The 288,358-nt window shown below is 34.1% G+C and overlaps 22 protein-coding genes and 1 long non-coding RNA gene across 33 annotated transcripts in view; 12 read left to right on the top strand and 11 right to left on the bottom strand.

Moving 5' to 3' along the window:
• Window positions 1-10,440, top strand: part of Rim2 (replication in mitochondria 2) — a 32,484-nt gene extending 22,044 nt beyond the window's left edge. The window contains exons 4-8 of the mRNA XM_089705627.1: window positions 1,634-1,812; window positions 5,352-5,464; window positions 6,309-6,528; window positions 8,092-8,194; window positions 8,755-10,440. Coding sequence (XP_089561753.1) covers window positions 1,634-1,812; window positions 5,352-5,464; window positions 6,309-6,528; window positions 8,092-8,194; window positions 8,755-8,875 — 736 coding nt within the window. The 3' untranslated portion in view covers window positions 8,876-10,440. The remainder of the gene's footprint in view (window positions 1-1,633; window positions 1,813-5,351; window positions 5,465-6,308; window positions 6,529-8,091; window positions 8,195-8,754) is intronic.
• A 410-nt stretch (window positions 10,441-10,850) lies between these two features.
• Window positions 10,851-11,689, bottom strand: LOC149481194 (guided entry of tail-anchored proteins factor 1). The gene is made up of 2 exons (XM_089705900.1): window positions 11,394-11,689; window positions 10,851-11,307 (listed from the first exon to the last, which is right to left on the bottom strand). Exons 1-2 carry the CDS (start codon window positions 11,478-11,480, stop codon window positions 10,885-10,887), a joined length of 510 nt encoding a protein of 169 aa, XP_089562026.1. The 5' UTR covers window positions 11,481-11,689; the 3' UTR covers window positions 10,851-10,884.
• Window positions 11,690-11,876: 187 nt separating this feature from the next.
• LOC149481193 (glutathione S-transferase C-terminal domain-containing protein homolog) lies at window positions 11,877-13,939 on the top strand. Its single transcript, XM_089705581.1, has one exon. It carries the CDS (start codon window positions 12,081-12,083, stop codon window positions 13,869-13,871), a length of 1,791 nt encoding a protein of 596 aa, XP_089561707.1. The 5' UTR covers window positions 11,877-12,080; the 3' UTR covers window positions 13,872-13,939.
• AGBE (1,4-alpha-glucan-branching enzyme) lies at window positions 13,887-20,838 on the bottom strand. Of its 2 annotated transcripts, XM_089705572.1 has the most exons (15): window positions 20,587-20,838; window positions 19,777-19,946; window positions 19,370-19,587; window positions 19,030-19,174; window positions 18,736-18,826; window positions 18,156-18,365; window positions 17,957-18,028; window positions 17,701-17,872; window positions 17,246-17,455; window positions 16,811-16,982; window positions 16,514-16,698; window positions 16,161-16,298; window positions 15,327-15,440; window positions 14,773-14,862; window positions 13,887-14,279 (listed from the first exon to the last, which is right to left on the bottom strand). In XM_089705572.1, exons 1-14 carry the CDS (start codon window positions 20,697-20,699, stop codon window positions 14,815-14,817), a joined length of 2,058 nt encoding a protein of 685 aa, XP_089561698.1. In that variant the 5' UTR covers window positions 20,700-20,838; the 3' UTR covers window positions 13,887-14,279; window positions 14,773-14,814. The 2 variants fall into 2 exon arrangements, with proteins under 2 accessions (XP_089561698.1, XP_089561697.1); XM_089705571.1 differs by having other exon boundaries at window positions 13,887-14,862.
• Window positions 20,839-21,490: 652 nt separating this feature from the next.
• mRpL41 (mitochondrial ribosomal protein L41) lies at window positions 21,491-22,183 on the bottom strand. Its single transcript, XM_089705862.1, has one exon. The coding sequence runs from the start codon at window positions 22,044-22,046 to the stop codon at window positions 21,558-21,560; it is 489 nt and encodes a 162-aa protein (XP_089561988.1). The 5' UTR covers window positions 22,047-22,183; the 3' UTR covers window positions 21,491-21,557.
• Window positions 22,184-22,953: 770 nt separating this feature from the next.
• LOC149481190 (NAD kinase-like) lies at window positions 22,954-75,012 on the bottom strand. Of its 5 annotated transcripts, XM_089705609.1 has the most exons (10): window positions 74,852-75,012; window positions 68,992-69,126; window positions 37,944-38,027; window positions 37,184-37,313; window positions 35,277-35,471; window positions 34,842-34,944; window positions 34,090-34,287; window positions 29,899-30,056; window positions 25,036-25,118; window positions 22,954-24,474 (listed from the first exon to the last, which is right to left on the bottom strand). In XM_089705609.1, the coding sequence occupies exons 2-10, from the start codon at window positions 69,123-69,125 to the stop codon at window positions 24,267-24,269; spliced, it is 1,293 nt and encodes a 430-aa protein (XP_089561735.1). In that variant the 5' UTR covers window position 69,126; window positions 74,852-75,012; the 3' UTR covers window positions 22,954-24,266. The 5 variants fall into 5 exon arrangements, with proteins under 5 accessions (XP_089561735.1, XP_089561738.1, XP_089561734.1 ...); XM_089705612.1 differs by lacking the exons at window positions 68,992-69,126; window positions 74,852-75,012 and adding an exon at window positions 68,402-68,531; XM_089705608.1 differs by lacking the exons at window positions 68,992-69,126; window positions 74,852-75,012 and adding an exon at window positions 58,484-58,936.
• A 4,411-nt stretch (window positions 75,013-79,423) lies between these two features.
• On the bottom strand, window positions 79,424-105,840 carry LOC149481189 (6-phosphofructo-2-kinase/fructose-2,6-bisphosphatase-like). Its single transcript, XM_089705586.1, has 9 exons — window positions 105,328-105,840; window positions 99,459-99,800; window positions 93,938-94,072; window positions 91,263-91,423; window positions 89,389-89,778; window positions 87,577-87,798; window positions 82,352-82,586; window positions 81,741-81,868; window positions 79,424-80,632 (listed from the first exon to the last, which is right to left on the bottom strand). Exons 2-9 carry the CDS (start codon window positions 99,787-99,789, stop codon window positions 80,525-80,527), a joined length of 1,710 nt encoding a protein of 569 aa, XP_089561712.1. The 5' UTR covers window positions 99,790-99,800; window positions 105,328-105,840; the 3' UTR covers window positions 79,424-80,524.
• A 12,805-nt stretch (window positions 105,841-118,645) lies between these two features.
• LOC149481187 (PI-PLC X domain-containing protein 3) lies at window positions 118,646-126,468 on the top strand. Of its 3 annotated transcripts, none has more exons than XM_089705907.1 (7): window positions 118,646-118,751; window positions 123,207-123,317; window positions 123,394-123,556; window positions 123,635-123,764; window positions 124,568-124,726; window positions 125,533-125,729; window positions 125,990-126,468. In XM_089705907.1, exons 1-7 carry the CDS (start codon window positions 118,721-118,723, stop codon window positions 126,219-126,221), a joined length of 1,023 nt encoding a protein of 340 aa, XP_089562033.1. In that variant the 5' UTR covers window positions 118,646-118,720; the 3' UTR covers window positions 126,222-126,468. The 3 variants fall into 3 exon arrangements, with proteins under 3 accessions (XP_089562033.1, XP_089562035.1, XP_089562034.1); XM_089705909.1 differs by lacking the exon at window positions 118,646-118,751 and adding an exon at window positions 122,835-123,129 and having other exon boundaries at window positions 123,210-123,317; window positions 125,990-126,467; XM_089705908.1 differs by lacking the exon at window positions 118,646-118,751 and adding an exon at window positions 122,835-123,129 and having other exon boundaries at window positions 125,990-126,467.
• Window positions 120,634-121,595, top strand: LOC149481188 (uncharacterized). Its single transcript, XR_016316958.1, has 2 exons — window positions 120,634-120,973; window positions 121,406-121,595. It is a non-coding gene; the product is annotated as an uncharacterized LOC149481188 (long non-coding RNA).
• A 39-nt stretch (window positions 126,469-126,507) lies between the features above and the next one.
• LOC149481186 (uncharacterized) lies at window positions 126,508-132,927 on the bottom strand. Its single transcript, XM_089706113.1, has 7 exons — window positions 132,919-132,927; window positions 130,910-131,033; window positions 130,710-130,825; window positions 129,676-129,778; window positions 128,768-128,928; window positions 128,489-128,649; window positions 126,508-128,316 (listed from the first exon to the last, which is right to left on the bottom strand). Exons 1-7 carry the CDS (start codon window positions 132,925-132,927, stop codon window positions 126,513-126,515), a joined length of 2,478 nt encoding a protein of 825 aa, XP_089562239.1. The 3' UTR covers window positions 126,508-126,512.
• On the top strand, window positions 132,270-134,143 carry LOC149481185 (glyceraldehyde-3-phosphate dehydrogenase 2-like). Its single transcript, XM_089705910.1, has 2 exons — window positions 132,270-132,389; window positions 132,921-134,143. Exon 2 carries the CDS (start codon window positions 132,926-132,928, stop codon window positions 133,922-133,924), a length of 999 nt encoding a protein of 332 aa, XP_089562036.1. The 5' UTR covers window positions 132,270-132,389; window positions 132,921-132,925; the 3' UTR covers window positions 133,925-134,143.
• A 1,138-nt stretch (window positions 134,144-135,281) lies between these two features.
• Reps (RALBP1 associated Eps domain containing) lies at window positions 135,282-145,043 on the top strand. 2 transcript variants are annotated; one of them, XM_089706155.1, is made up of 5 exons: window positions 135,282-135,619; window positions 135,700-136,113; window positions 137,396-137,552; window positions 142,074-142,221; window positions 142,476-145,043. In XM_089706155.1, the coding sequence occupies exons 1-5, from the start codon at window positions 135,470-135,472 to the stop codon at window positions 143,722-143,724; spliced, it is 2,118 nt and encodes a 705-aa protein (XP_089562281.1). In that variant the 5' UTR covers window positions 135,282-135,469; the 3' UTR covers window positions 143,725-145,043. The 2 variants fall into 2 exon arrangements, with proteins under 2 accessions (XP_089562281.1, XP_089562280.1); XM_089706154.1 differs by having other exon boundaries at window positions 142,065-142,221; window positions 142,476-145,042.
• A 608-nt stretch (window positions 145,044-145,651) lies between these two features.
• On the top strand, window positions 145,652-179,440 carry fz4 (frizzled 4). The gene is made up of 3 exons (XM_089705857.1): window positions 145,652-146,689; window positions 176,166-176,341; window positions 178,119-179,440. The coding sequence occupies exons 1-3, from the start codon at window positions 145,785-145,787 to the stop codon at window positions 178,754-178,756; spliced, it is 1,719 nt and encodes a 572-aa protein (XP_089561983.1). The 5' UTR covers window positions 145,652-145,784; the 3' UTR covers window positions 178,757-179,440.
• Window positions 179,441-183,500: 4,060 nt separating this feature from the next.
• LOC149481182 (transcription factor A, mitochondrial-like) lies at window positions 183,501-185,465 on the top strand. The gene is made up of 5 exons (XM_089705973.1): window positions 183,501-183,682; window positions 183,854-184,067; window positions 184,220-184,378; window positions 184,596-184,792; window positions 185,017-185,465. Exons 1-5 carry the CDS (start codon window positions 183,609-183,611, stop codon window positions 185,123-185,125), a joined length of 753 nt encoding a protein of 250 aa, XP_089562099.1. The 5' UTR covers window positions 183,501-183,608; the 3' UTR covers window positions 185,126-185,465.
• A 1,627-nt stretch (window positions 185,466-187,092) lies between these two features.
• LOC149481181 (uncharacterized) lies at window positions 187,093-189,028 on the bottom strand. The gene is made up of 2 exons (XM_089705905.1): window positions 188,889-189,028; window positions 187,093-188,802 (listed from the first exon to the last, which is right to left on the bottom strand). The coding sequence occupies exons 1-2, from the start codon at window positions 188,998-189,000 to the stop codon at window positions 188,219-188,221; spliced, it is 696 nt and encodes a 231-aa protein (XP_089562031.1). The 5' UTR covers window positions 189,001-189,028; the 3' UTR covers window positions 187,093-188,218.
• A 1,171-nt stretch (window positions 189,029-190,199) lies between these two features.
• On the top strand, window positions 190,200-196,258 carry Caf1-55 (chromatin assembly factor 1 p55 subunit). Of its 2 annotated transcripts, none has more exons than XM_089705620.1 (10): window positions 190,200-190,358; window positions 190,500-190,677; window positions 190,778-190,893; window positions 191,372-191,576; window positions 191,719-191,793; window positions 192,132-192,314; window positions 193,171-193,288; window positions 193,494-193,624; window positions 194,158-194,335; window positions 194,984-196,258. In XM_089705620.1, exons 1-10 carry the CDS (start codon window positions 190,337-190,339, stop codon window positions 195,074-195,076), a joined length of 1,299 nt encoding a protein of 432 aa, XP_089561746.1. In that variant the 5' UTR covers window positions 190,200-190,336; the 3' UTR covers window positions 195,077-196,258. The 2 variants fall into 2 exon arrangements, with proteins under 2 accessions (XP_089561746.1, XP_089561745.1); XM_089705619.1 differs by having other exon boundaries at window positions 192,132-192,320.
• A 511-nt stretch (window positions 196,259-196,769) lies between these two features.
• On the top strand, window positions 196,770-197,671 carry LOC149481179 (uncharacterized). Its single transcript, XM_089706112.1, has one exon. The coding sequence runs from the start codon at window positions 196,781-196,783 to the stop codon at window positions 197,669-197,671; it is 891 nt and encodes a 296-aa protein (XP_089562238.1). The 5' UTR covers window positions 196,770-196,780.
• A 72-nt stretch (window positions 197,672-197,743) lies between these two features.
• hgo (homogentisate 1,2-dioxygenase) lies at window positions 197,744-201,097 on the bottom strand. Its single transcript, XM_089705613.1, has 10 exons — window positions 200,921-201,097; window positions 200,602-200,774; window positions 200,198-200,294; window positions 199,770-199,950; window positions 199,431-199,551; window positions 199,121-199,251; window positions 198,710-198,864; window positions 198,402-198,528; window positions 198,045-198,226; window positions 197,744-197,960 (listed from the first exon to the last, which is right to left on the bottom strand). Exons 1-10 carry the CDS (start codon window positions 200,933-200,935, stop codon window positions 197,826-197,828), a joined length of 1,317 nt encoding a protein of 438 aa, XP_089561739.1. The 5' UTR covers window positions 200,936-201,097; the 3' UTR covers window positions 197,744-197,825.
• A 784-nt stretch (window positions 201,098-201,881) lies between these two features.
• prd1 (pleckstrin homology domain-containing protein pruning defect 1) lies at window positions 201,882-220,060 on the bottom strand. Its single transcript, XM_089705469.1, has 10 exons — window positions 217,331-220,060; window positions 217,038-217,199; window positions 212,923-213,141; window positions 211,229-211,383; window positions 210,326-210,548; window positions 209,617-209,794; window positions 208,448-208,554; window positions 207,252-207,368; window positions 202,697-206,494; window positions 201,882-202,289 (listed from the first exon to the last, which is right to left on the bottom strand). Exons 1-9 carry the CDS (start codon window positions 219,899-219,901, stop codon window positions 206,387-206,389), a joined length of 3,840 nt encoding a protein of 1,279 aa, XP_089561595.1. The 5' UTR covers window positions 219,902-220,060; the 3' UTR covers window positions 201,882-202,289; window positions 202,697-206,386.
• A 292-nt stretch (window positions 220,061-220,352) lies between these two features.
• On the top strand, window positions 220,353-241,376 carry Gp210 (nucleoporin 210). Of its 2 annotated transcripts, none has more exons than XM_089705467.1 (29): window positions 220,353-220,591; window positions 220,673-220,823; window positions 220,914-221,034; window positions 221,117-221,204; window positions 221,525-221,755; window positions 222,077-222,548; window positions 222,864-222,949; window positions 223,233-223,409; window positions 223,772-223,903; window positions 224,548-224,633; window positions 226,449-226,612; window positions 227,222-227,350; window positions 227,638-227,780; window positions 228,301-228,508; window positions 229,614-229,733; window positions 230,282-230,482; window positions 231,150-231,392; window positions 231,681-231,827; window positions 232,174-232,284; window positions 232,611-232,806; window positions 233,172-233,272; window positions 233,532-233,816; window positions 234,266-234,438; window positions 234,714-234,853; window positions 236,933-237,114; window positions 239,107-239,296; window positions 239,675-240,142; window positions 240,762-241,019; window positions 241,078-241,376. In XM_089705467.1, the coding sequence occupies exons 1-28, from the start codon at window positions 220,428-220,430 to the stop codon at window positions 240,971-240,973; spliced, it is 5,121 nt and encodes a 1,706-aa protein (XP_089561593.1). In that variant the 5' UTR covers window positions 220,353-220,427; the 3' UTR covers window positions 240,974-241,019; window positions 241,078-241,376. The 2 variants fall into 2 exon arrangements, with proteins under 2 accessions (XP_089561593.1, XP_089561594.1); XM_089705468.1 differs by having other exon boundaries at window positions 241,069-241,376.
• A 7,342-nt stretch (window positions 241,377-248,718) lies between these two features.
• On the bottom strand, window positions 248,719-249,919 carry OSCP1 (Organic solute carrier partner 1). Its single transcript, XM_089705475.1, has 2 exons — window positions 249,808-249,919; window positions 248,719-249,716 (listed from the first exon to the last, which is right to left on the bottom strand). The coding sequence occupies exons 1-2, from the start codon at window positions 249,917-249,919 to the stop codon at window positions 248,908-248,910; spliced, it is 921 nt and encodes a 306-aa protein (XP_089561601.1). The 3' UTR covers window positions 248,719-248,907.
• A 19-nt stretch (window positions 249,920-249,938) lies between these two features.
• Window positions 249,939-252,638, top strand: LOC149481174 (protein-lysine N-methyltransferase SMYD4-like). Its single transcript, XM_089705473.1, has 2 exons — window positions 249,939-251,350; window positions 251,741-252,638. Exons 1-2 carry the CDS (start codon window positions 249,939-249,941, stop codon window positions 252,123-252,125), a joined length of 1,797 nt encoding a protein of 598 aa, XP_089561599.1. The 3' UTR covers window positions 252,126-252,638.
• A 2,429-nt stretch (window positions 252,639-255,067) lies between these two features.
• LOC149481173 (uncharacterized) lies at window positions 255,068-287,665 on the bottom strand. Its single transcript, XM_089705474.1, has 7 exons — window positions 287,539-287,665; window positions 270,111-270,334; window positions 268,228-268,381; window positions 264,508-265,788; window positions 262,752-263,948; window positions 258,237-259,202; window positions 255,068-257,561 (listed from the first exon to the last, which is right to left on the bottom strand). Exons 1-7 carry the CDS (start codon window positions 287,539-287,541, stop codon window positions 256,119-256,121), a joined length of 5,268 nt encoding a protein of 1,755 aa, XP_089561600.1. The 5' UTR covers window positions 287,542-287,665; the 3' UTR covers window positions 255,068-256,118.
• Window positions 287,666-288,358: the final 693 nt, after the last annotated feature.

The following is a 288,358-nucleotide window of genomic DNA, read 5'->3' as shown; positions in this document are numbered from 1 at the left end:
CTTACGTCAATCTCATACATTCGTAGTCTATTCTGTTGAACGCTACGCTAACAGAAAGCCACTTGCATAGGGGGGCTGGCTTCATGTGGTAAAGGTTGTTGCTCCGATTATAATTAGAAACACTTTTATGTCTTCTATGATTTTCTTTGCAAACATTTGTACAGAGCATCTAATAGATTCATGATGTAGTATATAAATGTACGTATATGTGTATAATGTACGGTGTGGATTGATATTTTTTGGCACATTAAGAGCAGGCCTTGAGAGGCCTGTGGCGTTCTTATGTAATAAAAATTGATTCGTTATTAGTACAGAATTCACTACAGTACACGTTTTCATAAAGCGTAAATAGAATTGAAAATAAGAGGAAGAATAAAAACTGCTAAATAACAACCGACGCATACCTCGCATTAGGTTATATTAATAAGCAGATGCGGCATAATAATTGCCGTGTATTGCTATAAAGGTATATCTATAAAAGGATATCATGAGAGAAAATTACACGGCAGGCAAGTATGCAATACATTAAATATACGCTTTCGAAGCCAAATACGACTGCCAAGAGGTCACGGCGAGGCGACCCAATGTCGGTTTATATATATTTTAGTACTGTTTACATTCAGTTATCTTTCAATCCATTTACGTCATAGTACGATTTATTTACAAATCATTATCAATTACGTTATTCACCTATCTTAATTGCAAGGTGGATGGTGTTTAAAAACAATCGTATAGTGCAAAAAAGTTACTTTTTATTACACTAGTTCTTATGGTGTTTATTATTTCTATATCATCTTCGCAATAGTTATAGATTTAATGAATTTTTAAAGAGTATTCGGCTCGTATAATTTACTAGATGTAGTATACAGCGTGTTCACATTTGAAAAAAGTATTAAAACAATATTTACATTTTACTGTATTGTAACATACATGATGACACTGATTACAAGCAGCAATAGATAAGAGATTTAATTATCTTTCTTAATTACAAAACTACATTGTATTAATATGACAAATTGAAATGTAACTAGGCTATCATATCACAGTCCATTTTACCCTTTCCCTCTATCTTATCAGGAAATAAATAGTCTGCTAGACTTGAATCTTTGAATTCCTTCTATATATGATAATTGATAACGTTAATCAGTTTAAAGCGTAGATAAGTACATATAATCGTATTAATAAATCTTTAAGACTTATTAATTGCAACTGTTTTACCGACACTCTTTGTAAAATTCTAAACAAACTTTATCGGAATCATAACTTATTCTTTTTAATTAAATTTTGGAAGATTTAGATACTACTTTATTTAGTAGCCTTCTTATTTGGCATTGAAATCGATTATAAAATAGCACCAAAATCAGATTTACATACCTACATGAAATACTGCGTCGTTTTGTAGGCATGGTCATAAATATAGAGCATAACATAACATACATATAACATAATTAAAAAATGTTCATCAATGTCGTGTAGTAGCATCAAATACGCAGGTAATATTTTTCCATTTTCAAAGTTTTCACATAAATACACATAAGTATTGCTATTACATATGCTAAAACATTAATTACATATGCATAAATACACATAAGTATTGCTATTACATATGCTAAAACATTAATTCTCTTTCCAGACACATTGTGAAGAATGAAGGCACGCGGGCGCTGTTCAAGGGTCTAGGGCCGAACATTGTGGGTGTTGCGCCATCCAGAGCCATCTACTTCTGCACATATTCGCAAGCAAAGGCCATCCTCAACCAACATATACCACCGGACACGCCTATAGTGCACCTATCTGCAGCTAGCGCGGCTGGTAAGGCCATCGATTGTAGTGGACAAGCGGTGCCCCTCGGTTTTACCCGTGTAACTCCGCTCCAATTGGTCGTAGCAGGGCCGAGCCGCCCCTGTGTGCGAAGTGTGCGGCGCACACAGGCGCCAAGACAATAGGGGCGCCGCGCCGCCACTGCCACCAAAATTATTTTTGTTACCTATATGATTGTTTTTTGTAGTGGAGTATCGACAAGTAAGTAGGTACAATAGGCGCAACATAGGCCTTGTAAACAACAAAACATCTATAACGCTTATTGAACAAGTCTCTCAATATTTAATGTTTATTATTATTCACGTTTATGGTTTCATTTTACGTTTAGGGTTTTAGTTTACATTCCTTACGAGCTCAACGTTAAAACGGCGGCAGTTCTTTGAACAAGAGAAAAAGTACTAGTTATTTTAAACCGTAGAGGCGCCGAGTTTGTATGAGTATGAAATTAGTCCACTCATTTCGTCCGAAAAAAAGGCAAATAAAAGAAAGTGAATTTGCGCATCTATTTTTTTACTATGTTGTAGGGGATATCTAGAAAAGCTTAACTTGAGTTTTTCGACCAAGATTTCCTATGAGCTTTCGTCGCCATCTTGAAAAAAGGGGTAAAATTGGTTTTTCGGCAATAACTCGGCTATCCGATGAAATTAGGAAATCACTTATAAGACATTTTTTGTTCCTTTTTTAATGCTCTACAATTAAGTCCTGACCATTTTTACTGTATCGTGCATAGTTATCGAGATATCGATCGATAAAGTAAAAAATTATTGTAAGACCTGGCATCCGTTTTGACGAGTGTGTTTGCATTTTTTCAATTACAAAATTTTCTTGAAACCATTTTTCATTCATTTTACCGTGTGTTGTACTTTTTTTCGCTCAAATGTACAGTTCAACTTTTTTTTACTGCACAAACAAATTATTTGTTTAAAAAATATATTTTAGTGTGATCTTTAATTTGTTCTAAAGTCTGGTCTATGTACTTATTTTTTATCCCATCCATTTCCCAAACAATTTCCCATTCGCTTCGCCATGCGAACACAACCGAGCGAGCAGCTCGCTCGACGGTGAGCGTGAATTCACCGACTCTGCGGCGCGCTGGAGATCGTAATTTTTGTCCAACTAAAAAACTCCAAAAAGAAAATTGTAGGTCTGAATATTCTCTACAAGTTCGAATTGTACGATTTTTTAAATACATGTATATGTATTAGATACATATTATACATAATGTAGGTATATGTATTATGTCCTAAATGTAACATTTTTTCGTTACGCGTGACTTTTTCCGTTACGCGCCATCTTTTTCTTATCCCTATCACGCGTGATTCGACGTATTTCTGTAAAGTTACATATAGTAAATTATTTTTTGAAAAATAAGGTCATAAAGAAGTTTCACTTCGTACGTGTGTACACTAGTACACGCACACATTTTTTTTACTTTATCGATCAATATCTCGATAACGATGCATGATACGGAAAAAATGGTCTAGACTTAATTGTAGAGCATAAAAAAAGGAACAAAAAGTGTCATATAAGTGATTTCCGAATTTCATCGGATAGCCGAGTTATTGCCGAAAAACAAATTTTACACCTTTTTTTTAAGATGGCGGCGAAAGCTCATAGGAAATCTTGGTCGAAAAACTCAAGTTAAACTTTTCTGGGTATCCCTACAATATATCAAAAAATTAGATGCGCAAATTCACTTTTTTTTTAAATGTATATAATGAGTGGACTAAATATGAATGAGTGAGTTTCTGAACGCAACCCGATGCGATGCGTGCGACTGCGACGCAAGCGGGGCCCGGGGGTGGGGTCATGGGTATTCCCCGATTTTAACGAACGAGATAGCTAAGGCAAAACAATACAAATGAACAATCATTGGATTGAAAGTGTGTGTGTGTGTAAGGTGCGCATTGAATTTTTATAAAAAAAGAGGCGCTTCATAGGTTTCGCACACAGGCGCTGCCGGGGGTCGGCGCGGCCCTGGGTCGTAGCGTGATGATATATAGCCTTTAGCCTTCCTGAATGAATGTGCTATCACTGCTATCTAATACTGATAGAATTTTCATATTGGACCCGTAGTTCTTGAGATATAAAGCTGAAGAGTTTTTTTGTTTGTTTGAACGCGCTAATCTCGGGAACTACTGGTCCGATTTGAAAAATTGTTTCGGTGTTAGATAGCCCATTTATCGAGGAAGGCTATAGGCTATATTATATATATCATCACGCTAAGACAAACAGGAGTGGGGCCACGCGGGTGAAACCGCGCGGCACAGCTAGTTAGTTATGAACTCAAACACTCATTAAGTAAACTGGAAACAGTTAACAACTAGAACACGGTTTCTACAGAGAAGAACAGATAGGTATATGAATACCGGTTACGAGTAGTGGCATTTTCAAGTTTAAATATATATTGTATTCCACATTGAAAATGTACTAAAAATAACATATCGAGTACGATTCAATGCTACTAATGTTTATGTAAGATAAGAATGTGAGCAAGCAAAGATTAGAAAATTATGATAATTAAAACATGAAATTTGGTCGTGATCTTGAACGAAAAATATGCATAACTAAAACACAACAGATATGCGAATTCTCGCATTCGTCAACTTGTACTGAAATCAAGGCTACAGCCTACATAATATTATAACATAGCTCTTCCTACATCATAAAAAAATGGTTTCCTCTTAAAATAACAGCTTTATTGTTCTTTCGACGTATAATATCAGAAAAGACACTTTATCAGCCATGTGTGCATGTATAATTAATTATTTCCTGACGTTTTAATTCTCTTGTGTCTTCCGTTTTTAAGCTTTATTTTGTTCATATACTTTAAATCCTTTTATTTGAGGATTCCCGGTGTCGAACCACAGCCTTTCCACGTATACATTACCATTCCTGAATTCATCCCCTCAAAGTTCGTGTTGAAACCTAATAACATTTTATTAATTTGTCTTCATTTTTCCTGATCTAACTAATCTACATTATATTTATTCCTCCAATAACGGGGTGAAAACGTAACATAATATCTACAATCGAATACACGGATAGGCAGACAATTTTTCTTCGTAAATAATACAGGTATTAATATAGTTTTATAGTTTACTACTGTTCGTGATCTAAAATAAGGAAAGTTACAAATTCAAACTACAAGTAGCAGAAGATTCGAAAGTTTATTAAATACTGCAGTGAACGTAAAATGCATCGCTATTTGATAATTATCTTCAGTGACAGGAAAAATAGTACATTATCCTTATACATCACATTCTTTCTGTGATAATCATTTCTAGCTAAGAGTATTCGCAATTTGTTTATGTCCTGTTCTTTTGCGTTGCCCCTTCCAAAGCAAAAATAAGCGATTTTATTTGTCCTTCCAATTTGGCTGTAATCATCACACTATCATCAGTGTGTGGTAAGATTAATCGTCTAATTAATCTTATCACGCCCTCCCCACATGATAAGTGCAAAACGTACCCAAACATTATTTCCGCGATACCGGTAAACAACAAATAAAACGATCAAATCTATTTCAGGATTCGTCTCATGTACAATGACCAATCCGATTTGGTTCGTGAAGACTCGCCTGCAACTCGACGGGCAGAACGTTACGGCTCTCGAGTGTATCAAAAGGATATATGCGAGACACGTAAGTATATGTAGGATAGAAGTGACGCACGTTTAATATACCCACATGTTTATTTTTAAACGGATAAATGCGTATCGGGAGCGATGGAATGGTAGGATTTTGGAAGTTTGATTTGGGAGTATGGAAATCTGATAGGATCTGAAAGTAATGCAAGGGTCTACTTCGAGAACATTTCGGATTCAAATACTATGTTTCTGAGAAAGAATTCAATGTTTATTTGTGTCTATCCCATTTGTTTGAGAATAATGTCAATCGTCAGAACTAACAGACGAAAGTCAAAATAAAAACAAATACCTATCAAAACAAGAAATTGTAAGAGCGAGCGCGCACGAGCAATTTTGTCTCCGCAACTATTTTGTCTCTCCCATCAATTGTATGGGGAGTTGCGTCGCTACGTGCGCGCACTTTCATACTAGCCCATGGGTGAAGAGACAAAATAGTTGCGGAGACAAAGTTGCTCGTGCGCGCTAGCTCTAAAATAATGTTTTTGGCAAGATAAATATATTCAGTGTGTCTGACCGGGTTTAAAAATTTACAATTAATATTTTCTTCTCAAGAATTTTATAAACAGAAATACTTTATGTTTATAAACGGATATGTTTACCTTTTTTAATAATCATATAATATAAAAAAACAAAGTAAAACTACCGAGATCCTAATTAATTATTATACTAATGAAAAAATGATTGGTATGTTTCTGCACCTTTTAAACTTTACCTTTCATTCGAATACCTACGAAACTGGAAAAGTTATGTGTACGCCTCTTCTGCTCTTATCTTGAAGCTCTCACTGTGCTTCTAGAAAAGAACGGCAATAACATTAATCGAGTCGTCATCTCTCGCAGGGCATAAAAGGCTTCTACAAGGGCATAACCGCCTCGTACATGGGCATCAGCGAGACGGTGGTACACTTCGTGTTATACGAAGGTGTTAAGGCACGGCTGGTGGCAGCTCGTCGTGGGGATGGTTCGGGACCAGATACTCGCTCGCCGAGAGACTTCCTGGAGTTCATGGGGGCTGGAGCGTTCTCCAAGACCGTGGCTTCTTGTATCGCGTATCCACATGGTGAGTGGCATTTGTTGAACTTTGGTGTGTCCAAAATTGGCAGTAAAGTTGTCAAAATGCTTCGAATTCGAGATGTGCTCGCCGCCAGACATTCTACAGTGTATGGGAGCAATGGCTGGAGCGTTTTCCAAGAAATTGGAGTCTTGCATCGCGTTTCCACATGGCGAGTAGCGTTAGAGTTTTAATTAATGAGGGTACTTTTCAGGAAAATTTTCAGGGTGTGTCCGAAATTGGCAGCAATGTTGTTTAGATGGTATATTTACGAAATTAAACGTTACACACACCTAGTTGGGTACCTCTGACTTGCTAAGTCAGTAAATGTATGCTTTTGCCGGGAGATTTCCTCAAGTTAATGGGCGTTTACGCATCCTCGTAGGCATGGCGTGAATACAAAGTAATTTACATCTTTTGATCTTTGAGCCTTTTTTGTTTGACTACAGGGATACAATTAAATGGGCTTTGCGACGCAAATTTTGTTATTTCCTAAATAATAATTTAATGGGCACAGTAAACAAACCTCGATATCTTAACAAAATGAGAATCAATCATTACTAAGATATTGTAAAAAACGTTTCTAGGACGTGTTATCGTTTGCAATCTTAGAGTTGACATATATACATGTGTGATAACATAAAAATACAATTCGTTACGTAAGACTTAAAGGTCACCAACTAAATATGTACTTCATGCTAGTTTTAAATGTTTGCACAAATGAAATATATAAATAGATAATAGATTTATTAAAGGGGATCTATGGAAAGTTACAATTTTAATATATAATTTTTTTATAGTTATGTGGATACTAATTCTTTTGATAGTGACTCGAAATTAACAAAAATGCAGTAAGAAATATATGTAATTGAAGTAAATTGGCGAGATCTGGGAGACAGATAAACTATTAATTGGTCAAGCTTGTCTTAATCATAATGTCCTTGGCACCGAGTTTGGATTCTACTTTATTTAACACTTTAATTGTACAGGAAAACAAAATTCATGAAATAAACAATATGAGACAGTAAAAATATATCACAATGGACGGCCGTATATCATCTCACTACGATCTCTTTAAAATTATGAATCTAATAGGGTGCACTCTTAGTTTTTCCTTTTTGAACGATATTTATCTATTGGACGACTTGACATTAAATACTCGAGACTGAGGAAACAATAGCACTTATGGTGTTATTTGTCACCCTTAATAAAAAATTATAACCGAAATTTAATAACCATTAATGAGAGCATTTATTTCTTCGACAATAATTGATAGTCTTCTTTTTCTTATATGGCAATTCCCAATCCCAGTGAGGACGGATTCTGACGGTTGATGGTCATAACCATATATTTAAACAAAACAAGATATAGTTTATTTCGATGCTTTGACATCTACTAACCCCTGTATAAACTACAAATTGGCTACTTTACATTGCATTAACCCCCTTGACCACCGAGCGGCCCGATCGGGCCACGACACAATAGATTTTCTATTGTGTCTGTGATTCCGAGGGCTGAGGGATAATTATAGTATTAATTTGTAATAGTTAATTCAAACATATTTATTTTCAGAGGTGGCAAGAACACGGCTCAGAGAGGAAGGTGATAAATATCGCAAGTTCTGGCAGACGCTTCATACCGTCTGGATGGAGGAGGGCTACCGTGGAGTCTATAGGTATGTTAATTATTAAAAATTATAAATCGTTTCCATTAAAAGAGATAAGTAATAACCTATTATTTTATCAAAGATTATCAAGTGAGCATTAATTGTTTTGATTAAATAATTATGAATTCTTTGTTTTGTTTTGACTACTCTGACTTGAAAAAATTACTGAAAATCAAACATGGACATTGAATTGTAATAATAGGAAAAAATTATATAGACAGTGTTTTGTTTTCATATTTATTAGAAGGTTTCTAGTCTTGCAGCGAATCGAAATTGAAAATCCTGCCCTTATACGAAAAAATAACTCATTTTCAAAATTACGTTTTGCCATAATTACATATGTATATCTTTTTTACACGCTTTATATTAGCTTCACCTGTATGTTTGTAACCGACTTCTTTGGGCGCGATTTTGACCCACTTTAAACGGCCAGATTTCGTTCAAACTTTGTAGATTTATTGAGGACCGATGACAATACACTAATTTGATAAAATTTTCTATTTTTAGTTCGGTTTTCTATAAAAAGCGTGTTTTTTAGTTTTTTAAACTATTATTATTATTATTAACAGAGGCCTAGGCACGCAGCTGGTCCGTCAAATACCGAACACAGCGATCATGATGTCGACATACGAGGCAGTAGTGTATCTGCTCACGACACACTTCAATAGCTCCTTCTACGAGAACACTTAGCCGCTGGCCTGAACGCTTAGAGCTGATCCACACTCGATGTCGAAGGCATTAGTCATGTAGACGACTAAATGTGACTGTTTAGTCGCAGGAGGTTATAGAAGCCATTGTTAGTTTGTAGCATCCAGTTTTGTCTATGGCAAGAATATGGATACACCCATGTTTGATCTATGGCTATGGTTCGTTGTCTATGATACATTTCTTCAATAATAAAAATTGTCACTCGAGATATCGTTTATATTGGTTTGCACACATAATGTTGAAATTGGTTCACGTTTTGTATTGATAGATTTTTATATTTTTAAACATATTGTTATATTTTGACTGTATAATATCATTTTTATACGATACTCTTTTATTGGTTATGGAGAAATCTTGTAGGACGACTGTTTCCCTCGAGCTATTATTGTTAAGTGATAACATAGTGAGTGTACACATAAATGTTTCTTTTGTAGTTTTAGTAAAAACGAAAACGAGTTTAACACTATGGTTATTTGGAAGTAACAAATCCAGTCCGAATAAGCCGCCTACTTACTCGCAAGTTTTAATGTTAGTCATTAGGTTTCTAGTCTTGCAGCGAATCGAAATCGAAAATACTGCCCGTACGCAATCATTCGAAATTAAAAATAAATTTCACACATACATATAGATTGTTTGATTATTATGTTCGATAAATAAATTTTTTAAAAGGTGTCTTTAACTTCTCTATACATTTTCCAATTAATTACACATTCTGAAGAAATTTAACGGTTTTACTTATTGCATCCAATATACTAAAGGCAGATTTTTCTAAATAGAGACTTTACCGCATTTTTGACAATAAAAAAATGATATTAAGTCAATAATTGAGACAAAATTTGCCTTTGGATAGGTTTTTCGAGTTTGTAAGACTGTTTGTAAATGATGAAAATTAAATATTGGCATAATTTAGATGTTGTGAATCCTGTTGTCTCTATTTAAAGAAATATTATGCTAAGGGATTTTTGTTAGTCATACGATATATTCATAATTATTTTTTCGATTAATAAGAGCATATTAACTATAATAATACTTCTATTAAATTTATAATGAGCAAATTTCGAATCAAAATTGATTAGGTATGTTATCTTTGTTAGTAATATTCAAGGTACCTTAATATTAAGAAATAAAATTTTAAACAAATGTTATCAAATAGAAATTCTAGCACAAATGTTGCATATTTAGAATTTATGAATTCTATAAAAGAGAAAGGTATTTTGGAAGTCCCTTAGTGCAGTTAAAATAGTTAATTGTGAGCTGTGATATAGCGCTTATTAGTTATTTGTAAACATTGGATTTATTCAATGTATAGTGCTTTCGGAATGACTATATATATTATCGTTACTCGATTGTAAGTTTAATTTCATAGCGTTTTTATGTTCTAATGAGTATTAGAACATGAATATTATTAATTCTGTAGATGTTGATTTTGTATGTCAAGGTAAGCAGATTTTTGGTTGTTAGATATATTTTAAAGATATAATTGGACGTATGTCAGACTGAGTATAAGATACAATTGAATTTGTTTAACAAATAAATCATTAAAAATATTGTTTGTTTTATTCTCTTCCTGTTTTCCTTAAATACATACTTTGTTGACTTGTAAATAAGTGCAATATGCAAATGGATAGTGAAGCATCTGCAATTATTACTTCAAATGCAAATAATCTTTCAATTGAATGTTGTGGCTTATGGTTGGAATACAATTTAGAAAGAAATCAATAATTATTTCTATAATTTGTCAGGCAACAATATGTAGCTTTTATTAATGTTTATTTCTCGATTACACTAGAAGACAAATGAATCAAGCCTTTTAAGAGTTCAATGAAGTGCACTCATGGAAGAAAAATGAATATATGCAATTTTGTGATAGGCATACAAACTCAGTCTGTAATAAGAGGCCAAATAGCCTATGCACTTTGTATGAAATGTTATGATTTGAGAACAAATGAAAAAACAATTATGTCAAAATACGCTTTAATAAATACAACAAATTAAGGCACAATAGGTTTCAACAATGTCCTTATTGATATATTGGACATAATCACCCACATGTGAGTTGAGATGGCATTTGGGGTCTCGCTTGGATATTTCAATATTGTAGAAAATGGAAACAGATTTGCATGTAAAGCTACTATCGGCTCACGTCGGAAACATATCACTGAAATTATAACAATAAAAGCAATAACAGCTTGCAGGACAATATGAACTGTTCCTTTGACTGCTATGCTCTTGCTGAGCCTCGTCTGTGAATTTTCTTTCAGTTCACTTTCTAGCTTGTTTATCTTTCTTTGTAATTTGGAATATGCAGCAAATTCATCCTTCATAGAAATTTGTTTTTGTTCACTCTTTAGTGTTAATATTTCATCCCAAAGCTTGCGTTCTTCGTAAGACGGTCGAGAGAAGCAGGCTACAATCTGAAATTTAAGTTTATGTGGTCAAACTAATCAAGAAACAATACAGAATTTTATTTATTGTAAATTAAATACTTTAAAACACTTACTGGTTTGACTAGAATGGGAACTAATGCACTCAGTGTACATAAAATTAAAAAGTAAATAAGAAGGAACCCATTCAAAATCTCAATCATTTTGTTTAATTACTGAGGTTGCAATTATTACAAAAATGAAAAAGGAATAATGCATAAATCTTAGTTAAATAAATATATTTTTTTTTTCTATAAATCAGCACTAGGTCCATTCATTTGATAAAGTAAATCAGATAATTATAATAATAAAGAAATATTTTATTTCACGATGTCACTGTTTTGAATTTTGATCTTGTGGTTTTGACTTTTGATTTTCATTTTCAAATAATGACAGACGACAGTTGACACTTGAGTCTTGACACTAAAACCACAGTTTATTTACCTAAAAACGTAGAGGGAGAATTACTTGATTAATTTTATATTAGTTCTCTATTTCATGTCATGGAGGATATTGGATATGTCACAGCTGACAGCACACTGACAGCTCAAAGTCACAGGTCAAAACTGTGGTCAAAACTCACATGTGTATTATTGAGCGCGTGTTTTAATTTTTTACTTATTTACCTTTTATAATTTGAAAATAATAAAAAATACATTTTAAAGGTAAAATACATCATCATAAATAAACAATAACGGACTTCTACGCCTACGAAGTACTTAACAATCATTATATTTGTTTGTACACAATTATTATAGTCCAAGATGGTAAATATTTTATATTTAGAGGCCAATAGTAGTTTAGATGAATATAATACATCTTCATCACTTAAAGTGTCCATAGAATCTCTTATTACCTATTGTGTGTACAAATACTGTTCTCCCAAAGACATCGATATTAATTTTGTGCACAATAATAGAAGTAACAGTGTAAATACTTTCGATTTAAGAATTGTAGAGGGTGTTGTTGTTAACCAGCAAGATATCCCTTGGCAAGTAGCATCTTGTGTGTTCCCTGTAGTGCTATATGAGGACACGATTATAACAGGCCTGTGTGCAGTTGCGAGACATGTTTCTAAATATAGAGTCTTACCAGAGTCTACATTTGAACATCATGAAGGTTTACTAGGCTTTCGTAAAAGCTGTCTACAAGCTCCTAACGAAGTATCAATATGGACAAAGTTTTGTGAGGTTGATATTATAAAAACAGTTTCAAGTTTATTTGAAGTGACTAACTTAAATGAATTACCAGTTAATTTGGTCAAATTTGAGAATCATTTACACAAACCAGTAAGAGTACATAATATTTATAAAGTTGCAAGAAAATTAAAGAAAGATAATGAAATAAAGAATCAGAATGATGACAATGATACAGGACAACTTGAGAAACAAAGAGCACCGAAACCAAGAAAGTGGAAATCAAATAAAAAGAAAAATGTTGAGTTAGATTGTGCTGCTAAATTAGAAAAATTGGATATAAGTCATCAATTTGCTGAAGGTCCATTTTTAAGTCTTGCTGACATACTTTTGTTACCATCATACACTATTCTCATGAAATTATTAGGTAAAGCTATTTTTATGGAGTACCTAACACTAACATATAAATGGTACAACAATTTAGTTGATATCCCTGAAATGAAAGAAATTATGGGAGTTTTAGAGCCTTTGCATATTGAAACTTTACCTTTTGAAGAATTAACTTTACCTGAAACTGAAGATGTAAGTCTTTATCAAAAAGATCCTAAGAGACATAATCCTAGAAAGAGGCTCTTCACAAAACCTGAAGATATTGAAAGGGCTTTAAGTTCTGTTACGGAAGACTTAGAACTAACAGTTCAGGATAATATTATGGATGATGGTGTTGATTGGGACACAATTCCTAGTGGTGCAAATCCCTCAGCAGGACATTTACCTGTTGAAAGAGTGAATAGGAAGTCACAGCAATTAGAAAACTTAACATTGGCAGTTACTGCTATGGCAAAAGAGGGAGATTTGATTGTAGACTTCTGCAGTGGCAGTGGACATTTAGGAATTCTAATAGCACACCTCTTACCAAAATGTACAGTAATTTTACTAGAAAATAAAGAAAAATCTTTATTAAGAGCTAGAAACAGGGCCCATGAGATGGGCTTAACAAATGTATACTTCTTTCAATGTAATTTAGATTTTTACATAGGGAAATTTGATATTGGTGTTGCCCTTCATGCTTGTGGGATAGCCAGCGATTTAGTGTTGGACAAATGTTTGCAGGCCAATGCTAAATTTGTTTTGTGTCCTTGTTGCTATGGCTCCCTCCACGCTACAGACAGATTAACCTATCCAAGAAGTAGTAAATTCAAGAGTGTGTCAATTGACCAATATTTATGTATTGGTCATACAGCTGATCAAACTCACAAAGAGCATCCTTTGAGTGTGAGGGGTGCAAGGTGCATGGCTATCATAGATTCTGACAGAGGTAAACTCGCTGAAGAACACGGTTATAAAGTTACTTTATCCAGGCTAAAACCATTGTCATGCACCCCTAAAAACAACTTATTGATTGGGGTTCCAAACTGAAGTAAAATACAGATGTTATATAAAATGCTTTATTTATAAAATAAAATATTTTTGTACTAATCAACAAAGTCTTTTATTTCGAAAATTATAAAGCTATTATAATTTTCTACATGCATTTAATTTATTTTAGTAATATTATAAAAAATATTTTTTATCAATCTTTTAACAAACAGAACAACTTGTTTATACTTAAAAATATTTATAGCAACCAATACAAGCACAAATAAATAACTAGTAATGAATATAATATATTAAACAATACAATGGCAGTTTAAAACAATATTATAGTTATACAATACAAAAATTTGGCAAGATTATAATATACAAGTGCAATTGCATTGTAATTCTTGGGTTTTCATCATATTAAAAGATATTGTGATAAAAAAAAATGTATGAATAGGCATGGACGTATAAAAAAAGACGGACGCCGTTTTACGAACAAACAACGTGAAGCCACCGTAGTAAGCTAGCGATCGTGTAAAGACAATGAACACGCACACATTCTCACCATAGTAAGCTAGTCGACCGCCATTACGTCGTGAACTACCGACTGATTAACTGCGTCACTGTTTCACAAAAAATATTTAAAATGCCGTCTTGCGTGGTTAAATGGTGTCGCAACAGTACAATTTTAAATAACAAAACACAAGGGATTACATTCCACAGGGAAGCAAGTTATTTCTTTTATGTTTTAATGACAGAATTATTACGGCAAAATTTATAGAAAAAAATATAGCCGCCATTGTCATCAGGACAGCTGTTGCCATAGTGTTGCCATGGCAACATGGCACACACACATGGATGTGTCGCCGCCATTACTAGGCTTCACTCAATGTTTAGGCGATACTCCGTCCGTCTTTTTTTATACGTCCATGTGAATAGGTATAAGTATACTATATAGATACTTTCAGCAACTTGAAAAATTGGATCTTCTTTAAACCTTTTAATCACACTTAGCATACACAATGGCAGTGCGGCATGGAATATAAACCTGAAATAAAATTAAAAAAAAATCATTTGGAACCAAACATATAAAAAAACACACACACATGACATACTATTTAGGATTTCCTATTCTAGATTGATATATTTAATTGTATGTTTTCTAATAAAAAATTTATGTCTAAGTAGGTAGGCTACATTATAATAAGATAGGTACTGCAGGTAAGCGGAAGCTTCAATCTAGACTTGTCTCGACTAGATCGAATTTAATTCGTAGCAGTTAAATCAGCTGCGAAGACGTAGATTTTTTGTTGTTTTTTGAACACAGTGTTCAAGTGATTAGTGAACTTAAGTAATTATACCTACGATATAATTAGTAAAAACAGCATTCATATGTCGCGAACAGTTGGTTAAATCAGCCGTTTCATAAAAAGTCTAGGTTCTTTTGTAAACCGCGCCGTTACAAACACTAAAATTAAAGGATAGAATATAATGGTGACTCTAAAACCTCACCTGCACAGAATCATTTCTATTTCCCCAAGGAATATTCATTGTGTAATGGAACTCTCCATCAGGCTCAACCCGACCAAAACCACCATACTTTTTACTATCCGAGCATAATACCGCCTGAAAACAGAAATAATAAGTGATATTTAATTTATCTATTCTAACTAAAACATTTCTAACCAAAGTATTTTTATAGTATTGAAAGTATGTATTTTATTATGAATATATTTATAGATGCAGTGCATTCCATTATTTTAACCACATGCACTTATATATTAACCTCACATCTATACTAATATTATAAAACTGAAGAGTTTGTTTGAACGCGCTAATCTCAGGAACTACTGGTCCGATTTAAAAAATTATTTCGGTGTTAGTGTCGCCGCACACGAACCACTCGCGACAGCCACAAGTGCTGCCACGAGAAGTTAGAAGCGTGTAGCGAGTGGCGGCCACCGGCGTCAACCGTGTGCGGCACAGAACTGTGTGCGGCGAGTCCATATAAAATGTGTGAAAAGAACAGGAAATATGCCGGTGGCGGCGTTTTGTGGTTGTGGCCTGTGGCCCGTGTGCGGGAGCCCTTAGATAGCCCATTTATCGAGAAAGGCTAAAGGTTATATGTCATCACGCTAAGACCAACAGGAGTGGACCAATGCGGGTAACACCGCGATGCACAGCTATTAACGAAGAAAGTTAAATTGTGGATTCAGTTTTAATATTAGGTATAAAACAATATAATAAAGGATGGCAGACTGGAGAGATTTCTGTTGCAGTAATTAAGTAAATTAGCAAATTTCTAAAGTACCCGGTGTTTTTTTAATTCTAAATTTTCTGAAATACCTGGTATTTTCCAGGAAGATTTACACCGACTCTGTAATCTGTGAAACTCTGATTCGGGTGGAAGTTAAACACGAACAATAAACCCGCACGTTCGAACGCTATCACCTTGTCCCCTTCATGTTTGCACGATACGTATCCCTGAAATTGTAAAATACAAATGCGATTATAATATTTGAGCCTTAACGAAATGATTCAATGATTCATTTGTAGAACAGGTGAATAGCTTTTCACTACAAGTTTTACATTTAAATATGTACGAAATTAGAGTTTTTATTATATTATTCTGATGAAATTACAACTCCCTTGAAGTTTGGTGAAATCAGAGAAGGATGGGATAATAATATGTTGCTCACTGGATCAGATCGCAGCCAGCCGTACTTTTCTTCCAACGCGTGCATGTCCACATCGAACTGGTTCAGGAACTTGTATTTGAGCAGATCATCGTCCACGAGATTCCACTGGCGACGCGCGTAGTGATATGATGAGTTGTTACCAGCCCGGGGGAAGTCTAACCACTCGGGATGACCGAATTCGTTACCTGTTTAATTTTTTCCAAGTAAGTATATAACAATGAAGAAGTAACATGAAGTGAACCAATTTTATACATTTTCCGATCAGCAGCTTTGAAGTCAGTTTAAAATATATCTCACCGATAAAATTCAGATAAGCTTCACCACCGAGTGCATTTGTGATGAGTCTTATCATACAATGTAGGGCCAAGCCGCGCTCCACCACTGGGTTGGGCTCGCTCATTGTGCTCATGTGCGTATACATTTCTTTGTCCATTAGCCAGAACGCGATTGTTTTGTCACCCACTAAGGCCTGGAACATTTTCATTCGAATTTAATTAAATAGAGCGACTTGAACCGCGTAAATGAAAGTTAGTTTGAATGAAACCTATTATAATAAATACTAATCTAGAACAGTTCTTTTTAATATTGGCATGATAATAAACCAACTAATGCATACTCTACCCGGCTACTTGAATAAAAATTAATATAAAAGTAACAATATGGCGACGTCGGCTAAGATAAAGATCGATTTTATGTAGCTAGAATGATTAACTATCATATCATAGTAGGTACCTGATCGTGACTCTCGGCATACGCGACGGTGCCCTCCTGCCAGCGTCTGTTGGTCAGAGTGTGGACAATATGGCCCATCTTCCAGTCCTCATCTTTCTCCTCCTTGAGCAACTTGATCCACATGTCCGGGATGGCCATGCCCAGCCTATAGTCGAAACCAGTGCCTCCTTCCTTGACTGGACGGCCGGTTGCTGGCATGCCTGATACATCCTGTTGAATGAGATGGTTATAAATTTACAAAAAAATAAATTACTTATTGATTGCAAACTAAAATGACATTTTTGATTAGGTGATGATATTAGAATCGTCATAATATACTAAAAAAATATGCACTTGTTTGAAAATAAGTTTCTACAGAGAAGTGATGGCATGAAATTCTGTAGTTTCTCTTTTAAATAGTATCAATTATTATAGAAGATTAAAAGAAAACTGTCCTAATACATTTTGATAATTACCTCAGCGATTGTAATGGCCCTATTATCCGCGTTGTGTACTATTTCGTTAGCTAACATAAGATAGACGAGAGCCTCTGTGTCAACGTTAAGACCGTAGTACTCGTCGTAATGACCGGAGAAGCCTTCACCGATACCACGACTATGGTATAACATTGAGGTCACTCCATCGAATCTACAAACATTAAATATCAATGAATTATGGAGTTTCTTATGTTGATGATAATGTATTCATCGTGTGAAAAAACGTATACTTTACCTGAAGCCATCGAACTGATACTCTTGTTGATACCAACGCAGATTGGAAAGTAAAAATCGTAGCACCTCAACTCTGCAAAAAATAATAATGGTAGCTGAAGCCTATAGCTAATAAAATAACTTTATTATTACTTATTTCATAGTAATTTTTATTATAATGTGTACTCATATATTAATATGATTATATTGTAATCACTTACTCTGAATAATTGAACAATCGGCTGTCCCAGAGTGAGTGTGTTCCTCTTGGCCCGTCATGGAAGAAGCATGATGTGGTCCCATCAAACTCATTGAGTCCATCGAGCGTGTTCTTGGAGGCGTGCGAGTGAACAATATCTAATAAAACATATATACCCATCTCGTGTGCCTTATCTATCAGCTCCTTCAGCTCACATGGGGTTCCATACCGGCTGCAAAAAAGTCATTGAATCAATGGTGTCTTATAGTTCCACTTTTTTTGAAAAATTAAGTACTACTTTAAACTTATCACGTTAAGTCTCATGAGTAATGACTTCCTTTTCTTCAGGAGGATTTCCATCTGTACAAGGTAATAATATTTTTTGGCCGGCAACTCTAAATATTTATTCACAGTTCTAAATATTTATTTCTAGACTTTGCTTTAGGTATAACTTCAAAGGCCAATGTGTTTGTTACTATACAAATTAAGGTGCTTTATTTGGAATTAATCAGTGTGTACTGTGTATGTAATTTTTCAGTATACTTTAGAAGATCCTTTTCTATAATCTTATCAAGTATTAGGTAAAAGAAGTTGCATGTTACCTGCTAGCAGCAAAAAAGCTAGTTATTTGATATCCAAATGACGCATAGTAAGCATGTTCCATTATGGCCATCAATTGGATTGCATTGTATCCTGAAAGTATTATAAAATCAACCTCTTTGATAAAGTCTTAAAATTTAAAATGCTACTATCTCATAGTTACCTCTTAAATAAATAAATAAATATTTAATAGTTTTTTTTCTATCACAAATAAATACAAGTGAATCAAACCTAAACAGTACAATCCTCAAAGGACTATTATCTTTTAATTTCATTATATTCAAGATTATATGTACCTAATTTTTTTATTCTTGGTAGAACATTGTCTTTAAACTCGGTATATGTTCCAACTCGTCCCTCTGTAGTGGCAATACCCACATGGCATTCATAGATACGCAGGGATTTCGGCCTGTCCACTTTTGGGTTTTTGAATTTGTAAGGCTGAAAATATTACATAATTTACAATAATGAAGAAAGTATGTATAAAAAGATTATTTTAGGCTTATTTTTTATACAAATATTTTTTTTTCAACTATTGCCCTTGCAAAAATCAGTTATTTATTATATTCTTATAGTACGGATTGTTGATTTAAATTATTATAAAAACGTAAAAGAGACAAATATTAAATTACTTACATTACTTGGTTTATAAATGAACTGCTGATATGTAAAACCTTCATGGGGCTTCACATAGCTAGCCCATGGAGATACTCTGTACAAATGGTCATTGACAATGATCTGCACTCTACTTTGGTGTATAAGAGGGCAAGAACCGTCACTATTGGGCGGAATATAGAGCTCCCACTTTCCAAACTCAAGTTTTTTGAAAGGATGACTCTTCGTATTCCAGCCATCTAAAAATAAATAGTTTATCATTTGTATACATATATGGCTAATGGCACATAAATTAAAGATAAGAAATACTACAATTTTTACTTATTTACTCAAAATATGATTATAATATTGATGAGAATATTTAAAATCAGTCAAGAAGTTTGAGTTTAATCGTAAAAAAAATATTGATATTATTTGGTGAGACATACTAAAGTCTCCTTGAAGATGTATAGAATGTGCACCAGGAGCCCATTCTCGCCAGGTTACAGATCCATCGGCACCAAACTGAGGTCCGTAGAACTTATAAGCCGTTGTGAAACCTTCAATTCCTCCCTCCCATGACTCCATCTTCTCCCAAATATCTTTGAAGCAAGCATATCTGAAATAATTGAGTTAAAATTTATTTTAGTTTTGGGTATGATAAGTATTAGTAGTTTTATTCTTATAATTTAGAAAATCACATATTTTATGAATGTTGTTAGTAACTATATTAAGTATTAACATGTACCTTTAACTATATTAACAGTAGGTTAAACACAATTAGAGAAAATCATATTTCTGGAATTTTATGAATTGCCTACAATCCGCAATAACTGCAACATCAACAAAATTCTTTTGACCTTCAATTTGTTATTTGACATTGAAAATGTCATTCAAGCGTAAATAAATTGCTTAAAGCGCCTGTATGATGTACGTATAAAAAAACTGAATTATGTTGCCTATAACTTGAAATATCTTCGTATGAGTGAGTCATTAATAGGTACTAACATCTATTTTGCTTTAATTAAATAAAACAATATTTCTTTATTAATTAATTTTACAGAAACAGATTTTCTCGGTAAAATTTATTTGCTTTCATTGGCCTTAGAAACTTCAAGCGCTAAAGCGCTGAGCTGTCAAAACGTCGTAAATACAAAACATAACCAATAAAACTTCGTATTTCGTTATTTGAGCCGTATTTACTCGCATATTTTGTAGAAAAATCCTCTAATTCAGTAAGTAAAAATTTGGAGACTTACCTGCGGCGTATTTCTTTTTCATAAGGCCGTAAATAACCGTCGCGTTCAAATAATTTGTCAATGTCGGGCACCGAAACGTCCATCGGGGCCATTGCTGAATAATTACCTCCCATTGCAGATAACTATAGTTGTATAGATTGAGTATTTTCTTACGAGTCTATGCGCACGCGCCACACTACAGCGGGAAGCGATAGATATCTTTTAAATGAGAATTGCTCAGATGAAATGAAGAGTAAATAATATAAACTGATAAATTATTACTGAAGGTGTAAGATCAAACAGGCTTATCCTGATATATTATGTTCAATAATATATAAAGGTCAACATTACTTGATAAAGTTTAAAATTTATAACTTATCTACCTCATTTTATTTAACATTTACTTTCTTAACTTTTAAAGCAAAATAATTTTATAGAAATAGGTATATTAGGTAGATAAAAGAATACAATTTTCAAAAAATATAAGTAAAAATTTTAGATACCTATTCATCTTTAATTTTTGTAAGGTTTAAAATAGGTACATATTATTTCATGATTATTTCTTTCTTTTTTTTCCAGCACTTTATATTGCCATTTCTACATAGACCTATGTTTTTCTTAAACTTCTGATTCAAATTGTCCCACTATAAATTCTCTTCTCTATTAATAATTAGTTTAAAGTTTGATGATACTAATATAGAACAAATCAGAAAAGAACATTAATTAATTTCTGTCTCGGGTACTTTCACACAAAAAATATCTGCACACTAAATATACCAAATTTGAGTTCTGAATTTACTCTTTAGCAACAAATATAAAATTATATCAAACAAATTTGTTTTAATGTAGCATGGGTAATTACTAATTACCTATGTTAAATGAAATTTTTATTCATGATTATTTTAGGGTAGAAATAAATTAACAATTACCTAAACACATTAACTTTATTACACTAGTATAAATTAAGACTACTTCTTTACAAAATAAACTGGCTAAAAGATATCAGAACCCGTTCTCTTTGCTTGGGCTACGGCTTCTTCAGGTGTTAATTTCTCCTCAGCAGAGGGTTCAAGAGGCAGGCCATTTTCATCCAACTTGCCTTCTTTATAGTCTATCACTATCTTCTTGCTATAAATGGCATCAAAGAGCTGTTGTGATGTAAACTCGCTTTGTACTACGTCCTCTGTCTTGTACGATACATAGGGCTTCAAAGTACAGTCTTTTAGGTCAGGGACAATCAATTCTGGTATCATTTCTGGTACGCTCACAAATTTTCCATTTAATTCGTAGCCAGTGTCGCGTACACCGCGCTTATCGATTGGAAGCTGTCGGTTAGGACCCATTTGTTGCATTTTATGTATCTTCGAACCTCTTTTGTTTGGTATTACAAATTTTCTGAAATTTCTTTTACCTTCCCTCGGTGCTGTGAGGGATATGCCCCTTTTTGATATGAAATTAATCAGTGGAATAATTTTAGACATTTTTTTTCGATAGTTCTTATTCTACTTTACCAAATGTTAATCGTCGTTCTTATTTATATTTTCATCACCGAATTAAAAACCTTTCCAATTTTAGGTTATGTTTGAGATATTATGGTGTCAATTGTCAAATTTAACAGCTGTCAAATTGACGTCTACAGATAGTTATAAAATCTGCATAAATCGGTACTCAATCGATATTTGAAGCTGCTGCATATATTTTGACCACATTTGACTTAGATCATTAAGTAATGATCTAAGTATTTTGAAGAATGAAGTTTAAGAGAATGCCGTTTTTGCATCTCATAGAATAATAATTGTAATGGTCAATAACTTTAAGTTTGGAATTTTTGAAAATAGACTAGATTTTTTTATAAACACTAGAAAATAACTCTAGAGCTGTGCTCTAGAGCTTAGTGAAATGAGGAGGGGATTATTACGCATGGTTACAGTCGCGCCCGTCATACAATTATTACTCGAAAACTTCATTTTTGACTTCTTTATAGGTTCGGGCCAGAACTTACGATTTAGGTCTGAGTTTCAACGACCAGCGTTTCAATTTAAGTCTTTAACTTCCAATATACTTACGAATATGTAAAGTTTATGATTTTTTATTTGACGAGTTCAATTTGGGGAGGGGGGGTCATATGCCTTGAAACCCCCTAAGAAAAACAGCAGTTCTCATGGGATTTCCGGAATAAAACCTATTGTCTGTAATCTGTGTCCTTTCTCAGTTACACTATTTTTTAACAATTAACCAAATGTCATCCCGATCGATTCAGTGGCAGTGGTTTAGGCGGGAAGAAGAGATAATTATACAGACCGGTTACTTTTGCATTTGTAATATTAGTAAGAATTTGAATGAAATTGGGGAGACTGATAATTAAGGAATTGAAATAAAATCACAGTGTATAAACAAATTTGTATAATCCAAAAACAAATTTATTTTTCTTCAAGTAATGATTGAATACGAAAAAGTTATCTGATATCTACCACAAACCAGAATCATTTAATAGAAATGCAGAAGTTTCTGTAGAATAAAATATTTAAACAAATATTTTATAGGGAACATAGTCTTTGTAAGATTATTTGACCAATAGAATTAGTCGCGGGTATTTACTACGCACTAGCCAAGCGTACGCGCAGCCAGCAATGAAAAATAAACGGAAACCTTTAAAATAAATATCACCAATTTTATTACAAGTCTGTGGTAGATAAGATAACAATTATTTTGTACAATTTCCATGAAAACATCATTATTTAAATAAATAATATATTCTATTAATGTATCCTCCATACTAATATTTATTCTGTCCCATTTGTGCTACACACATCTCAACATTTGTCCTTGGCACATAGTTTTACATACATAGAATCATGAATATCAAAGTACCGCTACCACCAAGTGTCATGTTACATTATAGCCATTTAAACTTGAGCCTATACATATATGTATAATGTATTTATCAGTTATACGAAGCGGCAAAACAAAATCGTATCCACGTAAATCTTTCCATTTTTAATTATTATAAAACAAATTTATTTTTCAAACGATAAAAACGAAAAATATAACTTCTCATAGACATAATTGTACGTGATTAATAAGATACAATAAGATTGTAAGTATTATGAGTTGTTAATATTTGAAGTCATAGAAAAGCATTTCAAGTTCCAATCAATATAATAATTGCCTAAGGGAATGTCATGTAATATAAAGTTGAACACAAGATGTTGTATTCATTATATTTTATCCATCACAATGATACTATTGCACAATAATAGCGCTTAGAACACTAACATGGGTTTCATTATTTCAATAATTGAAATCCGATAAAAGATCATGTAAAATTTATCGTACATTCTACAATATAATAAAGATAAAAAGTCATTTAATTTCTTCAGCAACCTTACGAACGATTTATTTAAAACCGGTAATCGAAAAATCGATAAAAGCTAAAAAACAGTTGACAGTCTTCACATTGAATTTCATAGCGTGTAAACCTGCAACTCCACAAATATACCACAATTTGAACGAACAATGTAATTTTACGTAAAATTTGATTAAAATATTTCGTCAAATCAATCACAACAATTAATAAAGTGCATCCGACTTAAAACTACACATTTTAAAATCACACGTTTAAAACGAAAGCGCGCGAAAACAAAACCATAGACTATCACAAGTTCGATAGAGCGTCAAACATAAAGGCGCGTTCACACTGGTCACGTGTCGGCGGGCCGCTCGTCGTGGTTGTCGATCTCGTCGAGCGTGTCGCTGGAGGACTGCGTGACGTCACTGAGCTCGTCCATCTGTTTCTGCTTCTTGCGCACGTTCCAGTGCAGGCACTCGGCGAGCGAGTCGAACCAGTCCGAGATCTGGTCGAGCGCGCATATCGACGGCACCGGGTACACTGACGTGGTCACGTATAGACTGTGAAATGGAACGTTACTTTTTTTATAATGCTTCTTTTAAATTGCAATGGTTGGTGGTAATGAAACACTGCTTGACTGTAAGGTGTATAATAATTGAACTGCTATTACAAGTGCGCTTAAACTGAACAACCACAGGACTATAATATAGTATGACGCACACATACATAACATACATAACATACATGATACATTACACACTACAAAATATTTATTTTTGAAGTGAAATTTCTTTAGGCGCGTTAAGAGTAAAATTTCAAGGTCGCGTCTTGGCAATACCGTCACGTCATGGAGTAAGGCGACGATTTTGGTATCTTTGAATCTTCCCAAAGAAGTTTCACTTCTGAAACGTGTTTTCGGTTTTTTTGTTCATAGATAGGTAAACATTTGGTCGCTGTTTCACCTGATCGTAAGTGACAACGCGTCCTAAGTTGCAGAATGTTTACCTAGAAAGTTCCTTTTATGTTTTTGAAACAAAGATGTAATAAAGCCTCTTATATTGCTTTGCATTTAATAAATTAATTAATAAAATAAAAATAAATAATATAAATTATTGTATTACCTATCACCGTGTTGGAGCGCTTGTCTATTCCTGCCATCAAAGGACACCCACATTGCATTCCGAGCATCAGGACACAGCGAAATCTAGAAATAACCATATTTACTAGGGATGTAACGATACCGATACCAATACCGATATATCGGCCGATATATCGGCAAGCCGATATATCGGTATCGCCGATAATAAATCAACCGATACCGATATTTTTTTATTAAATTCTTTCTTTTCTTTTGTGTTTTTGCATTGTATTAATTCATATTTGTATCATTGTATTAATTCATTATTATTTCTGTTTCTGTAATAGTGTTAAGGAAGAGCGGAACCTCCTGCACAAGCATTTTATTTGCTTACTAGGAGTGTTCCAATCACAAATTTGTTTATGTAAAGGAAAGAAATACATAATTTAGAATTTTTTTATTTTTTAACGTGATAACGTTTTTAAAATCGTTTTAGTCGGGTGACATGTTCATAAACTTGTGTCACACCAAAACCTCACGAGCGCGATCGCAGGTATAACGAGAGAGAGACGGACCGATCTCCCGTTTCATCTCGAGCGCTGCCACTGCATTATGTTATCACGTAAACATCTCGATCGTAAACCTACTTTACAAACAACCAATTTTTTTGATATCAAATAATTCGGTAAAACTGTACATTATAGGGCGTGGAATTTGGGGGTGGTGGGGGGTCGAGGGAGGGGGGGTAGGTACTAGGAACTTTCCCTGTAAAGGGGGGGGGGGCGCGGAAATTAATAGTTTTCGAGATATTTACAAATGAAGTTTTTGAGGTTATGTTGGATTGTTACCACTTTTTGGCAGGCAAGGATGCAAATTAACATCAATTTATAACTAAAGCATGTATTTTTTTCCAGTTCCACATTGATCTGAAGCAATTAATATTAATTATTACTTTACAATAATAGTTTTCAATACTAGTAATATTGCATTAGCTCTTTGATTTGAAATATGACAGATTTAATGTAATAAACGGTTAAATTTTTGAAACATGCTCCCTGAATTTCATTATTTTGAGGTGTCTAATCGATAAAGGGACTTTTCATAGTAAACTGCTTTTCTTTTTAGTTTCTTGACCTGTAGTTTTTTTTGTTTGAGTGGGAATCGCCCTAAAGTCGCGGTCCGCCTAAAGCAAAGGGGGCGCAAAGTAAGGACTTAGAATTTTTTTGATCCAAAGTGAAAATTGTATAGGAATCATAAAATACTTAGGAAAACTTTATTCAAAACGCTAAGATAAGCATGTTTTATAGAAAAAACTTTTTCTCTAAAATCAAAAATGGCTGAGATATTCGCCCTCTCCCTCCGCGCCTCCGGCTTTTTACATACATACTAGGGGTAGGGCAGACAAGACTACGTAGAATTCGGGGTTGACAGCTTCGGTTCTGTGGCAAGTCTTTATGATAATGCAATGCTTATTTTAGCGTAACGTTTTTTAGCTAGATTCGGACTTTCGCAGCAGATAAAACAATAATAAATAGGTGTTAATGATACCAACATCCATTGAAAATTTTCCAAGTCCTAGCTCCCTTGAAACTCTGAGGGCGAATATCTCGGCCGTTTTTGATTTTAGAGAAAAATTGTTCCTATAAAACATGCTCATTTTAGCGTAATATTTACGATAAAGCAATAATAAATAGGTGTTATAATAACACCAACATCCATCGAAATTTTTCTATGTCCCAGCTCCCTTGAAAACCATCAATCTTTGAGGGCGAATATCTCGGCCATTTTTGATTTTAGAGAAAAGTTGTACCTATAAAACATGCTTATATTAGCGTAATCTTTACGATAAAACAATATCTATTTTACAATAACTATACTTAATAATAATTATTTTTAATGTTGTTATTAAAAAAATATACAATTTATAATTTTTTTTTGTTAGATAGAAATGTTTTACCTGAAATGAAACGCGTTTGACAATCGCTGTATGTCAATTTGACACTGTCATAACAGTAAGTTCGCGTTTCAAAGCTAAAATTGTATGTTTATTACGAACAGCCGTACAAATAAACGAGTTATAACATTTTATGCAAAGAATAAACTAAGAATAAGGAAAAATCATACAAATAAACACGAAATAAATGTAACCTAGAATAACTTCGTAATAAGTATTCATACTAATGCTATTCCGTCCTTATTACGGCTACCACCCTAGTATAAGTCTGACATAACCGAGTTATAAATGTCTTTTAGTACATTGTGCTGTGTTTTACAAGTTTTAGAAGCAATTTTCAATCTAAATTTGAGATAATAGCAATGAGAGTAATACGAGAAGTAGAAAAAGTTGAGCAAATTAATAATTTCATTACGTACCTATTGAAATGGAAAATTTTGTATGAAATGTCAAAATATACGAAATTATGTAAAACCCTTTTGATATTTATAATGATTTATTTATTTACAACATGCGCCAAACCATACATACATAAACTTATTTCTAAACTTATCACAATAATATACACTTTCGTTGAAAATATAAATCTTCTAAGCCTGGAGTTGTATGTTTTGAGTACCAGTTATTTGGCAACTCTCTATCTCAAGGTGGGTTTATCTTCTGTTCTCCAGATATTGGATAGCGTTATCTATCATTTGCTTGCATATTTAATGATATATGTATTTAAATTATTTCCAATAAATATTTAAAAAATAAATAAACAGAACATCGTATGATGAAACTTCACAACAAATTCGACGAAGTCAAACGAGCGTCAGCAAAATGACAGCACCACAGACATGTATATTTAAGTAGACAACGCAAGTACCGCGATCTGTATGAAAACCAAGCGTGTCATATTTTTTGTACTGACCTTGACGCGTTATGACGTCACGAGCGCTTTTTAGTGATGTTAATTTCATTTTACGCTAAATCGATTAGGCCGCCACTCGCGCGGCGATTCTAGTATCGTCCTATCCCATCGAAGTAAATCGAAAGAAATCAGATCAAACTAGATCTATGTCTAAGAGGTAGTCAAATAAATGAATCGTAATCGATTACTAAATCGATTCAAGACAGAAAAATGATAATTACCATAGACAGAGGGATGATAAAATAAAGTTATAAACCTTTTAATATTCTAACAAGTAAACTAATGTGTTTTAGCTTTTTCTTACATATGCCCATTGAGTTACCATGTACTACGTACTAGAGAGGCCATCGAAAGAAAGTAATGAAACTGTCAATCAATCAATCTTTATGTCCCGTTGCATCGATCCATTTTCCTTTTATGTTCGGGTTACTTGGAAAACTGAAAAAACAAACATAGTCTAAGCAATAAGGAGTTTTCTTAAAAAACTCCCAAGATGACACTTTAACTAATGGCGTCCATGTCGTAATATTTATTTTTAGTACCTTTGTATTAAAATACTTAAAAGTTCTAGGTCAAGTCGTATTAAATGACAAAAAAAATCTTTGCCTTTTTTTCTGAAAAATTGCTCCTACAAATTATCATTTTTCTGTTCGATTATAAAATCGATTAGAATCGAGAACTGTTGCATCAAATGAACATCACTAACCACAAAATTGGACAGAAAAATGAGAACAGAAAAATGAGAAGACGCTATTCATTGCTTGTTATCATACGACGCGATCTTTACCGTGCCAAGTAAAAGCCGCAATGTATTCCGAATCATTTCGTATGATTTGGTATCCGTGTTTGTCACGATCGTTTTCCACAAATATTCTTTATTTGATTTTAAAATAAATAGTGCATATTCTGATTAGAAAATTACTTACCGGTGGAAGGAAACATCTCTGCTAACTTGGCCACTCACAGCTGTGGAGTTTCTACAGTTTATAACGGCGCAATTCGGCATTTTACTTTATTCAGCTTCACGTCTTTCCTTGGCGAACTGCAAGCGCGGACTGAGTGTAGGCCAGCGTCAAGTAAGTTTCAATAACGTAGTTTGGACACGGGAAGTACATACACTCGCTTAGTCTATCTTGATACATGTCCGTGGACAGCACCAAGGCTTAACCGTAGACAATTTCAATGTTTTTCATAATTTTGTGAATGAATTGCGACGTTGCCGCTTCGCGCCTATTGCATAGCGTGAGCATAGTTACATCGACGTTATTCCAAATTTATTTGTAAGAAATTATGACATCCTTATTCTTTATTTATTCTAATCATATCTATGCATTGCATAAGGTTTGAATAAGCAAGTTTTTATTTGTACGGCTGTTAAAGTTTAACTGACTTCGTAAAATAATAATACTAAAATAAATGGTTTTGTTGTTTTTTGATTTGGCATTTTTATTTAAAAGAATACAATTAACAGTTGTCTCTGTTAAATGTTGGTAACTTTTTATGTATAATTCACTATTTATTTTTCTACCAAGCCATCGATATCGGTATCGGTATCGGTATCGCCGATACATTACTACAAATATCGGTATCGGTATCGTATCGGCAAAATCATGTATCGTTACATCCCTAATATTTACCATATTTTTAAATATATGAAAAACAATTACATCACACAAATAGAAATAAAATCGGCCAATTGCGAAAATTTAGAGCACAAAGGGCTGTATCTTCTGATAGCATTCGCTAAGAAGTATTATTTGAACCGCTTCAAGGGACATCAGACTTTTAAATCTTAATACTATTATAAAGGCGAAAGTTTGTAAGTATGGATGTATGGATGTTTGTTACTCTTTCAAGTAAAAACTACTGAACCGATTACAATGTTAATCCAAGTTACCCTCTATAGAGGGGAAACTTGGATTAACACATAGGATAGGTTTTATCCCGGAAATCCCACGGGAACGGGAACTATGCGGGTTTTTCTTTGACTGCGCGGGCGAAGACGCGGGCGGAAACCTAGTCTGAAATAATATACGCACCTTGAGCTCAACGCCCGCGGGCACCACGATCGGTCGGAAGGAGAGCGAGTGCGGGCAGATGGGCGTCACCATGATGGCGGGCACGGACGGGTGGATCATGCTCGCGCCCGCCGCCACCGCGTACGCGGTACTGCCCGTTGGCGTTGATACTATGAGACCTGGAGAATTATCACTATCACTACATAGTATAAAACAAAGTCGCTTTCTCTGTCCCTATGTCCATGTGTATGCTTAAATCTTTAAAACTACGCAACGGATTTTGATGCGGTTTTTTTTAATAGATAGAGTGATTCAAGAGGAAGGTTTTAGTATATAATTTATTATGTTTTGGACAAAGCAGGCGAAGACGCGGGCGGTAAGCTAGTTTAGAATAGAATAGTATTCATCTACCAATTATTTACAATAGAATAGTAGTATCTTCTAGTATAAATTTATAAAGAATAGAAAAAATTCGATCACGAGGCGGGACTCGAACCCGCATCCTTTCGCGCCATTCCGGGGCGGATACCTGACCAACTCAGCCACTCGTGACCCGCCAGAGCAATCGAATTTATTCTATTTTTTCAGTTTTATGTGTCTAAGGGACACACCGTAGTGTGTAGGACAGGGACTAGGGACACACCAAGTATCTTCTAGTGTTTGATTTTACGCGAGTATTATACATTTAGAAATTAAAGACTTTTTAACGGATTTTAAACGAGTATTATTCATTATATTATTTTCCCGACGTTTCGAACACTTTACAGCGAGCGTGGTCACGGGGAGACGTCGCTCACTGTAAAGTGTTGTGTAGAATAGTATTCATTTATTCGTGGTAAACAAGAAATACATACAAACTGTTATTTGACTGTTATTGATGTGCTTAAATATTATAAATACGATTTTTTGTATATTTGTTACTTCTTCACGCAGAAACTGCTGAACCGATTTTTATGAAATTTGGCACACATATATAGGTTAACTTGGATTAACATAATATAACATAGTTTTTAATAACGTATGTGTTACAATTTCTTTTATCAGAATCGTGAAAACCGTTATCAGTAACAACTTTATATTATAATTGATAAATGATAATAAAAGCGTTTTTACTATCACTAAAGCGATATTTGCAATTACATTACGAAAAAACCATAACAAAGTATCGTTTGAATTAACTCACTTAACTGACCGTCTCTTTACCAAGTTTTTATATACATATACAGCCGTACAAATAAAAACTTGCTTATTCAAACCTTATGCAATGCATAGATATGATAAGAATAAATAAAGAATAAGGATGTCATAATTTCTTACAAATAAATTTGGAATAACGTCGATGTATCTATGCTCACGCTATGCAATAGGCGCGAAGCGGCAACGTCGCAATTCATTCACAAAATTATGAAAAACATTGAAATTATCTACGGTTAAGCCTTGGTGCTGTCATTTTGCTGACGCTCGTTTGACTTCGTCGAATTTGTTGTGAAGTTTCATCATACGATGTTCTGTTTATTTATTTTTTAAATATTTATTGGAAATACAAGAACAGAACAACAGAATCAAATATTGTTCTACTATATAAAAAAGGCGACAAATATGAAATTGGAAACTACCGCCCTATTAGCCTCATGTCCAACATATATAAGGTATTTGCCAAGATCATACTCAATCGGATTGAAAGAAAATTAGATGAACACCAACCCATCGAACAAGCGGGCTTCCGTAAACACTATTCAACGATCGACCACATTCACGTTGTACGCCAAGTTATAGAGAAGTATAAAGAATACCAATGCACCTACTATATCGCATTTATCGATTACAGCAAAGCATTCGATTCTTTATTTCACGAAAATATATGGGAGTCATTAAAAGAACAAGGAATCGAACATAAATACATCCGCTTAATTAAAAATGTTTACAGCCAGAGTACTGCGAGAATTCAATTAGAACAGACGGGTGAACCTTTCAGAGTAGGCAAAGGCGTACGACAAGGAGATCCCCTGTCACCGAAAATATTCTCGGCGGTACTAGAATCAATATTCAGACGTCTAAATTGGGAAAATCTTGGTATCAATGTGAACGGAGTCTCATTGACTCATTTGAGATTCGCAGATGATATTGTGCTATTTGCAAAATCTTCGGAAGATATAACAAAAATGATAAAGGAATTGTCAACGGTAAGCATGAAAGTAGGATTAAAACTGAACCCAGAAAAAACAAGAGTAATGACAAATGGAGAGAGAATAACCATAAACTTGGGAACCAACCAAATTGATTACACAGACGAATATATTTACCTGGGACAGCTAATAACAGACGAGAATCAGATGAGCAAAGAAGTCGAAAGAAGAATAACTAATGCCTGGAAGAGGTACTGGAGTTTGAAAGAGATTATGAAAGATAAAAATCTTCACGTGAATATTAAAAGTAAAATATTTAATACTTGTATACTACCAGTTCTCATGTACGGCAGCCAAACCTGGTCCTTATCACAAAACGCGACTAGCAAACTCTCATCATGCCAATACGCAATGGAGAGGAGCATGCTAAATGTGAAAAAATCAGACCGACTGAGAAATCGAGCCATAAGAAGCAAAACAAAGGTCATAGACATTACATGCAAAATTAGAAGGATGAAATGGCGATGGGCAGGACACACGGTAAGAGGAAAAGATAAATGGAGCAAAACTGTAACACAATGGTATCCTAGAGAAGGTAAGAGGAAAAGAGGTAGACCGCAAAAAAGGTGGGATGAAGAAATAAGAAAAGTGGCTGGCGTCACATGGAACAGAGTGGCCCAAGAAAGACATGAGTGGAAACGGTTGGAGGAGGCCTTTGTCGACTGGCAAACAGATCTACAAAAAATAAGCAAAATTCAAATAAGAGACTAGATTAACGTTAACATTAGATTTTAAGTTTTATTTGTATTAGAATCATATTATAATAATTGTAATGTGGATCTGAATAAAAGGCTTTTTATTTATTTATTATTTATTTATTGGAAATAATTTAAATATATCATTAAATATGCAAGCAAATGATAGATAACGCTATCCAATATCTGGAGAACAGAAGATAAACCCACTTTGAGATAGAGAGTTGCCAAATAACTGGTACTCAAAACATAGGTACAACTCCAGGCTTAGACATGGCTTAGAAGATTTATATTTTCAATGAAAGTGTATATTATTGTGATAAGTTTAGAAATAAGTTTTATGTATGTATGGTTTGGCGCATGTTGTAAATAAATAAATCATTATAAATATCAAAAGGGTTTTTCATAATTTCGTATATTTTGACATTTCATACAAAATTTTCCATTTCAATAGGTACATAATGAAATTATTAATTTGCTCAACTTTTCCTACTTCTCGTATTACTCTCATTGCTATTATCTCAAATTTAGATTGAAAATTGCTTCTAAAACTTGTAAAACACAGCACAATGTACTAAAAGATATGTTATAACTCGGTTATGTCAGACTTATACTAGGGTGGTAGCCGTAATAAGGACGGAATAGCATTAGTATGAATACTTATTACGAAGTTATACTAGGTTACATTTATTTCGTGTTTATTTGTATGATTTTTCCTTATTCTTAGTTTATTCTTTGCATAAAATGTTATAACTCGTTTATTTGTACGGCTGATAGCTATTAATTTAAGGGCCGATTTTTCAATGCTCGGTTAAAACTTATCCGTCCAATAAAGTATTACACGATAATATTAAAATGTCACGTAAACTGTCAAATACGGACAATTAGAATACGTTTTTAAAATGGTAGTTTTATACATTATTCGACGAATAAGTTTTATCCAAGGATTGAAAAATCAGCCCTTAATGTAAGATCCAAACAAACAAAAAAAAAACGCTCACCGTCCCTTGCACGGAGGTAATATTATGTTCCCGTCCAAGAACTATGTTTTTTTACTAAATATTTCGCTTTTTTACCGCTTGGTTGCCTGGCAGAGATCACTGCTTAGTGATAAGGCCGCCGATTGTATTACATCTTTCTTGTACCATATTTTCTTTCTGTTGTTTCCTATTATTTAGTGATTGTATTACAATAAAGTGTAATAAATAAATAAATAAATATGTTCGACAAGTATGGAGAAGGCCCTTTGTCCACAACCAGTAAGTTATTTTTTAATTCCCCCTTAACCTCTTGCTGGCTGTTTAAAAACTGTCAAATAAAAAAAAACTCACCGTCCCCCTGCACAGACGTAATATGTTTCCCGTCCAAGAACAGATCAATGTTCGACAAGTACGGAGAGGGTCCTCTGTCAACCACCACTTCGTTTAGCACCAGAATAGTTGTGGGTTTCTTCTTGTTCTTGTTGTCTTCCGTGCTCTTCCTTAGCACCACGCACTGGAGACGCGACCGGAGCGTTAGGGCTGCGTGACCTGGAAAAATTATGAAGTTATACATCCATACTAATATTATAAATGCGAAAGTAACTCTGTCTGTCTGTTACTCAATCACGCCTTAACTACTGAACCAATTTGCATGAAATTTGGTATAATATTTTGATACCCGAAAAAGGACATAGGCTACTTTTTACCCCGGGAAATAGGATAGGTTTTATCCCGGAAATCCCACGGGAACGGGAACTATGCGAGTTTTTCTTCGACTGCGCGGGCGAATTTGCGGGTGGAAAGCTAGTATTCTGTGGTTATTTTGAATCATTTTAGCGTTAATAGAAGATGCTATGCATGATCTATAACGATTACTATTTTTATTTATTAACTAATGGTATTTGGATGCTTTTAGGTGTCTATAATATGTAAGAATTTTATAAATTAAATGTGCTAACTGTTATGATATAAAAATTGAAATAGGATAGTAAAAAAAGCAAGATTGGCTAAAAATTGTTTTCCTTCTTTAAAAGCATTAAAAACATAATATTAGATGTTTGAATACTGTAAGTAAGATTCAATAAAATTCACAAAAAACATACCTTCTAGCACATTCATAACTTGCTCCTGGAAATTGTTGAATTCGAATGGGGTGAGAAACCCTAACGAACCCAAGTGGAATGCCATAACAGGAGGGACTGATTGCTGAAAAGAAATTAATCTTTTTTACTACATTCAAAAGCAGAACAAAGCATAATAATTGCATATCAAAATAGATAAATAACACAAAAATTGCCTGTATAGTGTATATGCATTTATTATTGAATATACATATTATGCTTATGAATTACGTAAAATTGTCGTTTTATTTTAACTTTCTTTTTATTATTAATCATCTTAAAAATATTTATGAAATTAATCTTTTAATGAGATAGCACTTTCTACCAATATCACGATTTGCCTAAAATTATAACTTTGTGACGCGCCAAAATTAAAAAAAAAAAATTTTTTTTTTTTCATTTTTTCGCAAAACCTACCTGGAACAGTGAGCTAGCATGCAGCAGCGTGCCATCACCACCGAGGCATATGATGAAGTCGATTTTATCCGTCAGGTCGTCCGTGCCCGCGCGGAAGGTCATAAGCCGCTCTTTGACCGCATTGAAGTTCCCGTACTCAGAGAGTATGCGGTCCTCGAGGACGGACGCCTCGACAAATACTACCATGCTTTTGTCCTGGAATTACGATGGGATAGGTAAATGAATGAATTACCATGCTTTTGTCCTGGAATTTGGTATAAGTAATATGAATACTATTCTACTATTAATCTAGGAACATCTATATTGAATGTGGAAACTTAAAAAGACGAATGGCTTCCAACGTACTCTACGTTGGGTAAGTAGGTACTAAATTATTGAATAAGTTACAATAATGAATAATTTTACAATAGAAAAACTATTTTCCGGTTCGATATTTTGGTTTTTATGGCATTCAAAATAAATATTTTTTTAATGTATATTTTCCGGGTGTTCAAATGTGGCCGCTAACTTGTTTCCCATAAAATTTTAAATTTGTATGTTTAATTTATAAATTTATATGTAATAACAAAATTCGTAAACAACTACGTATTACAATAAAGTTTTCCGTTCTCTACCAAAAACGACCAGGATATAAATTCCAAAAAAATCCATATTTTATACTTTATTGCTTGTTTTTGATATGATCCTCGTATAAAACCACTCACAGAGCACGTGTATACTGTAATAGTACCAATTAACCCGGTCTTATGGAAAACCGGTGGCATTGTTTACAAAATATAAGTATAGATATTATTTAGCGGGAATCAACTTAACGGAATGTCGAACTAGCTGTTTATTTTAAGGAAAATGATGTTTATGTTTATTCTAGATGGTACAGACACATAGTAGCTACTTATTTTTTTATATACCTACCTTATATTAACTTCCATCGCATTTACGTGAATTTAAAAGAGAGATAAAAATAAATTGTTATGTTAAAATTTTTTTTTGTTTGTAACTAGGTATGCTAGGTTACTTTCCCAAATAATTTTGTTAAATTATGATAAAATTCAGATGTTTGGACTCAGCATGATAAAAATTAATAGGTAAAAATATTTGGTAGTAGGTACCTACCTATTTAATTAAGTATGCTGGGTGTGTATTAAATTATATCAAGGCCAAGCAAAATAGGATCGTCTACAGATGCTTCAAAACAAAATATACAAAAACAGAGCCGATGACGAAATACGATTAAATTAAATATCGATTAATTTTACATCTAATCTAAATATTTAAATTTAAGGGCTTTGAATAATTCTCATATCCGCATCATCAATCGGTTACGTTGCAACAACATACGTTGGCTACCAACAAAAAAAATCACACACACAAATATGTCTATCATATTCAGTTATCCAGATAACATTCGATCTTAAAAACGGCACACACGCACACACGATTAGACGTCAAAGAGATTGCATGATTCAATTATCTTGAGAGGAAAAGAAAGAACTGATTCAAATTCAAGCTAATTACCAACATTTCGAAGAGCTACTACTTGTAATATCATTGGTTTTAGTAGTTAAGGTGTTGGTGAGCACTAAGAAAGGCTTCGAAGTTCACACCTTGAAGCGGTATGTTGTATGAAACTCCGTTAGTTTCGAATCGATGCAAAGTTACTCAGTTCAGTACAAAGTTTGTCTAGTTCAGAAGTTACTGGTCCAGAGCTTTAACACTATTAATTAAAAAAAAAGACGTGTGGCAGTCGGGCACTGCCGCGGTAAAGCTATTGCATGCTATGCCTTCAAGCCACACCTCCGCACCCGTCGGAGTGGGGGGCGTGAGGTTTTTCGTTACGCAATTTCTGGATTCGGTCCCCGCGCTTAAGGCCCGCGATAGAAGCTATTCAATAGCTTAACTATACTCACATTTACAAGCCAATGTACGAGCTGTACGAACGGCGTGATGATGGTGGCGTCATGTATCTTCTTGATCACGAGCACCGTGAGCGGCGGCTTGTACCACGTGAGCCTCTGCGACGCGGGGTCCTGGATCTGCCTGTAAGTGACAAACGGAACGCATACATTGATGGGTTGCTATGTGTTGTTGTGGTAGTGATGTAGGGATATGGGTAATGTATTTTGATGCGGTATTGTGATCATTCAATGGAATTATAGTCAGGTGTTGTAGTCGTTTTTACGAAGTTCGTTGTAGAATATAATTAAGAAATAGGTGGACATATTATTTTTCAAAACTAATGGACCTTTGGCTAAGGCTAATAACATTAATTAGATTTATCAGTGATAGAGTAGGTACTATTATATAATATGTACACTGTGGTAATAGACTAAATAAATCCAGCCGTATCGAAGACTTTTGTTGACTGGTCTCTATTTAATAATTGTTATTTTGTTGCAGACCGTACAATATGTGCTCAGTCATATTACAAATTAATAATTATGTATGATTTGTAAATGTATTCAAGTACTTTACGTATAAACTCTATAAAACATTGCTATTTTGATATATGACAAACTCTTTCAATTTATTTTGTTTTTATTGATAGATACGATTAGGGCCTCATCAATGAAATTTAAGATAAAAATTGAACAAAATAGTCGTGATTAAAGTAAAATCTTTGGAAGTAAGTATTTTGAAAGTAGTTTTTTTATGTAAATTGATACTTACATAACCATTGCAGAGTTCTTCATTATTCTGCCACATGGTCCAAATTGCTGTATCGGGGACGGCGCATTCAGGGACCTCGTCCGCCTGTAACAAACAAAATAACGAACATTAACATAAAAATATACATAATATACATCTACATATTATGCATCCCAGCTCAGCCACGGTATACTTTTTCAAATCATTTACCAAGTTTTTCAAATTCAAGCAGAGACAAATATGAACAACTAATCTGAATACACCAACCAAAATCAAACTAAATAAAAGATAATGTACTGGCTCTTAGACTATTGTTATCTGGCTTTACACTTGCGTGCACCTTCATGACACCATCGCTCGTTAGCTGTTCCTAACAAAAAGTCATCCACTATTTCACCCCCTTCCAGAGACATACAGTATCATAGAGAGAGTAACTTTCGTATTTATAACATTTATAGTAATACGGAATAGAAGAAATACTCCTATATGTAGTAAATCAGCATAATACGTTAACTATAAAGGGCTGCGAATTGCGAAATGACGATAGGGATTTTGAAAACCTATATATCGCGATCAATACAGTACAGGAGATACATGGGTCAGTTGATCGTTATATATTATAATATTGAAAAATATGATGATACGATTGAGTAATGTCGCTTATTATTTGTTATTTAAGACCATTATAAGGAATACAATAATTATAATGGTCACGCTTATTTCATTAGCATCCGGCAAAAGCAAAAAGTAGCCTTGCGAACGTTGGAAGCATCGAGAATTTCCCAGTTACTTAATTTTCCGTTTTTCGACCACTTTTTATATTTTTCACAGTCATCACTTAATACGTAGGTAAATAATTAATCTAGTAATAATTAAAAGTACTGATTTAATTTTTTTAATGAATTTATGTACCTACCCACTTACAGGAAATTATCCGTGTTTTTGTCTAGTTAAGCATTGCACCTAAAAAGTAAATATCTGTGTGTTTGCATCGAACTCTATGACTCTAATCATTCCTCTATTAATATTATAAAGTGGATTTTAATCAAGGGGAATATATTATATTAAAAAATACTTTTCAGTTATTAGTACTATTATTTTCAGATATTGAGTTCTCAGCAACTAGTCATGCAGTGCTTTTTAACACAAATTAATTCTGTAAAACTGTCGCAACAAACACATTAAACGATAAAATAAACCACAATAAAGATCGAATCGAATAATCGCCGTTTAAACTAATAAATTTAAATCAATAAATATACCTGAATGCGACGCAACTGTATACTACAATACAAGTACAACTCCGAATTGACACTACGTCCTCTGACCGTTTTACTACGTATGTATCCAGCGAATACATTAATAAATTATAACAAACAGGTTGTTTATCAAAACGATTCAAATATTCATTAATTTAATTTATGAGTTCAAGCATCACTACAGTCTACATAGTACATTTAAAACAAAGTCACTTTCTCTGTCCCTATGTCCCTTTGTATGCTTAAATCTTTCAAACTACGCAACGGATTTTGATGCGGTTTTTTTAATAGATAGAGTGATTCAAGAGGTTTTAGTATATTATTTATTAGGTTTAATTCAAAGCGGGCGATGCCGCGGGCGGTAAGCTAGTGTGATAATACAACGATATAAAATAGAGAACGCTATAACTTCGTTATTTTCTGCAGTAACAACTTCTAGCTCTATGTTAAGAATTAAGATAGAATATGCTCTATCTTCCAATACTCTTTGTCTGTCTATATATCTGTATGTAACTTTTCACGATTTGATTCAGTGGTATTCCAATGAAAAAAAAACATAGGCATTTCTATAGACCTTTCTTATAAATTTGAACTTTTAATTCACGCGGACCAAAGAAAAGTCAAAAGTCACTTAAATATACACGCAAAAGCGAATAAAATCTAAAGTTTTATATTTTGTAAACACGAGATCATAAAGCGGTTGCGTAAAACCGGAATCACATACAATTATAGTATGTATCACGTAATGACTTTAGCAATTTCCGAGCATACTGTACATATAAGAACGCTCTCCACTTGAAGTAGGCATTGCATTAACCTATCTGACCTTGCCTAAGTTAAACACCAAAACACGCTACTGAGTGAAATTTTAATCACATGATGTATATTTAACTAGCTGTGGCCCATGGTTTTACCCGCTTTTCTCCGATCTTTTTGGTCTTAGCGTGATGATATTTAGCCTATAGCCTTCCTTACAGAATGGGCTATCTAACACTGAAAGATTCAAATCGGACAAGTATTTCCTGAGATAAGCGCGTTCAAGTAAACAAAATTTACAGATTTATAATATTAGTACAAATACTGAAACTGAAACATAGCTTGAGTGATAGCAACATCGAATTAAATATAAGATCTATCTCCTGCTTCGCACAATAAATTTTTTATTTAACTTGATTTATTTAATTGCAGAATATTAATAACAATAATTAAAGTAAACACTACTAATTGTAATTTGTAGCTACTTACTGTAATCAATTGTTTAATAGGATTTAATCACAAGTAGCGATAAATTAAAACAAAGGTGTCGAGAACAATATAGAGCCTCGTTTGTTAATATTCAATGTTGATAAGTAATCATCATAAATAAACAAATATGTTCTTACTCGTAAGCTGTAGAAACCAACAAGTATAAACATACATACTCTAAAGTCTAAGGTATAAACTAACTATTCGTTAATTAACGAGGGTTCTTTATATTAGATAAACATGATTTTTGGTTATTTATCAAAATATCCTTGTTATTATGAGCTGCCTGTTGTTATAATAATGATACATTAGAGGATGTATGACACATTTCGTATCCTGACCCGAAATATATAAAAAAAAAACTAAATAACTGCAAGGTTTAGTCAACATATTACCAATGTGTAGCTATATACCCAAACTAATATACCTTTATATGTATTCTTTAAAATTATCAGCTACATATATACTTTTCGCTAATTAAAACCACAGGCAGTCTGTTGATAACGAACGAATAAAATTTTAATGAGACGTTTGTACGTGAATAAAAGAGACTAGAGAATAAAACACATTTCTTTATAAGAAAATTTATCTTAAAGTTATTATATCGTGATTATACAGTGGACAAACTAGTATCTTGTTATGTATCGGACAAAAATAAGTTTGTCAAACGAGATAATTTTATGGTTGTATAAAAAACAAAAATCATCGTCCAATTAAAGAAAACGTGATAGTCATTTATCAACATTAATAATAAGATTAATCAGCATTAAGTTTGGGTTAAGTTTATGTTTACGAGTAATTGAAAAGTGAAAACCAACAAGAGGAAAAAAGAAGAAAAATTATGTAATAATAAACCAAAACGAAATACAAAATAGTACCTTCTATCAAAATATTCTTCCTGAGCCCGAATCAAAGCCGACTTCCCTGATTCATGAGAAAATTGCCTCCTCAGCATATTCCTTGACATCGCGATTAAACACCGTCAACAGCACAATACATTATTTACAAAACACAGCGTCATATCACGACCACTCTGTATAAATAATTGCACTCAAATATTACGAGAACATCCGGAAGGTTAGAGAACGTTAACGTTACACAACATGATTAATTTTTAGTGTTTTTGTTTGTTTAATGTTTGTTACGTTTGGGAGGTAACCGAGAGGTCCGCGGAGCGACTGCCTCACGACCCGTCGCTTGCGCATCTCCACCTCGAACCTCCTGTGACACTCGCGACCTTGATGTTGCGATTACCAAGTTTCGACCCGACGAATGCCGATATTATCTTACCTTTTCAAATTCCAACATGGAATTATTTGTAATGTATTGAGGTGAATAAACTTTACGTTGACAACGTGCATTCCGTGTTTCTATGTAGACGTACCTAGTGGCCGATAATATGAGGTTTTCATATCAGTGACCTAGTTTTGGATAATTAGCGATACATAATAAACAGTGCCAAGTTTCTTTAGATAGAGCCAAGCGGAGTATGCTCTATGTAGGAAAATTATTGCTGTGAATCATAACTTCAGATGTAAACTTAAAGGTGATATCAAAAGCTCAATTATTTATTCATCACTCGACACGAACAAAGAATCATTACTAAAGAACGAAATAACGATACAACAGTAACGAATGTTTAAAAAATCTGTACCCCACTTCTTACAGATTCTTACTGTAGTTTGGCGCGTATTCCTTGTTGATCCTACTATCATGAAAATTACTTTAGAAATATTGCAGTGTCTATGGCGCCGTTTCATTAGTCGATAGGGCCCGCATGCGGGGTGCGAGAGATTTCTGGAACGCGTGCCACAGGGCCAGCATTCGGGGAACCGTTTTCATTAGTCGATAGGGCCCGCATGCGGGGTGTAGGGAGAACCTCCATTTTACGTCGCCAGTTATTAACAAGAGTGGCACTGAAACTGAATCTCGATAGATTTCCACGAGATTCAACATTTGCGAATCCGTAAAGCGATCAGCCATTTTGTGCAGCGTCTTTATAATCCAACAAGCACTCACGAATGAAATTGAATAATGAAAAATTATTTGACTTAAGACCCGCAAGCTGTATATTGACCGATGAATTTCATTGGTCGATATCACGGTCGGTATTAAGCATGCGGGGAACTTGTTTTCATTGGTTGTTATCTCGCCTGCGGGGACTCCCCGTATGCTGTATACCGAACGAGTTAACGACTAATGAAACGGCGCCATATAGTATGAAGATAACTAACCTAGCCAAGCCAATAATGTTTACACATCAATTGAAAATATTTGCTTTTAATATTTTATCGACCAATCTTGAAACAGTGTTATGTCATCGATCGTGTCTCTGAAGTCCCCAGAACAAATAATTTACTGATAGAGTTTTGAAAAGTGTCACTCCAAAACGCTCATTGCAGGAAAGAAATACCTAATCATTAGACATAATTTACCTAAAAATTATCAAATTCAAATTCAAATCGTTAGACAATATCGGGATTTTAATAATCAAAATTCAAAAATAATTAATTTACTTGTACATATGAATGCACATATGACATAATTATAGGTAGTTTTATGTAACCCGCACGAGACATATTATTATTGTTTACACTATTTATTTCCCGTTTTTCCATCTCGAGCAAAAGTTATGCAAAGCCAGTTAAAAGCGCCATTTTTCTTAGTGCATACGGAAACGTTGCAACATGTACCATATACCAACATACTGTGAATATATTTGTTAACATGAGCCAAGGTTATTTGTTTTACGTAACACCATAAAAACAAGTGGACCGTATGTGTATGCAGGACTCTATAAAATATGGTTATACATATAAATATACTAGAGGTCCGCCCCGGCTTCGCCCGTGGTACCAACATATTTCGCAATAAAAGGTAGCCTATGTTCTTTCTCAGGGTCTAAAGATTATCTGTGCCAAATTTCATCAAAATCGGTCCAGTAGTTTATGCGTGATAACCATACATACATACATACAAACCTTTCCTCTTTATAATATTAGTATAGATGTTACGGCTAAAGGTAGGTGAGAACATAAACTTAAGATTAGCCGGCTAAACTTAGGTTTATTTTCGACGAGGTGTTAATGTTAGTTTGTTCTATCTTTAGCCGGCTAAACTTAAGTGTAACCGCAGGCCCGTGGCTAAAAATGTCGGGGTGGGTAGATTTGGTTACTATAATACATGTAAGGAACAGGGCGAGTGTTTTCTGGCACTTCGCCGGCTGCTGCCGCAGCACGCTCGCTGCGCTCGCTCGGCTCGTGCGGGTCTTAAGAGTTCTAACCTAACCTAACCTAGCCACCAGCTTTCTGCCCTGAGTCGGGGTGGGTAGATTTGGTTACTATAATACATGTAAGGAACAGGGCGAGTGTTTTCTGGCACTGTGCGGGCCCCTCAAGCCCTCCACCGGCCCGGCGCTAACCAAATCTACCCACCCCGACATTTTTAGCCACGGGCCTGCGGTTACACTTAAGTTTAGCCGGCTAAAGATAGAACAAACTAACATTAACACCTCGTCGAAAATAAACCTAAGTTTAGCCGGCTAATCTTAAGTTTATGTTCTCACCTACCTTTAGCCGTGACATAGATATTGTACTTACAAGTTATTAGTAAACTCGCCTTCTTTGGAATGATAAAAATTTTAATTATTTTAATTTTATGGCTAATGATCCGTAATTAACATTTTATGGAAATTTATTAATCAAAATTCAATTAACGCATAATATTTTTTTCATTAATACGAATTCTCCGTTCTTAGAACCTATATTTTTTTAATTTAAATTTTAATAAATTAGCAGATTTTACGTATAACTTACTCCAATATTTTATTGCTATTACAAATACACCTAGAAAAATATTGTGCAACTCATTCAAACTCAAACTCAAACTCAAACATTTATTTATTCAATTAGACTTCTTAAAGAAGCACTTTTGAAACGTCATTACATATTTTAAAATTTACCACCGATTCGGAAAGCAGTATCTACGGAGAAGAACCGGCAAGAAACTCCATAGTTGCTCTTTTAAATCATGTCAGTTTTACAATTTTACAAAATACATATGTAACAACATATAAGTATTGTAATAACATGCCAAAGAACTGTCCTGTGGTTTTTACGCGACAACCCTCCATGGGTTTTTATCGTCCATATATTCCTGAATACTGTAGTACGCTCTCTGAACTAGTACATTTTTTATATAAGTTTTAAATTTAGAACTACTAAACTCTTTAATATTATGAGGAATTCTATTGTAAAAGCGTATACCTTGACCCATAAATGAATTTTTAACTTTAGCTAATCGGAAAAATGGCATTTCAATTCTATTTCTGTTCCTTGTGCCATAACAGTGTCTATCTCCTACTCTTGTGTGTAAGTCGGCGTTTTTGTGTACATGCAAAATATTATTAAATATATACTGTGATGGTACAGTAAGGATACCAGTATTCTTAAAGAGATCTCTTAGTGAGTCCCGAGCACGTAAATTATATATAGAACGAATGGCTCTTTTCTGTAAGATAAATATAGTTTCTATATCTGCTGCCCTGCCCCATAGTAGAATTCCATAGGACATAATACTATGAAAGTAGCTGAAATAAACCAATCTAGCTGTATCTTCATCGGTGAGATGCCTTACCTTTCGGACTGCATATGCTGCTGAACTGAGCTTACCTGCAGCGGTGTTGACATGGGCTCCCCACTGTAGTTTCTCGTCCAATGTTAACCCAAGAAATACAGTCGATTCTGTAGGGTGTAATACCTCCCCGTTCAAGGTAATATTTCTGCTTAACTTTTTAACGTTTGGTAGTAAAAATTCAACACAAGTTGTTTTTTTGGCATTTAATAATAAATTATTAGCAGTAAACCAGTCGGATATGTGTAAAAGAGCACTGTTCACTTCGTCAACATTTGGGTCATGCCTATCCACATTAAATATTAATGAGGTATCATCTGCAAACAGAACTATTTCACACCTATCCTGTAAATAATAAGGTAGATCATTGATATATACCAAGAACAAGAAGGGTCCTAAAATAGATCCCTGTGGAACACCAATGTTAATTGACGCACCGCTAGAACGTTCTCCATTAACAACTACAGTTTGTATCCTATCATGCAGGTATGAGGCTATGAGGTTCTGAGCTTGTCCTTTAATCCCATAGTGATTAAGTTTACGCAATAAGGTACAATGTTCAACGCAGTCAAATGCCTTGGAGAGGTCACAAAATATCCCCAAAGCATTTTTTGAGTTTTCCCATGCCTTATATATATGTGTTAGTAGTGCAACTCCAGCATCTGTGGTTGAGCGCCCCTTTGTGAAACCAAACTGTTTGGTGTGCAGCAAATTATTAGATGCAAAGTGACTAGTCAATTGGTTTAATATTAACTTTTCGAATACCTTACTTAATGTTGGTAAAATCGAGATAGGTCTATAGTTGTTACAGTCTTCTTGATCGCCTTTCTTAAATAGAGGTATAACTTTACTAAGCTTTAATAAATTAGGAAATGTACCATAGTCACAACACTTATTAAATATAAAAGCTAAATTGTTCGCAATATTTTCTATTATATTATTAACTAAATTTACGGACATTCCCCAAAGATCACAAGTATTTTTTAAATTTAGTGTCTTAAAGGCTGTAACAATATCATTAGCAGTTACGTGTCGCAATTCAAATAATGTGCTGCACCCCGCAACATGGTCCCTCAAAAAGGTCTCTGCAAGTGCTGAAGACGAATTTAAATTATTAGTAATGCTAGCAGGGACACTACTAAAGAAATCTTCAAATGCAAGCGCAACATCAGCATTTTTGTCAATAACCATGCCATTATTAACAAGTTTTATGGTATTACTTGATTTGCTTTTACCCATTTCACCATTAATAATAGACCAAACTGTTTTAACTTTATTATCGGAGTCGCGTATTTTATCTCTGATATACAAACGCTTCGCAGTAAAACAAACAATTTTAAAAGTTTTTGAGTAATTTCTAACATAACTAAGAAAAGATGGGTCTTTATTATATTGCTTCATACCATATAACTCATAAAGAACGATCCTACACCTATGTATGCTAGGTGTCGCCCATTTACTAAATGGTAAATCCTTGGTAATATTTAAAGATTTAACTTTAAATATTTTTTCAGATTCATTATGCACTAAATTAAAAAGATTTTTAAACATTTCACAAGGATTATTATGACAGGATTGATCATTCAGTACGGGCAGGCTTTTATTAATATTATCTCTAAATTTATTAATGCCTTTTTTAGTTATAGGCCTAACATTAATTCTTTTAAATTCAGGTAAACAGTCCCATTCAAAAACTACTTTCTGGCCACAGTGATCCGAAGTGAGTGTATTGAGAATATTTTTCTCTAAACAGTTGCAGTCGCAGTATATATTATCAATACAGGTTGCAGAAGTAGGTGTAATTCGTGTGGGTTCATTAAAAAGTTTATACAGATTAAATGACTGAAACAAATTAACAATTCGTGTTGCCGTTTGTGTTTGTAAAAGTATATCAATATTAAAATCACCACATACTATAACTTTTTTTTTACTCCTACTTAAACGCTTTAATATTTCTTCCATGACTGTCTCAAACATATTATAGTCACTGGAAGGGGGTCTATAAACGCAAACAATAATATAACGCTCCAGCTCCACACAGGACAGTTCAATGGTCCGTTCTACAGAAAGGCTAACAATGTCAGTTCGTTCCTTGCATTTTAAACTATTGTGTACAAAAATAAGAGAACCTCCATGAATAGCGTTTGTTCTAAAGTATATACTTTTTAATTTATAATTATCAATATTTATTAACAACTGACATTGTTTAAGCCAATGTTCTGTTACACAAAATATTTTAATTCTATTATGATTTAAAAATAATTCTATTTCTAATAATTTGCTAGCCAAGCCTTGAATATTTTGATGCACAATAGAAAAAGACTGCTTAGCTGTTGTCTTATAAACTAGATCACATTACTACATTGTACATATCAATACTTATAACTCAAGTAGTCAAGTACTTACTTTAAGCATAGAATATATTATATACTCTAATGCTATCGGTACAATCAGACCAATATTTTCCATCTATCCGAATCTGCTAATACAAGTGACTGTATAAATTAAATAATTTGGAAAATCCAAAAGTGCACGCCTCATAATTTTTTTTAATAAATATTTATTAATTACTAGCGGTCCGCCCCGACTTCGCCCGTGATACATGTTTACGTTTTCTCTGCATAAGAACCATCCTCGTACTTCAAGGAATATAATAAAAAAAGAATTATCGAAATCGGTTGAGCCGTTCTCGAGTTATGCGCTTACCAACACATTTTGCGATTCATTTTTATATATAAGATTATTTTTGTTTATTTAATAACAATTAAACCACATCGAATCAGACCCTGAAAAATGAAAGGGTTCTATTCCTGAGCATACTCAAGCGTAAGAGAAAAAAAAAGACTCGATTAGTAGTACCCACCTCAACGCTTCGCTTATGAGGCGTGCAATACCAATTTAAAAACAAATGAATGGCCATAACATTCATTTCGGACCTGAGTTAGCTCTTTCAGCATTTGTACTATATTTGCTCAATATAATATAATGGGCAGACAATTATCTCGCAGCTGTTAAGATTATGGCTGCTCCCACAGAGCCATTACAATACATTTATTGTGGTCTCACGTGTCAATAACTGCTGTAAATAAACTTAGTTTGGTCCGAGATATAGTTCTTAGAACTAATTACATATTGCAATGAACGTGTATATTGGTACGGATATATCTTCGAGATCGATGTAAGATGTATCCTTTTTTTGTCTTGGGCTGAAAGGATAATATGTAATGCAACGATAATACGAATTAAATATGAAATGGGCAGCGGAGAGGTGTTTATTTACCCATGCATGCGCTAAACCTTCATGTTTAAACACTAATCGATCGTGACGGCTAATGTCCACAGCAACATTGACCGACATAGATGATTTCAAAACAAGTCACCGGCACCGATGCCACTTGTTTCCCCATAAACCGATAGGCGATACTTGTTGATTTAGGTCAGTGTAATTGGCTTGGCTTGGGCACCTTTCAATAAAATAAGTTGGTATACAAGTATATAGGATTTTAATCATCAAGATCGTATTGCTGGGAACAACAGCACAGAATACTTAATATTATAACTAACGCTAACAACAGTTCAAATATTACATTTTATATGCTTCTTTACTTTGCCAATATAAAACATTTTAATGAGAGGAAGCTTCAATTTTCATCTGAACACGATGCAATTTAAAAACCCATTATGATGAACTAGTGAAACAGTGTTTTCATTAAGAAAACGCTAACATGCACAATGCAACCGTATCACTAAAATATCTAATTTAAAAATCATTTACCATGAAGTAGCGAATAATGTGGGTCAATGTCCATCGAAATCGCTTGTCCTACTTGTGCCTAGGTCACATCTGTACTATAGAAACAAAAGCTAAATAATTATGACATCATATACAAATATTATGACATCTTTGTAATGACATAACTTAAACGGAAACAATGTATGAACTGACTACAAAGTAGGAAGAGCTCAATTCTAAGGTAATGTTAACAAAGGTTAAAACAGAACTGAGAGTAACAATAAATATTAAATTTTGTAAGGAACAACATCAGCAAATATTATAATGATTTCATTTATATCAAAATTGAGAAAAGGACTACTGAAATGTGTCCCACGGGCACGGCCCACCTCGTTTAGTTTTGAGATACTCCATGATAAAGTATGGTGAAACAAAATAACAATTCAATCCGATAGAGTTATCTAAATTCTAAAGTGCTCTTACATCTTATCTGTCGCCATGACCGTTGACCGGTCATCTATACTCTATGATCTTTATTGAATTATCGAGAATCGAATGTTTGATCTTCTTGTATGGTTATATTGTTTGCAGGTCGATCGAGGATTATCTTTTTTTAAGTTATATTCATTAGGAAAGAATATAATTCTAATTAAAACCTAGGTTGTTAAAATATGTTTTGCTTTTGCTTTTCTCCACTCTTTAAAAATATAATTGTAATAGATTTCTACTCATTAGTTCTAACTGCACATTGCTTTAAAACAGATTTCATTTTTGTTATTACACCTCCGCTAGTTAAGTAGTTAGCTATCTCAATTAAAAATTATTTATTATATTTGCCTTTAGATCTAATTTTCTTTATTTTCAATTAGACGATTCCTTCACACCTTCCTGCTTCCAAACACACCATTAATTCACTTGAACATGACTGTCGCGTGAACATAGTATAAACATTATAATAATGTTATTATCATTAACCTTTTAGTTCACAAGTTATCGAAACTTTCACGTAGGTAGTGATAAAGACATTGCAGTTACAACTTATAAGTGAACTTATAGTGCCGCGTGATCTCGAAAGGTTAAGACTTTCATTCGACGACTTTCGTTCATGTTATTCAGTGTAATGTGTAGAACTTTCTCGAAATATCTATAGTCCGTTCGCGTTAAGAAAATAGTGAGTCATCAGTGCAACTACAGGATGAGGGTCTATTCACAGTGGAGAAAAAGTACAAACATTTTTTTAAACATTAAATTATTATTAATGGAAAAAAAAATGTCTTAAAATTACTTAAATCACTATTCAGTATCGCTAGATTCTTCAGTTACATTTATTATGAAATAATTTTGTTCTTTTTCGTTTTTTAGTTGCATTAAAATCACACAATTTAAAGTACTTATAAACATTGTAAATTATGCGTCTCTCTCCGCTATGGATTATTGATCCACTTTTATTCTTTCGAATTGGTGAAGTATTCATTTTCAAAATTTATTGTTGAACGAGTCACGCAAAATACACAACCGTTTTGTTCGAAGGTCAGATTTCAACTGGTCACTGTGAACTCGACTTTCTAATTTGGGGCGTGGCCAGGCCGGCGGACAACGATGACTCACTATTTTCTTAACGCGAACGGACTATAGCTCTAAATAGTTTATTAAAAGCTGTATGAGCATTTACTTCAAGATTTCTATCGTCTAGTTGAGATTGGGTCAAACGGATATAATTTCTTGTTTGTAAATTGATTTACATTACGCATAAAGAGATTACGGATCGGCTCAGAGCACTGCCAGATTTCAGATCAACTTTTTGGTAATTTTTTATCAGAAATTTAATCTAAACTTTTGATCCTCATCTTTCCAAATTTACTATAATATACTTAGAATATGGATTCCGGTTTTAACATTTAAATAATTATCAAATTAAAATAAGTGGTCCGATTCTTATAAACAAATCCATAAAATAACATTTCCTTATGGACTTGAAAATGAAATTAGCGTGTAAAGTTTTCTAGTTTCTACACATATAAAACCTTACAAATTCCATAGTAACGGGATACAAACAATAACTTTCAAAGAAATTGTTGTCGTAGTCAATAATGGACAAGTAGACCAAGGTGACAATGGTGATTGTTTAAATATTCATATTATGCGACATTCAAAGGGAAAACTAATTCACTCAAGGGAAATTATTTAATTAGATACGCTAAACATTCCACAAACAAACGAATAATCTATCGAGTTATTCATGAAATAGTAATATATTTATACTAGCTTTCCGCCCGCGGCTTCGCCCGCGTTTTCAAAGAACAACCCGCATAGTTCCCGTTCCCGTAGGACTTCCGGGATAAAACTTACCCTATGTGTTAATCCAAGTTACCCTCTATATGTGTGCTAAATTTCATTGTAATAGGTTCAGTAGTATTTGCGTGAAAGAGTAACAAACACACACACATCCTCACAAACTTTCGAGTTTCGCATTTATAATATTAGTAGGATTTAATGGTCCGGGAGCTAGCAGCAGATTTTATGACCAAGTTCCTCTCAAGCGGTAATCAGTAAAATGCATCAAAGTATAGTATTATGAAGCCTCGTGAACGTCAGCTGGAGCTCGGTTGGGGGAAAGAGCGGTTGTAGCCTCCCGTATCAGCTGACGGTTTTCCACCAAGATACAGCCAGCTGACATATATATTTATCCACAGTTACATATAAGCTATCATCAGGTAAATTTTTGTTTGAGAGGAAATAACGGAAAATAAATTTTTCTTTAAATTTAACTTTCATGTTCGAGACACCAGCTGACGTGTAATACACCATGTTGTAACCAGCTGACTATTTTTTTTCGTTGAGATATTGGGTTAGCTACAATTTGACAAATTTTTAGCTGAGAGGAAATGAATGAATGAATGTATTTTTTTTCCTATGTGCGTGGGAGGCTACAACCGCTCACCCCCCCAACCGAGCGCCAGCTGACGTTCACGAGGCTTTATAATACTATACTCTCATGCGTCTGACGAATTATCTCTTGAGAGGAAATAGTTAACCAAATTTGCACCTGGCTCCCTAACCATAATCATTATATTATACAACTTGATTATTAGTCTTTTTCAAAATGTATGTAAATATTTTATCAAAGTAGAAGATCACAGTCCCTAGATACTTCTAATGAATGCTTCTAATCTATTCTAACTAATCAATTTATTGATTCTTTACTTAGGTGATATAATTTATCATTTAACTAAAGAAGATACTGATTAAATTAACAAAAACAACCCTATAAACGCTTGCTAAAAATAATACACATATCCTTACTATAGAATGGTCTGGCTGGGTACAGAGCGGTCACAAATTGACCTAATAAGAGCCGACTGCTATAACAATACAACTCTCGTGAGCTATATAAAGATCAACAATGGCTCAATTGCATCTAGATCATATAGATCATATAGAGCAATAACCGCGAAAGACGATAGACTTTTATGTACTAGACCTAGACTTATGAATAAGACATGTACTCATGATAAGACATCACGACATAGTGTAAAACAGTCGCTTCCCGCTGCATGCTTAGATTTTGTAAATTACACAACGGATTTTGATGCATTTTTTTAAGAAAAAATGGATCAAGAGAAAGCTTTTAGTATAATATATCTACTGCTTTATAATATGTACTACTAGCGGTCCGCCCCGGCTCCGCTCGTGGTACATATTTCGCAATAATTTATAGATTATCTGTGCCAAATTTCATCAAAATCGGTCCAGTAGTTTATGCGAGAAAACCATACATACATACAAACCTTTCCTCTTTATAATATTAGTATAGAAAAGTATAGATGTACATACGATACAAAAGGCACTGTACATACTTTTTGTCGAAATATGTGTATCCAATGTAACAATGGGTACACATTGATGGCCATATTTCATGAACCAATTTCTTTAGGCACATATATGTTGCGCCTTTTCATTCGGTGAAAAATAGATTTTTCCAACATTTGACTATTTCTTTAGGAGCCAATGAAAGGGAATATTTTATGTAGGTATAATATTTTATTTAGTCACGGATGGATAGATGGTTATGAATTTGACATGTTCTGTATACGGGTAAGCAAATTACATACATATGGCCTTTCATAAAAAACCTATAAAGTATTCTACAATAAATATTAAATATCTTTAAATTGTTGCCTACTTAGTTTTTGTAATAATCGAATTATATCTTTCGTGAAACAAATATGCAATCATATTTCATACTAGCTGTGCTCCGCAGTTTCACCCGCATTGCTTCGCTCCTGTTGGTCTTAGCGTGATGATATTATATAAACTATAGCCTTCCTTGATAAATGGGCTATCTAACACCGAAATAATTTCTCAAATCAGACCGGTACCTAGTTCCTGATTAGCGCGTTCAAACAAACAAACTCTTAAGCTTTGTAATATTAATAAAGTATAGATTATATTACATATATTGCATTTTAATGGCCGCAAAAATGTGTATTGCGTGACAGTAATCATTTTCAGTTTTAGTTATAACCTCACCTTCGCTATAATTAAAATAATGACACGAAGTAGGTATATTATATACATTATACGTAAAGAAACGATATCACAATTGTTTCCTCCTAATATAATATGTATTAGCCATGAACAAAAGGATCGGCTTTTCCGATTTGCCATTTGTAAATTGAAGGAACCTTTTCTGTTATTTTTCCATTTTTTTATTTTTTATCATACTACAGCGATGTACTTACTTAATAATTTAGAGTGGGTATTCATTTCTGTCCAAAAATATTAGCTAGACTTTAAGAAAGGTTTTTTTAAGGTGCCCAGGATTTTGTTTGGACAGAATAAAAGGTCAGATCAGCAAACTTTTAAAACATTAATTTGTCGCAATTATCAGTAATTACATGGTTTGCATATTCTATATAATTATGTTTCTCCAACAAGACGACAAATTCTTCGACAACATACTTATCATAGTTTGCATTATGTCCACTTTATCCTTCCTAAAACTGGTTCGTACAGACATCTTCTAAAATGGTCTCCGTGACATTTGGTGGGGAAAGCACAGGCTTGCACATATGTAAGGTGAATGCGGAATGAGCAGATGTTTGCAAAAACCCACTTAGCACAAAGTAATGGCTACATACAGGTTTTATGGAGGTTCTCCACTTTTTTAGAAATCCCAATAGTGTAAATCCTATAGTTTTTTTTGGATGGATGTGGATGTACGGAGTTTGTACGTCACGTTTAATTAGTTTTGTTGGCACTTAAAAGTAAAAAATCTGTTAAAACAATATCATGTCAAAGAAACCATATTTTATGCTAGAGATAAAAACTTATTTGTATATCCCTGTTTACATATTCATCAAATACTTTTGTTTATCTTTAATAAAACGTACGTAAAGAACAATAAAAAGTAAATCAAAATATTGTTATCGTATTTTTATGTTCATATCTTGAATATTCTGTAGTCTGGAGGTTGAGATAAATTATATGACCTATTTTTAACACTACCTACGTGAGTGTCAAGTTTTACAGTCGGAACAAGCGAGATTCTGCGGTTTTGCTCTCGTGATCTCTGTTAAATAATCGTCCAAGTGTTATATGATGTGTTACTGAAGACTTAAATAAATATTTGTATTTAATTTTATATAAATTTGATGTGCTGTTTAGGCGTGAAAAGGAAACAAACATATATCCAGCCATTCATCTACCCTCGCCGATATTCACAATTATAATATTAGGTACTAGCTTTCCGCCCGCGGCTTAGCCCGCGTTTTCAGAGAAAACCCCGCATAGTTCCCTTTCCCGTGGGATTTCCGGGATAAAACCTATCCTATCTCTCAAGTTGGATCGAACTGCACATGGTGTGCGAATTTTATTATAATCGGTTAAGTGGTTTAGGAGTCCATTGAGGACAAACATTGTGACACGAGATTTATATATATTACTAGCGGCCCGCCCCGGCTTCGCCCGTGGTATATATGAAATATAGATGTTGGCCGATTCTCAGACTTACCCGATATACACAGAAAATTTCATGAGAATCGGTCCACCCGTTTCGGAGGAGTGTGCAGACTAACATTGTGACACGAGAAATTTATATATAAGATAAGAAGATTACTAGCGGTCCGCCCCGGCTTCGCCCGTGGTACTTATGAAAAATAGATGTTGGCCGATTCTCAGACTTACCCGATATGCACAGAAAATTTCATGAGAATCGGTCCACCCGTTTCGGAGGAGTATGCAGACTAACATTGTGACACGAGAATTTTATATATAAGAAGATAACTGAAATGTCCTGTTTAATGTAACAGCTTACGTCAAAACCACAGGTCAAAATTATGTATTTTACAGGAAATGAAGAGGAATGTTAGTTACATAGTTTTCCTGTTACATGTATGTCGTAATTCAATTAACAACACCTGATACTTTATTAATAACATTAAAACAAGAAAGCTATTAAAATATGAATTTAAATAAAAGCGAAAGTAAAATACATAACAAGAGGTTTTTGGGTCAGCCTCTTGACACAGTGTAATCAAGTATTGAGCGAAACGAAGCCTTAAAAATATTTATTTGGCGAAAAAGTAGTTCTCTACCCTAATTATGATTATGTTCTATACCTTTTTATTCGTAACTAGCTTCCGCCCGCGACTCCGTCCGCGCGGATGTCGGTCTACGCGTGGATGGTTTATTTCTCCATTTTGAGTAACTCTGACAATAACATCTTATAAATATCTATTGGACTCAAATACGGCTAGGCCTATAATAATACCAAACGTGTGTTCGCTGTTCTACAGAACAACGTCTATGGATAAAACTGAAAAATTAAGATTATTTTTTTTCTTCGTATTTTTTCAGGATAAAAAGTATCCTATTTTACGCCCAGGTTAATAAGGTATAATTATACCAAGTTTCATCGAAATCGAACCGTTAGTTTTCACGTGATGTCTTCACATACAGACAGACAGACGGACAAAAATTTTTTTAATCACATATTTGGGTTTGGTATCGATCCAGTAACACCCCCTGCTATTTATTTTTTCAATATTTTCAATGTACAGAATTGATCCTTCTACAGATTTATTATATGTATAGATTATGATGTTATTTGAGTATTCTTTTATAATTTACCGCTACTTATCATATTCAAATTTAATATTATGAACGCGTGAGATATTTTATTTGGGTAGTTTGTACAAAAAATAGAGCAATTCAAATTTTAATATGGAAAGATGCGGTAAGATAAAATTAAATGAATCAAATTCGTTACTAAACGCAATCATTGATAACAGTTTGATTGAACTCAAACGTTACTGTACCGTTTATGGAAATTACTTCACCAATTGGAACCTTCACTACCTCTGACTGAATCCTGAATTTCTGAGTAACATAGCCCTTCACTACCTCTGACTGAATCCTGAATTTCTGAGTAACATAGCCTATATTTTCAGTTTTTTTCCTAGTCAATCCGGCGAGTTACTAGTTCTACAATGCTTAGGATCGAATGGTCAATGGTACATAGTCCGTTATGTCATCTAGGCCATAATCTTTTCCCGTTGATAACCTATGCATATTAATTGGCACCTGGCTATGTTTCTAATGAATTCGATACTCTGACACCGACGTAATGAGATAACTTGGGAACTATTATGTAATATTATAGCGTGTTAGATTGAATTGTATGTATTATGTATTGTTGTATGTGAATTACGGAGTTTCTTGCCGGTTTTTCTCCTAGAAACTGCTTTCCGTATCGATGGTAAATGGTAAAACTATGTTATGACGATTCAAAAGTGCTTCTAGAAGAAATCTAATTGAATAAATATTTTTTTTAGTTTGAATCTAATTAAGTAAGGCAGCTCTCTCAACTCTATTCTTTGTTAATTTCTGTCTCAAAATGTAAAATCGACTGCTTTTCGCTTTTGTATTCCTAGAGAATGTCATATGGTACCTTACGACTGCGTCATGAATTCAGTACATACATGTATACAGTACCTATATGCTTGGTTGTTTTTAGAGGTAAAGAGATCACTATACCACAGAATACATAATAGTAGCTAAACGCTACAGAACGGACACTCTCCGCCTCCCGCCAAAATTAAACTTACCTCACCCCCGCGCGATCAGACATAAAATGGGCCATATTTTTCTGCAAGGACGATACGCAACGAAGATTGACAACATTAATCAAATTGACTTAAAGTAATTTTATTATTTTGGATTTGTGATTATCGTTTTTCGTAGAAAATGGTTAGATATTGTGCTGTTTACGGATGTATTTCATCAGAAAAACGCGAAATTTTTTTTACGCTAGTCACAAATGTGCCAACCATAAAGCGTTAACACACACATTTGCAGTCTCTACGGTGTGACTGTCAAAACGATCATTTTGTATGGAGTGTCCGGGGTGTGACTATACTTTAATTAGTTTCATCGACATCTAAAACCTACTGATAGTGCGTATAGTTTTTATTATTCTATTTTTACGCTTTGATCTCTTATGTTATTAACTTTCATGATATGAAGTTAACAACACCACTGGGAAATGCTACTTGGACACTTTATTAAACTAGTTCAGAAGCCAAGGGATTCATATAAGCACTTGAATCAATAAAGTATATTATAGTACAGGGTATTAACACACTATTTAGGACTATGACAGAACCTTCGTTTCGCTTCATCAAGCCGTGATTTAACCGTATTTTATAATTGTCAAAGTAATGAAGACCTCTTTGCTTATAGGAGCGGAATACGCTATTCAGAGCGAAAGAGAGGTCACTGGTCAGGCCGGAGGTCAATTATTCGCAAAATTAGGATTACGGTTACCCTTTAATAAATAACTAGTTTCTACCCGCTGCTCCACTCGATACGAATTAAAATTAGTATCTTATTAGATAGGTACCTATTTTTTAAATCCTTTTATCATTTCATCAATTAATAAATCGGCATCTGATTGTTTAATTTATCAACTGTTGATTAAAACAATTCTTGAATTAGTAAATAAATCTGTTTTATCTTTATAATGGGCCAAATGGACAATAGAAACTGATTTTTGTTTATCAGTGTGTTTTGATTGGTGTAAAACTACTTCCATATTATTATAGCCCAAGTATACTCGGTTAGCCTATATTTTACTACATATCTGTGGCCGACTTTTTGAATGTAGACTAGTCCATGCAGTATTATAATTATTAGGGTCAACAACCTGTATTTACCTATCACAAGTATTATTTATTAATTATGTCTGCTCTACTTTAAATAATAAGATATTCATATCTGTTGAGTGGGTTATAGTCCCGGTTGTTAAATATTATTTTTGTTTAAACTAGTGTGGTGTTCTAGGTTTAAACGGAGAGAAGTTCGTTATCCTAGTGGCCTAAATCCGAAGATCTGTATAGCGCAAACCAGAAAAATGTGTGTGCTAAACATGTTCTTGGAATACATATAAACAAATTGCTTTGTTTTGGAAACAATTCTAAGAAGAAGCATTAATCACATAGTATGCCGGCTAAATCTGTAAACAAAATTTCTCCCAAACTTTAATTTGTGTTTCGGAAAAACATAGCCTTATCGCCGAAATTAATATTTGCGATAATTTTTATGGGTTTTCTATGAAATGTCAGTCTTATCTGAATTCCAGAATTCATAGAAATTATTTATAATTTATTAGTTTCTTATAAGTCTGCACTTACGGCCAAGTTCCGGACCGGCGTTGTCTATGGTGGCGGTGTTGGGGCTCCGGGTGCGAGTGCAAGAGGCCCTGAGGGATCAAACTCTTGGAGGGCTTCCTCTTGAACCTCTCCGACCTCTCGACACTCTTGCACATCCTCAGCGTCGACAGTTCCGACTCGGAGCTGCACCACAGCGACTCCATCGACAACATTGTTTAAAATTCGCACAACTCAAAACAAAACTCAATTTTCCATAATCACGACGTTTGTGTATTTCTCAATACGGGCACGGCCTTCTAGTACGAATGTTGCAAAATTTAGCACTCGCGAATACAACGAAACCTCGAACACGTTAATAGTGCAAGGAGGGAGGTGAGCGAGCGGCAGCGGTACACTGAGCGCACGTGATCGCGCCTCCCGTGTGACTAACCAACTGACGGATCACGGATGGACGACTGAACGCCTGATAGCATAATGTTGCGGTGATAGGGACACGGACCGAATGCGTGTGCGAAATTATAAACACTACCCGTGTGCAAGCCGGTGGATGTAACGCAACGATTCATGGAATTGACGAGATGCAATGAATATTTATTAATGGCTAATTCATTAATAATTAATCATTAATCCATGTACAATGGCATTAACAAGACACTTTGTAAAATGCAAACTTCTTGTATCGTAAATTACATTATGGCTCGTAACTAACATTAATGAACATTTTGTTTTATGATAATTGGGAATCTAATTGTCTGTTAATTAACATAATCTAGATTTAGCACATTAGTGAGAAAGTCTTTTCTGTCTAATACGTTGTAACACGCGAGACATTCGCTGAAAATTATAATGATCAAATTCTCCAGACTGGTAAGTGAAAGTACTAGCCTTAATCTGTATCTCGTATAATTACTTAATTAGTCCGCGCCAACGTTCCGCGAAACTAAAACGCTATCCTTAATTAACGACTGCATACGAAAATTATTCATAATATTCACTGCACTACTTTTAGAATTCGCTATATTATTGATTTGGTTACATTAATGACACCGGGGATATATAACATTATACATATATAACTTTAGATATTATTTAATGATTAAAAGATTTATAGTAAACCGTAGTCTTGTAGGTACCCGTGTCTTACCCACAAGGGCCTCTCGCGGACGCCTGCCAATAAGGTTCGCCTCACCTCCCGCGCCCCTCTGTAACGGTCGGCGCGTCTCACGCACGTGCAGCAGGGACGCTTGCCCATAAGGTTCACCTCACCTCCCGCGCCCCTCTGTAACGGCCGGCGCGTCTCCCGCACGTGCAGCCGTTAGGGCAGTCGAGGATAAACCGCGAACGCGACACTACGCCTAACTTTAACGTTTCCCGCGCAAACCCTAACTTGATCTTGTGTGTATTCTCATAATATAGTGTATTGTGACCTTGTGTGGAAAGGCGACCACTGATCCACAACCTTTGTATAAGTATTTTATTAGTAAAGAACTGACATCCACCCCTGAGTTATCATTTCTGCCTGCTGGCAGTGGCGTACCCCATACCTGTGACGACCTATGTCTATATCTGGCGTCCCAACAGTGGGTGGATTAGTGGTTAAACGATTCGTGTTGTGTAGTTGAATTCGTACGAACTATCCGTTATTTCAATTAATAATAATGACGCGTACCAGACAACAACAACAGGAGTACCAGCGTGGCGGCGAGGGGGATGATGCAACACGCATTCCCCAACCCCCCCCCGCCCCTCACTTCGCTGACGCAACATACTCGCAAGAGAGTGTTTCCATGCTCCTGGAAGGTCTTCAGAGAACACAAACAAATGCGATAAAAGAAATCCTGGATAGTGTTATGGGAAACCGCGCAATGACCTCGACTCCCGCGCCGACGGCCGAAAACGGTAATTTTGCGCGGTGTAAGGCGGTATTTAGCGGCGCACCGAACGAATCGATAGAAGGATTCATAGACGCAGTGGAAAGCTACAAAGAGTGCGCCAACGTGGCTGATACCAATGCAATTAAAGGAATGTCAATGTTGTTGACGTATGATGCGGCCACCTGGTGGCAGGGCATTAAGAGTCAAATATCTACGTGGGACGAGGTCGTATTTAACTTAAGAAGCGCTTACGGCGACCGACGGCCGCCCCACAGAATATACCGCGACTTGTTCGAAAACGAACAAGGGAAAGAAAATACAGATGTGTTCGTGGCGAAAGCTCGCGCCTTGTTGGCAAGGTTGCCACCGAGTGACTTAACGGAAAAAGTGAAACTAGATATGATATACGGCCTGTTAAATATTCGCATAAGAAAACGACTCCGCAGAGAGGAGTTTACGACATTCGCCGAGTTACTAAAACACGCTAGAAATATTGAAGACTCCATGGGAGAAGAGGTACGACGAGCATCAACAGCGAGGCCATCGCCGTCCGCCGGCGCGAGTACTTTCCGCGCCGCTCCGGCCCCCTCCGCTGGCGGCGAAGCGCAGGCACGAAGCGCGCCCGCGATGCGCGCGCGGCCTGCGGCCTCTGTTTCGCCGCCGCCGCACCGCGCCGCCGCAGCCCTGCACGCGCCCGCGCCGCCGCAGCCGCAAGCGCGCGGAGCGCCTGGCGTGAACGCGACACCTCGGGCTCCTCCGACGACCTCGGCCTCCGGCTCGGGTCATGCACGTCCCTACTGTACCTACTGCAAGCGCTACGGTCACCGACGTGAACAGTGTCGTAAGTTAGAGGACAGAGGTGAGTCTTACAGTCATGACAATAACGCGAGTGAAAGTGCCGTAAATTACGTAAATAAATCGGGAAAGTTCTATAGTCTCGAATTACCCGTGCGCGATCATAACTTTCAAAATCGTTCGTTAAATACAGTGAACAATGACTATTTTAATAGTGAAATGCTGACCGGTATTCCTTATGAAAATGAGTTCTGTCAATCGGACATTTTATTCGCGAACGATACATACAACAATCATGATCACGATGCTCATCCGATTGGTTCACATATTAACCAAAAGTGTATTAAGTCGGATTTTATATGTAATAAATTTTCAAAATATAAAACCTGTAATAAGTCAGATTTTTCGCAAAAATCAACGGATGAAAGAAACAGTAACGTTACTGATGATGTGAATTTAACATATTGTTATGATGATAATTATGTGCGTGTTAAGGACGATGACGACTTGTTGGCATGTAGCGTCGGCGATAGGCCCGTCAAACGTCGCGACTTACGTCCCATTTTCAAAATCGAGATTTTGGGAGTAAATGGTACAGCTTTAATTGATACTGCCGCGAAACACTGTATTGCCGGTCACACACTATATGCTCTCCTTCTACGCAAAGGCCACCCGCTCACGCCCTCGACGAGGCAAATTAAACTCGCCGATGGCCACGCACGTGAAATGAACGTTCTCACTACCACGTTGCAGGTGCGGTTGGAACACGTTATCATCACAATACCATTTCTCATTTTCCCCGAGTCCGGCGACAACGAGACATTACTCGGCATAGATTTCCTTAGGGCTATGGGTGTCGTTATTAATTTCTCCAAGGAATTATGGTATTTTGACAACGATCATCACGTTAAACATACGCTATTTTTTGAACCAACTTCGCGTGGCACTACTTGTGCCTCTACAGATGTTCTCCGGGATGACGAGGGTACTCAGCTGGAGTCGGCAGAACGAGACGAACTCGCTCAGATCCTCGTTAAGCACGCGCACATTTTCCGTCTAGGGGGAGCTCCTACGCCTTTCGCGGAGCACCGTATAGATACAGGTGAACACCCACCGATAGCAGTGCCCCCATACCGTTTGAATCCCGCGAAGAAAGAGGTGATGAAAAAAGAAATTGAGAAAATGCTGCAGGAAGATATAATTGAAGAGTGCGAGTCCGCATGGTGCGCTCCAGCGTTGATGATACCTAAGGCTCGTGGCGGCGTCAGGTTCTGTGTAGATTACAGGCGCCTGAACGCTGTTACCAAATCGGATACGTACCCCATGCCACTAATTGATGAGCTCCTGCAATCAACAAAAAGGAACTGCTTCATGAGCACGCTGGACCTCAGATCTGGGTACTGGCAAGTAAGCGTGCGGGTAGAAGACAGGGATAAGACAGCCTTCATATCTCCGCTCGGCATATATCGCTTTAAGCGCATGCCTTTCGGCCTCAAGAACGCGCCGGCCACATTCCAGCGGCTGATCGACCGCCTCCGCTCCTGCGCATCTTTAAAGGACGTAGTCCTGTTAGCCTACTTGGATGACCTCCTGATAATCTCAAGTGGATTCCAACAGCACCTCAAAGACCTCGAGGCAGTTTTCGAGCGCTTGACTGAATATAACCTCCATGTAAATAGAGAGAAATGTGTTTTTGCAAGGGAGAGAGTAAAGTACCTTGGACACATAATCACACAGGAAGGCGTATCCATCGACAATGATAAGGTTAGCGCTGTACTCGAAATGAAGGAACCGGCAAATCTCAAGCATATGAGAACTTTCCTTCAAACGTGCTCGTGGTTTAGGAAATTCATTCCTAACTTTTCCCAAGTGGCTGAACCGTTAACGCGTTTGACACGAAAGAAACAACCATGGACTTGGGGTGAAGCTCAATTACAAGCTTTCAATGAGCTCAAGCGGCTGCTGACTTCAGCCCCAATTTTGATCCAAGCTGATTTTAGTCGACCTTTTATATTACGAACGGATGCCAGTAATTACGCTTTAGGAGCTGTTTTACTTCAGGGGGAGTTAAAAGAGGAAAGACCAATTGAGTACGCGAGTCGACTCCTTACCTCAGCGGAACGAAACTACTCTACCACCGAGCGTGAAGCTCTGGCGGTGGTATGGGCAGTCGAACGTTTTAGATCATACCTCGATGGGCAACCCGTTATTATTGGAAGTGATCACCAACCACTCCGCTGGCTGCTGACCTTAAAATCACCAACCGGTCGGCTAGTGCGGTGGGCTCTCAAACTCCAGTCGTTTGATATACAATTCCAGTATACTCCAGGTAAAGCAAATGTTGTGGCCGACACACTAAGTAGGCCGATCTGCACAGGAGAAACCCGCGATCAATGCGGCATTTGCTCTGTAATAATAGACGTACCTGTGAAGAAACCGGATCTGTTGAGACAGGAACAGCTGGCAGATCCAGAACTGGAGAAGATTGTCAAGGAGCTCGAAGCCACCGATGAAGTCGCAGCCCAGCGATGGACAGAGCGGGGATATATGATGGATCAAGGAGTGCTGTACCGGTATAACCCCGACTCGGACAGTGAATCACCACAACTCGTAGTTCCAGCTGGTCAACAGCAAGACATCTTGAAGCAATGTCATGACTCTGCAGTAGCAGGGCATCCTGGTATTGACAATACTTACAGGAAAGTATCACAGCTGTACTTCTTCACAGGAATGCGCAGGATAATAGCCGACTACGTGAAAGCCTGCGTTCAATGCCAACGATACAAGGCCACCAATAACAAGCCTCCAGGCCTCCTCCAGACGCCCGTCATGAATCAACGTAACGAGGTGTTGGCCATAGATCTATTCGGCCCATTACCGGAAGGAGAGGAAGGGGAACGGTGGATATTGCTCGTTGAAGACACGGCCACAAGATGGGTAGAACTATACGCACTTAAGGATGCTACAGCTGAAGCCTGCGCACGTGTCCTCATCGAAGAATTCTTCATGCGGTTTGGGTTGCCTCGTCGGATCATATCCGACAACGGAGTTCAGTTCATTTCGGCAGTCATGCGTCAATGTATGTCAGTCTTGGGTGTGACACAGAACTTGGTGCCACTGTACCACCCAGAAGCCAACCCAGCAGAAAGGAAAAACCGCGACCTTAAGGCACAGTTAGCACGATTGGTTGAAGGAGACCATAGTACCTGGCCCAAGAACTTGCCAGTGATCAGATTTGCTCTGAATAGTGCCGTTTGCCGTACAACAGGAACAACACCGGCGTACCTGACATTCGGAAGAGAGCTGCGGTCACCTTCGGAAGCAACACATGACCAACGTGCCATACTGGACAAAGATAACTTTGTTCCACAAATAACACCCTACTTACGACGATTCCTCAGCTCGTTGTCGGCGATCAGAGAACGAGTCGAGAAGCAACAGGACAAGGCGAAAGAATACGCCGACCAGTCGCGTCGGCGGGTAGAATACAAGGTGGGTGATAAGGTGCTACTAAAATCGCACCTCTTGAGCAAAGGTTCAAAGGCACTCACTGCAAAATTCATGCCGAGACGCGATGGTCCTTACATCATCACCAAGAAGATAAGCCCTACGACGTACAACATTGCGCGTATGGAGCTGCCTCACGAGATTATAGGGAAATACCATGTTCAAGATTTGACCCCGTTAATTAGTAACGATGATACTCCGCTGGAACCTGTTAACCCCGTCAAGAAACGCGGACGACCGAAGAAGGTAAAAGAGCAGCTAGTCCAGGAACGAGGGCGTACACCTGAACTAGAGGGGGAGTATATAGTAAACCGTAGTCTTGTAGGTACCCGTGTCTTACCCACAAGGGCCTCTCGCGGACGCCTGCCAATAAGGTTCGCCTCACCTCCCGCGCCCCTCTGTAACGGTCGGCGCGTCTCACGCACGTGCAGCAGGGACGCTTGCCCATAAGGTTCACCTCACCTCCCGCGCCCCTCTGTAACGGCCGGCGCGTCTCCCGCACGTGCAGCCGTTAGGGCAGTCGAGGATAAACCGCGAACGCGACACTACGCCTAACTTTAACGTTTCCCGCGCAAACCCTAACTTGATCTTGTGTGTATTCTCATAATATAGTGTATTGTGACCTTGTGTGGAAAGGCGACCACTGATCCACAACCTTTGTATAAGTATTTTATTAGTAAAGAACTGACATCCACCCCTGAGTTATCATTTCTGCCTGCTGGCAGTGGCGTACCCCATACCTGTGACGACCTATGTCTATAGATTAGAAAATATCAATAGTATGATGGGATACTTTACAATTTACCATAACTAATAATTAAGTTACTGCCGTATAAATGCAGTATAAAGTATACGTGAAATAAATTGAGAAAATAATGAAGAAATCATGCAAATATTTTTATATATTATGAATATAATATTTCCATAAGTATTGCTAGGTACAAGGTACAGTCTTTTTTTAAAATGATAAAAATTGACATTATCAAGAAAATGAAGAAGATATGATAAATAATTTCACTTCTACTATAAGATTGACAGTTTCCTTCGCAGTGTAATGATTAGTGTGAGAGATTGTCTCCATGCTTATTCTTAAATGATTGTGATCTATGAGGACACAGAAAGCAGTATATAAAAAAAACAATATAACATGTACAATGGATCCAAGTCCGACCTACTTTAACCTGTTTCTTTATATTTTATTGGTGTCAGACTCAGACGACTACATTTATAACACCATATTTATACAATGTGATACAATTTTATTCAAGCCATCAATGAACATTGTAAAAACAAATAGTTTAAATTTGTAATGGGTTTACAGTTAAACATTCACATTTGTCAGAAACCTATGGATTTTTTTTAATTTAGGGCCGATTTTTCAATGCCCAGATAAACAGCTAGATAGACTTTATTCTTCAGTTAACAAAATATTCAATTTTTCAATTCACGAATAGGACGTATCTATCGAATAACTACGTTATTTGAGGAATAAATCTATTTGCCGCTCCAACGGCCAGATAGCGCGCTATTCGACGGTTAGGCGTTTGAGTTGACAACTGACGCGTCAAATTTGGGATATTTTCGTATGTCATAACATAGAGCGTAGAATTATTAACAATTAAACCTCTTTCTATATAATTATTTTCAATTAAAATCATATTGAAATTGATGTTTTTGATAGTACTGATACCATGCCATTAAAATTTTGCCGAACGCTACCTTTAAGTATGTCGTTTCCATCGTAAAGTATATAAATTGAAACACAAATTTAACCAAACTCTTTACTCGAATCAAAACAACAATCAACAATCATAGAAGACAAGACAAACTTAAAATGCACATCTGACGTGAGTCATAATGACGGTTGTTGACAAATTGCAAGAGTTGACTCTATCCCGCTCTAACCTGACTAATTTAATATGTTTGTTTCGCCACTCCGAGAGCAGAGCTGCCAATATGGAAATATTTGGTCAGATAGTTGTTCATCAAATAAATCACGATTGAGAAATAGGCGAGCCGTTATGAGTTAGATAAATAATTAAATAAATCTATTCGAGGGGTAGTTACTAGACTGTTTATCTCGGCATTGAAAAATCGGCCCTTATTAGAAATACTTTCGGTGTATTTAAATTTTTCTCTTCTCTTTCTAAGAATGCTTATCCTACCTTATTTTAAAAAATATTTGTCAAAGAGTGTCAAATACGCTATCAGCAAGTGGTGATACTGGTCGGCATAATAGAAAATTATATATATTTTAAGTAACAGCTTTTTTAATCCAATTTTTTATAAGAAACAAATGCTGTGATTCAGGTATTTCTTTAGAAATTTGCGGCACGAATTAAGGGGGGGGAGGGGAGGGAAAGGGAGGGGGGAGGTAAGGGGAGACCCCCTATAAAGTGGGGGGGTGAGGAAACCCCCCCTTCTATTTTTTTTTAATTTTTTTTTGAGATTATATTTATACTAGCTTACCGCCCGCGGCTTCGCCCGCTTTGACTTAAACCTAATAAATTATATACTAAAACCTTCCTCTTGAATCACTCTATCTATTAAAAAAAACCGCATCAAAATCCGTTGCGTAGTTTGAAAGATTTAAGCATACAAAGGGACATAGGGATAGAGAAAGTGACTTTGTTTTATACTATGTAGTGATGTAGGTAGAAATATAACGAAGATTATGGGCTTTCTTGACTGCTCCGGCGCTGCAGAACGTGGCGCTTGCCCCCGTGTACCTTGTTGCAGGCAGGAGTCTTCACTCGCCTTCGTAGCTTCGGCTTTTTGGTCGCCTTTGGCGACCAGCCTCAGCCACTCCGGCTCGCTTGACTCTGCCTGCTCCTCAGCACACGCGGGCGCCACGCTCCTCCGCGCCTCCGACTTTTTAAATACACTCTAGTGTATGACAGACAAGTACCACGTGGAATCGGGGTGGACAGATTCGGTTCTGTGATTAACAATTTGTGTGCAATATACTTACATACAATAAAAACATTTTTTTTAATAATTATTTTTCAAATCTTGTATACATGTTTGATACAATTTACAATGGCAATGAATGGATCCATTTTATTTTTTTCCACCCATCGTCTCCACATACTCTATAATATTATCACCGAAGTTTGCTGGGTGGTTATAGTTATCTTTTTTAAAAAATCTTTTTACAACATGCCACTGGGACTCAAATGGGTCCGAGGCAACAAATGGGTTGTCTGGGTCTGAGTGATTAACTTTTTTATGAACATACCCATATTGCCCCAAACAATCATATGCTCGCCAATAACCCGTATGAATTGTTGTCCCCTCAGCAACATGCTTTTGAATGAACTATGGTTTTTAATATGTACATTAGGACATTTGTTATCTCTTTCAAACACAATTCTTGTAGTTTTGTCAATGTAACTCAAACAATTTTGAACATAATCTCGAAAATTAAAAAAAAAGATTTCTCTGTAATTACACGTTTCCTCACGAAAAGCCGCTAATGTATGTTTCGGGGCATCATTATCGATCGATAAAAATTAAAATCGCGCTGAAATTCGTGCCGCACGTTTCTAAAGTCAACCCGTGATTCATGTTAATTATGTATATCCAGATTTATTTATCTAGAAATCTACTATAATTTCATTAAAATATGGGCTAATTTTAGTTTAATTGTTGTTTCTTTAGGCTACCTAAAGAAATCGCCGATAATGTTTACAAAATAAGGTTATGTTACATAGAGATATTGATACTTTAAAGTAAATGTATAAAATATTGCAATATTTAATACCTTTCATCGTCTTCTTCAATTGCTTTGCTTGTAGTTGCACATTTATTTCTTTTGTTATCCATCTTCATAGCACACAAACCACAAAATAAACTGACGTGCAATCATAATTAGCAAGTTATTACATTGAAAAAAATAACTATAACTACGATTAAATCTATGTTGAACTATAAAAATTCTGTACGTTTGTTTTGTTTATAAACTATTTCTTCTAATCAGAAACAATCATATTATTTTTTCAGGTTATGCCGTGACATTGACAATCACGTAAGTGTCATTTGTCAGTTGTCATCCACCTAGATAATAAAATTATGTAGTAGATACGTAGAACAGTGGTAGAACAACATAAATAAAAGGAATGATTATCTTAAAAACGTGCTAAAAGACGCGAAAGAATAAATTGTGCAAAATAAAGGTTCAAAAACTACATTAATTTATTGTTAAATTTAATTTGTTTTATCATCGCAAATATACAGTAATACAATTTGCTATTCGTTGTTTCAGGAGTACCAAATTTGCTTCGCTTGCTATGTATAAAAAGTAAAACGTTACTAATTGTCCTTATTACCTACTACCCTTATTTTATAACTTACCGGAATGTATTCAACTTGTCAATCACACCGCTTAGAGGATTTTTGCGGAGAGGTCCGGGGGATCCACCAGGCGAGTTCTCTCTGGACTCCGCAGCGAGTGCCCGAGCGACCATCAGGTCTTGTTCGTTTAACATCCTGCAAAGTAAATGAAAACCATGCTTTTAATGAATGCTTTCCTTTTCCACCTTTACACATAGGTAAAGATATCTTTTACTGTATAATTGTCTCCTAATTTATTTCGTTAAAAGATTACGTTCATAAACTATATTTCGAGTTTGTTAAAATTTCCCCTGATATTTTTATTATAAAAATACATGGACGTATAAAAAAAGACGGACGCCGTATTACGAACAAACAACGTGAAGCCACAATAGTAAGCTAGCGATCGTGTAAAGACAATGAACACGCACACACTCTCACCATAGTAAGCTAGTCGGCCGCCATTACGTCGTGAACTACCGACCGATTAACTGCGTCACTGTTTCACAAAAAATATTTAAAATGCTGTCTTGCGTGGTTAAATGGTGTCGCAACAGTACTATTTTAAATAACAAAACACAAGGGATTACATTCCAAAGGGAAGCAAGTTATTTCATTAATGTTTTAATGACAAAATTATTACGGCAAAATTTATAGAAAAAAAATACAGCCGCCATTGTCATCAGGACAGCTGTTGCCATGGCAACATGGCACACACACATGGATGTGTCGCCGCCATTACTAGGCTTCACTCAATGTTTAGGCGATATACCGTCCGTCTTTTTTTATACGTCCATGTAAAAATAATTCTAAAACTAAATCTTATCCTACATAATATAGTATCAATAACTAATTACACCATTAAATTTTTCTGAGTTTTAGCCACATTGTAACTAGGTAAACTTTCAAATTAAAAATATTTTGTAACGAAGTTCCTTATCGTGCATTTTCATGTTTTCACAAGGCACAAAAAAATTGCGTAGGTAGGTAATATATTTTATTGAATGTGCAAAGATTTGTGGTCCGGTTGTCGAATATTGCGCAGGGTCAACATAATACTTTATATGATAAACATATTAGGGTGGTGGCATTGGCAGTCTACCAAAATGCACTTTAGGTTTCACCTCAATTTAGTTTTTATAAAATGACTTTATTACATAATTTATAATGCCTTAAAACAAATTAGAATGTAAAAAACAAGATCTTTTAATTTTAATTTCTTTAGTTGCGTAAATACAAGAATTTGCGGTAGGTATTAAGTTATTTACATATAATTGGTTAAGAAAAAACTACTTACATAGGTAACTACGCACCTAATAGAATCTGCCACGGGAATCTGCATATTTATAGACTTTACATCACGTAGAATAACAAAAATCCTCACGTGTTTACTAACTGACATGATTTTACGAAATTACGATAACAGAATACAGAAGTTATTTCTATCGAATATAATTTTTAGAACTATTTCATTGTAGTAAAACCTTTTTTAAAAAAATTAGTAATAAGTAACTAATAGTTGTATACGTAGTATATTATTATTAGTCTGTGCTAATAGATAGCGTATTTTCCAAAACTCCCGCCAAAACTCAAGATTGATTATAAAATATATGACACATAATATTTATTATAATGTATAGGTATTGTATTAATAAAGATAATAAGGCGTGCTTTGTTCATCGCTCAAGGCAAAATTGCATATAAATTAGAAGGTTTCGAATTAAGAACACATTCATTGAATCATAGAAAGTTATTAGCCGTGTCGTAATATCGTAGGTAGATACGATGTTAGACCCTCAAACTAAACCTGTAATGTAATGTCATGAACACGATGTTATTTGCATAGGCAATGTCATTACTCAAAAAAATAAATATAAACAACTGGCTTTCCGCCCGCAGCTTCGCCCGCATAGTCAAGGGAAATTACCAAAAAATTGAGGTGGCTTCCCCAGTAAATAGTAATAGCAAATAGGTAGGTAGCCTATATCATTCTCCAGCTCTTCCTCCGAAAGAAAAAAACCACGCCTTCGTAATTTATGAATTACTATGGATATTTTTATCATATTATAAGCGAAATTTTCCATTCATTCCCTAAAATGATGGAAAGCAAAATTATTGTTTTTGAGAAATTTTGTAAAGTAACACTATATAGACCCCATTGCTGCAATTATTGGTAAACATAGTAGGAATTGAAATTAAAACATATTATACCTAATAGTGGAAAAGTTTCAGATATAAAAATTGATCAACAAACTTGATTTACTTTATAGTACCGGACACTTACCGAGTAAGTGTTCCTTTCTTTATGTTTACCCTTATAGACATAGGTCGTCACAGGTATGGGGTACGCCACTGCCAGCAGGCAGAAATGATAACTCAGGGGTGGATGTCAGTTCTTTACTAATAAAATACTTATACAAAGGTTGTGGATCAGTGGTCGCCTTTCCACACAAGGTCACAATACACTATATTATGAGAATACACACAAGATCAAGTTAGGGTTTGCGCGGGAAACGTTAAAGTTAGGCGTAGTGTCGCGTTCGCGGTTTATCCTCGACTGCCCTAACGGCTGCACGTGCGGGAGACGCGCCGGCCGTTACAGAGGGGCGCGGGAGGTGAGGTGAACCTTATGGGCAAGCGTCCCTGCTGCACGTGCGTGAGACGCGCCGACCGTTACAGAGGGGCGCGGGAGGTGAGGCGAACCTTATTGGCAGGCGTCCGCGAGAGGCCCTTGTGGGTAAGACACGGGTACCTACAAGACTACGGTTTACTATATACTCCCCCTCTAGTTCAGGTGTACGCCCTCGTTCCTGGACTAGCTGCTCTTTTACCTTCTTCGGTCGTCCGCGTTTCTTGACGGGGTTAACAGGTTCCGGCGGAGTATCATCGTTACTAATGAACGGGGTCAAATCTTGAACATGGTATTTCCCTATAATCTCGTGAGGCAGCTCCATACGCGCAATGTTGTACGTCGTAGGGCTTATCTTCTTGGTGATGATGTAAGGACCATCGCGTCTCGGCATGAATTTTGCAGTGAGTGCCTTTGAACCTTTGCTCAAGAGGTGCGATTTTAGTAGCACCTTATCACCCACCTTGTATTCTACCCGCCGACGCGACTGGTCGGCGTATTCTTTCGCCTTGTCCTGTTGCTTCTCGACTCGTTCTCTGATTGCCGACAACGAGCTGAGGAATCGTCGTAAGTAGGGTGTTATTTGTGGAACAAAGTTATCTTTGTCCAGTATGGCACGTTGGTCATGTGTTGCTTCCGAAGGTGACCGCAGCTCTCTTCCGAATGTCAGGTACGCCGGTGTTGTTCCTGTTGTACGGCAAACGGCACTATTCAGAGCAAATCTGATCACTGGCAAGTTGCACTTGGGCCAGGTACTATGGTCTCCTTCAACCAATCGTGCTAACTGTGCCTTAAGATCGCGGTTTTTCCTTTCTGCTGGGTTGGCTTCTGGGTGGTACAGTGGCACCAAGTTCTGTGTCACACCCAAGACTGACATACATTGACGCATGACTGCCGAAATGAACTGAACTCCGTTGTCGGATATGATCCGACGAGGCAACCCAAACCGCATGAAGAATTCTTCGATGAGGACACGTGCGCAGGCTTCAGCTGTAGCATCCTTAAGTGCGTATAGTTCTACCCATCTTGTGGCCGTGTCTTCAACGAGCAATATCCACCGTTCCCCTTCCTCTCCTTCCGGTAATGGGCCGAATAGATCTATGGCCAACACCTCGTTACGTTGATTCATGACGGGCGTCTGGAGGAGGCCTGGAGGCTTGTTATTGGTGGCCTTGTATCGTTGGCATTGAACGCAGGCTTTCACGTAGTCGACTATTATCCTGCGCATTCCTGTGAAGAAGTACAGCTGTGATACTTTCCTGTAAGTATTGTCAATACCAGGATGCCCTGCTACTGCAGAGTCATGACATTGCTTCAAGATGTCTTGCTGTTGACCAGCTGGAACTACGAGTTGTGGTGATTCACTGTCCGAGTCGAGGATAAACCGCGAACGCGACACTACGCCTAACTTTAACGTTTCCCGCGCAAACCCTAACTTGATCTTGTGTGTATTCTCATAATATAGTGTATTGTGACCTTGTGTGGAAAGGCGACCACTGATCCACAACCTTTGTATAAGTATTTTATTAGTAAAGAACTGACATCCACCCCTGAGTTATCATTTCTGCCTGCTGGCAGTGGCGTACCCCATACCTGTGACGACCTATGTCTATATCTCGAACACGTCTGTATTTTCTTTCCCTTGTTCGTTTTCGAACAAGTCGCGGTATATTCTGTGGGGCGGCCGTCGGTCGCCGTAAGCGCTTCTTAAGTTAAATACGACCTCGTCCCACGTAGATATTTGACTCTTAATGCCCTGCCACCAGGTGGCCGCATCATACGTCAACAACATTGACATTCCTTTAATTGCGTTGGTATCAGCCACGTTGGCGCACTCTTTGTAGCTTTCCACTGCGTCTATGAATCCTTCTATCGATTCGTTCGGTGCGCCGCTAAATACCGCCTTACACCGCGCAAAATTACCGTTTTCGGCCGTCGGCGCGGGAGTCGAGGTCATTGCGCGGTTTCCCATAATACTATCCAGGATTTCTTTTATCGCATTTGTTTGTGTTCTCTGAAGACCTTCCAGGAGCATGGAAACACTCTCTTGCGAGTATGTTGCGTCAGCGAAGTGAGGGGCGGGGGGGGTTTGGGGAATGCGTGTTGCATCATCCCCCTCGCCGCCATGCTGGTACTCCTGTTGTTGTTGTCTGGTACGCGTCATTATTATTAATTGAAATAACGGATAGTTCGTACGAATTCAACTACACAACACGAATCGTTTAACCACTAATCCACCCACTGTTGGGACGCCAGATATAGACATAGGTCGTCACAGGTATGGGGTACGCCACTGCCAGCAGGCAGAAATGATAACTCAGGGGTGGATGTCAGTTCTTTACTAATAAAATACTTATACAAAGGTTGTGGATCAGTGGTCGCCTTTCCACACAAGGTCACAATACACTATATTATGAGAATACACACAAGATCAAGTTAGGGTTTGCGCGGGAAACGTTAAAGTTAGGCGTAGTGTCGCGTTCGCGGTTTATCCTCGACTGCCCTAACGGCTGCACGTGCGGGAGACGCGCCGGCCGTTACAGAGGGGCGCGGGAGGTGAGGTGAACCTTATGGGCAAGCGTCCCTGCTGCACGTGCGTGAGACGCGCCGACCGTTACAGAGGGGCGCGGGAGGTGAGGCGAACCTTATTGGCAGGCGTCCGCGAGAGGCCCTTGTGGGTAAGACACGGGTACCTACAAGACTACGGTTTACTATACCCTTCTTTTTTACAATATTTATTTTGCGAATTAGAATAGTCGATGTCTAGTCATATTCCTGTTTAAAGTATATATGTTTAAAATTTAAATTAACAGATTATACAATCAGGTGTTCGTACCTCATGCTATATGTATCTAAGCAGCTTCTGTTATTTATAAAAAAAATCTAACAACCAATAATTTAAACCGTAAAGAGCGCGTTATGAGCATTTTGAGCTCGGAGCAATTTTGTTGAGTGCATCCGATAATCCGATACTAGCACAGATAATATAATACTGTAATCTTTACTAGAGGTATAGTTATGTTAATTAGCTTTACATTTACTAAACACACATAATATAGAACAAGGTTCGGTGAATTGGTGAATGGAAAGTGAAAATCCATCTATTGTTCCGTTTTAGGCTTCAGTGATAACACTTCCTATAGTTACCGATTTACACATTTTTTTGTGACTAAAATATACTGTTTATCAGATTGTAGTGTTCTTTAAAACACAACGTGTACTATAATTAGTTTATTTCCTTTTTATACTCACTTGAAAAATAGTGAAGTACTAACTACGGTGGGGTTTCACAATTTCTTATATTTTTAACATATCACTGAAATATACAGTTAGTTTTATGGAATATGCAGGTGTCACTACACATTATAATTCACTACAATAAAATAATTTTCAGAGCGCACAAGGCGACGGAAAAAAAACGGAGCGTGTGCGCGTGAGAGAATTTTGTATTACAATGCTCACGTTTATTTTTGCTAGGGGTCGGTCGGTAGGTTAGGTACAGGCGTACAGCATCCGTCAATGAAGTAAGCCATGGTCATATCGAGCCTCTCACTTCATCAATGGTTTGCCGACAGCTGGTAGAACCCGCAACTTCGACTATGTAATTAATATAAATTAGGTGTACCTAATTACGTACAAATGGTCACATAAATTGTATTGAATTGGATTCCGATAGCTATTTATTTCCATTTGTAATTCACAACATTACTTGTCTTGACTATAAATTATAATGGGTTTAATTATTACAGAACTAGCTTTCCACAATTCCGGGATAAAACCTATCCTATGTCCCGGGGTAAAAAGTAGCCTATGTCCTTTCTCGGGTATCAAAATATCTCCATACCAAATTTCATGCAAATTGGTTCAGTAGTTTAGGCGTGAATCGTGATTGAGTAACAGACAGACAGACAGAGTTACTTTCACATTTATAATATAATATTAGTATGGATATAGTATGGATTTTTGCTTCACACGACACATAAATTCGCTACTTATGAATTATGATGTAAATGTAAACGCACGTGTTTTGTAATTACATAATATGTGTCACGTATCGAGCTTTTAATCTACAATATATCAACTTCATAAGTGATTATTGGATACACATTTATTATATTTATGGCTGTCCATATTGAGCTTATATTGGGCATGTATCCTAGCAATATAAAATACTGGGAAAGTATTAACTATTATGAATGTTATCTTATCTAATTATATGAACTAGACTAGATACAAAAGTATAACATAATCTACGAGAGCTATCCCTACCTCTCATACCACAGACTAATAATAAATAATAATATATGTACTACATAGAAATACCTTACAATAAAACTAACAATTGGCTTCCCCGGTTCTCCTTTCCAGTTCATTAAATTGTTTATTTATTTATTTTATTTTTAGCACACTGCACAAATGAATGTGTGTACAAATTATTAATAAATTTTATGGGTGTACATATTATATGTATCGGTCAATTAAGGAAAGCTGGCATGTTCACAGTACTCACACTTATGCAATTTCACTTACAGTATGTTCAAAAATAAATGCGACTCTAGTTTCATTTTAGACTTGAATTGTAAAATGGGTGCGTTGTAGATAAATATATGCAAATATAATTATGTACTTATGAAAGCTCTCATAATTTACCTGTAAAATTATAATTTAAAAGTAAATCAATTGATGAAGTTAATTATTTATTCTAATAATAACCAATTGGATAAAAGTATTAATAATCATTCAATTATCAAATAATAATTAAATTTCAGGTCATAAAAACAATACAAATAACACGTGCGCTTACTCCCAACACACGGATGGTTGTTTTGATAATGATTTAAATAACGGGCGTTTTTTTAATAATGTGATAACTCTGATTATTAATTAGTAATTTGATTTTTGAAAAAAAAAATGCCGATTTTAGTCAAAATTTATATTTTTCTAACAAGATCCTTATCATATAAATTTCCACCTTGGTGAGAAAAATTGACATTTCTAATGAAAATGAACAAAAAATTAAATGATTTTATTAAATACTGTAAAATAGTCTATAATTCTTCCATTTACTGTATCACAAAATTCTTCATAGATTTTTAGATATTCGTACTACACCAATTACATCACCCTATATTTATAAACAATTGCAAAATATGACACATACATAGGCCGGGAGATACTGACACAAAATTTCGGGTCATTTGTAACAGAATGGCGGTTCTACAGAGGTCTTATTACGCAATGACTAAAAGAAAAATGATGGTCAGAACTCAGAACGCTGGTACCGGCGGACTAGTCGCGTGGGCGTTAGTCGAACTCGTCGGATAAATAGCGAAAGTCAAACGATTTGTAACACAAAAATTTTAGAATTCACCGATAGCCCATAAAAAAGATGTAGGCGGTAGTGTCATGCCATACTTTTCCGGTGTAACTTACAGCCATACCGACGCGTCACGCGATGCGTTGATTAAAAAAAAAACAATTCAAACATTTGTACCAGGCTAACTTTTGCACAGGTAATCATCATTGTGCAGACATTTACGAAAATCGCCATGCCATACTTTTCGGACGATTCCAAATGGCCACCATACCGCCGAAAATCTGCAAAAAAAAATTTTTTTCGCCAAACAATTTGTACCAGTATTGCATTTGGATTTTTGGAGAGTATTTGATAAAATGTGACCATTATTATATTTGCCATACTTCTAGTAGGGGGAAAAAGTGCTGCCATACTTGAAAATTAATTTATTCGTCACGTTTCAAAAATACGACTGTACAATACGTAAAATAATTTTTAAAGTGAAACTTTTATTACATCATCTCAAACTTTTTGGTCTGTGTAGCGCATGTCGCGTGTATCGCGGCTGCCGAGTAGGTATACCTACTCGGCAGCCGACCGTCACGTGACATGCGCTACAAAAAGCAGTGTTCGGAACCGCTCGAACAGTTTCACTTTTACCGTGGTTTCATAAAACCACACAACATTTTTTTTACAGTATGGGATCATTATATTCTGTTTGTTTGTATACAATTCTACCTAGAAAAAAATATCGCAGATTGCAAACATGGGGCGGATGATTGTAAGACTTAAGCCAAGACGTAAAAAAAAATGAAAAGAATTGGCGATATGTACCAGTACGGCATTTTTGGAAAGTATATGATGCAACGTGACCATTATTATATTTGCCATACTTTTAATAGAGGGAAAAATTAGTGCCATACTGCTACAAATCGTTCAAACTACGAATAAAATCTTACAATAAGAAAAAAATCTTATACACATTCGCCACCTCCCACAGGTATGGCATTATCACACTTCTATTTATAATCATTCAGGAGTTGTTGAAAAAAAATGTAGGGTGGTACAAATCTTTTGGCGAGAAAAAAAAATTCAAAAATTATATGGTATGGCGACCATTTGGAATCGTCCGAAAAGTATGGCATGGCGATTTTAGTAAATGGCTGCACGACGATGGGTACCTGTGCAAAAGTGAGCCCGGTACAAATGGTTGAATTGTTTTTTTTTAAATCAACGCATTTACGTCGGTATGGCGGACTGTAAGTCACATCGTAAAAGTATGGCATGACACTACCGCCTACATCTTTTTTAAGGGCTATCGGTAAATTCTAAAATTTTTGTGTTACAAATCGTTGGACTTTCGCTATTTATCCGACGAGTGTGACTAACGCCCACGCGACTAGTCCGCCGGTACCAGCGTTCTGACCATCATTTTTCTTTTTGTCATTGCGTACTAAGACCCCTCTAGACCGCCATCCTGTTACAAATGACCCGAAATTTTGTGTCAGTATCTCTCGGCCTAACATGTGCAATGTGTAAATGTGTTGACGTTCCAGCTCTTCTTAATATACCTGTATAATTTATTTTTTATGTAAACAAATCAATACATAACAATATTAATTTAACTTACCGGCACAGCCATTTAAAATTGATTAAAAATAATTAATGTACTTAATAATTATTTATGTAAAAAAATACCGCGACGCGGACGCGACGTTCGCAAAAACGAAGGAGTTTCTGAGTGCGTCTGTATATTTTTTGGCGTTATGTTGCTGTGATTGTTATCATATTACCTACTCCGTAGTTTTCAATCGATTGAATGGATTATTTTTGTGTTTGATAGAAAATTTATGTAACTAAATGGTGTAGGTAACTATTACTTTTTAATTCATCTCTCAAACATAGTTGATATATTTTTTTAACGAACTGATTGAGTATTTGAATTGATCCATTTGGTGGTTATAATTTTACTTTGTAAATAAAAGAATAAAAATCAAGAGCAAGCGCCTCTAGCAGTTTTAATTAATAAAGTTTAAACATTTAATAGTAATCAAATGATAAGAGATTGCTTGTTATCAGTTACATTATGTGAGTTCATCATATCGTAATCTCCTACTTATTATAAGAAAATTCGCTCATGAATCATCCGCTATAAAAAAAAAGGGATCTATTTTTGAAAATTTTATCATTGTTGCCATCATTCAGGTTTATTTTTGGCACCACAAAAACAAGCAATCTATTAAAATAAAAGTGAATGGTATATCTTTATCTACCTACAGTTCATATAATATAGAAGAGATAACAACGGCTTGTATTATGTTTTTATAAGATTAAATAGATCTTATTATTAAATATAATAACGCATCTATAATATCTCATTCTCACTAATATGGAACTTATCGTAGAATTTTATTTAATTAGGGGTCTGAAACTAATACGTGATAACTTTAAGCTTTTACTAATTGCTAAAGTAAGCTTAATATTTTTTCTTCTAATTCAACAACTCTTAAACTAAAATAAAACACTCATTTTATCATACTATTTTATTATAAAAAATTAAAAGTACATTCTATTGTAAGAAATAATTGCCAGTAATTGACCATCCAAGATTACAATATAGTACTATTTTAACAATAGTTCTTACGTCTGTTGAGAGCATTAGCTTAGAAGTAAACTTAAAATTACGTAAACATAAAACTCCGTCGTCATAAACTTCTAATCCATCTAAAACTCCATTAAACACTTTGCGAGAGCATACATTGCTGATAAGATCCCGGCAGTTATCAGAAATGCGAAAAATCGCTTACAAATTACAATGTAATTGACATCTTACGTGATGCTACTTAATGTCTGACTACATACTAAAAAATAATAAAAATACGTGGCATAGCGGGTACACTTACGCAACATACGAAAATACAATATGAAATTATTACTAAGATATGTGATCGGGTGATCAGTGGTGACGTAACTAATACTTAATAATACGTTATTCTATTTATATTGATTCGTATCTCGCCACTCCCCTCTAATGTGATAACTCGCACACGATACTTTATTACTATTTCAATAACGTGAATACATCGAAAAATAAAAAAATACTTAAACAATAAAAATTCGACTTAATGGAGAACAAAATAAGTGCTAAAGTATATTAAAATAGACGTACCACAGAGTGGCATAGGCATACTTAAAATAGAACCCAAAAGAATTGACGAAACTTTAAACATCAGTCTTTAAACGTAGCTTCACTTGAAATCAATCACATAGTTCATGGTATAGAGACGTCACGATGGATGTTCTATTGCTGAGCAACTATGACGTCATAGCACATGGCCTTTCACAACCACGGCGCGATCCCGACTGGCGTAAGCACACATGTTTGGACATGTTAGCACGTGTTTGGACATGTTGACATGTTTATTCATGTATTCACGTGTTTACACGTTGTTTAGACATGTTTGGACGTGTTAAAACACCTATAAGTGGACATGTTTACACACATGTTTGGACATGTTTAAACGTGTTTACACACATGTTTTGACATGTTAACATGTTCGCTCCTTACGAGCCTCATCTAATGCTGTTGCGGTATCACTCGCGCGTACAGACCGCGCGCTGAACGAGGCCTAAAGTTGCGCCTCCGTCGGGTTCTGCCACAAGTTGGACGGCAACGTGTCGTAGTGAGACGGTACTGTTAACAGTGCGTCCGCTGTTGTCCTGTTTATTGAGCAATTCTGGAAAAGAAATAATTTGATTATTATTATGATGTATATTATACAAATATTATTAAACTGGGAGAGTTTGTTTTTATGTTTGTTCGTTTGAACGCCCTAATTTCAGGATCTACTCGACGAATTTCAAAATTTTTTGAAGTGGATACTTCTTTAGCGGCGTTGAGCACTTTTTCTGTAATGGGTATAAATCTTAAACTCGCGTCAGGACACGTGACCTGATCGAAAAAGCTTAAGACGGATACCATTCCAAAATATCAAACATGCTCAACGTTAACAATCAAGTTTTCACTTCTGCCGGCACTCCCGGAGTGCAACCCGTCTTTTTTTTACTGTTAGATAGGTACGTGATCCCTGAGTGAGCTATACTATTTTATATACCACGGACGGACCACTAGTACTGTATTTTGTAATTATTTATTATTACACTAAATATATTGTATTGCGAATAGACTGGCCTGTCAATGTGTCACTGTGAAGCATTGCTGTGTGCGTGCTTCAAAGTTGGAGTTATGTTCATATTGTTTTTTTAACAATGTAATGTTACTAACACAGATCTAATCACGATATTATGTACTAACAAAATGAGTTTAAGTTGCTGATACAAATGAATATTCTAAATATTTGCAGACTTGATATCGCAATCGCTATGCGCACACAATAAGCGATAAAAAGAACAAACGAACTCCGTGTGTCGCTAGCCAGTCATTTTATTGTCATTTTGCTACATAATCAACCATTATTATCTACATTATGGTATATTAATAATTATGTCAATTTCACGACTTAATGTTTCAGGAAAATCATATAAAATACCAGAAGTACTAAAATAGCTTTCTTTATTTCTAACTAGATTTTCGCTCGCGGCTTTGCCCGCGTTTTCAAAGAAAAACCCGCATAGTTCCCGTTCCTGTGGGATTTCCGGGATAAAAAGTAGCCTATGTCTTATATTTAGCTACCTACATACCAAATTCCATTATTATCGGTTCAGTAGTTTTTACGTGAAAGAATAACAAACATCCATCCATCCATACTGACAAACTTTCGCGTTTATAATAGTACGATTTATTACGTTATTGTAAACAATAAATATTTTGCAATGTAATTTTACCTTGGGTTGTTTGCGGTGCGTGTCCACACATTCTATTGGCAGTTTTATCATTTCCACCTTATATTTGTAACCGTATGAAGACAGCTTAACGATTGTGTGAAGTGGCACGTTCATGTAGGGCAACTCGTCTGAAAGCAAACGGTCTATATTTAGCACAAGTTTCTAGAGTTTCTGAGAACAATGTATGTAGGTCGTGTTATAGATGATGATTGATAGTGTGATCATTCATTATGTGAACTTGCATGTCAGTGCTTCCTTGAAGTATAAGGAAGACTTGTCTTAAAACATACAATAAGCAATACATAATAATGACAGACAAGAGGCCATGTAGGCCAAATCATCTTAGCTCAAATACATATTTCAATATAGTGCAAATGAGCATTTCTAACTTAAATTTGGACAACTTCCTTGGTCAATAATCTAAATATAAAACAGAGAAAAACTTTTAGTAGATAACTAATAATCGAATTAATTATCAGACAATTGATGTGCAAATGGGAATTTCGAACTAAAATTTTTATAAGTCAATAACCTAAATTAAAACGAAATATACAAAGTATCGAAACATAATGACACAAAAAACTTCACAAGTAAAGTTAAAAGATCCGTACCAAGTTTAGCATCAAGGAAGTACCCCAGCATACATCTTAACACCGCTTGATGGCCAACAACCACCACATTGTCCTCGTCCTCCAAAGCTGATAATACTGGGCGCAAACGAGTCATGATATCTATATAGGACTCCCCCCACGGATATCTGTAGCGAAGCTTGTCTTGGTCGCGCCAAGCGAACTCCTGAGGAAACCGTTCCTGCATCTCCTCGTAGGTTAGACCTTCGCAAATGCCCTGGAAAATGGAAGACCAATGAGAACTTTGTCGGGATGGTTAAAAAAGATAGATGGCGAAAGCTTATCTAGACACTAGTCGAAAATGTTTCTCTTTACGCCAGTAAAAGAGTCTAGTTTTTAAAGTTTTCCAAGTAAGCCTACTAGAGAAATAAACAGTCAGAGATTAGCTAGTTGGTGTAAAAGATAAGAAAAAATTAACGTTTTCCTGGCTGAGATACATGACTCATTTTATTTGGAGTTTATAATTTGGATATGTATATTGGAGTCGTATCTATAGATTTATGTCGTTGTAAGTAAATTGATTCATAGATATATTTAAACAAAATCTTATCGTTATCGTTAAAACATGGCTTTTCAATGTTCTAGCAAATTCGATAAGTACTAAGATTAAAAGCAAAACCGTGGATAATTTTCAATCAACAACGCAATTAAAGAGACAAATTATAATGATTAGAAATAATTTCTTTTCAAGGTCTGGCCGGGTTGTCATCGCTTAAATTTTACTACAGAATTATACCTAGAAGTTTTGTTAGCTCGCCAATTGGCGTACAAACTTCATTCAAAGAGAATAGTATATTCTCATTTCTACCGGTTTTATCGCGTAGTCGTTCTTGTAAATCATCTTGGCGTGAAATAGTAATAGGAAAAGTTTATATAAATTTATCTATTATCATCTTGTGATTTTCCCGCGACGCAAATGATGTTTATTTCTTCGATTTCCTGCTAATTCAGGCGTAAACAATAAACAGTTTAAGTAAAAATAGTAAATGCTATTCAGAACTGTGTCATGTGTATAAGTGGAGTACATTAAAAGTGATGAATGACAGAAGAATGTTAAGAGACGAAAGATATTGAACCATGACTAAAGAATAATATGTAAAAATATTTGCTATGAGTTAGCACTTACATTATATGTGACTGGATATAAAGGTTGATTATGTTACAAATAATTGAGAAAGAAATAAGTGTATTTATCATATGTGTGTAATAATGACACTTGATAAAGTGTTGTAGAATAAAAGCATATGTATGTTGGATATGACCCCACTTAATGTGATATTTATAACACTATCGGCGTTTTAGTTTTATTATGTCTGCTTTTATGTTACATATTTGCCACTTAACTTTAATCTGGTTATTTTTAATGCGTGATTATGAAGCGATTCAAGTGTTATGGTTTGTTTGCTTTACATTTATTTAGAACACTTGACTAACTTTACCGATCCTATATTGGCAATGTTTGTATTGTCTGGCGTTAAATTATGGTCAATTATATTCAACATTGAAAATAACATAATGCGCCTGTTTTACGAGGTAATGTGTATATTTGATATCTTTGGATGAATGCACTTACAAACACGTGCTAGTTACCGTATCAGGTGACTGCATCTGCACTTTTATCTTAAGATAATAGTGCTTATTTTAAACAAACAATGCTTATCCTATAATCTAATCATTGCGTTTCCTTTACAATTAAAATTTATTCAATACTTGAGAACTATAGATAAAAATAGCATTCAATTATTTGTAAGTTTAATTGATGTTATTATTATTATTATTGTGGCTTATTGTTGTTTATTTATCGGAAATGGATTATGGAGGTGAATTTTGTTGTTAATGACGTCCGATATCTAATTTTGAATGAATGACAGTAGAACCTACAAATGAAAGCTGTTAGGAAAGCAATAGATTCCTCTAATATTATTTACAGTTTTCTATAATTATTATCGTTATTTATAAGAAACAAAGATAGAAAAGATTCTTTAAGGCGATGTTAATAAAGATTTTAGAAATACTACTTATATCTTCTTGTCTCCTGATAACCCAAAATATTTAGCATATGTTTTTTTTAATTATACAATTAATTAAATATCATATCGCATATCTTCTTATGGGTGATTATACAAAAATGGGGTAACTCGATGTCATCAGCCAATTTAAACAAATTCTTATTATATTTTATTCAAATAACAATCTATTTTAAAACAATGAAGCGTCCTTTATTTGGTCACTCAATTTCACTTCTTTATTTAAAATACAAATGAATAAAAATAATAAATTAATACCTCAAACGTCAGTACTTTGGCATGTCACAACTCCGAAAACCAACAATCAAGTGACTATCGTTTAAACATTATCATCGATTTAAGAAAACTTACTAATTCACTAAAATCTTTGATGTACATAGTATTATATACTACAACTTTCATAACGCAATGTTTTCCATTTTATTTAAAAAATAAAATTAAACTTTGTCATCGTTTTCACTAGTCAGTCCGTTGTGTGTTTTTTAAATTCGAAATTCTCGCTAAATATCACCAAGTCGAGGTCAAATCCCTGTCTAAGTATTAATGTTGGTAATGAAGTTACTTGTGCACCGCATATTTTGACGGCCGTCATAACTGTACCAGCGCTAGGGTTGTGTTTGTCCTCTAAAATCTTGCTGCGCCAGTCAACATTTCAGTCCTATGGTGAGTCGTTATTTTATTGTTAATCCGATTTTTATTTTCATTTATAAATGGTTAACTGTGATTTGTAAAAATATAGTTTGTTGATATTAGAAATTAGGCAAAAAAACCTAATTTGTGATTATAACCTCATATTAAGTCCCTTTTCATCAATCCGCTGGCATCAGTCCTTTGTCAGATATCGCGCCAGAGGACTGACGGGGCCCCATAGTACTGATGACTCTATCATTTTTGAGAACTTTTATCTTGATTGCTATTGGTATAAGCATTTCTGTATTATATTTCAGTTAAAAACATCATGCGCCACGCTAAAAGAAACTGAATTTGACTAGGGAAGAAACATTTAAAAAAGAGTAGCAAAGAAAAGAGCTATTGAAACAAACTACTAATAATTTTATTAAAAAGATCTTATTTTCTTTTAATTATTGATTTTGATGCTTTCAGGGCATAGCTTTTTATATTTATCAGATAAATACGTATACGTATAATAGTGTGAAGTAAAATTACCTCAAAATAACATAAAAGTTAATTAATATACTTAATAACATTATAAAAATGTCAAGGGGCTCTTATGAAAACTCAGATGAGACTTTCATTCGAGCCTTTGGTTTTTAATTTTATAATAATTAGTACTTTTAACATAAATATTGGTAGATTTTTAGGGCTCCGAACCTCAAAAGGAAAAAACAGAACCATTATAGGATCACTTTGTTGTCCGTTTGTCTGTTAAGACGTTTTTTTGGAATGCGTGGAGGTATCAATCTGAAATTTATATTGGATACTCAAGATTAAAAACCCTTGGGGCTGTAAAAAAATCAAACTTATAACGCAACGCAATCAAAAGATACCTACATCCGTTAATACTGCAAATTTCCACAAAATTCAATATTCGCAAGGGAATAAAAAAACACACAGGATGCTTGCCGTGTATACAGTCTACTATAGTTTACTTCTACTCGGTAAATAGCAACGTCTTATAACACAGATAAAGGAAAAATTGCTAAAAGTGTAAATTTTAAGTTACAAACATAATAAACAATAGGTTTGTTAGGAGTCCAACTCGCACTTGGCCGTTTTTTTGTTTCTATTGTTTGTGAATTACTTAAAATATCAAGTAAAACTAATTCAAAGTAGTAAAAGTTAAGTAAGAGAGTAAGAATATTCACGTTGCGTTAAATGTCAGAAGGCTGTTTTAAAAATTGAGACATTGTTTTTCCCAGTATCACATATTATTAATTATCATTTTTAAACATGTTAAGTACGTAAAAGACATGTGCCATTATTAAAACTGAGAGATTTGTAGTAATTTTCATTGAATTTCTTTAAGAATATTACAAGTTATAGTTTTTTATCAGTACCATGTTAGCCTCGTCAGTCCCCTGGAGGCCAAATCCAGAAAATTTAAAATATCTCACAATCTATTTAAAAAAGTGGCTGGCCCGATTTGGAACAATATATTCATTAGATTAGCTATCATATACACCCTAATTTGTATCAATCTGATATAAAAAATATAGTAAACAAAATATCCTCAAAAGTTACCCCATTTTTGTATAATGACCCTTATATATAAAAATGAATCGAAGAATGTGTTGGTAAGCGCATAACTCGAGAACGGCTGAACCGATTTCGATAATTCTTTTTTTATTATATTCCTTGAAGTACGAGGATGGTTCTTATGTAGAGAAAACGTAAATATTATGTACCACGGGCGAAGCCGGGGCGGACCGCTAGTTATTTATATTTTTAAGTATACGGTTATTCAACTCAGTATTTATCAATAAGTACCATACATAGAGAGGAAACAGCGTGGTATGAATGTTAAATATATCATCATTTTATAGTCATTGTGTAGATAATTTGATTAGTGATTTGGTGTTCTTCTTATTAAATAATCATATAGGTATTTAATAGTAATTGTAATATTAATACATTTAAGATTAAGCCAATAAAATTTAAATATACAGGTAATTATTGATTTTGCACATTTTCAATTCCTCTACAAAAAGAACCAAGTCGGAAATTAATGTACTTAATTAGTTTATTTGTAATTTGTTAATTTAAATTGTATATTGTTTATTAATAAAGTATCTAATCACTTATATATTTAAAGATAGAAATTATGATAATTAACTGAATAAACTATTTTAGACGTGGCTTTTATATTATCTGTATAGGTACGTTTCCTGTAATCTGCGAATATAAAATAGCAATCAAATTAAAATTTTAAATCTCCTCATTTTTGCCTACAGTGCAATTCAACCAATAATTAATTAATAGGAACGTCATTGGATAAAAGCTATGACGTCACTATAAGGCAACTGCTTAGACTTTAGACTTTAGAGTATGATCGAACGTTCCAAATTCCAAATTAAAATCCAAATTCAACTCGGACAGCTTGTTTTGGCGCCATAATTTCTACGCAGTTCCAAAGTCCACACCGCCATTGGTTTGTGGCCAATGTTGGCGTTGATGTGTTCGGCCAATCCAAATATAAAAGATTCCAAATTCAAATCTTACCGCGTCCAGTTCGTTCAGCGCTCGTACAGCCCGTTTTGGCGCCATAATTTCTGCGGCGGTTTGTTTAGTGCGGCGCAGTTCCGAAGTCCACACGGCCATTGGTTCGTGGCCGGCGATGGCGTTGATGTGTTCGGCCAATGCGTGCGCGTAACGTTGTCCACGTGGAGATAGGTTTGCATCACCGCCTATACGGCCGAGCACGTTGTATTCACTTTCGCCATGCTGCAGACAAAAATTTATGTTACTACCTACTAATATAATATACGAGAAAGTTTATATTTTCTATATTGCTTGTAATTTGTCAATTTATTCCAAGGACGATTATTCATAATTTTTAAATTCTAAAACATTAATAATAATTAATCTACGCATCAAACATTTGCAACCCGGCGTTGTTTATATGCATTTATTATCACAAACGCGAATGTTTGTAATAATGTTTGGATGTTTGTAACTTATACACGCAAATACAGCATTGGATACGTATGAAATTTGGTACTAGGATAGTTTAGCCTGGATTAGCACTTAACTTTTTTCCTGGATAGACGAGTGAAGTCGCATGTTTCAGCTAGTCAATATATTTATGGCTAGGCCACACCTATGAGGGTATGGCCGTTTGGACTTTGTACCATAATTTACTACGCTGGCCAAGTGCGCTAAATCATAATTTATTCAGCCAATGCATAAATGTGTGCAAAGCAAAAATAAACACCAGTGTCCAATGTGACCTGGATCGGACGAATTTTACGACCTATTTAAGAGTCAATAGTCGGAATAAAATTTAGAATGTGTCATGGAGATTAAATATTTGCTACTTAGACTACGTGAAGCAAAATAATTTTTGTCCATTTCGTTTAAAACATAATTTTAAAGTTGATTTTGCACTAAACATTTTATTGGATGATAATATTATGTATTATATTTAAATGGAATACATAAAATATTAGATAATACTGACTTTTCTGGTTTTACAAAGTGATTATAAAACTTGACACGGGTCTTTATAATCTGCGAGACTAAGATAATGGAAATAAACCGAAATAATTAGCAATATTGCATCATCATATTTATTAATATCAATTGTATAAACCTGATTAATTAAATTATTATTTATTAATCACGCAATACACTTCATTCCTTTCAAGCATTAAATTAAAAAAAAAATTGGCCCCTGACCGAAATAAGATAAAAAAAATAATTTAATTAGGATTCCTTCGATAGTATGATAGTAAATACAGGTCGGCAGTGATAATAACAATGATTATTAAGATTGGAATCAATGAATCTATTGCGAATAATTTATTAATAAGATTAGTAATTTCAAACTCTAGGACAAGACATATCTCATCTATACTATCTATACTAATATTATAAAGAGGAAAAGTTTGTATGTATGTATGTATGTTTTTCACGCATAAACTACTGGACCGATTTTGATGAAATTTGGCACAGATAATCTTTAGACCCTGAGAAAGAACATAGGCTACCTTTTATTGCGAAATATGTAACACGGGCGAAGCCGGGGCGGACCGCTAGTTAAAGATAATATGAAATAATAATACGTAAGATTCCACATCACGTTGTCGCTCCCCCAACCACGTGGACATTATCAAATCTAAAACGAGCATTATGAATAACATCCACAAATCCTTTCAGACGGTTGTTTTCGTATCAATGTTTACTTGGAACGATATAAATATCTTGTTTATATATTTAAATTTTAAACTATCGATCGAGACGGATCTCGGAAAACATGTTTGTAATTAGTTTTATTGATGCAAATTATTAATTAATTACATAAATTCTGCTTACCCGAGTGAAAAATAGGGTTTGTGGTAATGCCCGCATCCCGGATAGATAGCCAAGAATGCCTGACTCCTTTTGTCCGATAACTTTGTGCGCGGTGACAGTTTCGCCCATATTTTCGACCCTTACGAAGCTAATGTTCTCTATGGTCGCGTCTATGGGCTCATATTGTCTCATGTAATGTTCCAATTTCTTGCGCAGGTCATCGACCGCTTCTTCCTCACTCATTGTCTTATAATCAGCAGAGTAATGTAATATCTCAATAATGTTTCTCTCGAGTAACTCCTGGTCTTCGCACACGCACTCTATGAACAAAATACGGAAGCCCATTTCCGTGAGACAGTATTCGTTCAGCTCCCGGCGTTGCTCCCGCGTTATGTTGGTTCCGTCGAAAATCTGTAAACAAAAACTGAATTATACACAAGATGACACATCTCCAAAAAACAATGATGAATAAGATGCTTTAATATGTTAACGGTTAGGTTTGAACCGTTTGCTAGAGGAGAATTTTTATGGTTAAACATGATAGGCAATTAAAAAAAGATCTTCTCTATTAAAGGTTGGACACTCTATTTTGCTTTACATTAATTTTGACAGTTTTAACGGCTCGCTTACAGTTTTTATTCGACTACAGTTCAACGACATTAACGATCATGTTACATTTTTTATTGTATCAAAATTTTTCCACGCCAATAAAGTCGCGGACTATCTAGATATATTACATAAGTTATTTATGACGAATTCTGAGAAATCATTAAGAGTAAACAGTAAAGTTTATCATTCGTGTAAGTCTAATACAAATAAATGCACTACATGTGTTCTATTTCAAGAGTATTTATTGTTGGCACTGTTCGCATCTGCTACAACGCATTTTATATTTATACTGTCATTTAAGGACACTATTTGTTATAGTGAACACGTCTTTTCTCTACGCATTAAATAACGTTAAATATATTTAACAGATCTAACAAGAAAGATAATTCCTAACTTCAAAGTACAGTTCTACAAATGTATGTTTTTAAAAGGTATCGTTCAAAAGTTAGGGTAGGGACCTTTACCATACCATCACAATGTGGAATTGTTTTTCTAAGTGTATTTTAACGTACTGTTTTAAACAATTAGGTAAGTTATGCAAATTAGTAACACTTTTGAAATTTAATGTTCATATGAATGGAAGACTGTGTTAAATACTTGTTAAAGAAATATTTTCCTCTCAACAATTCACGATGATGACATCACGAATAAAATAAAAACAAAGCGTAATAATATATCTGATAAACTAGCTTTTATCAAGGGTCAAACATGTTTTGTTCTACGAAATGATTAAAATCGATTATCAAGTTAATACATAATACGATATTTCAAAGATATATTTTTGGGCTTAAAACTGTAACAATCTTGACTTGTAATAAAAAGCTAAAAAGTTTATATTAAACAAGATAATTTTAGAAACTATTGTTTTTAAAACACATCGATTAAAGCATCGGAGAGAAGCATCAATAAAAATTGTTGCAAATATCGGAAAACATTATATTATTATAGACTAGACCAGCTGCCAGATACGACAAATGGGAGCAAAAAATCAATGAAAAATCTAAACAAACATTGCGAAAATATTCAATTTCATATCAAAATTCAAATTTCGTAAGTCCATTATTATAAATACTATTTTTCCCCCGGAAAATATCCTTGTTGGTAATAATATTCACTCACAGCAACACTGTTCCCATCCTTCAGCCACAGGACCGCGTCTTTCACAGCTTCCCGCGCGCTCTGGCGACGAATCGCAGAACCTTGCTGATTGTCCGCGCGGAAGATATCGTGCGTGCCGTATAGCGCCATGTGGGAGTTAATACTTTAATTATATAATATTCACTCACAGCAACACTATTCCCATCCTTCAGCCACAGGACCGCGTCTTGCACCGCTTCCCGCGCGCTCTGGCGACGAATCGCAGAACCTTGCTGATTGTCCGCGCGGAAAATATCGTGCGTGCCGTATAGCGCCATGTGGCGACGACGGTATTCGCTGCAGTCGAACACTGTGATAAAAGTGTAATTTTTAGTTTTATAGTACCTACTAATTCTAATGAATATTTGTATAATTATAAAAGGAAAGAAGAAATTCAAAATTTGAAGTAGTGAAAATTCGACATAAGGGTACAAAACTCGCCTCATGATCGAATTGTTTTTATTTATAACTAGCTGCTCCGCGCGGTTTCACCCCCGCGGCTCCACTCCTGTTAGTCGTAGCGTGATGATATATTATATCCTATAACCTTCCTCGATAAATGGGCTATCTAACACCGAAAGAATTTTTCAAATCGGACCAGTAGTTCCCGAGATTAGCCCGTTCAAACAAACAAACAAACTCTTCAGCTTTATAATATTAGTATAGATTAAAAGTTTATTCGTTTATAAGACTTATTGTTAACATAAATGAATCTGTGTTATAGGGTTGTGGTATTTATATACAAAAGTATCTTTGCGACTTAAACATTAAAAGGTTGACAAGAACTGTTTCTTTTTAAATGTACGATAAGATAAAGATAATAATTAAAAATATCTAAATTCTGAACGATATATATACGTTTAATAAAGAGACTTTAATTTCTGTTGTCTTTGATAATAATCAATCAAATATCAAACTTATATCGAATTTATAAGTTACGTTATCTTACTTTTTTTTCTATTCGATAAGATAGATAAGTCTTACAAACTAAAAAGCTATTTAAAAATATTAACATACTAATTACATATACTGATTGAAGTCTTTATTTTATCATTAATTGTACACTTTTTCTATTTATTTAATTAATTTTTGTTTTTCATGTAGTTTTTCAGTAGCATTAACATTATTCAAATTAAACATCAGTTTAAATATCGCAATCGAATAAGTTAGGTATATAACGTGAAGTTAATTACTATGAATGTCCTTCAAACAAAACGATTTATTCACTTAATTAAAAATTGATTATCCTCAATTTTAAAATGCAAATGTAAAAATTCATATTAAATGCTTTTAAACGTTAATTTCCTTCGAATATTAAGCAATTATAGCAAAATAATTCCATTTTATGTTACGGTGCATTTACACCAAACGAGCGAATGCTCATTCTAACCCCCACTATGCCAAATTCTTTTAGTGTAAACAGGCGTAGAGCATTCTTTCCCTTTAGTGCGTTCGAAAGCATTCTTTCGTTGTTCTTAGTTCAAAAAGATTCTATGCAATGTTCTAATACTGAACAACACTGAATACAAGTTTTCATTTACACTAAAAGATCACGAAATAATTATCTTGCTCTAGTTCTATGTTCGTTTGATGTTAATGCACCCTTACGCGTTTGCAAACTGTATGTAGGGCACATAGAATAGGCAATAGGTATATGATACAAGTAGATATATTTTATAACCTGAATAACATAAATAGAGTGAGATACCTTTAACGAGGTCAAGGCGATAGATATCGTGTGCCTTTCCAACTAAATATGTGCACGATAAACTAATTTGAATTTCAGATTTATCTCTATTATGAACAAATATAGGTCCAGACCAAATTTAATTTGGTCTGGATTATCTGGAATAGGTAGGTAACTTGTATGATAATACGTAGAGATTTTGTGTAACTTTACTCTATTTAAAAACTATCTAATGTTAAAAATTTAAGTTAACCTTTTCAGAAGATAGATAATAAATTGTGTTTATTTAAAGCCTGTTGTATTATCACAGATATTACAAATCATATGTTATGGGAACAGAAATACAAACATATATGATAAACCAATTTTAGAACAATAGATATGCTGTGTTCGTAAAATATTTTATTAGTAATTTATGTTTCCTACAATAGAATTATAAAAGTAATTTTAACTGTTATTACCTCACGCTTCCAATACGTAATGGAAATAAATTTTTTATAACGAGGAAATCACAAAGCTTAGTAAATTATCGTAGAACAGTTACAATAATTGTGGTTAATTTATGTGTTATGATTTATTTTTCTTTCGATTGTATTTTTGTATACATATATTTATTTATTGAGAATTGAACATAAGTAGAAGGTACTACATATATTAACTATTAATTAAAATTGTGTAATTAAACCTTGCTATCTGTAGACTGTAATTATTTCTTTAAATGATATTCTTTTTTCTTTATTTAATTTGCTAATTAAGTAATTCAATGTTATTCACTCTAAATGATATAGCTAATGTAAAATTTTACGGACGTACTCATGACCACATTCTAGCTATAAATAATTAGGTGCTTCAGCAAAAGATAGTGTTAAAAAAAAATCAAAAAAATCATTTAACTTTTATCTACCTACTAAAATAAGTTCCTAGTCTACATTTTGAATTTTCATTATTCCACAGCTAACCGAGTCCGAATCCGAAGATTATAAAAACTTCAACTCCAACACAGAGTTACTCTAGTTCATGAGTCAGCGCACATATTTTTGTAAAGTTAATGTTTTTGGCAAAATAAAGATTTATTATATTATTTAACTTCCAGAAGAGTAAAGAAATTCCAACTCATTCCAGCGGATTCCAGCTTACCTTTAGTGCTCTCCCCATTCCAGTTGAGATGCCGTGACAGGCGATGCGCCAGCTGGCTCTTGCCGCGGGCCGGTAACCCGACCAGCGCGATCAGTAGCGGCGCGAATTGGCTTACACGTCTTGTACGAAGGGACACTGTAACAAACGAATATAGCATAAATTTGTATGATGTAGAAGACGGAATTAGGAGAGACTTTATTTATAAGTTAGGATTGCACAAGGCACAAGCTATCAAAGATAATGAGTAAGGAAAGGGACTCCATTGGACAATAGAGCATCAAAATCATGAAGTGGAGGTCCTGCAACTAATCCAATCTACTCGAGTAGGTATAGCAATCCAATCCTGGATATCAAAAAAATATTATTATCTAATTATAAGCATACCTATCTCAAACAACAATAAATGCTGTTCATTTTTGTCTAGATCTCGAAGGTACTACTAGTACTCCCAATAATCATTTATTAGTGCCAACAAGGATCTAAAGCTAAACACCTGGATACAGATGATAAATAATAGTACTACATCAAGATCAAGATACGGTATTATATCAAGATTCAAGAGCAACAGACATATGAGCTTGAGTCGATGGTCGTTAGGAACGCGATATATTTTATGGTCCGTGAATACTAAATATGATCAGCAAAGCCAGTTCAAAATTCAGAAATTCGTTGTATAGCAATCTCATTGGATACAAAATAATAAAATGGTGGAACCTTTTTTCAATTGGAGTAAATTGGTGCATTTTCAACTTTATGTAGAGTCATTGTAGAGCTGTAGAGTCACGATTTTTTTAATACTTAAATGATGGTTATCATTATAATGGCTGTAATAGGCATTTTAAAATTCAGAAGTCATATTTTATAATCGTACTTAACCTTGTGTCTGGGTCAAATGATAATAAACACATTTCGACTGGTTATTGAAAGAAGATTTCCCTGAATTTATTACATTCATGATCAATAATCACAGGGTAATCACGCATAAAGTGAATGACACGCGCCAAATTAGGTACAAATCTGATAAAAATAATTAAATAAAAGTATAATTTAAGTGTAAGCTGAAATTATCAAAAATGAAGCACACAATATACCATTCATAAATCACGACAATGATAAGTATAAAGCCATATATATATTATGTATTTAATGTCTCGTGAATTTAATTTCATAATAAATGTCAATAAATATGGATCTAACTAGATCGTTCGTTAAGCATAAACGCATTAGTACCGCATGCCTATAACAGACGTAAGATATTACGTCGAACAAATATAACATAGCAATGATTCGTCACATTTCCTCATTTTATTTAAAACCTAGCTAACGCCACGTTGATAACAATAATTTTTATTTTTGTCGCGTAAAATGTACGCGTGGCAACGGCCGACGCTAATACGCGGTCAGCAACGAAAATACGAAAACACGAAATTGAGCAATCTAGCCTGTCGACCAATGACAACGGTTTATACGGCCGCGCCTTCTCTTGTTTGTTTTTATATCGTAAGCTTACGTCATAGCATAGATGGATAAAAATTAAAATATATTCCTACATCCGTGTGGCAACCTTCATAGATTATTAATTATTATTAATAATTACTATTTGCCATATGGAATGTTTTGGCAATATTTTGGCAGTACGTTGAAATATGTTAGTACCTACTATAATATTTAGATTCAATCTACTTTCTACGAAGAAATTCTGAGAACACTTGATATAATATTAATCACAGTATTACAATATTATTTCCTATTAATTGTGTATTATAATTGTATAGTAGAGTATTGACTCTACAACAGGAAAATACAAAGGGAAAAGTGTTTTCAAGATTCTTGTGACACGTTATTATAAAAAAATTTAAAAAGGTTTCCATAAAAAGGTGTTTTGTCATGGTAATGACAATCATACGCGTCTTGTTTTTAATTTTCATGCGTCTTACGAAATACGAAATTTCGACTCTACGTCTACCAAAGGTATTTTAAAAAATCGAGTTTCCCTGCAGTTATTCAATGCGATTATATAATTTCCTGCATTGAACACATAAAACTCCATACGTAGGCACAATGAATAGAAACGTGTACGGTGAACGTACGCTTGCCAATACGAATGGACTTTGGACCCACGCGAGTCAAGGAAACTGTTGATCTAGTAGCCAACGCACTTTGGTACATGCAGCTGATATAGGTTAAGGAGATTTATTTTAAAGTCACTTGTATGATGTGAGACAGATTGTTTTGATTATGTAAGTTATTTCAAACGTTTGATTGAAAGCGTTATTCAAGGTGAAAGTACGATTCTGCTGCAAAGTACTAACACTGACTATGAACAGCTATAATTTAGTAGGTAGTTATTATACCAATAAATTCGTTATCTTACATAGGTACGTGAAATTTTTATGTATAGAAAACAAAAACGATAAACATCATGAGTAAGCAATTTAGTTAATTTAGGTACTATCTTGGCAGCCTGAATCACTTTTTATTCGAAAAATAAATTATGAAATTATTGTTAAGTTTATTATCAGCTAAAAATTAAGATACGAAAATGCCTCTACTGATTATAATACATATATGTATATACATATATCGACTTATTTATCTAGGTACCTATCTTTCAAACAGCCTTTAAATAATTACCATCATTAAAAATAATAATTAACAAAATTTTATTTTTAACAGGCGACATTGCTAAATAGTCCGCTGACATAATATTTTGCTATGAGCTACGCTATTAATGATTATTGCGATCAATGATTGACGTCAAAGTTCATGCAAACTGCTCGTGCATAGAACATTGCAGTACCGGGTCATCATTTAACAGTTCCAATATAAATATATAAACATTTAACGAGTTTAAGTTATTGTATAATATTCAAGCTCCACGTCCATTTCATTTACATAGATGCTTGTAGTTGTACCCTACTTTCGCGGTCTCTCACAATGTACAATTGACCTAAAACTATATTTAATTGAAGACCTTTGTCAATCAATATAAGAAGAGAGGCATGTGACAGAGACTTTGTCAACTTGCTGAAATAAATTTCATTGACTCATTTAATGTGACTAAAATAAAACTCAGATGTGACTAAAATAAGGTTATCATAACTATTAATCTTCATATATCCAATTAATTAGCTGCAGATATATCGACAGGAAATAATCAATTATAATAACAAAAGAATATGAAAACAACATACGATGTATTTTATCATTTTGAATACTTTAAAAAACATATTGTTAGTCAAAAGCTTTTCTGATAGGAGGCATAGCAATACATGCTTGATAAAACAGATATAAACGTACAGGGGGCATAACAACAACATAAATTATGAAAACATCAAAGTATTATCGCTATTGTTATTATAATTAGGCGATAATAAATTGTTGAACTTCTGTGTAGCAAATTTTCCAAGTGTAACAGATTTGAAAATAAAAAAAAAAAACATTTATATGAATGACACTGATAACCGTAGTGAAAGTATTTAACTGGAAAAATATCTTTATCGTTATTTCGTGTTTCGTAAGTCAAAGAGCATTATAATATCTTATTTTTCTTTTAGCGAGCGATAAGAGGCTGTTAAAATATTTTCACCTATGCTCTATGTTAATATTGATTAACTTGCAACTATCTAAGGACAATAAACAGTGAGTTTATCAGGTCTGTTGCCGACCTTGGAACAGTGGGCGTGGTCTGACGTCACTCGACGTGGTCGTTGATCACATTGTTTCATAATATGTTAGTTTGTACAGATGAACTTGTTCATAAAACCCAATTGATGTGCCACTTAAGTCATTGCGACCAGTTAAACTAATAATAGCCTTAAAATTATTGCGGCGATATTGTTGTGAATTGCTGGCTACAAACCGTTACATTGTTTTTCCTATTTTACTTTGTGCTCTAATTTGATGAGTAAGATTTTCATTCAAATGTTGAAGTAGGTAAAGAATTTTTAAAAGCTGAACATGCAATATTGAACATCTGTCATGTATTTTGAACGATTCGGAACCTTCCTGCTCAATTTCAATAAGTAATGTGTTTTGAGGAAAATATGTCTACATTAACGTCAATTGAGTGTTTTGAATACCTACTCGATTGTAATCGTGATTCAGCAAAATAATCCCTCAAACATGGCAACATAAATTGCAATAACAATTTGTTTTAATTTAAAGAAGGTTCGATTTCGATCAACGTTATAAAAATACAGAAACGGAAATACAGAATCGGCCAGCATTAGTGGTTTGATTTCTGAGTAAGTCCCCATCACGATGAACTTATTGAGGTTAATAAAGTTTAAGATAAGCCCGGAAAATGAAAGTCAGATGGACTATAAAGTATCACAAATTTTCCGCGTGATGGAGTGACGCATTGAAATTTTCTCAGACCTCTTCCAGCGACGCGATGTAACTTTGGCAGTTTGCCATGTCGAATGAGACACGTTCATTATTACAGTTCTTATCATGGTCTATGTTTGGTCAATATAATATTATGGAATTATTAGAGACATCTCCGTCTTTAAATTCGAGCATGTTCAATGTATCTTCAGTGTTATCTAAATCTATTGCTAAGTAAGTAGACTATCAAGTCTAGATTATAGGCATAATTTTTTTTATTTGATAATGTAATATGTTATGGATATTATATTAGCACTTCTAAGTGGTTCAGCAATCGCAAAATACCGTAAATATTATCACATACTCAATTGTTATGATTTGTGTTTATCATAACAGTTTCTTCGAGCACCTTTTTCGTGCTCTTGCCTATTGGTTTCAAGTTTGTTTGTAAAAAATGTTCTAAATAAAGTACCTAACAAAAAATATTCAAGTTCATTCGTTTCCTTTGTATAAGTAAATGCTGTTCCGGATTTCAATGTGAATGTTTTGGACAGCTGACTCGACGTTTTATCATTTGAACGATTTCTTAGGTACCTTCGAGACTGTATTTGAACTCGGGGAAATATAGTAATTTATTTTCTTCCTGGTATTTTACAATTTCTGGGACGAAGCCAAAGACAATTTTGACTTGGGAAGTTTTACTTAGTCTTTCAACAGGAAAAATGGAGCACATATAATTATGTCGCCGCATAACAATAGGTATATTCATTTGGCGCAAACGAATTGTTTGATAGGTATAATAATTAGCCAAGAACCCTCTAATACTGTTCATATACTTTAAAACTGGTATATAATTATTATTACAATCAATAAAATTATTTTCATTGACAATGACCTCTCTGACGCAAGGTAGGCCACTTGCAAGAACTCAACGGAAGCAAAAACTGTGAGGTTCTATCAGGTCTTGTATCAATTTATAACATGATGATACAATTAGTTTTGGTAGTTAGGTATCTATATAAAAGCTATGAATTAATGTATTGGGAATGCAAGACCTAAAATATTGATACATTCTTAAACGTCATCCTTATAAGCAAATATTATTATATCCTTTCGAAGATATATGCTGAAATGGTTAACAATCAGGTGCGACTGCTGCTACATCTGTTAACTGAAATGGTCTTGAGCTTACCATTGGCAAGAGCGCCATGCAGGGCTTTCTCCTTGTCCTCCATCATAGCGTGAGCAGTGCTAGCTCCTGGTGCCATCACTATCTTTCTCAAGGAAGGTCTTCGCACTAGCGCGACAATATGCTTCACTCGGTGACTCTGTTGTTTCCGACGACGCGTGCGCACTCTATGAAGGCCTCCAAGCGACTGGCCACCGACACCGGCGCTTATCACGGATCGACTCTTATCACCGTGGCAGTGATTGCCGACTAACCATATAATAGCGGAATACACTTTGCAATATATGAGCCAAAAATACAAATACCAGTCCCCTTTAATGCTCAATATCGCCATTAACAGCGATCCTGGAACAAGACAAAACAAATATTCAAAATCTTGACAAAGAAGTAAAAATTGGTACTTAAAAGAAATTTTCTTAAGGATCAGAAACAAAATTATATCTACTAATATAAGATGATATTTAAAAACATTTAAACATTGTATGGCCTGTGGTTGAGTTTAATTTAAACAATCAGGCTATTGTCCTTTTGAATCGGCAGAACGAGGGATATTTTTAGCTCAACACAATGGGAGCCTAATATTTTAGTCCCGTCATCACATACGAGTGCAATTGAATTCATATCATTTTAGATCATCATCATCATTAAAACACAAGCTTCAGAATATTCTAAGTCAATTCTTTAATTTTCAGCTACAAAGCACAACATAAACATTCCAAAGGATCCGTCTGTATGTGATATGATAAGATCATTTTTCTACTATAAACGTGAAAGCTTGTGATATTAAACTTTTATTACAAATATTTTGTTTTATCGACATAGATGAACCCAAAGGATCTTGTAATACAGTTAAATGACACTGTTCCGTCAGACTGTCCTCTCACACCGTTAGAAGCTGGGACGATTTGGTAGTACTTTACACAAAACAACATAGATAATAAAGCTATTTCCATCACATAATACTTTTCATTCCATGAATTGATTTAATCTCCGAAAAAACTAAAGTCTTTGATACTTGAAGGTGCTTGAAGTATCATCTTTCATCCAACGCGTACGAGACGGCGAGTTTGTAATTTCCTCAAGATTTCAGTTTCCATTTAAGTTTTGGTAAGTACTTAAACTTAATTACGCACCTTAATAATACTACAAAATTACTTCAAAATTACTTAAATGTCTTTAGTTTCACAGAGGCGTGGCTCTACCTGCAGTGGACCCAATTTTTTGTAATTCTCGGAAAACCTTAACCGAAGCGTTACCAGACAATGAGACCTTCATCAGTAGATATTAATTTACTAACGCAAAAATTCGAGTACCCCACTTGTAAGAAAATATAATATTTTAATGTAGTGGAAACTACGAGTCACCGCATCTAAGTCAAGACCTTGCAAAACAATTAGGTCAGTTTATTAAAAAATAAAAATGTTTTAGCGTTTCTTTGAATTGCAATTTTTTTTATTTTTATTAACAACTTTTTGAAAGCTCAGGCGGTTTTGCGAGCACTACTGGTGCAGGTGCATAAATATATAAATTAGATGTTTGATAGTAATCTAGCTAGCTAGAAAAGTAATTAAGATTTTTACATTAATCTTTATGTTATTATTGTTATTTACAATTACTCATATGATCATTAAAACGTAATTAGTAAAATTGCTTATCTGTAACGGGAATGGGTGTGTCTCGTTGTCAATAAGCAAGTAGGTACCGTTCAATCAGTCATGAATTTACCGTTCAAGAAAGTAAGAGCAAGAAATATATGAAAAAAAAGACGGGTTGCACTCCGGGAGTGCCGGCAGAAGTGAAAACTTGATTATTAACGTTGAGCATGTTTGATATTTTGGAATGGTATATGGAATAAGACGGATGTCCTGACGCGAGTTTAAGATTTTATACCCATTACAGAAAAAGTGCTCAACGGCGCTAAAGAAGTTTTCACTTCAAAAATTCTCCACATTTATAAATTTCACCAAAAACATAGCTAGAAGTCAAGAGATAAGGAAAATTAAGCTCGTTCAACTTCACGTCTTGAAAAGTCGACACTTAAAATGGGAGACAAGTTTTTCAAGTTTTATCTATACAATATACATATGTATTATAAAGTGAGCCTGTGCGGCTGGCTGTTTTTCTATTTTGTTTCACAACAAACCATGCGGATATTAGACCGGACTCTCAGTGGAGTTTCGTTTGCAAAAATCGCGGACCTAAATCTGACTTCTGATATATATTGTATAGATCCCAGACATCCTATAGACAGATGTTGCCAACCAGTTTTGTGGTCCCCCTGCCCGCACCCCGGTAATTAAATATGGCATACAAAGAAAAAAATAAAAATATCCAAAACATGCCGTGTGGGGTATCAAATGAAAGAGCTTATTGAGTAGATCACGAATATATAGCATACTATATACATTTCTTACACTTTCTCTAAGATTTTTTAGAAAATTTACGAAAATGGTCCATTTTTGAGTTAACTTTAAACCACTATAGATTGAAAACTCATGAATATATTTTTTAAATTATTATTTTAAATAATTAACAATAGTCCATTGTTTACGATTCAATATTTCGTACAGTGAAATAGTTGCATGGGGGAGTGGGGGGAGCATTCAAAGATGGCGAGTATATTTTCAAGTTCATATAGTATATAGTTATTTTCATCAAATCCACCACATAGCTCACTTATATTATATTACGAACTATTGAATCATAAACAATGGACTATTGTTAATTATTTAAAATAATAATTTAAAAAATATATTCATGAGTTTTCAATCTATAGTGGTTTAAAGTTAACTCAAAAATGGACCATTTCCTTAAATTTTCTAAAAAATCTTAGAGAAAGTGTAAGAAATGTATATAGTATGCTATATATTCGTGATCTACTCAATAAGCTCTTTCATTTGATACCCCACACGGCATGTTTTGGAAATTTTTATTTTTTTCTTTGTATGCCATATTTAATTACCGGGGTGCGGGCAGGGGGACCACAAAACTGGTTGGCAACATCTGTCTATAGGATGTCTGGGATCTATACAATATATATCAGAAGTCAGATTTAGGTCCGCGATTTTTGCAAACGAACATCTCCTTGGAGCCTGCTCTATATAAAGATATGTAAATAGATACACGTTCATAGAAAACAAATGAATGTGTAATGCGATGAGAAATTTCTGTTTCCAATAAAATCCAGCCAAATAAAAACTGTTCGACGAGTTCATTTTAGTTTAAATAACTCAAAATATCTGATGCTCTTGAGAAGATCGAAACTTCATGATCATAATTATTTCATTCTAATGACTGCATTATTCATTAAGAATCTTCTATTTGTAATTACAATCAGAGATGTAACGGAGCTTCGATTCCGGTTCCGTTAAGTCGGAACTTCCGATTATTATTACACTTTCGGTTCCGACTTCGGTTCCGATACTTTTGTATCGGATGTTAATCGGAGGTCGAACGAAACAAAGCGGGCGGCGCGCGACGGCCTGTGCCGAACAGGTTCATACATGTCGCGCGGGGAATCCCCCGACCCCCACTACGTGCACTCTATCATCAATTATTTTTTCACTTGTTAGTTGTTATTGTTACGCCCAAGACACGTTTATAGGTTATAGATAATTGTTTTGATTTTTGCGGCTTATTATCAATGAAAGTGATCAGAGGCGGCTCGTGACAAAATTTTATGGGTGTTCACTTGAAATAAAACACTGAAAATACATGGTGTAAAGCAGTACATTTATCAAAAAAATTACTTATAAAGGAATATACATACGTCTTTCTTTTTGGTGTGCAAAAATATCTATAACTTAAAGCGACCGAACCGGCAACGTTTGCGGGAGCGGCGCGGCGCTCCAAATTTTGCTATTTTTACATAGAAAATCTTCTGTTTCACGCGCGCAGGGCACTGGCAAACCCTCTCTTTCACTCCTATTGGATTTCGTATTAGGAAATGTACTAAATATTTTTTCATTGGGGCGCAATCGTGAGCGCTCCGCTTCGCGCGTTACTGTATAATACAGTATTATTCAGGTGTATGGAATGATGGAATGATGGATATATTCATTGGTATTGACAGTAGTTTTTTACGATTACGATGGATTTTAAATAGTAATAATTAATATTAATAATGAAATTAAGGAGTATGATTTTATTATAATTATTTATGGGAGTTCACTGCACCAGCGCTCCTTAGGGCGAGCCGCCTCTGAAAGTGATCTGTTTTTGTGTGGGATAATGAAACCTAAGTCCAGTTGTATTTGGAACTACTTCAATGAAGTTAATTCAGATTCGGCAAAGTGTAAACTGTGTATGAAGACGTATTCAAGAAAGGGAGGTACGACAACGTCCTTAAAAAGTCATTTGAAGTCTGTCCATGCCACTGAATATGAAGAATTCATTAAGTCCGAAACTGAAAAAAAAGATACTGTACAGCCTTCGACTTCGACGCCCCTTCAGGATGCTAAAAAACAAATGACTTTAAAAGAAACTTTGCTGAAGAATACAAAATGGTGCACTTCTCATGCTAAATCTAAGAAAATTGACAGATTAATTTCGCCCAACCCTGCCTCCGATTTCGATTCCGATTCCGATAAACCAAATTTGAAAACTCCGATTCCGATTTCGGTTCCGATAAAACTACCTCCGTTACATCCCTGATTACAATCAATTCAATCACAACTTATGGAGAGCGTGCAAATGAAGCCTTTACAGGTTCTATAACAGCAGGCGGCGTGCTCTTCGTGTGTCATGGTTTTGTAAACAATAACTTACTAATAAAATCACCTAGACTAATTCAGAATTTCGAAAATATCTCGCACCTTAGGTACCCCAAGTCTAAGGTTAAGATTTTAAATAATTCGCATAACATCGAAACATTTTCAAAAATGCAAATGAATCGATATTTTTAAAGGTCACAAAAAGATATAGGATATTGAATAATTTAAGCTCAGTGAATTATTTCATTAGGTACCTATCCGAAACTCGCTTGCATAAAAATAGACATAAAATTTAAATTGCAAAACAGTTGACAGTCGTTGGAACATTCGCCTCGAAGTTTCTTGTAGCTCTGTATGTGGTGATAATATTATGAAGATAAATGGCTCGGTATTGGTTGTTGTGGTTATCTTGCTGTATATTATACACCAGAGCCGATAACCCCAAATAGCCAAGAACTCGGAGCTGTAGCTTTCTATCCATCATTGGTTTTTTGTTCTGACCTCGTATTGGAAACCGGTTTTAAGTGGATAAACAATATTATTATGTACAGGATATATTTAAATTTATTATTTCGTAACTTTGATGCTGTTGGTTCAGGTTTACTGGCGCTCGGCTTGGGGGTAAAATTAGATAAAGCGACTCGAATGGAAATGTCGTGTTACGTAGGCGAAGCAACGGGTGCTCCTCTGTTATTTTCCATGGGACTGTTGTTGTGGCCTTATACATAGTATCTATTTTACTATTCGCACTCTTAAGTAATAAGAGTTAACAATGTGAAATTGTTATTAATTACTAGCGGTCAGCCCCGGCTTCGCCCATGGTACATATTTACGTTTTCTCTACATAAGAACCATCCTCGTACTTCAAGGAATATAATAAAAAAGAATTATCGAAATCGGTTCAGCCGTTCTCGAGTTATGCGCTTACCAACACATTTTGCGATTCATTTTTATATATAAGATTTGAAGTATTAACAATTTAGTTGAAATAATTATATTATGATTATCTTAATTGAGAGTGTCTTACTATGCGGTGGTTATGAAGAATGTTACCTAATGGGGACAGTACTTAATTAGAATAATTTGCATGTTTATGATTTTTCTCTTGAATAATTTACAATTAGTTAGATTACGCTAAAAAATAATAAATGATTACTTACTAGTGCCAGCAACTAAAGGGCTCCTTCGCAGTAATGGTCAGAGGATGTGTGCCGTATAAAATGAACCAAATCGTGGCGCATAGCAGTGCGCCCGTGTATAGCAATGAACGTTTCAATACACATTCGCAATAAGTCCAAACAGACGTAAAAATCCAATTTGTTAACCAATATTCGCCCCCAACATCTCACTGGGAATACAACACAGTAGTTATACAGTTTTGTGCCGTCCTCAATACCGTTCCAATGAAACGACGATATGGTATTGCCACACGCCGCTATTTCACTCCAGACCGTATTTTGCTCATTGTAAAGAATACTTTTGGATAGTTAAATTATAATACAACACACTGCCTGCTAATTCAAAGCAGAATAGTTCAGACTGCAGGGAAATAACAACAAATCAACGCGCCTGAAGCTTGCTTAGTGCTTGGACTTGCAACTTGGCGAAAGCAAAATATTGAAGTGAGCGGGCGAGCGAACGTACCGAAGGAACGCACAAACTGGCGTCGAGCGAAGTCGATGAGTGGTCGGACTAGTTCGGGCCGCGCCACCAGCATTGGGGATGGAACACAGCACGCTATATCCATCCTTGTCACACACGAGGAGCTTACAAAACAAACAAATAAACCTGCCAAGTAAACAAACATGTGGGATCCTTTCACTAAAAGTCGATGCCCATCATAACAAAGAATAAAGATACTATAGGTTTACAATGCAGGAAGGTACCTAATGCTTTGTGTATAAGGAATTGTAATTTTGTCCTCTCTAAATCTCGATGGTTGATAATGAACCATAGAAGCTTTAAAATATTTTAGGCAAGCTTTTCCATTTGCCTTCAGTATCAAAAAAGAAACAAGGAATTACCTACGTATTGGGTACATTTTTTATCAAACAACCTTTACCTACATAATATCATCAGCATACATATTGTGTATTCATCATAGAGATAGAATGTACTACTCGATGGTATTCATAGATTTTCATACAAAAAATGGTCTACATTTGTAACTAATAACATTCATTGTTCTAGTACCCGCTGTACCATGGCTGTACCAGTATTATTCTTGTTTTGTATCCTGTACGCAAGGTCGTGTTCGTTATCAAGTTAAAGTTGTATTATATTTCATTATAGCAATATGATTATTAATTATGGAGCTTCAAAACAAAGATACATCAAAATGTTACGTAATATTATACTCGTTAATCGTTATACTTCACAATTTTGCAAATAATAAGTAGGTACTTAGTTATCATAATTACATAGGGTCGAGGTATAAGGTACGAATTTAATATTTAGGAAGGCACTACCTATGGATAGACTGGAAGATTAATTTCATCTAGTGTACATCAAAGACCTATAAAAATAAAGGTACCTAGTTACCTACTTCTCCTTGTGGCCGGTTCACACTTTGATTAGTGCGAGTGCAGGTGATTAGTGCGAGTGCAGGTGTGTAGTGCGAGTAGTGTCCAATTGACTGCGAGTGCAGGTGATTAGTGCGAGTGCAGGTGTGTAGTGCGAGTAGTGTCCAATTGACTGCGAGTGCAGGTGATTAGTGCGAGTGCAGGCACGCTGCGAGTGAGGGGGAAGGGAGGGCGCGCGGGACGTGGCTACTCGCAGTCCACTCGCAAAAAAATAGAACACGCTTCTATTCACTTTACTACACAGCCTACTAAACACTCGCACTAAACAGTCGCTGTCCACACGTAGTACTACTCATCACCTGCACTCGCACTAATCAAAGTGTGAACCAGCCATTGGTCACATGTTCTTGAGACACTATGATTTTCGTTTTCTTAGTTTCTCTTCACTACATAGTATGTATAAAACAAAGTCGCTTTCTCTGTCCCTATGTCCCTTTGTATGCTTAAATCTTTGAAACTACGCAACAGATTTTGATGCGGTTTTTTTTAATAGATAGAGTGATTCAAGAGTAAGGTTTTAGTATATAATTTATTAGGTATTAGACAAAGCGGGTGAAGCCGCGGGCGGTTAGCTAGTACAGTATAAAGCATCACAACAGTGGAAATAATAAACATCCCCACTTTCATTTCAATCTTGAAATGAATCTCAGTAGATTGAATTAGTTTTGTATCTCATTTATGATGGTAAACTTTCTAGACCACACCCAAATATGAATGTATTTTATGAAAAAAATTAGAATTACAGAATTAATGAATGGTCTATCAGCATAGACAGTCGTAGAAGACTCCTTTACTATACAGGCGACGTTGCAGTTGGTTTGAAGTTCTATTACTCCTGGGATACTGACTTGAAGATTTTAAATCCTCACATTCAATTCTAGAAGGCAATATCAAATTAAATCCATAAAAACAATCATCATATGAACTGCGAAGAAATAAGTGCAGTTATCAGATACCTAGGTCTCTCAATTTTTGTATTACACTGCAGACGAAGTTTGTTTAAAACGCCGGGATGGAAAGCAATGTAAATAAATCACGTTTAAAACCGTCTCCAATTTCTAAAATAGTCCTCACTATGAAAAGGTGCTTTCTAGTAGTAAACAGTAATAAGACTACTAGAGCTAAGACTAGAGCACCTTACCCATGGGACTGCATGAAAAATAACATTTTTATTGTACCCTATACCTACTACCTATATATTATTTAAACACATATATGTAACATTCATGAGCCGTACTTTATACATCTAGTGACCTGTCCTCGTTTCATTAATGTTTAATGTTCCACAGAATTGATCGATAAACGTAATCTTTCTGCGACAAAAATTATGTAAGAGTACCTGTATTTCTCTGGACAGGTCACTAGTTGATCTATAAAGTACGGCTCATGAATGTTACTGAGGTTGCGGATAAATCATGATATTCTTCTCTTACAAAAAATAGAGGTAAGTATGACAAAATCTAGATGCAAAAATGTTTGTCAAGTTATCACTGTCCAAATAAATAGTACCCATGTAGGTGATGAATATGAGGTAAGCAGAATTAGCAAGAGTACAATTTTGTACCCTTCAATAATTAATTACAGGTGGAAAAAAATACAAATCCAATCATATACCTTTATGTTACGGAATGAACCATCTGAACTTGTTCAAGAAATACATATGGTATTAATTAGCAACGTAGACGATGACGACATACAATTGTGATTTTCCTTGAGGCTTTGATATGAATCATAAACAATAACTTTATATCCATAGGTAAAGGCTGTTATTACGCTTCTTTCATCATAACCTACTCAAGACTAGTAGGCATTCGCAATGATTTGTGATAGCAACGTTTTTAACCTAATATAAAATGTGTGACAAGTTAAACCTGGCAATACTATAATTGTTCTGCTTACTAGTTCTGTGCTTAAAGAAAAAATTTACGCACAACTCAATATTTATAAGAGTAGGCACGTACTATTCGACCAAGCCAACTAGACGCTCGGGTGGAATGCGGCCTCCCCGCCCGCTTACCGCCTCAGGTACCGCGTTCGCCTTAGTACGATTCGCAGCATCAACGCATTCGTATGTTTCGCATCGCTAGTTATTTCTGTACTTTTTATTATTAATCGTTAAAGCTTGTTGTTGACTGTTAAGTTTTTTGTTGTTATTTGTTTAAGTTTTTACTGTGTTGATATTCATAGACAGCCCTCGAAATGGGGAAAAATAAGACTATTCATAGCGGAGAGCGAACAGTGATATTATTAATATTTTTTTTTTGCTATCTGTACCCGAGACATGGGCGGGTGACGTCACAGTTGAAAAGGGTCTAGTTGGCTTGGTCACGTAGTATTCATTGACATCATTGAAATACATAATAGGTGAGTGGATATAATTTAAAATGTATTATTTTCGTGTTGAAATAATTTAAAGATAAATAGATAATTATTCAGTAAGTAAACATCGTTACATATTTCTGTATGATGACAACTTTCAACTGTTGTAGTAAAAGCAAAAATTGTTTTGGCGCCCAATCATTGATGATAATATGATCGGTAATGAGCGTTGGCCGTTGGGTAAATTTTAAAACAGGCACTAGGTACGATTTTATCAGATATATGTAGAACTAGCTTCCGCCCGCGACTCCGTCCGCGCCGAACAATTAAGAAAAAATATTTTTTTTTTCTATGTATTTTCCCGGGATAAAAAGTATCCTATTTTATGCCCAGGATAATAAGGTATAATTGTACCAAGTTTCATCGAAATCGAACCGTTAGTTTTCACATACAGACAGACAGACAGACAGACAAAAATTTTTTTAATCACATATTTGGGTTTGGTATCGATCCAGTAACACCCCCTGCTATTTATTTTTTCAATATTTTCAATGTACAGAATTGACCCTTCTACAGATTTATTATATGTATAGATAGATTTCATATGTAGAATTTCATATAACTTAATATAAGTACCTATATATTATAGTTTAAAACGAGCACAGCGGAATATGTCCGGGCGTATTGCGACGGCCGGGGCCGTTTCTTCGCCCGCGAAGAAAACACGCATCGGGCTCGACGCGTATCAAAGCGGCTTCGCCCGTGGTACTACATATTTACGTTTTCTCTACATAAGAACCATCCTCGTACTTCAAGGAATACAGGGTGTCCCAAAAAGTAGTGATGAACGGAAGCTGGGAGGTAGAGGACCTAGAGGCAGAGGGCTATCCGAATCACCCCCATGTATGTCATGCGATTTTTCGTATTTTCGGAGTTATGACGTTTTTTTCAATTGCACGCCTCATAAGCGAAGCGTTGAGGTGGGTACTACTGTCACTTCGCGCAAAACATCTGATTTTTCAAACTTAAAATGTCTTTATGTATCATACATTGCACTTGTAAGATAATACATACACACACATATTAAGAAAAAACACTATTTTTAACGTTCATGATATTTTTGATGTCATTTTTGTTATTTAAACTAGTTAAAAAACAGTTTAAAAAAGTTCTGTCTTGGACGTCCGTGTGTCTGTATGTGCGGATCCTTTTTCTTGTTAACACGATAGCGACCGAAATACTTTACTAATCGAGTCTTTTTTTTTCTCTTACGCTTGAGTATGCTCAGGAATAGAACCCTTTCATTTTTCAGGGTCTGATTCGATGTGGTTTAATTGTTATTAAATAAACAAAAATAATAATTAATAAATATTTATTAAAAAAAAAATATGAGGCGTGCACTTTTGGATTTTCCAAATTATTTTTCACCTATCGCCGAGTACGATGATTTTTTCACTCATGGTGACGTCAATTGTTGCGCTAGATGCTTGATTTTTTTTTGTTTGCTAAGCTGAAAGATAGGCCAATTCAGTATGGTAACATTTACTATCGTTAGATCTTCGAATGGAATAAAAAAAAGAATCTCTGCTACGCACAACTGTAAGCCAAATGTCACTTAATGAAAATCTGTGCCTGTCGCGAGCGCAGTCGCGAGTGACAGGCACAGATTTTCACACAGAGATTTTCACACAGAGATTTTCACATAGAGATTTTCACACAGAGATTTTCACACAGAGATTTTCACACAGAGATTTTCACACAGAGATTTTCACACAGAGATTTTCACACAGAGATTTTCACACAGAGATTTTCACACAGAGATTTTCACACAGAGATTTTCACACAGAGATTTTCACACAGAGATTTTCACACAGAGATTTTCACACAGAGATTTTCACACAGAGATTTTCACACAGAGATTTTCACACAGAGATTTTCACACAGAGATTTTCACACAGAGATTTTCACACAGATTTTCATAGAGAGATTTTCACACAGATTTTCACTGAGATTTTCACACAGAGATTTTCACACAGATTTTCACACAGAGATTTTCGCACAGATTTTCACAAAGATTTTCACAGAGATTTTCGCACAGAGATTTTCACACAGAGATTTTCACACAGATTTTCACACAGATTTTCACAGAGATTTTCACACAGAGATTTTCACACAGAGATTTTCACACAGATTTTCACAGAGATTTTCACACAGATTTTCACACAGAGATTTTCACACAGAGATTTTCACACATAGATTTTCACACAGAGATTTTCACACAGAGATTTTCACACAGAGATTTTCACACGGAGATTTTTACACGGAGATTGTCACACGGAGATTTTCACACGGAGATTTTCACAAAGAGATTTTCACTCAAAGATTTTCACACAGAGATTTTCACACAGAGATTTACACACATAGATTTTCACACAGAGATTTTCACACAGAGATTTTCACACAGAGATTTTCACACGAAGATTGTCACACGGAGATTTTCACACGGAGATTTTCACATAGAGATTTTCACACGGAGATTTTCACACGGAGATTTTCAGGCAGGTTTGCTAAGCTGAAAGATAGGCTAATTCAGTATGGTAATATTTACTATCGTTAGATCTTCGAATGGAATAAAAAAAAGAATTAAATGCCAAGAAAGATAAACTTACCCAGTGGTGAACATCACCACTTCAAGGGCCCGTAAAAAAATAAAATCACATAAAAAAAGTTTTCCGTTTGGCTTTTAAAAACTTGCTCTATCTATAAGGTAGCTACCCCGCTGTTGCTCAGTGCAAGTGCGACATCATCGTAAAAAGTTGTCTTTTAAATGTCTGAATGCCCTTTTATCATTTTTAATGGTTTCTTTTGCTACTATGAATTTCCGGGTTATTTCGTCCAAATTGTGGCAGTCTCTCGTCTTTGTAGTATCCCCACGGAAAAAAATCAATAGGGTTTATGTCCGGGGACTGTGGAGGCCAGGCTAAAAGGCAAAGATACCCTGAAAGATGGATTGGTCGTTGCAGCCTGCGCATGCGCTGGTGACGCCTGCCTTAAAGCCTGGCCTCCACGGTCCCTCGACCTAAACCCCATTGATTTGTTTCAATGGGGATACTAAAAGACCTCGGTTACTTGAGAGAATACCACAATTTGAACGAAATAACCCGAAAATTCATAGTAGCAGAAGAAACCATTAAAAATGATAAAAGGGCATTCAGACATTTAAAAGACAACTTTTTACGGTGATGTCGCACTTGCACTGAGCAACAGCGGGGTCATTTTAAAAATTTCTGGTTATAATTAAACACCTTGTTATTGGTTTTAATTTGTTTTTATTGATCATCATGTTAATTCAATTTTTGCACTTACCACATTTAGATTTAAATTTTTCGATTGAAGCCTCTGAATAATAAAATGAAATTTTCAGGGTAGCTACCTGATAGATAGAGCAAGTTTTTAAAAGCCAAACGGAAATCTTTTTTTATGTGATTTTATTTTTTTACTGGCCCTTGAAGTGGTGAACATACTGGGTAATTTTATCTTTCTTGGCATTTAATTCTTTTTTTTATTCCATTCGAAGATCTAACGATAGTAAATGTTACCATACTGAATTGGCCTATCTTTCAGCTTAGCAAACAAAAAAAAATCAAGCATCTAGCGCAATAATTGACGTCACCATGAGTGAAAATATCATCGTACTCGACGAAAAATTGAAAAATTGAAAAAAAAACGTCATAACTCCGAAAATACGAAAAATCGCATAACATTCATAGGGGTGATTCGAATAGCCCTCTAGGTCTTCTACCTCCCAGCTTCCGTTCATCACTACTTTTTGGGACACCCTGTATAATAAAAAAAGAATTATCGAAATCGGTCCACCCGTTCACTCGTGATGCCGTGACAACGCGGCACTTCTATTTACTTTGAAAACGTAAAAAAGTTGTTGTAGTAACATATCTACTGAAGATGGACATATGGTATCGCGGACTTTCTTATAGATATTGATCCATTCTATAATACCGTATAACATTTTTTTGTTCTATCTTCAATAGATTCCGCAGCGCACGCGATGGCAGAATTTTTAATAAGGAATTTTTTACACCTTGGTTTACATTATTGCATTTTTGGTCTCTCTCAAGGAGAGAGACCAAAAATGCTCTCTTTATTTTTTTTTGAAAATGCAATATAGCCTATGTTGCTCAGTGAAGATGCAGCGTGAAAGAATTTTTCAAATCGGTTCAGTAGTTTATGCGTAAAAACCATACATACATACATAATTACAAACCTTTCCTCTTTATAATATTAGTATAGATAAATATAAACACACTATAAATACAACCAAAACATACAAATACAACAACTAACCTCCATATACCCCGTATCACATGCATTATGAACTACGGAATAATAAACAACGTGCGTCGCTTCGCCCGCGAACAAAACACGCGGCGATTTATTTCGCGACGCTTTACAAAGCGGCGCGGGCGAGGTGTTCGCGAAACGAAGCGTCGGCGAAGCGGTTGTTGCTTGTGATACACCCACGGGTTGATTGACACATCGATCTGGGAATTAATAATTTCGTTATGTTCGATATGGATGATGATAATTGATTAATCAATGTTTATCATACAAGTAATATTACTTATCGATTCTTATTTATGAAGGCACAAATCTGTTCTTAAAAATTAGTTATCATCCACATTTAAAGTATGAGTAATAATTGATATCTACAGGGATAATATAAAACATATCCTAAAAATATCTGATTTTACTAAGATAACCTTATCATTCCGACTGGTTTGGGTACGTCATAATCATGTATTAAAAATATCCTTGTTTTAATTTTCAACCTGAAAATGGAAATTATGTTCATTTAAGTAATTGGTGAATAAATATTTTTACATATCATATTTAAATTTCCCTACTGAATTCTACTTTTTTCTATACTTAACAGTGCATATTATATTAAAAAAATTGATACTCATATTTCAGTAAACAAATATTCATTTGTATATCTTCTAATTCGGCTCGAAGGACCATTTTGCTTCGTTTTTAGGGTTCCGTACCTCAAAAGGAAAAAACGGAACCCTTATAGGATCACTTTGTTGTCCGTCTGTCCGTCCGTCCGTCCGTCCGTCCGTCTGTCTGTCAAGACCCTTTTTCTCAGGAACGCGTGGAGGTATGAAGCTGAAATTTATATCAATTACTCAGGTCTACTGTCCCTTGAAGCTGTGAAAAAATCAAACTTCTAAGCCAACGCAATCAAAAGATACAGCCGTTTATGCCGCAAATTTTCGACACTTGCAAGGGAATCAAAACCTACAGGATGCTTCCCGTGAACTCAGAATCTTGAAATTTGGTACGAAGCAACGTCTTATAGCATAGATAAAGGAAAAATTACGAAAACCATAAATTTTTAGTTACATCACATAATATATATTTTTTTTAATAATTTTAAACTTACTACACATTTCCTCATAAACGCGTAGAGGTATTAAATTGAAATTCATACCAAATACCTATAAAAAAATGTCTATAATACCTTTAAGCTGTAACAAAATCAAACTTCTATGTCAACGCAATCAAAAGAAACAGCAATGTACGGAACCCTCGGTGCGCGAGTCCGACTCGCACTTGGCCGGTTTTTTTATACTTGTCACAACTTCTTCGTATCTTTTAGAACCGGAATTTAATACAGTTTATTAAGTTTACAAAGCTTACTACCAAACTGAACTCTTATACTTTTCATATTTGAACGAATTTCAAGTTCGTAATGGGGTTACTTAATCTATACATATAATAAATCTTTAGAAGGGTCAATTCTGTACATTGAAAATATTGAAAAAAATAAATAGTAGGGGGTGTTACTGGATCGATACCAAACCCAAATATGTGATAAAAAAAAATTTTTGTCTGTCTGTCTGTCTGTCTGTCTGTATGTGAAGGCAATACGTGAAAACTAACGGTTCGATTTCGATGAAACTTGGTATAATTATACCTTATTATCCTGGGCATAAAATAGGATACTTTTTATCCCGGAAAAATACGTAGAAAAAAAATAAATCTTAATTTTTCCGCGCGGACGGAGTCGCGGGCGGTAGCTAGTAGAAATTAAAAGAGCACAACAAAACATCTTACCATTTTCATAACACCATATTTTCTCCAGAAAGTCAAGGATATGCTCCATCGCTAGCTATATATATTGTAGTCATTCAATAATCTTCTTATTGTATTTATATTATCTTATTGTATCCATAGAACCAGCCTTAATCTGGCCACCAAGAATGTGAAAAGTTGAAAATTATTTTATCAGGCACCATAGTTTAAATTGGCTGGCAATCTTGACTTGACTTACTTTTTATGTCTGCAATAAATAAAACTTATGAAGAGGATTGATATGACGCCTGAGCATGCTCGGGCCGCGCGTGCTCAGGTGTCTCCACTTGCACACTCCACGGCTCGGCCAAATGAGCCGCTCATTCGCCTGAGCATGCTCAAGTGAGCAAGCCTGAGCATACTCATTTCCTACTTGAACATGCAGCATTCAACTGAAATTAACTTACTGCCACATAAAGCCTAAACCTGTTGGACCCATGATTCTTATCTTCTTTGGCCTTAATACTGAAGTTATAATGCATTTTCTTCCGATTCTAAAACTTGCTTTCACAAGGTTTTAGCTCATAGTCTTTTTCTTCTTTTGATAAGTGCCAACTCACAGCAGTTATCAACACTACCTACATTAAACACAAAGAGGAATAAATATATACTCAATAACTTGATGAATAAATTGTTACACCAGCAAATACATTATATTTTTTGATTGATCCAATTATGTTGCAAATTAGAATAACTTTAAAATAAATATGGCTTTAGATAGTAATAAGTAATAACTAATAAGATTTAGAGTGATATCTATTACATACATAAACTGTTACTTTTTTCTATTTATAATGAAACAAACATTTCTTACTTCTAGACTAATTGTGTCATACCAATCATGTATGTTAGGTATATTATAATATATACATATCTTGTTAAGACTATGCGGACTATCATACCTACATTTAATATAATAAAAAAAAATTATACATTAGTGTTACATATTTTCAGATAATTGTTACTTGGTGGATAGATATGGAATGGTGTCACCACATGCTATCATAAAAAAATTGTATTTCGCGAAAATAAGACATACAGTATCAATAAGTAATTAAGTACTTAGGTATTATTTATTAACAAAAGCATGTAGCAATGGTAGCAACCAAATTCAAATGTGCTCGGCCCTTTACTAACGGTATGAAAACAAAACATTATAAATAAAAGGCATGTCAAAAATAAAGGCTTACCCTCCCGCCGCTTCGACTACTGCATTACCAAAAGTTGGCAGTTTTCATCATGAAAGTTGGCAGAAAAATTCTTACAATGTGCGGCCGACCTTCTCTTCCTCTCCCGCCATTTCGCGGACGAACTTCGAAACCCATAACTTTTTTTCCTGCTTTCACTGGCTTTCACAAATATCGATGCTGCTGTAACCATTGGCTGTAACACCAGCACATCCTAGGCTCATGACATACAATATACATCATAATTCATATCTACAAATGGTAAATCTAAAAAAGGGATTTACACAAATTACAACAGGAAAAAAACATACGCAATACAATGTGGAGTTTTAAATAGTTCACTTACGAGAACGGAGAAATATGTTGCGATACACAAATTAAATCACTTAAGTTCTCAATTCTAATTGCTCATTCCTAGTTCCTAGTTCCTACCAAAATAATAACATTATCAAACAATATTATGTGTCAATGTCAATTTTGTTTACAATAGTCTTGACAATAGTTTAGTCCCTAATGTCAACATCCACAGGAATATTACTTGCTCTGTGGTACAGCCAAACGTAGTGATTATATTCTCTTTGGTACAGCCGCACAGCGCACAGGGATTATGAATTACGAAAGGATTACGAAACATAGGTTACTCCCACTAAGCTCCCACGTTACTCCTAATAAAAATGTTGGAAAAGTGCACGAAAATATAAACTCACCTTCGATAAAAATTTCACAAGTAATGTGGACAGTGGACGTCTAAACAAGGATGTTCCAAAATTGACTAAGACAGTGCGCGCACGAGCAACTTTGTCTCCGCAACTATTTTGTCTCCGCAACTATTAGGTCTCTCCACCCATGGGCTAGTATGAAAGTGCGCGCACGTAGCGACGCAACTCCCCATACAATTGATGGGAGAGACAAAATAGTTGCGGAGACAAAGTTGCTCGTGCGCGCTAGCTCTAAAGAATTATATCTAAGGAATTATATCATTCAAATTAATTTCATAATGTTTTTCATAGCAGCTTATATTTTGAGTTTGATAATATGTCCAATTTATTTCTATATATATTTTTGATTTGATTTATTTTTCATTAAATCGATCGCGGTAGGGTGGTGTATTGTCTACATAGAGGGCATGGATAGGAGCAACCCACCTGCACCGCACTGCTGGAGTGACCCATGATAGTTTGGGAAACCCTGCTCTAATCTAATCCTTAATCATTATTCAATAAAATTGTTCGATGAATATGCAAATCTTTATGCAAATAGATTATTATAATCAACAGAACTTGGAGAAACAGATTTTTATTTATTTTCCGCTAATAATTTTGTATTGTGTTGTAGTTAATAAGTGCAATATGTAATATGTATTTAACATAACTTAAATCTTGATTTCATATTATGAAAAAAAAAAATTTCCCATCATTAGACAGTTATAGGCACTACATCAGCTGTCTCATACAAACGAAAATGTTTTTAGCTTAGGTTATTAGTGAAATATAATAACATATTTTAATAATAAATTAAAAAATGAATAAAATTCAATACCAACCGGAAGGCACTAGCTTTCAAATATCAAAAGGATCATCAAAATCGGTTCACGCAGTAGAAAGTTTTGAGATGACCCAAAATGAATATGCGTGAGAACGTCCCATTTAAATTCGCTTGAAAAACATAGTAACTATACCGTGTACGTTTGGTATATATTGTGAAGATCATCAGAACTGTGAATCTACGCATTCATGTAAAATGCATTAAAATCGGTCAAGCCGCTTAGGGCGAGTTGAGTGACAAACACACATAATATCCGATTATAACCACGCCACGCTACGTATCGACTTTTCATTTTCAAACAAAACAAAATAAAAGATAATAATCTTCATTTGTATTTGCCTAATAACAAAATGTGATTCGCAACGTTATTCTTATAAGGCGTACCGCGTATGTAGGTACAGCTTTATCACGGGTGAAGGTCAAATTAGGAACCAGATTAGCAAAAAGTCACCAATAGCATTCCTTTCACCTAATCACCCAAATTTAAATCCAATTCATGCTCGTACAAACTCCAGTTCATTCAGTTAAGATGCGAAACAAAGCAATCAACATTTTTTGCATTTATTATTCACGAGTTTATTTGCAAGAAATCGCATGTTAACTTCATTCTCTCAAACATCTCGGGTATATTTATACTTGCTTAGATGTGTGTAACATAAATGGTTATTATATTACTACGGATTGCATAAATAACCGTTATTTTATCATTGGTGACACACGCATGTGGGTATATTTATAATTTATAAGGTGTTATCTATCGTATCGACATGGAGTTGCGATTAGTCTTCATATTATTCTGTAAGTACCTTACCTGATTTTTATAACATATACTTGGTATTCTTTAGGGTGATTGACTTATATAGGAACGGTAAACTTGGCCTAGAATTAAAAAGGACAGAGGCCACGCTACCGGATCGTATCTACATTGTAATAAGTATCTAATGTCTTTAAATATTAATAAATAGACATGACATAGGTACTTACATTACTGTGTTTTTTCTTGCTTCCATACTGTATAGTACTGATGACTTAAATATAATTCTCAATAACAATGTTTACAAATAAAATTGTATATCTAATGTCCTATTTATATTTATTTAAATTTTCGTTGGTGACATTAAAAATCTTTGAAAAATGAAATACACACATAATTCAAATCGACTCATTCATAAAGCCTTACTTTAAAGACACTTTCTTCCAGGCAACAGGTATCGGTACCTAATATGGTAGCACTCAATATTATAAACGACGAATTTGTATACTGTATATATGATAAAAAATCTTATTTTATAATGATAAATACTTAACTAAATATATAATAATAAAACCCATGGTGCGTATTATTTGTTTTCATAAACGTTTCAATATTTATTCATCACGTAATAAAGTACGAGATGAACTATGCTCAGTAAATTACGACTGTGATCGTGAGAGAGGATAAACATGGTTTATTAGGGCCGTTATTACTATGCTATATCTAATTCATTACACAACACACTATGTTGATTTTATGCGAATCCTAACAAGATTTAACGGATTTTAACCTACTTTTATTATGAGATACAGACTTTTTAAATTAATATGTAGGTATTTGTATATCGAAGATTTAAATAAATAAGTTGTTAACGGAAACAAATCACAAAGAAATTTAAGGTGCAAAATAAGTTATAAGCTTTTTATAACCGACACATTAAAATATTTGAAATATATGTACCTACCTACTTAACTAAGTAGGTACATATTAATATTTTATGTGTGAGTACTAAGATGGTAACTATACCAATGACTCTATTTTTTATATATCATAGAACTATACTTTGTTAATTTTGTTTGCAATATCAAGGCAATATCACATCATGATTTTATTAATCATTTTAATATTTATATTTAAAACAGAATATCATCATAATATTTGCTAAATACATTTCTTAGGTCTCCTCTTATTTTTGAATAACTTTTATTGGAAACAATAAAATCGTTTCAGAAAGCAGTTTCCACATAGTGAACTATTATTTTTGATGTTACTACTCAAATGCTTCAAATGAGTTTATTAGAGGTAGTCTAAATAAATGAAACGATTAGATCCCGTTTTCCAATTACAAAGCATAATGCGACTCAGTGCCGCACAATGCCGAATTATGCTGATGCTTAATTGGAACAAGAAACGCACCAGCAGGTTGCGCTAAGTTCAGAGTTGAAAAAAAAATATTCATAGAGCTAGCAATAACCTCATTAATGTGTAAATAAAGTGGTATACATATTATTAATTGGTTGAAAAATATTTACGGTTATTTTAAGTAATTTGGATTTTGATTATTTCATTAACATTTTTTTCAATGTTTGTACCTTCATCCATACTTATATTTATTTTTTTAACACAATTTGAATTAACTTTGATTATTTCGAAAAAACTACAATGAAACGAAAGCTTTAAAATTTTTTCCAACAATTAATAAATACTAACGATAAATCGATTGCACGCATCAATTCACGCGCATTACTTTTTCTAGTGCTCGATTGTGCGAAGCGTTGCTGTAGTTGGAACATTCAACGTTAAGCATTATGCTGCATAATGCGCTCTAGTGCTGTAATTGGAAAACGGGGACTGCTTACCACGGAACAGAAAAAGACAGTTTGTTATCACAAACCAAGAAGCATAAATTCACAAACATATTTCCTCAGAGGAATAAACCTATAGAGTTCTTATATTGAGACAGAACAAAATACATATTTTCTAATCTACTTACTCTTAGTCAATAACAGAATAAGTCAGATTGAGATAGCGATAGAGTATCTGCACTGTCTTCAAACGTAGCGCGCCGGCAGTCAGTTTGTTTTCCAACCAGCTGGTGGGCTCAGTGCGTCAAGTGTTTTTAACGAAATATTTAGAAAATATAAAGTGTATAGTGTTTCTTTTTATTTGTCAGTGTGCTAAAATGACTATTGTATGTTTAGCTACCGGCTATTACTAGTCGAATGGGAGTTTTGGATGAAAACAATGAAAAAATATCTTTCCATCGGTAAGTGATTTTCAGCAAATTGATAAATATTTATGTTCTAACCCTATTTGAAGGTTATATCAAGCGCTTTTTTATAAGTTTATGTTGTAACTGTAACATTTACCCACTTTATGGGGTTGTGGAATACAAAAGAATTAAATAATTTTTAAAAAATGTCACAATATTATCAAGTTTGGCATTTTGTTTACCACCGTAGTGTTGTAACACATCTAGCGTATATTATCGATTTATGACAAAAAATCTATTTCATATTAACGTTGATTTATTTATTTTGTTTCTTATATCAGATTTATATGTAGTTGTTGTAGCAAATAATTGATGTATATTTTCTACAGCAGGAAAATAAAAAATACCACGTGGTTGTTTTATTTTACTTATCTGTTTAGTTTGTTGTTTCTCTTTTAGATTATTAATAAATTCATTTTGTTTTAGATTTCCAGAGCTAAATAAGAAATGGGTATAAAACATGAGACGTGTAGATTGGACGCCGTCGAAATTTGCTAGATTGTGTTCACTGCATTTCGAGCCTGCGTGTTATCAAGATGGATACTCTAGAAGAATTGTGCAATCTTACGCTTACGTTTTTTTTGTTCCTTTAGATAATAAATACATTTGTGTGTGAGTGAATTTTTATTTGGAATTTTTTTTACACATTTACTATAAATGTGTAACTATGTGAAAATTAAACGGTTGATTAAATGACAGTTCTCATAGATGAGAAACTACTATTGAAATACATACTTAATTGCGTTTTCAAAGAAAAACCCGCATAGTTCCCATTCCTGTGGGATTTACGGGATCAAAAGTAATTTTTCCAAATTTCATTGTAATCGGTTTAGTAGTATTCGCGTGAAAGAGTAACAAACATCCATCCTCACAAACTTTCGCTTTATTAGTAGGATGTAAGGAAAATGTTTTCTTTAAAACTGTCCTTTTATGAACTTGTTAAAATTCATGCTGACTGTGCCTTTTTCCTCACTCCTTTAACTTTATTGATCTTTATTTTAAATTATGTAGTTATATTTCAAGTTTTAAAATTTATTTTAAAATATACTAGCTTTCCGCCCGCGTTTTTAAAGAAAATCCCGCACAGTTCCCGTTCACTTGGGATTTCCGGTATAAAACCTATTCTATGTGTGTATGTACAAAATTTCAATGTAATCGGTTCAGCAGTGAAAGAGAAAGTTATCTATTCTCGCATAATTTCGCATTTATTATATTCGTAGGATTAAACAAATAATGTATTCAACTGAAATTTATGATTAATTTTGTTTTTTTTTTTATTATTTATTATTTCACGAAACCGTAAATGCAAAATGCATTCACGATTTTATCGATTGAAGCACATCCCATCACTATCACCTTCTATCCGTAGAGTGAGAATGACGCTTCTATCTATCTAAATACGTACCTATAGTAAAAATGGTGCCATGACTATGTTGAAACGTAGCTTGTAGTCTATAGCTATCTCATTCTTTCTTACGACGTTTTCTTTAGATAGAAAGAAACAAATATATGTAAATTGTATACGCTCGATACAAGTACTCTATGGGAGTATTCAGAGAGAAAGCTTGAAACTTATAAGCGCTTATCGGCGCTTGTCATGTTCATACTCGGAGCAATTAACAAGCTTGATAATTGCTCCGAGTGTTCATAATATATTTTCCTGCGCGGGTTGACAGCACTGACAGGAAAATATTATGAACATGACAAGCGCCGATAAGCGCTTATAAGTTTCAAGCTTTCTTTCTGAATACGCCCTATAGGTTTATTCCTCTGAGCATATTTCTGATTTCCAAACGTCTTTAGCAGATGACATTTGACATTTTTGACAATTTGACATATAAGTTTTTGATCAAGTTGTCAGTTGTCGTCAATTTCAGCTATTCTATTTGCTTTCTATTTGTTTATTTCATGTTTATTTCTTTCATAAATAATACTTTCAAATTCTCAAAGAATAATTTGAACTCAAAATTATTATATTCCGAAAATGTAAACGGCTTTAGATTATTTGTTTATTTATAAATAAGTAACTACCTTCTTTCTTACAAGTTATTCAAAGTAGGTCAATTTCAATGATATATTCTTGATACAGTACAAACTTAATTGCCTAATGCGTTAATGACACCAAACCCGCTACATTTAAATCAATTGAGGTAAACAAAGAAGTCTTTGTGTTAGCATACGTAAAGGTATAGGGTTGTTTAACGTGTTTTTTAATGTTTTGTTACAGTAGCAATAATGAGTGAAGGAAATTTATCACAAACCATCAACCTTGAGAATTGGATGAAGGAACTGCCTGAACAAATCAAAAATGTTCCGTTTATCTATCTTGCTATACCAGGTGCAGTTTAAAGATACTTATTTTGTGATAATTTGTACAAAGTATAGAATAATATTACAGTTTCTTATATTTATAGGTAGCCACGACTCTATGACTTATGGAATAACTAGATCTAGTGGTTTGGCACCTGATGCTGAACCAGTTCTCAAAAGACTGTATCCATTGTTCAAAGGTACGATATTACGATGGACAATAACTCAGAGTATAGACGCCTACCAACAACTTCTCATAGGCATTAGGTATATCATATAATAACATTATAAACATAAAACAATATAAGATAATTGTAATTACATTCATAATTTCACACATTTCAGATATTTTGACTTAAGGCTTGCTACAAAAACTGGAGAGGAAAGATTTTACTTCACTCATGGAGTGTATGCAGGAGAAATTACAGAACCACTTCATCAGATTAAGGAGTTTGCAAACTCACATCCAGGAGAGGTGAGATTTATATAAATCAATGTGTTTACATCTATACTAATATTATAAAGAGGAAAGGTTTGTATGTATGTATGTATGTATGTATGGTTTTCACGCATAAACTACTGGACCGATTTTGATGAAATTTGGCACAGATAATCTTTAGACCCTGAGAAAGAACATAGGCTATCTTTTATTGCGAAATATGTACCACGGGCGAAGCCGGGGCGGACCGCTAGTATTTTATATTATCAGTAGAACAAAATTAGTGAACACTCAAATAATGTGTAATATTTTAATTAAGACGGTTATATAAGCTGCACTGATATTTTTGCATGCTTGTATTAAACTTTGTAGACTCGTCAAGGATTAGTGACAGTAGAATAATTTCATCTTTTAGCATGTTCTTAAGTTATAATATTTAAACTAAATTAATTTTAATACTTAAAATATGAAGAGTTTAACAACTCTTTATTTGTCCAGGTCTCACTTTAAAATTATTTAAAAGAATGTCAAATGTTAATTGAAGTCGGGAATAAGGCCATGTGTGAACTTTATATGCTCTCCCAAAGGTACAATGTGAAATTAACAACATATTGGTGATTTACTAATATTAATTTGTTTGATTGATTGAATTATAGAACGGCTATGTTTTAACAAATAACCTGTATTGTCTGAAGACAGAAACTAAATAACTATTAACATTGAATGTTAATGTTATAATTTATAAAACCACAATTATTTTGTTGTATAAAAGAGAGAATATTGTGGTGACTTTTTTTGTTTGAGAAACGTAAATGTTAATAAAATATATTTTATTACAGGTCATAATTTTAGATTTACAACATTTCTATGGGTTTACTGCTGATGATCATAAAAAATTAATGAGATATTTGCTCAATCTATTTGGACCTAAACTTGTTCCAAGGGAACCAGACTTGCAGAGTATTACATTAAACTCACTACAGAGATTTGGCCAACAGGTATAATATATTTGAATTAACTTTTTATTACTATATTAGCTATGCCCTGCGGTTTTACTACACATTGCCCTGCTCCTATTGGTCTAAGCGTGATAATATAAAGACAAAAATAGCCTTCAGCCTTCCTTGATAAATGGGTTATCTAACTGAAAATATTTTTTTCAAATCGGCCTGTTATTCCTGAAATAAGCATGTTCAACAAAACGAACTAACTTGAGATATTATAACAAGTAGAGATATTATAACAAACTTTTAAGTGTTAAGTTTAAACTGATATTGAAAGTAACATACATATCTTCTTCTCTTATACATATATAAAAATGAATCGCAAAATGTGTTGGTAAGCGCATAACTCGCGAGAACGGCTGAACCGATTTCGATAATTCTTTTTTTATTATATTCCTTGAAGTACGAGGATGGTTTGTATGTAGAGAAAACGTAAATATGTACCACGGGCGAAGCCGGGGCGGACCGCTAGTAACCTAATAAAACTATGTTGAGCTTTAAAACTATGTTTGCATGCCAGTGTAACTGGGGAATGTGCTGTACTTTCCTTATTGTAATAACTTGTAAACCACGTTTGAGCAAAGAAAGATACTTTATTTATTTATTTAAATATTTAAATAAATGTATTGTCACCAATAACTTTTAATATATAGAAGTTTAATTGTTCAAAAATTTAACATAAACATTCACAAACAGATCGCCATGGTAAAGCGAAAAACGCGGGTTCGAATATGAATTCTTTTTATTCTTAACATTATTCAAATACAAAAGTGTCTATACCCTATACATTTCTTATTCAGATAGTGGTTGTGTACCGCCACCAGTCTGTGTATGCAAGTTCCGAGTTCTGGCAACCCCAAATGCTACCATCTCCATGGCCACAACAGGACAGTATTACTGGTTTACTGAATTTCTTGTACAATGTGAAGCGACACCCTGGTATGGGATTCGTGCACCAAGCTGTATTGACGCCTACACCTGCTTTCATTTTGTTTAGGTAATATTTTTTGTTATTTTGGAATGTCTTCCAACATGTATTAGTAATTTTTGTGAGTGCATAACTATGCAAGACTGTTTTCATATGATTAGATTGTTTTGATTATGAAATAATATATTATACTATATTCAGAATGTCTTGGTATTCCGAAATGTTATAATATTAATTTTGAAAGGATCAAACTGAAACTACCCTCATTTTTTAAAATCACATAGCATGCATAGTATGCACTTGAAACTATCATTTTATTTATTTTACAGATGGATTTCAACGCTACGTGAGAAATGTGCGAAACCCGTTAAAAATGAAGTATTTCCCAAACTGGCCGAGTTTTCACCGGGACCACCGATACATTCTCAGGGACCAACTCCCGTCAATGTTGTTATTGCGGACTTTGTAGATTTAGATAATTCTATATTTTCTAAAACTATCATACAACTTAATTTTAAGCTTCTCAAAAATACTGATTTCGTGTATCACAACAATGGGTAAGATATTGATGAGTGTTTATTATGAAAAGTATTTTTATAGTATAGATTATGCTTATACCTAGATTATATCAACCAACAAACCAAGTACCTGCTATTTTAAGTTTTTTTTTACGTATTTTTTTTATTTTTTTGCAACCAAATATGTGATATTTTATGATATTATGGTGTACTATTACATAATCATTCTCAATAAGTACCTTATCGTTTATATGAAGTGCCTTAAATAAAACAAATTTTATAGAAATAAATATTTTTTTTAATTTTTCCAAAAATTCAAAAATTGTTGCTGACATCACTGACCAAAAATTTTGTTACAAAATTCATCCAACTTTAGCCTTTCACACAAATCTTTGAAAGACCAAGCTTTTTTTTCTAGCCCCATAAATTCAGGGTCATTTAAATTAGAAAATAATTTATCCGACAGTTCATCTGAAATTTCGATTATTCTACAAATTTTATCTAATCTTGCAAGATCCTCTACTGAATTCGTTAAATCTGTTATGTTGATGATTTGCGATTTTCTTTCGGTAAATGAATTTTCAGAATCAGAGGCACTTGCGCTATCTAATTTATCAAATATGTCCTGTTTATTTCTTGTAAATCTTGGACCTGTGGAATTTTCAGGTACCATAATAGCATTGTTCGTAGTATATTTACGTAATACATTTTCCACAGTATTTTGTTTTGTTTGTAAATTATTTTCAGTTGTTTTGTGGGATATAATATTTGGTTTATTGGTATCATCTTCAACCTTACTATGATTCTCTTTAGCTATGATTTTATTTGAGTCCGATTGTGAATTATATTCCACGCTAATAATATAGCTTTTGTAATTTTTAACACTGTTCACATTTGTATGAGTATTTTGAACTTTTTGTGCGTCATCTTCAGTTAAATTCTGTGCAATTTCTGTGAAAGAAGTTTTGTCACATTCTATTTCGTTACTCTTCGGTTCATTACAACGTTCTTCTGATTTGTTTGGACTATTATGTACTTCAGTTTTCAATGGATCGGTTACTGTTTTGCACACAGCTGGTGTTTTACAAAGGGAATGCGGCAAATTAATTTGTGTTTGGTGAGGAAGTAAAATAGTGTCGTATGACGTATTTTCGTAAAAATCGCCTGCCTTAATTGGTTTTAATATATTAACTATGTTCTTGTTATATGGGTCTGTTTTAACTTCACTTTGGTCAAATATCCTTGTTACACTATTAACTTTATTAAAATCACCTCCCATTGGATTTAGTTCTTGTGTATTCTCGACCTCTTTGACATCTGTCTCCTCTTTATCTTCTTTCATAATCGGATTTTCGGCTAAATTTTTTTCAGGTATTTTCTCTGCATTGTCTTCCATTTTATTCCTGCTATGACTTGATTTTTTTAATAAATCTTCTGTCATTGTGACCATTTTAGAAAATTCTTCTTTAACTTTTTTCAAATGTTCCCTATTATTTAGGTATTTACTGCGTTCCACGTGACCAGGTGCTAATGCCATGCAGCTTTGAAAGAATGAACTCGTATTTCGTCGCAATGGATCTTTATTGACCTCAACATCATTCCACACTTTGAATATTTCATTTGTTTTATTGATAACGCGGTTTAATGTTGTCTCATTTGTGGGTGGATTGTGGATAGTTAAAGTATTTTTCGTTAGAGGGGATCGAAGTGGTAATTTCATTCTAAAACCAGTATCTTGGGACGCGCTACAGACCATGTTTGGATAAACTTCGAAGCGGTAATGTCTAGGAAGAAACATGCTCCTAATACTCTCGGTTGTTGTTCCTCTTGACGAGGTGGAGTGTGTATACGTTAGCCTTGACAATGGTGCGGTTAAATGTTGTTTTTCGGAAAAATGTATAATATCAATAACACGACATGCATACGAATATTCATTTTCATACCAACATACTAGTTTATAGAAATTCGGCGTTAATTGTATACTGGAAGTCGTATCTAAAATGCACGAATGGTCTTCACCAAGAAAATCTGAAGATACAGATTCTTCGTTGGAAATTGTGATTATGTTGTTCATGTTCGTTTCGCTATATTTTTGAACACATTGAATGATCTCTTCTAAAGATGTTTCCATGTTCAATCTAAAGACAATTATTATGGGTATCATTTAAGCTATCACCAATTTAATTTTGTTTTGTTAAAAATTAATATAAATTTTGGTGATAGAAAATATAGTTCCCAATTATTATTAAGAGTTTAATTACATCGACACTTCATAAATAATTCGACTTTATAAGGTCTAAAAACAATTACCTTATAGATATATCCAGGACAGATACATTAACTATAGGTACTCTAAAAGCAAGACCAGACATTTTGTCTTTGACCTGTGGGATGATTTTGTTTAGCGCTTTACAGGCTCCTGTTGCAGCGGGGATTATATTTTGATGGATACTTCTGTGGTCTCGCCAATGCTAAAAGAAAAAAAGTACACCCTAAGATTTTTCTTCATTTATGTATAAATTTTAATTTAAAGATTGATTTAAACTTATCTCATTTACAATTTTCATAATTTTATCTTATCTAATTTACCTTTCCCCGCAAACATAGCCCATCCAATGGTTTCAACGATGGCGTCATAGCATGAATGCTAGTTATGAAACCCTCCGATACACCAAAATTGTCTTCTAATATTTTTATAATTGGCGCCAAACAATACAATGTGCTCGACGCGCAGGAAATAACCTTTTGATCTGAAGAATGGTACAAACATGCATATTTTACATACCAATATTTTCCAAGGAATTGCCTAACACCATTTCTAAATTTATCCCTAAACCAAAATGAGGTAAATGGTAAGTACAATAATATTCACTACCTTATCTTAAAGTAAATATTTTTTTACTTCTCAGAATACTTTTTAATTACTTCTATAATAAGAGCTCAAAATATAAATAAAACCTTATCAATCATAATTTTATAACACAAAACAATAACATAAAGAATATCCATACTAATATTATAAATGCGAAAGTAACTCTGTCTGTCTGTCTGTTACTCAATCACGCCTAAACTACTGAACCAATTTGCATGAAATTTGGTATGGAGATATTTTGGTACCCGAGAAAGGACATAGGCTACCTTATATTGCGAAATATGTACCACGGGCGAAGCCGGGGCGGACCTCTAGTTGTTTATAAATTTAGTTGAATGTTCAAAACGACTTCTACACAATGAAAATATTATGCATCTTGAATCAGGCCCATGATGCATGATTTTTTTTAAGTACCTACATACTTCTACAGATCGGAAGATCGTGTAAGAATTGATTCGGTCGGTAGAAAAAACGTGAAATAAGCTCGTCCTAGAATAAAATTGTTAAACAATTTATGTCATCTATCTACCAATTTATTCACGAGATTTATATGATTGAGATAACAATTGCAGCAGTCGACAATTTTACATATGATTTGTGTCATTTTATTTAAAAGTTCATTTACCAATACCAATCGTATCTTCGTTCACTCCTACCACCAACATAGGTATGTCGACACTAGGAGCAGTGACGATCACACGTTTTACACCAACACTTTTTAGGTGCCCCTAAAAGTGAAAATATCAATAATATACAAGTGGTATTTACAAATTTTGTCACATTGTTACTATTTATATCAGAAAATAGTACCTAAGTATCAAAGAATATGAAAGTTTTGAAGTACACAGCATCCGATTTCGTGATCCAGTTTTGGAGTTATTAAGTTCTACTATTTGCCTTTTCCAGATGTTCAGTTGACTTTTTTTTATTTAAGAAAATTCACTTGTTCTCTCTATTACCCTTACAAATTAGACGAGAAAATAAAATGAAAATGAAATGGTCAGCAAAACATTTTTGGGGGATGGGCATTTATTGAGTGACGCAATGATAAAATGGACAAAATGTTATCTTATTCTGACCCCTTGTTTTCGAACAAAGTGGGCGTAGCATCAAGTTATCTTATTAAACACAGATAACGTTAAGATTATATTCTGTTTAAAACGTTTTTTAACCTTTTATTTTAAAGTATGAATCTAATCAATTATGACGAAACTCTGACTCGGCATTTCATCTTAGCAACTGACGATAAAATAATTATATAAGAAAAAAGGAATTTTTTTAAGAAATCTGGAGAAGTAGGTACGAAAATTGACGTGAATGAGCTCCCAGCTCCGCTGGCACCATGTTGTGAAATTCGATAAAAAAAAAACCTTCCCTGATTATTCATATGAAAGCAATTGTTAACAGTTATATTTTTGTTAATTGAAATTAGGTCTTATAGAGCTTTCGTTACGTGTAATGTGGCTAATTTTCGAATTTCCGCTACGAAGTGAAAGATTTTCTTCCAATCAAAGTAAGAAGAAGTGAAGAATATAGTAAGTAATGAATACCTACTGAATTTTCTTAGAATTATTTTTCTTCATTTAAAGGCACATAAAGTATTCTGCAAAATGCAGACAATCAAAGTTTAAAGTTTGAGAAGAATTGAGTTACTTTTACCGAAGCTTTTTCCAAGTTGGTAAACATGCCAGATGCCTCAATAACATATTGTGCACCAACACTGGACCATGGAATATTCACCGGTAATTTTTCATGAAAAACCATAATTTTTTTACCTTAAAAAAGTACGGAACATTATAAAGATATTCAATATTTAATTTAATTTTAATTATTAAATAAAACCAATTGATCTAAGTCACCATCAATAACGATTTCATTGCTATAATAGGACACTGTTCCTGAGAATTTTCCATGTGTAGAATCAAATTTAATCAGATAACAAATATATTCGATATTAATAGCAGGATCGTTAATAGCCACCACCTGAAATATAGAACTAAAATTATCTATTTACGGAACGATAACAATTTATTTCATATTTTTACAAAACCCTACTTCGAAATCAGATCTTTCCAAACAGGTTCTAAAGATATAGGTAAACCAGAATCTGATGGCAATTAGGGAAATCAAAATTTAGAGTGTGCAACCCTAGGTAAAATGGACTGAACGATCTTGATACTGCGTATTTTTTATTTTGTCCTCAATATCATTAGTCACATTACACAAGTGGATAATACTGTATTTAATAATGAGATATCCACGTATTATTATGTAGGTACTTATTACATGTATAATATACATAATATTACTTTTCTAAAATACATAATAATATTATGTATTTAACTACACATACCTATATTTGAATATATATAATTATGGCATGTGAAAATATGGATGTAATGATAATGCAGATCAAAACTTATTTACTAGGTATATTTAACGATTGTTTATATTTTTTTATAAAATAAAACAATAATAAAATAAAATCATGTTTATTTTCGTAAGTATTAACACATTATAAAATTGACTTGTACACCTTGAACTTGGCAAATAGCCGAATTGGAAACTCTTGTAATAAGTTTTCATAAAATTATATTTTAATCAACAAACAATATTATAGTTACCTATTTATAACATTTTTAAATTAAAGTATCAAAACAGGGTAAGTCCAACTTAGCAATAAAATCTTTCACGCGCTTTAAAATTGAAAATTGTGATGTGTTTGACCCTTCTTCATCGAATATTTTTCTATACACATTGTAAACAACACCTCTTGCTTGTGATCGCAGCGGTTTTATCGACATTTTGAAGATTTTGAAGACAAAATCCTAAAAATTAATCATCAACACAAATAATTTGACAACCAATTTGATAGTTGTCAAATAAAGTTGCCACATGAAAATCTCGTATTTTTGAAATATAAATATGCCATCAGATTCTGGTAGACCTATAACTCTTCCAATTCGCCCAAATCCATTTATGCCAAGCTTTATAACCATAACCAAATTGTACAATTATAATATTCATTTATAAATTTAAATTCACCAAATTCCTATAAACGACTAAGGACATAATATAAAATATCTCTAGTAATAAGATGAAATATGAATTTGAAGTTTGAATGTCCCGCGTGAGCTTAGCGCGTGAGCTATACATACAGATATCAGAATAAAATGTGATAAAATCTAAACTGTGACATCTAGAAAAGTACATATTTTATCTGTATTCTACCGGTCTCAAAAAGAGCGATTGTCCGTCCTTCAGCTGACATTTCATCACACCATCTTGTCGAGTACGTGCGGCTAGTGATTTAACTGATTTTTTTCTCGCAATAATCCAGTAAGTATATAAACATTGTTAAATATAGCTCTAAATCCTTTTTCGTCCTCTTCTCTCTCAATAAGTATAAATATATTTTTAATAAATATTGTTTAACTGTTTTTGCGTCATCTTTACACGTAGGTAGTATAAACCAGAAACGCCTATAATTACAAATTACAATTAAATTATTGATAAAGAGGATGACTGTAATTAATTACAAGTGCCAAAATAAACTTATATCAATATATTGAAGTGTTATATTTCGCTTTTTTTCATTTAATTTCAATGTGACCTTAACATGACCTCTGTGTGCCGGTATAGTCGATCGGGAACAACCTAATTAGGTATACATTGAAGAAATCAATTTAGATGTTTTAAAATACATAACATGAATACTTTTTATACAGGCCGGCAATTGTGAATTAAAATTGATCAATAATAATATTTATTTCAATATTCAGGTTTATCTAATATCTAAAGTATTGAAATAAGTGTCACCTTAGAATTGATTTAGATTTTGTTATATAGCACATATATTTTTTATTACAGAAACCATGTCGAAAATCGGAATCAACGGATTCGGCCGTATCGGCCGCCTGGTGCTCCGTGCCTCAGTTGAGAAGGGAGCGAAAGTTGTCGCTATCAACGACCCCTTCATTGGTCTGGACTACATGGTCTACCTCTTCAAGTATGACTCCACTCACGGTCGCTTCAAGGGCACCGTTGAGGCTGCTGATGGCTGCCTTATTGTCAACGGAAACAAGATTGCTGTCTTCTCTGAAAGGGACCCTAAGGCCATTCCATGGGGCAAGGCTGGAGCTGAATATGTAGTTGAATCAACTGGTGTGTTCACAACCACCGACAAAGCCTCTGCTCACTTGGAGGGTGGTGCCAAGAAGGTCATCATCTCTGCTCCCAGTGCTGACGCCCCCATGTTCGTTGTTGGTGTCAACCACGAAACATATGACCCCTCTTTCAAGGTCATTTCAAACGCTTCCTGCACAACTAACTGCCTTGCTCCCCTTGCCAAGGTCATCCACGACAACTTTGAAATTGTTGAAGGTCTCATGACCACTGTGCACGCTACCACTGCTACCCAGAAGACTGTTGATGGACCATCTGGCAAGCTGTGGCGTGATGGCCGTGGCGCCCAGCAAAACATCATTCCAGCAGCCACTGGTGCTGCCAAAGCTGTAGGAAAAGTAATTCCTGCTCTTAACGGAAAGCTTACTGGTATGGCTTTCCGTGTACCAGTTCCCAATGTGTCTGTTGTAGACCTCACTGTCCGCCTTGGCAAACCCGCCAGCTACGATGCTATCAAGCAAAAGGTCAAGGAAGCAGCTGAAGGTCCCATGAAGGGCATCTTGGGATACACTGAAGATCAAGTTGTATCTACCGACTTTGTTGGTGACTCTCATTCCTCAATCTTCGATGCTGCTGCTGGTATCTCTCTAAATGACAACTTCGTCAAACTTATCAGCTGGTATGACAATGAATATGGCTACTCCAGCCGTGTCATTGACCTCATCAAGTACATCCAAACCAGGGATTAAATAGTTGTTATAGATTGAGATATGATTGTACTGTCGAGATTAGCGACGCTTATATTTTTAAGTTTTAAGTATAGATGTGTATTATTCTAAATTATTATTATTCTGCTACTTTGACAGTAGTGTGTATGTGTAATTTATAATTTCGCTATTAAAATATTTTCCGTGTTAAAGTATTTGCACTGATAAATCAAAAATAAATTCAGATTAAGTGCAAAATAAGGTTGTTTTATTTAATTTGTTGAATGCTAAAAATAAATAAGTAGGTACATACCTTATAAAGTCAGTTTCATTATGATGAATATTATTATAATTTCACAATATTTTATCAGTTTTCTTTTTGAATATGAGAAGATGTGAGTCAAACAATTAATAGATATGTATTCATATTATACGAAGTAAACTATTAAAAACTCGAGACCGGCTGAACAAATTTTGATAATTTTTCGTTTGTTAGATTTGTATTAATCGTGAATATAAAGTTGCACAGTTACTATCATACCTCTGGTTAAAAGACTAGTTTCTCAGCTAGCGTAGCTGCGCCGCTGTTTCAATTTTTTGAAGCTAGGTATTTAAATTTTGTAGGGTGGGTGGCCATAATGTATTGAACAACGCGAGTAGGTACATAGTTTCTACAAAAGCCTATATAGTAGATGTCGATATTAAACATGTGGTTCAATACAAAGAAGTATAACTGTTTAATGCATTGTTATTAAGCATCGATTGATGGATACTGCTTCCTTAAAAATATATAGAACGAACTATCTTTTGCCCATGGTTTTACTGCCGTTAAATTCGGGGTAACACGGTTCTCCGGTTCTGATTTAGAACACAAGAGAACTTGATTTGTTTAAATCTATCTATATATATAAAACTCAAAGGTGACTGATATAGTGATCTATCAACGCACAGCCCAAACCACTGGACGTATCTGGCTGAAATTTGGCATGCAGGTAGATGTTAGGACGTAGGCATCCGCTAAGAAAGGATTTCCCGAAATTCTTGCTGGAACGGGGAAAACGGGGATGCACGTACAAAGTCGTGGGCGGAAGCTAGTTATTTATAATATTAAACTATTTAATTCCCTATTTGTTTACAGTATGATTGTATCACAGAATCTGGGCCGGAGAGTCCCATAGAAATTTTCATGTTTATATCGCAAGTGTTTTAAACATAAATTTGGCATTTTTTCTAAATAATTATTTCTTTATTTTTATCACTCACAGATTTTTATCTAAGCATATAATATTTAGAAATTACCGTTTTTCAGTAACTTATTTATTGCAAATTGTTATGTTATTTTTTATCTGTTTTAACTTTCCATGATATATTTCATCTGTATTTTATAATAATGGCCCCAGGAACATCGGGCAGCTGTCAATGACATATTCGTTTGCTTCGTGTAAATTTGTGAAGTTGAAATTTTCAACCCATTTATTTATTATTGAATATGGTTTATATCAACAGATAATGAGTTTTTGTATTTTGTGGTTTAAAGGCAACTAACTGTATAAGTGAATAAGATTAAATAGTTGTGAATACTTTATAATGGAGGATCTCAATTTGACAGAAACCGAGATGAGATATTTCGGTGATTTGTTTTTATGTTGCGATGAGGAATCCAACGGGAAAATACCGATTCTTAAAGCTACAGAACTTTTTAGATCATCGAATATACCTAATGATATACTAAGACAGGTATGTAGAACCTGGTCGAGGAATAGTTAACAATGTTTATAAAGTGAGACCTATTAAAATATGTTCTAAATAATTTTCAGATCATGGATATAAGTGTGTCGCCTAATAGTAGTTCATCTTTAAATCATATGAATAGAAAGCAATTTTATTCGGCCCTAAAACTTATAGCAGCTCATCAAACTAATATGGCATTGAAACCTGAACTGTTATCAACACCTCTAGACCTTCCTTTACCACGTTTCACATGGGCCCTTAACTCGGACGCCAATGCAGACCTAATACAGCTATCTAACTCTCCTAAAGAGCAGCACATTTCGAAAAGGGAAAGGAATTTTGTTGAAAGAAGTCTAGGTGCATATGAACCAATTAGAGTGTCATCAAATTTGTCAGACAGTGATGTTCCTCAAACTTTATCACATGATGCTACGGAAGCACTGAGTACTGACTCTGAAATTGAATCAGAAACAATGTCACAAAGGAGTGGTTCATGTGGGGTAAGTTTACAATATCTCAAACTTGACTGTAGAAGTATAGTTTCTATAGGGTAGGTAGGTATTGGCTTAACATCAGTTAAATCAAAAGTGTTTTACATTGAACTCATTTATTAGCATAAACATTTATAACTTACGAGATTTATTAACCTTATATATCTTGGGTGATTCAGTACCTGAACAGCATTAGGCATAATATCTTTTATGTTAATTTAGTTATGTTATCTCAGCTGGACATAATCTATCTGTGTCTTCAATCAAATTAGTAAACTGTATTTTGTCTAAATAGCTAACAACATCAAGTCATATTTTTTACTTGTAATTTATTTATATTATGACATTGTAATGTTTATTTAATATTTATGTAGAAAATATCGAAATTTGATAAAGAATGATCCAATTAAGATAAAATTGATTATACATTTTGGTTAGTTTTAAAATACTGTAAATCTCAGAAATTTTATTGCATCAAAAATAAACTTAAAACAAATGAAAATTGTTCTATTTTTAATGTAATCATGTTCAAAGTAATTAGTTTTGAAATCTTGAAAGTTTAAGTATGTATTTGATAAATATATTTAAATACTCTAAAGTTGTACATTACCTATTTACAAACCTTATCTATACCTTTATGTTTGCATTGGTCTTGATAACTGTAACTGTATACAGGCCTTTAATACCTGAATAAAATAATTTAAAGAAATGTTATCATTGAGGTTAATTATTACTTGCTTCACTGATAATAGTTTTCAATATTTTTTAATAGTATCTATAATCGCTAGCATCAATTTACTTATTCAATTGAAAATATGAATAAGATAATTTGCTTTTACTAGTTATTAGATTTCTAACTAACTATTTCATTTTACCAGATTATATAAATGTAGCCCAAACTTAAAATACATAATAAGCAACAATAATAAATGAGATATTAAGACATATAAGTAATAAACCTAAGAAAATATGCTCATCAAATACATAATACTAAATAAATTATGTCATATTATGTAGGTGAAATTTCATCACTATTAAAATGATTAGTTGTTTCCACATCCAATTACACAATTAATTTCTATAATTTTTGTTTTATCGGATCTTTTGTCTACTCTTCAACACCATTTTTAATAAGGTGAAAGATTTGATTGTTTGTAGTTTTCTTTGGCTAGTTGTTTACTTATTATTGGAAGTATTTGATCTGATACTGAAATTACAAAATGTTGCTAATAATTTGGTCAGTTAAACACTTTTATTCATTTAATTAATGTCGTTATACATAAATTTTCAGAGGCGAGCTAAAAATGGGTCACCATGGAGTACTGCGAGTGAAAGTCCTACGCCAACCAACAGTGTGGCTGAGAGAGTACACCCAGTGTGGGAGCATAGTGCAACTGGTCGAGGTGTCTGGCCCACCAACACTGCAGAGGAACATACCAGACTTTTAGGTAAACTTATGTTTATAATTAATTTGCGCATCCGCGGCGCCGCGGCGTCATTCGCGTAGTAAAAGTTGCCTATATCTAATTCAGACTGCAATCTATCTCTGTACCAAATTTCGTACAGATCTAATCAATTGTTTTTATATGAAAAAGTAATAAATAATATATGTATGTACATCTATAAATTTTTATAAAGTTTATTTTTTGTAGTAATTCTTGTCTTGATACACAAAGACTATTACAAAATTTAGAATCAATATATTTATAATATACTAGCGGTCCGCCCCGGCTTCGCCCGTGGTACATATGAAAAATAGATGTTGGCCGATTCTCAGACTTACCCGATATGCACAGAAAGTTTGGGAGTGGGAGTCGAGCATGCTTCGGCACGAATTGGGCCAGCTCGCACCGGGGAAGGTACCACACTCCCACAGAAAACCGGCGTGAAATAGCAGCATGCAAATGCTGCTGTGTTTCGTACGGTGAGTGGGAGGTCCGGAGGCCCATCCTATTCCCTTCCTTTACCTATCCTTTCCTTTATTCCCATCATAAATCCTATCCCTACCTCTTTTTAATGAACAACATGGCAGCGGAATTAAATTACTTTTTACCCCAGGAGGGTACCAACCTTCACAGTGTTGGAGAATCCCTTCCTGAGCATTCATGCTCGGGCTGCCCTGCGTACTCTGGGGAGGGCAAAATCCCGCTCAAGAATACCACCAAGCGCAAACGAGCACATAATTCTGTGCCACCTTCATTGTCCGTAGACTTCTGCAATGTGAGAGGCCTGCATTCTAACCTGAATCCCGTCCATCACCACCTAGAGACAGAAAAGCCGGCATTGTTGTTTCTTACAGAGACACAAATTCGTCCACCCTCCGACACAACATATCTCTGTTACCCAGGATACAAACTGGAGCACACTTTCATCCCACGAGCTGGTGTGTGTGTGTTTGTGAGGGAGGATATTTGCTATCGTCGCCTTGTCGGTCTTGAGGGCACTGACCTATCAATTATCTGGCTCCGTGCGGACTGTGGTGACCATCCCCGCATCTACGCATGTTTGTATCGGTCACATAGTGGTGATGCAGAAACCGACCGTCTTATCGAGCACATCCAAACAACGGCTGATGCAGTACATGAACAGATCCCCTCCGCAGAAATAATTATCTTAGGCGATTTTAATGCCCATCATACCCAATGGTTGGGTTCACGTACCACTGATCATGCGGGGAGATCTGTACACAACTTCGCGATGGCTTACGGTCTTACGCAACTGGTCTCTTCAATAACGAGACTACCCGACATTGCTGACCACACACCCTCTATACTAGACCTTCTGCTGACCTCCCATCCGGCTAATTATCAGGTAAAAGTCGAAGCCCCTCTTGGGACTTCAGATCACTGTTTAATTCGGAGTACAGTGCCAATCTTGCGTTCATCACGGCCCCGTTCACTTGGGAGCCGCCGCGTTTGGCACTATAGGTCAGCAGATTGGGATGGGATGCGGGAATTTTTTGCATCCTACCCTTGGAAGCAAGTCTGCCTTGCACCTGATCCAAGTGACTATGCTGACTCAGTTGCGGATGTGGTGCTGCAGGGAATGGAACTTTTCATTCCAAACTCTGTAGTACCCGTCGGCGGTAAGTCCCAGCCTTGGTATGGTCGTCCTTGCAAAATGGCTGCTCGCCTGAAGCAAGAGTGTTTCCATGCCTGGGCAGAAGCAATGTCTAATAAGGATCCAAATGCTAGTGCTCTCAAAAAACGGTACAACTCTGCTGCCAGGGCCTACAAGAGGAAAATATCCACAGCAAAGTCGGAGTTTATTGGCAGCATAGGCGAGAAACTTTTACGCTACCCTTCTGGGAGCCGTGCTTTTTGGTCACTCGCCAAAGCTGTCCAAGGAAACTTCTGCAAGCCCTCGCTTCCACCTTTGCGCCGGGAAGATGATACTTTAGCCCACTCCTCCAAAGAGAAAGCCGATCTTCTGGGTGCTCTCTTTGCATCCAACTCAACATTAGATGACAGAGGAAATGTACCGCCTACTATGCATGCCGAATGTGCATTTCAGACAGAATGCTGTGCGAAAAGCTCTCTTCTCTCTTGATACACATAAGTCGAGTGGGCCCGACGGTATCCCCGCCATTGTGCTGAAAAGATGTGCTCCCGAACTGGCACCGGTTCTTACAGAGCTGTTTCGGTACTCTTATAACACCGGCATTGTACCTGCCTCATGGAGGACTGCCTCAGTGCACCCGATCCCTAAAAAAGGCGATCAATCGGATCCAACCAACTACAGACCAATTGCTATTACCTCCCTGCTCTCCAAAGTGATGGAAAACATCATTAACAGCCAGCTATTGGGTTATCTGGAGGAGAACCAGCTGATCAGTGACCAACAGTATGGTTTTCGTCATGGACGGTCGGCTGGTGATCTTCTAATCTTCTTAACTCACCGATGGGCAAGTGCTGTTGAGAGCAAGGGGGAAGCTTTAGCGGTTGGTCTGGACGTTGCAAAAGCCTTCGATCGGGTGTGGCATCAGGCGCTCCTCTCGAAAGTTACAGCCTATGGACTTCCAGAGAAATTATGCAAGTGGATTGCCAGTTTTCTTACAGCGCGCAGTATTCGAGTCTTGGTCGATGGATCAAGCTCTGACTTATTACCTGTGAACGCTGGCGTTCCCCAAGGCTGCGTACTCTCACCCACACTGTTCCTTCTGCATATCAATGACATGTTACAAATTAGTAACATTCATTGCTATGCAGATGACAGTACTGGTGATGCTATATATACCGGCCGCACTAATATTTCTCTGGAACACGTCCAAGAGTACCGTAACATACTTGTGTCCAAAATTGAGACTCTCCTTGGAGAAGTCTCAGAGTGGGGTCGACAAAATCTTGTCCGATTTAACCCTGACAAGACACAAGTATGTCTTTTTTCAGCTAAAAAAGCACCACTTATCACGGCGCCCCTATTTGAGAACACTCCCCTTAGTATCAAGTCTAGTATCGGAATTCTTGGTGTCAATATTTCTGATGACGTTCAGTTCCGCTATCATTTGGAAGGCAAAGCTACACTAGCTTCCAAAAAATTGGGTGTCCTAAATAGAGCAAAGCAGTATTTCAGGCCTGAACATCTATTACTACTTTACAAAGCGCAAATACGGCCTCATATGGAATACTGCTCCCATCTCTGGGCCGGGGCACCACAATATCAGCTCCTGCCACTTGATAGCGTGCAACGAAGAGCCGTCAGAATTATTGGCAAACAAGCACTTACCGATCGACTTGATTCTCTAGATTTACGACGAGACGTTGCATCTTTATGCGTTTTCTACCGTCTGTATAATGGGGAGTGCTCTGAGGAGTTGTTTGAGCTGATACCTGCCGCGGAATTCCACAATCGTACCGCACGGCATAAGACCAAGTTTCACGCTCACCATCTGGACCTCTGGCGCTCTAGTACGGTGCGATTTACCCGCCACTTCATTCCGCGCACAACCAAATTGTGGAACAGCCTGCCTTCGGCGATATTCCCGAACGCCTATGACATCGAGGCATTTAAAAAGAGAATATACCTCCACCTTAAAAAGTCGGCAACACATCCTCGGACACGTCTGTAGATGCCTATGGGCTGTGGAATTGCTTACCATCAGGCGATCCACATGCTCGTTTGCCTTCTTTCATATAAAAAAAAAAAATGTCTTGCCAAATTAGTCCAATTATGACTCATTAATTTTGTTTCAAATTCTAATGTATATGGTACATGATCTACAAATGTAAGTTCACATTTTTATATTGACTTTTATCTGACATTCCCAAAAACGATGGTAGAATTATTGCATTTTATTGTGTCTATATAGCCAAAAATAAAATTCTATAAAAATTAATTTCTTATTTTATATTTCCTCTAGAGCTATAAATTAACAGCAGAATAATTGAACTAAAACAATGAACAAATAGTGACAATGCGCCCTTGGATATGCATCTACTTACGATTCAATTAATTAGTATCACATTGCATATTAATGGATATAAACAATCAGAAATTGATCCATTCATTAGGTAATCACAATGGCCATTATTTAAATTGTTTTACTATTTATATATCTATTAATTCTGTACACAACATTATAATAAAGTGTTCTTTAAATTAACCCATTGAGCCCCAAACGGCCAAATCCGACCGCGACACAATAGATTTTCTATTGTGTCTGTGATTCCGGGGCCTGATGTATTAATTATAATTAATACATCATTTTATTCTATCATATTATGCAAATACAGTGATTTGATTGCTATCTCTACACAACATGATAATTTTCATTTTATTTATTTCACAATAACTATGTATGCATTATTAAAAAAGTGTAAAAAGATTTCTTAATTTTATTGATAGTTATAAGACTTTTTCAAAATTCATTCATAACATTATGTTGATTCTATTAATTTTAACTTTATTTCGTGGCATTTTATATTATGTAACAATGCTTGATGTGAGCAATTCTCGTTGAGGCACTGAAGAAGAGTCATCGGACCGGCACTCGTCGGACGAGGACGTTGAGCCGGATGGCGACGTGTTCGCGATCAGCGACGCGCAGGCGCGGCACTATGCGAGCCAGTTTGCGCAACTGCGGCCAGAAAGAGGACTTCTTTGTGGTCCTACTGCTAGGTGGGTATTATGTGTGGGGTGTTTATAATAAATTATATTATGCTAGGTGTGTTCTTTGTGGAAGAGAGTAAAATTTTTATTAGGAAAAAAAAATATTGTGGTGGTGATTAACTTAATTTAATTTATCAATTGGAATATTTATCTTCTGAAACATTTAAATATTGTTAATATCACGTGCTTATCAAATCTTTAAGTTACTAATTACTATGCAGCATGTTATTAAATATGTATAAGGTTTATTTTTTATTTTACAGAATGTTCTTCGAGAAATCACGTCTACCAGTTCCAGATTTGCGTAAAATTTGGCAATTAGCCGACATTACCAAAGATGGAATGTTAACCTTGGAGGAATTTAGCATAGCAATGCATCTCATAGTATTGCGACGAAACGATATACCAGTGCCAGATGTGTTGCCAGCTTGTTTAGTACCCAAGGTGGACTCGCATTTTTCCCAGCAAGCAATAACTACGGACCTCGTGGACTTAGGCGCAGATATGTTCAATTCCGGCACTTCCGCTGATTTCAATTTCGCACCAAAACCAGAAAGCAATGATCCCTACGAGAGCAAGCCAGTGAAGAAGATGGAAGAGAGGCCGCCTTCTCTCTCGCCACCGAAACCGGAGCCGCAAGCTAATAACAAGGAGTGGACCAAGTTCGTCGACTCGCCAACCTTCAGCGTTTCCAGTCCGGGCCCGAAACCAGTGAATTTCGACTTTCACAAATCCGCTCTAGAAAAAGATCCTAAAATTTTCCATCCGGTCGCTTTGAGGGTAACGCCTGAAGCGAACACTCTGCCACACGAAGGTGACTTGCGTTCGAGCACGTCTCCGCGCCGCGATGATATTTCCCACGCTTTCGAACTCACAAGTCCGAAACGAGTCAATTCCCAGAACGAGCAACCGTCGAACGGAAATTCAGAGATTAAATCCATCCAGCGTCCGCAACCTAAAAAGCCCGTGAAGAGCGCTGGAGTTCTCCCGCCACCGCCCGCGCGGGAATCGTCCGTGCACGCCGATGACGGGCCGCAGTCTTTACAATACGCGCCTAAAAAGGATCCCCCGCCACCACCTCCTCCGCGACCTATACGGAATCATACCCGTTCGAGCTCCTTGGACTTGAACAGGTTCAAAGGAGCCGCACCTCCTCCGCAACCGCCGCCCAGAATGTCGCCCTCTGCTACATCACCGCCATCCAGGCGTCTAGTGAACCAAAAGAGCGAGGGTGAACCAGCGTTCCCGCCAGACGCGTTCGCGCCGCGCGAGTACGAGGGCGAGGGGTTCGGGTACAACCGCGAGGACGCGCCCAAGATGCACGGCGCGTTCGAGGTGTACCGCAAGCCGTCGCGCGAGGCGGGCGAGGCGGACCCCGACGTGAAGGCGCTGCAGGAGCAGAACGCCGTGCTGCACCGCGTGTGCCGCGCGCTGTGCGCCGAGCTCGCCGACGTGCAGCGCGAGCGCGAGGGCCTGCGCGTGCAGCTCGACGCGCACTCCACCCCCGTCTAGTCACCGCCCCCGCCACCTATTTATTCTCCTCTGTCTGTACATAGACGTATTCCATGTAATCATTCGATCGATATAGGTAATCTCATATTTTGTTTTACGATCGTATTTATGTTAGGTTCTATCGTTGTACGCGATGTCGCCGCGGACCTAAATTATTAACTCGTGTCGGATTCGGTTCGATATTTGGATTTTTGGATTCTGCACAGCTATTCATAAAAGAGGCTATTTTTTAAATAATAAATACTTACTAACGAGCACTATTTAAATTAACGACTAAAAGTTGCAAAGTTTCAAAATGTCTTTTCTGCTCTTTATTGGATCGAGTTTCGTGCGCTTACCTATATACTTTTTCGTGTAACTGTCGCTCTAAATTTGGCCATAAGTAATATTCGCCAAAATATAATATTTTTTATCTTTATGATAGATAGTGAATTCGGTTCGATAAAATCTACCTCAAAATTTTTAAATAACGAGATTAATCTTTCAGCTAAAGCTACGCCAATGTAGACGGATATTTTAATATTAACATTTAAGAGTATTTTTATTATAATTAGTACAATGGATCTAGTAATTCTGTGAAATAACTAAATGTGTATTTCTTTGATGAATAATAATAATCATCACGAATAATTTGTAGCCTTATAGTACGAAGCTTAGCATAAAGCATTTATTTGAAAATTGACAATTCGACGGTACAACAATAATTTTATAATATTCATAATGATTAATTTATGGTCTTAAAGTGAGATCGAGGTAGAACCGCTTGCATTGCATTCCTTTTTTATATAAACGCTTTATGAAAATATAAATTTAAAATCTTAAAAAAATAAATTAGATTTCGCTATTTGTGAATGTTGTATATTATGAAATAACATAGGTGTTGTATAAATGGAACGGACTAAGGAAAGAAGACTATGTGATGTGTTTTACACAAGATTGTTATTCTTAGGTAGATAGATAATATTTGTCATCTGAAAAAGTTTTAAAATTTTTGAGCTGGCAACATTTTATGCTATCCTTGCTAGCCATCGTTAGCATAAGTATATAAAAATAGTATAGAGTTATGGAGTGTGAACATGAGTTGTATAATATATTAAGAATATTATAAATGCAAATTTGTTTTAAATGTACACCATCTTCGTGTAAATACTTTTATTTTTTCCGAATGCGTTGTCATTTGTATCTTAAAGCTTTATTACACACAAATCTATATTTCGGTCCAATTTTTGTAATACTAATGTTCACCATTATATTTACCTATTTATGTTTCGTATAAAATATACAGTAATGCATATTATTATAGTAGTTAAACTATGTATAATAAAATTATTTGAAAATTAACGAAATTGTACTTTTTATTTTACTTATTTGTTTTCAATTTTTCATAAATATTTTCTTATTTTAGAAAAAAAACCTTCGCCCGTATTCCAAAACGGTAATTTATTTTTTCATTCATTAATATACATATTATTATGTAATTCTACCGATTTGCGATTACGATTACAGTTTATTATTTTTGATCAAAGAAAAAATAAAAATTACATAAGTAATTACTTTTACTGCAAATTAAGAATGAGTGATATAACATATAAGTCTGACTATAACTTTTTCAAGCGTTATTTACTTAGATATTTTGAAGAAAGCCACAGAGCAAGTAATATAGTAATGAAAGCCATAAGGGATAAGTTAAACTTAAGTTAAGCTCTCAAGTAACCATAATGCTTTTTAAAATTATTAATAAGTGTTTGAAGTGTCAGTTTCTAAAAGTGTACTTAAAATCGGAAGTTAAACAGCCGCTTAACGAGGCTCCTAAGTTCCTCCAATACTTTCGTGCATACCTGCCACTTGCCCGCCGAACGGCCGAAGCCTTTTTGTTTGTAGTTTGTAGCGGCGCCCCCGCGCCCCGCGGTGCGAGTGACCGCTTGACGCTTCACCGTTCACGTTTCACAACGTCAAACGACGCGTTCCGTAATGGTTGTGTGTAGTGTTATTGCAAACGTGCGCGAAAACTTTACGATGCAGTGAAAACTTTTTGTGAATTGTGACTGTGCTTTTGCAAAATGATGTGTGTTTACGTGATTATTTTATTGGCTCTTGCCATGAACATTGCGTCCGAAGCCACGGTACGGATATGTGAACCTATCAAAGTAGCGATGTGCAAGAATATTGGATATAATCAAACCGGGATGCCCAATCTGGCGAGGCATACCTTGCAAGCTGACGCCGACGTCACCCTTCAGACATTTAGCCCCTTGGTGCAGTATGGGTGTTCGTCTCAGTTACATTTATTTTTATGTGCGGTTTACGTCCCAATGTGTACGGATAAGGTCGCTCTACCGATTGGACCATGTAGAGGGTTGTGCGAGAGTGTTTACGAAAGGTGTTATCCCGTGCTCAGAGGATTCGGGTTTCCGTGGCCAGCTGAGCTCGATTGTTCTCTCTTTCCAGTAGAAAACAATCACGAACACATGTGCATGGAAGGCCCCGGAGAGAGAACTGTATCTGGAACAATACCGCTGGATACCTCGAATGCTAACAGTAGAAGTGCTTGTAGAAGGCTAATTAAGCCAAACAGTTGGATTTGGTTGAGGGGATCGAACCGTTGTGCGCAATATTGCGACGCAGAAGTTTTATGGGAGGCAGGGGAGAGCAAAGCTGCGGAAGTTTGGCTGGCTACATGGGCAGCGTTAAGTTTTGTTTGTACTTTGGCTGCTGTAGTAGCTCAGTTGGCTTGTGGTGATCGGGGAGGTGCTGGAGAACGAGCCTTGGTCTTGGTGGCGCTGTGCAGATGCGCGGCCGCAGCTGGTTGGGGCGTCAGAGCGGCGGCGGGGCGCACGGCCGCGGGCTGTGCTAAAGAGTCCACATCGCCAACAAGAATGCTTCTGGCTCACGATGGTCTGGAAAATCCTAACTGCGCTGTCGTGTTTCTACTTCTTTACTACTTTGGAATGGCAGCGTCTGTGTGGTAAGTTTCTTAAGTAGCACATACCTACCTATATTTTTATATAAACATTATACCTACCTAATAAGTACTAAATAATATGAATATTGAATACATATTTTTACTTAGGTATCACAACTATAGGTACCTAGTTACAACTTAGTTAATACAAAAATGCTTTTAGTGCCTAAAATCTAAACATTTAAGTTTTAACAAAATACCTATGCTAACATTAATATTATCTCAATGATGCTAACCTGCATTTAGAAAGTGACAATAACAGTTATAATACCCACGCAAAAAAATTGCAAACTCAATAACAATTATCGTTTAGTACAATGGCTTGTAAATCTTACTATAACACCTTACTACCTACAATAAATCGCCGTGGTTCCGTACCTGCTATATTTTATGACTTATCCCAAACATTGTCACTGGATCATGGGCGTAGCTAGCCATGGGCACAGGGTGGGGCAAAAAAAACCGGCCAAGTGCGAGTAGGAGTCGCGCACCGAGGGCTCCGAACAAACCTACTTTTTATTATGTTGTAACTCTAAAATGTATGTTTTAGCAATTTTTCCTTTATCTGTGCTATAAGACATTGCTTAATATATATACAGGGTGTCCCAGCAACGGTATACTAAGCCCCAAGGAGGTTATAGTTTTGCATACGCTGAGTACGTAAAAAATACTTATAAAATTCCAGACGAATTTTTTTGACAAATAGATGAATTCTTAAAACTGTATGTGTACACCCCTAACAAGCAACCCGCTCAACTTTGCCACCCGCACGTGAGCTATTGTTTAGTATTATGTTTTCATAGACAAAATGCTCACATTAGCGAAGCGGTATATACCCGCTGCGCGAAGCTAGAGACGAAAACATGGATTTTAAGGAAAAATTAAGCAAAAAATTTTTGGCGTAATTTTTTTGTTTGAGTATTTTTTACGTGATCAGTGTATGCAAAACAGAACTACAAGTCCCTTCGCGCTTAGTATACCAATAGTGGGACACCCTGTATAGTATGACTATATTTCCATGCTTTTAACCAAATTTCAAGACTTTGTGTTCACGGGAAGTATATAATGTAGGTTTTGATTCCCTTGCGAATGTCGAAATTTGCGATAATTTGCAGCATAAAACGGCTGTATCTTTTGATTTTGATTTTTTCATAGCTTTAAGAGTCCGTAGACTTGAGTATTCGATATAAATTTCAGCTTGATAGGTACCTACCTCCATGCGTTCCTGAGAAAAAGGGTGTTGACAGACAAACAGACAGGCAGACTTTGTTGTCCGTCTGTCTGTCTATCTAAAAATACCTTTTTTTTGCAAGAACGCGTGGCGGTATCAAGCTGAAATAATAATAAATAAATCAACACAAAAGATACAGTCGTTTATGTTGCAAATTTCATCCCTATATTGTATAGTTTATCTTTCTAATACAATAATATGATTTGTTTCTCTCTCTAAGTTTCAAATGGTAGACACAACTCAGTAAATAAAGCATTTAACCTCGCACTTCCGATTCAACTTCATTTTTGGTTTAGGTTAAGGGTCACTTATTTACCATAAAAACACAAAATGCTGATAGATCCAGGTGGGGCTTTGCTCGCAATCTTATAGTTTTTGACCGATATCTCAAAAACTATCCACTTTAGGGCAAAAGTTAGATAGACTTTTTTGTAGAAAGTCAAATTTCACATCTTTTATACACTGTAAACTTTTTTGTAAAACTTACTGCTTACGGTTTATGGACTATTTAATGAACCGGTTTATCGTTTTTGGCTAATAACTCGTAAAATATTGGATTAATCAATAAAATGCATGTATTTAGTTTTTAGATAACTTTATTCTCTACAACTTTTGTTTGAAATTTTTTCTAGTGACCATATTTTTTGAGTTATACGTTCATTGTAAAAATGCCGCCGCTCGGCGGGTGACGTGGCAGGCCAAAAGTTTTTTACGGATGTAATGAAAACGAAGAAGAAATTTCTAATGCAAGTGGATTTTCGCCGGCAAAATTTTCGATTTTTTTTTACTTATAGAATTTTTTTTTAATACGTACATTTTTTTTAATATTTTCCTTTCATTTCCTTTTATTTTATTCTTGCATCCGAACATAAAATAACTACTCAATATTATTTAGTTGTACGAAATATATACGAAACATACATACCTTGAAATTTTCTATTTTTCGCCCGGTAATCCAACATTAAACGTTAAATAACTCAAAAACATTAGAAAAAAGTTTCAAATAAAGTAATCTTAAAAAATGGATATATGCATTTCATTGATTAATCCAATATTTAAAGAGTTACTTGCCAAAAACGATTAACCGGCTCATTAAATAGCCCATAAATCGTAAACGGAAAGTTTTATAAAAAAGTTTACAACGTATAAAAGATGTAAAATTTTACTATCTTCAAAAAAATCCACATATTTTTTGCCTTAAAGTGGATAGTTTCCGAGATATCGGCCAAAAACTTTTATTTAAGATTGCGAGCGAAGCTCCACCTGGAGCGAACCTCCACCTGTCAGCTTTTTGTGCTTCTATGGTCAGTAAGTGACCCTTAACCTAAAACAAAAGTGAAATTGGATGGGAAATTTAGTGCGAATTTGGCTGAATAAAAACAGCTTTATTTAATGGGGTAACAGTACTACACTACTTTTTTTGTCACCAAAGGTGGTTTAATTCATGCAACATAGAAGCGCAAGCTTTTTGTGTCGACTGACAACTTTCGAGTGAGAATTTTTTAACGGATACTTAGTTTTGTAGTCGGTACCTAGATAATTAAGTTTTTTAGATTTGGTTAGGTACCTCCCAGGTCAGAGCCAGGGTGGGGCAAGCGCCCCACCCTGCCCCACCGTGGCTACGCCCATGCACTGGATGTATTAGGTTTTGTCACTTCGTTCAAAGTTTTATTGTAGATACCAAGGTGATTTCTTTGAAAAATATAATCTGATTCCTATATAGGTACCGTCTTCCTATTGTTACGTACTTCTTTACCTGCAGCTTTACAAAATGTCACGTAAAATAGGTGGGTGACAATATACAGTACTTGGATGTCAAGCATTGATTTATTACAACCAGTTTAATGAAACACATTGCAAATGCAACGTTGTTCCATCCATCAGCTATCGTAATCGTTATTCTTTTTTTTATTTTTCGGTCCCGAAGGAGGATAAAAAAAGAACTTCGCGAAGCACAGATGCACAGATTACTAAATAGATACCTACTTACTACACAGAAAGCTTATTACTGCAATAGCTCATACACCTAATGTACCAACGAACTTAGTTGTGACTTTAAGTTGTTTAGTGGAATCATGTTCTAAGCGTCAATTACCTATTAATTGTAGACAATTAATTGTAAACTTAATTGTAAAAACTTACACTTACAATTAAGTTTGTTAGTAAATTGTCGCATTGATATGTATTAAAAAAAACTTTATTATTAATTAATAATATACTAAAGGTGAAGGTACTAAAGGTAGAACTACTAAAGGTGCTACAGCATTCAAATGTTTGTTACACAAAATGTATAAGACATATATGTACCTAGTTCGTGGTTACGAAAGGTTTAACTATGTACAATCAATCATAATCCTGATGTGTTTGGTACATTAGTCAAAACTGAACACGAAAATATGTAGGTTGCGTGTTATATATAAATTATAAATGCACGTCATAAAAGCTAAAATAGACGTGTGGTTTCCGAAGTATTCTTTTTCCTAGTAATAGTCACAAGTAAGGAGAACAATGCGGCCAAATTATTTTATTTTTACATTATTATTATCTAAGTAATTTGACAAAATTATGCTACCTATGTGGTTCTGTCAATATAGAATTGCTGATTTACGTATATTTTCAACTAGATGCGCTCCGCGGTTTCACCCGCGTGGCTCCGCTTCTGTTGGTCTTAGCGTGATAATAGATAGCCTATAGCCTTCCTCGATAAATGGGCTATTCAACACTGAAATAATTTTTCAAATCGGACCAGTAGTTCTTGAGATGAGCGCGTTCAAACAAACAGACAAACAAACATACTCTTCAGCTTTATAATATTAGTATAGATTTTAATAATAATTCAAGTCGATGTTTACTTCTTAGTATAAATTACAAGAGCTTATTAAATTTATTTTTTGTTATCGATTACTCTTTCGCAATAAATGAGCTATACAATATGTGCCACTGTACACAGAGACAAAAAGAAAATGCTCGTCCAAGGTTATGAACGAGAGACATTTTCACACTTATGCCCCCGAAACAAACTATATGGTGCCCGCAAAGGACTTCGTAAAATCTTTGACTGAGGTGGGTCAAGAAAAACCAGCCACGTTGCATTTCTACATAAAAATTACTTAAGCTACAAGGAACCGAAGGATCGATGATACCCTTCGAAAACCACTTTCGACCGACAATTTTTTACGCGTACCTCATTCTTAAGGAGTTTCGCAATAATGATTAAATCTTCTTTCTTGCACTTCGCACTTTGTGATTCAAATGAGATTCAGCAGTGCCTTATCTGTGATAATATTCGAAAGTCGAAACTCAACTGCGTTTTTAGTCAGCTTACCGAGAACTGACTGTTACTGGGTGGTTAAAAATATAAGACAAAAATGTGTGGTGAAAAATGAAAAGCTCAAAGCAAAGGAAAGCTTTATAAAATTTAAATCCGTTTCATTTCTTTGAATAACGGTTTATAAGAAACGTTTTTTAATTGAATGACATGAATCGATGCGACGACAGAAAACGTCACCAAAATATCGTTAAATTAACCCACCGGACGTTATTAATTTCTTAGAAAGGCAGATTTTTCTAACATAAGCGAGTCGTTATGATAATTTCACGTAGATTTATGTGAGGCCGGCATTCTTTGATACTATATCTGATGGGCCCTCGACAGATATTAATGTTTCATGTTGATAGTTGTTATGCACCTTGTTTATCCTCTGTTTAAATTTTGTTGAGAAATATGTTTTTGTTTCATTTTAGTGGTGCGTACACATGAATAGTTCAATGATGCTTCAGAAGGGAATTGAAACTTTTGAAAAAATTTAATGACTGTCAGTTAGAGAACAAATTAAGAGGTAGCAATTTTTTATGTTCTCCCTTGTTTCTTGCACTTTAATGAGTGCACACGACATTAATTGTACTTACACGGCGTAGTTCAACATGAGTTCAACACACTTATTACATCGACCGTTCGTCAATTACCCGTAGTTATCGCATTTTATTGACACTTGAAAGGTGCCGGTTTAATTGTTAACAACGTACGCGGGCCCTTGTTTGAAACTAGCGTCTATTAACATAATAACAGATGAGTACGGAACTAGTTAGCTGCGAGCATGTTGTGGTTTCTGTAATGAGTAACGTGGAATTGGTTTTCTGAGTGCGGTTGGATGTACGTGCTTCCTAGACGTTGGATATCTCCGCTTGATATATGTGTTATAGTCAAAGTCCGATACACAGTCTCTTCGCGGAAGGACTGGTTTATCCTAGGTTTGGCCAAAGCCATCAGGCAATCCCCGAAATACATTTCAATTTCGCCCTTTGCCTGAAGTATTTTTAGTCAAACCCAGGAGCTCCTAACTTTTCAGTCAAACGTCGAAAGCAAATTATTCTGTTTCGGTTTTGGCCTAGTCAATCCCAGAAGCGACTGCAATTCTCGGTCAAACGTTGATCTGAACATGTTTAAACAGGTTCATAATGTCTCTCGCGGACCGCGGTGTTCCGACTAGGAATGGGTCGTCGACGCATTTTTCATCAACGAGACTAGACCGTTAAATCATCAACTAGTTTTTTATTAATTTTTCATTTTATTACCTAAGAAATTATTAAAACAATTAACATTAATGCCTCACCATGTCAGAAAAATGATTAATTTGTCACTTTAATTACCTAAGAAATTATTAAAACAATTAACATTAAAGTTAATGCCTCACCATGTCAGAAAAATGATTAATTTTTCATTTTAATTACTTAAGAAATTATTAAAACAATAAACATCAAAATTTTAAAAATGTTATTTTTTTATACTTAATCTTATACAAACTAACCTCCGTATATTCCAAAGCATTTATGTATTTATTTATTTTATACTTTATTGCACATCGTACAAAAGGCGGGTCTAATGCCACACGGCAATCTCTCAAAGCATCTCAAATATAAAAGTGAAAATCACGTAAGCTGACCAATCAGGTGCAGAACTGGCAGAGTTAAGCGGTTCTTAAGACTTGAAAGCTGCTTAAATGATAAAATGCTTCCAAATATACGAAGATAAGACACTTCATACCTATATCGGAGTTTGACTCGTCAAACCCCGATTTAATAAAATTGTGTTTTGACGTTTGCCTGACCAAATTAGTCTCTCCCAGGTTTGACGAAAATTGTTTAGTCAAAGGCCGAAAATTTACATTTGTTTGGGCTTTGACTAAGTCATTCAGTCTGACCTGAGGATTGACCAGTCCAACCTAGGAGCGCCGGAGCTTCGGAGTTTGCCTATAACATATGAATGTCTTTCTATACGTATCTACTTGTACATACTTTTTATTATATATCCATAAACTTTTATAGAATGCATGGAATTGATGAAGATGATGACCGAAATAATTGTTTAAGTAGGTACCTATTTATTTAGTATTTATTTGTTTCCAACCATTCAAAATATGTACTTACATATTATGCAAAATAAGAGAAACTATATTATGTTATTTTATACCTACTTACTACTTAGTACTACGTATTAAAATGGTTTCAGCAAGTTTGCATTACAGTTTACAAAATAAATAAGGAAAAGCTCATAAAGCTCATTAAGCTCATTTTCCTATTACCTACATAACAGCAATAGTGTAGTAAAATTATAATAGAATAGAAAGCATAATGTGCTTTCAACTTAACATGCCTATCATTGCCAGCGATTTGAGAAGTTATGTCTTACGACTGGAACCATTACACCATTGTAAATAACAGTAATTTTATAGTTATTTACGAAACCGTGCCGATAAAAAATTCAACTACTAAATTATAATAATATGTTGGGTTTTAAATCGTTTAGATATGTGACTTTCTCATGTTCTTTACAAATTGTTCTTCAAAAATTTTAATGTTCTTTACAAAGATCATTAAATTTTTTTGAAAAAGTCAAGCAGACCTTATAATATTCTCTTTACACGTAACTATAGATATTGGATCTATGTTTATGCAGAAACGTTTAACAACAAGGACCTCTGAGCATAAATTGAAGATCGTTTCTGGCTAGTCTTATACGGGTCAGCACCAAGCATATAATCAAGGCCCGGTTCATAATTTCTTGTTTATTTTAAATTTCCTTGCGGCTGCCGATATAATCTCGACATGAACGCCCCGCCTCGAGTGCAGTGCTCGTTAGTAGGGTTGTGCTCTGTATCTAAAATCGATATCGTTATCGATAAAATTGGATAGCGCTGTTTAAACAGACGGTTGTGTTATCAAATTACCGTATGATTATTTTTAGATAAATTTCGGTGAATAGCGACTGTGATTATGTTTATGGAATGATCACGTCTTGTTTCTTGTTTTACGTAAAGACTGTTTGAATCATAGAAATGTAAATAACAAGGGACGTCGTAATCAGATTTCTATGGTTTGAAAATATTTCGAATGTTTACATTAAGATTTAGAAATAGGTACCTACTTCACACATAATTTTGTTTAAGTATCATTTGAGACTACTTGTGCTAATAAGGGCCGATTTTTCAATGCTTGGGTTAAAACTTAACAGTCCAATAAAGTATTACACGATAATATTAAAATGTCACGTAAACTGTCAAATACGGACAATTAGAAAACGTTTTTAAAATGGTAGTTTTATACATTATTGGACGAATAAGTTTTAACCAAGGATTGAAAAATCAGCTCTAAAACATAAACATTCAGCTGAAATAAGAGAAATATCATAATCATTACCTCATTATATCTCTTTTAAATAATCTGTTAAGTATTAAGTTTTAAATTCTACTTACTGTCGAGTCTTTCTAAAATATCGACATGCAATCATTCTCGAAGCACGTCCACAGCACTAAATCTTGAGATTCGATTCTCTGCGCCCGCGCTGTAATTGGGATGCTAATCAGATGTTGAGCTCTTCTCGTCTCTTTCCCACATCCACCAACGTATATGTCTATCCCTTTCCCGCCAGGATCGCGTCGAAGGCGGTTGAGTCTTCAATCATCCTGCAATAAGCTCTGACGGCACAGCGCTTCGTAATCACTGTACTTTTCACTGCGGAATAATTTTAGTTTTTAACAACCGACTCGACTATATCATACACCTAAAGCTTAAAAACTTTAAAAAGTTTCCCTCCATTTTACATACGGCGAGGTTGTTGTCGCTGGCTTACATTGTTAATGCGGTTTTTATGACGGCGAGTTGATGCGGGAGAATAGATAATAAATTTAATAAATAATGACTTGGAGTAAATTTAGTTTTTGTCATGATTTATATAAATTTATAATTAACTCTAATGACTTCTTTATATGGTATTCCATCGTAGCAACCTACGTAGAAAATGTCTTTTTAACTTTCTATATCTTAGTCATCTGTCATCCACAATTATTATCGTAGATTATCTTCGTTTATTACTATGCTCTTAATAATTCGACCTAGTTATCTTGTTTTTTTCATGTCATATACTAGTTAAATGATTAAGTGTAAACATCTTTATGGATAGTAAACTTATCTAAATATTCGCTTAGTAGGCATACCTTATTCACTTTAAACCATATTTACTCTCAAAGGGGCCGGAGCTGCATATCTCCCACCGAGATCACGTACCCGCCTGCGCCCTGCAGTAAGATCCTATCTAGCCTTCGTTATTGGAACCTTTGTTGGCCCCTCAGTGGGTACACCGACGATTGTGATGCTGAGATTAAGGAGCGTTCTCGTTAATTAAAAAACCTTTTAAAGGTGCATTATTAGTACCTTAGATCACGAACATCTCGAAAGTTTTAAATGATAATTACACAATCAAAGAAGTAATGTCCTTTTTGACGAAAGTTATAAATTGTAAGCAGCATTCATTTAGCTATAATGGTTGTTTACATCTCCCCTATTTAATTTCCACGTAACGCTTTTTAATGATATCTTTCGTCAACAATTTGTCTAGAGGTAAATTGTACACCACAAAGCATTAAAGTTATACATTGTACTGAACAAGCGTCTTGTTAACCGCGATTCTCGGATCAGATACACCCTGCATTGCTCGTTGGGTCTGCCCTGATATTATCTTCCATTGTTGAGCCACGTTCTACAGCCATTGCATTCCTTATTAACTAGTACCCATCACTTTTCATACCTTGTAATTCAGCTTCGTACAATATTTGCTAAACTCTTGCATCTATACAAATATTCGAATTCTAGAATACTTATCGCACCCGTTTTATCACATCAAAACTAGTATAAAACTTGATTTAAAGTCAACATTTTTTAAATTTTACAACCGACATGATTGATTTCCGAACTGTCAACATTGCTATCGAACTGGTTTCAATTGGGTTGGTATTTTCCTACTTATAATAATTATGTATTACTTATTATTATATGTAGTTTGGTATATCAGAATAATCGTGTCGGTGGGTGGGCTGTCTTGAAATACCTTGTTTGTTGGTTTTGTATGATGGAAAGGCATATAATTAAGGATGGTTACCCCGCCTACCTCGGAACGCGATGCTTGAAAGGAATTTTAAAATCGATGATAATTCCTATGTACAGTCACGACAACGAGTCTATCTCTTATAATGTACCTTCGTATTCGGTTATTTTCGTGATTATGTACTTAATACAAGATATAATGGCAGGACACATTATCCACTTATATTTTAAGGGAAAAGAAATTATAATCTGCATCTCCCTTAAAAACCATATCGTATACAATTCAGCTAATTTTAATAAATATTATAATTATGTATAGTAATTAGTAACCAAGGAGCACATAAATGGGTACTGATTACGAAGAATTTCATAATAATATATTTTAGTATGCACAAAAATGTCTGACGATGCGAAAGCTTGTTGTTACTGTTATGTACATTGATGATGACGATGATGACGTTTCAAGTTTGCATGTACATTGAGTTATGTACATGCAAACTTGAAACGTATCCATATAATAATATATTATATATTTATTTTTCTTTCTTCGCGATGAAAAAAAAATTGAGAAATATGTACTTGATATACTTACAGTGACACGACGAAAGTTCAAAACAATAACAATACAAAATATTTAAATTAACAACAATTAAAATTCAGTACCGTAATAATATTTGCAGACTAAAATCCTAAAATAAATTCGCATTTTGTTTCTAACGAGACAGGTTTTCCAGGAAAAATAAATGCATTGTTGGTTCAAATGGTTGAATTATTGTATGAAATCAGAAAACGACACTTAAAACTTGCCTAAATAAATTTTGAGGCGGCTATTGTGCGGTGTCGGCAGAGTCAGGTAGACTTTTTTGCCTCTCCCATTGAAAAAGCATAATTTATTACCATTCGCTGTTTTAGAGTTCGGAGATAGTTTTTATACTGTTTTTGGGAGAAATTGTCTTTACCCATACTGTATATTGTTTTTCAGTATTTGAAGAGACAAGTTATTTCGCTTGGAATTTAGGTAATAAAAAAATTATTCAATGTGCGAATTGCACATGGACAAAAAGTTAAAATGTAATTAAAATATTAGTTATGTTCTGCAATGATCTTTCTACTAAATATCTGAAATGTAATGGTAAATAAATTTTGTGGATTTATGTTTGAAATTTAACTTTTACCTTTTCGCTGTTCTTTTGTTAAATGTGTTTTGACTTTTGATGGATAATGGAGGTGCAAAAAATGAGTAGGTACTTATGCCTAAATGTTATGTCCGGCTTCGAGAAAGTAATATTTCATGTCCAATCAATGTTTTAAGATGTCGAATACCAAAGTTTTGATCGTTCCAAAAATGGCTCCTGTTTAATAGCAAAGTTTCGTGAGCGAGGGATTTGGTCCTAAACAAACAATGATTTCCATTAATGTCGAACGGACGGACGGACGGCCACATATATTTATTGATTTATTGATCGTAAGCAGAAATCCCGACGGCCGTAATTTAAACACGGTACCAAAAGAACGAAATGTTTTAGTGATGCGTCGGACAGAGAAATGTTTAGACAGGTTTATGATGAAATGTTTTATTTTCATTGGGTGCCTTAGTAGTTTTGTTTATGCTGGTACAAATAATTTGAATACAATTTATATGTTGGTAACTAGGTGGTATGCAGTTACAAGCTTTTAAGTTTTAACAGCGCTTTTAATAACTTGCTGATTAAAAATTCCTGATGTCAAGCCAGAGCTTACATTGAGAAATTTTAACAATTTGTTAAACTGCTTTTAACAGAAGAATTCAGTACAGAAAACATAAACGTACGTATTTATTAAAATGTCATTCTGTAATACATATACGAAATGTAATTCTAATACGATAATATAATTTCATATCAACACGACTCCACCGATTTTCTATTCGAAATTAAATCTACGCTTTCCAGCTAAGCAGATGCACATGTCTGCGCTACGGGATCCCTGTATCTATGCTTTTATTGTTATCTCTGACTTTTTCACTCCCACCCGCATCCAGTATGTGTGAAAGAGACGATAAATGTAGCCGTACAAATTACTTTATTGCTGTAAGATATTTTTATATGTCGTTCGTTACGATCTTAGATATGGTGCTTAACAAGTATCTCGGGCTGGCTGTATCTGTTACAAATTTACATAATGACTCTGTGTTTTATTCTACTTGCATAGTTAGTAAAAACTTGGGTGTAGTATTTGAGTTGGTGTCCCGTTCGTACTTTAAAATGCTATTGCCATACGCACTAATAAATAAAATGTCTCATTAAATTTAAATTTGGAACTTAAATTTCCCAAAATACAGATAACGATGCTCTGCCCTCTTATGTTTCTATAATTAATTGGTGTATGTTAATTGTTCTACTGCTTTTAGATATGACCATATAAAGCCTATATTTTTAAACAGCTACCAGAGCTCATCATATGAATATAATCACTTAATAAAGCCCCTAGCCTGCACATACACGTACTATAATATGTATGTAGGATTCAGGGTAAGTCAAGAAACGAGTTTCATATAAGGCGAGAACAATCGCCAGATAGGATAATCATCTCACGACTCCTAACAATAACCCGTTTACGATACAGGACCGAAATAATAGCCAATTGTATGTTAAACAACGCCTAAATGATCATAAATTTTAATGTAACGAGATACTTTACATAGCTAGCGCTGACTGACTCGAAGCATAATGAGATCGCTAGGTTTTTTGTTATGGCAAATCTATTTAAGATGCGAGTTAAATTAAATCATTATTTATCCTTTACATAGACAAGATAAATTCGGTTTGGTTTTTGCCTCGATTTATTGCACGCCTCATAAGCGAAGCGTTGAGGTGGGTACTACTGTCACTTCGCGCAAAACATCTGATTTTTCAAACTTAAAATGTCTTTATGTATCATACATTGCACTTGTAAGATAATACATACACACACATATTAAGAAAAAACACTATTTTTAACGTTCATGATATTTTTGATGTCATTTTTGTTATTTAAACTAGTTAAAAAACAGTTTAAAAAAGTTCTGTCTTGGACGTCCGTGTGTCTGTATGTGCGGATCCTTTTTCTTGTTAACACGATAGCGACCGAAATACTTTACTAATCGAGTCTTTTTTTTTCTCTTACGCTTGAGTATGCTCAGGAATAGAACCCTTTCATTTTTCAGGGTCTGATTCGATGTGGTTTAATTGTTATTAAATAAACAAAAATAATAATTAATAAAAAATTATGAGGCGTGCACTTTTGGATTTTCCAAATTATTTATTTTTTTTATTTTTATGGCTTAATCACTCCGCTTTGAACACAATTACGTGAAAATTAAGTTTATCAAGAATTTGTAATTACAGAAACATATTAAGTAGTAAATTACAGCTATAGAAATAAATTTTATCGGGGATTGTAAGAAAAATCAAAAATGTAAGTCCGAAAAGTATTAATTAGCTCTTACAATGTATGTGACGCATAATATAATATTAAATTCAGCACATACATCGAGGCGTAATTGTAATTTCGCATTTAACAATTCATCAATATAAATCACATTTTATTAGCGTAATGTTATTCGCGTCGACCGAGCCGAAACTTGTTAGAGCGTTTCTCGAAAATTTAATTATGGTTGTATAAAATACGAGAGCAATAGCAACCAAACAGTGAGGCTGTTAAAGAGGCGGTTACTTTGAACTGTATTTTGCATCGCGGCGGCATCATCAAAGCTATAATCACCCATTAGATTCTGTATCGGAACCGTTCCAATCGTACGCCTAAAATGCTGCTCGTTAGCACTTTGACAGCTGATTAGAGATATGGAAGTATGAGTTCTATTGTTTTTACAAGCTAGTTTTGTGTTCGGTGTGTGGAACATCGATGTTTAAAACCAACTTATTTCTTTATGCATAATAATTTATATTCCATCTACATACACATGAAGTAATCATACAAACTACAAATCCATTGTCGAACTGAAAATCACTAAAAAATGAACTGCTCTGTCCATTTTATATAAATCAAACTTTATTATGAATAACTTTATGTACATATTTCATTATTCATATTATGTTAATTTACAAGTTTCCAAAACATCTAAAGATTGCAGACCGTAAACAATAATTATTATAACTTTTTGCGAAGTAGTTAAAGTATAACAAGTTTTTATATACATAATAATTATATGCATTTTATGTCATAACAAATGGTTTTTGTTACATCGTTATCTCCTTTTAATACAATAATGTAACAATGGACAGTGGACACAAAGCGTCATATTACTGCGTCTTTTTTCCTCTCTCAGATTTCTATACCGTAATAAGACGTGTAGCAACGCAACGGACATGTCTTGTGGCATCTTGTGGTCACTACACATCGATCGGTGGATATCGTGTTGGTAAATAGTAAATACTAATTTGTTAGCTGGGATCAAATCTAAATTTATATTCTCGATAGTCCATACTACATAATATTTATTGGTAAAGAAACTAAAGATGATTTTAAACATGTGAAAACATCCAAATAAAATAATGTGATATATATTTTAAATTAATTTAAAGGTCTGCAAGTTTGATTTCTTATGATTTCTTAATTCTTAGATATTATTAAATTATGCATAGTTCTAAATGTAGGTAATTATTACTCTGATGTGTCATAAAATGAACAGCTATGATGAAGATATAAATAATCGAGATATTAGTATTTTCTGATGTTTGATTTTACGCGAGTATTATACATTTAGAAATTAAAGACTTTTTAACGGGGAGACAATCTCCCCGTGACCACGCTCGCTGTAAAGTGTTCGAAACGTCGGGAAAATAATAGAATGTATAAATCGCGTTTAAAATCCGTTAAAAAGTCTTTAATTTCTAATCGAGATATTAATAAATAATACTCTAGTTTTAAATAGACCACCTAATTTAAAATAAACCAAAAGGACAAGATAATATATTGCCTGAATATTTCTCAAATAAAACGGGCCTACTCTGCGGTCTTTGAACGCTGGCCTACGAAAACCAATTAACATAAATTTCAGAACAGTTTTAGTAGACACCTGAGAATATTGGATTATTAAACATAAATAAACTCTGTGGCTTTAAAACAAGAGATATTATAGCGTATCCCGATGCTGCGTCTGCATCATTCTCGTTAGTCACGTCAATAAAATTGTTAAATAACTCTCATATTTATTTGTTTAATAAAGCACTGTTTATAAATAAAATACGATATAAAATTCATTGCGTAACTCTGGCGTTTACGTCCTCTTGTCATTGAATTTTTTTCTCGTTAGGCTCATTGTTGACCGCGTGGTACTCTTTCTTTTTCACTCCCATTGACTTTGTAAGAGGAAAGTACAGCTATCTCTTTTCAAGGTTTGAGGCAAGGTCAGCTCGTTAAAAGATCATAACAAGACCCGTGAAAGACCCGACACGGCGGACCGGAAAAAAGATAATTACTAGAGGGTACCTACTCACTAAATTTATTTTATTTTAATAAGGTTTATACTTTATATTATAATATTGAACTTATCTTATTTTTATGTAGATAGGTACCATTTTCAGGTAGTTCTATTTATTTTATTAGGATGCTTTTCCACCAATAATGTATACGAATTACGATGATAATATGTAGTGAAAAATGTGTTTGTACATCCATACTAATATTATAAATGCGAAAGTAACTCTGTCTGTCTGTCTGTTACTCAATCACGCCTTATCTACTGAACCAATTTTCATGAAATTTGGTATAGAGATATTTTGATACCCGAGAAAGGACATAGGCTACTTTTTATCCCGGGACATAGGATAGGTTTTATCCCGGAAATCCCACGGTAACGGAAACTATGCGGGTTTTTCTTTGAAAATGCGGGTGAAGCCGCGTTAGGAAAGCTAGTAACTAATAAATAGTGAACTGTGAATAGTATTGCAACAAACGCTAAACGCTTCAAACTTTATTTGTGGAAAGCACCCTTAGAAACTCAAGCTAGTGAGTTTGTGAAAAAAGAAAACACTCTGCTGATGAAAATGGAAATTATTATGGATATCTACTGAGTACATATTCTTGTTCCCTCTGAATTTAATATAATTACTAATAGTCCAAAAATATCGCAGTAAGTGCAGTTATGTCCGGCGCGTGTCCTTTTCACACCCCGATCACTTCCATTCTGCTGTCTCTTTCATATTATTGTATCTTCTCGCTCAGACAGGCATTGGTAAAGCCTGGCACACGAAGGTAAACTTTATTGAAGCCTCAATTGAATCTTATAAGTTGGTTTGTAGTAATATGTCATTGTTTTAACGACGGATCTCAATGCCTAGCACATTTTAAATGCCATCACACAATACAAGTATTACCATAATATGATAATACTTTCTGCTAAAATGTGAAGTACGGAATAGGACGCAAATCGCAATGAAATTCGAGGGAGTAAATCCGACAAAATGTATATTTCTATAAGTAAAAAGTTTATGAATAAAAGAACTGTCATTGACCTAATAAATACTATCCATAATTGTTCCATCTAACAGCAAAAGCGCACAAACATGGCATAAGCTGAAGAAATTCAAAATACTGCGAACGTAAGGTCAATCGAATATCAATTGGTTTGGTATCGTGGTCGTTAAAGCAATTAACTCGGTGCCCGCGCATCAAACTGGTTCAAATGAAAGAAAAAAGTATTTCATTGGAAATGACTTACCGCTTCAGATGGATACTAACAAGCGTTTTATAGAGTTGCCAATTTTAGGGATCCGCAGCTAACGTACCCTTTAGAAAAGAAAAATATGATCTTCTTCTCATTGGTATGAAAACAAACGCAAAACAAAATCAATCTCCCCAAAAAACAAACTCACCATACTGCAGCATACCATAAAATATTTCTTGTTTGATACCTAGCACTGTGGTTTGTATTTATATTATCGTATGTACATACAATAAACCTATTGAATGTTAATCCCGTCTCGGCCATCAATCTGTCAAATGATAATCACCCATTATAGACGCTAAACCGGGTCCCATAGATGGAACTTGGCCCTTACTATACAATAAATGGTAACTTAACGCCTACACACAATTTTTATATCAAACATAAATTGTTACATACCCAATACACTTATGGAATCATTTACATATATTGAAGAGGGAACATTTTGAATCGCGCATACAATATGCTTATCTATACTAATATTATAAAGCTGAAGAGTTTGTTCGTTCGTTTGTTTGTTTGTTTGTTTGTTTGAACGCACTAATCTCGGGTACTACTGGTCCGATTTGAAAAATTCTTTCGGTGTTAGATAGCCCATTTATCGAGGAAGGTTATAGGCTATATTTCATCACGCTACGGGCAACAGGAGTGGAGCCCCGGGGGTGAAACCGCGTGGAGCAGCTAGTAAGTTATAACATTCCTTAAAAATTAGCTACCGAGATATCAAAATAATATGATATAATCTATAAGCCTATCACTATCGGAAGTATGTATTAATCCGACCTTGCTTTGTTCTGGCCCGCGGTAGCTATCTTTGTCAATATCTTATCGTGGTTATCGCGCAAATATTAATCACAAAGGGTTAGAATTGCGAGCGGTAATGACGATAGCCGCCAATCGCCATCAATCATCATTCTAATCAAATAATACCATTAAACTAATTTAATTAATTCGTATGTCAACAACTCTTTATTGTACATGTTATTTAAAAACAACACGTTCCATTGTACCTAGTGCACACTAAAAGTTTTGCGTTTCTGGCCACCCATAAATGTTTGAATTTCGAGTGTTATATTTTTTTAACATATGAAGTCTCATAAGTTAAGGAAAAAAAAATTTGGGGGAAAGCGCTTGTCAATTTTTTTTTAACTCAAGTTGAAGTTCGTTGTCCGTAGCAAAAACAGAACTAACACGAAACAATTTTAGGGCGTTTTTTTTGATGATTTTAAAAGTTCGCTTTCTCCGAAAGCTTGCACTGCTCGCCTTCAAAATACTTTTGGGAGGGAAGCACCTCATTTGAGCACTGTAAGGCATTGATATGCTGAATTTCATCGAGGCCGTGTTTCTCACCATGATGAAATTCCTGAAGGTCGACCCTCAACTGCGATCACGGAGGAAAATATGGCTACCGTCAGACGACTAATTTAAGAAAATTGCCATATCACTTATTAGGAGATTCGAGGACATTTGGGGATTGGTATGAGACAAATCCAGAAAATTTTACATGAACATTTCAAAGTTAGGAAGCTTGGTTGATGGTGGATTGCTCCCAAACTCACTCCAGAACAAAAAAGTGTGTGCGTGTAACCTTTACGCGCGATTGAAGTAAAACTTCTTTGGCGTTGACGACATATATCACTGAAATGATTAAATATTAACTTAAATAAATAAATATTATATTATAATTTAATTATATTTATTATTCATGTGCTTTACAAAGATTATTTAAATGTTATATTAATATTATTCATTCGAAACAGGTAATTGAATGTCATCATAATTTCTTACGTACGAAATTATAGGTTTGTGGTAACTATAATGTGAAACATAAATTTTACTCTCTAAATTTGCTACTTTTCTTGAAAATACAGCATCTATCGTTGTACCGAAACGCGTTGTTGAATGAAGTCGAGAAATCAATTAACGGCTGAGATTCCTGAGAGCGAAAATTAACATTAAAATCTCCAGTTAGAATCATCGGTAATTCATGATAATTACTATTTAAAAGTCGAGAACCTTCAATTGTGAAGTGAAGTAATTGCTGATGAATAAATTTTATGATAGGTATTTGTCAGGCTAGTATTTGTAGAAATATAAATAACAACGATAATCACAGGTTGGTCATTCGTATTAACACATCGAACCAAGGCGATGTCACCAATTTGTGAAACCTCATCGGAAATTTGTGATAATATAGTTGGTGAAATATTTTGAATTGGTGTTACATTGTTCAGTGTATCTGTAGATGAATGATATACAGCTACTCCACCAGCAGTTGAGTTGGGTCGTTTGTATTGGGTAACGCAATAAAAATTTTCAATAAGAATTTGTTCGTCATTTTTCATCCAAGTTTCGGAAAATAACAGCAATGTGGACCTTTTTAATACTTTATCATTCAGATCAGAAACATGAGCACGTAAACTTTGGCAGTTGAAGGAAAATAGTGTAATGTTACTCTCATTTACAAGGTTATATAATTCTTCCTGTTGTGTTATTAGGCGAGAATTTGAAAGTCTTTCAAATTCACACTGTAAATCAACTATTCCCCCTGGACGCTTTCTTCCATGATAAAATTTGTTGTCATCGGTGTTTGAGACAATGAACAATCCATTTATATCAGTTACTCGTGATAATGCTACATATAACAGCTGCTGACTGTGACTTTTATTGTATTCATAAACGATTTGATCAAAAGTACCACCTTGAGACTTATGTATTGTAAGCGCACAAGCAGATACTAATGGAAAGTGATTTCTCTTTGCAAATATTGTCTTATTTCTATTCATTGGTACAGATGACGATCTTCGTAAAATTGGGACTGCTGTTCTACTAATGTTTAGAGTTTGAATATGATGGGCAGCTTTTTTCCTAATTTTCTCTCCTATCTTACCAGGAAACTCAAGCCATAAGCGTATGATGTTATCACTGTCATCACGTTCAATATACACTAACTTTCCAACACAACCGTTGGCTAAGCCATCAGATACATCAATATTGGTTGTAATAATGTAAAATTTGTTAAGAACTAATATGATTTCATAAGGCGATCCTCCTGTATCAATAACTGACATTTTATGAAATTGTTGGCGTACAGTCACGAGCAATAATATATGCCCAGGGGGCGATGTGCAAAAATATCTGTCACTAGAACAAATTCAATAATATCTGCCTGCCCGTATACAGCAAAAATATCTGACATTAGTAGGCAGCATAATAAAGTGGCATCAAAATTATATGACGAAAATGTAGAGCAAATAATTGTGACAACCTCTCGAAGCATAAATATGTGACGTCACCTAGGAGGCAATAATATCTGACCCAATTTTATATTTCTGTATTGTAAAATATAATTGATTCCTCACAAAAAGCATAAATATGTGACACTAGCTTTCCGCCCGCGGCTTCGCCTGCCTTTTCACAGAAATACCGTATAGTTTCCGTCCCCGTGGGAATTTTTGGATAAAACCTATCCTTTGTGTTAACCCAAGTTACCCTTTATATGTCTGCTAAATTTCATTGTAATCGGTTCAGTAGTATTTGCGTGAAAGAGTAACAAACACACACATACACATCTTCACAAACTTTCGCATTTATAATACTAGATTGGTAGGACAGGAAGTAGGATTATAGTAGGACTAGTAGGATAAGATAGGATAGGATTTTAAAAAGGCCAAACGTTTTTTTTATTGAATTAGTGTTTTGTATTTTGCTGGGGTAAGAATATGAACAAAAGACACATTATATTTTGTAAATATTTTTTATTTAAATGAAATTACGATAATACGATAACTTGCCATAATTTTCGATACTCAATAAAATAATAGCAATATTATAGGTAAATGAAAATGAATAACGGAGCAATTGTGTCAAACGCCGCTAACGTCAAATATAACAAAACTATTTCTAAATAATACACGAAGGTTATACTGAACCTTCACATAAAATAGATCTATCCAAGTGGGTATTGATATAATTATATGAATACTTTAATTTTGTCATGATATGATATCCTTCTAATATTATAAATGCGAAAGTTCGTATCATGTAAGGATGTCTGTTACTCTTTCACACACATAAAAGACAAAACAATGGAATTTGGCACACACATAGAAGGTAACTTGGATTAACGCTTATGAGAGCTTTTATCCTGGAAATCCCACAGGAACGGAAACTATGCGTGTTTTTCTTTGAAAACGCGGGCGAAGCCGCGGGTGTTAAGCTAGTAGAATATAATATCTAGACATACAATACGTAGTATACAACGACGGCACATATCAATTAATATGGTAATCATGTTTTAAAACAACGTAGTTAAAATAAAACTTATTTATTTTATACTAGCGGTCCGCCCCGGCTTCGCGCGTGGTACATATTTACGTTTTCTCTACATAAAAACCATCTTCGTACTTCAAGGAATATAATAAAAAAAGAATTATCGAAATCGGTTCAGCCGTTCTCGAGTTATGCGCTTACCAACACATTTTGCGATTCATTTTTATATATAAGAATTATAAGATTAATTCAATATTAAATTGAAAATAAAATTGTAACAGATATTATTGCTTCCTAGTTGATGTCACATATTTATGCTTTTTGTGTGGAATCAACGCAAAATACAGAAATATAAAATTGTGTCAGATATTATTGCCACCTAGTTGGTGTCACATATTTATGCTTTGAGTGAGGAACCGATGCAAAATACAGAAATATGAAATTGTGTCAGATTTTATTGCTTCCTAGTTGATGTCACATATTTATGCTTTTTGTGTGGAATCAACGCAAAATACAGAAATATAAAATTGTGTCAGATATTATTGCCACCTAGTTGGTGTCACATATTTATGCTTTGTGTGAGGAATCGAAGCAAAATACAGAAATATGAAATTGTGTCAGATATTATTGCTTCCTAGTTGATGTCACATATTTATGCTTTTTGTGAGGAATCGATGCAAAATACAGAAATATGAAATTGTGTCAGATATTATTGCCACCTAGTTGGTGTCACATATTTATGCTTTGTGTGAGGAATCGATGCAAAATACAGAAATATGAAATTGTGTCAGATATTATTGCTTCCTAGTTGATGTCACATATTTGTGCTTTTTGTGAGGAATCGATGCAAAATACAGAAATATGAAATTGTGTCAGATAATATTGCCACCTAGTTGATGTCACATATTTATGCTATGAACGGCAACTACGGTATTTCTGTGAAATCGCAGGCGAAGCCGCGGGCGGAAAGCTAGTGTCACATATTTATGCTTTTTGTGAGGAATCAATTATATTTTACAATACAGAAATATAAAATTGGGTCAGATATTATTGCCTCCTAGGTGACGTCACATATTTATGCTTCGAGAGGTTGTCACAATTATTTGCTCTACATTTTCGTCATATAATTTTGATGCCACTTTATTATGCTGCCTACTAATGTCAGATATTTTTGCTGTTTGCGGCAGACAGATATTATTGAAGCCATTCTTATGACAGATATTTTTGCTAATCTGCAAATGGTAATATATTTATGCTTCTGACTGTACATATGCTTCTTGTTCAACTGAATGACAACCTATATACATATCTGTTGCTATGGATACTACTTTGTTTTCAGCAATATTTAAAATAGATTGATTATAATCCGCAACATGTTTATTTTTATTTTTAATTTACTTATTTTAAAAGTAATAAATAAACAAGTATAAGTATTTAGAGATTTTCAAAAAATTTTGCAATTTAAAATAATGTTTTTAAAACTGTTGAATTTTTCATTCACTTTGCTATTCACAATTGATCCGTTTGAAAATTTGAAAATAAATAATCCTAATTGATTATGATATTTGCCACTAGCTGGCGTATAAGTCAAGAAGCGTGTAGTATAAGACATATACTTACAACCAATCAGAATTATTATTTTTAAATGGCGGAAACTACACAGACTATAGTAAGCGTTACTTCCGTCAGAAAAAAAATCTGAGTTACTCCCTAGTCGCGCCTAAAGAAGTTTTACTTCAAAAACGAAATCGAGTAGATTGGTGTTCAGAAATGCTATTAAAGTACAATTACGGACATTCTAATGCCGTGTATAATATCGTGACAGGATATGAAATATGAATATATGGTTATATTCCAGAAAGTAAACACCAATATTCTTTGTGGGTGTTTGAAAGTGACAGCAAACCAACCAAATTGAGGCAGGCGAGAAGGGTTGGCAAACAAATGATTGCATTATTTTTCACTAAGACGAATCCTGTCTGCACTATCCCACTTGAGTAACAAAAGACTGTTAATGTCGAGTGGTACACCACTATTTGTTTGCCCAATGTCTTAGAAAAAATAAGAGAAAAGCGACCTAGAATTCGCATCTTGTTGCACCATGACAGTGCTTCGGCGCACACCGCGAACAAAACAAAGTCATTTTTGGCTTCTGAAAACATAGAGCACGTGACTCATGCCGCACGCAGTACTAACCTAGCACCTTGCGATTTCTTCCTTTTCCCAAAAATCTATGATTCAATGAGTGGTTCGACATTTACGGGGCCAGAAGAGTCCGTGGTTGCTTTCAAACAGCACGCAGAAAACATACCCTCGGACCAATGGTCCTCATGTTTCCAGAAATGGTTTGAACGGATGAAAAAGTGTTTTAAATGTAACGAAGAATACTTTAAAAAGTAGTAAATATAATATCAGACAAATAAATTGTTTTATTTATTAGTTACGCAAAACTTTCAGTGTGGCCCACGTATAGGTACTTTGTCGTCGTTGCAGCCTTTAGATACTCCCTCTGTAATTGGACACAATACAGGCTAGATAAATTATTTATTTATTATTATTTATAGGTATACTAAACTTTCTTTTATAATAATTAAATTCATCAAAATTCATATTGTAAATTTTTACGTCCTCCTTTTACGTTTTTTTTTATTTTTTTTTAACAAAATAAGGAAAAAGTACAATACATATCGTATGCAGATTGATAAAAGTAATCTTCCGATACTGTAACGAACTGTCGTCTTATCAAAGAATATTCGTATCGATAATTCCTTGCGAAGGGAAATCACAAGGAACGGCTGCACGTGTAAACGCAGCTTTACAATATCGTAAATCGGAACGATCGAGATCGTAATAGATTTGACGAGTTCGAAATGGCTTTCAGAATTCCCGGCCAAATTACGAGTGCTTATGTCTAACGGTCACGATAATGCTGCGTCATGTAGCCCACACTTCTGTACAAAAAATATGATGTTGAGTGTTTTTGTAGTTTTCATAGAGCTTTTTGGAATAGCCTTTTAAAATATTTATTTGAGAATATGTTTTTATCCCAGATTAACAACACAAATAAGGATTTTATTCTAGAGCTACCTACTAATTAATCAAAGGTTTAAATTATATTTGAAAAATAATAATTGTGAATGCAGTATCTTCTGTATTCAAAATTTGAACGTAATGCTCGTACAAGGCTCGTACTTAGAAACAGCTAAAGGTTTGAAAAAATGAAACCCGTAACTACTCAACAAGCACAATACAAATAGGTCATACATATTTAAAAATGAATTTATAAAATATTCGGTCATCCGTAACAAGATGGCTGCTTATTATTCAGTAGGGCCGTCTCCAATCAGCGGTTACGCTCAGGCAAGAAAGAAAATGTAAATATGTATATTAATTTTGTATGCAATGGACATTTATTTTTAAGTTAGCAAAGTGAAGCATTATGTAAATACATCCTGTCAGTTACAAAAGTAATGATAACCATTTTTAAACAGACCCGAAGATATACGATGAATATGACTCTTTTTTTTTATTTTTGTACATAAACGTATATTTAACATAAATTTAACATTAAAATCCTCTCTGGAATATAAAACGAATATCAAAAGATGCTATAATTTATCAAATAAACAGCTACATGGATATATAAAATGCATAAACCAGTATCCATAAAATATTATTTATGATACATCAAGCATTCGTGGAAACATTCTATTTTGGCATAACGAGCGTGTAATTTTATTGCTAACTCGACTGCAAACACCCACATCTATCATTGTCTATTGATTATTTTGCCGTTTAAAATATTTTAGATTAGATGAGTTGTTTATATCGTAAATAAATCATTTATTAGTAGAATTGCTCTAAGAGTAACCATTGTATAGAACTCGATGAGAACACACCTACCTACTTTAGTTTATTTCTTTAACGAGGGTTGGATGCATTGGCAATTTGCCCCCATAAAAATGAACTTAATCAAGCGAGAGAGACACCATAAAAGACAGGTCGTATTGGTTCTAACGAGCTCCCGACTGGTTCCAGTCTATCAGCACACCGGCCTTCTCGGTATTAATACCGTTCAATATTTATTAGTTCAAGGGAATTGTAGAAAGACAATTAAAAATGAGCTTGCAACTGCAAGGGATATAGGCAATTGAATGTAATCGCGGATATTGTTTTTATTATCGTTATTGAAAAGGTATAAAAATGTGCTCGGAACTTCGGAAGTAGTGATTAATGTAATTACTGAATTTCTTGTTAGTTTGTTGCTGCAAATAAGAACATGTACCAATAAGTAAAAATAATCTAGTATTCCATAAGCAATTACTAAATACACAATAGCCACTAAATACACGCACGTAATTTATCACGCATGTAATTTTGTAAAATAAAAATTACGACGATGATTCACTTTGACATCTATAATTAGTTTCGTAAAAGATCTCTCGGTCTCGCCTACCAGCCTGTCGAGAGAATAAATCCACGTTAATAATCCGCCGTATAAATTAAACGAGGTGCGACAGATATAATCGATCTGCATTCCGCAGGATATAAATAAATAATATAATTTAATGTCTTATAAAGAAACCCAATATTCGTTAACCCCTCGTAACATATGTAGGCAGTTCATTTATTTACCTTCAAAAGGCATCAATCAAATATGATCTCGGCGTTGATCGAATATCCATTCCAATATTGCAAGCGTCCAAAATTATTAGACCCCTACTTTTCTGAGAGCTGTTATAATTTTTTATATGAAAAACAAAGATGCGTAAGCTAAAGTAGGTCTCAATAAAATGGTTAATAAAATATGGTGGTCCGTTCAACTTAACTGCATCCATATTTAGACACCTGCTGTGAACTCGTTCGCCATTTCGGGCCTTCGTTAAAGGTGTAGTCAACAGTCTTCTTATTGCCCTTTGTTAAAATTAAAACATGAATGCGAGTTTTTATATCCACCGCATTTACATGTAGCAATATTTTAATATTATAAATCATATTAAATAGATGCCTTCCTCCACGGCGTTTATACGAATATAAATCTTTCAGTTCCTCAAAGCATTTTAAAGGAGTCGTAATGTATTTTTATTTCCGTTTTATAGCAACACCCAGTTTCAATTTAGAATCGGCGCATTAATATCTTGCAACAGATCTCTGTCAAAGCAGGGCCTGACAGAAATAGTGCATCCTGTTTCGAGCGCGTGCAGCAGACGGCCTAAGCCGTACCCGAATCGAATAATCGATTTTACGATGTCCAGAAATAAACGCGGTCCCTTCATCGTATTCATCTGCTACGAATGGTTAGCGTTTGATACCCCCAATAAAGATAGCCGTTTAAGAATTTGATTATCAAAACGATGCCATATCGTTTCTTTAGCACATACCGTAATAGAAAAAAATGTGTTTATAAATTATCTTTGTTGAACATAATAAACTGACCAAACTGCACGTTTATGGTCAATCAATTAATTATACTTATCTTAATTATAGTTGAACAGGCAGATGTTTCTCTATCTTCATAGTTACTCGAAAATACTTAATAATGTTCCCACACCGTTACCTTACTCCTATCTAACGATTCCCAAACGCCACAACGATAAAATAGATAGTCTTTAATCAAATTCGAATATGTAAACGAAACCTTCGTGACAAGGATATAAAAACATCCACCTAGAAATAAAAAAAAAATACTGGAGATTCAAGATGAGTATTGAATATTGTATACATACTTACATATAGGTAATATGAAAGGGATATAAAATTAAGAATATTATTAGAAATCAGGCGAGACAAACCGAAAATATCTTGTAATGGAAAATAAATAATAATAGTACCCAATATCATGCGTAGTGAGATTTCAAATTACCTCAACTGTAAACTATTAAGTTCGAAAAGCGAGACGAAAGCAAGGGCGAAGTTAACCGGCATATATCATGTCAACGTTTACGATGGCCGAAACATTTGGAAATAAGACAAAAAGGCGAGACTCGCCGCGTGTGTGGGCTCGTAAAACTGCCACCATGGAAACTTATGAAACGTGTACCTATAAGATCCTATTACATACGTTGCCTTATTTACCAACTAGCGACCGCCCGTAACGGGGTACCAGCTTAAGGAAGCCCCACAGTGATCGCTTGCCTTTAACAAGTGATAACTGCGTTAAAAACAACCGACTTCAAACTTGCACTTGCAACATTTACAAATATAGACAAAAATGCTCATAAAATAAAAACTACTGGGCCTATCCGAATAAAATTTTTATGGGACCAATTCGACAACATCCCGCATCGAACAAAAAAAGAATCACGTAAATCGGTTCAGAAACCTCGGAGTAATCGGTGTACATACATAAAAAAAAAAAAAAAAAAATCATACTGGCCGAATTGATAACCTCCTCCTTTTTTTTGAAGTCGGTTAAAAATATTTAAAACTTCAATCAAAAAAGGAAGATGCCCGCCAACACATTTATAAAATAGGCTACTTTTAAAAACACTGATAGTCAAGAAAATTAAAAACTTTTATAGATCTAAAGACGCATGACCAACCGTAAACTTTCAAAGCTTCTTCACACTACCGTAAAGAAAATCACTTCTTTCTTTACGTTAAGTGCTGATAATATAAATAGCATAACGGAATGTTATTTTATTTTCGTTATTTACATAAAATCTTATATGGTTCTTTAAAAATAATTTTATAGCGTGAAACCAATCGTTTCCCGCCAGATAACATTATCGTTTAATGGCCACTTGGTGCACGACATGACGCCATGTGAAATAAGAAAAAATAAAATGCTAAAAGCACCAGTCCGTTCGCGCCTTGATGTAATAACATTTGCATTTCTTGAACCCACGTTACGAATGCTCGGTTCAATCGATAACTTCGCATGATTATTTTCAATCCACTTTGTAAGTACTGTGAGCTAAATATTTATAGTGGCTTATACGTTCACCGAAATTTTAACGTTGTCCCAATTCAAACTACTTTGGCGCTTTGTGGTTTCAAAAGCTTTTGAAACACCGCTTCAACGAGAGCCTAATTAACACAATGCAAATCGTACAAACATTAGTAAAATGTTAGCCAACATGTGTTGGCGTCGGAGGCCGGATCAAACACGCTAGCGGCCGAACAAACACCTAGTGTTTGGACTATCGCCACTTTCGGTTCTGTTCAAATAGATGCCCTTGTTTGTTCAAGTGCCAGTGACACGCCACCGCGGGTCCTACGACCAACCTAACATTAGCTATAATACATTTTCCAGCCATTGTTATCTTCAGTGACGAGGCAGTTATCCTACGGGTCTCGCTAAGTTGGTGTCGGCCGAAAACAAGGCGACACCTTTCTTGTCCTTTAGAAGGATTTACCTGTCACAGGTTTTAACGAGCTAAGTAAGGGTAGTCGGATTGTAATTTACATGAAATCAAGCGCAAGAAGCTCGTTAAGAGGACCAGTTTTTAAATATGAAAAGTAAACACGACTACATCGTTAAAAACATAATTATAGATTTTAATATCGATGAATTTTAATATTATACCTGATAGAGTTTGTGCTAGAGAACATGTACTCATATCAAAAGTATTTACTTAAAAAGTTATCTTTACTGGTTTTCATATAATGGCATGGAAGCAGATTAGATGTTGTTGTTAAGAGTGCCATTATACGTTTACCATGACTGCGTCACATTATACAAGCAGAATGATTCCTTCACACTTAAACCAGACGTAGTATATTAAGTATAACCTCCCGTATAAAAGAGGTTTTTACTAATAAAAGCTTACCAAGAAATCAAACGGCCATATCCATTTGTGGGCTCGACACTCTCTATTAGGCCCCATACTCGTACGGTAAGAACTATGAACGAGTTCCAAACTTCCAAAGAGCCATTAACTGTTTAAATACCTACCTTAAATACCGAATGGCGACGCTTAGAAAATACCGGTAGCTTCAAAGGAGCTTCAGAACTGTTATTATCTAAAGAAAATGCTACTTACTATGGAAAAGTTATTGTTATGCTATTATTCTATCACTTTTACGTCGTTGGCCATAATTGGCAGAAATATTAACCAGTTTAATAGCCAATTGAATCAACGTCCGTTCTATAATAACTTTTAAATAAATAAATAAAACTTTTATCACAGCTATTACTGCAATATAGATAAACTCTAATATGTGTGAAGCCGAAATCGGCATCTTTGTTTATTTTTTAACCTCTATTGAAATTACAATATTTAAAACAAGCCCGTCCTTATTTTAAATTCATATGAAACAAATAATATTAATTAAAGTGCATTTATATACAAAAGTAATTAAAAGATGTTCATAATTGCCATTCCCTTCACGGGCATAGTTAGGCATCGTGGACAATTCCGTCATGCGGCACCTTCACCACCTGTCTTGAACAGCTGATTGTTTAGTCAAAAAATTAAATGCTTAATTATTTTAATTAACCACTGGCCACCATCTTTGGATGTGTTTTCAACTTCGCGTAATGTTAATTAAGAACCAGTACAATTGTAGAAAAATTAACATTTTGTTTGTTCATGATGAGCTTAATAAAAATGTAATTTAATTATAAATTCAACGTCAACAAGGTTATTTCAATACCCAAGCCTATAATTTGTATATCTCCAATTATGATAAGCCTCGGGTCTCTGTGGGCATATAATTATTGATACCTACTTTCGTTGTCCTGTCACCTGTGATACCATGATCATAAATAACGACGATTTAATATATTAGGTATGTTTAATATCGTGATGAGAAGCAAATAATCCTTGACAATATTACAATGCTTAAACAAAGCAAATATGACACAAGATTATCTGTCTCTATTGTAATAATAGATAAGTTACCAGAGTCTATTAAACACACAACTCATGAAAATATTATACTTCCAGGTGGGTCGTGGTAGCTGGCGCCTGGCGCGCGAGTGTCCTGCGCCCTCCCACCACTCCTGCAACATCTCGCAATGACAGACACTCTTCATTGCTGCAGCTAGCTGCTTGGGGCGTGCCTGCAGCGCTCACTGCAGCAGTATTGGTCACTAGAGATGTAGATGCTGATGAATTAACTGGTAAGACTTCGATAACAATTTTAATGTACCTGGTTCTACACGTTTACGATTGTACCACTATAACTTAATCACATACAAACAATTTACTAGTAGTAGTTTTCAAGAAACAGGTTAAAGTTTATAGCGAAATAATAAATGAGGTTTATGTTGTTATTTTACAATACTGTGACTATTCTCGGTGATGTTCGAAGAAATCCACATTGTATATATGTATATGGCAAAGCAGCTGTTGTTAATACATAATTACCTGTGTAAGCTTAAAATACCTTGGTTTATTTTATGCGGTTACAAATGTTCTCTAATTATAGAGTAGTACTTACTTAAATTTATTTCATTTGACAACAATGTTATGAACTATTTACAAACGAGTACAACATGTTTCCTTGCATCAGCGGCGAGCATTATCGAGCGAACCAAATCATTACTATTCTAATACACATCCGTAACAGAACCCCAGAACGGTGGCAATTCGCGGTTTAATACTCCTTTGATTCGATTGGCGGCGTCTTCAAAGCGATTAATCTTGAACCAGTGCACGGGAGCACGCATTCATGCGTTCAACATTGAGTGTTTTGTGAAACCGATCCATTGTAATTCGCTATTATGTATTTCCCTACGTGAGTACTGAATGGGCCCAGTAACTTACATCTACGCTAAGGCGAACTAATTCTATATGCTTTTATGAACACGAAAGCTAAAAATGTTTGAATGTAGACGTAATCTAGGAGTAGCTAATTAATAATTACTCTGTTAAGCTGAAAAGTAAATGACACTGTTAAATAACGGTTTTCATTACTTGTTGAATGATTAGGGAGTATCTCAATTCTCAGGGCATATTTTTACTGTCTCATTAACTTGACACAGCAATAAAATGGTTTTGTTCACTGATAAATTTACTAATTCATATTCCTTTTATAAATATGGAACACTTGAGCATATTATTATCTGGAAATAGCCTTATCGTTTAAGATAATTAAATGCTTAAATCAGACAGAGGAACATTAAAGATACCGCCTGATAATGCTTTGTTAGAACTCTTTACTAATCACAACATACAGCCGTGAGCCGAGGCAAGTGCCCTGTAAATAATTACCCACTGAAGATCGTATGTAAAAAGCGCCGACTTAGATAAAACTGAAGTTTGCGTTGCGGTGCTACTGAAGTAAAGATAAGAAAGAAACGCTTTGACAACAACACTGGTAGCTTTATCCTAAAAATTAATTCATCGTGATAAATACATAAACGTTCATGTTATACGCTACCGGCTACACAATACGACGGTATTATCTATACAATCTTGAATTATTTCCAAGTTATAAATCATTTCTTCATAAATGTTGAGCTATTATGAACATAACTTCCTTTGTACTAATTCTTTAGAAAAATTAAAATGCCACAGGTCCGATTCTCAGGCATATAGCTGTTTCAATCAAATCTGGTGCACATTGTTCTTGAATTTTATTATTTCCACGTCCATTATCCATCGCGTCCAAAGAAATGCTTAACCATTATTCGAGCCGTTAAATACGACACCTTTCCTCCTCGCTCGCTCGTATTTCAATTTTAAATCGGCCCTTTTAAAACTGCCTTATTAATGCAGTCTTTTTTCTCGCCGTCTGTTTGTGTAGGTGTTCACTTTGAAAGTGCTTTATTGGAAATTGGAATGTTATTCATCTCGCGAGAAAGAATCCGTATCCGCTAAAACTGTCTTTGAAAGCAAGTTGACTTCACAAACCCTTGAATAATAATAGCATTAAACATTTGTCTTTTGTTCCAGGTACATGCTATGTGGGAAATCAATCCAGCAAATCTCTACTCGCTCTCGTTATCATTCCTGAAGCTATTTGTTTGCTCTTGGGATCCGTATTTTTGGCATCGGGACTTCGAACAGTTCTTCGGCGGCCTACACCGACTCTAGCACCAGGGCCACTTTTGAATGGTCCTCCGCAAGCACACACTGATCAAAGCATTCTACGACTCGGTGCCTTTACTGCGTTATATGCTGTTCCATCTGCTTGTATACTAGCGACCTGGATATACGAATTTGCTTGGAGAGACGACTGGCTTGCAGCTCCTGTGCCTTCTTCTGAACCGTCAACGCAACCACGACCAGCTTTTTGGGTGTTTTTATTCCGAATATTTGCAACTCAAGTATTAGGTGTTATGGTGGCTGTGTGGATTGCAACACCAAGACTTAAAGCGATATGGAGAAGAATAAGCAGCCCAAGGAAACCCGCATTAGCAAAATCACCCGTCGGACCACCACCTACACCTTTAACATTGCACTGTTATGCAGGGCATCCCCACACACTGAATCGACATCCACATAAATACGCAACTTACAGACCTCCCCAACAGCAATCTTATCGGAAACCACGGCATTATCACTATTCTGCTGGTGAAACTATTCTATGACACCTCAATACTTGTAAATTTAAAATACCCTTGTCCCTTTCTAATTTATGTTTTGATATACTTAGTGATATAAAAATTATTGTGCCATCTGCGTTTAAAGTATAAAAATTATGTAAAGACAACATTAAAAATAAGAATATTTTATAATTCGATGTAATGAGCCTGTGTCAATTATAATTGAAGAATACACATTGTGTACACATTCAAGCAGACTATAAAGTTTCATAATATTCATCCTATAAATCGCAGTAATTCTTGCCACTTTGTAACTAAAAGACTGGAGGAGGAAGTAGCAAATAAGAAAGTATAATAAATTTACCTCGCAAATTACATTTTTTCTACAAAAGTTTTAAATAATATGTGCAGTTTTTTTATAAAATGTGAATATAAAAATAATTCATAAGAACTGATTTTCTAGACGTAGCAAAAGTTAAATTTTGTACTTAATTTTAGCTTGTAATTAACTACAAATTAGTTATAAGTATAGGTGTTTAATAAATTAATTCTGTACAGTTTTAAAAAGAAAAGGTGTAATAAGATATCAACCCACCTTAACATAGGTTCTGTTATCTGTATAGTATTTTGTAATATATTATCTTAAATTTATATTATTTTTAAGGTACCTAACTGAACATTGTAAATATTATTTGTAACAATTGTAAATATAATTTTTTTAATAATGTGTTCTGTTGTTTTATTATTTCTATATATGTACCTACTTACATATATGTTTATGAAAAATTAAGAGCCTCGTAATCTTTAAGACTTCGATTTATATTGTATGAGGTCGTAGACCTAGAACCCTGTGCCAACATAATGCACAAGGAAGTTTTTTTGGAAGGAAAACACCAATAAAAATAACCCAAATATGTAATGCTAACAGCTAAGGTTAGGGTTGCCAACCGTACTATAATATATAGTATTGTACTATATTTCGGGTCTGCGTACTATATACTGTTGAAAACATATATAGTACGCAAAAATACTATATTTTCAACACCGACAAATGTAACAAACAGATCCTTCATTAAAAAAAAAATAAGAACGCGCCTTTTAATTGTTAAGATGGCTAAGTCATATAACCTATTGCGCATATACAGGGTTACCGGGAAAGTCGTACAGAATATTGAAGGACGTTATTATTCAGGTCATTTCTGATCGAATTGGTCCCATAATATGGTATCCGAAACCTAACCGTTATGGAGATATTGAATTAATTTTATTATTAAATTTATATTGAAGCTGTTAGTAATAGGTTCAGTTTTTATTGATCATTTTTATTAATTGGCATGTCTTCTAATTGGAAACATAAAAAAACCGAGCCCTAGTAGCTCCAATCGAAAAAAATCGATAGAAAAGCCAAAAGAAAAAATATTTTTATTAAATATATTTAAAATTCAATATCTCCATAACGGTTAAGTTTCGGATACCATATTATGGGACCAATTTGATCAGAAATGACCTGAATAATAACGTCCTGCAATATTCTGTACGACTTTCCCGGTAACTCTGTATACCAGTGGCGAGAAGAAAGAAACAGAAGTAGTGTATCATTGATAAAAAATGAGCTATTGATTTATATTAATGATATTAATCTAAAAATTGAATGTGTTAAATAGCATATGACACTTTTATTTTAAACAAAAAGCTGTTACACAGTGCGAGAAGTGCAAAAAATATAGTTTTTATATAAATAAATAATTAACAAATCTAATACATATCTTAATATACTATTATAAAGGCGAAAGTTTGTATGGATGTATGGATGTATGGATGTTTGTTACTCTTTCACGTAAAAACTTCTGAATCGATTACAATGAAATTTAGCACACATATAGAGGGTAACTTGGATTAAAACATAGGATAGGTTTTATCCCGGAAATCCCACGGGAACAGGAACTATGCGGGATTTCCTTTGAAAACGCGGGCGAAGCCGCGGGCGGAAATCTAGTCTAGTCTAGTCTAGTCTAGTCTAGTCTAGTCTAGTATATTATAAGGGCGAAAGTTTGTAAGGATGTATGGATGTAGGTATGGATGAATGGATGTATGGATGTTTGTTACTCTTTCACGTAAAAACTACTGAACCGATTACAATGAAATTTAGCACACATATAGAGGGTAACTTGGATTAACACATAGGATAGTTTTTATCCCGGAAATCCCACGAGAACGGGAACTATGCGGGTTTTCCTTTGCAAACGCGGGCGAAGCCGCGGGCGGAAATCTAGTACAATATATTTGTCTATTTTTTTTATTTTTCCCATAAAATACTATATTTTTTTTAAATGTACTATATTTTTTACACCTTATTTTGGAAAATACTATATTTTGATAATGAAGTGTTGGCAACCCTAGCTAAGGTATGCAATAGTATTGAATACTGAATAGTGTAGTAATCAGTTTACCTGTAAAGTATACAAGATACTATTATACTCCATATAGTGTAGGTATATAGTTATATACATACACACACATGCAGTGATGATACAGTGTAGGTTTTCAAAAAATACTAGGGTGTAGTAGATAATGTTTTAAGAATTAATTTGGATAAAGTTTTTACTCGAAAAAGACAATTCAGTGTTTCGAATACTTCCGATCTTATGTTTAAACTAATGTCAAGTTTAGACCTCGGGAAATGATTAAATCCTGTGATTAAATCATTAACTTATTTTTTCACGATGACGATGATTCCTCGAACGATGATGCAGTGACTGCATTTCCTATTATGTTAAGGGTGTACGAATAGTAATCACAGAAAATTTCTATATACCTAACCTAGGGGGTAATAATTAATATTTAAAATCCAAACAGAATCTGGAGTCCAGTCTGCCCTTAGATCATTAAGTAATGGATAACACACGCAGGCGTTTCCCCTTTTGCCGAGGTATAAGATTATTCGAATCGAAAAATCTTATGCTTTCATAAAAACTACTTGCGTAATCGATTACGAACACTCTGCGTATTCGTAAAACATCGAAAGGACGTCTGCGAGTGCTCCGCTAAAAATGCCGTTTTGCACTGTCAAGTCTTGCAGAAGCAATTCAAACATGTCGAATATTAAAAAAGATGGAATAACCTGTCATTTGTGTATATTTTTTTATTTTTTTAACGTACATTTCTAATTAAATGCAATTTCTAATAATCGTCGATGTATCGTTTAGCGATATGATCAAGACAAATAATCGAGTCATGTGTGTACTCGATCATTGATGCGGCCTCACGAGACTATCATGGAAAGAAAATATACAAATTTAATCTTTATGAACTAAGCAATAAAGTTGAATTTAGAACGCGATATTGAACCGCACTCCCCACGAGACTATAAAGTGATGTAGCGAGACTATCTTGAAGAGAAAATATACAAATTTAATCTTTATGAACTAAGCGATAAAGTTGAATTTAGAACGCGATATTGAACCGCACTCCCCACGAGACTATAAAGTGATGTAGCGAGACTATCTTGAAGAGAAATTCAAATTTAATCTTTATGAACTTAGAGATAGAGTTGAATTTAAAAACTCGTCGCTTAAAAGGTCGTAAATTTTTACGACTTTCTTAGTGACGGACTGCTTTTAACTTGAACGTCGATAAAAAAATATTTTTCTAAGTATAATTTGAAATGAGATGAGAATTAATCTTTATTATATTAAAATTTTACACAACTGCATAAAAAGGAGTATAATGTTTATATTGTAAGTCTTGTATATATTTATTAAAATTTACGCTTGGTTACTTTTAACTGGCAGAACATTTTAATGGTACGGAACCCTTCGTGCGCGAGTCCGACTCGCATTTAGCCGTTTTTTTTGTAATGTTAATCTTGTAACCTTTCTATTATGTAATCTATACTAATATTATAAAGCTGAAGAGTTTGTTTGTTTGTTTGTTTGTTTGAACGCGCTAGTCTCGGGAACTACTGGTCCGATTTGAAAAATTCTTTCGGTGTTAGATAGCCCATTTATCGAGGAAGGTATATATCATCACGCTACGACCAACAGGAGTGGAGCCACGGGGGTGAAACCGCGCGGAGCAGCTACTTTGTTTATATGTATGTACGAATATTGTGTGTATTTCAGATTTACAAAAAATCCTGCTTTAAGGCTAAGGTGGATTGAATGCTGTGGGAGAAAATCAGAATGGACACCTCGGTACAGAAATAATAAAAATTTCTGGACCGATATTTATTTTATTGAATATAATATGTGATGTGTAGAATAAATACATATTCAAATACAAATAAAATGGCGTTTTATTGTTTTTTCGTATGCATATAATAATGATGAAAACGTTACAAATGACCTGTGTAGTATTTTTTATGAATATAATATTAATGTTATTTCTAATTTCAACAAAATTATTATTTTTGTAATATCGATATGGTTACATCCCTTTAGAGCGATTGTATTATTACGTATATGTATAGAGATTTTTCTGTGTAATCGATGTATGTGTGCAAAAACATGCTAGTCTGTCCATTTTGTAATAGTTTGAGTTTGTAAAGACACAAATTATTTTTGTGAATGTGTGATTGTGTTTCAAAGTGTGAGTTACTCTCCCCGCACCAAAACCGGCAGAAAGTTTAGTTAGAACATTTGCCAGCGTGCTCCATCCATTACTTAATGATCTAAGAGTCTGCCAGATTCGTCAGCTTTTCTGTTCTGGCATCTATTAATATTTATCTGTGGTTCTGACTTCTGACATCTCGTCTGACATACAGTTTTGAGTTTTGACTTTTGTGTTTTGACATTCGAGTATTGATAATGAAAGCGAGTTTACTTTCCTACGGCGTCGTTTAATTTTTACTTGATTTGTATATGTAAATGATAACTTCTGTGCTTTAGTAATATAGAAAATGGCGTGTTTAACATATATTTGTCGATTAAGTAATAATATTATAGGAGGTTATCGGAATATTCTGCAGGGCAGGTAAGATTGAGGTTATGATGGTTTACTTTGTTTATGTTGTATTGTTCTTAATTTATAGCACACGCAATTTTAATATAGTGGATGAATAACTATAGTGAATAATTATAATGCCTTTATAATTCAATTGTACATCTGGATACAGTACTGACATATTTATATATTTTAAAATAGGTCGAGTTGGTTATATTCGATCCAAACATGCGATTATTCAACCAAGAAGTCAGCGGAAGAAAGGCTAGGTATCGAAAAACCTAAGCGACCTCTTACTCCATTCTTCAAGTTCATGGCTCAGATGCGGCCTGCACTATTAGCTAAGAATCCAAGCATATCATCAAAGGAAGCTATTTCTTGGACTTCAAAACATTGGCAACAATTGGATAGTGAAGTAAGTGATGTAATGGAACCATATAATATTATTTACAATAATTATAACATTATTCAGGTTCATAATTCAATAAACAAATCACTTTGCTGTTTCTCTAAAGCTTTTAGTGAAATTCACTTTGAATTTTATATTACCAATGTTTTTCTTTCTAGACTAAGTCACAAATGACAAAAGAATATGAAAAAGATTTAGAAGACTACAAAAAAATAAAGGAGTTGTATCAGGCATCTCTCACAGAGGAACAAAAAGAAGACATAAGAAAAATGAAAGAAGTAATGGCTCTAGCAAAGGAAAAGAGGAAACTGAAACAAGTTAGTATTGTTGCCTTCTTGCATCTTGTCAAATATATACTTTATAGAATTTAGGATAATTATTTTAAGCATCATCTATAAGCCTTTTGTTAGCTTTTTTCCATTTAAAAATTTTAATTTTCATGATTTAATGAAATATTTATATGAGTAAACTTTGCTTGATAGATGACTTTTTTTACCTATTTGTCTTATAATATGTGTCTTTCTTTAATTTCAGGAACATAAAGAGTTAGGTCGGCCGAAGAAACCAATGTCATCCTATATTTTGTACATGATATCAAGAAATGACAAATCATCTGAATCAAGGGACTTTAAAACTCACCAACAAAAAGTCAAAGCAGATTGGGTTAAATTAACAGAATCTGAAAGAAATAAGTTTGAAAAACAAGCTGCAGACCTAATGGCCAAGTATAGGTATGTATAAGATATGTAGTTAGGTATTTCTGTATAAGGGAATCCAGCAAATTATAAAATCTCCTGCCGTAAATATTGGCATACTGGCAACACCAGTATACATTTTACTTGAGTGTTGTGAGTTGGTATTGCCCTAACAATTAATTTCATCATAATAATAGTTAAATATTGTAATAATGAATACTTTATTCTTATGTTTTCATGTGTAAAATTATTGATTACAGGAAAGATCTAGAGGCATGGGAATTGAAAATGATTTCAATTGGCCGTTCAGACTTGGTACGTCAGAAATCCACCCCAAAGAAGAAAGTGAAGGCTGCAAAAGACGAATAGGAACTCGGGTGCTCTGACCATTTAACTGATCCAGTCAAAGATAGTCATGATATATGCAGTGATAAAGTACAACCTTCCAAAAATATTATTATAAGTGAAAAAGTAGAATCCACAAACACTGAATCTAAAAACAGTATTACAAATATGAGGTCAGAAGAATGTCAGAGCACGGGTGCCAATAAAATTGAAGATCAGACTGAGGCGAAAGTGTCTATTGAGAAAGAGAAAAGTAAGAACTTTATGAATAAAGTTAAGAGCTTCTTTAAATTTTAGTTTTAGTTTATGACTTAGTTGCAATGTAAATCATGTCATTAAGTGCTCATTATAAGATTTGTGTACACATTTTGTTTTATTTATCCTTATTTTTTAGCTGTGAATAAATCACAAACTTTGTGTTTATTTTGCATAGACATTATTATTTATTTTACCTGTCTTTATATATAATACTAGTTGTATTATAGTTTCATCATACAATCAAAATAGTTCATTAATTCATTTTCTTGCATAGTAAAAATCTTTTTTATAGTTGTATTACATTCATATCATACAAAGCAGGTACAACAATGTTAATAAAAAGTTTGCATATAAGCTGTCAGTGGCGTAGCGTGGGTATCGGCTGCCCGGGGCGGAAGACAATTTTGCCGCCCTCTTAATTAGGTATTTTAATTTAATGTATACTATACATTATATACATTAATTCTAGAGAACTTTTCGGCAAGAATAGTCATCATTATTTTGCATAATACAGGTTAGATCTATAATATAAAAATGAATCGCAAAATGTGTTGGTAAGCGCATAACTCGAGAACGGGTGGACCGATTTCGATAATTCTTTTTTTATTATATTCCTTGAAGTACCAGGATGGTTCTTATGTAGAGAAAACATAAATATGTACCACGGGCGAAGCCGGGGCGGACCGCTAGTTTTAAATAAAAAAGTTTATTTGATTTACAATCACGTTTATTAATACAAAAATTCTTATTTCAACCATTGATATAACAAGTACATAGGTATTATTTAATCATGTCGATCGTCGAGGTGAACCCTAATTTTAAGTAGAAAATAGTACCTACTTAAAATTGGGGTTCACCTCGACAATTGACATGATTAAATAATTAGTGAATTGAATATAAAACGAAAATCAATTTTTAATTAGAACTAGGATAATACTATTAAGTAATATTGCCATTCGCTATAAAATATCATTCAATGAAAGGGGTTTCCCCGAATTCGTCACAGAATAAGTAATGAAAAATTCCGAGCTGTTTTCAATCGGTCCGAATTTATAGTTGCGTTAAAAATATGAAATGGTTCAAATATTTACAAAATATATTTTAATATTTACTGTGAAAAGTGCCGCCCGGGGCGGGCCGCCCCCTGCGCCCCCACTACGCTACGCCACTGTAAGCTGTCTCACTGGTATATATATTTTTTCTTTTTTAATTATAAAAAGTCTGCTTATTAATGATACCACTTATTGTATTTAAATCCTACTATCCTACTAATATTATAAATGCGAAAGTTTGTGTTTGTTACTCTTTCACGCAAATACTACTGAACCAATTACAATGAAATTAAGCACACATATAGAGGGTAACTTGTTTTATCCCGGAAATCCCACGGGAACGGGAACTATGCGGGGTTTTCTCTGAAAACGCGGGCGGAAAGCTAGTCTTGTATGTAAAACTATATGTAAATTAAACAAGGAATCATAACATTTCATTATTTGTAACATAAACTAACCATATATTTATCAATCACAGTTTCAGATGTCTATCGTCCAGGATATAGAAATAAAACAGGAAGAAACATGAAAATCAATTTAATCCAAATTTTTTCATTCCATAAAAAACGTTAACTATGTTTTTGTTACATTTTAAACAGACTAATTTAATTATTGCTTATTATAAGTTGTTTAAATAAAGAAAAATACAAACAAACTATAGGTGGTTATTTTTTTAATACATATTAGTTATTACATACAAATAAAATATATAGATAGTATATTTTGTGTTATTGGCTTCATCTTTGGTTAATTTAAATGAAGTTATATTAATATTGAGGCATAAAATATTGTATTATAAATTATAGATTTGAGACTATCATTGTGTTGGTTGAATTATGATAATTAATCAAGTTTCACATGCCAAATTAATATTCATATCATATATTTTATAAAACAAAATCACAAATTAAATGTATATTTTAGTATTTTAAATCATCAATTTAAAAAGAAGATAAAATAAATATGCACTATAAAACAAATAGTTCATAAGAAATTGTCAGTTATACATAAAAAATGGCCCTCAGTTTGCCATTTGTAGGAAATTTTATTTCATTGCAATAAATATGTACTAAAAATATTTTTTTAAAGAATGATTAATGACAAATTTGAGCAACTGAAAAAGCACTCTTTTATTATAGACCAATTCCTAAAATATACAATCGAAATTGTTCAGTCACAGACTGCCATAGTATTTGTTAGTAACAAAAAATTCTACACAAGTTAAATGCAATTTTTTTAAATTAAAGATTAACTATTTTCATGACTTCAACACTTGCAAAGAACATTTACTAATATGAATAACATTACAAAGATATTAAACCGACTATGTATAATAATGTAAGTAATAAACTATTTAGTAACAATTTGCTAATGTAACAAAGTACAAAAATAACTTGGATTACTAAATCATTATTCTTATAGTAAATGCAATGTTATATTATATATACATGAAAACTTGTACACACAACCCAATGTCGTTGTGGATATCTACAAATAGAAAAATATTGGATTCCTTCATTAATTTGCAATGTGGAGATTGTCTTTGTAAGAAGAAGACAAGGCAGTAATTCAACTATTTTATATATTACAAATAATTTTATTTGTTTTGTATATTATGTACAAACTTACAAAAATTTAAACTAAGATGGCAATATGTGACTAAAACGCACACATGTCACATTATATCACTTACATTAAAGGCACAAGCATAAAAACATACATTCCCAAAACCCTAGCTTACTAGTCCAATGAACTGCTCAGTCAAAACAGTCAATTTTCTTTGTGTATGTAAAAACAAAAACCGGTTCTATGTAATAAAGTTCTGCTTCACAAAAATACATAGAGTTTGCACACAAATTGTAGTGAAGACAAAAATACAGGCATCAAGGCCAATTGCACTAACAATTTGTGTTACACTTAGTAATTTTTGAACTCTTTGTGTTGAAAGCCCTTTAAGAAGCATTAATACATTTTCAAAATTGGAATTAGCTGGTATTGGAAACAAATATATCTTCGTGCCCGCGTAGGTAATAAGGGGCAGAAAGAAATAAGTACTTTCAATTGTTAAAAGTGAAAAATTGTAGAGAATCTGAATAAACAAAGACAAAATTACTATGTCATACTTGTTAGCAACGAGTTTATCAATCAATGACGTTTTCGGTGGAGAATCAGTGTTTGCAGTTGAAATTGTCGGAAATTTAGGTGGCAATAAAGATGCCAAGTCATTGATTACCTCTTCTTGAATTGTTGGAACTTCTTCTGTTGTTGGGAGAACGGATTCTTCAGTTTGTATAGAAGAACTTATTACTCCGTTACATAATGAAGCTTTACTGCTGCACTCTGAAGGATTTATATCCTGATAATCTGGCGTTGAAGAATGAACAGGTGATTCTGCAATAACAACAAAGCATGTTTATGATATCAGTGTATAATTAACATTTAACAAGACCGTATATGAAAGAAGTTGAAATATGTACCTCGGCAGCTATCATCGTTGGCTTTTCCGGATATACGTTGAAGTCTATTATGAGAATTTTCTAATATTTTTCTTCTACGTGCTTCGCGACGTGCTAGCGCTGCATCAGCCATATTAGCAATTTAATTTGACAGTTTTTGACAGATCAGCAGTTAATGTCACGTTTGACTTGTGACTGTTAACCATAAATAATATTCTATAATGGTTAATTAACACTTTATACTAAATCCACACTAAATCTCATCCATAAAGTTTTGTTCTTGGTGAATTTAAATTATTATAATAATTATATATTTAAGAATACTTATTTGATAATTAACATTATCTCAATCAATCATCAAATTATTTTGCCACTCGCTACACCATCGTGCGACTCGACCCAGGATAAATAATACAGCCTGTATAACAGGATTAATATCGCTATTAGACTACAGGCCCGTGTTGAAAAAATTATGGGTCATTTGACCCACCACCTGACCTATCTAGAATGATATAAGAGCATAAAATAATAAGATTCAGCACTATGACGTCACTTGTAAGCTGTCCACCTGAGTGCAGATGAGAATTCGAAGGTTCAGGTAGAGATTTTCTCCCCTTGTCTCCATGATTTTTGTACGGCGTTGCGGAATAATTGATTAAAAGTAGTATAGAAGTAGTATGACACAGATGCTGTACAAAATCAAATGACCAAATTTACCCCGGCAACTGTCGAAAAATAAAAATAAATTCCGACTTTGTGGACCACCATTTTTGTACGGCATTTGTGTCATACTATTTCTATACTGCTTTTAAGCCATTATTCCGCAACGCCGTACAAAAATCATGGAGACAAGGGGAGAAAATCTCTACCTGAACCTTCGAATTCTCATCTGCACTCAGGTGGACGGCTTACAAGTGACGTCATAGTGCTGAATCTTATTATTTTATGCTCTTATATCATTCTAGATAGGTCAGGTGGTGGGTCAAATGACCCATAATTTTTTCAACACGGGCCTGTAGTCTATATATATATTTGTGATGGATTACAAAATGATATTGGTTATAATGAAAATAATACGAATTCAATATTATGGGATCATAGCATTTTTTAAAATATCAATTTAGAATACAATTTTTAGTGACATTATCTTTCGGCACATATAATGGAAACCAACCTTAAAAAATAAATATCCAGACAATTTTTTATAAATATTTTATTAAACAATTTTAATACACGCTTTACCATTTTTAAAATATTACAAAATAATTTTACTATAGATCATTTAATTCAAATTTTTTTAAAGAGTTAATAAAAATAAAGAGCCATGCACAACCGGAAGTTTGTGTGTTGTCCACCCGCTAATAACGCCAAAGAGGATTATTGTTTGGCGCCTTTCGAGGCCCGGTCGGTTTTTTGTATTTAATATTATTATAAATCGGCGAACTTAAAGTTCGCTTTTAGTTTTAAACATGGGTGACAAAGGCGATGGAGGTAAATCATTCATAACAAATAACTTACAGCATGTTTATATTGAATATTTCCAAAGGCACTATCCTGACAAGCGATGGCTTTGATTTTTTTGGTTATTAGCAGTTAATGAATATGCTCTATTGGTTTAATTTATCGTTCTAGAAACATTTGATGATGCAGTAGAAGAAAGGGTTATTAACGAAGAATATAAAATATGGAAAAAGAATACACCGTTTCTATACGACTTGGTCATGACACACGCTCTTGAATGGCCCTCACTTACTGCCCAGTGGCTTCCAGATGTGACTCGACCTGAAGGCAAGGACTATTCTGTACACAGGTAATTAATCTAAAACTTGTTCGTTTACTGCTACTCAATGCTGTACAGTACAGGTCATTTTGTTTGCAGACCTTTGATGCAATTATTTTATTGTTTTTAGATTAATTTTGGGTACACACACATCAGATGAACAAAATCACTTACTAATTGCTAGTGTACAGCTTCCAAATGAAGATGCTCAATTCGATGCCAGTCATTATGACAATGACAAGGGTGGTATGTATTTATGTTATTCATCAACATATACAAGGTATCTCTAGTGTGCATGTAACATGAATGTATAGTAATAAAGTATTTATTACATTATCATTAGCATCCAGCACTATATTTTAATATTGTCAACTGCATATCCTTTATGTTCAAATTCATTGTCTTCCAAAATCAGTTAAATTAAAAAAAAAAAATTTGTAAATAACAAATTAATAGTCCTACTACTATTATAAAGGCGAAAGTTTGTAAGTATGGATGTATGGATGTTTGTTACTCTTTCACGCAAATACTACTGAACCAATTACAATGAAATTTAGCACACATATAGAGGGTAACTTGGATTAACATATAGGATAGGTTTCATCCCGGAAATCCCATGGGAACGGGAACTATGCGGGTTTTTCTTTGAAAACGCGGGCAAAGCCGGGGGCGGAAAGCTAGTATAACATAAATATTACATTATTTCAATCAACTTGTCTTTCAGAATTTGGTGGTTTCGGCTCAGTGTCTGGTAAAATTGACATTGAAATTAAAATAAACCATGAAGGTGAAGTGAACAGAGCTCGCTATATGCCACAGAATCCTTGTGTAATAGCCACCAAGACTCCTTCCTCAGATGTTCTTGTGTTTGATTATACTAAACATCCCTCAAAGCCCGAACCCTCAGGGGAGTGTCACCCAGATCTCAGGTATGATTCTTTTTAATGTACCTAAAAATGTTTGTGTTACTTATTTCTTCCTTCTGTGTTGTTTCTGTTTTAATTTTCAATGAACTTGATTTACTATGAATTAAAATGTTCATATGATAATAATTGAATTTTTATTTAATAGATTGCGAGGTCACCAAAAAGAAGGATATGGACTCTCATGGAATCCTAATTTGAATGGATATCTTCTATCTGCTAGGTGAGTTTAGTATATTTTGTCTTTTTTGACATAATTTCATTAAATTCATGTCTACTAAACAAGTCAGCATAATATTATAGTTACATTGTTTTCTTAATTTTATGTTATCATGTATTTACTGTAATCAATATCTAACACCCTCACATTAAATTTGATATTTTAGTCCTGTAGCATTCAAATGCTTTAGAAATGTAAAAAAAATAAACATTTACCCTTATATTAGCTTCATATTTAGTTCACCTATCAACAATCAGTTAGAAAAAGTTAGATTATTTTTTACAAGTGTTATTTATTATGCTTTATATTATAATAATATAATCTAAAAACATTATCATCAGTGACGACCACACAATCTGTCTCTGGGACATAAACGCGACCCCCAAGGAGGGGCGGGTGATAGAAGCCAAGTCGGTATTCACGGGCCACACTGCGGTAGTCGAGGATGTAGCGTGGCACTTACTGCACGAGTCCCTCTTTGGTTCCGTCGCTGACGACCAGAAACTGATGATATGGGACACACGGTTAGTGTCAGTTGATTTTGTTTTCTTTTAGTATAGGTATTTATTTGACATGTATTTATTTATTACTAGCTGCTCCGCGCGGTTTCACCCCCGTGGCTCCACTCCTGTTGGTCCTAGCGTGTTGATACCCTATATCATCACGCTAGGACCAATGCCTATAACCTTCCTCGATAAATGGGCTATCTAACACCAAAACAATTTTTCAAATCGGACCCGTAGTTCCCGAGATTAGCGCGTTCAAACAAACAAACAAACTCTTCAGCTTTATAATATTAGTATAGATTTAAATTAGCTGTTTGCTCGGTTCTACTTAGGTAGACTTAGTTTAATCCTTTGTTATCCCAATCTAAGTGGAGACGTCCAATTAGCAATTAATGATCTAAGAAAAAAAAAATGTTTAGTCCATTCATTGATTTTTGAGTTACAACTTTTATGTTACCAATGCTATACAGAGATTGTATCTATATCTATCTCTATATGTAGATATAGAGATAATATATTATAGGTAAATGTATAAGTTTTAAAAAATTTCTAGTACTACTTATGTAGTTAAATGTAGCTCAATACAAAAATTATTGTGAATAAAAATGTATTTGATAAAATTAAAGCAGTATTTTTAAATCCAATAAAAAATGGTATTTACAAATATTATGTCGCAAAAATGTTATTTGAAATGTTAAGTGTAACAGAAACCCTAAAATACATTGTAATAATAACTTAATACGAATTTAAATGTATTCAGCAATGAATTAAAAACATTGAAAAAATAAAGGATAGTTCAGTTTATTTAGATCTTAATTAAATCGAATTTATTTTTTAAACCAGAAAGCAATTTTTTCATGTAACATATTTACAGGTGTAACAATACATCGAAACCATCGCACACAGTGGATGCCCACACGGCTGAAGTGAACTGCCTCAGCTTTAACCCATACTCCGAGTTTATATTAGCTACTGGCAGTGCCGATAAGACGGTAAGTTTTCTTAATTATTCTAGGAACATTTTTAAAATTATATGTACTCTTTTTACATTAGCTTTAATTTAAATAAGGTTTCATTGAGAAATCTTTCATATATAACTAGAGTTTATTTAAACTGTATTGTGTTATTTATAATGTTATCACAGTTATGAGTTTATGTCATGTTTTTTTAATAATTTATAATAATATTTACTTTTAGGTTGCATTGTGGGATCTTCGTAATTTGAAATTAAAACTGCACTCGTTTGAATCGCACAAAGATGAAATATTCCAAGTGCAATGGTCTCCGCATAACGAGACTATTCTCGCGAGCAGTGGAACTGATAGAAGGTAGAGTTTTAATTTGTTAATTATTACCCTTAGGGCCGATTTTTCAATGCCTGGAGAAAAAACGTATTCTAATTGCCCGTATTTGACAATTTACGTGACATTTTAATATTATCGTGTAATACTTTATTGGACGGATAAGTTTTATCCAAGCATTGAAAAATCAGCCCTTATATGTATAATAATAAAGCCTTTATTTTCCGAAAAAAGTTGACATGACATGAATTTTATGTTTATATATGTTAAATTTTTCCCCCTTACAAAACTTTTTTCTAAATACCATTTATTGATTGTAGATTTTGCTTCATTTTCTTAACCAATTAATGTTTCATCTCACTTTTGTGAATTAATTGTAAATGAAAGAGGAACATCAGTTACCATTGAGTTTTAAAAGTTACAGTTTCCATTAAATAACAAACATATTAATAGATTTTTGAAAAATTTTTGACAAAATAAACCATGTTGCATAAATTCAGGAGATTTTTGACAATTTTTTGACAAAATAAACCATGTATAAATTTAAATATTTTTTTCAGACTGCATGTGTGGGACTTATCCAAGATTGGCGAGGAACAAACAGCTGAAGATGCAGAGGATGGTCCACCGGAGCTGCTGTTCATCCACGGAGGTCATACAGCCAAGATATCAGACTTCTCCTGGAACCCCAACGAGCCGTGGGTCATTTGTTCTGTCTCGGAGGATAATATTATGCAGGTCAGTATTTTAAAGTGAAACTTTTTACACGCTTTATATTAGCTTCACCTGTATGTTTGTTTGTAACCGACTTCTTTGGGCGCGATTTTGACCCACTTTAAACGGCCAGATGACAATACACTAATTTTTTAGTTCGGTTTTCTATAAAAAGCGTGTTTTTAGTTTTTTTAAACTACATATTATTATTATATTACATCGTCTCAAACTTTTTGGTCTGTGTAGCGCATGTCGCGTGACGGTCGAAACGTACGTAGCGTTTAGCTACTATTATATATTCTGTGCCGTACGATAATTATCGTACAAATACGATAATTTTGTTTACGATAAGTTTCACTTTTACCGTGGTTTCATAAAACCACACAACATTTTTATTTTTCTGATTTCTGTAAAGTAATGTTACTTTGTAGGATTTTTTGTGTATGTTAAATATAGGCATGATGTTAATACCACCAAGATATAAAATTAAATTTTATACATATAGGTAGCTTGTGGTGAATGAAGGTGTTCATCTCTTTGAATGCAAAACTCTGTATCTGTTGTGATGTTCTATTCTGATATCACAAGTTTTGAGTCTACTCATCAATTTATATTTTATTCAAATATTAAAAAAAAGCTTTATTATTTTTTAAATGTATTTTTTTCCATCAGGTGTGGCAAATGGCTGAGAACATTTACAACGATGAAGAACCTGAGACACCGGCTTCAGAACTCGAGTCTGGTGTCAATGTGAACCACGGCTAACTAAATCTGTGCCCATAATGATGTCTACATTTCTTACAAACTGTAAAATTTACATTCAAACTCGTTCGGTGACAATTGGTCAAGAAATTATTGTATAAATAAATGTAAAATTTTAAATTATAAAACTGTTGTGCATTCAGAATGTATTCATTGAAATCGTGGCGTCTGGTTTTCATATCGCGTTCGAGCACAAAGTATTTTTAACCGACTTCAAAAAAGGAGGTTATCAATTCGGCCGGTTTTTTTTATACTTGCATTTTAAATGCATGCTGGTATTGATATTATGATTTTGTTTTCTACGTAAAATTCAGTATTTTAATATCCTTAAGTTGGATTCCATTGTGTAATTTAGAAGTTAGAAAATACTAACCATTTCGTAAACCATATTTAATCTATATAATAATATTTTTGTGAACATTATTTCTGAAGTGATGTAGTTTTCAATTTTTATAAGGTTTGTGAAAGTGTGGGCAATAATAATAAACATAAGCTGTCCTTGCAACCTTTTATCTAAGAATATCGATTTATTTTTATTAAATAGAGCATGTTATTTTTTCAACATTTTTGTTCCTTTTCTTTGTAACCTTTATAATTTACCGTCTAACCATAGGTTGAAATATAGATTCTTATGTTGTTGTTAGCAACATGTGAAATCAGTTGTAATTTAGATATCTTATCACAGTAATTTCAAAGCTTATCATACTAATGAATTTTAAATAAATAAAATGATCTCTCGACTAATTTATTTCTAAGAAACGTCTACGGGATGGGACCTTACTTGAGGATATATCGGGAATTTTTTAAATTGATATCAATTCACCCGTTCTTTGTTTTTTAGAATCTCGTTTAAGTTCGGTTTTTTCTTGCAAGTGAAGAAGTGCATTATGTTACATAAATGTTCACAAATTAAGTTACGGCGTTAATTGGGCGATCATTTAACATTTTATTGGATAAGTAGAATTTTTAAGGTAACTAATGTGTCTAAGGGTTCAGCATACAGTCATAGTTGAAGATTCCATTTTAATTTATTAAGTTATTGTAAGTCACACCATGTTATTAACCGATACCGTCACATCTGTACAGGTGACGCGACTGACCGATTCTTTTTAATGTTAATGCAGTAATTGAATATAATTTTAGGTTCTGCTAATAATTATACGAAATAAAATTACGATGATAATATTTTTTGTTGTTTTATTGTCTAATTTCCTTCTCCTCTGGACTCATACTTTGCTTTACTTTGTTTTGATTAATAAATTAATAATTATAAATGCATAATTATACATTTGTTTCAAATGATATCCATCCATGGATATGTTATTGGATTTATCAATATCTTCACGTAGTTACGTTATGACTTATGCCGTACATTATCCATTTTAAAATAACGGCATTACACAAGACGACAGAAAATATGTAGCTACAGCCTACAACAGCTATAATCATATTCATAATTAGAAATTCATTGGGGAAGGACAATTATAAAAACATTGTACAAAAGAAAGTAAATATGAGTTCACCAGGACACGCGAATCTAAAATTAACATAAAATCGATTTTTTTATTCATACTAAAAGTAGCTCTTCGTGTCGTCATATGCACCACACCTTTGTCGCTTTTATGGGCTTGGCTTCCAATTGGGATATAAGCTATTTAGCTTTCAAAATAATTAAGTTAGTTCACGATCGAGCGTTACAGCGTCGCTATGTTATTCCGCGCGCTTTTTATAAACAGCTTTTTTATCTTTGTTATTGCAAAACGAAGTAGTAGTTATGGCGGTGGAGTTAGGTATCCACATCAGACCCATACGCAATATTCAGGTACCGGGGTAGGTCAATCAAACCGACACTCTTATCCTCAAAGTACAGGCTTATCTGGTAACAGCGGTAGTGGTGGTAGATACAACAGCTACCACAGAAATGAGGTGCATCATCATTATCACTATAATCCACCGCAACAAATAAACTACGGTTCGACTTACCATCCTGTGTATCACGGAACGCCACCTGTTTACGTTTATCAATATAGAGATTCAGGAAGCCGCTTTGATACTCTTTTAACCGGTTTGGCTTTATACAACTTAGGCAGAATGAGCCAAAGTCATAACAATCACGACTATTATAATAGAGATTATAGAAGTTCACCGGGAGAAGTCTGCAAGTTAGGAATAAGTAAGAATAATGGTGAATATGAAGAGACTCGTATCGATTGTAAGTTAATGTCGAGTTTCATTTGGGAAGCCCAGGGAGATACACACAATACTGCATCCAAAACTGTCACTACTGTTCATTCTAGCAATGTTACAAAAATTGTTTCGGGTAATGAAACCAAAGAAACTATTGTTTCTCAAGATACCACCACAGTCAATGCTCTAGATGTAAAAGGACCATCTATAAAAGTAGTTGATGGAATGAGCTGCTTCATGATACGTATATCTAGAGATTCTTCGGTATTAAAAAGAAAAGTTGATTGCGGATTATTGCAGACTTATGCTACGCGCTCCTTATATAGCCATGCCGTTAGGTTAAAAATTTCAGACTTTCTTGAATTTGGGTGTATATTAACTTTATATTATCTAAGATTTGTACTTTTTTAATTTTATATTTAAATCGAATTTATGAAATTTATTAGTTATATTATTTTATAAGGTATTCTTAATAAAAAACCATTAATCATAATCAGTGTTTTATTAAAAGACTAGAGAGTATAACAAACAAAGAGTATAACAAAAAAAAAAATATAATTACAATCTAGACGTTAATTTTATCGGAAAACAATTTCGGTAGATTTTGCCAGCATTCATAATATTTTGCATCCAATTTCTGACAAGTTTCCAAACCCCACTTCGTTATGGCCATGCTAAGTGATGACTCAAACATGAAAGCCTGTGGAAAAAATATGTATGTATTAGGTATACTTAACTTCATCAATATAAAAAAATAAAAGCTTTAAAGCATTATTTGCAATACCTGAGTGCCAACAGCAATCTTTTGCGGTACTAATTCAGCAGAAGAAGCAGCTTGGAAACATTGTGTGTCCGGGCCGTGCGGAGTCATCATCGAGTGGAGAGACGCGCCTCCGGGAAGGAAACCACCTTCCTTGGCCTCGTATGATCCAAGGATGAGACCCATAAACTCGCTCATACAGTTTCCTGTAAAAAAGTTGTACTATTTAACTCTTCTATCGTAATTATTTTTTTATAGTATTTATATAGAATTATATTATAAATAGTTATAGTTATAGGTAGCTGTGCCTACTATTGTAAATTGAAAATCTATCGTTTATAGTATGTAAGTTTTAACAACACTTGTAATAAATGCACTTACTGTGATAGTACGGAGGTCTAAATGTATTTTCTTGAACGGACCACCTAGGCGGGAAAATCACGAAATCCGCAATGGCGACGCCTGGTTTGGTGGATGGACATGTTAAAACGGTAAAAATCGAAGGGTCCTAAAAGAGGAACAGAAAATAATCACACTAGTTATACATGTTATGCAATTTTTTATGAATTTTAAGGCTTAGCCTTATTCATTAGGTTCTTATTGCCTTCAGTAGATAATAAGAATAAATTAATTATAAAGCATATACCTCTATCTTAGTATCTAATGAGTAAGATATTTCAATTACTCACACAGTGATCAAAAGATACAGAATTGATGACCATAAACTTGCTCAGGTCATATTTGTACGGCACATAGTTGCCGTGCCAGGCCACCACGTCGAACGGAGAGTGGTCCTGCTCAGCTTCAAACAGCAGTCCATGATATTTGTTTATTATTTTAAATCCTAAAATTAAATAAATTTTCATGAAAAAGCCTGAAGTTAAAACGTGGCACGCTTACACTATTCCATTATTATTTAAGCAATTAATATCTATGTCACTACTTATATATTTTTACGTTTCTTTTGCCTATTTCACTGGGCTCTATATTTTTTTAATTAAAATTGGGACAATTGATACTATAATGAAATCCAACAAATGTGAATAAAAAAACATCTGTGTTGAGATGAGATTAAGTAGTAAATAGGGCTTAGTAGGTACCAGGAATTTCTTCGTCATGATAACAAGCCACGGGTGTAAGGAAGTCGCGAGGATTTGCCAGACCATTCGCACCGATAGGACCAAGGTCTGGTAGTTTGAAGTGACCATCGAATACTTCTAGAATATATCCTCTGAAATGTTTAATATTTAATTAACATTATTTTTTAGTAAATGATAATGAGCTTTAAATATACGTGCAAAAGAGTTGCTGTGCGAAAAGCTGTATGCATCATATTTTTGTCTATTGTAACAAAGGCTCTAAAAATCAATGACGAGCAGATATAAAATTCGATTTAATAATATATCGTACCTAGAAGGTCCATCAACTGCTACTGCAAATCTCATTCCCATTTGAATCACGGCAATCTCATTGGGGGCCACCTCCATTTTTCCAAATTCAGTAGTTATCTTTAAAACTCCTTTTTGCGGCACTGAAGGAAAGATGTCATATTAAGCTAGCATGTTTATTATTATTTAATTAACCTTTAAAGCGTAGAATTACGTAGATATGAGAGTGTATGATATTAGAGTTATCACTGATTATGTTAGGTAAACGTACAAAATTTAAACTTCGATCTTATTCCCAAGGCTCATAAGATAAGAATAGAAGTTTTGCACTAAATTGAGCTATTAGATGTACGAAAATTACCAATAAGGAAGTCTCCATCGCTGCTGTAAAAGGCGCTTTTGTCCATGGGGGCATTGCAGAGGTATACATGAATAGCAATCCCATGACGAGATCGGGCGTCTCCAGCTCCACAGACCGTGTGCAGTCCTGCTACGAAGTCCACATTCCCTTCAGATGGAAAGTCGAAGGGTTTCCAACGAGACTAGAAATAAAAAAGAAATATTTATACCCCTTAAAATATTTATAGGTACCTCTGCGCACTAAAAAATATTTGAATTTTAACGATCTTTTAAAAATGCTGCCAGTAAAAATATGTCTTTTAATTTCAGTTAGATTTAGATATATCACGCAGAAATTTTGAACATTGGCGTGAAGCATGCGGGTTCGAATCCTGCCTCGTGATCGAATTTTTTTTATTCTTTATATATTTAAATTTATAAAAAATTTACTTGATTTGGATCAGCTTCCACTTCATCCCAATTGTGTGTGAGATACTTAGCAACATTGGAGCGCACGAACGGCTTATGGACCACTGAAGGACGAATCCTAAAACAACAAGACATTATAATATTATCATAAGACCCACAGTAAATAGTTTTGGCTTGGTTGTCGTGATGTATAATGTAATCAGTTGCATAGGTATTTCAGCTGCATAGATAGTAAAAGTGCATATTACCTAAGTATATAGGTACCCACCGATGTAAAAAAGTTTAGTGCTTACCTAAGTTTTAAAATGTAGAAATTCAAAGCAATAGAGTTTTCTCTATTGCATTGAATTTCTCAATTCAATATCTTCAAAAATAATTTACCTATAACCTTGGTGTTTGTTGATTAAAAAATATAACCGACTGACCTATATAACCATGACCTCTTATTCTCAAGTCTCGGAGCGGTGAAAGCACTTCCCGATAGCTGTTCAGCATATAGTCCGTAGGCACACTTTTGTGGACTGTTCTGACCTTCAGGCAAGGCTCCTGGCCTACGAGGATCCTCACTTGCAAACTCCGAACCGAAGCCGGATAAATACTGAGGTTTAAAGAAAAATAGTTCTAAATAGCTTTATGTTATGAACTTTTATTTAATGGAGGTTATTTGAATTTAACGATTAAAGTAAATAAACGGTGCAAAAGTTAAGTGAAAACAATATGATACATTATTATAGTTTAGCTTACCTTTAATCCCGACATTTTGTGAAGCTCGCGATAAAGATAATGCGAGAATGGTGTGATTTAGCTGAATAATAAAAACCTTTGCTAGTATGCTAATCAGTCCGGTTGGTATGATAACAGGTTTGAGTTCAAAACAACATCACAGGTACCTACGTAGTAGAACTATCCAGTAAATATCAATGCTACATTCCTGTTTTAACGTCGCCACATTATGTACTGTGGTTGGTAAGACTATGAGAGCTATCAACGATCAAATACTTTGTAAACCTACTGTTTATTAATAACATGTAGATAACCAGTCTCTGAGAGACATATCTGATAAAGATTGTTTTAGTTTATTTTACAGCTGAATACCTAAGTCTTTTTACTTTCTTATCCAAAAATGTTTGTTTAAAATTGCTATACCTTGATGAGTTATGACTTATGACGTCGAAAAGGGTGAATGGATTTTGATATGATTTTCGATATAACGAGCTTAATACTCATATAATGTTATAAATTTTCTAATATTATGAAATAATAGAGCTCAAGACCCCGTTGATGATATTATGACAATACTAGAATATTGAACAACCTTTTTCTCCTTCTAGAATTCTAATCAATAAAATTTGTAGAAACGAACATTTTAAAATAAATTGTAAACATCAATATAAAATAATAGGTATTCAAACAAAAACAACTTCTTCCGCAAATATTTATTATGCAATTCATGAACAATATAATGTCAAGCAATTAAATATGTATGATTATAGAACAATAATTATTATCATGTACACTTTATTGATATTGAATGAGACAAAACAAAAACAACACAATCACAAAGAACTGAGTATTTTATATTTTATACATACGACAAATCCATATATTAATAATAATTATATTCATATACATATATTGTACTTTATATCGGAATGCTATTTATGTAAAACATGTACATATAACATTTAAAACAAGAAAAAATATGTAAATTTAATGTTCCTAAAAGATCAGGTCACGTCATTGAAATAAACAGGATTAGAGTATACGCGACACACCCCCTTCAAATTTACGGATAACAAATAAAATATTTTTCAATATAAAAAAATAAAATAAAAAAATTCAATTGTTAATAATTAATAAAATAACATTCGTCTCATTCAAAAGCGATTACATATTTTGGTACACAGTAAACAACGTTTTACATGGAATAATATAATATGTATTGTGAATTGCGAAGTTAAATCACATTTACATCAAAACTATGAGCGATATATTAACATCATTATTGTTCTTATTAATACTTGAAACTTAGTTCGGAAGATATTGTCATACAAATTCGCGCCTAAGTGATAGCATGTTGGCAAGAAACATAATCATAGCCGAAAAATAATAACTTGAAGGCCCTGCGCAGACGACAGACTATCCGTGACGCACTTTTTAGTCTGTGAAAATAGAACCTATGAAATTATATGCAGTAACGCACACGACGCGCAAAAAGTCCGGCGCACAAAAAATCCGTGTAATTCGGGCAGACCGCACCGCGCCGCGGCGCGCCGCTCCGCACAAAACTGTGTGAAAAGAATTGAACGTTTGCTTCAACGCGCGCTAACGCAGACGGCGCACACTTTACACGATTTCCATAGCGTCTACGTCCCTACAGCTCTGCCGACAAAATGATCGAAGATGTGCGTCGTGTGCGTTGAGTCTGTGAAAAATCCGCGACCGACTTTTTGCGCGCCATGCAGACTTTTTGTGCGCCGCAGACTCGATCGCACAAAATGTGTGCCGTCTGCGCAGGACCGAATCAATAATGAAACAATTTATAAGACGACAAACCGCATATTATCTCCTTCACACAGTAGTTTTCTATTATTCTATGAGTAGGTATATACTATATTTCTTACTTTAGAATACCTATATTTTGTTTTCTTTTACACAAAAATAATGTACTCAAAACAGTTTTAACTTGTGTTGCTTGGAATGCTTGAAAAATAAGGAAAATTCTTTAAAAATATAGCGTTATGATGAATTTTATAGGTGTTCTAAAAGTGTGTACTGTGTAAGTAAGATTTACGATTCAGTCGCCATTTTTTATAACGTCCCAATAAGATTCAAATAATATTAACAAAAGCGTTTGAAAGTACTCCAAATAATTCGACACCAATAATAATAATTTCGATGCGAATTCGTACCAAAAGTAATGATATTGAGAAGCTTATAATTATAGCACAGTTTTACAAGAACATTTAAAAATGTATATTTAAAAGGTTCATATTTTTTGCACAAAATTGTATTCACATTTTTAGATTAAACAAATACCGATGTAACAAAGTATAAAAAGCGTTTGTATAGCAATTCCCTCTCTTCTCAAAATCATTAGTTTTGATCAAACTTCAAACTCAGCCAACAAATATTGCAATCACCATTTATAAACACCTAATAACCTAAAACCAAGCTTAGAACAATTAAAACTTAATGGTAAACACGAATCACAGTCGCGTAACAACATTACATACAAGCGTACACACAAACAAATTTTATAATAACTTATATTAATTTGACTATATTTGTAGGCAGTAAAAATTAATGTGCACCTTGTAAATTAAATTTAAAGTACATAATCATAATTTGGAATAGAATCACTGAGATATTGCGTTTTACATATGAATTTGTTTCATTAAAAATAGAAAATTAGTTACAAACAAGAGATAGCACAGACTAAACAATATTCACAAAATTTCTCAAAAATGTTTGGTTTTGTCTTTTTATGCAATTCTCAATTTCAGTAACTTAAAATTCCATTTTTAATGAACCAAGTTATATAAATACATTATGAAAATCAAGTGCCCCACAGCTACCATAATGAAAATATAATATGGAGCGAATTTAACGTATTGTCACAGATTAAAAACATATATACTAAATATTGAATCCGCGAGGCACTTTATCTAAACCCTACCTATACACAGATTAATATCACATTGCTGAAAATTCAGCCCCGAAACATGCACAATGATATTATACATTGATATTTGATCTATGATTATGAAATATATAAATAAATAAAAATATTAAGAGAAATTTGCGACTATATTACCCCATTCGATTTCTCACACGCAAAGTTTAGATCTAAAAACGACGAATCCATTAAATATAGCTTTAAAAACTAAAGCCAAAAAAGGTTTCGCGATGGTAAAATTTCACCAAAATATCTACTAAGCGCAGCCACAACACAAAGCGATCTTATTCTGCAAAACTTGAAACGATTTCATTCATAATTCATAAATTATTTCATTTGATAAAAGTCAAATCATAAAATCAAGTTTCAGAATAACTAACGTGCTGTCCTAATTGGTTAACATTCGTACGAAGCTCTAATTATGCTGAAGCAAATGGTAACAATTATTATTAATTAAAATTATTAAATTATTTATTATCATTTTTTTACTATGGAGGTTGCGAAAGTAATACAGGAATATTTATATAATTGTAATAAATTATTATAGCATTATAAAATCAAAATGAGAGAGCCGAAAAAATGAATACGACACAGGATTACTTCCATAAATATATAACGTACGAATATTAACCAATTAGGTAAAAAAACTCAACAAAAATCAGTCTCTTCAATCCACTCCATCGAAATACAAATGGGGATACTAAAATTAAGCAGTTACGAACCAGCGTATTCGGAAAATAACAGTCTATACGTTTACATATTATACCATACGCTCACTTGGAGAAAAGAGATCCGATATCACGAAAACAAATTACAAAAATAAATAATTTTAGCACATTATCATCTTTGGGATTACATAAACTACTGAGATATTAAGATTTCATTATAATAAGAATACTCTTTAATAATTCAAGTATAATAGAGAACGGATATAATACAAAACGTGAATGTTGTCTCTCAACAGAAGGTTGAGACAGACATTCACACTTGAGAATATATTTTAAGAAACATTTTTCCTCTTTATAGAGTAAGATGATATAATTTTCTAAATACATTCGCAAGTAATTACTTGTACCTACGCAGCAACACTAAGTACGTCGCTATTATAATATATCGACTACTAATAACCTCAAAAGCATATTTAATTAACTATACTACATTGTGCTCTGACCGTTGTTAAACGGAATCATAACTTCATCCAATATTGCACTTAATTGTGATACAATTAACGTCGATTATTGAATATATTACAATGTTTATTAATGTCAATTTGAGTAAAGTTGGCTTAAGAAACGCCAAAGGACATAACAATATTATAGATTTTCTAATATCAATTTTACTTTTCAATAATATTCAGTTCAATATCATCCATGTGATAGGAGAATGTTTCAAAATATAAAAATATAACAAAACGAAAACCTATGCCGTTTTCTTCCTAAAACAATGGAGTGTAAGTAGTTCAGGTTTTATGATTTTAACAAGTTTTTATTAATTTTTATCATAATATAATTTTAAAATATAATTGAAATTCATATGATAAGATTTCAAATTTTTCACAATTCGAGTTTTTAACCATATTTTGAAACATTCCCTTTTTACATGTACAAATTTTTTAAGACAGTTTTTTGATTAACTTTTTATTTTGACGTTTTTATTGATTATATCCTTAACTATGACAAAAGGAATAATTAACGTATATTATTCTTAAACGTCTTTGAATGATTCCTATTCGCAAATATCCGAGTGAAGCATCAAATATGTCACATTATTTGATTTTTTGTGAAATTAAAAGAGTAAACACTCATATTAAGTACCCTATAAGGCATGTCTCCATGACCGCCTCCTTGGTACAGTGATTGACGCGTGAGCGTAACACCGGGGGTCCTGGGTTCGATTCCCGGTGGAGACGAAGAAAAAAAAAATGTCTCGGTCTGGCAGGACACAGAAGGCTGATGACCTACTTGTCCCTAAAGAAAATCGATCAGTGAAACAGATGTATAATGCATCTGCCCCTTACCCCACTAGGGGACATGGGACTTCACTTTTTATAAGGCATGTCTCACAATAACCAAAGAGTTTAAATAACATACAATTAAAATTGTTATATAGATGGTTAATTTTCTATTAGACAATTTGGAGGATAGAGAGTTTACTAATTATTATTTGCGACTCTACACGACTCTCTAGACACGACTAGAGTAACATTATTAATGACAATCATTTGTGACGTTTCGCATCTTGCCAACCATGTTTTTACTGAATTGTAAGTTACGTTTAGTTTCAAAATATAAATAGTATACTATTTAATTTAACAAAAATTTTGAAATCTCAATTAACCTTTATACTTTACTTTGTGACTTTTAACCTTGAGAGCAACTAGTAGATAATTATTACAAGTCAAAATTCTAATTTGACTCAAACCTTGTGATACATACCTCAAGTCCATCAATTTGTTACTTCACTCGGATCTTGCGAAGCTAATTATTATTATTTTATGTTTTATGGAGTATTTTTGATAATTATTAAAGTATTTATTGATGTGACGGTAACATATGCGACCACGCGGTTTCGTATTTTGCGTGCGCGGCACTACACGCTGACTTTGACGCTTCAACCACACTTAGTGGAAAAGGTTCACTCTGTAAAAAATAGGGTGTTAATTATGTTTTTTTCTGCAAATTGAATTAATTTAAATTATTTAAGTTTTTAAAAAGTCTTCAGTTTCCGGTAAGTTAATAAGACGCGATCTTAACTGATAGGGTGACAAGAATCTTTGTAATTTAATCAATGGTCTCTAACATCTTTTGTAAAAAATATTTTATATTTCTAATTAGTACCCAATTATTGAAATCCATAAATCGATTAGACAGACAGAAAGACAAAGACAGATCGCATATATTTAAAAACATTCTACATTACTCGCTACAGATGCAACTTTCTAATAGTAAAATCATGTTTAGACTAGTTTTTTTTGATTTTCTGTTGCATAGTAAAATAAAATTCTTCTCGTCATAGAATTTGTGTAGAATTCCATTTAATATTCATAAATACCATTTCTTTTAAGCAATAAGGCCGCCTTTTAATACGTATGTGCCGTGTGTTTTCATTGTATCTTAATTGTAATTATAATTTATAGCTTATTTATGTTTGGTATATTATGTACAATCCATACTAATATTATAAATGCGAAAGTAACTCTGTCTGTCTGTCTGTTACTCAATCACGCCTACTACTGAACTACAACAGCTACTGAACCAATTTGCATGAAATTTGGTATGGAGATATTTTGATACCCGAGAAAGGACATAGGCTACCTTTTATTGCGAAATATGTACCACGGGCGAAGCCGGGGCGGACCGCTAGTAAAGAATAAATAAATAGCAGGTAGGTACATACCGTAAGATCGCAGTACGCTCGTTCCACAGCAGCAATGAGCCTCTCTAGCTCATTACTACTCGCCAACACTAGTGCGAGCCCCGCGCCTCGCTCGCGCGCTTCGCATACACTCCATTCCTGGGAAAACATTGGATATGAAAAAAAAAATTGGTTGTTTGTAAAGTAGGTTTACGATCGAGATGTTTACGTGATAACCATGAACGTATAAAAAAAGACGGACGGTATATCGCCTAAACATTGAGTGAAGCCTAGTAATGGCGGCGAAACATCCATGTGTGTGTGCCATGTTGTCATGGCAACAGCTGTCCTGTTGACAATGGCGGCTGTATTTTTTTCTATAAATTTTGCCGTAATAATTTTGTCATTAAAACATAAAAGAAATAACTTGCTTCCCTGTGGAATGTAATCCCTCGTGTTTTGTTATTTAAAATTGTACTGTTGCGACACCATTTAACCACGCAAGACGGCATTTTAAATATTTTTTGTGAAACAGTGACGCAGTTAATCAGTCGGTAGTTCACGACGTAATGGCGGCCGACTAGCTTACTATGGTGAGAGTGTGTGCGTGTTTATTGTCTTTACACGATCGCTAGCTTACTATGGTGGCTTCACGTTGTTTGTTCGTAATACGGCGTCCGTCTTTTTTTATACGTCCATGGTGATAACGTCTTATTGGTGGCAGCGCTCGAGATGAGACGGGAGATCGGTCCGTCTCTATCTCGTTATACCTGCGATCGCGCTCGTGAGGTTTCGGTGTGACACAAGTTTCTGAACATGTCACCCGACTAAAACGATTTTAAGAACGTTATCACGTTAAAAAAATAAGCGTGTTTGCCGATCACACGTGTCAGAAGTGAAACATCTTTGGCAAGAATCAAAGATACCAAAATCATCACCTTACTCCATGACGTGACGGTATTGCCATAACGTGAGCTTGAAATTTTACTCTCAACGCGCCTAAAGAAGTTTCTCTTCAAAAAAATAAAATGTTTGTGAAGACATATAAATCTAATAGAATTCATTGTTACGCTAATCAAACTATATATTTTGTATCTTTTAAAGTTAAAACAATTCCATTTTGATTATTCAACAACATGAATTTATAGAATTTATACCTACACATTTTATTTATATCAAATGTTTATCCTGAAACAGTTCACTTTTTATTAAAAAGTCATAACAAAAAAAATATTTACCAAACAACACCAATTTTCATCAGTGTCCGGTATTTTAAAGGCCGTCAAATTCTTGATGGAGCCGCACGCCAATATTTCGATATCTGCATTCATTTCTTCGATATACTCTGAAATTAATAATGTCACGTTAAATTATCTTAAAATAATAGGAAGGAAGATGAAAATCGACAATATTTTTCGCAAAAACAAAAAAAAAAATACTATAAACATTTAGTAGGGATGTAACGATACCGATACCGATACCAATATATCGGCCGATATAATCGGCATGCCGATATATCGGTATCGCCGATTATAAAACAACCGATACCGATATCAAACAATTCAAAAAACCGCGCCCAATGAACGATGCGGGAGACCGCCCGCGCGTGCGCACTTTGTTTTTTGAAAAAACTACCAATAGTTAACTTTTATTAGGAACTGATTGTATGTGTATAACTTAGAGTTTAACTGACTTTGCAAAATAATAATACTAAAATAAATGGTTTTCTTGTTTTTTTGATTTGGCATTGTTATTTAACCCATTGACCACCGAGCGGCCCGATCGGGCCGAGACACAATACATTTTCTATTGTGTCTGTGATCCGAGGACTGACGGATTAAAAGAATACGACTTACAGTTGAGTCTCTGTTAAATGTTGGTAACTTTTATGCATAATTCACTATTTATTTTTCTACCAAGCCATCGGTATCGGTATCGTATCGGCAAAATCATGTATCGTTACATCCCTACTATTTAGTATTATGTTAGTACTTTCCCTACCAACTTATCCATCATCAAAATAAATATAAAATTACCTTATCTACCTAAAATCAACATTCACAAGTAAGTACATAAAAACACTTAAAAAATAAGACAGACTAAATTAATTGATCATATCTACACTAATATTATAAAGAGGAAAACTTTGTTTGTTTGATTGTAATGAATAGGCTCATAAACTACTGGACCGATTTTGATGAAATTTGGCACAGATAATCTTTAGACCCTGAGAAAGAACATAGGCTACCTTTTATTGCGAAATATGTACCACGGGCGAAGCCGGGGCGGACCGCTAGTTAAGTTATATATGTAATTATTACGTATGAATATTATTATTACAAGTTATACAAACTACTAAACTACACAAAAATCCCGCTCAAAACACAACTAGACACATAAAAGTTACCTTTAAGCAGCGCTTCCGAGCCTCTATCCTTCAGATACGCAGCAGCTCCCGCTACAAACGCGAGATCTAATGTATCTCGTAAACTGATCACTTCGTATGGCGTCACTAGTACTGTGCATGCTGGTGGGGGTCCTGTACGAGGGTCGGCTTTCTTTGGTGCGTCTTTTTCTTCTAGGGACTGGAAATTGGATTGATAGGGTTAGATTTATTTTGTTTGTATTTTTCTTCTTAAGACTATAAATGGGATGGGATAGGTTAGATCCGGCTCGAAGGACCAATATAAAATTATATGTATGGTGATGTGTAATTTAAATAATTATAGTGGTTACATTTTGAAATAGAGGAATAAATTTCGGTTACGTCTTTGGATGGTAATTACTAATTCCTTCAAAAAAGGGGGAAAAAAAAGGAGAAAACAAATAAAAATAGAGACATAAATGTTTTAGTGAATAAATCAAAATTAGATTTATTCTGTCCTGATAAGATAATATCATACCCGATAGTATAATTTTAAGTAAAACACGTTATCGTACTTTTCCCGTGACTTTAGGAGTTTAAAAACATTTGTTAATCGATATTTTATTGTCCATATTACATACATGTAAGAATAAGTTATTAACAAAAATTTCATTTATAATAGAAAAATAGTACATACCCGTGTATATCTTACATTTCTTACGTATAAAATGCATAATTGAAAAAATCATACCTGTGCCGCATGCAACAACAATGACTGCAACCAAGACGACGCAGTGGGATCATCAGGAGCTGCCAATAGCAGTCTACTCGAATCATTTAGCGCTATTTCGAAGCAATGCGGCCGTTTTGACGCGTCCACGTGTCTTCGTACACCCACTACGGATTTTAGCGCTATGTTATTTGGTAGGGGTGTACCGTCGGGCGAATGTGGCCCCCAGTGGAGTACACCCGCTCTGGAATAATTATTTAAACGTTATAATGATGATAAAAGTGAAGCCCCGTGTCTCCTAGTGGGGTATGGGGCAGATGCATCTGTTTTATGGATTGATGAAAGGCATAATATACGTATTATTGGAGTAAATTTTGTCATAAAAGTGGTTCAAAATGAAAATGAACTCTTTTAATATTGTAAAAAAAACATTGTTAAGTAGATCTATATTTATTTTAGTTTTGGAAAATTTCTCGTTATTACACAAACCCTGTGTCTATCAAAATAAAAATAGTTTATTTCGTTTTCAATCTTATACAATATGGAGTAGCAAGGCTATTAGAACCTTGTATACATGATGAAATCAACTTATGGATGTTTTAATTTATTTATATTGTGTTTATAATACATTATCCAGTGCTTACTGTAATGTAAATAAAATATTACACTAAGGGCCGATTTTTCAATGCTTGGATAAAACTTATTCGTCGAATAATGTATAAAACTACCATTTTGAAAACGTATTCTAATTGCCCGTATTTGACAGCTTACGTGACATTTTAATATTATCGTGTAATACTTTATTGGACGGATAAGTTTTATCCAAGCATTGAAATATCAACCCTAATAAAAAATTTTGTGTTATAAAGTTACTTAAAAAAACTTTTTTCACTAAAAACTATTTTTTTCACACAAATGACTCACCGCAGCAAAAAGTAGCAGGGTTCGAATCGCCGTGCTCTGTCGGTGCGGCACATGAGGTACCCCTCGAGCGGCGGGGCGAAGGCGCCGGGCGCGTCCACGAGCCGGTCCTCCGCGTCGCCCGAGCACGCGCGCCCGTAGAATAGTATGGGCGGTACCTGCGTTATGTATTCAATTTATTTTTATAAATCACTACATAGTATCCATACTAATATTATAAATACGAAAGTAACTCTGTCTGTCTGTCTGTTACTCAATCACGCCTAAACTACTGAACCAATTTTCATGAAATTTGGTATGGAGATATTTTGATACCCGAGAAAGGACACAGGCTCCTTTTTATCCCGGGAAAATTACGCTATCCCGGAAATCCCACGGGAACTGGAACTATGCGGGATTTTCTTTGACTGTGCGGGCGAAGCCGCGGGCGGAAACCTAGTAAACTATAAAACAACAACTGTTGCTGTCTGTCCGCTGTATGCTTAAATCCTCAAAAATTACACAGCGGATTTTGATGAGGCTTTAGAAAAAGAGTGGTTCTTCAGTACCTATATAATTTATTAAGTTTTCTACAAAGTGGGTGAAGCTGCATGTTGAAAGCTAGTAAATAAATAAACAAACAATTGTTTTAAGGCATATGGTTTTCAAATAGGTTCTATAAATATATCCTAGGTTCTTCGGTTTGTAAATATTATGTTCAACTATAATTTAGATTTGAAATGATAACTAGGTTCTAAACGACGACGATAGATGATATTTATTTACAAAAAACCCGAGTTGTTTTCATTTTATTTTCTTTTCGAATACCAGTATATAACTATGTTTGTTAATAAAATTTGGCTGCCACATAAATTTACAAGTCATAATGAAAAAGTGCATAAAGCAAGTTCAGTTCATAAAATGCACCAGTACTAAATTTTACTTGGCGTTTTGCCAAACTAATATAAAGGAAGAATAGAATATTTTAATCAGCCCGTGTACAGCATACAAATAAAAAAATAATTTGTACTTTTTATAAACATAATTCCCGGAACATGCAAATGTACGGAAGACGGAACTTAAATATGATCTAAACATAATTTCAGAACTAAATGATTAGCTAAATTTATTAATACTGATATGTATATTGTATGTGTACTATAGATTTGAACTTTTTAGAACATCAATCCCAATTTTGTACCATTATTAATAAACCATTAATCAAACAAAATTCTGACACATTAAATCTTTCTAAACTTCTAGCAATCAACGTTAGCTTACACACAAACACGCAACAGATAATTGAGTTTAAGTTTTTGTGTATAATCACAGCGCCGCACGCAATCATGCGGAAATGTATGCACTATTGTGAGAAATCAACGTCATCTTTGCTTACTACTGTATAAAAATCTATTTGCGATTGCTTTCAATTTCGTATACTATTAAGATTTTTTATGTATTCTAATTTGACCCTATTTCCTATTTTTAATAATTCTAACAATTTACTTATTACATTCCTAATGCGTTATATTACGTTAAATATGGAACTTGCTTAACCTGTTCAAGAACGTTGCTAGTGTATTTCCATGAGCTCTTACAATGTTTAACTAAAGGTTGATTCAACACTACTATAGTAAACATAAGTATGATCATTGATAAGTATGTGATCGTAAAAGTGTTTATAAGTAAAACAATAAACAGAGTTTTAAACAATTTACCCGTTTCTCATGCCTCTGTCTTGTCACAGCTGAGGCCAAATGGTGACAATTAAACGGCAACATCGCGGGTGGGCGGGGGATCCGTAACGGGGACGTTCGCGCGCTCCATTCCAGAGATGACGCTAGCCTCGCACCGAGCGTCGACTCGCCGGTGACAACCGAACAGGCAATGTTGCCAGCTACGTCGATTATTTGGATGTATTGGGCCTCGGGACCGACCTGGAAATTATTTTTTTATGTGATGATTTGTACACACAATGTCATAACGCATTATTGTGGCAATATTTATTTAAAACTAACAGTACAAAATTTCATTAGAATATCTGCAGGATCTATGGAGATATGGGAACCTTATATTGCTTTCTCGTTATTCAAAAACAGTCTACATAAATACCTATTATTATTTTCTGTGTTTAATAATATCTACTATAAACTATAATCTACTTGATATTCATTAAAATTGTGTCCTTCTTTTACTTCATCTATATTCTACGTTTTATATATTATTGTTCTGGAAAGGATGTCTTTAACTTCTTCTACGTAAGTACTTGGCGTTGGCAATATAAATTCATAAATTACACATAAATTCATTATTACACACTATTTATTTTTTATTACTGATTCGCTTCCTCTCAACTCACTCAGCCGATTTTACGTTCTGACTGGCAAACTATGTTACATACTTCATACATCAAAATCTTCTTACTTTATTGTAATACATAGCATAATTTAGTCCGTTCTTTAAAATTATACCTACTTTTATTAGTCACTCCACTCTACTTATATGGTGCTGACAGAATAACAGCGTTACAGCCTCAGCTGTAACATTCATGCTGAGTCAGTAATCCTTTTCCCTGAGGTGATACAGATATAATATAATATTATTACGTCTACACAATATATTGTTTTATCCATTTAATACCTTGTTTTTTAAGTTATAAGTATTTTCTGTATCTAATGTACTGTATCATTTTTTTGGGAATAAATGTGTTTCTATTCTATTCTATTCTATTCTATGGCAAATCAGCAGTTAGGGGTAGCATAACTTCGAAAGTCGGGGATTTGATAACAATGTAAATTTATTATCTGTAAAATTCTTTCAATTTTCAAAGTGAAATGTTATTTGAAATAAAAGAGAAGAAAACCCATAAATTTAAAATTTTGTAACTTGAAATATTTAATCGAAATGAAAAAACGGAAGTTTTGGGCAAAAGTCCAAACCATAAAACAACCTCTTTCTGCAAAAATAAAATCAATATTAAAAGGATGCCAAACTCAACGATGTTTATTCTTATTCACTTTTCTTGGCACTGGCAGAACATCATTCAGGCCTAGGCATTGAACTTCCTAGATTTACTACAATGACGTCACTGAAGCAATGGCCTTTCAAGTATTAATGGAGGCTACGCAAAGTACGAGATCCCAGTAATCTTGTTACACAATTCTCTACAATTGTAAAAGTATTTCTCTAATCAGTATACAAAAAGATTTATTCTAAAGGAACATAATATAAGAAATTTTCATTTCATTCTATAAAGTAAAAAAATTGCCTTTTTTTTAAATGTAGCCCAAATATCTTTGTTTTAAAATTCACATTTTGAAACAATCTCCATAGCAATCAAAAGATACCCAATCGGGAGATTACGTATTCCTAACTTTTGCCATGTTTTGCTATGCTGCTAGAAGATACTTGAAATTTTTAAACTGATCGTTCAAGACGCATAAATAGAATCTCTGGAAGTGGCTAGCCATATAACTGAGTCACCACATTACTTATTATTCATTATTTCTTTAGTATACCGACTTCATTTACAAGTCGCGCAATAGCAGTTGCGTGTTTCCGTCGTTGACACTTGTTAATGTAGGGATATATGGATGAATCATGCTGAGTCTAAATGCGTTTAAACGACGCATAAAACTACCATATCATTTTATGATAAAAAGCTTATACAATCTTCATATGAACTACTTGGTTAGAACTATACTTTTAGTAAACTTAATTAATTGTATATCTGTGAATATTTAACTAAGTCTGGACCGGATGATAGATTATAAGGTTATTGCAAAAAGTATTTTTAATATACATACTTGATACATAAATTTAATGCGCAATTTCAATGCATCTAATTTTATAATGTGTTTTCATAAACAGTTTAAACCTATTTATATCAGAATTAAATATTTTCATTTACGGCTTATAATGAGCTTTCGCTCCCAGATTTACTTTAGTTAAGTGAATATTTTTGGCAACTCTTTAGAAGGAGGTCAACTCATGTCAAATAAAGCCCATATATGCATCAGATCTCTATAAATAACTTCCAGATGTTATTTATAAAGACTTGACACGCGTATGGTTGCCCTTGTTTTAAACTTCATTCATCTATTCTAGAAACGCAAGAATGGGCATTACTCGAATGAAATACTCTTTAATACTATTACGATTGAAAGAAAACGTTTTACAAAGATAATTACTTCTTATTTCTCCTTCAAATCGTTAAGCCCATAAGCACATAATTATACAATACGTTCACATTTCGCGGTCACTTAAGTCTAGTTAAAGGTTGGTAAGCAGGCTAAGTACTATTTTTAATTATGGCAACCTTCCAAATAGCTCAATTTAGGAGTCCTTTACAGTCTTTTGGCAAAGGTGCTTTTGCTTAGTCATCACTTTACCTGAAACTTTTAAATGCTTTTGTTTATCTCTTGAATAAAGCTGGTTTTAGTATGTTTTGGTTAATTTGACGGAATGTGAATATACATAAAATACAGGATGATCGGTTTTAATCTATGAAAGGGCGGGATTATCATTGCAAATTTAAAAACGGATATCTAAAGTAATGGTTCAGTTAGTATCGGAATCAGTCACCAGATAAATACAGTATAAAAGGCTTATGGTTATATGGAACTTAATACTAACTGATATTATGATATAGACGATATCAGTACAGTGATTAATGAGGCAAGGAATATGCAAAGTAATGCATGTTGGATTAGAATCCAAGCAACTAACAATGTGGGTAATTAAGCCAGTCGGAAAGTATGCCGACCGTTATATTACTAGGTAGATATTACATGTTTTATGGAAATGAAGAGCTTTGAAGATTTACTACATGTAGAAACCAAAGTTATTTTTATGCTATAATAGCTGCCCCAGCGGATGTTGTCCTGCCCTATTGGCCCTATTTCGTGTTTTCTATTTAACCTTTCCTTGTGCTTTAGCAAATACGCTTAGCAACACATTTGGCAAATCCTTCTATAGTTTTAGTTAACTCCCGGTCAAGAAATGATATCATGAAAAAAAAATGTTACTTAATTTACTTACTGGCTTTGATCGTAACTCGTACCTCCATGATACAATCAGTTGGATTGCTTTAAATGTTAGCCCTTGGAGATAGAGAACGTTCCTATTTTCATAATCTTGCAAGTAATAACCATCCACCATTTTTGAGATCGAAAATATTTTTAGACACAAAATTCGAATAACGATTTACTTGCAAATTTTGTTTGTAACATGCATACCTATTTGATTTATATATTGTAATGATCATATACATAATTTTTTATAAGATACTATGCAATTTATGATCATAATACTAAATTACTGTCTATTATATAAGCTAAATAAGATCTTTGCAATAATAATGTTTATTATTATGACTAATAATGGTCCTATTATCTTTTAATGTTTTTATGTATTTTTCCAATGAGAGTACATTGACTGACCTGTATTAATATATAAGTAATGTTATAACCTTTGGTCCATTGCTATCAGAATCTTTCAACAATAAAGAATATGAAATACAAAGTAAAACTTACTTTTACTTTACATATCTGTATAAAACCATTTGGTTTTGACCTACTTTCTAATGTGCGATGGAGTTATTTTGTAGAAATTAAAAATTAGAAAAAAAAAATTGCTCATTTAAAATTGAATACAATGGAAATGTCTTGATTACTGACATGAAAAAATGTAATTTTTTTGGCTCTTTCTAAAACAATAATACGTAAAAAATTACGATTTAACACAAGATTCGACTATAAACAAAGTGCAGCAGGTCGTAAACAGAGATAATAAAAAGTAAAAGTCATAATAGGCGAGCATTTTGCTCACTTACCGCAATCGCATCTAATTCGTTATGTGGTAATCTGCATAAGATGTCGTATTCGGTTCCGCCGGATTTAACGCTTGCTACGTAGAGAGCGTAGTCCGTTATGAAAACAAGAAGTGGGGTCCACGATCCGTCTTCCATGTTATACGGTGATTGCACCTTCATCATCTGAAAGCATACATTATAGTTTAGCGGAATATGGAAATACGCGCACCGTATAAGGTTAACGCGATAGTAAGTACGTTCTAAAGAATTACGAAAGACCGTTAAGGTTTACGCAATAAGTAGTCAATTCCTACCCTGTTCAATGTTTCATTGGGATGTGAAAATATCTGTAGCCTGAGTTTCTCGTTACATTCGATTGCGACATTGTCCTCGAAGCTGTCGAAGTACGAGGGCTCCTCGGCCGTCAGCAATCTAACAGAAAGCCTTTTATTCTCTATCACCTCCTTGTCAATGAGACGGGACATCCGTTCGGCGGAAATGTGGTACGTTTCCGACGCGTCTTTAAACGGATATATGATACTTGGAAAATGCTTTTCTAGCCGCAACTTGGTCTGATAAAACTTATTGTTCCTTATTTTCAATTCAAGGTCTTTTCTCTGACACACATTCTTTAAATATCTGTTTAGTAGAGCTGACTTATTAGATTGCAACTTTTGATTTGATGGGCTGTCGAAAAATTCGTCATTGAAATCATCCGCACCCTTCAAGGTCGAGTTATCTGTGTTGGAACAATTATCGCTAATTGCCTGCTGCGTTTCGTCATTTTTCTGTACGGTTGACGCGGATTTTCGGCTATACCTATTAACATTTTGTTTTTTCGGCGACGACAAATGTTTCGAAACACCATTCTTTTGCTCAGTTTCATCTTGGACATTTTTATTGTATTGTCGTTTTGGCGTAGACGTTCTGCTGGAAGAATCGCCATCCGGTTTTTGATTGAAATCCGATCTACTCGAACTATTGACTAATTCATTCACTGGTGTAGATTCTGGTATAGGCACAAAGGATTCCTTTGGTGCCTCAAAGGCTGTTTGGAATGTATCATGGACATAACTATAGGAAACGCCTTTGTGTTCATAAACTGTACTTTCGCAATTTACAACATATTTGCTTAGAGGTGGTAAAGCTTCAGGTTTAATATGAGATTTCTTGTCATTTTGAGCTTGCATATTAAGTGTAAGTTTATGCCTTGGTGAGCCTTCTGGTGTTCTCTCATGTTTCACAGGATTTTTGGATGGTGTTAATATATCTTTTGGCTTTTCTACATCTGAACATTGAGAATTGAGATTTATCTCTACAAAATCATCTTCATCATCAATTTGAAACCCAGAATCTAGACTTTTGGAAAGTTTTTTATTTTTGTTTACATCACATGGTAATGCTTCAATTACATTATTTAATTCAAAGCTATTTTCTGGCAATCCTTTTTCAGGGGCAAAATTGAAATTGAAATTTTTGTAGAAATTTTTTAAAGAGTCGATTAGATTATTGGTATCCAAAAGGTTTAACACTTTACTGTTTTGTTTCCTTTCTTCAACAATATTTGTTGTGATGTATCGTTTCTTTTTCAAAACAGATTTCACAGTAATAGGACTCTGGGGCACTTCAAGAGGTTTCTTCCTCCGATCATGAGATTGATCTATATCAGCTTCGGAAAAGTAAGTTTTTCTCATAAAGGCAACATGACCATTGTTTTCAAATTCATCACAAGAATGTGATTTTTGGGTTTTTTCACACTTTCTATTACCTACTGGAGCTTCAGTTTTATTAGAATTGGAGGATGAAGATTCACTGCTGGATGATTCAGAATCACAACTAAAATTTGAGTCTGAACTATTGGAATCACAGCCATACAACTTTCCATTTGGCCTAGTTTCATTGTTATTGTCCTTGTCTTTATTACCATTGTTGTCTTGATTGCGTTTTCCAAAGTCTTGGCAATATTCAAAGATTCCACTTCTATCCTGTTTGCAATCGCCATATGTGAGGATATCTGACATTGTTTGCTGTGCCACATCTGCTGCATACTTTGGAGACCTGTCTCCTGAAGCACACCATGAGAACCTATCACTTGCATTGTTTTTCTGTCTAAATCTATCACAATATGCACTATCTGGGCCATAGGATATAAAACCTCGCTCAATGTGGATGTTATCAGTTTTGGTATTGTTCAATATGTCTTCATGAAAAGATACTCTCTTTTTTTGGGAACTTGGTCCACTTTGAGACTTCTTCCTGCATCTCCTCCTGTACACAATATCCTCTGATAGTGATTTCTTTGGCTCACTGGTTCTTAATGCAGACTTTTTTACTTCCTCTGTACACACTTTCTCACTTTCTAATGCTTTCAGAACAACATCTGGTAAATTTTCATATACAGGCTTTTTATTTGTTTCAACCAAGAGCTCAGGCACAATATCATCTGGGGCACCTATATTTTGATTATCTATGTCACTTCGAGTCATGATACTGCTGTTGGTGCTCTTTATCATTTCCTGTGAGCCAGAAGGAGCAGCATCGTAAATACTATCACAGGCTAACTCTTCAGCACCAATTAAACTATGTGACATAAGAGCTTGGCTTGTTGCCTCTGAATTATCACTGTCCAAACATTGCACACCAGAATCTCCAGGAGTATCAGCCAAACTACTGGTTGTACTTGATATGAGATGGGAGTTGCCTTGAAGGTATAATTCAGTTGGCTTCCCAGTCTTATCACTTAGATTTTCCATTTTTGCAAAACGAACCGTATCTTCACTACCATTAAATAACCCTGTTGCAACAACAGTGTCGTCAGGTTTATGACGACGTTTGATTTTATCGATCTCCTTGCTTTTAATATCAGCAGCTTTGTCGACAGACATTATTGCTAAGGGATACGCGTCAGTTCACAATTTCTATATTTGATCTCTTATGTTGCTGGTATTTCATTGTTTATTGCACACATTTTGATTTAATTCACTTAATAATCGCGTAGAATACTGCTCAAAACAAGACAAACACATAGCAGCCATTTGTAAACTTTTGACAGTTGTCAGATTTGATTAGAAAATAAAATGCAATTTTTTTTTAACTGAATTCCGTCGACATGGCTACAGTAATTTTAGTCCATATTGCATTTTAATTAATAGATATTATTTGAAATAAACACATTTCATATTAAATTACGTTTTCACATATGAAACATGTCATTCTATTATAAAAATAATTTAGTTTAAAAATTATTTAAGGTTTATCTTTTATGAAATGGCAATATCTTGCTTTGACAAATGAAAGGTAAAAAAAAAATTATAAATAACACTTTTCAAAGTTCAAACCGGAGTCGTTTTTGAGGTTATCGTTTGAGATAATTAATATATTGTTATTTATGAAACTAATTTGTTTAGAAACATGGGTACATCTGTAAGGACGCTGTCCTGCATGATACTAATACTAGCAAGTGGATTTATATGTGAAAGTGCTAAAATAAACACCCCACGAGTGTTGCTACCATGGTTTGAAAATCATTACGTGAATTTTACGTTTGAAATAATTGAAGGAGGCTGTTATACATGGTAAAATTCATGAATATATAATTATTGTGTTAATTATTAAGTTTGCTTTGATTTTAAATAACACACTCAACAAATTTTCAGGAGTTTGTCTCGCGATGACATCATCGACTTGCAGCCTCTTTACGACGATGCTTGGGGTCATTGTTCACGCAGTGCACGAGTATCTGTTTCCAAAACATGTATACCTCCAGGTTCAGTCATAATTCTAGCGGAGGAAGTGAGCACTGGCGAGGTAAGATTATCGAAAAAAAATTGGCGGGAATAAATTTATTTGTATCCAATTCAATAGCGTATTCTGTATTTATATTTGTTATGTTTGTAGATTTTAAGAGGTGACGTTGATATTGATAAAATAACCTCATTGAAAGTTTTGAGTACTACATGGAAGTTATATTTGGAAGAGGCACCGGAAGCATTTGAAGTTATAGCTTATGATGATTCAGGTATGTCTTTACGAAGTTGATTATGTACTAAAAGAGGTATTTCAATATTTACATGTTTAAATAATCATTCTTATTTTTGCAGGCAATAAGTTTTCAACATTAGAAGGAATAAGTTTCAGTTGGACAGTTGAAAATATTGGAAGTACTTATGGAGATGAACCTTTAGTTATGTAAGACTATTTTCCCTTTTTTTCACATTTGTTAATGATGCCCTAATGATAGTGAAAAATGTTGATATACCTATTTCGTATAGGTAGTTACTATTTCTTGGCCAATGTATTTTGAATTGGAAGAATTAATTCAGATGTACATAGATGTGATGTACTTTTTATAACTAATAAAATATGATAATTTATTGAAAATTCATTGATTTTCATAAGTTTTATATATAACAAAAACAATTAAAATTTAATGTAACTAGAAAAATAAATGTTATCCTAAGACTATAATGCTAAATATGTAAAGTTTCTGAACAATATTTTCATTTTAGGCTAGTTCGATGGAGTGACACAGATTACGAAGCTCCCAAAGGCATTACAGAAATAGAAGCTAAAGGTCAAAGAGCGCATTCCGTACTGTTATATGGGCAGGCAATGGGAGAGTCGAGAGTTACAGCGTGTCTCGGTCGAATATGTACAGACTTTAAACTGCAAGTAGTTGCTAGTGTTGTGTTGACTCCTGCGACTGCTTATATTGTACTTGGTGATGCTCTACGTTATAGGTAAGATCTTTATCAATGTGGAGTTCATATTATATTAATTTGCCAATGTAAGGAGTGTAATAATTGAAAATGTATTAATGCAGATGAAGACGAACATGATTTGATAGCAAATTTAAATTTACATGATGCTAGATTAATTTTCTATAGTAGTTTAATGTTACAAATTGAAAATTTCTATGAAAACATGAAAACTCTAATTTGCTCTGGTAGTTTAATGATTTACCTAAATTAAAATGCTTCTGGGTTATGTATTGCTATGCATTGATTAATAAACATAATCATTTTGAATGGAAGTTGTAATTAAATTTTACTTTCTTTCAGAGTTGTCAGAGCAAGAGCTGGAAGGCTCACAATCCAAGATGTAGCAGAGACTCTATACACAATGGCCATACAAGATTCCTCTGTTGCACAATTAGAGGATACAATTAGCCTTGTAAGGGGCACAGAATTGGGCACAGCTCCCATATACCTAATGTCTGGTTCTACAGAAGTCACAACCGCAATCCTTACAGTAGTTGAACCGTATTCTATAAGAGTGAACATTCGGCCGGCAAATTTAATCATACAAGGGGACGAGTTTACAGTGCAATGTGTGGTTTATGATCAGGATGGTCATGCTTTAACTGCGGGACAGGATATTTTGATCAGATTATCGGTAGAAGGAGAGGCTAATGTTGATTTGCTAAGGTCTACAGAGAATGGCACTATTACTGATGCAATTGCACACAGTTCAGGGACGTTTACAGTGATGGCTAAGCTTTATTCAATAGCTGGAAGGAGTGTGTCGAAAAAGGTAAGTTATATCTTTATTGACTTCTTTTATCATGACATTTCAAAATTATTTACTAAGTACTTGTTTTTTTATTTGTGTAGGCAAACTTAAAATAAAAAATGTTAAGCTATTGCATAGCTTTTATCTCAGACTTTGAGCGCGGCGACCGAATGTAAAAATTCCGTAACGAAAAAACCTAACACCCTCTACTCCAACCGGCACAGCGATGCGATGCTATGCAATAGCTTTACGGCGGCAGTCCTTGAGTGCCACACGTTTTTTTTTTTTCATTTTTTTTGTTTACTTTTTTGGCTCATATTCTGGTTTGTGTTCTAGGTGGAAGGACAAGCATCAGCTGTTGCTGTTAGTCGAGTAGAGATTGTACCTCCAGAGCTTTATGTTGCTTGGACGGATTCTATTCAGTGAGTTTTCATATAAATATATATATTTTATTGTCATATGACATTATCTGATTAGATAAACTTGTTTTGCTATGTAGCATACATTTATTTGTAGAAATGATTTTTTGTTTAATTTAATGATTTAATTATATGAAAGTAAACATTGTTTATTGCATTTTTATCTTATGATATTTTATTCAAATGACATACATAATTGAAATACATAATTAATTATTGTATCTTATATTTGTCCAAAACTCTGTTTTATTTTCCAGTTAGATGAATATTGTCTTAACATTTATAGGGATATAAAACTAAAACATCGCGGCGGTGGTGACGAAGAAGTAACTTGGACAGAAAACGAAAGCGGCCATAGTGCTCTGTCTCTGTCTGACACGGGTGTAGTGACCGTGCGCGGAGTGGGACAGATAGATGTTAGCGTGCACTTGACTAAATACTCGTATATACGAGCGACGGGAAGGTATGGAATAATTTTTGTGTACATAAGATAATATATAAGATTTTTTTAGTCGGAACTCGGAAGATATGGGAAATCTAGAGAACAAATACAATTATTTGTTGTACTTTTTTTAGGAAACAGTATCTTCCAACAATATATAATATTTATAGTTTTAATTTTCACAGGTAACATATTGGTCAATAAGTTAATAGAAAAAAAAAAGAATACTTCATTGATATTCTATGTAATTTAACATCAACACTCAATATTTGATTTGCTCCAAAATTGCCAATTTCAAAATTAATGTGTACTTGTTCATTAATTAGTTCTTTGCAGGGTTTGAATTAAGATTCTTTGCAGTTAAATTATTAATTTTTTGCCAGGGTCTGGTCAGCAGTACCAGAAATGGTTCAAGTATCTAGTTCAGGCCACGCGCGAGTCGGAAGACCGCATTATTTGCACATTGCACTAACAGCTACACATCCATCTACTGGCGAACTTTATAATTTCCACACGTAAGTTATATAAACGAGATTTTTTTTATTGCACGCCTCATAAGCGAAGCGTTGAGGTGGGTACTACTGTCACTTCGCGCAAAACATCTGATTTTTCAAACTTAAAATGTCTTTATGTATCATACATTGCACTTGTAAGATAATACATACACACACATATTAAGAAAAAACACTATTTTTAACATTCATGATATTTTTGATGTCATTTTTGTTATTTAAACTAGTTTAAAAACAGTTTAAAAAAGTTCTGTCTTGGACGACCGTGTGTCTGTATGTGCGGAGGATTTTCTTGTTAACACGATAGCGACCGAAATACTTTACTAATCGAGTCTTTTTTTTTCTCTTACGCTTGAGTATGCTCAGGAATAGAACCCTTTCATTTTTCAGGGTCTGATTCGATGTGGTTTAATTGTTATTAAATAAACAAAAATAATAATTAATAAATAATTATTAAAAAAAAATTATGAGGCGTGCACTTTTGGATTTTCCAAATTATTTTCAATTGCAAGGAACATTTTTTGCTAGAAGTATAAGTTGTAAATAATATAATTGATGCATGTTAATTCAAAGCTTTTGACCGCGCCTGTTAATGTCTTTTTACTGCATTTGGCATAAGTAGTAATTTTTCAATATTTTCTCCTCAGGTGCGATTGCAACTCATTTGCAGTATCTTTATTGGAAGGGCCAGAACCATTCAATGTAACTGCAGTGCCTTGGGTGCAACCTGTTGGTAAGTTATTTACTATTTATGTAAATATTTTTAACTGAACTACTGATAATAACTGAAATAATTTATTTACGAATATACTGTACTGTATTATTAGGTGCAAAGCTTTTTGAGGAGTTTTCAAAAGCTAACACCACGGATTAGTGCAATTAATTTTGAATTAAATAACATAGTGTTCAAGTATTATGTCTTTTTGAATCCCAGAGGTAGATTTCATGCACAACGTTATGGTGGCAGTACACATGGGCCCAACGTGTTGGGCCAACGGGTTGGGCCAACGTGTAGAGAGCTACTTGGCGGTATGTTGGCTTCATTAGCCTAGTTGGCGCCAATATTGGCAGGCCAACCGAATGTTGTCGGTTTTTTGTGCACACTTCAAAGGATCTTGGCGCGCTCTGCAAACAGCGTTCACACGTTGGTGTCTTGTTCAGATTGTTGTTACTCGTCAGCGGAGACAGTATCGTTGCGCGTCAATGAAATTTACGTTTCCATGTTCCGATAGCGATGGCGGCGCCGATGTTGACATGCAATGAGGTTTTACAATTCGTAGAATTGTATCGACATGAAGGAATTTAATAATTTGGAATCGACGGCATGAACTACACAAAAATAAAAACCTTATGACTCAATAAATTAGATGTTTTATTTTCTATTTATTATATTATATTATTCTAGATGTTTTCATAACTCACTTTCATACATTTTCGAAAAAAAAAGAATATATATTTATAAAATGAGTAAAATAGTAGGTATGAAACAGTTACTTGTTCTTAAAAATTAAATAACAATATACAATGAGCATGATTTTGATTAAATTGTGCTAATTGATCAAATATCACCAATCAATAGGCACATCCGTCCGTAATATTTCAAGTTTCGTTTTATAGGTAATTAAAATTAAATTGATATCATTGCAGACGGCAGAGTACACTTATTGTTATTGGTGCACATATAGGTACGTAATAATTAAACGCACTGTTTATATAAATTGCCGCGGCTGCAAGAACTTCTACGGACTACGTCCATCTTTGAAGCGCCAATGCAGAATGATCAGTAAGCCAATGTGTGAACAGGAATCTTCATTTTTGCCCAACACGTTGGCCCAACACGTTGGCCCCATGTGTACTGCCGCTATTACAGTGTTTTCGACAAGCAAGACATGTCAATAGTGTTTGACGACGCGGTTGGCGCAGTGGTAAAGTAACTGCCTACTGAGCCAACGGTCCCGGGTTCGATCCCCGGTCAGGGCAAATATTTGTGTGATGAACTCAATTATTTATATATTATGTATTTATTAAATATTATATATGGGCGGATGGCCATATTCATCAGAATCACCCATATCTTCAGTAAATTATAATGTTGGTGGAAACAAATGAATCATCAATGTTACAAACAAATGTTACGTAATCGCACAAATCTATGCGCTAGTAATTAGGGAATCACTTGATCAATCGCTTTTAATTAGTTTCGATACAACAATGCACAAGATTACTCGGAACAATAGCGATTCGTCGCAAACGTGGTGCTCTAGCCGTTCTTCGTTTGTAACCAAGCAACGTCTGCAGCCGACCATCGACGCGACGCTCCGCTAGATCGACAGTTGTCAAATCTCGTTCCGATGTAATTCTCATCAGCCAGTAATACTTCTACCAGTCAGTAATACTCCTACTTTATCGTCGCCTAGTACCCACAACACAAGCCTTAATTGAGCTTACTGTGGGACTAGGTCGATTTGTGTAATAATGTCCTATAATATTTATTTATATTTATTTATTTAGTGTTTCAAACATTAAAAAAAATTATTCCATTTCCCAGAGGGCGCCTGTTGCGTAATAGAATGCTATTGGAAATCCCGCGGCGTATCCGCGGTACGCGTGTCCCGGGGACGCGCTGGTGACGTAGCACGTGTGGCTGTACGAGCGGCACCTTCATTGCTCTGGCCTATAAGAGCTGCCGCGCTTGTTGGGGCCACGCTACCCGTGAGTGGAAAGCTTTATGTTTTTGTTTTTTAAATTTGGAGTGGATAGGTGAGGAAAGTGAGTGGCGACCTTTACATGTATTCTCTTTTAAAATAAAGCAAGTCGCCGCGCTCGGCATCGCTATGCTGACCATGAGTTACTACTCCACAACAACACATCATCTTAGAGCGGCCGTACACGGGCAGCTCGAGCAGTTAACGGCTGAGCGACGTACACGGACGGCTCGAGCAGTCGGTCGTTGACTGCTCGAGCTGTCGCTACAAACCGCGCAGTTGACGGTTTGAAGCCGTCACGACGGCTCGAGCAGTCCGTGTACGACAGTGAATGATTGTCCATAGTTCACCGCGCGTTCGCAGCTTCAAGCCGTCCGCGTCGGTCTCAACAGCTTGAAGCGGTCCGTGTACGGCCGCCCTTATTATTAAATAATATCGAAGTTTAAACATTGAAACTTGATAAATATCCAATAATTTTAAAACAAATGAATTCAGTAATTCTCCACCCAGATATTGAACTAAGTTCCTATAGTCAGATATTTTATTGACTAACCAACAGATTACAGATTAGTTTTTATTGACACTTACATAATTATTATGTTATAATGAATTGCAGGTACTCGCGGAAGGAGAAGCCCTAACGCCTCTATCACTGGAGCCCCGTACGGCAGATATTGTAACCAGAGATGGTCAGCCGCCACACAAGTATCCTGATGTGCAATTGTTTACAATGAAATGTCGTAGGGTATGTTGAATCTCGATTACTATTTCTTATAACACATAATTTCGATTAATGTTATCTCACTTCTCTTATAAAATAAACTTTTTAAACTATAAACCTTTTTATATTGATAATGTAGCAACACCGCCTCTTTGAATCAGTTTTACAAACTTTTAACAAGCATTTTAAAATTTTTTTTTAAATGCGGAGGTATGTGAAAAAAAGAGAAAAAATAAAGTTTTTTGACTATTTTACCCTACCAATAATTGGTATAACACGCATTTTACATTGTAATTATTTTTAACCCACAGAAAGGCGAAGCTCGTCTTGAATTGAGTTCAGAAGTGGAAGGCGAGAGAGAAGTAAGTGAATTGGAAGTTTCATGCGCTCCGCATGTATCCCGGGTCAAGTTGGAGCCCACAGAACCGCCGGGCAATTGTTCTGCTAGTACTAGGTAAGTGTGATGAATTAAAAAAAAATGTGTTTGTGTACTAGTGTACACACGGAAGAAGTGAAACTTCTTTATGACCTTATTTTTCAAAAAATAATTTACTATATATGCAACTTTACAGAAATACGACAATCACGCGTGGTAGGGCTAAAAACAAGATGGCGCGTAACGGAAAAATGTTACACTAAATTTTTTTCCAACCCCGATAAAGAAGTTTCACTTCAATAAGATTTTTGTTAGGATAATGGAATATGTATGAGTAATTTTCATATAAACTGCACCTATTCATCTATACATACATTTGTCCTTGTTGATTTAGTTGCCTGCCAAAGATCGCTGTTAGCGATATGGCCGCCCTAGTACATTGTTAAATATATTTTTATTGTTTCCTATATGGTGTATAACAAAGAATTTTTAATTAATTCATTCATTTAATTTTTCACCCATTATAAACTTTTGGTCCATGTAAAAGTACCTTCAAAGTTCAAACGCAAACTAAAATAATTTAACATTTTTTTCACAGAGTATGGATACGCCCCGGCCAAGAAGTGTCAGTTAAAGTGACATTATTCGACGCAATTGGTAGGGAGCTATTAGATGAACAAGGTCCGAGGATGTCATGGGAAGTTCAACCTAATCACATTGGAATAGAGTACAAAGCTAGGGATAGAATGTTTGTGGAAACCAATCCGGAGTATGCGCCTGTGCCTGTACCTATGAAATATTTTCAGGTAAAGAAGGGAAATTATAGACAAATCTTTTTTTGTATAGTTAATTGGAAACAATGACAACATTTATTCCATTAATTAATTAATAGTAAAAAAAAAGGTAAAAAATTATTTATTCTTTAAGACACGTACATCAGTCATAATACATACATTATTACATAGTGCTTAATACAGTTTCTTAAAGAAAAACGTTAAAATACAGGAAATAAAATCATTGGTTCCCGCACTAGGCAATGCCTGTTCTGCGGGACCGTGAAATGTTTAACATTAGAATTTTATAAACAGAGCGGCGATTATGTTATGATAAATATTTAAAATTCAGATTTAAATTTAATACATAAACATAATGCAGATTAAAAATTAAATTAGATTAAAAATTCATACAAACAATAATTAAATAAAAGTGAAAATAATATTAAGAATAAAAGGAAGGTCATAATATAAAAAAAATTGATATGATTTCATAGCAATAGTCAATAATTAGGCCTGTTTCATACCGATTACAATCACACTGGCTTAAACAAATGCCACAAGAAATATTCAAAAAAGTTGAAGACGAACAAATTGCTCAGTCTTAGCATAGTCCCAGGAAAGAAGCAATTTTGTTAGCATGTCTTTAGTTATGCAAGTATTTTTAGATAGGTTCAAGTGTCTGATTATTTTATTATGTAAGAGTGGCCACATATAATTAGGTGCACGTTTTGCAAAAGAGGTTTTTAATTTGGGAAGTGGTAAGTAATTTCGTCTGCTATGGGAGTCTTGTGTAGATGCAGTTGCTTTATTAATCCTGAGGACTGAATTTAAAATGAAAAGGCGTCTAACACTAAGAACTTTACATTCAGAATAGAGGGTCGACGTCGGGTAAATTAATTAAAATCCATGTAACTTCTTCCTTTATGAAAATTATAGGCATAATTTTCGATAGCTTAATATCCTATAGCTACAACTATGAACTAGTCTGTTACACAACACAATATTAATTCCAAAAACAATCATTTTATTGTTGTTGTATAAACTTTGATGTTGTTGTATAAACTTCAAATATTGTGTAAAACATACTTATACAATTTTTTTTAATACCGCAGTAATAATATGTATTTGTTAACAGTTAGTATCAGCGGAAGAAAACGCGATTGGCTGGTCTGGAGTGTTAAAAGCAGATATTCCAGAAGCATCTGCCACTATACAAGCGAAGGTTGTGGCACCACTCAAATGTGAACCTAATAAGGTATGTAGTTAATCAATTAACGAAACTTACATAGAATCCTTATAGAATTCTTTTATATGATACATTCAAAAGTGTAACTAAATTGTGTAGACAATAAAATACTACTATCCTACTTCGTACTAATGAAGTTTGAAAAAAGTGTGGATGTATATGTGTGACCCTTTCACGTGTAGACCGCTGAACGGATTTATTATACTTTTGCCCACGGTTTCACGGACGAAACCGCGAGCAAAAGTAAGCAAAAGTAAACCGCGGCAGAGCTAATAAAAAATCATTCAAATAATTATGGGCTATTTTTTCATGTAATGTATTATTATTACTTTTTAAAGTGAAACTTTTATTACATCGTCTCAAACTTTTTGGTCTGTGTAGCGCATGTCGCGTGACAGTCGGCTGCCGAGTAGGTATAAAGCAGTGTTCGGAACCGTACGATAATTATCGTACAAATACGATAATTTTTTGCCTAAGTTTCACTTTTACCGTGGTTTCATAAAACCACACAACATTTTTTTTTTAGTATTGTAATTGTTATTTATTTTAAAAAACAGGTGAACTTAGCTTGGGAGAGCGAAGTGGCCCTAAACATAGCCACTATAAGCGGGGGCAGTGGACGCTATGCAGTCGACAGTCCCAAAGGAGTGACCGCTACAGTAGATAAAGGAATACTAAACGCTGTGTTACCAGCCCCTGGGTCTTATGATTTGACCGTGGTTGATCTGTGTGTGCACGGCGAAAGGCAGACTGTTGAGGTGAGTTAAACTCAAACTCAAACATTCATTTATTCAATTAGACTACTATTTAGTAGCACTTTCGAATCGTCATTACATAAGTATCTTTAACATTTACCACCGAGTTATAATAAAACAAATTGTTTTTGACGATTAAATGTTTTCATTTGTTAACATGTCTTGTTTGTTATTGTAAAATTATAATTGAAATAAATGTTTCTAAACCCAATTTTAAGATAATTGATTTGAAGATATTTTGGTGTGTTGTTTGTTAATCAATAAGGAACCTTTTGATTATTTTTTTAAACTTTAAGTAATTTATGAAAAACTCAATACAAAAATATTTATTCATTCATTTACTCCACCATGTGATAGAAATGCGACGACGCAATATACTGATAAAGATAAAATAAAGTTCTTTAAATTTTAGTGATAGAAATGCGAGGTAGCAAAATAAAATACATCTTATTACATTTCGCATTTTAATAAAAAAAAGACGTGTGGCACTCGGGGACTGCCGCGGTAAAGCTTTTGCATGCTATGCCTTCAAGCCACACCTCCGCGCCCGTCGGAGTGGGGAGCGTGAGGTTTTTTCGTTACGGAATTTCTGGATTCGGTCCCCGCGCTCAAGGCCCGCGATAGAAGCTATGCAATAGCTTAAAAAGTGATAACAAATAAATGTTTTCAGGTGAACATCGAAGAAGTGCTAAGCGTGGAGGTATCAACCGCACGCGCTATATGCGAAGGCGCGTGCGTTCCCATCAGTGCAATTGTACGCGGAATATCTCATAGATACTTATCCAGTAGCCGGGATCCCGAGTGGAGGACCAGCGGCAATGTGGTTGTGAAAGGAACCAGTTTGTGTGGAGTGAAGGAAGGTTCTGGAAGGGTCAGGGCATCGCTGGCTGGTGTGTGGAGCCCGGAACTTGAGGTTAGTGTTCGATAGATGCGAGAAATAGATGATAATTTACTGAATTGGCATTTGAATTCAATGAAAAGAATAATGTTATGGCAAGACCACCACAATTTGCATAACTAAAAACATGTGGAGAAATTAAGAAAGCTGAAGATGAAACAATTTTTTTGTGTAATTCTGCATCTACACAGGCGAATTGGTCTTTTGAAGTAAAAACTACTTGATAGTATAACATCATAAAAAATATTTTTTTTTTAAATTAAATAGCAATAAGTTATCTACTAAATATATATTTATACGCAGGTCACGGTGTTCCCCAGTCTTCGTATAGTGCCGGAACGATCCCGTTTACCTCCCGGAGCGAGGTTACAGCTGCGCCATGCGGGCGGACCTCCCATGCACCTCGCTAGTTTGACGTACAAACTTAAACAGGGAAACACGTTTGTTGAGGTAAATATAATAATAATATGTTGATAGTACAAAAAATAGATTTTTCACTTATATTTTTTCCATATATTTAACTCGAAGGACCAATACGAAAAAAATTGCATGTAATAAAAATTTAAATTTTTGTATTGCATGAAGATTATTGTTATATTTTGTAGCATTTAAAATGCTGTATAAGTCGCGGGCTTGAATACCGCCTCGTGATCGATTTTTTCTGTTGTTTTAACATTTCTCATTATTGTCCTACTTAATAATCGAACGAACAAAGCTAAATAAGAAAAAACAATAATTATATACGGAAATTTTAACACATGAATCTATACTTACGTTGTGCCTAATTTTTTTGCAGGTATCGCCAACAGGAGCAGTGCAAGGTGTAAACTTAGGTTCAGCGCGTATCGTTCTTATCGCCTCCGATATAACTAATGTCGAATTGGCCACTGCGGAAGCTGAAGTTGAGGTATTGTTTTGACTGATTATATTGTTTATTGTAACAAATATTATTTTTAGATTTTTTTTTTAATTTTTAATGAATTAAAATGTTTAATTTTTATTTTTTTACTTACATGGAGAGTGCAGCGGCTTTTTTTAAGCAAACTCATTTTAAATCTTATGCATGTGGTTTTAAAGTTCATAGTTGCTTGAATGGCTCTGCGACGCTGTACGGAGCGACATTCACGTTATGTTTTAAAGCGCCTTTGCAGCCGCTACGCGCCGCGTATAGGTGTGAATTGACCCATTGTCTCGCGGAAAGCGACATATTTAATGTATCTATCTTTGTTTCAGGTGGTACCTATATCGAACCTTCGCTTGCGGGCTTCAACTCAAACACTGTTGGTGGGCAAACCTGGTCGCGTATGGATAGAAGCGGCCGGGCTGAGCACAACAGCGCTGTGGGCGCTGCACCCGCCGCCGCGCGCCACCTGGACCCTGCGCGACCCCAGCGCTAGAGCCGCCACGCTGTACACCACGCACGCTATGGGTGAGTGTGCGTGTGGATACAAGCGGCCGGGCTGAGCACAACAGCGCTGTGGGCGCTGCACGTACGAAACGTCGTCGTGACGTAACAACCGCTGTTAGCGGCAACCTGGGTTGCGCACGTGTTGCGCCAGGATCCTGCGGGATCCTGACTATACTCACGACATTGTACAATAGGCACGTTAATATTTAAAACTACGAGTTACCATAAAAAAAATTACAGCTAACCGCACTTTTTTAACGACTTACTATTACCGTGCAAATCGATTAAAGATAATCGAAAAAAAAAATACTAAAAACTGCAATATTTCTCTTTGCAGGAAGGAAAATCTGGTTTTAAACATGAATATTTTTATATCGATATTTCAGATATGTTGGAAAGAACAGCCGCAGAGGGATTGTCGATACGCGTCGTGCCTCTGAAAGCGGGCGTAATTACCATCGACGTTCGAGTGCGGAATATGGGACAGGTAACATTGGTCATGATTTATAGCTTCAATAAATACATTTTTACAATGAAAAATGTTTAAATGTAGATATTTAGTACATGTGCGCTTATTAATAAAATATATCGTAGTGATTATTTGAATAATTTAAGGTAAAATAATGTGTAGTGTAACACTACACATTTTTTTACCTTAAATATCAATATTACTCTTAGGAATAAAAATATAAAAGTAATATGTGTCACAATTTTTACGCATATCCATAACATAAAAATCCTTCCAGGTATCCGAAACACGTTCCTGGGATAGCACAATCGAAATCCTCGGCATTACCGACATCAAGACATCCGTAGACGGTTTATCCCGAGACATGGACTCTGGAGAACGCCTGGCTCTAGCAGTAGGAGCCACTGTGAAGTTACATTCAGCACCCAGAAGTAACTGGGTGTCGTATGACGATGGAGCGTTTGATTTGCGACCGAGCGGTGAACTGGTTGCTATGCGACCGGGGTATGGGGTTGCTGTGGCAAGGCATAATGATGAGAGGAACGGAATTAATCGGGAGAGTGTAAGTTTTGTTGTGCTTTTTTATTTTTATTTAGTAACTAGCGGTCCGCCCCGGCTTCGCCCGTGGTACATATTTACGTTTTCTCTACATAAAAACCATCCTCGTACTTCAAGGAATATAATAAAAGAAGAATTATCGAAATCGGTTCAGCCGTTCTCGAGTTATGCGCTTACCAACACATTTTGCGATTCATTTTTATATATAAGAAGAAGATGATTATTTTGATAAAAGTAAAAACTGTATTAAAGTGATTTATTGATTGTAATCGATTAAACAATTGCTTCATATTCTTTTGATGGGAGTGGTGTCTCAGTTCATACTTAACCATTTACAAAAATGTACATTATTCCCCTTTAAATTATAAGTATAGATAATAAACGTAAGTTCTAACTGGAACTTTTTTTTGAAATAGAAATACATATTTTAATTTATATGTATACGATTCACAGATAATCCACGTAGAAGTGGCAACGCCGCACTACTGCACCGCGGAACCGTCCGGTGAGGACGAAGCCGGGATACGCGTTGTATTGCGCAGTTCTATTGGACGAGAGCTGATTGGTCCTCAGGCTAACTGCTCTGTGTCGCCGCCGATGCATGCGCATGCTAGACCCGCTGTGAGGTAAATTATAAAAGAAATCAAATATATACACGCACTCACGCACGTACGTACGCATACACGCAAGTGCGCACGCACACATGTATACGCGCATGTATACAATGATACCGATATTTACACTCAGATTCAAACTTTTGCAAACTTGAACAATCATGTAACATAGAAATTTTGTTACAAGAAACGGTAGTCATTATTTAAGCCTTGTGTCTAAATTGCTATTTAAATTTCGATTTCAAGATGAATTTGCTTTCCATACATTGAATTGTTTTATATTTCAGTGGTCTCGGAACGGAACTTTTACTGTCGAATATAGATGGTACTGGTGCGTTTATGGGATTCCATAGTACTATTGGCGGACACACTGTCTCCGATGAAGTATGGGTTTCCGCTACGGACGCTAGCGTTAACAGGATATTGGGTAAGTTATAACATTTATATTACTTATTTATTTTTTTATGGCAATGTAAATTAAAATATTTATAATTTGTACTGAGTAAGTATTGATAATATTGATTGAAGAATGATTATATAGTTGGTTTTGTAGTGTTTTTATATAAAGTTGTTGTATTATATTGTTCGGTTAGCTTTTGTTGAACAAAGTTGTCTGTCTTCGTTCTACTATACTATGCCAGTTGTTGATAACATAGCGCTAGAGAATCGAGTGTCGATATAAATTAACGATGTTATTAAAACGAGAAGCCGCACGCTTTGTTGCGTGCCAACTGGCAACGTCGCATCGCGCCTTATGTTGCGCGTTATCTGGCAACGTCGTGACTCGTGACATGCATATTAGCGCTCGACTTATTACCGTGCAAGGTTGTCGTGCATGTTGAGCGTCATGTGTTGCGATTCAAATGTTGCTTTGTGCAAACGCGGCTTTAAACAAAGATTCTAGTAATATGTTATGAATACATGGCTAAATCCATGGAGGGTTATAAAATTTATTTTGTAGTGAAACTTCTTATTTGTCTTCAAACAAGGTTGGATTAAAGGTTTAATGCTACCATGTAGGAGGTATGATGCACTGATGCGTTAAACGTACAACGCTTCTAAGAATAGAAAGAGACAGAGCGAGAGAGAAAACGTTCATTTCACCTTGCACTATTTTTTTAAATTAAATGTTATTTGTTGTTTGTTCTATTTTTTATTATTTGAGAAAAATTCCAAATTTTTAATTACTATCAATCTAATATAAGTTGTAATTTGATTTTGTTTTATTTTTTGTTCATATGATGTATATAATTTATGTAATGTGCTATAATTAATGTAATTGGTGTAATATCGTTTTAATTCTTCTGACTGACCGGTTGGCTTGGTTGGTAGTGGCTCTGCCTTCCAAGCCAGAGGTTGTGGGTTCAATTCCCACCCGGGGAAAATATTTGTGTGATGAACATAGATGTTTGCTCTGTGTCTGGGTGTTAATTATCTATATAAGTATTTATTTAAAAATTATATCTTCACTACATAGTATAAAACAAAGTCGCTTTCCCTGTCCCTATGTCCCTATGTCCCTATGTCCCTATGTCCCTTTGTACGCTTAAATCTTTGAAACTACGCAACGGATTTTGATGCGGTTTTTTTTAATAGATAGAGTGATTCAAGAGGAAGGTTTATATGTATAATAACATCAATTAAATAGTGGAGAAGTACTGTTATTTTTCAGGTTTCTAATGTGATGTCGTAAAAAAATACATTTTTTCCGCTTACATTGCAAACGCAGGCTGAACCCTACGAGTTTTATCAAAATTATGTACTAAGTATTATACACATTGAAAAGGTCCACAGAAAAGTCCGCGATGGTATATGTCTATCTCTTATGGATAACCCACAATAACTTTTTTTTGTCATTTACTTTTTACGACAAATAATGGCTAATTTTCGAAGCGATTTTAACCAATACAGCATTAATCCTTAACCAATTAATTACCTTGAAAACATTGTTCATTTAATATAGATCTATATGGCCCTTTACACCATATGATTTAAGTGAATATTTTCGAAGATATTACAGATTTAAAAATTGTGGGACGTAGCGTTTGCGGTGGGTACCGACCGGCCGCCCGGTTATCTATTTTATACCCGTGAAGCCGGAGCGGGCCGCTATGTTTTTATATACAACGTTCACAGTTTTTCTGTAGTGTATAATTATTTTAGTATCAGCATTGCACCCGTGCGAAGCCGGGGCGGGTCGCTAGTCTTATATATAAAATTCTCGTGTCACAATGTTAGTCTGCATACTCCTCCGAAACGGGTGGACCGATTCTCATGAAATTTTCTGTGCATATCGGGTAAGTCTGAGAATCGGCCAACATTTATTTTTCATATGTACCACGGGCGAAGCCGGGGCGGACCGCTAGTAGTATGTATATTTATCAGCCATCTGGTTTCCATAACACAAGCGAAAGCTTAGTATGGGATCAGATTGTGCCGTGTGTGAAAATTGTCCTGAAATACATATTTATTTATTTAATTATCACTATAAATATATGTCTTCCAGCGGTGGGTAGCTGGGTAGTGTGCCTGGAGGGCGTGGGTTGGCGCGGCGACAGCTCAGTGCGCATAGCGGCCGGCGCGGGCGCGTCGCTGGCGCTGCTGGCGGGCGCCGCGCCCGCGCGCCACGCGCTGCGCCGCGACCGCCCCGCCGCCACCGCTAGTGTGCACCAGCTGCCGCTCACTGAGGTATATTCTTAACTAGCTGTGCTCTGCGGTTTTACCCGCTGTGCTCCGCTCATGTTGGTCTTAGCGTGATGATATATAGCCTATAGCCTTCCTCGATAAATGAGCTATCTAACACCGAAAGAATTGTTCAAATCGGACCAGTAGTTCTCGATATTAGCGCGTTCAAACAAACAAACAAACTCTTCAGCTTTATAATATTAGTATTCTTAATAATCTTAATACTATTATAAAGGCGAAAGTTTATAAGTATGGATGTATGGATGTTTGTTACTCTTTCACGCAAATACTACTTAACCGATTACAATGAAATTTAGCACACATATAGAGGGTAACTTGGATTAACACATAGGATAGGTTTTATCCCGGAAATCCCACGGGAACGGGAACTATGCGGGTTTTCCTTTGAAAACGTGGGCGAAGCCGCGGGCGCTAAGCTAGTAATTTATAATAATAGGAGCATTTTTCCAAAAATCGACGATAAAAACCTATTCCTAAATATAATATATATTTTTGAACGCAGTGCCGCTCCAATCGCTTCAAAGAGGGGCCACTGAAAATCAGTGTTGCAACAGCTGCGTTGCAATTTATGCTGAGTGGCTACCATTTTGGCTCCACTTCTTAATTTTATATCTTTTAATTTAGTTATATATATTTTAATTTTACTGTGTTTGAATTGTATTGTCTTAATCTAATTGTATTGTGTGCGTGTTATTTTTTTGTGGAGTCAAATAAATGATCTTTCTTTCTTTCTTTCTTCTTTCTATTATGCGTGGAAATAAAAAGGCATCCAAAAAATCTTAAATTCACAAAAATTTTTGCAAGCATTTATGAATCCAAAATATAAGTGAAACCACCCCAGCTGCTACATGAAGTTTAACAGCTTTAAAAACGTACACATGAAGTGCGGCGGGCTGGTTAAAAGGTGTTTTAATACAATACCACACTGTTAATACTTAAATTACTTACTCAACCATTTGAGGTCGTTCATAAAATACGTTACAGTACTCCAAAATTAATAATGCGCATGCAGATCTTCGCTAATTATCGTATTTCCAGAAACACCCGAATCACCCCGAATCATTGAATCGTAAGTGCCCTTAACAATGCACTTGCATCTTGCACCTTGTTCGAAAGAAATAGGAGTCAATTCAGAGTCATACACAATCGAAAACAATTCGGGCGATAGGTGACGGCAGCCTGTCAGTCAAAAAATTCAAAAATCCGTCAGTCGTCTTTATATATTGAATTATATAGAGCTGCTGTTACATACCCTTCTTAGTTTTGTTTCAAAGTTGAATTTTCCGGTAAAATGATTATTCACACAGGTAGCAGATAGTAGCGGGGAAAGTGAAAATTAATGGGAACATAATGAAAGTTCTGATCATTCTACGATATCAGAAATAGAGATAATCCCTGATTCTGTAAATCCTTTGGACTGAGATTTTAATGATTAGATTTCACAATTTAAATGTAAACCAGTGTTTGAAAATCATTTTTTTAAATATAAACTTTGTCTTATTTTAACCTTCCATACATCCATCATTACGCCAGCTTCAGTAAGAAACTTTAATAGTTCTAAGTATAGAATTTTCCAAGTAAATCAATACAACAAATAGGTATATATTCGCAATAGTGTGGCTTATCCTCGCTAGTAACTTACATTGAATTATCGAAACAAATTTCGTTACTTATCTCTTTTACCATAAAATCACAATAAAACTCATAATTCTAATAAACTATGCATGAAGAAAATACATTTAACCACGCTATATACATATCGTCTTCGGAGGCTCGGGGAATATGACAGTTGCCGAACAGTGACGAATTTTTCTATGCGCATTATCAGTTTGGGAGTACTGTAAACACATTTCATAATTTTTAGTCTTCACAGAAAAACAATCATCAATTCACTTTTGTAATGACTTGTCACCACGATATTTTATATAATTTGGAGCAGTAACAAACAATGTTAACGATAATATTCTCTCACAGATGGAATTCATTCCCGGCGAATGGCCGGCATCATTCGTGCCGTTGAAAATAGACTCCGGTCTGGGAACCGGGCCGGTGCTCTGTACGGAGGAACAGAAGTACGCGCTTGAGGGGGTGGAAGTCGAGTTGCCGTATATATGCAGGACTAAACCCCCTCACACGGCGCAACCGGTTTTGGATTTGAAGAATGGTATGAAATGAAAATAAAAAAAATCAATGTGTTTTTTTCAGCTACAAATTTCATTGGATATACATAATTATACTTATATTATATTAAGTATAATAGTAATAGTTATGAATGATGTTGTGACAAATATTTTGATAATAATTTCAAATAATAATGTAAAAAAATTATCATTTTGAAACATTTTTTGGAACGAAGTTCTTTATCGCGCGTTGTGAAAGGGGGCTAGACGGAAAAAATTCTCACGAAAAGTTGTAACGACACTTTTTCGACAGACTGTCTGTCTCTCTCTCTCTCTCTCTCATAGAAAGCAAGTCAGCTTCATTTTATTTTTTCATATTTGATGGTGAGAAAATAAAAAAGCAAAATCTTTACGTATTTCAGGACAACTCGGCTGTTCAATAATACCAGCAGTACAAGTCACGCAATCCTTAGAACTTGACTTATGCGCGGAATGGGAAACATTCAGGACATGCACTAAAGTCCTCCTCCTCCCGTTAATACACGTCTCAGCGAGCAAAGTGTCGCTACTCAACCCTCCAACGCTATTCACTATAACGGGACATCCGCAAGCGATGAAACACGTCAAGATGACCGCATCTCCTGGACTAAAGATAGAACCGAGCATAAAGGATACAGAAATTGTAGTGACAGTGAAAAGTGAAAGTGACGATTGTGGTCTTGGTTGGATTAACATAGTGTCGAAATTAACAGCGCAAGAGATAAGGGTCGATGTTGAAAGGGAGTGCGATATTGCGTGCGGCACGCTTTTGGGAGCGCTGTTCTCTCTGCTGAGACCGTACTTATCAACGATTATTACTGTAGCGGTTATGGCTGCTGGATATTGTTATGGTAAGGATTTGTTAAATTTTATAAGTATATCTATGGTTTTCAGATATTTGGAGAATAACAACTTGTGATCATAAGTGTAAGCTGTAACATATACTTGTAGTCTAGACTATAGGTAATAACTTTGCTTTCATTATAATGTACAACATGCATTCTAATCTTTTATCTTTTTGTAAATTAAATTAATTGAATTGGTGTCATAGATGCCCTGTTTATTTGTGGGGCAAGATTAACAATAATAAATTTGAATTGTTGAATTTGATATTTTTGGTAATGCTATATAAATATAAATTTATTAAGAACTAGTGGTCCGCCCAGGCTTCGCCCGTGGTACATATTTTGCAATAAAAGGTATCCTATGTCCTTTCTCGGGTATCAAAATATCTCCATACCAAATTTCATGCAAATTGGTTCAGTAGTTTAGGTGTGATTGAGTAACAGACAGACAGACAGAGTTACTTTCGCATTTATAATATTAGTATGGATAGAAAAAATTCGATCACGAGGCGGGACTCGAACCCGCATCCTTTCGCGCCAATCCGGGGCAGGCAAATTTAAATTTATATTTGAATTGTTATTAAAAAAAAATCATCTTGTGTTTAATTTAATCAATTATTTACAGTCCAATCGAAACTACAACAGAAGTCACCAATCCGTTTACCAACCGAGCCTGTACAAACGGTGCTCCCGGAAACGCCGCCATTACGGCAAAGGAGTTGGTCCAGAAGCCCATACGCTTCTAACGGACCTAGCTCTCCCATATATGGAGATGCTAGCATGCTACCAGATTCAAGTTTCTCACCAACTTCAAGAATGCACTCGAGAATTCTATAGCAGTGAATAGTGTTGACCAAAGACAATAAACTGACTGACTTTTAAAGTAGAAAATCTATTGTGTCGTGGCCCGATCGGGCCGCTTGGTGGTCAAGGGGTTAAAGTGACTAAGTGATTTTTATGTCAAAAGACATAGTGTGGTGTTTGTGACTTGCTTTTAATGTGGGAAAGGAAGGAATGGATATTGAACATGTGAAAATATGGGATTTTGTGGTTAATTTACGTTGTTTACTCCTAAGAGGTTCTTCGTTGTGTGTTGTCAGTCATTAGTTTTAGATTTTGTTTGTTATTGGCATAATAAAGCACATGAGAATCTGTCCCAAAGCATATATTAAAACTTCAGACAGGCAAGGAATTGTTTTTAATTATTATAATAAAAAAAGGCTCATGATTAAACTTGTTTTGAGTGAAACTAGGCTGTAACACTAATTCTTTTTCATAAAATATAGTATTAATGCTTTAGTTTTTAAGTGGAAGGCACCTTATTTGGTTTTTGAACATTAAAAGATCTAGTTTTTGTTTTTAACATACGTAACTCTAAGAGCTTTTTTGTATATAGTTAGTTTTTACGTATTTAATGATGTGGTGATAATAAAATCTGGAATATTTAAATTAAGAAAACTTCTTTAAGACGAGGCTCCCTAACATACTTTCTGGCAATGAGAGACTGGTTACGGTACTAGACGCTAACACAGCCGTAATAAAGTTGAATATCGCGTGCGCTCTTTGATCGCGTTCGAGCTCGAAAAGTAAGTCTAAATTCATTATTTCGTTTATAACTAAAGTAATAATTGATCTAGAGAAAAAATATCTTGTGATTCAATAGTAAGCTCTATTTTCTTACTGTTAACATTTATTTTAGACATAAAGTCCAAGTAAATCTTAAAAAAAATGTAATTATCCTTAAAAAAGGCATAATTTTTGAATAAAAAATGAATCGAGCGAAAATGTTACAATTACGTAACTGTCTTGTACATCGAAAGAAAAAGACCTAATAAATCATATACTTAAGTTTCATTTTGATTGTATGTGTGCCTGTTTCAGAATATTAATGCAAATTCACATAAAATTTAGGGAGCCTCCCCTTAAATGTGACAGAATTATGTACATTTTATAAGGTTATAACATACAGACATGCAAAAAACACACATAATTTGAATAATTTGTACTTATGTTTTTTTATACATTTTTATTATTATTACTACAAAACTATTATTAAGACATGTCTAACAAATATTTTGACTAACTACTATTATTGTAATTAACATGTAAATTTACTAATATTTTAAATATAGAGGTGTTATAGTCCATTGAATGAGTCCCTCCAAGGGGGGTCTAGAGTGCGTCAGTTAGTAACGTAAGATGTTTCTTCGGAAACATGTCAAGAGTCCCTAGGTAATAAACATACTAAAACCCCGGGACACTAGGAGGAGCCCCGGAGTGGGGGGAGGGGGGGAATGGGTCAATTTTTTCATTTAGCGCTTAAATCTCAAAAACGGTACATGTTAGAGAAAAACTTTCAAGGAAAAGTTGAAAGGCCATAAAATTATCTACAAGTTGTACCTAAATCATTTTTTCCTATATCCTACCGTTTCTGAGTTATACGCAGTAAAAAATGATTTTGGCTCAAACAATTTCCCCATACTACACATCAATCGATCAAAAAATATTTCTTTCTTCCAAAAAACTCAAATGTGCAACTTGTGACCGATACTGATAGATTGCTCTTAATAAGGTCTATAATTGGTAAAATTTAAACACATTCCTCCGTGGAAGCCTTTAGGAGGAATCGATTGTCAAAATATTATATTAGGGCAGTTTGAGTTACTGAACTTGATCTTTTTATTTTTTTCTTCCAAAAAACTCAAAAGTGCAACTTGTGACCGGTATAGATAGATTGCTCATAATTAGGTCTATCATTGATAAAAATACCAGATTCCGCCACGGAGGCATTTATGGGGAATTGAATTTTATCAGGGTAGCTACGATACTTGAGCTTTTTATTTTTTTTCTTCCAAAAAACTCAAAAGTGCAACTTGTGACCGGTACAGATAGATTGCTCATAATTAGGTCTATCATTGATAAAAATACCAGATTCCACCATGGAGGCGTTTACGGGGAATTGAATTTTATTAGGATAGTTAGTTAAAAAGTTCAAGTATCGTAACTACCCTAATAAAATTCAATACCTCCTAAACGCCTCCATGGTGGAATCTGGTTTTTTTATCAATGATAGACCTTATTATGAGCAATCTATCTGTACCGGTCACAAGTTGCACTTTTGAGTTTTTTGGAAGAAAAAAAATAAAAAGTTCAAGTATCGTAACTACCCTGATAAAATTCAATTCCGCGTAAACGCCTCCGTGGTGGAATCTAGATTTTTTATCAATGATAGACCTAATTATGAGCAATCTATCTGTACCGGTCACAAGTTGCACTTTTGAGTTTTTTGGAAGAAAAAAATAAAAAGATCAAGTTCATCAACTCGAACTACCCTAATATAATGTTTTGACAATCGATTCCTCCTAAAAGCTTCCATGGAGGAATGTGTTTATTTTATCAGTGATAGACGTAATTATGAGCAATATATCAGTACCGGTCACAAGTTGCACTTTTGAGTTTTTTGGAAGAAAAAAATAAAACGATCAAGTTCATTAACTCAAACTACCCTAGTATAATATTTTGACAATCGATTCCTCCTAAAGGCTTCCATGGAGGAATGTGTTTATTTTACCAATTATAGACCTAATTAAGAGCAATCTATCAGTACTGGTCACAAGTTGCACTTTTGAGTTTTTTGGAAGAAAAAAAAATAAAAAGTTCAAGTATCGTAACTACCCTAATAAAATTCAATTCCCCGTAAACGCCTCCGTGGTGGAATCTGGTATTTTTATCAATGATAGACCTAATTATAAGCAATCTATCTGTACCGGTCACAAGTTGCACTTTTGAGTTTTTTGGAAGAAAAAAATAAAAAGATCAAGTTCAATAACTCAAACTACCCTAGTATAATATTTTGACAATCGATTCCTCCTAAAGGCTTCCATGGAGGAACGTGTTTATTTTACCAATTATAGACCTAATTAAGAGCAATCTATCAGTACCGGTCACAAGTTGCACATTTGAGTTTTTTGGAAGAAAGAAATATTTTTTGATCGATTGATGGGGAAATTGTTTGAGCCAAAATCATTTTTTACTGCGTATAACTCAGAAATGGTAGGATATAGGAAAAAGTGATTTAGGTACAACTTGTAGATAATTTTATGGCCTTTCAACTTTTCCTTGAAAGTTTTTCTCTAACATGTACCTCACGCACTCTAGAACTTTTTATTCAATGGACTATTATGGACTTATACATGTAGATTATTTCCAAAACATCCAAAGCTTAGGAAAGAGAAACACAAGGTATCTTTCTCTTTCTTACAAAAACAAAGATAGGGTTCGCGATATCCTCTCTCTTTCTAACCATTGCATAAGTCAGTTATATCTATAATACCTCTATGATTTCAGTACATTGTTTTCACAGAACAGTAAAAACATATAGAAGTGTGATGTGGGCGTGGCCCACGTGTCACTGGTAAGGTAAGATCACCTAACTTGCTCTCAGTTGTGCGCAGAAAAATATTCGAGTCGGTTGTCAGCTGTCAAACCTTTTTTCCATATTTATTCATTAATTAGGACGTGTTGTTCGGTATTAGAGTGCAAAAATGATAGCAGACGAAATAATATCAGCAATGGAGGCATTTCATACCATCGGTAAGTCTTATTTTTATTTATTTTAATTATATTTTATGTTATAACTTCGCTTGCCGTAATTTGTCAAAATTGTATACAAATATCTAGTCAAAATGAACCTTAAGTTATAAGAAATTAGTACTTTTATAGATTGAACAGAAAACAAGACTTTCTGGAATATTATTGCAATAAACAAACGAATGTCGGTTTAGTGATGATTGTGGCGCATATCGATAGTATCGATACTTTAGAAAAGACAAACTTTATAAATATTAAATTTTATTTTATTTTTCCTTAGCTTTCATTTGTCCAATTTATTTATAGATTTCCCAAAGAGGCTTATTTAAAAGAGAAATGGATAAATGCAACGTGACGAGTTAACTGGATGTCGAACAGCACTAAGCACTAAGCAGTCTAACAAAGGCCACCGATACATCAAACCTACAGCAGTTCCAAGATTTAAAATAATGCATATTTTCTGTTTGTATTTTGTAAATATAGATTTATACTATTCTATTCCGTTTTTTATTTAATAATAATAATATGAAAAGACGTACTTAGTAGTAATAAACATGCTCCAAAATGTGACGCATTATACTATACTCATATAATAGAAAGAAAAAAAAATGCACAAAAAATATTTATTTGTGAATTATCGATAACAAGGCTGACATCCCTTAGAGCATAGCATCAGATAAATATCAAGTTAATGTCATTAATGTTGAGTGACACAAATTTCAACCTTATCTCTATGTGTTGAGGTTCAAAGTTATATCTATCGAAAACTAACGCCCTCTGTTGTGGAGTAGCTGAATGTTTTCGAATTTGGAATTTCTGAGCAATGAGAAACAAAACAGCTTATATACCTAGGGATGTTATACTAAAATAAACCGTAACATGGTGCGTTAGGGTACATATTTAAATGCTGAATTTATAACCTAAGTCAGTTTCTACTCAAATTAAGCTGTCCAATCAAAGACATAGTTTACTTGTAGTGTACTGTATAACTATCGGTTTAAATGTGTGGGTTTGGCGACACTGGTTTTCATACTAATTATGACATTAAAGCACTTCTATATGTTTTTACTGTTCTGTGATTGTTTTGTTTGATATATATTATTATGGTATCTATTTTAACATTAAAATAAAAAAAAATAGTCTTGCTGACATAAATCCAGTATTTCACAAACTGTTTGACATTATATTGTAATGTAAGAATAATTTGTGATGTTTTGTTTAGTTGATCACAATGTTTTTTGTACCTTACTGTCAGCCTGAATTATAACAAAGTGCATTTGAAATAATTACCTCTCAACAATTTGTATTCAAAATAGTAATATGTATTTAAAGGTTAAAAATAAAGGTTTTAAGTTATAATATTAACTATTAGTTTATAGTTTAAGTTTTTGTATGACTAAATATCTAAAAAGGATACGCTTTTTTACCAATTAATAAAGATTATTGTGAATCTCATAGACCAATTTATTGGTCTGTGAATGTTTTCTAAAGAACAATGCCCATTTTTCACCTGAACATGTATAGAAATGAAACAAATCTTAAAATTTAGCTTATTTTATTGTGAACTCATTACGCTTATCATTTTTTTATCAGAGACGTAGGAAAAAAAGATTTTTGTTATTTTTCTAAACTCGTACAAACTTCTTAAAAAATGAAATTATGGTTTTTGAACGTTATCTGTAGAGTTGCTACGTTCCGGTTTACTTGCTGGCGAGTGACGACTGGAGACTGACTTTTACTATTTTAACTAGTTTTATTACTGTTTGTTATATTTTAAGTACTTAATTCTTTTACCTAAATAGTAAAATATTATGAACATTTATTAAAGTCAAGTAAAAAATAATACGAACATTATCAGTTTACGTTTAATTATGATGATGATAGAGTGAAACGGATTGTTTTGACGTTTGACAGCCGCCTGTCATATTCGAATCGGCGCAGTCTCTTTCGTTTTGCGTTTGCGTCTCGTTAATAGGTAGAATTAATAGGTAGAATGATATAATTAATTAACTTTTAAATACATACTTGGTACATATGTACTGCCTACATATTTCCATAGCTATTTGTGTTGATAATTTGCCCGCGACAATTCCTAACCTACAAAGTAGTAATTCGTATTTTTTAAAATTCCTGGCGTTTAACTGGTAAAAGTGAAAACAGGGAATTATTCCCTAATCAAGCACGCAGTATTCCTGCTATACTTGCGGTCTATACATAAACTTTCTTTATCAGGTTTTCAAATGTATGGAAGGTGGGCATTGTCCTTTGAAACACTAATTTTTTTCTGTAAAATTACAATACTGTTTTGATAGGACATGTTTTTTCATGATGAGTCAAGAATTGTTAAATATCTTTAATTATTATTAGTAATTTTATTCGCGACTCATGGAACTGGTCCTTTGAAAAACTGATAAATAGAGTATTTATATGTAAGGTTTTTTTGTTTGAACAATCATAACATTAAATGTTGGCAAATTTTGTACAATAAAATATTTTTGATACAGAATTATGTTGTTTGATTTCGAAAATAGTTTTTATTTAAGGTTTGTGTTTTATTTAATGTGCATTTGGGTAATTCTGGATGAAGGGGTGATTGATTAAAAAAATATGAATAATATTTGTTTAATCACATCAAGCCCGTTTATTTTCATGCGACGCCTTCACGATACAATAAAACGATGCTCTGAAGTGGTATTCACAATAATTTTCCGAATTACCCGACATCCGGAATTCCTCGAATGCACTAAATATTAATTTATTCTAACAGGTTCGAATTTTTACCGGTTCTATCTTTTGGTTAGGGAGCCAGGTGCAAATTTGGTTAACTATTTCCTCTCAAGAGATAATTCGTCAGACGCATAAGAGTATAGTATTATAAAGCCTTGTGAACGTCAGCTGGCGCTCGGTTGGGGGGGTGAGCGGTTGTAGCCTCCCACGCACATAGGAAAAAAAATACATTCATTCAGTCATTTCCTCTCAGCTAAAAATTTGTCAAATTGTAGCTAACCCAATATCTCAACGAAAAAAAATAGTCAGCTGGTTACAACATGGTGTATTATACGTCAGCTGGTGTCTCGAACATGAAAGTTAAATTTAGAGAAAAATTTATTTTCCGTTATTTCCTCTCAAACAAAAATTTACCTGATGATAGCTTATATGTAACTGTGGATAAATATATATGTCAGCTGGCTGTATCTTGGTGGAAAAACCGTCAGCTGATACGGGAGGCTACAACCGCTCTTCCCTCCAACCGAGCTCCAGCTGACGTTCACGAGGCTTCATAATACTATACTTTGATGCATTTTACTAATTACCGCTTGAGAGGAACTTGGTTATAAAATCTGCTGCTGGCTCCCGGACCATTTAATATAAAAAGCCGTGCAGCTTGGCCATCACTCTAAAACCGGTCAACAACCGGTCACGTAGCCGCTTTTTTTACCGACCGCCGTAAAATTATTTTAAGTAGGTATATAAATATTTTTAGGAAAATCTTGAGCTTCTAAAATTATAAGTACTAGGTACTTATAATTTTACGTTTAATTCAGCAGCAATTCAGTATGAAGGAGTTTGGGCGTTCGGCTTAACTTACTTCGCACCGAGAAGCTTCTCGATCAAGTATTCTTTCAAGGCCAAGTGGCCAACCCTCTCTAATCAAATCGAAAAGCAATAAATTATTTATTTATTTATTTATTTAAGAAACATCACATGCACATTACAGGACAATGCCCAATCCGACATAGCTTCGACATACTTAGATACTAAATTAAAATTACATACATAAATTAACATAGAACATTCTAACAATAACAGATTCATTACTGTAATACCACCCTTGCGAATTCACTCATAGGACCAGAGTATATTATATTAGGTATACCAATGAAATGAGTCCGCTCCTGTCCGCTCCTAATATATAGTTATTGTGGTCCGCTCTTTCGTGCGCTTCCTGTGGCTTCATTTATGATGCGGATGGCTCGTAATTATGTATAATTTAGGGGGATTTTACTGTTGATTTGTAATAGAATCGGGGAATCACTTTTAATAGAGTAAATTATTGCCAGCTAAGATGAATTTGACCAATAATCGGAGAAGTAGATACTTAAGATATTAGAACAAAAATAACTGATGATTATGTTGAAAAGTATATTAATGCATGACTTTTTAAAGTGTTAAACGGACATTTAGTTAAGGGATACATTTTCCAACATTTCAAGCAGATCCTCCTGTGTCGTTTTTGGTACATTAGCTGTAAAAATAAGATCATTACTTGGAACATTTTTACGACTTAAATCAATATTTTTAAAATATTTGTACTTGTGCAATGCTACTGGTGAGCATTTTTTGGTTCTTGATTCAATATGATTTTCATGTAAAGCTTGCTTTTGCGGTGACGCTGTTTCCATAGGACCCAATAAACAACGGATTTCATTATCATCAGCACAGTGAATGTGATAGTCATCAATAGATTTCTTTTTCTTATCGTGCTTATAAATATTTTCCCCTAGATTTTTAAGAAATTTAAGATTAACTGTAGCAGGTAAATTAAAAGTGCCATCATTGCGCTGCAGTCCTAGTCTTAAGAGGACGGAAATTTTTGAATGATATTCAGAAAACCAAAGTATTAATGTGTTACAAAGGCATTTATAATCATTCTCGGTGAAAATCATTGCTAAATCGTCAAATCTTTTGATTGTGTCTTCAATTATTTTTCTAGGGAAATAAACGGGTAGTAAAGTGGCTACACATTTTAAATGTCGCCGGCTGATGTCAAAAATACTCTGATTTGTCGCTACAGCTAATTGCCATTTGAAGATCATTGTCATTAAATCCCAAAGTTTATTCATAGAATAACTATCAAGTCTCATAATCGATGAGGCAGATATATCTTCTAAGAGTTGCTTGATAACGGCATGAGGAGCAACGGGCTGTGGTATAAATAGTTCTTCCAGGAGCTTTGCATGTAGAAGGACTGTTGTTATATCGGTGAGTACTGAAAAAATAAGTTAAACAAATCGATAACTGAAAGCTCTGTAATTTATATGTAGCTGACAGCTTTCAGGTTAATATACAACAGTATTTACCTATCTCGGATTTGTCCTCTGGTATGTTTTGCATTTTCAGTCTCTGCTCGACGACATAAACCATTTCACAGCCGAGATTTATCACAATAAATGGTGTTGCAAAGTGAGACATATTCAAATAAATTATCACAATGATTATTGACGTTATTTATGCAGATGCTATAAACAAACTCACTTCTCAGGGGAAAATTGCAGATATTTCTCGCAAATTATTAGTAGCAGATAATAATAGCGATAGAGTTTTATTAGTTTACGATGTCTTTGAAGAAAGCAAATTTTTCCCAAGTATTTTACATCACCATAAAAGTGAGAAAGTGTCTACACATTATCGTAACCTAGGCAACCAATGCTATCAAAAGAAAGATCATTATAAGGCTTGGCAATATTATAATTTATCATTTCTTTATGCCCCTTTGGATTCAGAAAGTTATGCACTAGCTCTATCTAATAGGTCGGCTGTATTTTTTTCATTAGACAAATATGCTGAATCTTTACAAGATATTGAACATTGCTTTTCCTTAAATTACCCTGAAAAAGTTCGGGATAAATTGATAAAAAGGAAAGAGCTATGTAAGGAAGCACTAAGTAGTATTCAAGATGAACCAGAAAACCCAGAAGGAAAAGATATATTAACATTTAAGGGGGAAAAAAGTGAAAGATATGTTGGTGCCAGCACAAAACTTGAAGTTGTTTATAACAAGGAAATGGGTAGACATGTTGTTGCAAAGGAAGATATTAGGGTTGGTGAAGTACTTGTTGAGGAGCAACCTTATTTTGCCTTACTCTTAAAGCAACAGCTCCTATTTGGCTGTAGTTATTGTCTCTCTAGGAAACTGAATCTAATTCCTTGCAAAAATTGTTGCTTAGCTCTTTACTGCAATGAAGAATGTAGCTCAAAGGCCTGGAAAGAGTATCATGAAGTAGAATGTCCATTGATGGCTACGTTGGTAGATATGAATTTCACCAAACTTGAATTACTTGCTCTAAGAACTGTTATTAAGGCTCGCACTGATCATCCAGATTGGGAGTCTTTATATAAGACAATCGAGGAAGCCGAGTCAAATGTTGATACAGAGTTTCATGGTCATGTAAAAGTTGGTGATAAATGGGTGTATGACTCAAAATACTATGCCTCAATACACACCTTAGCAACCAATGTGGAGAGAAGATCTATATCTGATATATTTCAAAAATCAGTTACTGCTGCTGTGTTTTTGAAATTTCTTTTAGATGAAACAAATTTTATGGATGCTGATACTGAAGAGGCCAAAGAAAAGATATGGAGATGTGTGGCTGGTTTACTTTTGCTTCATAGTATGACTAGTCCAACAAATATGCATGGTATAAGTGCTAATACAGAGGGTGGCGGGAATGGGAAATTTGGAGATATAAATATAGCCAGTGCACCTTATGCATTTCACAGCCTTATAAATCACTCATGTGCCCCAAATGTAGTGAGGTACAGTCAGCTTGGTACCAGTAACATGACATTGTTTGCTTTGCGACCCATTAAAAAAGGAATGCAGTTATATGATAATTATGGGTAAGTTAAACTTTTCCTATATTAAAATGTAAATTTTTTGTTTTATGTTTCCACCATTCTAGTACATATATTTTATATTTAAAGTTATTGAGATTTTTTGTTCATTTTGGTAATTACGTCAGAAGTTAAGGTTGACTATTTTTATGGATTGGATTTTGAATAAAAATAGTTTACCTACTTCTGACAGATTCCTGATTCTATTTTATGTTTGTCTGCCTATTAACATCACAATACCTAAGTGTTTCTTACACAGATATTTTTTTTTCTTCACATTGAATGAAAATTATATATATACATTTAGCATAACATGTACATAAAGATAGATTAAGCAAATTGTTTTCATCAAAATTATGATTTTAAAGTCTCTAATATCTGAAATTTCATCTTCAGTGCCCATCATGCAATAGAGGACCGCATGGTGAGGCAGACTTCACTGCAGTTCCAATACAAATTCATGTGCATGTGTGAGGCGTGTGTTAACAACTGGCCCACATACCTGACTATGCGACAGAAGAAGATTCCGCCGAAAATAACCAGAAATAAAAATAAATTTCTCAATTACAACATTATTGATAAGCTACAGCATGGCGATAAAGAAACGGCAATTAAAATATTTCGTAAGCTATGTAGCCTTTGCGAAGAATTGGAGAGTTACGCTCCTTGTATTGAGCTATGCGATTGTCAGGAAGGTCTTAAACAATGTTTGGTTATAATGGAGGGTATCCTACCTTTTGGTTGCAATGAAAGCGTTGACTGGCAAATGAATGTATTGTGACTGAAGCGTTTGAGGAACTGTTGCAGATTCTTTCTTATATTCTCAGTATTGCAAGCAACATTACTATATTTTTATAATATTAATCTCACGGAAATATTTATATCTTTGCTACTTTATATATTTGATTGTCTTAAGACAGTTTTTGAGTATAATATTTATGAATTTACTTTTGAATAAGATATACATATTACCTATACTTCTACTACATATATTATTGTATTTAGAATACAAAAATTAGATGGATAAATAGTACTAAGTCATTTGCAACTAGTATGTGGTAATTTGTAAGAAAGTATTAAAGGCCATAGACACTAATATAAATTTAAAAAATACTGGCATGGCAGAATTAAGTTATAGTAACTTTATACATTATAACTTGTAAGTATTCAAATCAATATTAACCTTTGTATTACACTGATATTAAATGTGTGATGTTAGCATATCTAAGATGTCTGCGTAATGTTATTATAATATAGTCATAGTTTTTATATACCACCTTTACATTTACGATAAGTGGGTCGATCAACTTTTAATGGTCCGACGGTACACGCATCATGTCCCTGAACGATAATTAATAAACATGAAATCATAAAGAGTTAAATTGGTTTTAATTATATTCTTTTTAATATTTTCTAACATTATTGTAAACAATATTTTACTTGTTTTATTAATTTGTGCGTAGTTTCATGGTTGTCCAGGGACTAAATGCAATTTTCCAGTACTGTCACATTTGTCCCCAAGCTACAATGCATTAAAAAACTTCGCATCACGAACACATACTATCACGACCATAAATACCAAATACACTGCTTGTTTCAGTTAATGATTATTGACATAAAAACATACAAATAATTTTTTTTTAATTGGATATTATACGATTTTCAGGCATTTTACTTATGTCCCCATAAATCATCTACATGGCACAGGTCTCACAGACAACCGTAATTTAGTTATGGAAACAAAACACAGAGTGCGCGGTAGATTCCTAAACAACAAGCTAAACACAATAATTAACTGTCGGGCTCAAACGCCATTTTGATTTGTATAAAATCACGGCAACAGTCGTCCGAGCAACGTTGGTGAGTGTGGGGTGGCTTTATTGTCAGTCCGTCAGACAACTGTGATTAAAACATATTAAGTACTTGATGCATTGTTATCAATTATACTACACGAGATGCGCTTTCGTCTATAATTTAGTGTGAGCTGAGATTAATATATAAAATAATAATAGTATTTGCTTGGCGGGTCAAAATTTTAAAAATGTCCCGCGGACAACCAGTCACTTGGCCAACTAAAGTGGTTGTACCATGGACAATTTGGTTGTCCCTAGGACAATAATTATATAAAACTTATACTTTAACAGTTAAATAGTTCATGTTTTGTTTATTACTCGGCTGTTTCGGGAACACATTTTTATTACGCGATTTTATGTCTAGTTTAATTGTAATTTTAACATTTCAAAAATCAAGACGACTAAGATGTCCCCATATGAAAATCACATTATACTTCATTCATTCAGTTATATCGAGAATCAGTTCATTTTAATTAAGTAAAATCAATAATACGATACGTAACAACCTCGCCTTAATAGTTTTTTTGTAAAAAATATCACTATTTCCGCTTTACTGAAACTTTTTTATATATGAAACATTGTTTGGTTGTTCAAAAGACATCATTCGTTTCAATTTTAATAAAAATATTTCGTATTTTGGGTGTAAATAGAACAAATATCAAAATATTATTTATTATTTAATATTAGAAGAATTTATTTTAATTCTGAAGGGAATTTAACATTTAAAAAAGTACTATTGTGTAAGTTGTCCAAAGGACATTATTTCCCGTGAATAGATCGGTTCGTGAAGTTAAATCCACAAATGTATTTAATCAACATCACTGCTGCCTATATAATCTTAATCTACGAAGAATTATCTTCTAAATGAAATAGTAAAATGCTGAAAATTAAGTTAAAAAAAAAATACGAGAAAATTATGATCGGGACCTTTAAAAATTGATTGACCCAAGTACGTAATATATATACTTACGATTAGTAAGTAGTAAGTTATAATTACTCACTATGATGCTACGTTTTAAGAAAACCCTTAGGGTATTTATTTGAATTTTTGTCTGATAAGCCGGGACCGCTGCGCTTTTTTTTCTTTCGGCTTCGCCTGCATAGTCATAAACTTAACAAATTATGTACCAACTCAACACTTGGTCGGGGATCACGCATAGTTACGTACATAGTTAATGCAAATCGGTGCAGTAGTTTTTGAATTTACCGCGAACAAACGCACAGACAGTGAGACAGAGGGGCGGAGAACTTTCAATAAGTTTCGATCATGAAGACATATATTTTTTATTTTTGTTATTCATTTCTAGTTGTAAACAAGCCACGGCTATTTTAGAATTGTAAAACATATTATACGCGTGCGTAGCGGACCCGGCTTTTCATTGGCGAATAAGTTATAAGCAGTTACATTAAGCTGCCTAGTTATTTTTTAGATGCTCGATAATATTATATATCATTAAGAGATTGTATTTGAGAATTGTGTATTAGATAGTGATGTACGCTATATAAGTTTATCCGTGGATAAGCTGTATAATAGTTACATAAAGTACTTCTGAACTTAAGTTCTGTAAGTAAGGGCCTCCCCTTACATTTTCTTTACAACCTATTACATTTTATTTATTACCTAGGCAAAGCCTAGAGTGGCCTAGACTATGCTTTGTTAGCGCGTGTTTTCATTTGCAGCTATCTCCAGTCTTTTAAGTTTGTTTGAATTATTTAACATAAATAGAATTCACGTTTTTTATTGTTTTGAAATTTGATAAGTATGAGTAAGCATTTAAGGTGGACAATACTTATACTTCAAAATTATTATTTATAGAGTACTTTTATATTTAAACGAATCTTGAATTATAATTAATGTATCAGTATTTTGAACTTTGTATTAAAAAATAGGTGAAGTAATTAATCTTTTAATACTTCCAGTAAGTTGTTTTATTCATAATTAAAATAAGTAACTTTAATAGAAATACCACATGACAAGGAACTAAAAGCTGTGGCTCGTAGGATTTATACACTTCCAACTTATTACGGATTTAATATAAGCGAATAAGAAATGTAATGCCAAATATAAATCATATTATTATAATCGATAAATCGATTACCTAACATATTAGATATAAGTTGAAGTGGTTCAAGTGAATGTAATTCAACATAAGCATTTTCAAATAAATTCTCTTTGTAGCAAATGTAGAGTTTTCTTTATTTTCATTATAAATCTTTTAATATCCTTTTCATGGTGTAACAATGCTCAACAGATTTTTAATATTATAAGATATAACGACCCACATATAAGTCACAATAAGTATAAACGTAGTAACTATCTTTAATCTGTGGTATTAAACATATTCTAAACTAAGATTCTAAATACATAATAATAAAAAAATACGTATTGTATTGAGGTACTACGTTAACGTACAGATCTATAAATTTATAATTTCATTTGTTATGATACTTTGTATCTTTATATAACCAAATATACTAAATAATCACTTTGAATTACAACTAAATGCTTTGATTTAATCAAAATAGAGGAGGATACTCGGCGAACGGATAGCGTACCCATCTTATTTATGAACTCCGCTTTGCCCTTGTGTTGTGTTGAAACCGTAGAGGCATTTAATATCCGTGTACTGATCGTTTTGCTTTACAGACAAGTGGGTAATGTGTCTTCTGTGTTCTGCCAGACCAGAGACTTAGACAATTTTTTTGACTCCAGGATCGCTAGTGGCTAGGCATCTCCACGACATGTTTTTGATTGAGTTTCAGTCGTCTCATTGTAGCTTTCAATTGATGATTAATGGGAAGTACAATATGATGCAGTATCATCAGCTAATTTAATTTTATCAAAGACTTAATATTATACTATCTGAACTTGATTGCAATCGCATGTCATTTTATGGCATTCAATCTTCATTAAATAGTGCCTATGAGTAAAGGGAAACAATGCATATTATTGTTATAATTGTTGTTACTATATCTAATTGTCTTCTCTCTGTGCCTGAAGGTAAGAGTCTGTCTGGCGAACCAATTTCAGCATCAATAAGAACTGGTATATTAATAATCTTATCTTCATTTAATAATTTAATGCGTCCTGATACTTTGGGATTGATTGGACTAAACTTGCTTAAGTAATCAAGAGCGCAAGTAACTTCATTGTATGCCACAAATTCTTTTTCTAGTCCATCGAACATAAAATAACCGTCTCCTCCGTCTGCCAAAAATTCTGACATAATTATTTGGTACTGTAAGCCATCTTCTATATTTTTTAGTGTATTGCAATCACTGCAGATAGCTTTTGCTCGAATGACGCGGGATCCCGCTACCTTATTTAAGTCATACGTTACTTCTACACCAGACATTTGCAAAAATTGGCCCGTTGCGTCAATTTTTCTCCATGAATCTACAGAATGCTCTAAAGCCTTCATTAACACACTTCCATTCATGTGGACTATACAAAGTGTATCGGAAAACGGTATGACTGTAATCCAATCGCCTCTTGTTAAATTGAAGGGTTTCTTTGGTTGATCTATCGACGTTCTTATCCTCCCACCTTGGATAAGTGCAATATTTACTTGAGAAAATTCAGCGTAGTAATGTTTTGTGTAGTTTATCATAATGTCGCTTAAAAAGTTTCCTAAGTTACATTCGTACAATCTACAACTTTCTCCATCCAAAAATGTTAGAGAGCTCCCTACAACTACGTTATTTATACGATCAATTTCACTATGGTATGTCTTCACGATATTTAAAACATCTGGGTCCTGTGGTACTGCATTATTTAATAAAACTGGTTTCCCTTCGTATTTTATAATATCACCAATTTCATTAAATGTTAAATATAAGCTACCCATATATTTAGTGTATGCGTACGCCTGCACCACAAGGACCTTTCTTCCTGATTTTTGCATGACAATAGTTGGATACGGTCCCTGTGGAAATTCGGGTATTTCAGTTGTATTAAAATTTGATAAAAACGTGTTTGAGTGTCCGCCTATGACTATATCAATATCTTCAACTTCACTGGCTATCTCCAGATCCTTGATAAAACCAGAATGGCCTAGAGCTATAATTATATTAACGCCATTTTGTTTGAGCTTTTGGACTTCTCTTCTTACTGCGGGTATTTCATCCTCATAGTTTACTTTATTTCTTGGAGCGAGAAATTTTGTATCAGGCGTTAAGTAACCAATAACCCCAATTTTTACATTATTCTTATTTATAATAATAGATTTGTATAGGTTTTTTTCAGCCTTTAGATCTGGTACTTCGTCTAAAATGAGATTAGCAGCTAATACCGGTGAAGTTAAATTTCTTATAAATGGTATTACTCCATCCACCGCTTCATCGAACTCATGGTTTCCCAGCGACTGGAAAAAAATAATATTAAAAGAATTAATTACCCTTAACAAAGTAACTTAAAGTGTTCAAGGGAAAAAAAAAACACTGTTTTCAAATCAATTTTTTTATTATAGGAACATAACTAGGAACTTTGTATAACTTATCATCTAAACTTACGATATTAATTTTTAAGTACTCAATCAATATCAATATTACTCATATAAGTTAATAATGCTTAAATATATAAATAATGTGTTAAATTTTCTACAATTTATTTGTTACAATAAACTAATACCATATACTAATACTATTGTGAGAATCATAGGCGGTGTTAAATTATTAGAATCATTTTCAGTTAGTTTTTTGTCAAGTATAATTACACGTCCTTCTATTTCTGGGAGAACTGGACTATGATGTTTTATATATGCATTTGTACATTCTATTTCGCCATAATTTAAAACTTGTATTGGTAAGCCTTTTAACATTGAATAGCCATCCCCACCATTGGATACAAAATTAGGCATGATGACTCTATATTTCCCGCTTTCGACAATTTTCGAATATGTTGGTATTGAGCAATTCCAACACCTGGCAGTGGCTTCAACTACTTTAGAACCAATGGGTTTTGTGATGTCATAAACTACTTTAATTCCTGATACTTGTAAAAATTCTCCAGGATAATCAAATTCATTCAGATTAGCGACAGAGTGTTCTAACATCTGCATTAATATAGTGCCATTCATTGTTACAACTACCAATACTCCTTCAAATGGCAGCACTGCTATTAAATCTCCTTTGGTTATTGCGGTCGGTATTTCCCTAACTGCGATTGCAGATCTAATACCCCCACCTTGGATTATAGCTATGGGCGCATCAGTCCAATGTTCTCCTTTATATTCTGTAGCATATTTATAAATCATGGCATCTGCAATTAAATTACCAAGATTACATTCTTTGTGTTGACAGCTATGGCCATCTAAGACAACTAATGTAGTGCCGATCACTTCTTCTGTTAAATTTAGAACTTTTGCTTTATACCCATTTATTATTTCTAAAACTTCTGGATCTTGAGGTATGGAATTATCCAACAGGATTGGATTGCCATCTGCGCTTAAAAGTTCACCGTTTTTGTTAAAAACCATATGAAGTTTACCTAGGTATTTAGTGTAAGCATAAGCTTGAACTACAGGTACTTGTTTACCTGAAGCTTGTGTCACATATGTGGGATATGGACCTATTATTTTCTCAGAATCTGGGCTGGTACCATTCCAGAGAAAAGTATTAGTATGTCCTCCAATAACTAAATTCAGACCATCTACTTCTTTTGCGATTTCAATGTCTTTTAAATATCCAGAATGTCCTAGAGCTATAATTATTTTCACACCTTCACTTTTTAGATTTGCCACTTCTTCTTTTAATGCAATTATTTCGTCTATATACTCGACATTATTTTTTACGGCTAATTTTTTTGTCTCTGGTGTTAGATAACCGACAACTCCAATAGGCGTTCCAGATATGTTAAATACAATTGATTTTCTTAAATTGGGTTCTGCTTCTAATTCGGGTACTTTAGTGAGTACGAGATTAGCAGCTAATACTGGAGATGTTAGATTTTCTATAAATGGTGTTAATCCGCTAACTCCATGATCGAACTCGTGATTTCCAAGAGACTGTAACAAAAGAAAATTATTGTCAGTATATGTTTCAAAAATACGAAAGTAAAGATTTGAATGTTTATAAATAGAAATCGATTGTATATGAATGAGTAGTCCCATAAATATAGCAATAACATACAACAAAAGCTATCCAACTACGGGTATGTACATAATATAACCTACGCACCAGGATTGTAAAATATATGTAAAGGAATTTTCTTGTGCCAAATGAATAAATAAAAGTGCATTAAGAGGTAACATTGATTTATTATAAAGTAATTGTAACAACTACTGAACTAATAACTACATTAATTAATATATTGTAAGCAATGATATTATATATAGAAACAAGAGGTAGATACGTCATCAACGCACCAAAACTGATTCCGTGAATTGGTCCTATTTGGGACCAATGCAATCAGTCAGATTGTCACCGGTCCCAGTGAGCGCATGTGCCTATAGGTACATTAAAGTTGTCGAAAATGCCTTCCTGTGTGTTCAGAAAGTGCACGTATTCGTGCAAAAAAATAAAGAAAGATAAAGGAATATCATATCACAGCAAAATATATTAAATTATTACAGTTTAAGAGTAAAAATAACAATTTACAATTCTTTATTAATGACACTTGCTTGACACGTGTATTGAAATAATGAAAGGGATAAAACATTGCTTCAATCACTAGTGTGACAAAGCTAGCGTACACTGTGTTCAAAGATTATCATGTAGATACGATTATTGAAAATAGAACGGTTATTTTATTAATTTCGATTTGGGTAAATACTTGATTAATTTTATATTTAAATCCACACAGTGCATATAATTAACAAATATATCTATTTATTATATACAATGAAATCGTGATGGCAAAAATGTTTGTTTGCAAAAATGATGTTGAATATACGTATACATTGAAGAAAAGATTATCGCTACTGACGAAAAAGGCTATTTGCTTTTCTGTAAATAGCTATTGAACATATATAAATTTTATTTGTGTTTTAGATAAAAAAGGCTTATACTTCATCCTTTCTTTTATTTCATCCTTTTTTTTCATCTAGGCACCACTATTATTATAATTATCCTACAAGTTGGCATTCCTACCAGAGTCTCAGCTAGTATTAGTATACTTGGTGTCGACATTTCGTGTGATGTCCAGTTTCGTTGTCATCTGGAAGGTAAGGCTAAGTTAGCCTCTCAAAAACTTGGTGTGCTCTGTAGAGCGGGACAGTATTTCACACCCGGCCAACGCCTTCAACTCTATAAGGCACAGGTCAGGCCGCACATGGAATACTGTTCCCATCTCTGGGCCGGTGCACCCAAGTACCAGCTCCTTCCTTTTGACCGAATCCAGCGACGTGCAACACGGTTTGTGGATGATCCTTGTATTACTGATCGGCTGGACTCTTTGGCTCTCCGTAGAGATGTCGCATCTCTCTGCGTTTTTTACCGCATTTTCCACGGTGAATGCTCTGAAGAGCTGTTCGGTACAATACCAGCCGCCGAATTTCACCACCGAAGCGCACGCCACAAGCTCAAATTTCACCCACATCATCTCGATACTTGGCGTTCTTCCACCGTGCGTTTTAGGAGGAACTTCCTACCGCGCACTACTCCTCTGTGGAACGACCTTCCAAATTCGGCATTTCCCAAGGACTATAATTTAGAATACTTTAAGAAGAGAGCGTATTCCTCCCTCAAAGGCCGGCAACGCAACCACAATACTCCAAAGTCTGTGGTTGTTCATGGGCGGCGCCAATCATCGCTTTCTGTACGGTGACGCGCAAGCTCGTTTGCCGACTTATACATTAAAAAAAAAAAAAAAAAAAGTTGGAGTGATGACCTTGTACGGGTTTCGGGAACTGCCTTGAAACGAATAGCGTAAGATCGGTCCTTATGGAGTTCTATAAGGAGGACTATATGCAGTATGCTCAGCAGTGGGTGATTATCGGGTGAAATGATGATGACTTAAACGAACACCACAGCTAGTAATAAATACTTAATACAGTTATATCTCCAAAAAAGTTTTTTATTTTTTTTTTCATTTTAATACGACATCATAATAATCATAAAATAGTAAATGAAATTGTCTCATTTATTTACTTGTGCAGGAAACTTAACATCTATAACATTGAATCTTCTGTGTCGTTTATCTATGCCAATTACCATGGCAACTATTTGTTTATTTATATTTAATTGGTGAATTCTTATGACTTTTGCTTACACCTGCGCGGAAGTGACAAACTATCTTTGTCTTTTTTATTTATATCATTTTATTAGAGCCATCTCTCTTATACAGTCTGTCAATGTAATAAATTAAGTAAAATGAAAATTGTATTTGTGTGTGCCTGACACTGCATATGAAGCATTTTTTTTGGATATATTGTGAGTATATAACGTATCTATACATAAAATATCATTGATTGTAAGTACTTAAATAAAATTATACGTAGTACTTATTAGATTTGTTCCGAATTGTGAGGATAGAAATATTAAATTCGCGAAATTAATTAACACCTACATATTGATTATAACTTATTATTATAAATAATATTCAAATAACAGTTTGAAAAAATTGTGAAAGCGGTTTAAATATGCTTAGATGGTAACGTTGTAGGAGAAGGGAAAGAAAGCAGTACCGGGCTACCGCACACGGGCCACCGGCCACCGGCCACCAAACGCCGCCACGGGCATATTTCCTGCACTTTTCATACATTTTATATGGACTCGCCCCACACGGTTGACGCCTGTGGCGGCCACACGCTACACGCTTCTAGCTTCTCGTGGCGGCGTTTGTGGCTGTGGCCCGTGGCTCGTGTGCGGCGACGGTAAGCAGTAAGCAGTAAGCTACTTACTACTAATTCTAAAATTAATATAATTAAAAATTATGATTGATTGATTAAAAATCTCTCATTTGACCTAGCTAATCGATCGAAGGAAGATAAAGTGTGCCTTTATGAGACAAGACCTAATCAAATCTTCAGCATTAAAAAAAAGCGAACGGAATATATTTTAATGCCAATATATTAGTAACTGACTTACCCAATTTTTGGCTTGATAAATCATTATTTATGACATAAATATTAATCATCTATATTTAATAATACTGTTCCTGTTTGTTTTCTTATTTGAATGCGCTAGCCGCTAACCCAAGGAACTACTGGACCGATTTCAAAAAGGATTTTACTTCTTTTTGACCCCTCAGTGCTGCATTAAATATGCACGGGCGATGTCGGGGCCCTAGTTACAAGTAGACCCAAGGGACAACGAGTTATCTATAAAATTTCATCACTTTTTTAAAAACGAAGTGATACAATATGCGGTTTAACACACAAGAGTTTCTTAAACAACATAAGAAAATTGAAATCTTATAAGGAGATTATCGAATAAATTATAAAATTTATTATTATAACAATGCTTGATATAATTTTACGATTCGCGAAACTTATCGCATCTGCATTATGTATAATAATCCGACTTTCTAATGCGGGGTATACAGGACTCGACTTATTCACGTATTCAATTGTAGCTGAGAGCTCGTTAAAGTTTAAATAAGTAAACGGCTGCACTGTAAAAATGGAGAAACCATCGCCGCCCATCGACAAAAATCCATTTATGAGTATATTATAAGAAGCGCTGTTATTTATAGGTGCAAACATAGGTATTTTGCAATTACCACATAATGTTAGAGCTTTTACGACTCTTTGGCCAGGTTTCTTTTTTAAGTCATATTCTACTCGCATACCAGAAAACTGTAGAAATTGGCCTGGAGCACGAATAAGATTATATTCAGCAACTGAATGCTCCAACATTATACGAATGTCTGAACCGTTCATCGTGACTCTTACAACCCTGTCATCAAAAGGCATCACAGTAAGTAGATCACCTTTAGTTATATTAGTTATTTTATTGATATTATTTATAGATGCTCGTATACCACCTCCTTGTAAAACTGCTATTGGAGTGTCCGTCCAACCCTTACCCGTGTATTCCGACGCATACTTGTGAACTATAGCATCAGTGATTAAATTACCTATATTACATTCTCTTAATCGACATGACTGTCCGTCCAAAAAGACTAGTGTGCTACCTACGATTACTTCAGATACTTTCATTACATCTCCGCGATATTTATTTACTATAGACAAAACTTCCGGGTCTTGAGGGATTTCGGGGCTTAACAACACTGGATTAGTGTCACCTATATTAATAATATCTCCTTCGGAATTAAATGTCAAACGCAAGTAACCTAAGTATTTAGTATATGCATATGCTTGTACTACAGGAACGTTTCTTCCAGAATTTTGTTTAACTATCTTTGGGTAAGGCCCGATAGGAACTTCAGAATCGGGAGGAGGTCCATTCCATAAAAAAGTATTTGTGTGACCTCCAATGACTAGATCTATACCATCTACTTCTTTTGCTATTTCTAAATCCTTCGTAAAGCCTGAATGTCCTAATGCAATTAATATTTTAACTCCTTCACTTTGAAGTTTTTTAACTTCATTTTTTATTGCAGTGACTTCACTTATATACTTGACTTTATTTCTTATCGCAAGGAATTGTGTATCTGGCGTTAAGTATCCAATAACGCCTACTTTAACACCATTTACATCGAAAACTACAGAATTTTTTAATTTTTGTTGTGCCCTTAATTCCGGTTCTTCATCGAGGACGAGATTTGCAGCAAGATTAGGACAAGTCAAGTTGGCAATAAACGGCACTAAACCAGCGATTCCATTGTCGAATTCATGATTTCCAAGGGACTGAAACAAAAAGTAAATTAAATGTAAGATATCATAGGTAGATTTTTAATAGAACAAGGAAATATCCGTTGAGCGATATTAAAGAAAAACATGCTTTAATTTATAAGCAAAGAGAGTACCATAGTGTTAGAGGTAGTAAAATATATGTGGTGCGAAGAATGAAACTGTTAAAATAATTGTAATTTTCACAAAGTGGAAATAATAAAGGAAAGGCTTTATAAAACTAAAGTTCTAAGATTCATCAGCAAGTAGTCCCTGGAGCAGTAAAGTAAGATAGAAAAAAACGAATCATTTTATTTATTGAAATAGGTCATGCAAAGGGTACTTACTGAAATATTTCATAAGATGAAATAAAATACAAGTTTCACAGATTAACATATAATATATTTTAAAATAATATACGGTTTGCAAATGTCATAAAGCCGAAATAAATAAAACATAAAAAATAAAATGTATTTTACATAAATTACAAAATTAAATATCTGATAAGTAATATAATTGTTAATAACATTGATGATTTAATGATATTAGCGGAATCTGGAACTGCATCAGTGTTGACTAGAATTATGCGATCAGCTATTTCTGGGTATACCGGACTTCTTGTTGAAATAAATTCCGTAACACACGTAACTTCGTCATAATTTAGATTTACTTTTGCTAGATTTGTAAACATAGAATAACCCAACTCTCCGTTAGCTAGTGAAGAAGGCATTATTACTTTATAGTCTCTGTCATCTTCAATTTCATAAAATTCAGGTATAGCACAATTCCAACAACGAGCTAAAGCATTTACAATCCTTGAACCTGAGTCTTTCTTAAAATCGTATGTTACTCTAATACCAGAAAACTGTAGGAATCCTTCTGAACCGGCAGTTGTGTAACTAGAAACAGAATGTTCAAGAGCTTCATTTAATATTTTTCCATTCATTGTGACGGCTACTAAATTACTGGAGGAAGTAATAACGGAATTTAAATCATTTCTTGTTATATCACCCGGTCGCTTCTCAGGGGCAATCCTACCGGTTAATGCGCCCCCATGGATAATAGCAATTGGTGCGTCTGTCCAACGCGCGCCTTCAAATCTGCTAGCATAATATTGTATTATAGCATCAATTAGTAAATTAGCGAGATTACATTCTTCCCTCCTACAGGAGCTACCATCGAGTACTACAGCTGTCTGTCCAAGAGACATCGAATTAAATGATAAATTGTTTTCCATGTGGTTGGTCATACGTGAGGCTTCAGAATCTTGTGGTATCGAATTATCAAGAAGAAGATAATCTACATTAAAGTGGATTAACTCTCCATGATTATCAAATGCTAGATTAATTTTTCCTAAGTACTTCGAATAAGCATAGGATTTTATGACGGGGACACGTTTGCCGGAACTTTGTGATATAATTCTTAAATTTTCATCATCTTCTATTCCATCATTCAATGTAGTTCCATTTGTAAAGAATTTGTTTTGATTTCCGACTATGACCAAGTCAATACCGTCTACCTCTTGGGCTATTTCAATAGTTTTGGAAGTTGAGTAACCTAAAGCTATAATAATCTTAATGTTTTGTTTTTTCAGCTTAGTTATTTCCTCTGTGAGTGCCAAAACTTCATCTATGTATTCTATTTTTCCCTCGCTGTCTAAGACTGACACTTCGGGTGTAAGAAATCCAACAATACCAACTTCAGTGCCATCGATGTTGATAATGGAAGATTTCTTTATTTTACTTTGAGCCTCTGGTGTGTTGACGATCACATTTGTAGCAATTATGGTTGAATCCACATTTTGAAGAAAAGGTGAAATACTTTTCTTTTCTTCGTCAAATTCATTGTTGCCAAGAGACTGAAATTAGAAAAAAGTGTGATATAGTTTACAATGATAGACAAATTAACCTTTGTTAATTTTGTTAGATAGACTTTTGAAAGGAAAATGAAATGTTGTGCATTCATTAGTTCATTATGATCCATAGTAAAGAATTTGATAAGAATAAGACATAATATGAAATAAGTGTATTGTAAATAGATTAAGCAGTGGTTAGGAACATGAAACACAAAAACACATATTATGAATAAAACATGCATTAATGAAAACCACCACCCCTGTGATTAATTAGATGACATAAGGTCTGTTAAGCATTGTATTAAAGTCATATTTTTTATTATGTTAGTAGGTAGTACCATGGAAGTACTCTTATTTTTGTGTTGACTTGTTAGTAGTAGGTATATATTTAATCGAGAATTACAAACCAACTTACATTTCCAATAATTTAAAACTTCTAATCGGAATCCTTTTTTCCGAAACTGTTTAATCACCAGTATTAAGTACATAGTAGGTACCTACCTATACTAAAACTCTAAAATTACAGTCAACATTATGTATAGCCATAGGTAGCCATAGTACAATTGAACTAAGATCTACATTACTCGCGTCTCTAATGAGATTCAAAGGCATGATACGAACACTGATTAATTCTATACATCTTGTTTATAGGTACTGTCATTTCACATTATGTAACCGAACATGCAACAAGTCCAGTATTGATTTTCAACTGTACATAGTACTGTTATGTAGCTGTGCATGTAATAAATATAGCTGAACCGAGGCGTGTCAGCGATAGAAAATTTCTGCTATGAAAATGTCATTTCATTTTGGTGATTGATTTAACCGGCCTTTGTGCGCGACGTTGAGATTCATTTTGATGTGAAAATAGATAAATTGGAAAACGATTTAACATCAAAGTTGAAAAGTGCTGCAGGTTTCTACCTTTTGTAATAAAAAGACATCGTCTCAATTTTTTTATATTCAAACATGAATACTATAAAATCTATCGTATCTGCCCTAAATTTACATAAATTTGGCTATTATGTATAATATATCGTACAATTAACGATTTCTTAACCTCGGATTTAATCACGATTCAGTTACTTTAATTATTAATTAAAGTACAAGGCAAATATTACGCGTAATGACGTGTTTAAAAACAGATCTTGTCAGAAAAATAAACAATGGCGAATTGTTTGTTATGTAAATCTCTGAAGATGTATGAAAATATGATATGACATAACTGGAACAAAGCATATTCTATTTTACTGTAATTTAAATGTCATGTGCATTAGTCCCCCGTATTTTCTATTGCATTTGTCGGTTGTAGTTTTACTAACTCAAAATATTACGTTGATTTAAAATTTACACATTACTTAATTTCAAAAAATGCTATCGGAATGTCTCGTAATTTCAACCTATTTAATGCTTTATCAAGTAAACAAATTTTTAAATTAGATATATTTTTATAATAAATAAAAAAAGTACGTTCAACTTCTTCAATTTTGTCCTATTTTCCTGAAAAAATAAACACAAAAACGTGCACAAGTTCACAGTATGAAATACGTGTATGTCGAGGAAACACTATAAACGGACATGTAAATGACATTGACATGTTTCACATCACATAAGCTTAGGTTCTACAAAGCAACCGCAATTCGGATCAACACGCCATCTCAGGCTTACCGATAACTCCGGTCAATAAGACCTTAGCAAATTAGGGGCGTTGACGCAAAAACTCGTATTCGTACATATCAAGAATTAACTTCCATTTACTGGGTTTGTATACGCAATGTACTAAAATAAGCATTGACGAACGTTTGCTTGTTAAGATTTCCAATAAAGCATTTTTTGCGATAAATTGCCCCTAAGCTCCTTAAAAAGCTTAACGAGCTCCCCAATTTGTGTCTCTCTTCAATGAAATACCTACATTTTATTATCGAAAGAGCTTATTCTTAGATCCTTCCTTTTCGTTATAAATAATAAATATGTGACAACCTTAGATGACAACATCTGAAATTTTAATCGTCAGAAAATATACTTGACATTATCAATAATAACATATTTCAGAAACAGCCACTTATTACGTAAGTTGAAATTAAAATTACGCTCTGAAACTTGTATCAAGAGCTTACACCCATACAAAAGCTGTAACAGAAAATTGGCGTAGGTTGAAGTCTAACAGAAAGATCTCAAAGGATGTGGGAGGGACCACCTACAGCCTTTTGAGTTCATTAGCGTGAACATCGCAACTATAAATAAATCATAATTCCGCTTAAGTACCGCGTTTTTTCATAGCTCTTGTTGATGTCTTCTAATTATCTATGCTTTATGGTTGCGCCTTGTAAAAAATAACAAGACAATACAACTCACACACACATGTATAGCAATAACGATTTCACAAATACAAAAGGAACATGTATATGTAGTATATTAAATACATATAAAGTATATACTTACTACAGCATCAGGTTGTAATGCATTAAGGAATTCAGCAGCAATTTTCCATTTGTATATCGTGAACCAAGCGGTCCCCGTGTAAGTGTCACCAGCATTCAGATACAATACAGGCGGACCTTCGCCGGAGGCGGCTGCTTTTCTGGCCTCTTTTACTCTGAAATTTGTTAATTTTCAACTGTCAGTACGTTATTACGCATAACATTAACGTTATTTCAATAGCCATTTTATTGCTTGTGATAAAATTATACCTACATCATTAATGACATGAAAAACAATTACGTTTTTAAGACACATTGTCTCATGTTTGTTTTATGTTTTTGTTATAATGTCTATTACTTTTATATGTTTTTGAGGAGGTGTAAGATTGCACATTTGACTTATAATGTTAATCTGAATTAAAGAGTGTCAGTAGAGCTTTAAAATGTGCATTTAAAATGTAAATTAGTACATATTGACAACTACGTTGGCAATATTTAAAATACAGCAAGTGCAACCTAATTAGGTAAACGTTTTTACGATGTAATTAGTAGAACGTACTTAAACATGATATAGTAATTTACTATTCCGTAACATGTAATGTAATAAGTAATATTGCGAAAATATATTTTAATTTAAATATCCGACTGAACAATTGTATCATGCGTTCTTGCAAAATTCCACAGTTGTAAACTACCTTGGCCCTTGATTTTCTATCATTGCGTTATTTCGATTAAGGGTTTTGTTAATGTTGCCCAATCTATGTATGTAGCAAAAAAATAAACATCGCCTAATGTAGAGTAAAATAATTTGGAAAATCCAAAAGTGCACGCCTCATAATTTTTTTTTAATAATTATTTATTAATTATTATTTTTGTTTATTTAATAACAATTAAACCACATCGAATCAGACCCTGAAAAATGAAAGGGTTCTATTCCTGAGCATACTCAAGCGTAAGAGAAAAAAAAAGACTCGATTAGTAAAGTATTTTGGTCGCTATCGTGTTAACAAGAAAAAGGATCCGCACATACAGACACACGGACGTCCAAGACAGAACTTTTTTAAACTGTTTTTTAACTAGTTTAAATAACAAAAATGACATCAAAAATATCATGAACGTTAAAAATAGTGTTTTTTCTTAATATGTGTGTGTATGTATTATCTTACAAGTGCAATGTATGATACATAAAGACATTTTAAGTTTGAAAAATCAGATGTTTTGCGCGAAGCGACAGTAGTACCCACCTCAACGCTTCGCTTATGAGGCGTGCAAAAATCACGTTTCAACCAACAAAGATAATTAGTAAGTTTTTTCATACGTTGTCAAAAATTATTATGCAAATGTAAGAATAGTTATTGGAACGCACTAACATGTCACGGTATTAACCTGATTCCATTAATCCATGTTACGAAGCAAACTACTAAACTAAGTCCCGAGGGTATACAACAATGATAAGCTGATGAAAACTAATAATATTATAAGGTTCTCGAGAGTCCTGACCGAATTTTGGTCACGTGAAAATGTTATATTTTCGTTTCGCAGTCGTAAACACAAAATGTATGTTTCGTGTTTAATATTCTACTCTTCTACTTTATAAGAACTAATTTGGATAGAAAAGGAACCAGGTTGACAATATTTTATCCTTCAGATGATTTTAAACTGACTTCATCTCTCCTTGGTGTAAGTTGTTAATTTATATCGTCATAAGAAATTATAAATTTTGTAAAGTTTTTAAGAATAACATCCCTCACTTTTATATAATATTTTTAGCCGTACAATAATTAACGTTTACCTATATTATAAAGTTGTGAAGATTAACTCCAATGTTACCTATACGTTCTATACATTCCGATACAAATGTGCGATCTAATATAGATGTAAAACAAAACAAAAAGAAGTACTCACACATGAGCAACCCTCGGGAAGCCTCCATAGCATTTCCCCGCGTCTCTGTCAGCGGTAGTACAAGCCCCGCTCAACTGGGAGGTCTGCTCGAATCTTGCGTGCATGTCATTGTTGTGCAGAATAAGCAGCTCGAAGGTGCCATCCTTCTTCGGTGGTGTCACGATACTGCTGGATGATATGGATATAACCACAGCTATGACTGCTGCGAGTTGTGATAGGCGGGCCTGGAAAGGATAGAGACATTTTAGAGATGATGAAGACAAGACAGAGGTTAGATTTTTCTCTCGGGAATAATGTTGCAAACTTTTAAATTTCTTATCAAATGTAAACAATTTCTTTTCTTTGAGGATAATACTTATTATATTAATGCATGATAAAGCAGTTTGGATAAACCGTATTACGTTTTTCCACAAGCCAAATTCGGCACGTGGATAAAATTACGTTAAAAAGCCGTTCACGTAGCAAATATGCTTTAAAACTGATGTTTTAAGTGAGTTAACGATGTGACACCCGAATTTTAACCAAAACTCGTTCTAAGCTTTATCCCTTCACATAGTTTTACGTGATTTCTAAAATCAGAGTTCTAGTTAGTGTATTTTGAACACTGTGTTGAATTTACTGATATTTGAGTTCCGGAAAAATGGTAAATGAAATCCCTGGATTGAAATTTACAAGTACATTTAAACGTTTCCACGAAGCTTTTTATCTGGAAACAATTACGACTGATGCAATATCTCTGTTATGTATTTTACGAATATGATATTTGATCAATTTAAGCACTCATAATTATTTCAGCTGGATGTTTTAAGTCTTAACATTGGTAAAATAATTTAGATACTCCCGCACTCACATGGAAATATGCCAAAAAGATTAGTTTTTATTTTAGGATTAAGAACTGATGCAATTAATTACGAAGTTTAAATACTTACTATAAATGACCAGTACTTAAAAGTTTATAGCGATTCCAATTTCTGTGAATGTTTAAATATCCAAAAAAAAAACACTCATTGGAACGTAGGTAACATTTTTTGTGTTACAAGAATTTTAATACTGACCTTTTTTGATTAATTTGTTAACGTTTTTTAATATCTATAGTTAGTATTGCATGTTTTTTTACGATTAGTGGTAAGTAGTTTCTTTACTAAAGTTTATTCTATAAGATTTTCATTTATTATAGATACGATTTACCCAAATACCGATATCAAAAAAAATCTTTAAATAAAAAAACCTAAAACATGTAACTACTTATATAAAAAACTGCATTTCCATGAACTTAAATCTGGCTAGAATTTTAAATGACGATATATATAGAATCTAATATCGACGATATCTTTGAAGAAGATTCAATTTTGTTGGCGGATGTAGATATCATAGGGAGACCTCCGCTGCGCTTTCGATATTATCCAATAAAAGGCTATTAAATTGGATACATTTGCATCATGCATGTACAATTCTAACAACTTATTGCACGCCTCATAAGCGAAGCGTTGAGGTGGGTACTACTGTCGCTTCGCGCAAAACATCTGATTTTTCAAACTTAAAATGTCTTTATGTATCATACATTGCACTTGTAAGATAATACATACACACACATATTAAGAAAAAACACTATTTTTAACGTTCATGATATTTTTGATGTCATTTTTGTTATTTAAACTAGTTAAAAAACAGTTTAAAAAAGTTCTGTCTTGGACGTCCGTGTGTCTGTATGTGCGGATCCTTTTTCTTGTTAACACGATAGCGACCGAAATACTTTACTAATCGAGTCTTATTTTTTCTCTTACGCTTGAGTATGCTCAGGAATAGAACCCTTTCATTTTTCAGGGTCTGATTCGAAGTGGTTTAATTGTTATTAAATAAACAAAAATAATAATTAAAAATATTTATTAAAAAAAAATTATGAGGCGTGCACTTTTGGATTTTCCAAATTATTTATGCCTTCACTCGTATAAGTTTATATGTTGGTACATATAAGATAGGTATAACATATAATTCGAAGGTAATTGCTTAAATTTTGATAAGAAAGACATTTTAATTTCAGACTACAGTCGATGTGGTCTTTAACAATTTCACTTTTTTATAATGTAAGAAAGAAAAGATACTGTTGTCATAATTATTTTTAACTTTGAAGACCTACCAAACACAAAAATAATTTCATTTCTGAGATAATAGCAATGTGGGAAAATACAAATATACTGAATTTCAATATTCGAAAATAAGGATTAAAGGATGATATAATCCAGGAAAAAAAGACTCTTATAGCAACAAAATATTTGTTTATTAATTCAAATCAATAAAATTACATAGACATCACAACAACAACATCATAAGAATCAAGCATAAATTTTCCAAAATGTCAATTTCGAAATGGGAACTTATAAAAAAAGTTCATTCAAGTCTTTATTATCTATCGGTTTTTATTAAATGACCGTATAAGGATACCTGTGTTTTTATACAATACAATCGTAATAAACTTTAAACAATATTACTCTCGGAATGTCACAGATTTTTTCTCTACTTGTACTTCTGAGAAATTCACTCGAACAATGAAGTTATCGAAAAGACGTGACGGAGTACGTAAGGCCAAACACTAATTTAACTTATCGACACGACAGAAAATGTTTTCTAAGAATTTTAACTTTTTTACTTACCATAATAAATTTGAATACTTTTAATATAATTATATATATTAATATATAGCTTTTATAGCAGTGAAAGGATTTTACGGGCAGGTAACTAACACTGAGTTTTTCAATAGGTGTATAAAAATTTTCATTTAAAAAGGTTTACAAATAATTACAAAAGTAATGTTGACTTTATAAACAACAGTAAAACATTATATGTAGTGTAGTAATTCAGTTTAATATTTCTTTTAATCTTTTATTTCATAATTTGATAAGATTAGGACCAAAGGAATGTAGCACGAATATTAAACTGTGTGTGTAATTAAGAAAAAAATTATCTAAATACATCATACGATAATTAGGGATGTATCACATTAGTCAATTGTTAAATCGTTTAATCCAAATATTAGTTAGAAATCAATTTAAAAAAGAAAATTAAGATTTGGAAATATTTAAGAACCTACAAATGAAGACTTTTTTCTGAATTATTTTATATTGGGTCACGGAGTACAATAATTTGTAGTATTCGTGTTTGTATTAGTGTCTAATTTCCTACGTGTTTATGCCTTCTTTCGATTTTCGATGAATTATATAAAGTATTTAGATATTATATTCAAGCTCTATTTTCCCGTTATAAATAAAGTTTTTTTATCTATCACGTAAAATGAACAAGTAAGTACCTATGTAGGTATACAATAGGAAAAATAACAGAAAATTGTTCGCGATCACGTACCTACTTACATACATTACATGAGCAAAATAGTACAATTATTTTGCAACTGATAATACCCAAATGAAGGCAAATGTATTATCTAGTAGGTAAGCACAATGTAAGGCAGAAGACGCGGTTTCGAATCGCGCCTAGTGATCGATATTTTCTATTCTTTTTTTAAAATATATAAAGCATTTGAATGCTATAAATATATACCGTACGAATAGTTAAGACTTACAATTTTTAATTTGGACAAAATATAGTATTGTATTTATCTTGAATTTTATAAGAGATTTCACAATAATGGAACGTTAGATACAAATTTTCATCACGTATTACATTTCCTTCAAGATTTCGCGGCAAAAATAATTTTATGTCCTTGTCTTAGTACCTTACTACGTTTCTTTAACGAGAATACCTAAATCTTACTTATCCTGCCTTGGAATCAAGAAAAACTAATAAAAGATTACAGAATACATACGTAGAGTTATTTCCTATGTGCAATATTTCTAAATATGGTTGTTTTTTTGCATGGGTGATTGTTTCAAAAATATTCCAATACATAAATTATAAAAGCATACATAATAACTGCTCTTCATTCACGTTTGGTGGATGTCATATTCATAACGTTATTAAATCAAGATATATATTTGATTTATTGCGTGCATAATATTATACAGGACTAAAAGTAGAAGCTATCACGAGCCTTGAATGTTAATTAAGGTGTAGATTGCCAATCAATTAGATTAGTCGATAGCCATGTTGAAGCCGGAAAACACCATCAAATTGAGACGTGCTCGTAAACTTACCGATTTCTATTCCACGGGTGTATTTTGTATTGATACGGTTTGATTCTTATGTATTATTTACTCATGCTGAAAACGGTCTGTTACCATGGCAATCATTTTTATTCTTATAGCTTTTTGAGGGAACATAAAATGGTAGAATTTTTATTTTGTACTGATATTGTTATCGTTTATGCGTATAAGTTTAATAATAATTGTATCTGTATTTTTGTTAAAAAATGATGATATATCTTTTATAATAAAAGAATTAGCCGAAAGTTAATCAGGCTATTACAATGCAGAAATAAACTAACTAAGGATTTCCTAATTTCACAATGTGTGAAAATACCTATCTGGGGAGTCTATCTTAAATTTAATGTTTTATTGATTAACGATAAGAAATCAGAAACAAAGTACTATTTCAAAATATGAAGATGGTATTTAAAATAAACTACATATTTCAGAACAATGCTTGCAACAGCTTGTATAGTTTATACACGTATTACCATAAGGTTGAATATTGGCAGCGGTTTTGCTTCTGTTTTTATCTAAGAGGAATTAAGAAAAATATGCACATTTCCGCGTTATCTGTAACAATAAAAAACCCACACAATTTGGAAACGTACTAAAATTACGTAGGCGCTACATTTTCTAATTAAACGAATGAGCAAATTAACAATAGTAATTGTGATCTACTGAATGGTAGTAACATTGGGAAAAAAATTAAAAAGATTTAAGAGCACATCGGCGAAGCTAATTTCTAGGAAATGTGGCAGAAACTAGGTCACCTAGTAGTCTGAGTAAGACGCATCGATCTCGTCTCCTCCGTACCGTGGGAATCTTAGGAATCAATACGTGAAGGTAGAAAACTTTTACGTATCTCTGTATTTGTTACTTGAAAGTATACTGTGACTTTTTGCAACTATTCTTATTACTCTGTGGGTTATCATTCGGTTATGGAATTTACTTTATAATATTTTAGCGTAGTTCAAAATAGCGCAAATTGAACAGTATATCTACGTAGGTACATGTCAATATCGATTCGCATTAAATTGCATGGGCATAATAACTATATCCACAAGGTTATTTACCTATTGTTTATGATTTATCATATACTAGCTGTTGCCCGCGACTTCGTCCGCGATTACGTCGTTTTTCGTCATTCGTCGTTTAAAAAAAATACGTGACACTTTATTTTTGAATGTTCTTAATTGTCTCTTATAAAAATAAACTACATTAAAATTGAATACTCTGATAAGAAAATCTTAAAATCGGAGGACATCGAAAATCTGAGGAAAACATGAATTTGATTTAAATTCTACATTACTTAGTAATTCAAATAATAATCTAAATTAAATGTAGATTAACAGTTTGAGCGCATCATTATACAGGGTGTAATCGTTAAGTGTGCACAGGCGATTTTTCCGTAAGTATCACAGATAACAAAAAACTTTAAACTGATATCGAAAGTACTTAACCTAATGAGTAAAATGGCGGTAATAAATTTTTAAAAATAAATCGAGAAATATCAAAAAAATTATCTTTAAACCCTCCCATACATTAAGTATGAAATATGAATATCCCATATACCTACATTTAATATGAAAGATTTTAGCTTTCTTTTTCTTTTTTTGTAAATGTCTGGAAAATCCCCGGGAAATGCTCGGAAAATCCCCGGGAAAGCCTGGGAAATTCCCGGAAAATAACCGGAAAATGCCTGGGAAATGCTCGGAAAATGCGTGAAAATGTCCGGAAAATATCCGGGAAATGCTCGGAAGATCCCCGGGAAATGTCTGGAAAATCCCCGGAAAATGCCAGGGAAATGTCCGGAAAATGCTCGGAAAATCCCCGGAAAAGCCTGAGAAATTGCCGGAAAATAACAGGAAAATGCCTGGGAAATGCTCGGAAAATGCGTGGAAATTTCCGGAAAAACCGTGGAATATCCCTGGAAAATGCCTGGAAAATATCCGGGAAATGCTCGGAAAATCCCCGGGAAATGCTCGGAAAATCCCCGGAAAATGCTCGGAAAATCCCTGGGAAATTCCCGGAAAATGTCTGGAAAATCCCGGAAAATAACCGGAAAATGCCAGGGAAATGTCTGGAAAATATCCGGAAAACGCGTGGAAATGTCCGGAAAAAGCGTGGAAAATGCCTGGAAAATGCCCGGAAAATGCTCGGAAAATCCCCGGAAAATATCCGGAAAATGCGTGAAAATGTCCGGAAAAAGTGTGGAAAATGCCACTTCAAATTTGCGAAGTAATTAAAGCAGAAAACCAAAAAAGAAAAATAAAGCTAAAATCTTTCATATTAAATGTATATGGGATATTCATATTTCATACTTAATGTATGTGAGGGTTTAAAGATAATCTTTTTGATATTTCTCGATTTATTTTTAAAAATTTATTAAAGTTTTTTTGTTATCTGTAATACTTACGGAAAAATCGCCTGTGCACACTTAACGATTACACCCTGTATAATATGTACCTAAGTATTAAATTACGTTAGTTTACATAGTAATTTTACTAAAAACACGATGACTTTCTTTCGCGCTCGGTACAACAAACTAAGCATGTTTGTGGTACGTGGCCCGCATCACTTGACCCCCCGCGAGTTCCCCTCCGTTACTATGCGAAAAAACATTCGTCGCCCTACTGTAGGAAAAATTGTAATATTTTAAATTCGAGAAATATTGATTTCTTGTATTCGACTATTCGTTGTAGTCGAATACAAAATATATTTGAAGAAACTTAGGTTGGCCTTCAGGCAAAAGGGATCCTATCAAATGATAAACTTAACCTTGTATCTTAAAAGTAAGCATGAAAGGATCCTCTGATAATTGTTGAGCACCAAAGGATCATTTAAAACGCACTACTATAAGAGCGAATATTGTATAAGAACTGTTTACATTGCACATGTTCCTCTAAAAGTAGTGATTTCAAAGGTTCTGGTGTATCTTCAAACGAAAGCCGACTCCTTACTCCTCTTTAAAGCATTACAAAAAGAACATACTACGTTAATATCGCCTATACAGAAGATGATCTGTAATCAATTGTGAGGTTATAAGCAAACCCACTTTTATATTTGTCGGACCACACCACCGAATTCGTAGATTGATCTTCTATGTTTACCTCTTAAGTCATTAAGACTGTCGAAATCTGTCTACAGTATGACGGGCCTCTCGCTATTCGTCCGTTTCAAGAGACCAAATAGTTTCAATTCTTAATCTTTCATTAAACAAACTTATTAATCGTACTTGTCTCAAATAATCTTGTCTCAAATAATGGTAATATTCGCGTCCCTACTCTAGTCATTGCTTATGCTCATGTTCATCTTCAAGAGATCGAATAATATTATGGTGCACCCTATCATTTGTCAATCGGTCTTCATATTGAATAAAAGTTTCAGATTATCGAGATAAAATATGCCATTTGCGATCAGCTGTGAGACGTTATACCCTCTCAGTGAAGGTTTCGGTCTCACAGGATAGTACATGCCGTTCGCGGTCAGCTGTGAGCCGCAATTCTCGTTGTGAAGCGGTTTCAGGTTCTCGGCATAACACAATATGTTGTTTTCGGTCAATAGTAAGCCTCTTACCTCTAACGATCCTTGAGAACTCTTATTTCTAATTTTCTTAGCTTTGCTCGAATTTCGATATAAAGATTTTTTAGGTGGCACTGATGCGAGTAAATAAAAATTAAGTTAAAACGGACTGAGAGTGTTATAATCATCAATCATCATCATCATCAATACATATAATAAAATTGTGGAAAAGCGATGTCTGTACAATGAAAATATGTAGAAAAAAATTAGCATGTGTTATTATTAAATCGATCTTGAACCCAAAACTGTAGTTAAAAATTTTTTTGTCTGTTTGTCTGTATGTTTGTGCACGCTAATCTCAGAAACGGCTTATCCGATTTAGATGCGGTTTTCACTAATGTATTGTGGTAATCTTCATTTAACAGTTAGTGTTTATTTCATGTCAATCGGTTCATAAATAAAAAAGTTATGACAATTTATAAGTAATCACGGCGAACATTTGCTAAGGCATTCTATTGTACACTGTACAGTGTACGATAAAACGTAATTTATCTGTTATACGCTACAGTTATTCCTTTACATGTCCAGATAATCATATGAAAATTCCCCAAGGGTTTGGGGGTAAGCTGAGGTAGTAGGGGGGGCGGGGTCAAATTAACATTATGGTTACTTCTAATAGGTAAATTTTCCACACAAAATGTCCTTTAAAGTCGTATTATATTTTTAACCCCCGACGCAAAAAGACGGGTGTTATGTGTTTGACTGCTATGTATTTCTGTGTGTGTGTGTGTGTCTGTCTATGGCACCGTAGCTGGCTAACAGGTAAACCGAATTAGATGCGGCTTTTTTTTGTTAGGCAGCATATTTTCCGACGCTGGTTCTTAGATAAATTGTATCGAAATCGGTTCATCCACTTATTATACCTACATAGGGGTAAAAGTGGGAATGAAAAAAATGATATAATAATTTATTTTTAAAGATCGTTGGGAAGTTTATGAAATTATTTATTCCTTTTTCTATACACTTTTCTTCGTCTAAACGGTTAAGTTACGTGCTCCCTCTCTCTCTCTTCAGCCTTTAGTTACGTGCGTGAGACAGGAAACATCTAATTTGGATTTGTTGCTGGATTTGATAAAAATTGAGTATCGATTAAGCTGATCAGTGGCTACACCATACATTATTAAAAACATCCATTTAAGAAAGGAAGGAAATAGAATTTGCTCCTCTCCCCCCCTGGTTCCTAAAAAATAATATGACATAATTTAAAAGAAATTTTACGTAGAATTAGTTAGGCATTTCTTTTTTGATTTTCGATATTAAATACTAATCATAATTTTTAATTACAATATTATGTAGTAACTATTTGGTATAGGTTAGGCATTTCATTTCTTGATTTTCTTTAATAAGTTGGTACGTAAGTTTTTTAGCTCAGTTTAGTAAGAAATTTTAATAACAATTCTTTTAATTATTTATGGTAGTACGTATTTACTCAATAATTGTATGTTAAATAGTAATTCAGCATGGGCGTAGCCACGGTGGGGCTGGGTGGGGCGCTTACCCTGGCTTTGATCTGGTAGGTACCAATTGTGAAGGGGAGTGGGCGTGGGCGTTGGCGTGGGCCTGGGAGTGGGCGTGGGAGTGGAAGCATGAAAATAAAAACAATTATTGTTGCCCCACCCTGAGCCCATGGTCATAGGTCCCATAGTCACTATTCCACGCGGACGAAGTCGCGGGCACAGCTAGTAGACAAATATAATCAGAAAGCTTTGAACTCCTAAGCTCAACCATAAAAGATAGACATTAATTATGACGTCGGGAGATATTTTTTTTTTATATAATATGGAGAACATTTCTTTCATACTAATAATTGTACCAAGTTTCGTTTAAATCCGTCGAGTAGTTTTTGTTTCTATAACGGTTATACAGACAGACAGACGGACAAAAATTTTTGGCGTCAGTGTCGATCCCTAATCACCTCGTGATAGTTATTTAGGAAATATATTTCATGTACAGAATTGACCTCTACAGATTTAATATAAGTATTATTCATATAATTAGATGCCAATTTCCATGTAACGTTAAATTCGACTATACAATAACTAACAGACAACGCAGGTTACTCTCGTTTCCGTAAGTTGAGGCGGCTACATATTCGGTCCTCATAACTTCACTTTTTGTGAACGAAACGACAGCGCGGTTTAATTCGATGCCAACACCATCAAAAAAAGGAAATATTTTTAATTGTGAAAAAATATTATGATTTACACTATAAATACTATTTTAACATTAACACAAAATATAAGACTGTGAGTGTGTAAAAATAAATCCAGCTAGTTTCACATCAAACTTATGTTTTTAATTAGGTATACGACATGAAAATATATTAATTACCAAGCAATAATCATACAGGTAAATACTGAACAAAAGTATTAACAGTCAAAGTAAATTTTTACTTACAACATGTAAATGATGAAGGAATAATAATTATCAACGAACCTAACCTTTTTGTATTATTGTTTATAAATATAAATTCATAAACAATAAATTTATAAAGAATAGAAAAAATTCGACCACTAAAGAATGCTGGTTCGAGTCCCGCCTCGTTATCGAATTTTTAAATCACGAAGATTTTTAAAAATGTAACCAATGAACACAATCAATATTAGATTAACTGTAATGGTGTCTAGTTTGACTTAAAATAATAAACATCTACCCTCACTTTTAAAAATGTAGTATATTCACACGAATTATAAGCGCACCTTATAGGGAAGGGAAGATATGGGTTAAAGAGTTAAATAAATAAATAACATAATTATATTTAAATTATTAATTTTTAACATTGTGTTCAGTAGTGTTAACATGTAAATTGATTTGATTTTTACGAAATCTCATAGATGGCGCTGTTTCAAATTTGTATACTAATAAATTCATTAAACTGATTCTCTGCCCAAATTACGTAAATGACATAGTTTTTATTGTGTAAAGCTAGATAATAGCATGGCTTACCCGAAACCAACATTTAAACATGAGTCTTTAGATTGTACGCTGTCGTAATACACGGAATACGTAAGAAAAAAAAAGGTTCACAGCTCCTCCCCCGGAGGTGATAGCATGATAATATGTTTAAAAAAGCCTCACCCGACCTGTTAGTAATATTCATGCAAAATTTGAAGTCAATCTATGCAGTACTTTTCGAGATTAGCCTGGACAAACATACAGACAAACAGACAAACAGACAAACAGACAAACAGACAAAAATTCTAAAAACTATGTTTTTGGCTTCTATATCGATTATAGATCATGGATTATGTATTCTTTTAAAAAAATATTCAATGTACAGTTTTGACTTTCCTACGATTTTATTATATGTATAGATAATAATATTAACTATGACCTATTGTTTTGCTTAGTTTTGAATTTCGTTATTAAAAATTATGTTCTTGTAATATGCAGTACATCTTATATATAAAATTCTCGTGTCACAATGTTAGTCTGCATACTCCTCCGAAACGGGTGGACCGATTCTCATGAAATTTTCTGTGCATATCGGGTAAGTCTGAGAATCGGCCAACATCTATTTCACGCCTCATAAGCGAAGCGTTGAGGTGGGTACTACTGTCACTTCGCGCAAAACATCTGATTTTTCAAACTTAAAATGTCTTTATGTATCATACATTGCACTTGTAAGATAATACATACACACACATATTAAGAAAAAACACTATTTTTAACGTTCATGATATTTTTGATGTCATTTTTGTTATTTAAACTAGTTAAAAAACAGTTTAAAAAAGTTCTGTCTTGGACGTCCGTGTGTCTGTATGTGCGGATCCTTTTTCTTGTTAACACGATAGCGACCGAAATACTTTACTAATCGAGTCTTTTTTTTTCTCTTACGCTTGAGTATGCTCAGGAATAGAACCCTTTCATTTTTCAGGGTCTGATTCGATGTGGTTTAATTGTTATTAAATAAACAAAAATAATAATTAATAAATATTTATTAAAAAAAAAATATGAGGCGTGCACTTTTGGATTTTCCAAATTATTTTTCATATGTACCACGGGCGAAGCCGGGGCGGACCGCTAGTAGTATTATAATATTATCTGTGTTGTAAATGTACCTTTAGCTGATTTCAATCCGTGAATAAAAAATTAACATAAGAATGTAATTGAACAAAACTCTCAACATTTAAACGTTTAAGTATTGTTTGGTTTGATTTAGGATATCTTACCGTGATTGAACCAGTGTTTCGGAAAAAACTTTTCTTGCAGCAAGTATTCCAGTTTCTTTTTCTTTAAAAGGCTGTTCACGACGGAGACAATTAAAATCTTTAGCAAAGGATATTAATTTAAGCTTTGAGATTAGGTTTGTAAGAAATAAATTGGTAAATATCCTATAATATGCGTAACATACAATCTTTTTGATGAGTCAACGTTTTGCATTATAAAACAAAAAATTGATCCAATTTACTAAGTTGAGGCGTTTGTTATACATAGTAACAATATTCACAGACAGTACTATTACTACTATATTTATTTAATACGATATTTTTAAAATAGTGTACAACACACTTGTGTGCTATTGTTGATGTCTTGTACGGCAACTGCTCATTGTTATTAAAATTTATAACCTTGAAATTCTCAATTTCGACAAATAATAAATTGCTAAGGAAGTCAAATATGTCGTTGTATCGTAATGTACCATAACAGTTTTTGTTTCTAATAGTTATCGTAGTTTTATAACCACAACGCAGACGCAGACGAGGCAATTAAAATAAGAATAGTTTAATTGGAGAGGCGTGATTGCGTATATTTCGATCGACATTTTGTGACCATGATTGTCGACATGGCCGTGAATTTGTTATTTCGTCAATAAAAACTGACGGCGGATCACGGTGCGACCGGTTCATCGGAACAACTGGGAACAACCGTGTCTTGCATCAAATTTATTATTATTCTTCGATTAGTTGTCTAACTGAATGAACTTTGTTTAGACAATCTTTACGAAACATCTCTCTTTGGTCTTTTGAGTGTTGTATATGTGAATTTTAAGTACATTTATTTTTTATTGAAGCATTCTTAGTTATTTAAGTTTTAATTATCATCCACCTTATTAAAAAATAAAGGTCTTACAAAGGAAATACGTAATATCGAAAAAAAAAAAAACGTTTAACAAATTAATAATATTGACAACGACGAGAAACAAAAAATGTATTATAAATGAAATTGCACTAACACGTAAGCCTTTTTCCAAGCATCGCAAACAATTCCAATAACTTAATGTATTATTCTGTCTAATAGTCGGTTATTTTATCCGAGCTTTCAATACAAAGAGCTAATTTGTATGGATGGACAAAGCAGTCAGACGGCTTATTGTATCATGCTCCATTTTACATTTTAGCGGTAATGCATAAAAAAGGTAAATTTGCGAGTGCTTTGTTAGTGACGTATAATTACTGAAATTGAAATAGCGAATATGAAGGCATAAAAGCAGGATTATTTTGAAATAAGCTCTTGACAGTGTGCACAGAGTGTAATATAAGTTTGATTTGTATTTCGTTGGATAGCGACGCGATTGTGATTATCAACCTATGAGACAATTTATGGAAATTTGATCAATAATATTCCTAATTACTATATTGAAGTAAAGCTTAAGAAAGTCTCGTTTGATTAGGACATATTAATTTCCTTCTTTTGTAGAATGATGATAAAAGATGTAGTTCTATAATTTACCTAAAATTTTACAAATTGATAATACCGCGTCAATGGCTCTACCATGTAAAATATTTTGTATATACTGTATACTTTGAATATCGGCATAGTTTATGGTAGATACTAGCGTAAAAACTAAATTCTTATAAAAAATATGTATTATAATGGATAAAAAATAATAGAGTCAAATCTAGAGTCTTCTCCTTACACTCATTGGTATTTAACTCATGTAGACTTACAAAAAAATACTTAAGGAAATGAATTATAATTTTAATCAGATAAAAACTGTAAATAATTGGATACGTACAAATAAATGATATGTTTCATATCAAACATTATAATATATCGATATCGATAAAATGGAAATGTAGATAAAAAAAGAAATAGGACGAACGGTTCGATTGGTTTGTAATTTTTTTTATAGTTTCTATTATTTCTCTTACATAAGGAATTGTGTACAAATAACGTTGGTAGGTATATTATTAATTTTTATATACAACTTGAAAACCTATTAGCTTTAACCTTTAAGGTTAAAGCGCTGCAAATAATTGGAAATTATATGCTGCTTGGAATTTCAAATGTTCAATATTTGAAATTAAACACGAAGAAGTATTTTTTATAGCTGAAAATATAGTATCAGTGCACTTGTTATTTAATAGGTAAAGGCACAATATACAACAATGGAAAATTAACATAACCATTTTATTTTACCGTTTTAAATTGGTTTGATAACAAGTCGTGTCAAATGTAAAATTATTTATAATATGTAATATAATTGTAGAGTTTATGTAAGCAATATTTTCAATAGGTACTTATTTTTAGTGTAATTTTTCACGGCTATTGTTTACTTCGTATTTCTGTTTCGATGTCATTACGATTGGTTTAAATGTGTCATAAGAATTTGAAATAATATTTTTTAGATTATATATATATCCATCTTTTGTTCTTGATTTCCCACTGCCTGGACTGGGAAAACAGTCTCATTTGAGGAAGAAACAGTATCAACAACTTTATTATCAAGTAGAGTCGACTATACTTTAGCATGAATTATCATTTTTGACATGAGCAGTTTTGATCCTTGTGTTGAATTTTTTGGACCATTGCCTTACATATTTTATTGCGGCTCTTCCTAGTGTTAATTAGAAGCACGAATGGAGGGCTTCTATTTTGACCCTAAATTCCAATGAAAGTGACATCCATACCTATACTTTTTTTTGTAAGTTAATTTATAAGTCGTGTTAAATCCATGTAAACTCTACAACAGAATGGTCGTACTTCTGTAATGTACAGTGAGGACTTTTAAGTATTACAAGCTTTTGCATTAGAGAACCTTTTAACTATTACGATTTCAGTAAATCACATCGCAAAGAAAATATTTTTGTAACATCACATGCGTGTTATTTGCTTGTCATAGCATATAACAGACATAGATAATAACGTATAATTCAGATGCAGATACACAATCTATGTTTGCATTTAATTTGTTCTACATTCTTAGATTTGTTCTAGTGACGGTTGCATATTTTGGAAGACACTGCGTTATCTCAAACAGCAATTGTTTTAATGTCTTTATCATTTTGTGCTAATTATTTCATAGTCATCTTGATGTCAGTTTTAATTGCTTTGCTGTCAATTTCTTGGAAGACTCATTGCCGTGATGTTGACTCTTGGACTTATTGTTTTCTGAGATTTTCTTTGATTTTACGAATGAATTTAAAATAAATTAATAATTCAAGATTTGTAAATAGCTCTTTTAATAGCCACTAAAACATTACAACTATTAATAATTATGCTTTATAAGCATGTAAAAGCTGTCTTCTTAATTCCAAAACAATTAAGACATCAATTTGTTGTTATCTTGTCTTTATGACTTTACAGATTTCAAAAAAATGTTATTATTTTAGTGTATGACCATAAAGGAATCGGGGATTATCTCTTTTAAATATATTTTTATCTTAAAACCAGAATCAACAAAACGTAGTTATGCAATCGTATATAAGTATCTAATATAATACATTTTATTATATAATTTACTTAAACGAATACCTAAATAATTTCCAATGTTTACGTTTTTTTTCAACATTTTAAAAGATCTATTTGAATTAAAACTTGTCAATGAAGATGGAACAAGTACAATATTGGCATTTGGCAGGTAGTTTGGATACAAAAGAAATATCAATGATTCTAACAACCGTTACCTGTTCATTCATGACTTTTTAAAATATTAAATGGCAAAAGCAATAGAGAAAGCTATTGTTTATTTATGCTTTTACGGTTTCTAAGTAAATACAATTAGGATATATTATGATAATTTTAAACAAAAAAATACCACGAACTGGGTCCGCTTTTTTAAGAAATCATGGTAAGTAGGCATAGTATGGTAAAGTAAGGGTTAGGTTATATAGGTGGTTATAGGTAGTAAATAAGATATTTTATCACAAGTTTACTGTATAATGTAAAATTTAACTACCTCTTATAAGTGGATATCTCTAAGCGGGAATTTTATCCGTAAAGGGCATTAATGTGATTTTAATATCTAATGTGTACTTAAATACCACATACAAGTACGACTAGTACATAAAGATACAGAATATAAACTAGAAACCCGTAATACCTAATACCCCGTAATACGTAATCTAAACGTTAAAAACATACAAAAATTTATTCACAAAAATTATTTTATTTACAAGTTTATTAAAACGTCAATAATTATTGATTGAACTTGAGAATTGTGCAAAGAGTGAGACGATTCAATCCATATTCAACCTCTAAACGTTACACAGTTGCTACAAAACTGTTATTTATGCAGAACAATTGAACAATAAAGTAGTGAATTGATCGACACTTGTAAACTAATATTTGGCGTTATAAACACTAGTATTGACAAATATACTTCATTTAATAATGAACAGCTTTATTTAATCCTAATGTTAATGTTTGTAATTCAAATTAAGTTTATATAGGAACATAAAATACATAAAACAATAAAAACTAAAGTGCTTCGATTTTTTTGATGAGGATTAAGTATTGTTTACAGTTACAAAGATAAGTCGGAAAGAGGAGTCGGAAGTCGGATTGTTTCACTAGTATAATTAACTGTCAGTTTGTGAATCCGAAATAGATTTGCATGAAAAAATAGCTGGCCTTTTGCGTTTAATTTGCGATAATGAGTATTACGATAAAACTCTATTACCATTTCTCAAAACCCTTTGTCGTTATTTAGTATACAGCTGGACATAATTGCAACAAACTTGAAAACGAATAAAAATCTTTTCAGCATTTATTTTCCGACCACTTAAATATGAATGCCAGTTGACTCTTCTATTAAACCATCAATTTTTTATTTATATATTTTGTTTCGTTGCTCGTTAAAATAAATAGGAGCGTTAATTAATTCAATTACATGTAGCTCTATTTACAATCTCTTATCAGGTAATACACAGGGTATTACGTCGCTATATTATAACACCTGATAATATCAATACATCACTTTATTATTTAATGAAAATCATATTTAGTGCTGAGTCGAACGCGTGAAAACGTAGACTCTAGATAAAAATTATGCACGTGTTGGTAATTTGAAGAACACGTATCAAGGAGGATTTTTTATTTCATTGCAATTTTACTCATTTCACTGATTTTATCGACATATGTAAATAAAATCAATTAAACACATATTTTATTCATAGAATTTGCCAATGCACCGATTGAAGGGTTTGCTTGCACTCAATTTTGTTGCTTTAAATATACGTGAAATAGGCTTGACTCTTAAATTGTTTATCCGATGCTGAATATTTTTGCTAAATAGTAAATTAAGTTATTATGTTATGGTTCACTGAATTCAAAATCGCGTGCATATTAGTGCAATAAATTAAGACTAAACGATTTCGGTTATAATGTAATTGGAAACGTTTTTTTACCGGTACATACTGCTATTATATGCGCTTGTTTCTTATTTCAGTTGCAACCTGTTTAGATTTTATTCTACACAAAACCATTTAAATATTTGTGTATGTTATAAGTGCACTATCTATTATTAAGAATATCTCACTCACCATAATTATAACTTTGTGATGCACGCGGTCAGACCACGAGGTATTTTTTAAATAAAACAAAACACGTCCGCCGTCTTTGGCGGTCGGCACGCGACTGCTTGTTTTAGGTTACATGCACGGTAAATGTATGCGCGTGCGCATCTCTGATAAATATTTGATAACGATAACGATTTGATGCAGGAGCATATTATAGAGTAACTAGCTGTTGCCCGCGACTTCGTCCGCGATTACGTCGTTTTTCGTCATTCGTCGTTTAAAAAAAATACGTGACACTTTATTTTTGAATGTTCTTAATTGTCTCTTATAAAAATAAACTACATTAAAATTGAATACTCTGATAAGAAAATCTTAAAATCGGAGGACATCGAAAATCTGAGGAAAACATGAATTTGATTTAAATTCTACATTACTTAGTAATTCAAATAATAATCTAAATTAAATGTAGATTAACAGTTTGAGCGCATCATTATACAGGGTGTAATCGTTAAGTGTGCACAGGCGATTTTTCCGTAAGTATCACAGATAACAAAAAACTTTAAACTGATATCGAAAGTACTTAACCTAATGAGTAAAATGGCGGTAATAAATTTTTAAAAATAAATCGAGAAATATCAAAAAAATTATCTTTAAACCCTCCCATACATTAAGTATGAAATATGAATATCCCATATACCTACATTTAATATGAAAGATTTTAGCTTTCTTTTTCTTTTTTTGTAAATGTCTGGAAAATCCCCGGGAAATGCTCGGAAAATCCCCGGGAAAGCCTGGGAAATTCCCGGAAAATAACCGGAAAATGCCTGGGAAATGCTCGGAAAAT

Source organism: Colias philodice, chromosome 17, assembly GCF_061535455.1.
Source record: "Colias philodice isolate Cphi_HAF_F1 chromosome 17, ilColPhil1 Martin Lab GWU primary, whole genome shotgun sequence".
Lineage (NCBI taxonomy): Eukaryota > Metazoa > Arthropoda > Insecta > Lepidoptera > Pieridae > Colias > Colias philodice.
This window is presented reverse-complemented; position numbering and strand designations above follow the sequence as displayed.

Coding starts and splice junctions, on each gene's coding strand:
- LOC149481182 (XM_089705973.1), top strand. CDS start 183,609: ATGGCGTGTTTAACATATATTTGTCGATTAAGTAATAATATTATAGGA. Junction 183,683..183,853: donor CGGAATATTCTGCAGGGCAG/GTAAGATTGAGG, acceptor ATTTTAAAATAG/GTCGAGTTGGTTATATTCGA. Junction 184,379..184,595: donor AAAAGAGGAAACTGAAACAA/GTTAGTATTGTT, acceptor CTTTAATTTCAG/GAACATAAAGAGTTAGGTCG.
- fz4 (XM_089705857.1), top strand. CDS start 145,785: ATGATGTGTGTTTACGTGATTATTTTATTGGCTCTTGCCATGAACATT. Junction 146,690..176,165: donor GGAATGGCAGCGTCTGTGTG/GTAAGTTTCTTA, acceptor TTATACTTCCAG/GTGGGTCGTGGTAGCTGGCG. Junction 176,342..178,118: donor AGATGCTGATGAATTAACTG/GTAAGACTTCGA, acceptor CTTTTGTTCCAG/GTACATGCTATGTGGGAAAT.
- LOC149481187 (XM_089705907.1), top strand. CDS start 118,721: ATGGAGTTGCGATTAGTCTTCATATTATTCT. Junction 123,318..123,393: donor TATCTATCTTGCTATACCAG/GTGCAGTTTAAA, acceptor TTATATTTATAG/GTAGCCACGACTCTATGACT. Junction 123,557..123,634: donor CAACTTCTCATAGGCATTAG/GTATATCATATA, acceptor CACACATTTCAG/ATATTTTGACTTAAGGCTTG.
- hgo (XM_089705613.1), bottom strand. Junction 200,295..200,601: donor AAGAGGTCATGGTTATATAG/GTCAGTCGGTTA, acceptor TTGTTGTTTTAG/GATTCGTCCTTCAGTGGTCC. Junction 199,951..200,197: donor TGGAAGCTGATCCAAATCAA/GTAAATTTTTTA, acceptor TTTTATTTCTAG/TCTCGTTGGAAACCCTTCGA.
- prd1 (XM_089705469.1), bottom strand. CDS start 219,901: ATGTCTGTCGACAAAGCTGCTGATATTAAAAGCAAGGAGATCGATAAA. Junction 207,369..208,447: donor ATGAAAATTGGTGTTGTTTG/GTAAATATTTTT, acceptor ATGTTTTCCCAG/GAATGGAGTGTATGCGAAGC. Junction 206,495..207,251: donor GAGCGTACTGCGATCTTACG/GTATGTACCTAC, acceptor TATTTTTTACAG/AGTGAACCTTTTCCACTAAG.
- LOC149481179 (XM_089706112.1), top strand. CDS start 196,781: ATGTTATTCCGCGCGCTTTTTATAAACAGCTTTTTTATCTTTGTTATT.
- LOC149481194 (XM_089705900.1), bottom strand. CDS start 11,480: ATGATTGAGATTTTGAATGGGTTCCTTCTTATTTACTTTTTAATTTTA. Junction 11,308..11,393: donor TTCCCATTCTAGTCAAACCA/GTAAGTGTTTTA, acceptor CTTAAATTTCAG/ATTGTAGCCTGCTTCTCTCG.
- LOC149481189 (XM_089705586.1), bottom strand. CDS start 99,789: ATGGCGATATTGAGCATTAAAGGGGACTGGTATTTGTATTTTTGGCTC. Junction 87,799..89,388: donor AAACCCTATTTTTCACTCGG/GTAAGCAGAATT, acceptor TTTTGTCTGCAG/CATGGCGAAAGTGAATACAA. Junction 82,587..87,576: donor CGCTGAACGAACTGGACGCG/GTAAGATTTGAA, acceptor TCCATTTTCCAG/GGCATTTGCGAAGGTCTAAC.
- LOC149481174 (XM_089705473.1), top strand. CDS start 249,939: ATGATTATTGACGTTATTTATGCAGATGCTATAAACAAACTCACTTCT. Junction 251,351..251,740: donor CAGTTATATGATAATTATGG/GTAAGTTAAACT, acceptor TTTCATCTTCAG/TGCCCATCATGCAATAGAGG.
- AGBE (XM_089705571.1), bottom strand. CDS start 20,699: ATGGGAGGTAATTATTCAGCAATGGCCCCGATGGACGTTTCGGTGCCC. Junction 19,175..19,369: donor TCATTTATAAACCAAGTAAT/GTAAGTAATTTA, acceptor TAATATTTTCAG/CCTTACAAATTCAAAAACCC. Junction 17,873..17,956: donor TATCAGTTCGATGGCTTCAG/GTAAAGTATACG, acceptor TAATGTTTGTAG/ATTCGATGGAGTGACCTCAA.
- Gp210 (XM_089705467.1), top strand. CDS start 220,428: ATGGGTACATCTGTAAGGACGCTGTCCTGCATGATACTAATACTAGCA. Junction 226,613..227,221: donor TTGTTGGGGCCACGCTACCC/GTGAGTGGAAAG, acceptor AATGAATTGCAG/GTACTCGCGGAAGGAGAAGC. Junction 239,297..239,674: donor GGTTTTGGATTTGAAGAATG/GTATGAAATGAA, acceptor TACGTATTTCAG/GACAACTCGGCTGTTCAATA.
- OSCP1 (XM_089705475.1), bottom strand. CDS start 249,919: ATGTCTCACTTTGCAACACCATTTATTGTGATAAATCTCGGCTGTGAA. Junction 249,717..249,807: donor AGAGGACAAATCCGAGATAG/GTAAATACTGTT, acceptor TTATTTTTTCAG/TACTCACCGATATAACAACA.
- LOC149481181 (XM_089705905.1), bottom strand. CDS start 189,000: ATGGCTGATGCAGCGCTAGCACGTCGCGAAGCACGTAGAAGAAAAATA. Junction 188,803..188,888: donor CAACGATGATAGCTGCCGAG/GTACATATTTCA, acceptor TTGTTATTGCAG/AATCACCTGTTCATTCTTCA.
- LOC149481173 (XM_089705474.1), bottom strand. Junction 265,789..268,227: donor CATTACAACCTGATGCTGTA/GTAAGTATATAC, acceptor TTCTAATTTCAG/TCTCTTGGCAACAATGAATT. Junction 259,203..262,751: donor ATGGTTTCTCCATTTTTACA/GTGCAGCCGTTT, acceptor CTTTTGTTACAG/TCTCTTGGAAATCACGAGTT.
- Reps (XM_089706154.1), top strand. CDS start 135,470: ATGGAGGATCTCAATTTGACAGAAACCGAGATGAGATATTTCGGTGAT. Junction 136,114..137,395: donor AAAGGAGTGGTTCATGTGGG/GTAAGTTTACAA, acceptor ATAAATTTTCAG/AGGCGAGCTAAAAATGGGTC. Junction 142,222..142,475: donor CTTTGTGGTCCTACTGCTAG/GTGGGTATTATG, acceptor TTTATTTTACAG/AATGTTCTTCGAGAAATCAC.
- LOC149481185 (XM_089705910.1), top strand. CDS start 132,926: ATGTCGAAAATCGGAATCAACGGATTCGGCCGTATCGGCCGCCTGGTG.
- LOC149481193 (XM_089705581.1), top strand. CDS start 12,081: ATGGTAAATATTTTATATTTAGAGGCCAATAGTAGTTTAGATGAATAT.
- LOC149481190 (XM_089705608.1), bottom strand. CDS start 58,674: ATGTTGTCGATGGAGTCGCTGTGGTGCAGCTCCGAGTCGGAACTGTCG. Junction 38,028..58,483: donor CGCCGGTCCGGAACTTGGCC/GTAAGTGCAGAC, acceptor TGTTTGTTACAG/GCGGACGAGGTCCCTGAATG. Junction 24,475..25,035: donor GCGCTCCAACACGGTGATAG/GTAATACAATAA, acceptor TCCATTTCACAG/TCTATACGTGACCACGTCAG.
- LOC149481186 (XM_089706113.1), bottom strand. Junction 128,650..128,767: donor GGCTATGTTTGCGGGGAAAG/GTAAATTAGATA, acceptor TTTTTCTTTTAG/CATTGGCGAGACCACAGAAG. Junction 128,317..128,488: donor GTCCTGGATATATCTATAAG/GTAATTGTTTTT, acceptor AATTGTCTTTAG/ATTGAACATGGAAACATCTT.
- Caf1-55 (XM_089705619.1), top strand. CDS start 190,337: ATGGGTGACAAAGGCGATGGAG. Junction 190,894..191,371: donor TTATGACAATGACAAGGGTG/GTATGTATTTAT, acceptor CTTGTCTTTCAG/AATTTGGTGGTTTCGGCTCA. Junction 194,336..194,983: donor CGGAGGATAATATTATGCAG/GTCAGTATTTTA, acceptor TTTTTCCATCAG/GTGTGGCAAATGGCTGAGAA.
- mRpL41 (XM_089705862.1), bottom strand. CDS start 22,046: ATGTCTAAAATTATTCCACTGATTAATTTCATATCAAAAAGGGGCATA.